Source organism: Numenius arquata, chromosome 5, assembly GCF_964106895.1.
Source record: "Numenius arquata chromosome 5, bNumArq3.hap1.1, whole genome shotgun sequence".
Classification (NCBI taxonomy): domain Eukaryota; kingdom Metazoa; phylum Chordata; class Aves; order Charadriiformes; family Scolopacidae; genus Numenius; species Numenius arquata.
In genome coordinates this window covers 20,786,176-21,074,533 of record NC_133580.1, presented here as the reverse complement: position 1 = coordinate 21,074,533, position 288,358 = coordinate 20,786,176, and the positions used below count along the sequence as shown (strand labels likewise).

The following is a 288,358-nucleotide window of genomic DNA, read 5'->3' as shown; positions in this document are numbered from 1 at the left end:
TATGGAAACAGGCTTTAAAAAACAGTTACAAAAAAAAAATCCCCCAAACTATATCCTCTTATATTCTATGTAATTTTAAAACATTATTCAGAATTGACTATAAAGAAAACACCACGACTCATAGGAACTAGGGCATCATTCATGTGATTACAGCAGAAAAGTGAGGCATTTCTTATATATGAGCACTTGAGACATCCCACATACACACACAGTCAATGTTGCAGACCAACAGAAGCAATCTGTCTGGTTTGGGGGCAGGCTCGGGGATTCACTTGTCGTTATTTACAGCAACAATCCTTTCACTGTTAATACCCTGAACTCCCGAGACAACACCCCTTGCTAGAAACCCGGGCTAGTAAATTCCGATCCCTGAGGCCTTAACACTGCATGCTTTGGCTTCTCAACAAAACCCAAGTAACACATCCAGAGAAGCAGCCACTTTTCAGTCTTTTGACATCACTCCCCAATTCTGGAAGGCACAGGAGGCAGCCCGGAATTCCTACTCCGGTGTAACGCAGCCGAGGATGTGCTGTCCAGGATCTGCAGATGACCAGGTCACAGCCCTGGTCCGACCACGTTACCCACTATTCTGGCTGAGCATCTTTACTGAAGGGCTCCCAAACTTATACGTTGAGTTTTCTTTCTTCGCTGCAATTCAGAAGCTGCTTTGACTTTCCATCCAAGTTGAGTTCCCCCGTCCCCGGCGCAGGTTGTTCCTTCGAAGCTGGGAGAGCATCGCTCTCAGCCAGTCTTTTCGGGCAGAGGAAACCTCACCAGCCAGTGCTCAACGCACCCAAGTAATTATCAAGCAATACACACTCTATAAAAAAATAAATCTACATAAGCACTATGTGCAAATACATATCTGGAAGAGTAAAATATTCAAAACTAAAATTAACAAGCACAGGCCAAAATAATCTGCATCTAAATGTCTGATCCAGGGAGGGTTTGTTCTTCAAAGGGAATTTTTTTTTTTTTGCCAGAAGTATTTGATTGTCATGAAAAAGGATGACCCCTCTTTACCACACCTAACGATGCAGCACAGGAGCCCGCACCCATTAGCAGGAGTTACACGACTTTGTAATGACATTTATTGGCAGCGGTCGAGGGTTTGGGTAAAAATACGGGAAGATGCACTGGCGGGCACTGCGTCAGAAATACGGGGAGGGGACTGGGGTGATCAGTGGCGTGTTTATTTTGGTGCACAAAACACATAAGGAAAATTATTTCCACGCTTCTAAGAAAAGGTTACAAGCAATGAAAAACAAATGGAAAAGAAAGCAAGCAAATTTTTTTCCCAGTGATGTTAAACAAGGGAGGTAAAAGCAAAGTTGTTAATTCAACAGAGGCCAAGTATTTTAGAACAATCCCGGATATGGGGAACACGTGTTCAAATGGACCAACTGTATTTTTTTCCTTCAATAATTGATACTGTTCTGTGAGTTAATGTTTAAAAACAGAAGCCTCCCCTCTTTTTCTCACAGCGTTGTGCAGACAGATGAGGGTAAAGAGGCTGGAAAGTCTGATAAACCCTGACCCTCCCTCCTGCACTTCCCAGATGGCACAGAAGAAAGGAAGGGGAGAAGCGATGGCCAAGAAAGGAGTATTGACTCTAAACTGCTGACTGAATACGTGGTCAGCCTGACAGCGCGTAGCTCGCTCAGAAAGAACCAACTGAGCCTTTCACTCCCACTACAGATCCAGAGAGGCATTACTCATTTCATGAATAAAAAGTTAAAAACCCAAATAGCAGCAATAAACACTCCCAAAGATGGGAAAACAAAAAATCCAAGATCCAAAATAATCATAGAATCACAGAATGGTTTGGGTTGGAAGGGACCTTAAAGGTCATCGAGTTCCAACCCCCCTGCCATGGGCAGGGACACCTCCACTAGAGCAGGTTGCTCAAAGCCCCATCCAGCCTGGCCTTGAACACTTGAGAGATGGGGCAGCCACAACCTCCCTGGGCAACCTGCTCGTATCTGCTGTACCTACTGCACACCCACAGCTGCGGCTCCAGGGATGGACAGGGTTCGTTAACACTGTGGTTAAGAAAGATGTAACGAGCACCCAGTCATTTTACACTGCGTTACAGAAAAAAACCAGTTTGCAGTTTTTGGCAAACCTTTGATGTTTGCTTTTCAGTCCTGGTGAGAAGATGTTAACTAATGGCATTATGAACACTTCAGTCCAGAGGGAGATATAAGAAAAAACCTCAAAGATTAATTTGACCGAAGCACTACATTTAATCCACTATGCTGTGTCCAACACAGATGGCAAAATGACGTTCCAAAAGCATTCTTCCACTTTAAGTAGAACAGATAATGAGTCGCTAAAAAAATAATCACACACCAACTCCTGGGCTGTTCTCAAGGCTCAGACATAAAACTTTGACATCCTGACTTCTACCCATCTCATAATGGTTGGAATCCACCCTAAGCTTCTCCGAACAGAGAATCCCAGTGAAGATCCCCAACTCTGGAAGTATCATCCCCTCAGCCCCAGCACACAGACAGCAGGATATACTTACGCTATCCAAAAGGAGCTGCAACTACTTTTCAGTTTGTTTAATAAAACAGAAACGGAATATGGATTTCAGGGGATTTAAACTCAAGCAGGCTCTAAAATCTGGTCTCTGAGCTGGAAAAAAGAAAATAAATAGTGGCACGTGACACTTAAATGACCAACACACGCTTAAACGAGAGAGGAGCATTCCCCTGTCTGGTGCTTTGCACAGCACTAGAAGAGTATCCTTAAGGTGATGAGTCAATTAATCTCAGCTGGCTGCTTTCCAAGCGTGGAAAACTCTTGGAAATCAACTGGTGACACTATTCCACCTGTAACAACCTCGCACAGCCACGCAGAATTAAGTTTTTAGGATTTTTAAAGAAGAATAATTGCTTTTGATTTTAACTAAACCAATTACGAAACCCGAAGCTTACACATACGTTTGGCAGTGATCATCACCAGCAAACTGCGTAAATAAATACCAGTACTTCCAAACCTGACACCGCAGCGAAATACAAACGGTGCGCTCCCAACAAAAGTCTACTGAGCTCTACGTGGTTATTGGTAATAGCTAGCACAATAAAATAAGATTTAAACAGGTTTTCCCAGATGATGCCCCTCTGACCGCTCGTTAGCAAAGCCACTTGTAACACAGGATGGGAAGTTCTGAAGGAGCACGATGGGATTTGCCTTTATAAGCACTGGGAGCTGCAATCTGTCAGCAGCGCACTGTGTTTGGGAGCAGATAAAAAGATTTCTGCAAACTTGCATGGCTGCACACATATGCAGCAGTTCTCCAAGGAAAAATGAAAAATTAAGACAGTTTGTTCTTTCGTCAGTCCTTAACAATAAAATGAACACATCAGGCCAAACTAGTTTCTTAAAAGTAGGTCAAAAATACCCATTCATGATCCCGTCTGCATTGGTTTCCTAGAAAATTAATCTACATTAATCTACCCACACAGACATACGTAACGCGCATCCCGGAGACAGCGAGGCAGAGGAAGAAAACCAAATACATTAATGAGGTAGCTTAGACCAAGTAACTGCAGTTAAAAGTTTTATTGAACAAAAGAAGGTAAAATGTGGTAGTCCAAGTTCACTGAGCAAAAGCAGCTCTCTCGCTGAAGCTGCACTTTGTGCTAAATAACCTTATTAACTGAGACTATACAGAGGACACATTATGCAAGTTATCTCAACAGCAAAGGAGAAAAGGTAGATTAAATTTGATCTGATGGAACGATTTGGTCAAATTCAGTGGCTTAAGTTAATGTTTCTAGCCCTTATCTACCTATATTCAGTACAGGCATACAACAGAATATACGACTGCACTGAATTCCCATTTGTTAATAGTGTGTGCTCCCATGCGAGCGGAAGCCAATTCCTGAAAAACCCCAAATTTAAAAAATCCAAACATTTTATATCTTTCGTTTGAAGCATCACTCAACCGACTCAGGAAAAACACTCGATATATGTTATAAAAAACTCTCGGCCTCTACAAGGTCCGCTTCCTGTATAGTACTAATAATTTAAAAGTATTTTATTTCTCCCCTCTGCCTAAGAAACTTCATATGTTCTGAAAGCACCCACAAAGTCAGGTGGGTAAACAGATATGTCAAAAATACTCCATGAAAAGAGGGAGGTAGCTCAGGCCCCTTGGCCTTCTGTCATAGTTCCCCGTGATGTGGTCTACCTCCCCTTGTAATCTGCAGTCATAATCAAAAGGAAAAAGGATTTAAACTATGACATTTAGTGAAAGAAAGTGTTCAATACGAAGTCTTCAAATTTGACTCATGGGGCTTCCAAATGTAATCTATAAGGTACCTCACACCCAATACACAACATTGATAACGTACCTAGTTCATACATTTTATAGACAATATCTTCTCATTTGTTAAACATTTGGCTCGGGCGAGTACATCTTTTTTTGTTAACCACTTGACAAACATTCTAGGCCAAACAAACAGCACAAATAATGTCAAAGTCTTTTTTTTTTTTTTCCAGTAATTGTACGAAATGCTGTAGGCTAAGCCTAACAGAAACTACTGAAGAAAAATAATAAGACTCCATGATGCAGTGCAGAGGTGGTACTACAACATCGTAAGTCAAGGGATGTTCCTAAGGTGCTGAAAGAGGAGATTCTCTGGATGGTGACCCTGTATTGTCCTCCGGTGGGAACACAGTAAGAGTGCAGGCTCGAATGCCACCAAGTGATTCTGGAAGGTCAAATACTTTATGCCACTCATCTTTTTCTGGATCATATTTCTGAACTATTTCCACCATACACCGATTATTCCAAGAATATCCTCCAACAACATAGATTTTATTTTCAAAGACAGCAACCCCAACATCACTTTGCCCACGTAACATGGCAGCAATTGGAGTCCACTGGTCTAGAGTTGGTGAGTAATATTCACAGCTTAGAACATCATCATAATCACTCGTTCCTCTAAAGTGATTTCCACCAATAACATAGAGCTTGTCTCCCACAGTACACATGCAATGCAGACCTCTGACTGTCGTCATCGGAGCTTTCTGAGTCCATTTGTCTGTGTCAGGGTCAAAGCACATAAGTTCCTTTTGGAAAGTATCGTGGGTAATTCCCCCTAGAGAAATAAAACACATGTTAGAGTAGTGCTCACCCTAAGAAGCAATAAATAGCAGAAGCATACATTTTCGTGAATGAACTCAGCCTTCCCTAAAACTTTTTCACAATAGCTTATATTACTATCACATCTGTGCTCCATTGCAAATGACATTTTTAACGTCCCTTGTTCCTTTAAATCTGTGTCTCACACAGTACTTCATTAGATAAGATGATACTGGCAGATTAAAAGAACAACAAATTGTTACCTATGCTTCATTCTGGCAAAAGTATTTCTTTGCTTACATTTGTTCAGTTTGCTAGCTTTGTTTCTCACCATCAAGAAAACAGGACTCCATTTCCCTTTCAAATTTGGATACTACGCTATTGTGTTTTAAGTGGTCCTATCACATAGCAGAATTCTCTTCAGAAAACTTTTTTCATCAACTTGACCTGGAGAGAGAGAGGACACAGATTTCAAATATTCTTCTGTTAATAGAGATGCCTACGGTTCTCTCTACATTTACCTTCTCCACGGTTCCCTGTAAAAGCAGTGGGAGAGGCTTCAGGGGAAATCCCAGCACGATTTCCCATCAGTGGATGAAACATCCCACCTTCCCACAAGGTGACTCGGCAGGTCAGAAAGCCGTCGCACCAATTTCAGACACCGTAGGCTTATTAGCTGTGGTTTAAGACCATAATGCAGCTACGTCTGAGGTGCTAAAAAACATGCAGGGAACACACTGCTACTGAACAACCTCCAGCTGGGCTAACATCCAACACTGAATTACCACGCTTGGATTATCAGCGGACAGAGATGGCGCGGTGTCTACAGGGGTTACGCAAGAAAGTATTTAATTCCTCAGTTGGACGGTAAGAATTAAATACAGAAAAACCAGGAGGGCTGTTCAGCCGTGACGCTTAATGACAGCCATAGTAGTGGCAGTGCTTGGCAGCCCACCAGAGAGAAGAGGCTTTACCGGCAAAGGAACCCATCTTCACATTTTCAACCCCAAAAGTGGCTAGACTCACAGGTTTCTCTGAGAGGGTGGGAGGAGAAAAAGAAAAATCTGTGGGAAATACGCGGCATCTACATGAAAAAACCATGCACAGAGCATATACCCGTGCCACCTGCAGTAAAACAAGCAAAATGGGCAAAAAAGTACAAATAGCCACACAACAATCAGATGCTAGCCAAATGGACCTGCTCATAGAAAAATAAGCAGCTGTACCTTACGGTAAATTTTAAAACAAATCCCTCCTAGTCTGCTGGCACAAGGCCCCCTGATTCAAAGTACCCCGAGGCTCAATCCGCTCCGGTGCGTCTCTCCACCAGTCCTTCCCAGCTACACAGCCTTCTCCCACCTCCTGCCCTCAATTTCAGCTTAGTTCTTAGAGGACATCCCTTAAAATCGCCGTAGGAGAAGACACATGGGTCCGTGATCCCTGTAGAGATCACCAACGGACTGAATCTTCTTTAAAAACTGTGCAGATCCCAGATTATTTAGAAAATCTATCGCTCCCAGTTCGGAAAAAAAAAATGGCATGAAACTATAAGCTGGGTGACATATAGGACTGAGCCTATCACAGATGAAAGAGCAGTGAAAGCACAGACATCACTTGTATATTGTGATTAACGTGAAAACTCATCTCTCTCCATTAGCTCAATGAAGGCAGATGTTTTTCTTTAAAGTGCTTTCCAAAATGTATCAAGGAGGGCGTACTTAATTGCTATTGCTATATAAATGTATACATGTGCTGTTGCCACAAAAAAATTTATTCTGACAGTTAAAGTGAGTAGCTGCTTTGGAGCTCATAGCTCTCATCTACTCTGTAAATGGGCAATATTATCTAAAACAATTTTATCCGGCTCTGCAGTATGTACGCTATTTGACTAGCTTCATAGGAATCTGCATCACTGCTTATACCATGGCAAACTGATCGCAACCAGAGACTTAATTTTTATTGTCCCCCACTGAAACAGGCAAAGTTACACAAGTAATTGTTTCATAGAGATGATATGATCATATGAATTATTTACCTGAAATATACATTAATCCCCCATACACGGTTCCAGCATGACCATAGTGGGGTTCATTCATTTTTGCGACGTAGCTCCATTCGTTCATTCTGGGATTGTAACATTCCACAGTGGCTGTTGAAAACAAACGAGAATATAAAAACGTTGAAGCTCGCACGGCAGTTTGGTTTTGAACACAGTCGCAGTGGCAGTAATATATTCATAAACAGAGGAAGTATCGACGAGAAACATTGTTCAGCTGAGAAAGTGTCAAGGGAATTATTGAGCATTATGTCAAGACACAATACAGAAAAAACCTCAAGCTGTGTCCCAGAGGAAAAAAAGGAAGAAAAAAAACCTCTTGCATCCCCTTGTCTCATTCCCATCCCGCCCATACCCTGTCCCAGCTCATGAGCCCGGCCAGAGGTACAGCTGTGGGACATCAGGGAAAATGGCAAAAGCTGGGTGAATTCAGCTTTTCTACCCATTTCCTCCGGCACAACTCCCGTCGGTGTCTGCTGTAGAGAGATAGGTTTTAATTTTTTTCCCTGTCTCAAAGAGGATCGATACATCTGGCAACCAGAACATTTTTCTCAGACCCGTGTCTTCAGCAATGTCCCGCTTGTGCAGAAAATCAGGAGAGATTCTCCTCTTGGTATTTTGCACTGAAATGGTCCTATGCCCTCAAAAGGGGGCAGCAACTGTTGACTCCTTTTCTATTGTCTTGCAATGTTTCAAGCACCGGCACGGTAACACACAGCCCAGCATACGCAAGTCACTAATTCAAACAGTTTGCAAAAGCCAAACTTTAAAAAAATACAAGATGAAACATCATTAAATCGTGACTAGAGAGCAGCCGCGCCTGTGTCGATACACAGCTCCACTTGTGCGGTGTTTTTTGTGAATCTGAATGCTAAAAATCATCAAAGGATTTACCAAATCACAAATCACAGAGGTTAGTACTAATTAAAAAGAAACCCAGAGCCCAGGTGTCCTCGCAGAAAGCATTGTGGAGAAGGAATCCTCTCTTCGAAGCGGGGTGGAGAGATGCGGGGCTGCAGGAAAAGGGCTATACAATCAGCAGAGAGAATGGGGATAAAAAGCAGATTTAATAATGGATATGAGCAAGCTGGAGAGATTGGCAGCTTGAATAGTAAAATATGACCAGAGGGGCAAGAGATCCTGAAAAACCCTGTAATACAGTGACCTTACGATACACAAAGCAATTATCAATAACTGTGTTATCTTAAAGACAAATTAAATCTCATTTAAAATAATTAAAATTAAGAATCAGATTCTAATGCTTGTTATACAATGCTTAATCTCTGAAGAGAGATGTTTATGAACCATGCGTACAAAATTGAATCTGCCTTTGAAAGTGGCATTTCACTTGCTCTAGAACAAGTATTCTCTTTTTATTCTGTCAAGGGTAGAAAATCTGAGCCAGCTCTATGGAATCAATGATGGTGACTTAACACTCCAGGATTAAACTTCAACTGAAAGAGATAAAAAAAATTTAGAAGCTGAGAAACTTGACATTTTAAAGGCAGAAACTAGTTATTGTTAGTGTAAGTCTGCAGAACCAGCTGTACTGGCCAGGCCAGTAAAGCACATCAATCGGTACCACTCAGACAATGACTACAAGGTACCTCACCCTAAACTCCAAATCTTTAAAAAAAAATCCTTTGTAGCATTTTGGAAGAGTAAGTAAGGTAAAGCCATGGTCTCCAAAAGATCCCTAGTCATGGAAAAATGTAGCAAAGAGTGCACTACAGCTAAATTATCTTTTAGCTGCTATAAAACATACAACCTCCTTATTGTTGCAAAACAGGATGATATTTTGAAATCCCATGCAATTAGTATCTCAAGTAGCCACGCTCAAAATAAAAGCTTACAGTTCCAGTGTCAGGAATACTGTTTGACAACCAGTTCAGCATCATCTAAGGTTAAAATAAAAATTAAAAAAAAAAAAAAAAAAAAAAAAAATCTATATCGCACACGAGAATTGCTAAATTGTTACAGTACACTAGCTTTTCCCCACCCAGGAGCTGAAACTTAAATTTAAGAAATACAGGAGAGTGCTGGTCCAGAACATTAAGTTCACGATACAAGGCACAACCCACTAAATTCCTGCTTCTTTCAAAAGAAATTTATATACATTGTTCCACAATATGAAATGACTAATTTCACGTTCTTGAAATTGTTTAAAAAAATGGTAATGAGAGCCTGAAAAGCTTCTGGTTTTCTACGAGTGCCTTGCACACACACTCCCAGTTACGCCAGCAACGCAGGGCTTTACAAGATGGACAAAAAATAAAACCACTGATGGAAAGTAACCAAAGTCAAGTGTTTTACATGACTGTTGATATGCCAAATTTGTCATTTTAAAAACCTGCCCAATATGGGCAAGTTCCCAGGTTTTCTCTAGGAAATCAGCCCCTTGGGAAACACTTCCCCTACAACCCATCCTTCTCAATACTGCGCTTCCTCCCTCGGCCATCGGAAACCGCCTCTGGCTTCCCTTCCTGCTGCACTCCTGCACGGGGAGACAACTGCACGAGGAGAGGAACGAAGAGGCATTCAAGCATTCCTCTAGAATGAACATTTGTTTAAGTCAGGCTTGAATATTGTTTTTTTTAATAGAGTCACAAAGTTCTTCTTAAAAAACGTTGGTATTTAGAATGATAGAATGGTTAGAGTTGGAAGGGACCTTAAAGATCATCGAATTCCAACCCCCCTGCCATGGGCAGGGACACCTCCACTAGAGCAGGTTGCTCAAAGCCCCATCCAGCCTGGCCTTGAACCCCTCCAGGGATGGGGCAGCCACAGCTTCTCTGGGCAACCTGTTCCAGTGCCTCACCACCCTCACAGGAAAGAATTTCCTCCTAATATCTAATCTAAATCTCCCCTCTTCCAATTTTAAACCATTACCCCTTGTCCTGTCACTACACTTCCTGACAAAGAGTCCCTCTCCGGCTCTCCTGTAGGCTCCCTTCAGATATTGGAAGGCTGCTATGAGGTCTCCCCGGAGCCTTCCCGTTTGATATCCTGCAGACTTTTTACATTCATCAAGCACTAACGCAGCTATAAAGGCAGTGAATGCTGGAGACAGCCTCTTGCCCAGATAAAGGTATAGGCACAAAGAACTGATTCCACAAATTACACCTAAAATTAAATCTCAGAGTTGTATTTCTCTCTACTGCCTGCCTGACGCCACATGCAGTATGTGCACCCAACCCCCAAATAAACCATGCTCTTTCCTGTGTAAATGTACTCATCCATTCCAGTGTTCTTTTCTAAAAAGGAAAGCTTTCCACTCCGCTCTATTTAGCAATCAGCAGAAAACAAAGACGTGCAGAAATTTCAAGAAGAGAGAAAACCCAGATTTGACGTGCAAGTAATTATAGCTGTCCCAGTTCCACCCTGGGAGCAGCCCCTCCGACCCGCTGGTCGCTGCCGCGCCGGAGGCGAGGAACTCAAATTCCTAACACACTCCAGGGACTGGAAGAGCAGAGTAGGTGAAAGCACCCAGAGTGCACGGCACTCAGCGCTGGACCACTGTTCATCTCACTGCGCTATGGACCGCGTTTACGAGAGGAACCACAGCCAAAAGATCATTTCGGCGAGAGAAGATAAAAATGCAGACATTGGTACACGTTACTGCCCCCACTATCAGCATGTTGTAAAGACATTAGTTATCTGGGAAAGGATGCTGTTGAGTCCAAAATCCCTCAGTTTCTGATGTGGCTTCAAAATTCTCTCAACCATCACCTGGAGAACTAAGGCACCGGTTGACAGCGTTGCAGATAAATCATTCCCACTCAAATCTCAACTCTACCGCGCTGTAAAGCAAAGCTAATTATTTCCCAGCTGAATAAACCCTACTGTTCTCTTTGGTTGTTCTGCGTAGTTGTTTCCCTGTTTCCTTGCAAGGTCATTCCACTTCTCGCTCTTAAGATCTCCCTCTGCACTGAAAAGGAAAAAAAAAAAAAATTTCAGCTATTAAAGGTGCCTGTTAATTTAAAAGAGGCATCAGGAAGTTCTACACATCACCTCCAGACAGAGCATCATTTGCAAAACACTCAAAAGAACTGCTACTTTACTGAAGCTCAGTGTATATTCCGTATAGCATGAGACTGATAGATTCATTCTCCCAACAGCACGAACGATTCAAATCCAGCTTTGTTTATGTTTAACAGTGGAACTTCTGATCTGTTCCATTACCATAATCCAGAGAAGACAGGCCTCATTTTAATAGAATTAAGCAATCTCAAAAAGACACAAAGCTCTGGCAGTCCCAAGGGATGCTCAGTCTGCACTCATTTTACACTGCCATCTGCGATGCTATTTGAGGAGTACACAGATATTTACCACTCCTCTGTCATGATCTTCTAATGTGTCATGAGGTTTATTACAGCAGCACGTAGCAACGGGGTGCGACGTCCCAAAACCCAGGATCTTCACTTTGTTATATTATTTCTATCATGCAGTTTGCTTCTGTGGAAATCAAAGCCCACCTGGTTAAATTAAAACAGCGTCCTGAGTGATTTTGTCCCCAGCATAGCCAGGAGCCACTTCAACATCAGCTCCTACACAAGAGGTCCTCCAGCTCACACTGGTTTGATATTCACAATACTACACACACTGCCCGGCTGGGTAATGATGCAGAGTTTTCTTCTTAACCAACAACAGTTAAAATATATATATATTATGTAGACTCACAAGAGAAGTTTTTACATAAACAAGGAGTTGTTTGAATTGAGGGTTAATCATCATAGAGGGCACCTGGGAAATAAATGCCTCCCCATTATTTGGGCAGGGGGTCAGAAGAACACCTAACTGTCCCGCCCTGGACTAGAAGTCTTCTCCTTCTGTCTTTACTGTAGCGTCATGATGATGATGATGATATGATGATGATATGATGATGAATCTCCGCTTTAGTCACAAACCAACATCCTCTGAAGCTGGGAAAGACCATATATAAAAACGTCAAACTTCCCTCAAGCCTATCAACAGCAGATCCTGAAGCATCTGGGAAGTACCAAACTGCACGAGTTTCCTGATGCGTGAAGGCAGAACTGCTGCCATCATCATCAGCCACCCCTAATGAACTCTCAAAAGAGAGCTACAAAAATCTGCTAGTATGAGAAGAAGAAACAGTGCCCAGTGCTCTGCACGACAGCACGGCTGGGAACGGCCGATGAGCTCGGCCTGAGGAGTATCCCTGGGAACACACCTGCTTTTCCCCCCACCTCCTTTTCCAAAAAGTCCTGCCTTCTCCAGGCTGGTCTCCTCCTCGTGCCGGAGGGCTCTTCTGCCTTCTCGGAACAGCACTGGCAGTGCTGCTTTGATATTTAAAAAGAACCAACCAGAATCATGCTCAATCTTTCTAGGAGTGGTGCAGGCTTCCAGAGAGAGGGGGTTCTGCCTCTCTGCCCCGCTCTGGGCAGACAACCCCCTGCCCAGTGCTGCCTCCAGCTCTGGGGCCACCAACAGCAGAAGGACATAGACCTGTTGGAGCGGGGCCAGAGGAGGCCACGGAGATGCTGGGAAGGCTGGAGCCCCTCTGCTGTGAGGACAGGCTGAGAGAGTTGGGGGGGTTCAGCCTGGAGAAGAGAAGGCTCCCGGGAGACCTTAGAGCCCCTTCCAGTCCCTAAAGGGGCTCCAGGAGAGATGGGAAGGGACTCTTGATCAGGGAGGGGAGCCATAGGACGAGGGGGAAGGGTTTTACACTGAAAGAGGGGAGATTTAGATGAGATCTGGGCAAGGAATTCTTTGCTGTGAGGGTGGTGAGAGCCTGGCCCAGGTTGCCCAGAGAAGCTGTGGCTGCCCCATCCCTGGAGGGGTTCAAGGCCAGGTTGGAGGGGGCTTGGAGCAACCTGGTCTGGTGGGAGGTGTCCCTGCCCAGGGCAGGGGGTGGCACTGGATGATCTTTAAGATCCCTTCCCACCCAAACCATCCTGTGATTCTATGACTCTGAACAACCCTAAGATGTCACAAGGTTGAAAAATCTGAATTATAACTTCAAAATTCAGTCCGTTTCAAAGACGCATTTACCACACTCCAGTGCCTGTACCACACACTTGTGAAGTCATCTGTCCTTACCAACGCACCAAACTTTTCCCAGTGCTGGGCACTGTTAAACCAGCAGGTTGTTATTGCTGCTCAAGCCCATACTGCTGAGGCAGGAAGTGGTATTTACAAAGTTCTCAGAAGATTAAACATTTGAAAACTCTTTAGGGAAGGCTTTATAGCCTACAAAAAAAAGTATAATTTTTATTCCAGTGAATGTCAGGAGAAAAAAAATAAAGAAATTCATTTTCGTAACTTTAATCCTTTGGCCCTTTTCCATAAGAGCAGATCTTCCGGAAAGCTGAATTCAGGTTTTGGGAATTTTTCCTCTCTAACAACAGATTGAAATTAGTTTGAACCCAAGGGCAACTTCTTTAATACCTGCCCAACACACACTTGACCTTCTCTTCTACGAAAAGCTTGAGATTTTTTCTCATCTGAAGAGAATGGGAAGTTTAAGCTGCATTTCATCTTTCGGCTGTCAAGGTTTATGAAAGAAACATGAAAATGAAAAGTGACTTGCCTCACAATTAACAAGAAAAGAAGCTGAAGCCCCAAATCAAAGCATCAGACAGCTACAATATTTAGCATTTATAGAGTGCTCTTCCTGCAGAATGATCCAATGACATTTTTCAGGTCTGTGCGGAAATCACTGCAGCATTTTAATGATATCTTTACAGAAGAATTTTAGACAGGTGATAGATTTTGTATTTTAATTAAAGTTGCAGAAGAGTTGAAGTCAGCAGAATGACACTGCTTGATCTAATTTAAGAAAAACCCTGCAGTCCAGCCTGCTGTACACACAGGTTGCACTGCCTTAGTGACAGTATTATTTCATATGGATTTTGTCAGACTTGCAACTTTTTCGTTGACATAACCCTCCTCTGTTTAGATGTCCAGTACCCAGGGACAGCCACCTGATTATCTGCTATTCATTCATACCATGAGAAAATAGCTCGATGAAGGTCAGGTTTTCTGATACTCCAGATAGAGACCAACACACGTTAGTTCGTACGTTAAAATGTCTTCTAGAACGGGATTTCAGGTTGATAAAGTGAGATATAAGAAAAACTCTGAAAACCTCTGGATCTACATCAGAAAATGGCTGTCTGGGGAAAACAAGTTCTTCCAAAACAGTTTCCCATGTTATTTGGGAAAAGGAGGCATTTTTAAACACCTCATTTCATCAAAAATTAGAATGGATTTTAAGCTTCTGGCAAAACCAGCCTGTTCTGTGTAGTGGAAGCAGTGTATTACACGTCTCCAAAGAAAGTTTGCATTATGATCACAAAACAAAGCATATTTTTGAACAACTGAGACACATTAATCAAAAAGCAAATGTGCCCCCATCCAGCATGACCTGGACAGGCTGGAGAGCTGGGCAGAGAAGAACCTCATGAGGTTCAACAAGGGCAAATGCAGGGTCCTGCACCTGGGGAGGAAGAACCCCAGGCACCAATATAGGTTAGGGATGGATCTTCTGGAAAGCACTACTGAGGAGAAGGATCTGGGAGTCCTGGTGGACAGCAAACTATCCATGAGCCAGCAATGTGCCCCTGTGGCCAAGAGGGCCAATGGGATCCTGGGCTGCCTAGGGAAGAGTGTGGCCAGTAGGTCAAGGGAGGTCATTGTCCCCCTCTACTCTGCACTGGTGAGGCCACAACTGGAATACTGTGTCCAGTTCTGGGCTCCCCAGTTCAAGAGAGACAGGGAACTACTGGAGAGAGTCCAACGTAGGGCAACTAAGATGATTAAGGGATTGGAGCACCTCCCTGATGAGGAAAGGCTCAAAGAGCTGGGGCTCTTTAGCCTGGAGAAGAGAAGGCTGAGGGGAGACCTTATCAATGCTTACAAGTACCTAAAGGGTGGGTTGAAGCAGGATGGAGCCGGACTCTTTTCAGTGGTTCCCAGCGATAGGACGAGGGGCAACGGGCACAAGCTGGAACATGGGAAGTTCCATTCAAATATGAGGAGAAAGTTCTTTCCGGTGAGGGTGCCAGAGCCCTGGAACAGGCTGCCCAGGGAGGTCGTGGAGTCCCCTTCTCTGGAGATCTTCAAGACCCGCCTGGATGCAGTCCTGAGTGATGTGCTCTGGGCAACCCTGCTTCAGCAGGGGAGTTGAACTAGATGATCTCTAGAGGTCCCTTCCAACTCTGACAATTCCGTGATACTGCCACAAAGACTTGAAGAGACACAGTTAAGTGTGGGTTGAACGCAGCCAACAAAACAATGGTATGTTACATCTGGTTTAGATAAAATGTTATGGTAAAATTCCAAGCATAATCACTGTAACATTTCAATTGTAAAGCACAGACAAATTTACAACTGAGTGTATGCTCCCAGATTTGACTGCAAAATGTCACTGGAAAATGTAGTGGATTAATATGGCCATCCCCTAAAGACTTTTGCTAAATTAAAAGTTACCGTGTATTTATTCTTTGTTTTCAACCATCTTATTTCCCTGAAATTGACTTTTTTTCTTTTTTTTTTTTTTTGCTCAAGTGAAATGAATCATCATTTGCAAGGGGGGAAAAAGGAGGCAGCAGGACAGTCACTCATATAAATAAGTTAACTGTGTAGTCACAAGACCGCAGGCAAAACATAACATTTTTAGTAACTGAGAAGTCCAGAATGTTAGGATATCTGAATCTCACTGATCTGTGCGTGAAACAAGTCACTCGGATATTTTTTAAGAAAAGAAAAAAAAAAGGGGGGGGGAGAGGGGGGCATTTCAAAATTACTATTCCAGAAAATTTGTGTCTTTTAAAAAACAACCTGCATTCAACAGCGAGTTTCCGTTGAAGTCATGTATCCCTTAAGAGTGAAAAGAGAGAGTTTGGTTTCTCAGCTGAAGTAATGATTATTTTTTTTTATATAGTTGCGTTTATATAGAGAGAGACACATTGCTTACACATGTAGATGCACACGCTTACTCCACACTTGGTAAAGGTGAAAGCACTGGATATTGTGCATCAATACACAAGATACCTGTATTTGGAAATGTTTTTGTGGAAGCCCTTCTAAGATTAACTGCTAATAGTATCCAGACAAATTTCTCCATGCGTGTGCCGCGTTTCCAGAGAAAAGCTGCACCCAACAGCTTCGCCCTGCTCCTCCCACCCACGCACAGGGCAGGACAGCACGTCGAAGCCCAAGGAGAGGGGCAAGAAGCACTCACCTAGCTCCCCTGCCGCGTTCCGCCCACCGACTGCATACAAATGTCCTTTGAGGGCACTTAGGTGGAAGAAGGTGCGCTTCTCATTTAAAGATGCCACTTGCATCCACTTGTTGTAGCGAGGATCAAACCTGAAGACTGTGTCAACCGCCGTCTTTCCTTTCGTGTCGTAATTGCTCTGGCCCCCGACGACGTACAGAAAGTTGCCGATCACAGCGATGCCGTGCTGGTACCGCGGTGCATCCATGGGAGCCAAGGACTTCCACTCGTGGGCCTTTTCGTCGTACATCCGTAACTCCTTGCTGACCACCAGCTGCTGCCTGAGCACCCCCCCCAGGGTCACCAAGTGCGTGCTGTCCGACCGGATGGCCGTCCTCTCCGACTGCATAACCGGCTGCATGTACGGCATCATTTGGTAATTGCTGGCTTCCAAAAGCAAGTTGACGCAGGTGTTGTCAGTTCTCATGAAGTCCACTGTTTGCACATAGTTAATAAGATCCTGGGGCGTCATCAGCGGGAACCTGATGTTCTTCATGAGCTTCGCGGCGTACTCCATCCGAGGCTCCTCATAGCGCAGCCAGCGACAAGCCGCCTTGAAGAGCTCGAGTTCAGTGCAGTGCTTAAGGCTATTGCTTGAAAGCACAAAGGCAAGACGTTCGAAGGGGAGTTTCACAAATTCACCAGTACTTAATAATGCAGGGAAGTTCTTCAGGATGAAATTATTAACATATTTATCCACTTCTGTGAGATTGTATGTGTTGGCGATTCGCCCAACCTCAACACAGTTTTCCAACGAAACCTATTAAGGAAACAGAAAGAGGAATCAAAACCCTTTCTTAATTTGGTGCCTAAATGAAAATGTAGAATTTAATGAATGCTATAGAATCAGCAACATCGCATCATTTCACAATGCTCAAGGTGATTTACACATGAGCAAATAAATATTCAATGCGATGTATGCATTCATGACTGTAAGGGGAGACCCAGTGTATTCCATATTTTGAAGAAAATGAGACAAGTAACAAGCAAATGGCACATATTAATTATGTCAAATACATTACACAATGATGATACATAGCAATTATTCAGCACTGCATCTTTGAAAAGCTCTGCAAACGTCTTTGTAAGAAAGAAATGTGGAAAATATAGTTAAGGGAGAGTTGACCAGCCCAAGGTTACAGAGAATAATGCAAAAGCAGGTCTTATCGTTAGAGGTTTTCTAACATCATTAAAATTGTACTGTCATAATGCAGCCAAAGAGAGTAGCACAGCTACCTCGCCAATGCCACGTTTCAGACAATGTATTTACAGTGTTCAATTCCATGAATATATTCCTTAGAAATTAAAAAAATTTTATTAAATCAAGGTGGTGTGCTTATGGAATATGTTCAAAATAAAATACGTGTCATTGCCAAAAATAAGACAAAATAGTGATTTTTAAATTTTTTTTTAAAAAAAGAATATAGGATGATTTCTCCTAGAAATACCCAGCACATGAAATGCTTTTGCACTATGGCTCATACCCTAATTTCATTCAATACTTGAGGGACCACATCTTGGTAACCACATCTTTTACACTGTTGCTGCATTGATCTTTCTTGTATCTTTGCCTCCTAAATTTCTGAGGTCACTTGGGATCCAAGGCAGTGGGACACAGAAAGATGGGAGGGAGGGAACACAGCCAATTCACTTCAGCGAGCTTGATGGTACGTATGCAGAGCACGGCAACTTCCAGACACTGCTTGCTGAGAATTGCGGCTTTTTTGCATTCAGTCCTTATTCTAACCCAAGCTTCATTTACACATGCTCTCCAGTCTCTGTGCATGTCAGTCCTACTTGGTGTCGACAATCACGGAATCATGGAATTGTCAGAGTTGGAAGGGACCTCTAGAGATCACCTAGTCCAACTCCCCTGCTGAAGCAGGGTTGCCCAGAGCACATCACTCAGGACTGCATCCAGGTGGGTCTTGAAGATCTCCAGAGAAGGGGACTCCATGACCTCCCTGGGCAGCCTGTTCCAGGGCTCTGGCACCCTCACCGGAAACAAGTTTTTCCTCGAATTTGAATGGAACTTCCCATATTCCAGCTTGTGCCCGTTGCCCCTCGTCCTATCGCTGGAAACCACTGAAAAGAGTCCGGCTCCGTCCTCCTTCAACCCACCCTTTAGGTACTTGTAAACATAGATAAGGTCTCCCCTCAGCCTTCTCTTCTCCAGGCTAAAGAGCCCCAGCTCTTTGAGCCTTTCCTCATCAGGGAGATGCTCCAATCACTTAATCATCTTAGTTGCCCTCCGCTGGACTCTCTCCAGTAGTTCCCTGTCTCTCTTGAACTGGGGAGCCCAGAACTGGACACGGTATTCCAGTTGTGGCCTCACCAGTGCAGAGTAGAGCGGGACAATGACCTCCCTTGACCTACTGGCCACACTCTTCCCTAGGCAGCCCAGGATCCCATTTTCCAGAACTTTGAGATTCTCATTATATTTGTAAAGCCAAAAGAATTTAAGCTTCCGAACGTCATGGTTATTTTTAAAAAGATTATGAAGATTGAGGTCTGTGACCTCATTGCAGCCTAAGAACTAAAAAACCTTCAAATGACCTTCTGGTCATGGCAGAGATTACAAGATTTTAGTACTGTATAACTCAAGCTGATCATTGCCCTTTAGTACCAGACAATTCAAAAGCCTAATAAGTACAGGAGATCTTTTTAAATTCACTAGAAACTGATCTAACTTGCCCTAGAGTTCAGAACTGCAGCCATCCAAACTCTTCATTCACACATCCTGAAATGCCTTCACACAGTCAAAGGTTCCAAATCTTATTCTTCGTCTCCAGGAACACTAATCCTGGAATCAGGTCCTATCCAGAAGATGAATGCATGGCAGACTGTCAGGAGTTCTCTTACAAAATATCCGTGCAATATATACATGGAAATTATTTTTGTATTAGTAGACAGACGATATTGTCTACATCAAAACATAATCACATCAGCTAGCAATGACCTATAAAACATTCTCTAATGCTTAAGCAACATTTTTTCTTCTCTTGATTGTTTTTGAAAGTCAGTACCAAACTAATTTCTGTAAATTTCCTTTTGGAATTTGTAGTTTACATAAACTAATTGCATAATGGAAGTAACAGCATAGCTTAAATTAAGTAAATGAAATAGGACATTCGTAGTTCTAAAATTTCTTTCAAGCTATATAAAAAAATAAAGCAAGGGAAGAATCACCCCTTAACAAACAGCTGACTTGGAGTATGCCACAAATCTTAACTCCTGCTAGGCAGTTATTTTATCAAAAAAACTACATTGGAACACATTCACTGGCATCAGACTACAGAGAGGCAGCACAGTCTCCGCACCAAGGTAAGCAGAGGGAGAGACCAGAGCACACAGAAAAGGCATGCTTGAAGTCAAAGATCAGAGCAGAAAAGGGACAAGTTATGTACCATCGGTACGAGTGTTCAGGAGTGGTCAGGTTGGAACGAAGAATTCAGACCTACCGCAGAACGTGTGCCAGTTACCGAGCGCCCAGCATGCACCCAGCTGATGTATTAGCATAACGATATTACACTGCAGATCTCTGCAATTGAATATATTCCTGGAATACTTACATTTGAGAAATTTATGGACACGTTACACGCTGCTAATGACTGACCAACATGACATCAAGAGTTTCCAGTCATCCCCTAATTCTCAAAATCTCAATTAATCCTCTGGAATTGTATTGCACTCAGGGTTTTATTTCATACTACAGTTGCAAGTAACCTCCATTACGCTTATGAAATCGTGCACTTTGGCACTAATAAATTCCACCCTCACCTCAAATCAGGGTACCACATTAAATATTTTCTTAAAGGTTACTTTCCTTGCCAAAAGTACTGTGCTCTAAGATAACAATCAACGTACCAGGCTAAATTATATTGCAAAGATTTCAGTCACAAAAATATATACTCTAGAGATTCTTAAGTCCCGAGACAAAAAAATAATCCTTCAACAGAATGAAATGCAATAGTTACTTATACTTAAATATTCAAAATTGAATGGTATTAAAATACAATAATGCTATTTACACACTGAAGTATTTAAGTTACTGAAGGATTGATTTTCAAAAAACCAGCTTGACTTATGCTCCGGTAGGGAGGAGAGGTGTGGGAACCGTGCTCTGCGGGAGCTAAGTCAATCAGGAGCTCATCAACAGAAGGAACTGCTGTTTCTGAATATCCCACTGAAGTGGATGGGAGGAATGGAAATACCAGCCAAAAATGTAAGGCTGATCGTACAGTGAATCCAGTAACTAGTGAAGATACTCAGGCAGAACCAGCTAAAAGCCGTAACTGGACACATAGCTAAGCAACTTCACAAGAAGTCAAGCATTTTAGATAAACACCATTTTATTTGATTACTGCGCAGAGCTGCTCATTCACATTACTCATTATAATTGCTCATTACAAAGCAGGAGTAAAAGTTCCAGAAAATACTAAAAAGCACGCTATTATTACAGCCTGAAAAACCAAATGCAAAAGCCAAAGCACTTTCTCAAGAAAGCAGGTGATTTAATTCTTTGAAATTTTGAAGCAATCACCCAAGCTCTGGTAAAAAACTTAACTGACTGACTATAAAATACTACAAAACTGGACACGGCAAAATGATCGCAACTATACGAACCCTGGAGAACAACTCAGGAAAAACAACAGGCACAGAAAGTCAAGTCCTGAAGCCCAGTACCACAAAATATTTAGGAGTCTCTTCGTTTCCATGACTTAACCTGGTGCTTCAAAGGGTCTAAGTTTAAAAGAGCTCATGTTGCCCTGAAATCCTCATTATTATTTTTTTCTGTGGGTTCCCATATACAAAAGTCCAGAAATAACAGCACGGGAATGTGACCGGCTCAGAAAACAGCCTCAGTGGTTCCCCCCGTTAGAAAAGGTGGATTTCTGGTGGCCGGCAGAGCTGGTTCCCACGCACCTGGGACCATCTTGCTTCAGCCTCAGTTAACCATAGTCTTGTGATGAGACAGACCTCAATATTGGACAATTTGCTAGTTGTTACAAAAAAGTAAAGCACAGAATTATATCAGGAATAAAATTCTCTTATGCAACTACATGAAAGGTACAGCCAAGATACAAATTCTCAGTGTCTTGGAATGTTTTCTTTAATTACAGTGTAACATCCCCTTCCCCATTACGCTGATTTTCCCCCGAGTGCAGTAATTTACTTGGATAGGTTGCTCATCTTTCTCCATTTCGTACACTGCTGCTACTTTTGCAAAAACATTACTATGTGTTCTCTAGCACTTGCTAATCTAAAAACATTTCCATGGCATTTTTATTAATTTTAATTACATTACGGCTCATTTTGATGTGGACCCAGGAGTATAGCTATATATCATATAGCTATAAATATTTAAAAATAATACTAAAAGTACGACTGAAAAGAGCTGAGGAAGTATTCCAGTGTTTCTCAGGCAGTCTGTTCAGCTGCAGAGCAAAGATTATCAGAGCAATGGGCTACTTGACAGGAGGGATGTAAATGAAGAAGAAATAAAGAACCCTTACGAGCCAGCTACAATGTACACCGTTCTTCGAAGGTCTCACTAGTTTTTACACAAATTAAGCTGTAACCTTAAGCTTAGAATCATAGAATCATAGAATCGTCCAGGTTGGAAGAGACCCTTGGGATCATCGAGTCCAACCACCTACCCTACTCTACAAAGTTCTCCCCTACACCATATCCCCCAACACCACATCTAAACATCTCTTAAACACATCCAGGGATGGGGACTCAACCACCTCCCTGGGCAGCCTATTCCAATGCCCGACCACTCTTTCTGTGAAAAATTCTTTCCTAATGTTCAGTCTAAACCTACCCTGTTGGAGCTTGAAGCCATTCCCTCTCGTTCTGTCATTAACTACCTGTGAGAAGAGACCAGCACCAACCTCCCTACAGTGTCCTTTCAAGTAGTTGTAGAGAGTGATGAGGTCTCCCCTCAGCCTCCTCTTCCTCAAACTAAACAGTCCCAGCTCCTTCAACCGCTCTTCATAGGATTTGTTTTCCAGGCCCTTCACCAGCTTCGTTGCCCTCCTCTGCACTCGCTCCAGCACCTCCATATCTCTCTTGGATTGAGGTGCCCAAAACTGGACACAATACTCCAGGTGTGGCCTCACCAGTGCTGAGTACAGGGGCACAATCACCTCCCTACTTCTGCTGGTCACGCTATTTCTAATACAAGCCAGGATGCCGTTTTCTTTGGTTTTCTTTGTTGCTTTGTTTCTTTAGTTTCTTAGGTTTTCTTTGTAAATATTTCCAATGCCCTCTTATGAAGTAACACAGTCACATTATGCTTCACACAAACTGACTTCTATTATGCCTTTAATAATGGACCCCCTAGGCAATTTGAAGACAATTATTTGTCTGAGGATGGTTACCTCAGCTCTCAGACGCTGCTCTTGGTTAACTTCAGCACAAATAAGCCCAAGACTTGCTCAGAGAGCTAACTAAAGTTAAAGAAATGCTACCTCAAGAATGGAGCGAACCTAGTATGATCTCTGTAAAGCTAAGACATGATAATTACAAAAACAAAATCCACCAAATTTGCTCACCAACTCTTGTTTCTGTTCAAATTCCAAGGAAACATTCAAACGTTCTTTATACAAGGATGCTGAGAACATAGCCAAGCTAACAGCACAAACTTAGTTTTGTGCTTTCTCTACAGTTATACAATAAGTGAGATGATGTCCCCTTAAACATCAGTATAAAGGAAAATATTTAGGACAAAAGAATCAATAAATTAAGAGCCTGAATAAAGTCTCTCTGATTCTGAACCTCACCCCTTTCAAATGGTGGTATCAAACAAGACATTTCTCACTTGAACCAACACAGTGACTGAGTCAACATTGGAAGTGAAGGAACCTTTAGAAAACAGGCATTTCAAACAACAAAAAAACTTCTTCCAAATAACCTGATTTAAGGTGACAGCAGCTCTTTCCCTCGGAAAGCCAAGCAGCTCCCTGTCCCACGGAGGAAGAGGAGGGGTGGCTCCAGGGCTCACCTCCCACCCCTGGTGCCAAGAAACACCAAGACCTCATTCCAAGTTGGCATTTATGGCAACGTCAACCCCGGAGAGGCAGAGTGCATCATTTTGGAAGGAAAAAACCACCTGAACAACATAAAATAGATGGTGTAGGATTTAAGAGTATTAAGATTAATGAAACACTATCGCAACATTCTTGGAGAACTGGCTAATTAGAAAATAAGCCAAAATTAAAAGCAAAACAGTAGCGTTATAGAGGCTAAATGCCTCTAACACCTTCCTTATGAAACCGACTGCTATTATCAGCAGCTAGGAGTCCTCTTGTTTGCATAAATCCTCGTGCATGTCTTCATTAGGGAGGTCACATTTCTGAGAAGCAAAGGGAATACCTGCTCCTAGAGTTGTGATTAATGGGGTGAAATCCAGTTGGTGGCCGGTCACCAGTGGTGTCCCTCAGGGCTCAGTTTTGGGGCCAGTCTTGTTTAATATCTTTATTAATGATCTAGATACGGGGATTGAGTGCACCCTCAGTAAGTTTGCAGATGACACCAAACTAGGTGGGAGTGTTGATCTGCTTGAGGGTCGGAAGGCTCTACAGAGGGACCTGGACAGGTTGGATCAATGGGCCAAGGCCAATGGGATGAGGTTCAATAAGGCCAAGTGCCGGGTCCTGCATTTCGGTCACAACAACCCCAGGAAACGCTACAGGCTTGGGGCAGAGTGGCTGGAAAGCTGCCCAGCAGAAAAGGACCTGGGGGTGTTGGTGGACAGCCGGCTGAACATGAGCCAGCAGTGTGCCCAGATGGCCAAGAAGGCCAACGGCATCCTGGCCTGTCTCAGGAACAGCGTGGCCAGCAGGAGTAGGGCAGTGATGGTGCCTCTGGACTGGGCACTGGTGAGGCCTCACCTCGAGGGCTGTGTTCAGTTCTGGGCCCCTCACTACAGGAAGGACATTGAGCTGCTGGAGCGTGTCCAGAGGAGAGCCACCAAGCTGGTGAGGGGTCTGGAGAACAAGTCACACGAGGAGAGGCTGAGGGAACTGGGCATGTTTAGTTTGGAGAAGAGAAGGCTGAGGGGGGACCTCATTGCCCTCTACAGCTACCTGAAAGGAGGGTGTAGAGAGGTGGGTGTTGGCCTCTTCTCCCATGGGAATAATGACAGGACCAGAGGAAATGGTCTGAAGTTGGGGCAGGGGAGGTTTAGATTAGATATTAGGAAGAATGACTTTACTGAGAGGGTGGTCAGGCACTGGCACAGCCTGCCCAGGGAGGTGGTGGAGTCACCATCCCTGGAGGTGTTTAAGAAACGTGTAGACATGGCACTTCAGGGCATGCTCTAGCGCCCGAGACTTGGGTTTGTGTCTGTTTGTGGGTGGGTGTGAGGTGTGGTTGTGGGTGTTTGTTTTGTGGGGTTTTTTGGGGTTTTTTTTGTGGTTGGACTTGATGATCTCAAAGGTCCCTTCCAACCAGGAAGATTCTGTGATTCTGTGATTCTTTATTCCTCATGCCAGACTACCAGAAAGCACAATTCCAAATCATCTTATAACTCATGTAGAACACACCAGTTTCTGTAATACAGGTAAAGTTAGATTTCTAGTAAGGTGTAAGCAATTTACATTAACATCAGGAAATCTCCGAGTAACACTGGAAATAAAGCCACAGTGTGTCTCTAGGAGAACTGCTTGGGCAGCACGGCTCCACAGCTCCCCTCCTGCAGCCCCACGGCACGGGTGCTCCTCATGGTTGGCAGGACAAGGAGTTGTGTTGATACAAGACAAGCCGGGCAACTAGGAAAGGGATGGAAGCATCCTATATGGGCATTGCTTATATACTGTGTTTAAGTTACAAAATGGATAACTGCTCCCATATTCCACGCTCACAGAATAGTTGTAACTACAGGAATAAAGTGAAGAGAACCGACACACAGCAAACACGGGCTGTGAGCTGACTGTAACGCTGAGTGCAGTCACCCAGCCAGACCCTGACACCTCCGATGTTTGAGATCTAAGAAGTAAAGGATGTTCAAAAAACCTCTGAAAAGCAACCCAAGCTGATCAAATGCATACGTAAGCTATGCTTAATAAACAACAAGATTAAACAGAGGGGTGTAAATCCAGTGCTTTTAACAAAAGGTTGGAGCCAGATAAATGGAGAATTTTCATGTCACGTCTCTCTCCTTCTGTGCATTTTCCCACCCAAGAAGACAGAACCCAGGGAAAAGCTTACATGAGGAGAAGCTGGTTATCACTCAAAAAGCTGAATCTTTAACAGCTCTCTTGCTTTTGCAAAAACAGAAGTTTGTTTTTAATACAGAGAAACCTGCAAAACTGTTTGACATTCAGCTGGAAGGGAACATGGCATTCTTCTCCAAAGCACAGCCTGGGAACACAAGAGGACACCAGCTCTGCAAGAGGAAGGGAAGGAGGAGGAGAAAAGGCTGTTATCAAAGTTCCCCTCCCCCCGCCAAGAGCGGGTTAAGGACCTGAGATTTTAATCTGTGTAATAAATAAAAACCAGCAGGGCAACTCTAACCCATAAAAAGCCTGCACTGCACTGGAACTGCAACATGCTGCTCTGCAGGGCAAACTCCTTATTTGTTCCAGCTTCACAAAAGCAACCGCTCTACACGCTGCCTAAGTATTACTTACTCTTTTAACTAACCATTGTTGGTAGAAGAGGAGGGAATTGCTACTTTGGGGGCTGTCCCCTGCTTACAAAAGGACTTACGTTTGGTGATTGTGAAAAAATATTTCCCAGCAGGCATTCAAAGCTATTTTTAGTTCTAGCAAAATATGAAAATTAACATAAAATCCTTGTCGCTACTTTTCTCCTGTAACCAGCATTTCTGTGACATCCCAATTAAACTCCCTTTAGAGGATATATTATTCTGAAGGACTGTGAGCACGTTCACTGGTTTACAAAGACGATGCAATTGTCTCTGTGATGATCACTACAATTGTGGGATTGATGCCTCATAACAAAAAGGCTTCAAGAGACTGTATTAACAGCAACAGCAGCTCGCTCTTCTATAATTTTTGTCAGTTTAACTCACCAAGGAGCTTCCTTACTTATGGAAGGATATAGAGTGGGAGGACATGAACTAAGAAAGTCAGTAAGGAATCCGGGAACTACGATTATCATCGCTGCAATACGCTTAGAAATTTTAGTGTGGTATAACATTTGTATCAAACTCACACTGTACATAATACTCAGAAGAAAAAAGATTTTTCAAGAAAAATACAAAGCAAACTTGTTCTTTGCGAATCCAAATTATGAATAATGGCAAGTTTTAGACTTAGCTTCCAATATTACATAGTCATCGTTCTAATTTTCAAACAAACCAGACATACCAAGGCCTTAATCATTGTAAATGTGAAACAAGCAGTAAGTCTTACCCCAGAGATAAGAAACACTTTACAGAAGTCCAAAACAGGTAAAATCTGCAAAAAACTGGCAGCTTCCAGAGTGTCCTGAAGGTTGTCCATGTTAAGGGAAAGTTTTGCAGTATAAATGAAATCAATTATCTTCTTTAGGCCTATTTTGTTCACACCATGAAGCTTAATGCACATTAAATCCTGCTCCTTCATTCCTCCTGAAAAAGACACGTAGGTAAGTTTAACGTGGGTAAGTTAAAGATCGTTTTGATTGGCTTGAAATGATTTCATAAACTTATACAAAATTAAAATAGAATTTTAAAAGTTTAATTTAAAAACCCATATGCAACAGCAGAGAGAGTACAACTACACAGGTTGGACCCATCAACTACATGGTGGGTCTGGGTCCCCGCAGGATGGTGATTTGGAGACAGCAGCCTCGCTGGAACAAAAACGTCACCTGTGAACATGGCCTTGAAGTAGTCGCTGGCAGAAGCCATCATCGCCCGGTGAACAGGAAACACTTCGTCACCATCTCCCGGAACGAGCGTCACGTCGCAAAGCAAACCTTCCACTCGCAGCTGGTCAAAACCCTGGGAGAAAGAAGAGCACAATGGAAAGCGTCCGTCTGATTTGGGAGAGGAGTAACAATTTCGTTCATTTCCCTCATAAATACTTACTTACTTATAATTACATATATACTGTAGTTCCAAAAAGTCACTAAGAAATAATTTGTTATCTTCCAACCATTATCTCTGATATATTCAATGATAATTACGCATTGGAAAACAAGCAGAATAATTATTATTTTGCACAAATGGCTGAAGAACACAAAATACACCGGGTCTTAAAAAGTAGCTTTATTCCACTAATTAAGTTATTGTCAGGAAAACGTTTGTTTTGTAAGCTCGTACTCCAGCAGTTGTTTCAGGTAGGGACTGATATCTTTTTTGGACCTACCCTTTCTGGATACAAATGCGTTCTAGACATATTTCTGTTCCACGCAGTAAGTACTTTGCAACCAAAGATGCTGCAAAATACTGGGACCTAAAAGGAAAGCTGTCACTTGGTTCTATGATTATCAAATTTATTACCTACGTTTACATGGCAAAAACTCCAAAATAAGCTCACATTATATATATATTTTGGAATTAGCCATAATAGCAAACTAATAAAAAAGAGTTCTCTACTACAGATCCTAGAGAAGATTCTCCACTAAAGATACACCCAGTCGGGGATGCTGGAGGATGGTGGAATCCTCCCCTCCTTCATGCGCTGCCAAAGCTCAAACAGAAGCTCAAACATCAAACAATTTCCTTCAACCAGGCATGTCTGATATTTTTCTAGTCCTAACAAAAATGTAAATATTGCCTTTAGAGATTCAACATTTAGAGATGTCTTGGCATCAGCCTCCAAGGTTTAAACTCTAAGTTATCTTAAAGAAAGGCTGTATTTTTTAAGGCTGCAAAGGTAAGTAGACATGAACATTCAAATTTGTCTCACCGAAAAGAACAGAGTGCAAATGAAAAAATGAATTACTGGCTCCAATAAACACCAGAAGCCAAATACAGGTTTATATAAAACTAACGTATTTCAATGCCTCAAACGACTTGCCTGAAGTTTCTACAATGAAGGCTTTTCAACTACCAGTTCTCTATTTGCTCAAATTTTGAGGAAAAAAATGAAACAAGGGGAAATAAGCTGTGCACACTTTACCCAAGATTCTGGACACCACTCTCGGTGGTTCTGTCCCCCGCCGTATTAACAGGAGTATCTTTGCTACTCCTGTACTCATAACTGGAGTCTTTTTCTAGTAAGTGAGTAAGGCACAGCTCTGCAATTGATGTTTCACAGTTTTGTTCTCCCCGTTTCTCTCTTTCACTGATGATCTTTTTGAGTATAAAATATACAATACAGACATGAGAGTCTTCATAGTCTAAGCAGTTTTTCTGTCGGATGGTAACCAGTTTACATTGATGCCGGTGACCTCCATCTCACATTGAGGGAAATCTTTCCGTTGGCCAACTTTAGCCAGAAAACCTACAGCAAGGGGCCAACTCCAAGCACACCAAAGAAACAGTCTCAAGATTACAGCACCTATAAAACCTGAAGAGACATAGTGAAAAATACTGAGAACAATTTAACTTGTTCCAAAATTTACAAACGAGGGAGAACTATGCACAGATGCCCAAGCCTTAGAAACTAAACCAAAAGAATCACTAGCTCCTCTGAACAAAAAAAAAAAATCCTTCTCATTTTTTGTCACAAAACTTAGGTAATCTATTTAAAACAGCAGCAAACAATAAATAAATAAATAAATAAATTTTAAAAAGCAGCATTTCTCTGAGGAGCCATGCCATACCGATGTCCTCTGCGATCTGAGAAGGGCTGGGCTGGAGAGCAGCAGGAGCCATGGCAGCTCTGAGCTTGACTCTGCATGGGGTGGGCAAGCTCCAGCACAAACAGTAATATAAAATTAATTCAGATTTAAATTCTTAAAGCTTCAGAGAGGATAGCATTTTAATCCATTCTACATCATGGCAGTGCCCCGTAGTCAGAGCCAGCCTGGGTCACCCCAAAACTGGCTGGGCTGTGCGGTCCCAGGGCCACGGAGAGTCTGGAGCTCTCACCGCACCTACAGCAGCATTCATTCACATGGGAGATGGCACAGGGGCTTGTCTAACATTAATTACAACACTACATTCAAGTGAGCTTCTTTCATACAGCTATTGCTTCATCATTCAAATGGTATTACCTCTTAGAACTTCATGCTGGCCAGGGACACAACCCCAGGAAAAGGCCAGGGTGCTTTTCCGAGCTGTGGCTGAAAGTCCAACCTTTTAACTGGCAGGAAGGAGTTCCAAGCCATACTCACCTGCAGGCATCATCAGCGTTTTTTGGGGGCTTTTTAAGAATTACTAGTCTGATAAAAGTTTATTGAGTGGAGGCATTGTTCAGAGCAGCCAAAATACTCAGTACAGATCAACAGTGACACAAGAATATGAAATTACCTGTAATACCACAGAACTGTGAGTATTGCTGGTGAAAAATCTTGTGGTCCCTGTCTTAGAAGACTGTAGATGGGCAGAGACGCCCATATCGCTGCTACCGAGAGAAACTTTCATATGAGGATCCTCCTCTTCCACCAGAGATCTAAGAAGATCAGAACAAAGAAACCTTAAGACCAAACTCATTTTCATTCACCGCTCTTGCGTATTAAAACCAGAGTCTTCTGGGATGGAACGTAACGGAATCAGTCTTTAGTGCTCCCCTTCAACTAATCTAAGAAAGTGAAGCGTTAGCAGTCTCTAAAACAGTGTTAACTTCAAAACCTTTATTTTTGGCTAATGAATTCCCCCCCCCCCCCGTTTGAGACACTCACACACTATTTTATTTGCGTGTGCGCTTGCACAACTGCAGGATGCGTGCAGGGGTTCGGCCAGTGTCTTACCAGATCGCCAAGGGAAGCTACAGGATTGAAACGCTAGGGGTAATACTGAAGCTCAGCAATTTCATTCTTGCATTATCTTGCTCAAAAGTATGAACATGATAATAGAAAATACACATAGTGGAGTTTCCAACCTGTAACTTCACGCTTCCTTTCTAAACCCACAACTGGAACTCCTCCTCTGGGACATGATATCCAGTATTTTGCTACTGCAGGCAACCACTTCATAATTTTATTTTAAGATTTGAAGTCAATACTTATATTTTTGGGTCCAAGCAACTACTGTCCAAATCTAGATAGGAAGGGTGAATTTTAGGTAGAACCGGTAAAGAATTACTGCACTATTATTAGTTTTCCATTTTAATCTTGAGATGTAAATTAGTCTTACATAAAGAGATATGCATATGAGATTCTAACTACTCTAACCTGTAATTATTATAAAATGTAAATAAATTTAGTCTCCAGAAATATTAACAATAACTAGTTCTTGTAATTTCCGTGATCTAACGTACTACTTATTAGCATGCATAGTGGTATAATGCATATATACACAATACTAATTAGCAAACACAAGCTCTTAATCCACAGATGAGGGCATCTTCATTATCAATAAAGACTCCATGTTTCAAAGAAAGATTCATAGCAATTTGGCATAATTGCTGCAAATCTCAGATACAAAAAGTTTTCTAAATTTTAAACGTGCAGGAAAAAAACATTGGCCTCCAAGGCAGTTTCAGAAATTACTTTCAATGAGTGACAAGAAATGTGCTTAAATTCCCCCCGTACCCAGGTTTTGACTGCAATCACTATGGAAGGACAAATTTGGAATTTGCGGATGAAAAGATAATTTTAATTTTTATTTTTTTTTTCAAAAAAAAAAAAAAAAGTTTTGTTTTTTTCTAAAATATCTTCCCCCACCTTCTTTGGGTACAGGGGCTACGTAGAGCAGTTTCTGAAACTCACACATTACCCTGGCAGCACTGATGTCCCCTGTCCAAACCCATAAGAACATCAGGTCAGCGAGGAAAACGTATTCAAAACAAAGTCACCACTCAAGAGCGTACATGGGTCTGCAAGGGTGAGAGTTGATGCACACAGACATAACACACTGTAGGAACACGAGTACCTCTGAGGAGCTTTGACTTCTGGTGTAGCAACCCCATACTCAGACATCAGACAGAGTTAATAAATGTGGAGGTACTGCAGCGTGCAAGAATCGGGGCATTTTGGAAATAGAATTCTCTCTATTTGATAATACAAATCCAGAGTGTAATTTTGAAAAAGTTTTACAGGGTGTACCTTAGAAAAGTGCTCTCCAAACGAACTTTGGCATCCATCAAATGCGTACAACGGTGGAACCCGGCAGCAATCAGTGCTCATGACCCAACAGATTTTTGTTCACTTTGTCCTAGGGTGCTTTGGGTTTTGGGGGTGGCTTTTTGTGTTTTTTTTTCTTTGTTTTAGTTTTAAGACAATCACATCAAGGAAAGACTCTAACATAATTTCAAAGGACATCCAGTCTCTAAATTTGTACATGTCTTCCTAAGAAGAAATATGAAATAATGCGGGGAGACTGGTAAGCGTGGGTGGGAAGGAACCACAGATTCAACTAGCATGAGCCTGGCGGGATTTGCTCTTGAAAGATCTTCCCGAAATGTCAGCTCAGATAGCCATTACGTGAAGGGGCTTTGAACAGACTTTTTCTAAGCTGGGAAGAAAACACAAGATGTACGCATACATCACTTAAAATCGTTAGGAAAAGAAAGGTACACGTAAAGCCGTTTTCTTGGCTGTTTGGAGTGGGTTTTTCCCATGGTTGCCAGGTGTCCCCCCCCCCGGCTACCTCGTTTCCCAACCACCAGCACCCTGCTCACCTTTAACAAAGGAAGCCAAGACCTTGGCCGTGGCTCGTTGACCCCAAGGCTGGCAGAGGTGACAGCAGAGCGTTCCTCAACAGGCCACACTGCACCCAACGTCCCGAGCTTTGTCCCCTGGGCTCCTCAATAGCACAAGATGCTTCTTACAACCGCACAGCCAGCGGAGAGCGCACGTGAGACTTCAAAGTGCTTCTGATAACTTAATAAAGTAGGCGCTGGAGGTGCCGGCTGTGCTACACCAGTTACCTCCCCTGCCCCGTGTCCAGTACAGAACAGGCAGATGTCTAATACTGAGCTCACACACAAGCGCAACAGCTCACAACCTGATGCTCTTCTGCAGAAGAGCTTTTCCCTATTTCTTTTCCACATGTGCTGTTATGTATGGGCAGGAACTTGCGTATGAGAATTAGACATTAAAAATTGCCCACTTCCACGCTATAAAAATCCACTAGAATATAAATGTTACAGTTCTAGTCTCAAACATTAACTTGGCTGTGTATGACTCCACGAGAGCACAGTTATTTTATGAAAACCAATTATTCCTATATTGGTTTTTGCTTTATATCTAAACAACTGACAAATATTAAAAAAAAAAGTCATCTTTTAATTTTTTATCATTTCCCCCACCACCACCTTTTTTCCCCTCAAGTGTAACCATTTGGGAAGGGCAAGCACCCTCTCCCATTCCGCAGAAAGTGACATTCTGGAGCTGGCTCTGGCAGCGGTGACAATGCCAGGCAGCAGTAAGACCTGACAAAAGCTCATTGATCCCAGAATCCCAGCCTTGTGACATTTATCGAGGGGGAACGAGCATTCCCGGAGCCACCAGAAATTCTGAGGTTGTCGCTGCCTTTACCCCAGTTTCAGGATTTATCCACACACGCCAAGAGAACCCCGTCTTTGTAAGACCGAGTGATGATGCCCCAGCTCTCGGGGCACCGGGCTGGTACCAGCACACACCGAACCCGCAAACCCCAAGCCCTGTATCACACATAAGAGTCATCTAAAACCGCCCTGCAAAGAAATGTTTATCTGTTCAGGACATAACTTCTGTCTGGGGGGCTGCAAAGTGAGTATTCAGAACCCGCTCTGCCATTCACACCCAGGACAGACGGGGAACACGCTTTACATCCACCGAACTCCCACCAAAACCACAGTAAGTACATCTGTCTTGTTTGGACACTTACCAAAGGCATTATTTACGTTCATTAACATAGGTCTGCTAAGCACTAGAATTAATTATATAAAAATTAATGTAAACATATCTATTTTTTTTACTTTATTGTAAGTACAGTATATCACAATTAAGCATACTACCAAAGAAGAAAGCCGATTCATTTTCTAATTAATTTTATTGTTCTGATCAATAGAAATCATTAAACAAGAAGGGCAGCAGTAGTATTTTTAAGCAGAGTTAAAAAAAAAAAAAAAAAGTTGGAGGAGATGACTAAAACTCCAATAATGCACTAATCCACAGCGAATGGTGGCCCTACGTGTGGCTGGTGGCACTGCTCTCAGAGCACAGCCCGCTCCAGAGGGGCTGGACATCAGGGACGGAGGAGATGCCGGATCATAGAATCACAGAATCATAGAATCATCCAGGTTGGAAGAGACCCTTGGGATCGAGTCCAACCATCTACCCTACTCTACAAAGTTCTTCCCTATATCATATCCCCCAACACCACATCTAAACATCTCTTAAACACATCCAGGGATGGGGACTCAACCACCTCCCTGGGCAGCCTATTCCAATGCCCGACCACTCTTTCTGTGAAAAATTCTTTCCTAATGTTCAGTCTAAACCTACCCTGTTGGAGCTTGAAGCCATTCCCTCGCGTTCTGTCATTAATTACCTGTGAGAAGAGACCAGCACCAACTTCTCTACAGTGTCCTTTCAAGTAGTTGTAGAGAGTGATGAGGTCTCCCCTCAGCCTCCTCTTCCTCAAACTAAACAGTCCCAGCTCCTTCAACCGCTCTTCATAGGATTTGTTTTCCAGGCCCTTCACCAGCTTCGTTGCCCTCCTCTGCACCCGCTCCAGCACCTCCATATCTCTCTTGGATTGAGGTGCCCAAAACTGGACACAATACTCCAGGTGTGGCCTCACCAGTGCTGAGTACAGGGGGACAATCACCTCCCTACTTCTGCTGGTCACGCTATTTCTAATACAAGCCAGGATGCCGTTGGCTTTCTTGGCCACCTGGGCACACTGCCAGCTCATATTCAGCTGCTTGTCAATTAGAACCCCCAGGTCTCTTTCTTCCAGGCAGCTCCAGCCACACTTCCCCAAGCCTGTAGCAATGCACGGGGTTGTTGTGGCCCAAGTGCAGAACCTGGCACTTGCCCTTGTTGAAACTCTTGCCATTGATTTTGGCCCAATGATCCAATCTATCTAGGTCTCTCTGTAGAGCTTAAAATCAATTATTTATAGTTTTTCATACTATATATGAAATATATAGTATGAAAAAAAAAATATATATATAAACTATAATACTATAGTTTATAGGATCCCCCTGGGACGGGAACACCAGCAGCACAGCAGAAGGCAGAGGCGCTGCCCGGCCCTTCCCACACCTCCAGGAAGCGCCGGCCTTCGGGTTCAAGGAAGGGACCCCGAGGTTAATTAGCTGCTACCACAGAATAAGCCGTCAGTCAGAACCGTCTCTCTAACCCTGTGTCGTTCCTTCAAGCACAGCACAGATTTTTTTCCCAGGTCCTGTAACCAAACTCGCTTTTCTCACGACTCCAAGTTAATCCCCCAGGTACTTGCAACTGGTGCTTTTGTAGCGATGAAATATGGAGTGTGCAGCACACGGGTGTTAATTAAATATCTTAATTTCCTAGCTTCCTGTCAATTTTGCAGGAAGATAGCTTTGCTTTTTACCGTTAAAAAAAACGAGACGTAAGTTTTCATCCTGTAGAAGATTGCTCACTAGATTCACTTTCATTTACCTTCTCTTTAAAGACACTATTTTTAATCTTGTTCATCTACTAAAAGGTACCTGAACAATTTGTGTAATTAGCAATTATTTTAGAACCAGAAAGAGGACAGTAAGCCAAATGTTGAGCTACGAAAAGAGTCCTGCCCAGCTAATGTGCAGGTACACTCACTTTTGGGGCTTGGGTTGGGTTTGGTTTTTTTTCCATAGCCCAGGCAGAGGAAAACCACAGCTAAGGACCACCGTAGCGGAGAAAACAGAGTTGAAATCAGAGTAATTTAGTAGTATTAATTAATATTTCATTGATTTGAAAGATACAACTTCAGTGCCTTTTAAATATTATCAGGTATATAATTCCCTAAACCTTGTCACAACGCAGAACAAAATAGGGTGGGGTAACAAGAAGAGTTCACTTTGGTTAATGAAGAGGAGACTGGAAGCCATTTCAATGGGTCTTCACAGGTCCTATATTTAATTGCTGGCCCAGCACAGGGAGAAGCAGCACAGGTAAATCTGGGCTGGCACAAGCTTTAAGGAGCTCAGAATGTCAAATAAGCAATTTGAAAACACACAGAGCGACCACAGTACTTACAGGACTTCTGTCCATTGCTACTCCCAGCTCCGCAGGCCATCCCCATGGACTACTTGCAGGGAATTATGGAAACTGAAGGGCCGTGATTGGAGAAAGCGAACTCTGCCCCCGGAGCAGGAGCCCCGGAGCCGTGGAGACAGAGGCTGCCCAGGCTCTGTGTCACTGCTGGCTGTGCCTCCTTCAAAAGATGCTTTAGGTACCGGGACTTTCCAGCAAAAACTGACAGGTACTTTGGAAAGGGCTGGAGTTACCACGATTCACAGAGGTAAACTGCTTCCTAAAGCGCTTTGCAAATACTGACCTGTTCAAAGAGTCCAGAGGCAACCAGATGACCCATGAATCATAGAATCATCTAGGTTGGAAGGGACCTTCAAGATCATCTAGTCCAACCATCAATCTAACTCTCGACAAAAAAAAACATCACTAAACCATGTCCCCCAGTACCATGTCACCACGTCTTCCGAACACCTCCAGGGATGGTGCCTCAACCACTTCCCTGGGCAGCCCATTCCAAGGCTTGATAACCCTTTCAGTGTAAAAATTCTTCCTAATATCCAACCTGAACCTCAATATCCAACCTGAACCTGAAAGCAGGGACCTGCAGAAACTCAGACAAGTTTTACTGTCGACTAAAATATTCAAACCTGGCATTGCCATTTTGTGTAGTGTTCAGTGGCAGGAACGGAATAAAACAACATTCCGTTATGGCATTTTCTTCCGAAGTAGTTGAACTCATTCTGATGCAAGAGAAACAAGGGAACTATGAATATTCTCGGGGATTTGTTCATGTACATCAGTAAAGCATTGATCTGGTAGAAACTGTCAGAGCACAGCGCAGAATCCTGGAAAACAAAGCAAGGAGATCAGCCTACAGCCACAGATATTTTAGAGCGCGTGTTCTCTGATTTATTTAAAACCCACAGTCTTTACATAACTCAGTAAAAGCTTGCCAAAGCCATATTGGCCAGACAGTGAATTCTTAATTTGGTGAAGCTCAATAGCTTGTTTTTGAAAGGATTATAACCTTATTTTCTCTGTCAAATTACTGTTCAACGAACCGTGACTGCAAGCGTGCTGGTCACTGGTAACGGCATCTTCAGCAATGGCTCCTGGCATGTGCCAATACTCTGGTATTCATCAGCAAACAAAGAACCAGATTTCAATTTCATACTAAGATATTCTTATTACAAGATAAATCTTTACTATTTTATGATCTATCAAAAGAATCCGGCATATTACAGGGCTGTCCTATACATGCAGCTATGCATGTATTTTGCTAATGAACCTGATGAGCCTAATGAAAAAGCCAGTGAAATACAATGAAACTTTCATTTACTATTAGATAGAGTAATTCTTTACTTTGTATGCATAATCTGCCAAAAAGTATTTTAGTATGCTTAGTCTGCCAAAAAATAATTTAAGTATTGACTATCTTACTGTCTTCCCATTAAAAACAGATGTTCAGCTTCATAAGTAATGAATTTAGGAATTCCCTGACAAATTGCATGGCCACCTAGGAGCTCAATAAGCGTAACTGATATGGGAGCATCGTATAAAGGAAAATCTTTTAATACTTCTATTAAGAAATTAAAATACTAATATAATGTAGATGAACAAATTATACAATCATGGTATTTCCCATTTCTTCCATTCCATATCTTCACCCATACGATTTCAGGAAATTCTTTATTCTGGTAAAGAAGTTACCTTTACATTTGTCCTCTCCCAAAACAACACCTCATCTTTTTATTACTATTTTTTAACAGCACTTCCCAATTTAATTCCTTTGTGGTATCAGTAAGCCAGTAAAACTAGCCAGTTTCGTGATTTGTTAAGTGTTTCTCATTACAAAAACACAGCCAGAAGTTTCTCTAGGAAATGCAAACGCACATTTTAAAATAGCTAGAAGAGCAAACAAAGAGAACAGGCCATTTTTGTTTGGCCGGGGTGACAGAGCAAGTGAACTCCTCTCCCAACAGAGCAACCACCGTGTGGGGCAAACGTCGGCTCTGCTCTGGGGCACCCGGGACTACCCAGGACTAAGCCTGGCATTTGCTGGAGATGCGAAAGGGGCTGAAGGTGGGACCACGGTGACCAAGGACACACAAAGCATTAGCACTGCAAATCAGGGCTTTTTTTTTTTTTTTTCTTTTTTCTTTCTTATTATGACCACTCATCTCATGCCATCAGCTTCAGATGTCACTGTTTCGCTGAGCAATTTAAAGGCTGTATTTTTAATAGATGAGCCAGAGGCTGATAACATAACTAGAAACACTCTGCATTTATCAGGTCACTGCATTGCTTTAAAGCGTCGTGGGTGCAGCTTCTCAAAGCAGCTGCAGCAGCCAGCACTGAGCCTGGCCTTAAACACCTCCAGGGATGGGGCATCTTATATGCCCCTCCACCATGGGGCACCCCTGGAGGGGTTCAAGGCCAGGATGGATGGGGCTTTGAGCAACCTGCTCTAGTGGAGGTGTCCCTGCCCATGGCAGGGGGGTTGGAACTCGATGATCTTTAAGGTCCCTTCCAACTCTAACCATTCTGTGATTCTATAAGTACCTAAAGGGTAGTTTGAGGGAGGATGGAGCCGGACTCTTTTCAGTGGTTCCCAGCGATAGGACGAGGGGCAACGTGCACAAGCTGGAACATGGGAAGTTCCATTCAAATATGAGGAAAAACTTCTTTCCGGTGGGGGTGCCAGAGCCCTGGAACAGGCTGCCCAGGGAGGTCGTGGAGTCCCCTTCTCTGGAGATCTTCAAGACCCACCTGGATGCAGTCCTGAGTGATGTGCTCTGGGCAACCCTGCTTCAGCAGGGGAGTTGGACTAGATGATCTCTAGAGGTCCCTTCCAACTCTGACAATTCCGTGATTCCGTGAACGCTGCTCACCTCGGGCAATGCTCCCATGTTGCTATTGGAATATCTCACTTTTTACACCTAACCTTGTTTAAAGATTAGCTTTCTAATCTATACAGCAGGAACAGCAGAACATTTAAACATTTGTTTAGAAACTTGATGCCGAGCTCTTCTAAGTCTCCGCTCCAGAAGAAAGACATAAAACAAAGCTTACTGTTTCTTAAATTAAAAAACAAATAGACATTCCTATATCCACAAAGGTCAGGCTGAACCTTGTTCAACCTGTCAGGCTCAAGGTAACCTACTTTTCCCTTTTTTTTTTTTTTTTTTTTTTTTTAATATAACCAAGTCTCTTTGGACTTGAAGTCACAATCACTGTCTGACAAAACATTTCTGCCCGAGCACGCAAGCCCCCACCACCAACAGAAATGATGGAAGCTCCTAGAAACCCTCAAATGATTGGAGACACCATCACTGTTCCAAACACCAATGGATCTGGATGGAAAGGAGGACAACACCGAAATGAGGATATTCCCAGCATCACTCACACCTTTTTGTATCCCTTCCTAGTAAGATCCCACCGTGACCGAAGCCAGCACAAACATGGTTCCACAAAGCCAGCAGAAAGGACTGAGCAACATCAACCACCATTTCGGTGTGATTTCCCCAAGGATATGCACACAGAAAACATTCTCCTCAAAATTCCTTCTTAAACAACTAAACTATCAGAGGTCTCCAGCTGTTTGCAGTATAATTACAGCCCGCTGGTTAATTCAAATTTGTTTTCCACAGAAACAAAGCAATATTTGGCTCAGTCATTGCTATAAAGCTTTTGTTCCTAACAGTATTCGGTCTCTCTGGGAGCCTTAGTATCACATCCCCATTTATCTGTTTGACAAAGGGTTTACACTCATGGAGCCACTTGTAGCTTAAATTTGCAGTCTCAGATTGTTTAACGATGCTAAATTAGAAACGGTTCTCTAATGACTTTTTGCCAAAGTCGGTGTTAGCCTATTGATTCCTACTATTAAAAACACAAAAAGCAAAACAAACACGCAGGCTTTGCAGCTCTTCTACAGAAGCAGAACTGCTTTATTTCCTTGACGTTCAAAAAGGTAAAATACAGGAGTGTCCTGGTTTGAGGTAAAACAGAACTAATTTTCTGTTCAGTAATTTTACCTTTTTAGCTGGGCCTCTTCTAACTAACTAAACTCTGAAATTAACAGCATGTTGTTCAGAAACTGCTCACTCTCACAGTGGTAAGACCTGATTAGACCAAGGGATGGTGAGCAGAGAGGCCCTTGCTTATACTTATTGCTGCAACAACCAAGGGCAGGGAAATTTGTTATTTGCCCCGTTGGAGGGTCGGAAGCGGAAAAGCGTAGAGGGGTCCCACCTGTGGGGAGGAACGGACAGGAGAGGTGACCCAAACCTGACCAACAGGGTATTCCATCCCATCTGCATCATGCTCAGTGTAAAAGCTGAGGGATCAAAGGGTCAACTCTCTTCCTTCAATGGCCAATGTCTGAGGAGGACCCTGTCTGTTCGTCTGCCTTTGATCCCGATCCGAGCATTCCTGACTCCAGATCCGGAATCCAGCTCCTGTCCATCACCGAGTCCAGCCTGGGACTTTCCCCTGTGCCTGGTGGTGACATGATCATCATCTTGGGAGCTTGAGACGGTTTTGTATATACTGTATTCTTTTTTTTTCCTTTTTTTTTAAATTATTATTTATTTCATTATTTATTAATATTTTCATTAAAGTAGTTTAGTTTTTTCTAAACTCATAAATCTCTTCTATCTCTTCCTCTCCCCCCTTTCCCTAGAGGGGGGAGGGAGGGGCCGTCTGTCGTTCTGATCGGTCAATCTGGTCAAAACCACGACAAGGAGTCACTCAGGTGTCCCAGCCCGGGCTGGGCTGACACTGCACGTCCCATTCTCCATCCTTTATCTTTTGCTTTAAGTTTTCCAAAGGCAAGCCATGATTTTAGCCTGGCAGCTGAACGCTGCCTGTGCATTACAAAACACTTAAAACATTGTGCACGCACCAGCAGAATAGGGTTCTACCTGACGTGTCTTTAAGGTCAGTTTTCACACACACACAGAAATTGTTAAGTTTGTAGAACGGTTCCTTCGAGACAAAAACCTCTATATGTCTAAGGTGGCACCTGCACGGCCAAGATTTGGTCACATAATACACGTCCCACTGTATCCTCAAACGCATTTAGGAACAATTCCTTTCCGGAGTGTGGCTACTTTTCCTTATTGTACAGAATGATTTTGAGAGCTTAAAAGCCAGCAAGAGAGAGTAAACAAGACCGTGACGTTGGGGTTTGGTCATTAACCTCTGCCCTTTCTGCTGCCTTGGTTTTCCCAACCATTCCTCTTGCTCCATCACTTTTCACTGGTGTTTTGGCAGTCTTTTATTACAATCTCCTGGAGAAAATGGAGGGGGGCATTAATTACTTCAAATTGTAAAATATTTTTCCCCTACACGATAAACAGTTTAAATCATGTCAGGTAACAGGTGTGGGTGACTTGCCCATGGCACGAAAAAACACATTTTTACAACTTAGATATCGCAAACAATCTCAGTCACTGCTGAACAAAATATTACAGCAATAATACAGATTGCACTTCCACTTTAGTGTTATAGCTACACGTTATTACGCTACAATTCCCACTATTACCATTCAGAACAAGTGGCTATTATTTTAAAACCCCAATATTCACCAAGTACTTTACAAAAATCCATAGATATCGCCATCCAAACCTCAACAGAAAATACTGCATAACACAAGAAAAGCCCTGTACCTGGCACTGGTGAGGCCCCACCTCCAGTGCTGTGTCCAGTTTTGGGCCTCTCACCTCAAAAAAGCCATTGAGGGGCTGGAGCGGGTCCAGAGAAGGGCAACGGAGCTGGTGAGGGGTCTGGAGCACAAGTCTTGTGAGGAGAGGCTGAGGGAGCTGGGGGTGCTTGGTCTGGAGAAAAGGAGGCTGAGGGCTGACCTTCTCACTCTCTCCAACTCCCTGAAAGGAGGGGGTAGCCAGGGGGGGTCGGTCTCTTCTCCCAAGTCACAGGCGATGGGACAAGAGGAAACGGCCTCAAGTTGCACCAGGGGAGGTTTAGGTTGGATATTAGGAACAATTTTTACACGGAAAGGGTTATTAAGCCTTGGAATGGGCTGCCCAGGGAAGTGGTGGAGGCACCATCCCTGGAGGGATTCAGAAGACGGGTTGACCTAGTGCTTAGAGACATGGGTTAGTGATGGTTTTTTTTTGTTTCTGTCAGAGTTAGGTTGATGGTTGGACTAAGTGACCTTAAAGGTCCCTTCCAACCTGGACAATTCTATGATCTATGATTCTATGATCCAGTGGACAACAAGATTTTTCCACAATAGCAAGGAAGTAACGGCAAAAGCGACAAACTGGCAGAAGTGACGTTCCAGCAGAATCGGCTGAGTAACATGCTCAAGACAATTCAGTAAAGATGCTTTGGCACGTCACAAGATAATGTCAATGTTGCAGCATCATGCTATACAAGGAGGAGAATGTCATTTTGAGGACCCATAAGCCAGAGCATCACCTGTAAAGGCGTGCCCAGGAAAACCACGAGCACCGGGAAACTCCATGGCAACCAGATTTGGGGTTTTTTCCCCTCATTTTTACCAGTTGGTTACTGCAATGGATTTTCACACTTCAAACACAGAATATTCTATTGAAATACCTATTTGAAAAGCAAAAGTAAGATCAAGAGGCACAAATGAGGACTCTATATACAAAACTCCTGGGATTAAAATCAGCCTTATAATTATAAGACGTCAGCCCCTTCTGTTCCCCACCCAGCCAGTTCGTCTGTTCGCACGCGTTGTCAGATTAGTTTAAAAATATTTGGGGTGACCTGCACAGTGACTTTCAACACGTTGCGATTTGAAATATCTAGGAAATAATCGCTTAAAACGAAATGATGCCAGAGAGGTGAGCCTGTTTTGGGGTGAATACCCCCTGGGATCTGCCAAATGCTGAAGTGCCCAACCAGAGGGTTTTTTCACGGAAACCGGGCAGCACAGGCTGCAGGGACACAGGGTGGTGGCACAGAGGGGAACTCGGACAGAAGGTGGGATGAATTATGCACACACACCTTCTCCCTTTTAAGTACCTATCGTTGTACAGCGTTGACACGAAGAGCTCACCCCAGAGCAAATCCGAGATTGGAAAGAAGACACAAAAGCATTAACCTATAAAACCTATATAAGCAGCTAAAACTAACACTAATTACTCCAGAGTATTAAGAATTTATTTTACTTTTCTGCACAGTAACTGATTTCCATTACCGCAAAGTGGTTCCTATCGGACAAATTTCACAGCCACGTGACTCGGGACACACAGAGTGTGTTGCAAGTTCTTTGACAGCAACACATTTGGAATATCGCATTTGCTTATTTCTCCTAATACCAGTCAGTTATTTATGAAAACACAGGCAAAGGATAGTTTCCATTTAAAAATATCAACACAGAAGGACGGAAGGCACTAAGTTTACAAACGGATTAATCTGCATTAAGATTTTTTTTTATTTATTTTATTTGTTTTTAAACATGGCGTGTTGGAGACTAAAAGCACTTAGCATTTAACTTTTCAGAAAACAGCTAACAATCGTTCTCACATGGCATAGGTATGGAACAAGTATCATACTACATATTATTGTATTTTTGAAAATAGTACTATTGCATTATTGAATTCTTTGTAGATGTCCACCATAGTACTTTAATCTCTGGAGTTTCCACAAATATTTCTTCCGTTCATGTTAATGGAAGATGTGCACAACTTTGGAAAACAATGCAAAGGGCATCGCTAGTGTGAGTAAGAAAGAATTTTCCTCTTAGTTCTTAACGCGTGAGATGAGGTGGCCCGTGAGCAATAATTGGGACGCGTATTCCTTAACACCCCAAAGGTGTTCTGAACCACCAAATGCAGAACAGTTCCTCACCTCTCTGCAGCAGAGCTTCAGTTCTTCACCTCTGCTCACACAGCCACTGGGTTTGTTTGCTTTTAATACGTGGCCATCGATACACAGCCATGATGCCAGGGAATACCACTTTTCCAACCCGATATTCCTCACTTTGTCCTTCCCCCCCGATTCACTTGCTGAAACTGCTCACCTGCCCACATTGTCCCCTGGGTCTGTCCCCACACGGCCACCACAACCGCAGGTATGAACAGGATTTCACTAGTGGAGCGTAAACTTGCTTTCACACTCATTTTGACAAAATAAATCTATATTCTAAACTCCAGCGCTCTAAGTGTCAGGGAAGAAAACGTGAAGCCTGTTGAGAAGGCACAAGACGCGGACACACATCTGCATGTTCCTGTCCCATGCACTGGGCCAGGCTGTATCACACCTACACATACTGGTCACATCCCAGTGCTCCTGTTCTGATCCCGTCTGATTTCCCTGTGCAGTGTCACTGCATCTCTCCATCAGTCTGGGTGCAGCTCAAGCTTCTCTGGACCAGTTCCACCAGAAGCCAGGGGATGTCTGCATTCCCCTTCAGAGGGACCTTTTGCCCTCCCTGTAACGTGAAGTTACCTCTTGCAGTCAGGATATCCTGAAAAATATCCCTAATAAAGAAACTGGTGGGATGCAAAACTACCAGCCAAGAGGCAACGATTCCCTGCTCCTCCTGCCCGTTGCCAGGAAAGTAGCACCAGGCCCAGCAAAACCAGCAGGCTTCCCGGCAACAGAACCACCTCTCCTCCTGCAAAGCCATCAGCCCACCTCCAGCAGGTCCTTCACTTCCCGTGTGGTTCCAGCCCAGAACCCGGAGGTGCTGGTTCCATCCGCCCTGGCATTTCCACCCCGGGAGCCCCGGCAGAGCTCAGCTATCAGGTACAGACCACATAACAGCACTGAAATTTGTGCGTCCTGACAATCAGTTTAACCTCAAGGTGAGTTACTTGTACATCGTAAGCAGGAGGAAGCTTTTAAAGTTAAAGGTCAACTTCTCAAGAAAACCCTGAAAAACTGGAATTTCATTTTAAGTATCAAAAAAAAAAAAAATCACCTTTAAGGCCTCCCTACTTAACATTCAAAAATAACATTACAAACCGATTTTATAAGATTTATATCATCTATTAAAGGAGAACTGAGCTTTTAATCCTTTTGTATACTCCAGATCCAAAATACCAAGTGTAGAAGAGTTCATCTGTGAATTCAAGAGTTTTGTGGTCATTTATTTTACATCAATACATGTTCCGTTTCACACACCACTTATCCCTGAACCTTTTGCTCGAAACGTAAGCCTTTTGCCAGGGTGCAGGGTGCTAGCTACAAAAGAAAGATTATAAATATGTGAAAAACATCCGATTATGTAAAACAGTAGCAAATTTACTATAATCTCTGCAGTGAAGGTGATTAATTCCATCACCTATTTTACTGGTCAACCTAAACTACAAGAGTTTTTTTTATCAGTTGATATATACTGCCTAATCAAATAGGTGCCATTTTGTAATGTTTCTCATTCTTTATAACACAGTATATGAATAATTTTAACGTTAGATATAAGAGTCCTGCTAACGTCAGGACTGTGTGGCAGTGAAGAAAGGTCTCCATAAACACTGGGATACATTGACTCATAAGAAAAGGGTAATTAAGGCTGCTGATCACATATTTCTCATGCTCTAGATAAGCTCAGCACCGCATAGTTCAGCATGATCACTAAACCTGTTCTCACACTTTCAACACACGGAGATAATCAGCTACATGATCCCCATCAGGAAAGCCGGGGCACACACGGAGACAGATTAGCAATTTAAAGGCAACACACAAAAGAAATGCTCAGTTCCAGTAGCAGATAGATCGGACTGGGCTACTGCTGATTTTTCTTGCATTTAATAAGTACTACAGTTTAAAAAACAAAAACATAACATACAACACTAAAGACAGTGTTTCCTGGAAATACGTTGTCTCACAACTCTTTCTTTTTTTTAATCATTATACTTTGTCTTCAGTAATATATATTTTTTAAAGTAGCAATTTATTAGAAATAGCTTATTTCTGGTAACCTTAAAGATATTTGTTGCATCCGGTGAGTGAAAAGGCTGGAACACTCCCATGAAAATTCCTCTTACAACCGGAGGTGCCCAGCCCAGGCTCCGTACAGCCGGGTTGGCTCCTGAACCCCAAGCCCTTCACCCCGAGAACAGCAGTGACCGGGCACAGGGTGCTGGGTCCTGTCGGCCCCGCGCCTCATCGGTGCCGTTCCCCAAAAAACGGCCAAGAAAGATGACGCTTAGAGGACCCGTAAATACCTATTTCTTACAGCATGTCCCTACAGCAGCCGGAGCAAAAGCCTGTCTGCAAAAACACAATAGAAGCTTCAAAGTACCGACATCGTAGATACTAGGCTGGAATACTTTTGTAAAGTAATGGTCTTTATAGTCATTTCCAGATAGGGGAGTCACCTCCACTGCTACTTGTGCATTTTAAAGCAACTCTTCCTCATTTTCAAAAGGAAATACAGGCAGATGCTGTCCAGTACCCTATGCTTAGCTTTATTTCACAGAAGGAAAAAAAGCCACCTGTACACGCTGACACACAACTCACGGCAACAAAAGGTGAACAAAAGCTCCATCAAGATCTGGTGAGACAAAGGCATATTGTTTCCATGCGTATTAAAATACTCTTTTATGCGAAGCTACTTTACACGGACAAACTGAATAAACTACATAAGTACTCCGATAGGAATGATTTATATTTATGTTTTAAGATTTTATTGTAACTTTGTAAAAAGACATTCAATTTGCATTAATGCTAAGACTTTCAAGAATAAAACATGACCAGAGCAAGATGATTTCTGATATCCGAGAACTCACACAAAGAGAAGTGCAGTACAATACAGCAGGTGATTCCATGTTTAATTCCTAAGCGTAACAGTCGGGAGGAGGAAATGTTAGCGTATAAACACTACAAAGAAAGCCTGCCTCAAAGCTTAACTCGGCAATTCAACATCAGCACTACAAATTAACACCACCACGAACTTTTCAAATGAACACATACGAGATTATTACGAACATGGCTTAATCTGCACAATTTCTCTACATTTCAACAAAGAGGGAAAGACTCGACACAACATCCATCATGAAACATCCAGGATAAAATCTGGGGGTCTACATAGAAAACAAGGTAAAATTCCGAGTGCCAATGTCATTTAATATATAACAGGGTATTTTGCCACAGGGTAGTCTCACAAAAGCAATCCCACCTTATTATCCTCATTTCTCTCACTTACATGTATGCTGGAGAAAGTGGCGATGACCTGGATGTTTTAAGCACAGGAACTGGGAATTTCCAGATAGCAGGAGAGCTCGTTTTCCATTTCAATGGCATGTTGTCACCAGGGTACTACAATAACAGCAAACAGCGTTTCCATAACAGACTACCAACTCGGGCTTCCATTCCACAGGCTCCGGCACAGCAGCAGCGGCTGCTCACCGGGAAATGATGTTCCCAGTGCCCTTACACCGATGCTCCCGATCTGTAAAACAGGGCTGGGAGGCATCTCCTGTTAAAGCCTGCTGTCCCCTGAAGCAGTATGATGATCCTAGCCTTCTCACTCAACAATAGTGCCACCTCGTTAGGGAAGCGCTGACTGCAGTATATGGTTTAAAAAAAAAAAAAAAAAAAAGAAAAAGAAAAAGGAAAAGGAAAAAGACTGCACTGTGCACACCAGCACAATGCAGCTTTATTTAATAAAAGCAGCTAATTTTTATAGAACTGCTTCTGATGCTATTGTTCTACCTTAACAGGGACACTGCAGCACTGTACTATGTTCTCTTCCTATTAACCTCATTTCTGACCAATGGAAGCAGGAAAAAAAAATGGGTTTCATATGAAAATGAAACAACATACCTACTCAGAATACACTTGTCATCCTCTGAACATTCTTCTTTTGAGCTGCAACAATACAAATGGGATATAAATCTCAGCATAGCCGTAGGCCACGGCTAATAGAGATCAGTGACTAAATTCAGCAGCCTGTTTTCCTCCTGTGCAAGCTCTCACCAAACAATACAAGAATGCCATTATGGAAAAAGCCCATTGCAAAAATCGGTCCTTCTAATCCATAGCTAGGAAGACAAAATAAAGCAGAAATTGCTGCAGGTTTCTGCATGCTCTTCTAACAGCTTCTGATTCAGGATGCTCTCATTTTCCTATTCTCATTCCCAAGGAGGATGAGCAAAAATCTCATGCATTTTACAACATGCTATGGGAACACAAACACCACTCCGTCTTCTGCAGCAGAGCAGCACGCCGTTAATAGCGGTCCTCGGAGGGACGCTATCAACAACCCGATTCTGACCGCCCCCCCCACCCCCGGCAGCACACAGAGTCCCCGAGCCCTGCCAAAGCCACCGGTCACACAGGTGCCATCGGGGACCACTCTGCGGCCCGGGCTCTGCTGGTGGCCCCCCCACACCCCCCGCCCAGGGCTGACGGCAGCGGGCAGCACGCAAGGCAAGCCACTAAATAGAGAAGGGAGAATTTAATAGCACATTGTGCATAAGCAGAGAGGGTTTCTAGGGCAGAGCTTCAACTACATCGACTCCCTTGCAAGGAAAAAAAAAAAAATTAAAAAAAAAAAAAAATCGCTTTTAATGTTTTACCGGAACAACACTGTTTAAGATGTTTATTCTACAAATTTCAGGATAGCCTTTGTACAGCGTGACAATTTTTCTGTTCGTCAGGACAGCTTAATTCTATCACAATAAAGCCAACACCCTGTCATGCTACTTGGCAATAAAGAACAGAACCAGGAGCAGAATTTCTCTATATTTAAGCATTTTAATAATATTTAATAACACTTTTGATAGGTTCTTTGTAATGGTGAAACCTACATTGTTACATTTATTTCGGGGATTAAATGGCTGCTTCTGATCATTATTATTGAAATTTCGGCCAAAAATAGTTTGGGGCATTTGAAGCTGTTCCCATAACCACAGGAAAAGAAATAAATAACCTAGGATGATCAGAGACGAGGACTAATTGAAAACCAGATGCACCTCTGAGAAACAATTGAGGAGCTCTCTCCCACTCCTTTGAAGAAGTTCTAAATTACACACAAGCAGCATTAATACAGGCAACAAATTTCACCGGAGCCACTACATGAATGCTGAGCAGACATTTGCTGTGTAGGACAACAGCGGTTATAACGCTATAAATATTAAGAAACACAAGCCCCGCAGAGCAAATACGCACTTCTAGCATAAAGAAGTCTTACTTTTAATAAAAGGATGTGTGTATTTACATGCCAACAGCCACGCTTGCCTGCACACACCGCGAATATCGCGTGCGGTCTCACACACACGTACTCAGCACCAGCACCAGATCCTGCCTTCTCTGCAGCGGAGGCCTCAAAGCTAAGCTGAAAGAGATGCCAGAGAGCAGCTCGTATAACCACAAAGGAAAACATCACAGCTTTTAATTCATACACTCAGCTGCTTTTGCAAACTGTTTTACAATACTTTAAGCAAATGCTGTGGTCCCTTCCTCACACCGAGCGCGCCCATTGGTGCCCCAGTGCAACCGACTGGTAACTGCTTTTAAAGCCTCCATCTCCCTGCCCTGCCAACCTCGAGCGGCTGATGACGGGTCTCATCTATTAACAGCAGCATTACTGATATAGAAGAATGAGGCTAAGGACAATCACTGGGCCACTTCTTCAAAAGGAACTCTTGAAATCCCCTTTTGCCCAGTAAAATAAACGCCTGCTGAAGCCACCACCAGTCATTCCCAAGTGCTGCCGGGTAATTAAGTCAATCAATACACACCCAGAGAGCAGAGTTACTGCCCACTTCTGACCCACTTCGGTGCTCAAATACCTACTCTCCTTTGGGTGCTTCTATTCCTACTTATTTTTAATTTAATTTACAAGCAACCTAATTAAAGCCTTTACAGAAAACCCAGTGGCAGCAAACCTAATATTTTTTTAAAGCATATGAATCCCAAGCACTGCCCAACTTCACCTCCTCCTGATGCCCACCACGCACTACTCCATCAAAAAGCCAACCTACAAACTAAGGAATTGAAGGAAGTCGCAAAGCCAGGTACTCTAAAAATAGGCAAATGCTTTTCACTCGCAAAAGAAGAGCCATGTGATAAATGAATCACCTATGTGCACATACGGAGAAAAAAAGTAAATCAAGTACCATTTTCTTCCTGACAGTCATAAATCAGTTGAATATTCCCAGGGAAGAGATCACCTAAATGTATTCTACACTTTACATAAACTATTCCTCAGACAACAGAAAAATCACAGTTTCTTATTCTGTTACTTTAATTAAGACTTCAAAATAACAGGTTAGTTACTCATTTAAAAATATGGGAAAAATAAACTGATCCCCTGGAGTGCATTGCACCCACTGAATATATGGCATTTTCTGTTCTCACACTCATCCCCCAATAACTGGAACTGAGGGCCAAAAGCAGCACTACAGCTCAGTGCAGAACCCTCCTTGCCGAGGAGACAGTTATTCCTAGACAAGTGCCATGAAAACACTCCAAACTGGAGCTCCAAGCTGGAAAGCTGCTTTTCTTTAAGTTTAAAACCCTTTAAATGCTGAGGACCCAGGTAACTGCACAGATTGAACAGCTTCTGGGAACCATTCAGGGGGCTTGTTCTCTGTTTTTTCATAGAATCATAGAATGGTCAGAGTTGGAAGGGACCTTAAAGATCATTGAGTTCCAACCCCCCTGCCATGGGCAGGGACACCTCCCACCACACCAGGTTGCTCAAAGCCCCATCCAGCCTGGCCTTAAACACTTCCAGGGATGGGGCAGACACAGCTTCCCTGGGCAACCTGTTCCAGTGCCTCACCACCCTCACAGCAAATAAATTCCTCCTAATATCTAATCTAAATCTCCCCTCTTCCAATTTAAAACCATTACCCCTTGTCCTGTCACTACATCTCCTGACAAAGAGTCCCTCTCTGGCTCTCCTGTAGGCTCCCTTCAGATATTGGAAGGCTGCTATGAGGTCTCCCTGGAGCCTTCTCTTCTCCAGGCTGAACAACCCCAGCTCTCTCAGCCTGTCTTCATAGGGGAGGTGCACAAGCAAGTTCACCCACAAGCAGGTTCACCATCAAGATTAAAACCAACCACCATTTATACCTTACTTAAAGGTATGTTCTACTTAATGATCTGTGCCTCTTGCACACCTTTTATTCTGTACGCAGAGGATGAGACAGAGGAAGAGTGTGGGTTTTAAGCTATCATGGCCACGCCAGTACTTCCAAGAGCAGATGGGCAGAAAAGTATCGAGCACTTCTGCAGAGAACTCCTCCGTGAAGTAACCACACAGGTGCCATGAGAAGCAAAAAGAAAAATGAGAAGAGGCCAGGCCGGATGGCAGGCTGCCATGGCCACCCCGAGCCGTTGGTGGGAGGCTGGGAGCTGCTGACGGGGGCCATAGAGCAGCTCATCCCACACAGGGCAGCTCCACAGGAGAGAGCCGAACGGTGCTTGTAAGCCCTCTTCCTCCACCCCATCCCACCTCCTTCTCCACCGCTGGCCACCAGGAAGGTCTGTCCCCAAGGAGGCCACCAGGCAGAGCTCCCGCGCCAGGGAGCCCCTTGGCCCCTCAGGTCCCCACCTTCACAGGGGAACCAGCACAAATTGAGTTCAACTTCTTTTTTCAGCCCTTAAACTGTTAAAACTGGAAAATACGTGCTCGGTGATGTTCTGCAGTTAAAGGATTTGCTGTTCCATTCTGAGGAGCTGCTCACCCCCCTCCTTCTATTCACCTACTCCATCGGAGGAACCAAAAGCACTAGGTGAGAAGAGGGTTAAGCAACATGGAAACTTTCCCAAGTCTCGCAAACCCTTTTTTAGTGTGACCTGAAAAGTCGGGGGCACTTCCAGACCCCCCGGCTTCTGTCAGCCTCACCCAAAGAAAAACGTTCAACATTACCGCAACGTGTGATTTACGTCTCCCATTTTCATCTAGAGATGTAAGCAGACAAGTCTAAACATCTGTGTCACAAATACTATGTTTTCTAACATTAGACTATATCCTACTGATAAGAATGTCCATATAGAAAAGATGCCAGGCTGAAGAGCACAGAAAATAGGTTAAAATGGTGGGGTTAGTTCCAGTAAACAGCTTCAGACTTCTGAGATTCTCTTCCCAATGCCTGTGTTCTAAAAATTCATTGATACAAAGCCAGTGTTTCCATTTTAAGATGGACAGATGTCACTATATGATAAAACCTCTGGTTTATGACATCAGCCATACCAAAGCTTGCTCCAACCGAAGACAGAACCTCAGTCTCACCGTGGCAGGAATTGCTCTGACCTTCAGCATCCCTGGTACGCAGCAGCCTCTGCCCACCACTGTGCAGGCTCCTGTTGGTGCAGGGAACATAAAACAGAACCCCCCAAATCCAGAAAAATATTCATAAAGCCATGGAGCTGAAATGCAATAATCATTTCAGCATTTTAAATACGGCTGCAAAAGCCCAAGTCTAGAAATTGAATAGGAGCAAATACGGGCACACATTGTTTCTCGTCAGGATCCCTAAAACACAGCCAGCGCGATAGCTTAATTGGCATTTTTATTCACCTCTTTCCCTTGCACATGGATGCTCCTCATCCCTCCACCTCCGGCTTTTCAACCTATTAAACTGCAGTTGTCCCAATTACTGAAAGAGAATAATTAGAAGACGGTGTTGACAGTTCTGCCCTATATACAAGTCAGTTAATTAACGCAATTTCTTTGACCATATATTGTGAAAATATTCACACCAAAATTGATATGAAGGGGAAGCACGTCTCTGCCTAAAGAGGAATCCGAGAGAAACCAGTGCAGTTCTGTTTGCAGACCCTGCACAGAGACACTGCAACATTCCCCAAACACTGACGTACAGAAAAAAAAAACGGCAATTTGCACCTGGCAATACTTTTATTGAAACTACAACTTCTCTAGAAACCTCAAAGAACCTCTTTCTTGCAAAGAAAGAGTCTTTCAATTAATTTTAAGTAAATTAAGAAATAAGCTTTAAAATAGCTAACGCCGGTTCTGAGAATTACATATGTACTTGGACCTACTATCTGCTGTGTTGTCTCAAAGAAACTATTTTTTCATAACTGCGGGGGAAAAAAAGCCCTCAGACACCAGATACAAGTTACAGCCTCTTTTGGAAGGAAATGCACTGCAGACATCAAGACGCACACGGCCTGATAAACGGAACAGAGATGCTTACAAAATAGTTACTATCGAATATATATAATTCTTTGAAATTAGGCTGACTGCTCAAGGAACAAGGAATAATCATAAATTGGAAAGCACACAGAAATGAGATAAAGAAGGTTCGTGGCCAACCCCTCCTGCTGTCAAAACGCTATAAGCAGTGCAGGTTCCCGTCTCTAGAGCAATATGTGTAGGGCCATTTCTAAAACAAGAAAAAAACCTCCCCAAATCTTTAAATATTAAGTTAAGCAGCCAGGGCATGTACCACATGTTTAGCAAGAAGTACTGCAGTTTGCCATCCACCCACTCAGCATTTTTTTCCTGTATAAATGAGGAAATTGCTGCAGTAACATTTTAGGATGCATCATTTCAGTAAAAATTATTTCTATACATAAATATATGTATGTATACTATACATATGTATGTGTTTGTATACATAGCATGTGTATATACAGACATACTATATATATATATACACACATATATACACACATTATTATTAGAATCATAGGATCATCCAGGTTGGAAAAGACCCCTGGGATCATCGAGTCCAACCATCTACCCTACTCTACAAAGTTCTCCCCTACACCATATGCCCCAACACCACATCTAAGTGACTCTTAAGCACATCCAGGGATGGAGACTCAACCACCTCCCTGGGCAGCCTATTCCAATGCCCGACCACTCTTTCTGTGAAAAATTTCTTCCTAATGTTCAGTCTAAACCTACCCTGTTGCAGCTTGAAGCCATTCCCTCTTGTTCTATCGCTAATTACCTGTGAGAAGAGACCAGCACCAACCTCTCTAAAATGGCCTTTCAAGTACCTGTACAGAGTGATGAGGTCTCCCCTCAGCCTCCTCTGCCTCAAACTAAACAGTCCCAGCTCCCTCAATCGTTCTTCATACGATTGATGCTCCAGGCCCTTCACCAGCTTCATTGCCCTCCTCTGCACCCGCTCCAGCACCTCCATATCTCTCTTGGATTGAGGTGCCCAAAACTGGACACAATACTCCAGGTGTGGCCTCACCAGTGCTGAGTACAGGGGGACAATCACCTCCTTACTTTTGCTGGTCACGCTCGTTCTAATACAAGCCAGGATACCACCTTGGCCACCTGGGCACACTGCCGGCTCATATTCAGCCGCTTGTCAATTAGAACCCCCAAGTCCTTTTCCGCCAGGCAGCTCCAGCCACACTTCCCCAAGCCTGTACCGACGCGTGGGGTTGGTGTGGCCCAAGTGCAGGACCTGGCACTTGGTCTTGTTGAAGCTCATGCCATTAATGTTGGCCCATCCATCCAACCTATCTAAGTCTCTCTGTATATATTCCATATATATATCTCATATATATCTATATATATCCTATATATATATATCTCTTATACATTTTTTTATATATATATATATATAAAAGACAAATGTATTACTCTGCATCTGACACAGCCACTTCCCCTTCCCTCCCAGACACCCCAGTTAGGAAAGATCCAAGTTCTCACACGATTTCTCAGCTCAAACTGCATGTTCTTCACCAGTGCAAGGAGGCGGCAGCAGCTGGCTGAGTGAGAAACAATCGTGTGGAGTGATGAGTTTCTCCGTCACGTACATTCTTCAAAACCCCACAATCCCGGTCCTTACAAGAATCATTCATTAAGGAGAAAAATATCTTGATAGCCTAAGGATGAAATTACTCTGAAATTATTCGGCAACACTAAGTGGTTTAAAAACCCCACACCATTTCCTATCAGGTCCCAATCAGGTATTTTTAAGATCATTTCAAAAACTAACTTATCTGAATTCAGCTTCCCAGAAGCTTGCAGGAAAAGCGGGACACACAAAAAATGAACAAACCCAATCCCTGTAGCATTCACACTTTTAATATTTAGAAGGGTCAATTTATTAAAACATTACATTCAGATTCAGGTATATTTCGTAGCTAGTCTCGGAAATATCTCAAATCTATTCCCAAGTGGGTGTTTCTGACCACGAAAGTCATTTTATGCCACTTATAGATGCCAAGAATTTTCTTGTATTCTTGAAGAGAGCTTTGCTCCAAAATTGAGGCAAGATTCCTAGCAAGAAATCACTTCCAAGAGTCAAGACGCACTGTTAACTTTATGACAAGCTACAGGTTGCAAGAAAAAAAAAAAAAAAGAAAGAAAAATTTAGCTTTGCTTGGGCAAACTACTCTTACATAAAAGGCATTAGGTAAAATAAGGTCTTAAAACACTTAGTAGGAGGTAAAACCAAAGTGAGTTAATGAAGGTTTCCAACTTTTGATCTAAGCCAATGCCCTCTGCTGACAATATACTAAGAAGAAATGCTTTTGAATTAACAGCAATGTATTCAGAGAACTGTGCTCATCTTCCCCAGGTGATTATATTTAATAAATCACCACAGCAATCTGAATGCACAGTCACAGCAGCCAGGCTGACCCTGCCAAAAATAATTGTTCTGAAGCAACAGTTATTTTTATTAGGTCAAACTGTGAACTACAAAGAATTCATTTCTAAACAACTTCTCCACAGCTGCTATGGTCTGTTGGCTGTGCAATTTATTTTAGTAAAGTATGCCTAAACACATTTATGCATCTGACTCATATGATGCAAATATATTAAACAATTTAGTAATTAAAAGGCGGGTAAGATTGAGCACCAGCCTCTAACAGCTTCAGTATTTCCTGCACCACAGACAGCAAAGTGCAAATGACATTAGTCATGTGTCTATTAAAGCATTTTGAAAATATTCTCGAAATAAAAGTTTGTAGGCTTTTTCTTTCATTCTTCCAACATTTCCATGGAATCTGTTGGTCATTTTGCATTCCCTAACCCTTATTGTCTTTACACTGGAGGGAGCGTTTGCGATCCTGCACACCTCTGCAAAGCTGTCCCCACCAACACAAGCAGTCAAAGCGCATTGATCACTGCTCCTACTTTGCGTTTCTGTAAGGACTCTTGTTTCTTTACAAGACAAAAAGATGAACTTTCTCTGAGCCCAGGAATTCCCACTGTGTTGTCCCCTCTGACGGATCCAGCCTGTTTCCAGTGCGGGCCATCTGATGGCTTTATCTGACGGGCAGAGTCACAGAATCATAGAATCTTCATGGTTGGAAGGGACCTTTGAGATCATTGAGTCCAACCACAAAAAAAAACCAAACCACACCACAAACAAAAAAACCCCACACAAACAGACACAAACCAACAGTCTCGGGCACTAGAGCATGCCCTGAAGTGCCATGTCTACATGTTTCTTAAACACCTCCAGGGATGGCGACTCCACCACCTCCCTGGGCAGGCTGTTCCAGTGCCTGACCACCCTCTCAGGAAAGTCATTCTTCCTAATATCTAATCTAAACCTCCCCTGCCCCAACTTCAGACCATTTCCTCTGCTCCTGTCATTATTCCCTTGGGAGAAGAGGCCAACACCCACCTCTCTACACCCTCCTTTCAGGCAGTTGTAGAGGGCAATGAGGTCTCCCCTCAGCCTCCTCTTCTCCAAACTAAACATGCCCAGTTCCCTCAGCCTCTCCTCGTATGACTTGTTCTCCAGACCCCTCACCAGCTTGGTGGCTCTCCTCTGGACACGCTCCAGCACTTCGGGGAAGACTCGGACAAAGAGCTTGAGAAGGTTTCGATAAAGATGCTGATGGTCCCTGTCCAGGCTGTCAGAAATCACTGTGTGCAGCCTGGGAGCCCACCACCAGCAGGAACCCCTCTGCCAGGAGAGGACTTGAAGCCACTGCACCACGCTGCCTGCAGTCATCTCACTGCCCTGACTGGGCTCCTTTAAGGGCTCACAAAAAAATATGACACCTGCAGAGATTCAATCAGTTTCACTATTTGCCATCACCTAGTCTTCAGCATCTTGGATTCAAGTTTTTATGAAATATCACCTTGAAGTTGGGCTTGCCTTCACACACAAAGGCACATGAAAGGCTTACGCAGCAAAAAGTGCAGTTTCGAGTTTATCACTAACTTCAGTATTTTCCCCATTCAGCGTGGAAAAAAAAACAAAAACGTACAATTTCTCTGCACTAGATAAGGAGTTTCAAGTCCACAGATCATTCCAACAAAACACCATGAGAAGAGGTGGAATTAGCACCAAAGCTGGAACAGCTGAATGGGCCACGTGGGACACAGGGAGTCTCGTACTACATTCCATACTTCAAATTTCTTCAATTTTTTTTTCGCCTATCAGCCAGAGGCAATCAGGAATCAGCTCCTCCCGTTTGATAAAGGTAGGTGCAGCCCAAAGACTCCTTCCCGAAAGACAACTGGTGGAACTCCCTGGTGTTTGCTGAGGACCCTCAGGAAGCCAAGGCGGTGATAACCCCCACACCCCCTGTTCCAAAGGCAAACCAATACCCAGTAACCGTGTCTCTTGCTTTGATGCTCTTCCTTTCCCAACAGCAGCCATGAAAACTCACAAAAATGGAGAGTTTTCACAGGTGCTTTCGCTTGGGAGGGGCCGAGGAGCGAAGACACTGACCATGAGTGCGTGCAGCTCCAGACCATCCACGGCACGGTGACCCCAGTATCACCCTGCACCCCAGGAGCACAGAGCAGCTCCAGCAGCAGGATCTCTGCCCCCGGGCACTGCCTCTTCAGGAGGGACCTGGGCATCTCCTACAGCAGAAAGAGCTTTCCATGAAGTCCCCACTCTTGAGCGCTGTTGTACAAAGGACCCAAAAGGCCCAGCCTTCACCCTCCAGCTGAACGGGGGCGTAGGGAGGGTACGATCAATGAGTACGGTCAGGCCACAGAATTAACACAGTCTTAGTGGTCACTAATTTTTTTAAAAAAAACACCTTGCTTACATTTAGATTTTTGCAGAAGACAAAAAAAAAAAGAATGCTTACAAAAATGACACTTCATATTAAACAGTTCAATTTCTCCGAAATACACCGTCATATTCTAATCCTAATCCGCCAAATGTCAAAATTCCTGCGTCATAATTGAATTGCAGAAAGAAAATTACAAACTGCTTTCTCCTCTAGCATCTACGATAAAATATATTTAAAGACATCTGTACGTGTCCTAGGCAAAGCTTCAAAAGCTACAAGTTATTTTGTTCAAGTTTGTTATGGTGGGCAAAGGTACAAGCCGTGAATTCATTTCCAAACCCAGATTTAAGGTGCCGGTTTTAAGACCCTTACTTAGCAGACTGGAAGAGCTTTGCAGCTACAACATCCCTATTTAGTGACAACATAACTATCTGGATAATTAAGGATCAAAATCAGGACATACTGCTTTGCATAAAATAATTGTACAGAGCAAGAAAAGTGTAACCCCAAGCTGTTTTTAGAAAGGCTCAGAGAAGAATGCTAATCTAATTCGGATTTTTAAAAACTGTGAAATATTTAAACCAAATAGTTTAATGTCTCCTGATTATAAACCTTTATTTCATAAAACTTCAAACATCTGACTCCTAATGAAAACTGACGTTCAGAGCTTTCGGGTCCCGCTGCTGAGCCGTTTGCCCAGCGGTACCACACGCTCCAGGCAGTTTTCTCCATCGGCCTGCGGGCACACAGAACGGAAAAATCCAAATAATGGGGGAATCTCTGAGAGGGAGAGGGCTGGAAGCGGGTGGAAACGCTGAGCCTAGGTGACAGCCACTACCAGCAGAGTTTTCTGTGCAAAACACTCACATTGCTCCAACCTGTGCTGCTCTAGGGAATCCCAGCAGGCTCAGAAGAGACCACATTATAGAGAAAAAAAATAAATATCAATAGATAAGCATGGTGTAGAGGGGAGAAATGGGACTGCACAGCTGTGATGGGCAAAAAGACCACAAAAGTCAGCTAAACCAAAAAATATCTGTATTTCAGCACCTTCTGCAGCTGCAGTCATCTCCTTTTGCACAGCTGAAAAAATCCCTTTTTGATGCATACATATACACCACCAAACAACTGTGAGAACTTTGAGTTGGGACAAGCCTTCCTCTGAAATAGTTTAAAACACAACAGTTGTAATTCAGGTGTTTGCCTGCCAGAGGGAGCTGAAGGAAAGAAAAAAAAAAATCCCATATATCTCAATACTTCAAGTTTTGGTTTTGCCCTACGCTAACTACTTTAATTATTCAGACAAAAGAAAAAAAAAAAAGGTTTAATGCAAAACCAACTGCATCTGGCATCTGCATCAGCTGCATCTGGCACAGGGCATCCCTGTACCAACACCCCCCCCCCACTACCAAATCCTTGCCAATTATGCCCAATACACTCGCTCTACGAATGAGTCCCCTGGATCTCTGAAAGGAAACAATACCTACTTTTAAGGAATATTTAAGGTATATTTTTGACCCACATCGTAGTGGAGATGACTGCACCAGAGACAGGCATCTCTACTAAGGAAAGCATCGCATGAGATGGTATCTAACACCTTATTACATCAACTTGTCATTCAATCCAGGGCAACACTGCGCAAAGGCTAGGTTTCCAATTTGCCAGAATAAGATACCTATAATGCTGAAAACAGATTTTCATTTAAATGCTTATTGTTCTTTTTTTCCCCCTGTACTGCTTCCACTTACTGCTTCTAACACCTTACATTGGTAGGCCTATAAATCTGCACGTGGATAGAGCCGCGACAGCATAAATCTGTAAGTTACCACATTAATAATTTATTTGTGCATAGCACCAGCTACCAGAAGAGCTCAAAACAGGCAGGAATTGGTCTAATTTTGCAAATTGGTAAAGCAAAAGATCTAAACAATGTGTTTATGGGAAACGGGGATTCTGTAGAACAGCTCAGGAAAAGAGTCCATGGCACACACGATGGACAACCCCTTCTTTCCATCCTGTGCTTCAGTTAAACTACTCCCAACTTCAAAAACTTCAGATATAAAAGCCAGCATGAATCCTACCAGAGTTTTCACGTTTTGAAAAAGAGCAGAATTAGTATAGCTTTAAACAGCTTCCTTAAGCATTAAGGGCTAAACTGATCCAACTTTCCTTAGACCAAGATTTGACCACCAGAGTTAAAATAAACTCGGTAGCATCCTGTGTATTTCTTGCAATCAAAATATTTTTTAGGAAAATCAGTTATGCCACCTTCTGGTATTCATAAGAACTGCTCTACAAGAAAAAACTCATTTTCATAAATTTCCATTTTAAATGAGAAAAAAACCAGCATAACCAAAAAACCCACTTCACGTAGGACACTAATGCAAAAGATGACTTTTTTTTTTTTTTATGCTTCAGTTGGTTTGTCCAACATCATTAGCTTAGACGAGGCTGTGTCCAGCCCTAAAGCTCCTAAGCCGGTACGAGCTGCCAAGAGAGGCAGAGTCACGGAATCACGGAATTGTCAGAGTTGGAAGGGACCTCTAGAAATCACCTAGTCCAACTCCCCTGCTGAAGTGGGATTGCCCAGGGCACATCACTCAGGACTGCATCGAGGTGGGGTCACCCCCACCTTCCCTGGCTGAGATCCACGTTGTGCTGCTCTTTGCCCCGTCTCTCCAGCAGAGCAGAGGAACTGGGAAGGGCAGAGGGCGAGAGGATGAGCAACCCTCTGCGACGGCTCCTGCACAGGGACTGAACAGCATGGGGGGCAGACAGGCAGCAAGAGCCGATGGTGCCACAACCAGCTTGGTGGTGAAGGAGTACGGGAAGTCACCCTTCACCAGCTCTCCAACGACAATGGGAGAGCTTCAAACGAAACTAGCAACTGTCTGCTGAAAAACAACAGAGGAATCTTCACGTAACGTGCTTCAGCTACCACACCATCGGCTCTTCAGGAACCATTCTTACGACACAGAGTCATAGAAGGAGCCGTGAAAAGTAAATCAGGGAACTACTGGAGAGAGTCCTGGGCTGCCTAGGGAAGAGTGTGGCCAGTAGGTCGAGGGAGGTCATTCTCCCCCTCTGCTCTGCACTGGTGAGGCCACAACTGGAATACTGCGTCCAGTTCTGGGCTCCCCAGTTCAAGAGAGACAGGGAACTACTGGAGACAGCCCAGCGTAGAGCAACTAAGATGATTAAGGGATTGGAGCATCTCCCTGATGAGGAAAGGCTCAAAGAGCTGGGGCTCTTTAGCCTGGAGAAGAGAAGGCTGAGGGGAGACCTTATCTATGTTTACAAGTACCTAAAGGGTGGGTTGAAGGAGGATGGAGCCGGACTCTTTTCAGTGGTTCCCAGTGACAGGACGAGGGGCAACGGGCACAAGCTGGAACATAGGAAGTTCCATCCAAATATAAGGAGAAACTTCTTTCCGGTGAGGGTGCCAGAGCCCTGGAACAGGCTGCCCAGGGAGGTCGTGGAGTCCCCTTCTCTGGAGATCTTCAAGACCCACCTGGATGCAGCCCTGAGTGATGTGCTCTGGGCAACCCTGCTTCAGCAGGGGAGTTGGACTAGATGGTCTCTAGAGGTCCCTTCCAACTCTGAAAAATTCCGTGATTCCGTAAATAAGAAAGTGGTTTGTAGTGGGAGGGAGAGCGGGTGACTCGGGCAGGGTCCCATACAGGGGCAGCCATCAAACCTCCCACAGCCAAAGCACCATCCACACCGCGGCAGGACAAACGTACGGATTCACAAGAACAACTGCCAACATCCTTCCCTCTGACTGCAACTGGATCTGTGCAACAGGAGCTGCACTGCTCAGCACGCAGGAAGGATGAAGTTAAGATGCGACTTCATTTTGAGAAATTTGTGATCATTTCCAACCTAAGCCTTCAGCCTTCAATATAAAACTGTTTCTAGATGGCAAATTTCCACCGACAATTTCTCAAGCAGAAGCAGCAGTGCATCTTCAGTGAAGGAAGAAAGGAAGCATAGAATTAGGGATGAAATAACATTAATAATTTATGTGTATACTGACTCCAAGCGTGTCAGCTCTGATGCTTCACTGTGATTATCTAGTGATAATATCTAGTGATATCTAGTGATATCCAACCTATATATCTAGTGATTCTCCAACCTTAGACAATCTCTGACCCACAAATTAGATTTCTGGCTATAATTTTCCACTGCAACTTTGAACTACACAAGTTTAATTACACGAATTTAAAATGTAATTAGGAAGTTTGGTGTAGGTATCAGACAAACCCAAGACCACGCTCAGGTACTTACGTACAAGCAGCAAAACCAAAACACGGTGCAGCTGAAATAAAGACATCTATAAGCATCCCCACTTGCTCATCACACCTTCCCCCAAGCCTCTGCATATTCTTTCAGCTATCGATGTTTAGCTTTTTGCAGGATGTGTCCCATTGTGTAATCATTTTCTGGATCTCTAAACAAAGCAAAACTTAGGTTAAGCAAAGCTTTGCTCTAACGTGTTCTTACAATTTAGGCTTTTTTTTTTTTTTACTCATTCTTAATTTCAGCTGTTTGGTTTCTGGAGATGCCATAATTATCATTTTGCCCACCCAAGGCAGAGTGATGATACGCAGAAGGGTATACACACATCATGAGAAGCACAAAACATTACTTTCATCACAAACACCACCAGAAGTCATGCTGCAACACCACTTATTTGACTGAAAGATTTTCCATAACCTCAGAAATACCTAATATAACATCAAAGTTGCACAATAACACTTCAGAAGAATCACGACAATAACTCAGACCGGGCATAATGTGACTGCGGCCACCCGGGCAAAGCCTTGCTGCGTATTGCACAATGCATTGCCTGGAAAATGCAATGATATAATCCCACATAAGAAAGTGTTAAAATAATCAATTTTAAAAAAAAAATAAAAAATAGGCAAGCGCTGACATCTGTCATGCCTGAACTGCTCCTGCCTGCCCGTGTATTTACAGACATTTATAACTGCCACTGACTAGAGCTTTGAAGTTTAGCAAAGCATTTCTTCACTCAGGGAACACCAATTTTAAGTTTCAAACCTTCAACTGATAGCAGCACTGGTGTCTAGCGATTCAAAGGCAATCTCAAACGAACTCAGGACTTTCCTGACACCAAAATCCTTGAAAGCTGAAGATTTTGAGGCCTTTGAATAGCATACACCGGAGACATGAAAAGAAGAGGAGATGAATTCTGGGGGCAGCCAGGACATCTCTGCCGAGTCAGCCACACGCCGCTCCAAATCCAACAGCAGGGAACACAGCAGCCGGGTCGGGAGAGGAGGAAGGCAGGGCAATAAGCCAGGTACTTATTAAATAGGGTCAGTACCGAACTTGAAGTGAAATGCAGTTGGTAGCTAGAGGTAAGATGAACATTTGCCACAAGAGTCTCTGAAAACACTGAAATAAAAACTGCCAGTGACTAATAAACCTCTGCAGGAAACCAACAGTTACAGCAGCTCCAGGACCACAGGAGTTTTACATAAACACGATTACGGGAGAGTGTTCTTTCTGTTGTGCTTCTCATCGAACTGCTGCAAACTTGTGTTCTGGCTCATATCCTGAATCAAGCAACAACATGCACAAACACACCTTTTTCCTCTTTGATTCTTTCACTGAAGTAGAAACCCAAGCAAAGTCCCAACTCCTTGCTGCACAAAGAGCAGCCGCTGGGGAGAAATGGTTTTTCAGAACATGACAAAGTTTTGCTGGGTCCTGAAATGCATTTTCAGGGATTTTGGGGGGGCTAAACAATGGCAATACTCAGTTTAAGCACAAAACACTGATTTATTAAAAAGAAAAGACCTCTTTGAAGTCTACCAGGGACGTTAAATAATTACATTCAATAAACAGAAGTTCAGCATTCTTAGCCATCACATCAAGCACTTCAATGTGAAATAACTAAATCTAGTATTTGCAGATAAGCAGGCTATATATGATTATCTTTTATCAACACCCTAGAATAACCCTCAAGTCAGTGTGACAAAGCTTTACTTCATTGCTGTCATCTGATGAAAGCATACAGAATCCAAAGGGCAAAAGTATCCATTGTATGATTCTATGATGATTTAAGTAAAAATTATTGAGCCTTAGCTTTCTGTTGTTGAATGCATATAAAAAATTCTTTTTAAACAGCAAATTCCAGTAAAGTGATTCAGTTCATTTACCCTCCTTCTCCCTCCCTTTGCTCCCAGGCTCCGCATTGTAAATGGTCTTGTAGCCCAGCACATTGACTGTCCAGAGAACAAGGCCATTCCTGCCCTTAACCACCACTCCCAGCTGAAGTCGAGCAGAGATGGCTCATCTAACGAGATCATGCCACACATAACTACTCCTCATCAGCCTCCATCACCCCACTGCAGAGCAGCAAGGAAGATGATGTCCGGCTCTCAATGACAGTCCTGACAAAGCCCCCAAGCAAAACTCAAGACAGACTACTCTGTATTTTACTATATGGGCCCAGCTCTAATTTTCTGAACACAGTCACGTTGGTCCCCTATTACTGGGGAGGCGGCGCAAGAGAGGAGAAAAGCTGGTGGTGAGAGCAGCGGAAGGCAGAGAGCAGCGGAAGGCAGAGAGCAGCGGAAGGCAGAGAGCAGCGGGGCTGCAGCTCCAGCCCAGGCAGAGCAGCTTTGCCCTCCTCTGCTCCCTTTCTGCTCCGCTCCCGCATCCCTCCACTCACTCACCTCCAGCCACGCTTCGGCAACCGCAGTCACGGCTTTGCCCTCCCCGTCCGGCCCAGGGCCCCAGGAACTTGCTGACTTGTGGATACATGACCCCTCTGCTCTTTGGGACAAGAGAAGTAAATTGAGAGCGCCTGAAGATTTAATACATTCACTTCAGATTAAGTTTTCTTCCAGCTCCTCGGCTGATACACCTCCACCTGCCTGGCTGCCGGCTTTGATTCACCCGCCCACAAGAGGCGAGCTGGGGCAGAATGAGAGGAGACAGCTGGAATTTGGAACAGGGCAGCTGCATGTGGAAAACGATCGGAATCCACCGTGATGGAGCTGGATGTGATAACGTCGCTTGGGAAGATGGAAGGAGATTAGCAAGTTGCTCAGGTTTCAGAAATGTCATGGGAAGGTCAGCCATAAATATACATACAATATTGTAACAAGGCAGAAGAGCAGTAGTTATAGCTGACAGTTTTCTGCGACAGAAGCTTCAGCATTCTAACAGCACGCTGCTGTTTTCACTCGCTAAATTTGCTATAACCTGCAGGAATCATACTGATATCTGGATTTCTGATTTCCGTGTGTATCCATTTGTGGGACTGGGAGTCACCAGGCTGTAGAAGAATGTTCTGAGAAATAGAGTTGTTTCCCTCAAGTCATAGGACGAGGGGTAATGGGCACATGCTGGAACATGGGAAGTTCCATTCAAATATGAGGAAAAACTTCTTTCCGGTGAGGGTGCCAGAGCCCTGGAACAGGCTGCCCAGGGAGGTCGTGGAGTCCCCTTCTCTGGAGATCTTCAAGACCCCCCCGGATGCAGTCCTGAGTGATGTGCTCTGGGCAACCCTGCTTTAGCAGGGGAGTTGGACTAGATGATCTCCAGAGGTCCCTTCCAACTCTGACAATTCCGTGATTCCATGAAGAGCCCTCTCCACCCCAGTAGGACGCGTCTGTAACACCTACGGCAAAACTTCAGAGTTGCTTCAGCTTCCCCTGTCCCGGGCAGGATCCCACCTCACATCACCCAGCACTTCTCATCCCTACAAGACATCCTTAACAGCACTAGCAAGCTTGAAGCGCAGCTAATTAAAACAAATCAGTTTAAGCTGCAAAACCTACTGGTCTCCCCATACAGTGAGCACCCAAGCAAGACCAGGTATCCTGTTTTTCCAGCAGTCTCCACCTCTGTGCGATTATTTGCTAAGATATGTCTGATTTTGCATCCAAGTGAACTAAACCCTCCATCACAGACACATCCCGGATGCCCAAAGACAACGGAATCATCAGAACCGTGTTACCAAGCTGCACGTGTGAACACCCCCGCACAACGCCCCCAGCATTAAAACCACGGAATACACGAGGGGGGGTTCTTTGCATTGGTTGGGGTTTATAATGCAAGTTTTTTTGGTGTTCAGGTGTGGAGGTTTTTCTCCCTTCAAATCGGGCACAAGTACCATGCACATCCTTCAGTTGTTTTGGGGGGGGGGGGGGAGGGGGGGGGTTCAGTTCACTTGTTTTTTAAAAGTAGGAAGCACCAACAAACTATTTAGCATCCACAAAGAAAGGTGTCGTGGTTTAGGCCAGGAAAAAAGGTACACTTCCCTTTTCAAAATTAGGTGACATTTTCTTATCGGCAAAGTGAAATGAAATTGATCACACGCACCAACAGAACAGTTTTGCTTTCTTCCCCTTCCCTTTACAAATAAAGCACAGTGTAACTCCTCCATGTTTGACTGTACCGCAGGACGTGGTTTACAGCGTTAGCACCGGAAAGTGTCTTTGGGGAGTACAGAATTTAAAGATAGCATTGTTGCTTTTCAAGATTGTAACTTCTATTTCAAAAGTGTTTATTTAGACGATCAGCTGCTAGCTAAGGCAGATTAAACTACCTATCAAAACTTTTCATTTTTGAAACACCAGAAGTTAAATAGAACATTAAAACCTTAAATATTATCAATTTAAGAATTATGCCAGTCTGCCCCCAAAAGCGATACACCCAGTAAAACTATAGCGTCACAGTGGATAAAATTAATTACGTGCAGAACAACAAATCCCATTCTCCCTCAAAGGGAGAACACTATAAACTCTATTCGAGTAGCTTATTTTAGATTTAGGGCTCTAAAGCACCTTATTGTAAGCATAAAGTCGCTTTGGATAAAGCCTCTCTCTTTAACTTGATGCACTCAAATAACCACCAAACCGAGCAGGGAAACAATTACTCCTAACACTGCACCCACCACTCGCCAGCAAGAGAGCAGCTGTAACCAACACACATCCACCCAGGTGACAACAGGCAGAGAGATGACAATAAGAGGGAAAATGACAGTCGGCATGAGATGACATTACACCGCCAGCAACACACCACCCAGTGGAGAACCTTCCAGAGTTGTGTCTCTTCAGCGAGAGCCACTTAACAGAGTTAAATGCCACCAGGTTGTCCATCCCCCCTGCACGCAGAGTTTCAGCCATACAAGAGCAGCTCTGAGGTTTGTATCAAATACTCCATCATCACAAAAAAACATTACTTTCACCTGGTCAATACCGACACAAAACTCCAGAGATTTTATTTACATGCAAGTCAACACTAAAGCTGTGAGTTTTCACTTTATTAAGACTGAAGTCATTTGGAGTGGTTGGTGAAGAAAATGTAATTTGCAAAACTAAAAGCATTTATTGAATAAACTTTTTACTGAAGAGGTTAATTCTTCCACTGTGGTTAAGCAACCATTTCCTCTTAAACAAGCACAAGCGCTGTCATACACACCATACTGAGACCAGATGTGACCAACACAAGTGTCCAATAAATAAGATAAGAAACTTGTCATCTCCTCCACAAAAATTCACTGGACTTTTTCCAGTTCTTTATTTTCTAACTTTAGCTCTTACATGAATACTTTCAAAAGGCTTTATATGAAAATGCCAACGTTCCCATTTCAAATAAAAACATACTTGTTGTAAAATATTCGAGTGCACATGCCTAAAAACGAAGGATGTAAATGCACGGACCTAACGAGGAAGGGAGAAAGATACAGGCAACGTCCCTGCTATGGACAGGGCACAGCGACTGCTCAATAAAATCAAGTGCAATAGAATAACTGTAGGGAAATAGGATGGAGAAAAGAGGCACTGTTTGGGATAACTAGAGACTGGAAGCTTTGGAAAACGGAGAGAACACATCCATCATAACTCTGCTCTAAGGAAAGCTTTTATAATTTTTTCTGCAAGTTTCACAGCATTATTGACTGAACAGCCATCCTTTGTGCTGAGCAGAACGTGAGTGACCAAAGCGCTGCTGAAGGGCTGTACGCGCTCCCAGTGACAACAGCACACAAGAATTTCCCTCAGACACGAGTCTGAAGACTGAAACTTGAGACTGAATACGCTCAAGTCACCATTAAACACATCCAGCGGACAAAAGGCACTTGTGTGCTTGTTTTGGGGAAAAAAAAAAAACCAACAACAAAACAAACCACACACAACAAAAAAAACGCAACCAAGAGCAGAAAATCTATTGCTTCTAATTTAAGATCAAACAACCAGTGAAAAATCCCCCTGGAAGCAGCGTGCAGCATCCTGATGGGCTGGAGCATTCTGCAAGAGTGATTTAGCTACTGCCAAAACATAACTTCAATAATTTAAACTGTCATCCCAGGAATTATCTGTTTAGACTGAGATCAAAGTACACAAGATCAGTCAATGAAACTACAGAAACAGCTTTATTAGATTTCTTTAGTCTAAACCCGCTAAAAAATGAGGTTGCTTAATGACAATACAACCTTTGGAACTGAAATAATTGAGCATTTGTTCTTAAGATGAATGCTCAAAGAAGTTCTTTAAATATATTAATCTAGTTAAATGAAAGGTTTAAATGTTATTAACGATCAAAATTAAGAATGCAGAGGTCTTAAACGGCATTAACAGAAAACTGCTAGTCATGAATGATGCCATTTGATGCAGCAATATTTTCAACCACCTACAAGGGAAAAACAAATCCTACCAACACTGTTTCCCTACTGAAATCCTCTAATTCATGCTGCTACTTCATACAGCAGTGCAGAAAAGCACCCAACAGATCCCATTCATTGAAAGAATGAAACCAGTCACTCCAACAAATTAATAATTAATTGGATCAGACAAAACTACCCTTACAGGTGTACAAAGTACAGCACAAGATAAAAATCTAAACAATTTTATACCTTCCCGAAAGCAGGTTCAGATAATGAGGGAACAACACTAAGAACTTTATTTCAAGAAAGGAAGACACTGAAATAAGGCTGCTGGAACTTCTTCTGGGACAACATGATCATCTCTACTCTCGCCCTAAATCTGTGGGTTTTCTTTCTAAAAAAAATAAGCACACAAAGATTAAATAGCAGGTAGAGTGTAATCAAGAAAGCCAAAATGGCTGATTTCAGTATATTTTAAGATAAAAATCCCTTTCCAGCCATATCAGGAATGTTTTTAGAACACTGAATTGCCTCCTTATTCTAAAACTGGTCTTTGGATGCCTAAAAGCAGAAGCAAGGACAGCTAGATGAACTAAACCAGAAAAATCCACACAAGTCTCAGATTAGAGAACCATTAAGACTAAAGCTGGGTTGTTTTTTTTTTTTTTTTTTACTTTGTTTGAAAATCACATAGTCCCTTATTTGATGAACAAAGTAGCTTACAACTCACTAACTAGGTCCTTTTGTTCCTTAAGTCACTCATGAATAAGCTCTTCCAGAATTCCTCACGATTCCAGGTGGGAAGAAAGGGTTTCCAGGCTGCCATCCTGGAAATCCCACTGGCACCTCTGCAGGAACTGGGGCACCAGCAGCGTTCCTGTCCTGGAGCCCAGTCATCTCCCCTCCGAGCACAGGAGGGTCCCTGCTGAGCAAGGAGAGAAAACCAACGTGGAATTGTCAATGAGAACAGTCACACCAACCTGCGCTTAACCTGGCACAGCAAATGAGGTCACAGCAAATAACTGCCCAAGATGCGTGGAGTCCATCTTTTGGTTTTGATAAGAAAATGAGTCTTCTTTATTTGAAGAAAGAAAAATGAATCACAGTGAAGCCACAAAGCAGAGAAGACATCCTATAAAATTTATTCAAGCACAACAGTATCTGCGTGCTGTCCCTCTCAATACTAACTTCTGAGGTTTTTTGCAAAAATATGCCAAGACTATCAACAGCAGCAGAAAGAAAAAAAGACTCAAGAATAAATCCCGGAAAAGTCTGAAGTTAAAAAAGGACCAGAACAAAGCGACAATATAGAAAGTGCCAATCTCAATGAAAAGCCTTTATCCCAATCTCCCACAAACCCAGTGCACACAAAACTCTTTCTGCACGAATTTCCTCTCTGCTGCTCAGCTGTGGATGTCTGCGACTCCCCGGGCTACCAGGAATTCAATTAGTCTGCTTTTGGCTTGCAAGGACAGGATCCAATCCAGGATGCTAGTTTCTAATTGACTCGTCTGGATTCACGTGTGCTGTATGAACACAAGGAGAACACCTAGGATGAAATAGAATCACAGCATTCCGGTTCATCGCAAGGACCAAAGCTCCCGTGCACCAAAGCTTCACGGCTCCTCAACTACCAAACATCTGCACGGGAACGGCAGCAGACTGGGGCCCAATCCGAAGCACAACCAGTCCGTGAAATGAGAAAACTGAATTTCACTGATTTTTTTAGAGTTGGAAGGGACCATAAAGATCATCTAGTCCAACTCCCCTGCTGAAGCAGGATTGCCCAGAGCATGTCAGAGCATGTTACTCAGGGCTGCATCCAGGCGGGTCTTGAAGATCTCCAGAGAAGGGGACTCCACCACCTCCCTGGGCAGCCTGTTCCAGGGCTCTGGCACCCTCACTGGAAAGAAGTTTCTTCTCACATTTGAGTGGAACCTCCTATGTTCCAGCTTGTGCCCGTTGCCCCTCGTCCTCTCACTGGCAACCACTGAAAAGAGTCCGGCTCCCTCCTCCTTCAACCCACCCTTCAGATACTTATAAGCATAACTGAATTGTTCTCTTATTTAATTACTCGTCTTTTTTGAATTTAGACAGGAAAAGGTTCAGTGAGCGTAGCGATGGGACAGGGGGTAATGGTTTTAAATGGAAGAGAGGAGATTTAGATGAGATCTCAGGCAGAAATTCTTTGCTGTGAGGGTGGTGAGACCCTGGCCCAGGTTGCCCAGAGAAGCTGTGGCTGCCCCATCCCTGGAGGGGTTCAAGGCCAGGTTGGAGGGGGCTTGGAGCAACCTGGTCTGGTGGGAGGTGTCCCTGCCCAGGGCAGAGGGTGGCACTGGATGGTCTTTAAGGTCCCTTCCAACCCAAACCAGTCAGTGATTCTGTGATTCAGAGGGATCTAATCACGGGTTCCCAATACCTAAAATGTAGCTGTAGAGCAAATGTAGACCCGCCTGGATGCAGTCCTGAGTAACATGCTCTGACATGCTCTGGGCAATCCTGCTTCAGCAGGGGAGTTGGACTAGATGATCTTTATGATCCCTTCCAACTCTAAAAATTCAGTGAAATTCAGTGAAATTCAGTACTCCTTTCACAAAGCTGCACATATTTTTCCCTTTTTTCACTATAAATCTTTCTTGAAGACTTTGTTACAAACTGAATTGCTTTCCAATGAAAATCAACATTAAGTCACTTTTGTCACCACAAAGCATTCCATACAATGAAAATATTCTGTATTAAAAATATAAAAATCACTGAACTTTACTAGTTGTCTTTGCCAACAAAGCATCAAGAATGAAAATGAGATTCAAAAGTTTAACTAGGTCTTCAGACATTTTAATATTATTAAGTCTTAGGTGAATGTGACAATATTTATATCAAAATAATATTTTAATTTCTTCTCTTTTTTTGTGTATACTACATCAAGGCTTTGGACGGATCTACATTTATGCTTTTGCTCTTGCCTACAGTACTACATCATTAGGGATGTGCAATTTTGCCTGACTCGCAATTTGTTTGCCGGGAGGAATAAAGAAAGAGCATTTTGTTTGCAGGATCTTTTCCTTGGCAAGAGAGCAAAGATATGGGAAACACGAAGGGGGATCTTTCTCTAAAGAACATAAATATTCAGACCAGCAAGAGCTTTAAACAAATGGAGTTACACTGATAAATAACTTTTACCAATTTATGTCAAAACCAATTAGGATAAACTGGTAAAATGCCATCTTCCACGAGTGCACGCTGCCTGTACAAAGAGTTACTGTCAAATATACCACAATTTTTTCCAAAAATGTTTCTCCAACATCTTCAAGATGCAACCTTTTCTCCCTTTTTATCTACTCATGTAAAATGCATCCGTCACAACATTAAATTATTCCGTTTCAGACAAGCTCAACATTTCTTAAACCTTTGAAACTTCTGAAATGTCTTCCTGCCTTGTGCCTTCAGCCTCGTTAATTTATTACTGTTCATCCAATGCTCCTCTCACAACATCAAGCACAAAAAGCAGCTTTCTAATGCCCTTTAGGGCTCAGCTTTGCTGGATTTGCAACATTCGTCCCCCTTAATTAGATCAGCCTTTAGCAAACCCTCCAACAAGCACCTCCGTGTTTTCTTTCAGGTGACCCCTTAATGCACAAAGGTGTCTCAAAAAAAAAAGAAGTGACAATTTCTCCTTCAAAATAGCCACCAATTCAGCAATGACACATGGCACATGACATGGGGCAAAGCACTGATATATCACAACTATTTCTTCTCAGTCACCGGGTTTGATTTTCTGTTGATCCCCATCTGCTTCTCCTCTTCTGGCACTCTGGGTTACCAGCGCTCTGGACAAAAGGTGTTTTGTTTTCCCTTCAAAAACCAGCTTTGCTTGTCGGGTGAGAATTTGAAGGGCCCATCACCAAGGGAGAGTTTCTGCAAACTTCTCACAGCATTTCCACATACACACAGAATTAAATAAAAAGCATAGCAACATTAAATTCAAAGGTTCAACAAGGGCGAATGTAGGGTCCTGCACCTGGGGAGGAAGAACCCCAGGCACCAATATAGGTTAGGGATGGATCTTCTGGAAAGCACTACTGAGGAGAAGGATCTGGGAGTCCTGGTGGATAACAAACTTTCCAGGAGCCAGCAATGTGCCCTTGTGGCCAAGAGGGCCAATGGCACCCTGGGCTGCCTAGGGAAGAGTGTGGCCAGTAGGTGGAGGGAGGTCATTCTCCCCCTCTACTCTGCACTGGTGAGGCCACAACTGGAATACTGCGTCCAGTTCTGGGCTCCCCAGTTCAAGAGAGACAGGGAACTACTGGAGAGAGTCCAATGTAGGGCAACTAAGATGATTAAGGGATTGGAGCATCTCCCTGATGAGGAAAGGCTGAGAGAGCTGGGGCTCTTTAGCCTGGAGAAGAGAAGGCTGAGGGGAGACCTTATCTATGTTTACAAGTATCTAAAGGGTGGGTTGAAGGAGGATGGAGCCGGACTCTTTTCAGTGGTTTCCAGTGACAGGACGAGGGGCAATGGGCACAAGCTGGAACATGGGAAGTTCCATTCAAATATGAGGAGAAACTTCTTTCCGGTGAGGGTGCCAGAGCCCTGGAACAGGCTGCCCAGGGAGGTCGTGGAGTCCCCTTCTCTGGAGATCTTCAAGACCCACCTGGATGCAGCCGAGTGATGTGCTCTGGGCAACCCTGCTTCAGCAGGGGAGTTGGACTAGATGATCTCTAGAGGTCCCTTCCAACTCCGACAATTCCATGATTCCGTGACTAAATTCAAGAGAATAACAGATCTAAACTTGGTCACAGAATCAGTCACTTGTCCGGATGAAGTAAAAAATGAGAAATCTGCTTTGTAGGAAAGTTCATAAATTTCTCCAATTTTAAAATTTTTTATTATTTAATTTAAAACAGGAGACCACACCCAGGAAGGCAGACTGTCCACGAGCCTCTGCTGCAAGATGCAGGCACTGGGGCTGACACTGCACAGGCAGCGCTGCCAGGGCAAGACGGCAGCAGTTGTTACGGTAGCACTTTGCCTCCTGCAAACCCAGCACAAAAAGCCAATTTTCTCTGCTCGAAAGCCACCAAAACTAAACACAACAAGAGAAGCACGGTGATTGCTGAGAACTCTGCTGGTACAGTTTCCATCAGGGCTGTTCTGATCCAGCTGCAAACGCCCCAATGCAACATCTTTTGAGTCGGGGTTGCTTAGGACCAAGTGTTAAAGAGGACATCAGGCAAAAATTTTTAAAAAGACTCCCCGTGGACTTTTCCCTTTAAATAAAAAGACACTATGACAGTGTTCTTTACTATGTTTTAAAATAAATAAATAAATAAATCAACATAGCGTTATAAACGTCATTCAGTTTTGGATACTTGAATCACAGAATCTTCTAGGTTGGAAGGGACCTTCAAGATCAGCTTGATGGCTGGACAAGATAACTGACAAAAATAAACACCCACAAAACAACAAAATGCAACACCATCACTAAACCATGTCTCCCAGCACCACGTCAACCTGTCTTTTGAACACTTCCAGGGATGGTGCCTCAACCACCTCCCTGGGTAGCCCATTCCAATGTCTGATAACCCTTTCAGTGAAAAAATTTTTCCTAATATCCAGCCTGAACCTCCCCTGGTGCAACCATTTCCTCTAGGCCTGTCACCCGTGACTTGGGAAAAAAAACAAGTAATTATTGAAAACAAAAAATTATGTGAAACTGTCCAAAGTCTAATGAACTTAAGGAAGCGTCTGTTACTAAAAAACCAACACACTTCATATTGCACACAGGAATTCATTAAAATTCAGCAGTGAGCACACTCTGCATCAGGTCAGGCTTCCTGCAATGCCATGTACCTGAAATTATGCGGCTTGTAAGCCGCACACACTACAAAGGAAGTCAGAGTGGTGAAGAGAACAGGATCCACTACACTGAACTCCATCGCACAAACCATGTTTTAAACCAGCGCAAGTAATTCTTGTTTTACGTAAAACCATTGCTCTGCAAAACCAGCTTGCACAGCACCCGGCCGAGCAGCACTGAAGCAAGGTAAAATACACGCTGCCCTGCAGGGTGCAAGACAGCAAGGGAGAGGTTACCCATCTGCAGAGCGTAAATCTCCAGAGGATCTGCTGCTTTGTCCTCATCATCCGAACACACTTCCCAAAAGGGTCCAGAAGGACACCTCCACCAAAGCAGAATACACCTTGTTTCACTGCAGCACTACAGCAACCTTCAATAAGATGTTGTACAGACAGCAAAATAAACCTCTAGAGCTGTTACATGGGGAAAGAAAAACCTTTGTACAATCTTAATGCAATCAAACCTATAATCTCAAACCCATTCGGCAACTTCAACCTCCGCAGAGCATTTGCAGGAGCACAATCACGCTTCTGTGCTCCCAAGCTAAAACGGGATTATTTCGTTGCCTAAGTAGAGCGGCATCTGCGTCCCAGCGGATCTTGGCTCTCAAGTCAATCCGGGTTTTGGCAGTTACAGGCTTCCTAATATGACCTCTAAGAGCGACAAGTCGGAAATATAATAATGACTCTGGTATTGTCAAGGCAAACGCAGAGAGACATTTTATGGAAAGATTTACATAACTAAAGTTTGAGAACAGACCTGTTTGCTTATACACTCGTGAAGTGACAGGTAGGACAATCCACGGCTGGAGCACGCTTTTACTGAAACCCTAATCCTCTAGTTTGCGTCAGCCACAAGTCAGAGGTCCCTCCCCTCTTTGTACATTATTTCCAGTTTATCTGAAGCAAATCAGCTACTCCTCCCACATCAATGACCTTGAAGCCCCCTGCACCCTGGGCTGCATCCCCAGCAGCGTGGCCAGCAGGGCAAGGGGGTAGATTCTGCCCCTCTGCTCCACTCTGGGAAGACCCCCCCCCAGCCCAGTGCTGCATTCAGCTCTGGGGCCACCAACATCAGAAGGACATGGACCTGTTGGAGCGGGGCCAGAGGAGGCCACGGAGATGCTGGGAGGGCTGGAGCCCCTCTGCTGTGAGGACAGGCTGAGAGAGTTGGGGGGGTTCAGCCTGGAGAAGAGAAGGCTCCGGGGAGACCTCAGAGCCCCTTCCAGTCCCTAAAGGGGCTCTAGGAAAGCTGGGGAGGGACTCTGGATCAGGGAGGGGAACCATAGGACGAGGGGGAATGGTTTTACACTGAAAGAGGGGAGATTTAGGCGAGACCTCAGGAAGAAATTCTTTGCTGTGAGGGTGGTGAGACCCTGGCCCAGGTTGCCCAGAGAAGCTGTGGCTGCCCCATCCCTGGAGGGGTTCAAGGCCAGGTTGGAGGGGGCTTGGAGCAACCTGGTCTGGTGGGAGGTGTCCCTGCCCAGGGCAGACAGGTGGAATGAGATGATCTTCAAGGTCCCTTCTAACTCCACCCACTCTATGACAGTGACACTGCCTCCAGCCTACACCCCTGTGTCTAGACTAACTCCTCAACCTATCTGCTCTGACTTTGTAGCTGGCAGCCTCATCAAAAGCAGAGAGAGACAGCTCTTTCTCACCTATACTTCACACTCAGTAGATCCCACAGACACGTCTCTCCAGACTGTAGTGGAAGGGGCACCTCTTGCCACATCCACCGTTTCAGGCTGTATGTCAGGTTTTGGACAGCAGGTTGTAAAGAACCAGGTTGGAGAGCCCCGTGCACCTAACGTTACAGGTAGCAGAAGGGTTCTCCCTTGCCCCCTTCCCCTCCATTCTTCAATGCCCTTACCTTACTATCAGCACAGTGAGCTTTCACCTGAAAATTTCAAAGGACGAAAAAACTATTTGTTACACAGCATCGCATCTTTCCCACACACGGGGCAGGGACTGAAACTCACTGTTTCCACAAGCAGCTGCCTGTGACACCAGGTCGGGACACTGTGCAAGGACAGTTCCAACCCACAGTACTGAAAGCAAAGTAGCAGAAAGCAGAGTTTTTGCAATGCTGAGGTGTGTGTTAAAATATTGTTTTAAAGTAAATACTATTTTGAGGTGTAAATCAGCTGATCAACTGTTTCGTGCCTGGATTCGCACAATGAACCAAACGTTAACTCTCACACATTTATGGCGAGATGAATAAAAATATTATGAAGCTTATTAGCTGGCCCAAAAACATCAATTTTGACATGGAAATGTTTAAGTCCTTACATATTTACCAGATCTTCAGCGTTCTGCAAAGGACTCGCATTTCAGCTGCATTTTCCATCCCTCATAAAGCCTTTCTCCAACTTCAGTATATTAAAGCTAATTCATCACCACCTCCATTTAATAAATCCAGACCCGTGAAATAGATTCCACTGGAAACAGTTTGAGTAGATAAGCATTGCATGATAAAAAAAAAAAAAAAAAAAGCACACAGAAGCAATCCAGCAAATAGAAGTTAAAAAAAAGCTGTATTATGTCCAGGAAGACAAGAGGACTCATGACATTTGGATCCCACTTTCTCCTCACTCGCAGCGAAACAAATCCTGGTGAGGAACCAGCTGCTGACCGTCAGTTATTTTAAGAGCATAAAGCTGTCTGTTGTGACTAAGATGAGGGAAGGCCAACGGAACATATAGTCCATTCAGAAGGAAACCGAATAGCTTAGATAACAGCGTGTCCCCTTCAGCGCCCGACTTGTCACATATACCCCTAATCTTCCGATTACCAAGGGCACAGCTCAAGTACCTACTGCCGTGCTCCAGCTTACACTTACTCAGCCATGGGCAGGTGTCGAGTAGAACAAGGCGCCCTCGTCCAGCCTGACAGGCAAAAAAAATCAGCGTAGGGAAGGGGCACGCACCTCTGTGGTTTGGTTGAAGTACTTTATTCCTACAATTTTAAGTTCACTATTATCCAGTACGCTTAGGAATTAATATTTTTGAAGTTTATGAATGTAAGAGTCAATGCTACTAAATGAAAAAGCTTTTATCATATGTTCTCCCTTTATTAACTTAATGGACTAAGTTGTGGTATATATTTTAAGCCCTTTAAAGCTTGCTGCTTGAGCATTTAAAAGGTGAAACGCTTTTCCGTTTTTTAACCAGAAATCATGCACATTCATAAGTGCACAGTAATAACCAGTGAAACCAACAGTAACGGGTAAACAGGAATTTCCATTATACATCCCACAAACTTTGTATAGCTGTATAAATTCTACTCACAGAAAGAGGTATTACAGCACAGAGGTGAAAGCCAAGGTTATGATCATGTGGAACTGGGGAAAAAAACCCAAAAATAGCTCCTGCACCTCCACCCTGCAACAAGGACCAAACCCTACTCGATTCCCAAGCCCTCCCATTATATCCCACTCATATTCACCATCACCATGAGCCCATGAGAACTGATAGAACTATCCAGATAGATATTGCCTGTTACTGCAGATACTAATGCTGACACGGGGGAGTCTTAATGTAGGCAAACCCAGGAACACCGTTCCTGGTGGCTTTCGCTGACCGTAAGCCTTATCCGCTCTCCTAAGTCTCGGAGCACAACCTGACCTGGCAGTATGCTGCGGACGGGAAAAGCTGACTGCCAGGCAACTGAAAGGTCCTTAACACCCCTCATCTGCACGAGCTAAGCGCTAGCTCCACAAAATAACTGGTGTCTATCTTTCACAGAGCCTTTTTTGAAAGTTACCACACAAAAATAGAGTCAACATCTCTAAATACACTCCCAAGAAAAATGTAGGTATTATCAGTAACTATGGCATCACTATGAAAATATTTTAAGGTATGTACACAGGTATTTGGACCATTTATACCTAAACTATATTTTGTGTTAAACAATAAAAAAAGACATCAATCAAGTTCCAATTTTGTTAAGCTGATTATAACAGAATCACAGAATCTTCCTGGTTGGAAGGGACCTTTGAGATCATCAAGTACAACCACAAAAAAAAACCCAAAAAAACCCCACAAAACAAACACCCACAACCACACCTCACACCCACCCACAAACAGACACAAACCCACAGTCTCAGGCACTAGAACATGCCCTGAAGTGCCATGTCTACACGTTTCTTAAACACCTCCAGGGATGGCGACTCCACCACCTCCCTGGGCAGGCTGTTCCAGTGCCTGACCACCCTCTCAGGAAAGTCATTCTTCCTAATATCTAATCTAAACCTCCCCTGCCCCAACTTCAGACCATTTCCTCTGCTCCTGTCATTATTCCCTTGGGAGAAGAGGCCAACACCCACCTCTCTACACCCTCCTTTCAGGCAGCTGTAGAGGGCAATGAGGTCTCCCCTCAGCCTCCTCTTCTCCAAACTAAACATGCCCAGTTCCCTCAGCCTCTCCTCATACGACTTGTTCTCCAGACCCCTCACCAGCTTGGTGGCTCTCCTAACAAAGACACCTTATTAAAAAATAATGAAGTTATTTCTCAACTGCTAATTTTTCCAAGCTCTGTGGAGTGATACTCAGCTGGCAAGTAAATACAACTGTCCTTGTCTAGCACAGCGTACCTGCCTAAGGCACATCAAACTTATGTGAGCCTGTACAGACCAGGTGGCAACACAACTTCTGCTTCCTTCATTCACCCTCATACCTGCTGGAAAGCTATAGAAAGAGTTTAAAGAACCTTTTTTTTTTAAAGGCTGAAGATTTTTAGTTACGAAAAAGCTCCTTTGTCCTAAGGAAGCAGCCTCGAAAGTTGAAACAAAAGAATCTGAACCAAACCAAGTCTTTGGTCATATCCCCTCGCCTCATCACTACCAGCAGAAATCCCTGCTGTGGAGTTTGGACACGTTCAGGAACACTGTTACCCACAAATGAAGGAGGTCAGAGGAAGCAGCAGACGCCCAAGCGAGCCCTACCCAACTTAACTGGGTCTGAGGAGGGACTGCCAAAAGATGAGGGTCTCGTGGCTGAGCAGGGCAGTGCGAGGAGCTGCATAAGGACGCTCTGCCCATGAAGTCTACTGTGTCCAGCTCTGCAGTCCTCAACATGGGAAGGACATGGACCTGTTGGAACGGGTCCAGCGGAGGGCCACAAAGACGATCAGAGGGCTGGAGCACCTCCCCTATGAAGACAGGCTGAGAGAGCTGGGGTTGGTCAGCCTGGAGAAGACAAGGCTCCGGGGAGACCTCATAGCAGCCTTCCAATATCTGAAGGGAGCCTACAGGAGAGCCGGAGAGGGACTCTTTGTCAGGAAGTGGAGTGACAGGACAAGGGGTAATGGTCTTAAATTGGAAGAGGGGAGATTTAGATTAGATATTAGGAGGAAATTCTTTGCTGTGAGGGTGGTGAGACCCTGGCCCAGGTTGCCCAGAGAAGCTGTGGCTGCCCCATCCCTGGAGGGATTCAAGGCCAGGCTGGATGGGGCTTTGAGCAACCTGCTCTAGTGGAGGTGTCCCTGCCCATGGCAGGGGGATTGGAACTCGATGATCTTTAAGGTCCCTTCCAACTCTAAGCATTCTATGGTTCTATCCCAGGGACTCTGCTCAAGCCCTCACAAGAGTCTGAAATCAAGGTGAACAACCTGTGCCAAGGAATCACATAATCCCCTACTCTGGTTGCTCACAAAAAGTATCACAGTATGTAATATTTTAATTAAAAATATCCATTATTATTCTTAAAATCTATATTCTTATTAAATAACATTCGATGTTATTGCTGCTACTCAGCCAACTGTGGCAAAGTCCTCACGGACTTTGGCCACAAGAGAGTGATCTCAAAACAGAGTAAATCAAACCAACACTGTCTCCAGGGTAAGTCTGCGGATCAGCACAAGGATATCTCCCCCTGCTTCACGGAGAATCTAGCACCTGGCCAGGACACTGCTATAAAGAAACCCTCCCACACCCTTGAGCGAGCAGGCAGAGCCTGGAGGAAGCCACGGGAAAGACGACTACAGGCCAGTATTATCTTAAAGCAGATTTTCTCTTGACTGAAAGCAAGACAGTACCAGCCACTATTTACAGATGCCAAACCTCATCCCGGAATGAGGAAATTAAGCATTAATGACAATTTTTTTTAAGTAGTTACTAAACTACAAATCACAAAACCGTATCTATGAAAATACACAAAGGGCTCCAGGATGGAGGAAGCCTAAAAACCACTTAAAAACCTTTTTCTTAGATCCAGGAAACAAAAAAGGAAATCTCATGTAGGAACCCAAACTGGTTCATACCTAGGAGTTTAAGCAATTATAGTCTATTATAATAAAAGGATATTTTTCAATTTAAAAAAGAACAATTTTTTTATGATGTAGCATTAATACTACAAATGCAAAAAAAAAAAATTGAGAAATTGCCGTGCCTGAGGTAACAGCCGCTCTGCTAACCTGAGCTCTTCAGTGCCAAGAGAAGCACTGAAGCTGTCCACAAAGGCACCATTCTCCTAGATAATTATCATTGCAACAACCCAGTAGCTCCAGAATATCAAAGCTTATGGTTTAAAAGAAAGGACTCAAGACCACATTACTCATATTATAGTTATAAACAATAAGCACAAGGACTATCGTGGGAAATCCTAAAATAACACGCTGCTTTAACTCTCAACTTTGTTACTGGAAATTCGGGAAAAAATGGCAATGCTGGGACTACTTGCCCCAAAAGAAAGAGCTGGCTGATGAGTTTGGCACCAGAGTATTCATGGAGTCCATCTGACAAATAAGACATCACCCAATTGTGATCACAAAAAATGACCTTGTTTCCACAAACGTAAATCCTTCAAGTACTTATTTAGGTACAGTTTTATTCTGTCACAGAAGTTCTTCCTTTCCTCTAGTATTTTGGGAGTGTAGTTTAGCTGCATGCTCCCAGAATACTGTTGTGTTCCAGCAGACAGGAACTGAGAACTTTCTGGAAAGCTTCTATTGACTGCTACTATTCCCATCTTCTTTAAGGTAAATATATTAGACTTCCAATCAAAATTAGACAAGGACAATAAAGAGTTAATAACCTGTCACGTAGATTAAGTAGCGCCTGTGAGCTTGACAGAAGAGCTTCTACAAGCACTGAGTTAACCCTGCTACAGGACACCCGTACACACAATGTCACGGGGTTTTATTGACATCTAGAACGCATCCAGCAGTCACCAGCAAAAGCCTTTGGTAGGCTGATCGCTACAGAAAAGTTAATCGTGGTAAATCATTTATGAAACCATACATATTCTATTGCTCTGTCTTCTAGCTCTTTATTTCAACCATCAGCTCTGCCTCTTTCCATGAGGCACTCTATATTCCCAGCTTTCCAGAACCAAATGAAACAGGCAAATGGCAGAGTTAGTCTAAGTTAGCAAAAAAAAAAAAAAAAAAAATTAATTCCCATGTTAGCACTTTGGGTTTTTTAGAAAACACACATCAGCTACTCACAAAGTGTCTCTCCACATCATCTCTGACAAGCGGAAATACCTCCTCTGTTCTTCACGCACCTGTAGTCAAACAGAAAAGAATTGAAGCAGAGTCACAGACAGACATCCCCAAATAGCATCTGCCTCTCAGATCCCACGGATTTTCACTAGACTAACCAAGATTCACTCTCAACATTCACACACAATATGACTTTTTCCCCATTTCACTAACTTTCTCCAGTAAAATTACAGAGATAAAGCAGCACAAAAGAAAGGAAACAGCTTCTTGTTTGCATGTATTACACTGCTCTTTGCTGTGGAAACAAGGATGAATTATGAAAACTAATCAAGTGAACAGAGAGAGCACATGCCCTAGATTTTTCAAATAATCTCTTGGTTTAACCCAGTTGTTCCTGAGCCTGCCTATTCCATGAACAATTTACTAAAATGGAGGCTGTGACTCATTAAAGCCACATTTTAAAAAAGGGAGAGAAACAGCTCAAATTATTTATGTGCAAGACGTAATCAAATTAATTTGTACAGAAGAAGCCAAAATTTTAATGAGTTCCTTTTTTAAGATCTAATATAGTTGATAAAAAACTCCTTGTTAATTTTTTTTTTCATGTCTCAAGAGTATGATATCTTACAGCAATTAACCAAAATGAAAGTGTACAGACTATAGTCACGTTTGTGAACTCGTACCTTCACTTGAAGGGACAGTGAAAAAGTTGCAAAATTTTCGTTTGCTGTCATTATTCTGCAGCAAGTGTTGTATAATACAAGCTATGCAATACTGCTGAAAAAAGCCACACTTCCGATTTTCGATCCTTTATATATTTTACACTGGTAAACAGAAGTGAATGTTTAATAATAATTATTAAATTTAGTAGTTGTATGAGTTAGATATTTCCTTAAAGCAATTTACTCTTAATTCACAGCCCAAAGCAGAAATTCCTATTTCTCAATTAATACTTTTAACATACAAAAGTAGATTAGTATTTTTAGATATGGTCACAAAAGAGTAAAACAGATTTGAAATAACAGGTGTTTATATCTAACAGAAAGCAGAACCTTCTGCAAATCAACCTCTCCCTGACCTTACAAATAAATTTCTGACTTCAGAGAGTAGGTCACAAGCAATGCTAAAATTTTATTTTGTTACAGCAGATCTAGACATTTAGTGGAAGGAAACTGCACACAGTATTTGTAAGCATGAATTATAAATTCAGCATGTGCTTTACAGTACTTTAATCGTGCCATAACGGAGACGGCATCAAACAGAGCAGTAACAGCGTCCCCCGTGCCCCCTCCCTCGGCGCGAGAGCAGCTGGAGAACAAGGTGGTTCCTAACACCGGATGCTGCCGCACTCAGGACATCCTTCTGTTTCAAATAAACTTCAGGCTTTCCTCTATTAAAGGCGGCTGCTGAGTAAATAGGATATGTTTTATCTGTCCTCCATCAGAAAACTATCATGTTCAAAAAGTACCATGTACATCTGAACTGCTTTCCTGCTGTCACACTCAGAAACAGTTATATGCAAAGCCCTCCGCGATGTGCAGCACGACTAGCGTAATTAGGGTGGATACTCGGTCCCGCTCCTTGTTTTCCCACCCCGTGGGCATTGCACAGGCTTCTCTGATGAGGCAAATGTGCTGCACGTGAAGGCATCAAAGCGCAGGTGGCCCTCAGCTTCGCGAAACTGTAAGGGACTAAATTCATTCTAAGAAATAAATGAAGTTGGGCTCCTCTTGGGCAAGCGTACGCTACAGATGAGTTTGTGTATCCAGTTAAGCATCTTCTTTCCATACACCTGCTCAGTGAGGTCAAAACCATGGTCTTTTGATGTGGTCTTTAACAGGGTCGCTTATCTGTACATATCAACTGCGCTGCTCACTCCAGCTTGCTTTAAGATTGGGAAGAAAACCCAACCTTTCAATTATTAACCACAAATAAAAATTGTTTGTTTTAATCCTTCCATTTTACATGATTTCCCTAAACAGGTCACTCCAAACCAACTTAGCTGCAAGTTTCTTAAAGTTTTTTGAGTAATAACTGTTAGTAGCGCACAGTGAATTTGTGCTGTACTCAACAAAACCAGACCTGAATTCCTGAAAAGACGAGTTTCAACTTCTTCCAGAGACTGCTTGACACATTGGACTGGTCAATCTCTTTACACACAGTCAGTTCTGCTTCTGATAACTTTAACCCTGTTGCCTAATTTCAAACTCCTTGGAGCGGGGCCAGAGGAGGCCACGGAGATGCTGGGAGGGCTGGAGCCCATCTGCTGTGAGGACAGGCTGAGAGAGTTGGGGGGATTCAGCCTGGAAAAGAGAAGGCTCCGGGGAGACCTCAGAGCGCCTTCCAGTCCCTAAAGGGGCTCCAGGAGAGATGGGGAGGGACTCTTGATAAGGGAGGGGAGCCATAGGACGAGGGGGAAGGGTTTTACACTGAAAGAGGGGGGATCTGGGCGAGACCTCAGGAAGAAATTCTTTGCTGTGAGGGTGGTGAGAGCCTGGCCCAGGTTGCCCAGAGAAGCTGTGGCTGCCCCATCCCTGGAGGGGTTCAAGGCCAGGTTGGAGGGGGCTTGGAGCAACCTGGTCTGGTGGGAGGTGTCCCTGCCCAGGGCAGGGGGTGGCACTGGATGATCTTTAAAGGTCCCTTCCCACCCAAACAATTTTGTGATTCTATAAATAAAAAGCTAATAGAGTGTCTTCAAAAATGAAATCCCTTCCATCCATGTATCTCCTCCCCTCACCTGAAGTTTTCTCTGGGATGAGGTTTTAGTAGAACAGCTTATGTTACCCGCTCCCATTGCTCTGCTTGCGGAAGAACGCTGAGCCCATTATACTGCAAGGTAAAAGCTGACTTTTTCTAAAATGTGGGGTTTAGTGGTTTGTTTGCTTTTTTAAACCACTGCTGATGGGACAAAAGAAACTACCTTTCTGGAGCTGTGTGGCTGGCTTTCAGCAGAAAATCATGAGAAACACTACAGGGTGGGTTTTTTTCCTGCGCATAGGAGAAAACTAATGGTTATAAAACTAATAGCACGGGATGGGCAAGTTGATGCACACAAGTTCTAAAACTGGCAACTGACGGATTTTCTTCCAATAAAGCACAAAATTCAGGAAGCGCATAAGGAATACTTACCCAGTCTCATTACCACAGAAATTCAGATAGTTCAAATTCCATGTTAAAAATACGTTTTTTCATACTCGGAAAAGTTTCAGTTGACATTCAACTTTAACGGTGGAGCCGCTATCAACTTTTCCACCATCACCATTGATTCTACCCACCCAGCACACAAAAATGAGAAATTCACGCCTCCGCTTACAACTGTACAGCTACTCACTGTGTCCACAGAAAGGACACGTCCGAGCACCGGCACCAACACGCCTCCCCCTGCCAGGAGCCGTGGCTGAATTTCTCACTGCTGTGCAAGTTCCCCAGATCTCTTTGGTTTCTGGTGTTTGCTCTTCTTGCTGCTGTTACATTTTGCCATCATTCTCTCAGGCATGCAACAGGCTGCCCAGGGAGGGGGTTGAGTCACCATCCTTGGATGAGTTTAAGAGTCGCTTAGATGTGGTGTTGGGGGATATGCTGTAGGGAAGAACTTTGTAGAGTAGGGTAGATGGTTGGACTCAATGATCCCAAGGGTCTTTTCTAACCTAGATGATTCTATGATTTCCTATATAACCCATTATATTTGTTTTAATGACCTTCAGCATGACTTTAGGAAGAAAATTTAAAAGGGGTGTGGTCACGGCCCACGTAAAATTGATTAGCATTTCACAGAGAAGTTAAACTACTTCTAATTCCAACTCCATAAAATAAATAAAACCACTACATGCGTTGGTCATATGCTAGTGCAGACAAATCAGATAGCGGACACCCTCTGAAACTTTTATTTTTATGCTTTTGGTTTGTCTTCTATGAGAATGGTCTAGGTTCTTTAGAGTTGACAAGAGGATGCACGTGGCTTATGAAGGTAACCTCTATCAGTGACAGCCAGCTCTTCAGCAACAACAGCGAGTGACACAAGACAGGACAAAGAGTGTACAGTGAAGCGTGCGAGGCACAGCCTAGGAAGCCACTAAACAAACAAGCCCACCCCTCCTCGGTGGCAACCATCCACACGAGCAGCGAACGTGACCAATACACTGCTCAGGTCGGAGGACAGAGCTCAGCAAACGCGTCCGTTCTCCAGGAGGCGAGTGGCTCCCAACGGCGCTGAGAAATCACAAAGGTGGAAGATGCCGCGCTTCAGCCCAACACACAACCTTAACACAGCCCTTTCTCCAGCACAGTAGCAAATGAAAATTCAAACCGTAACAAAACAGAACTGCTGAAAAACAGACCGTTGGCTAAATCCACAGGGAGCAAAGAGGCTCCATTCTAGCCTGGGAACGTGAACGAAGGACACGGCTCCACATTCCGCTTGCTCTGACCTAACAAGCCCTCGCCTGCCTTCTGCTGAACCCACAAAGCAGGAGCTGCCTGGTGTGGGAGCACACGCTGTCAAGGCAAGCGGCCACCCCAGCGCAGACACCCGCTCCCTGCGACGGCCACATGTCCCCCACCCAGCCAGAAACCCAGCCAAGGGCAGGAGAAGGCACCAGCACCCTCCCGTTTAGCAGCAGCTGATTAAACCTGACATGGAATCTCTTAAGAAGAACTGCTTGAATCTTTAAATAAGAAGTAGTAAGAAGAATAAGAAGAAGAATCTCTCTTCAGATACAGAGAAGTATACACTTAAAAGGGCATTCTTATCTTAAAAGTAGAATAGCCTGGTGTAGGCATTTTCAGCATGAACTTTGTACACGTTTCTGGATGTTAGCGTAACCTCCCAGTTTTTGTAACAGGCACCAGAGTTCCATTACTCGAGAGCAGCATTAACATATATCAAATATCACCTGATAATGAATGATTAACAAGCAGAATCATTACTATTTTCCACCTACAAACTGGAAGCATATAAGTATTTAAACATTTTTAATAAAAATCAACTCCACGGACAAAAGAAACTCCCTATCTTAGACTGCAGAAGATACAACTGAAGCTACCAATTTGCTTCAGTCAGCCAAGGTACTGCATTTTGAAAAACTCAGCGCCCCGAAAGAAGGCACTAAAGAGTTGAAATAAAACTCTAGGTAGCAGAACAGATCTTATCCTAACAGAAATTTAGTAATTGTATTAAGCGAGTAAGTTTTGCCCACTAAAAGCAATGCTACCATGCTCATTAACTGTAATTACATAATGTCCTTTGTTAATGTACTTTAAAAATACATTCAATAAAAATTTCATTCGACCTATTTTAGGAACACAAAATAAATCAAGCTTCAGCATGTTCACAGAAACCTAGAAGTCTTCAGTAATATTTTATGCATAAAAAAGAAGGCCCTCAGTACAGTATTTCACTCGTACAGCAAGAGAAAACCATTTTCTGAAGATCAAACCATTAATACACTGTTCATAACTCACATCCCAGTAAAACACCTGCAGTTTCGAACGGCACCGCAGGCAGCAGGAAAATGCTATGCTGCATTGGGTGCCCCTATTTTATGCCCTTAAAAGCGGGAGCTTCAGCAGTTACAGCACAGGGTAGTCCAGCTCCAGGGCATGAACGGACTTTCCTCCCATTAGGCTAAGCCCTAACGAGACCAGCTCCACACACAGCAATCCCAGCCTGGGACCAAGGAGACGGGGGACAAGGAAGCAGGTAACACAGCGCAGTGACAGCGAGTTTACAGTGCCAGCACAGAGAAGGGACAAAGGGATGGCAGGGACCAGCATCCCAGGGCAGTCCCAGTGGGACGAGCCAGCTCCCGCTGGAGCCGTGTGGACCTGCCAGGTCAGCAGTCTCCCCTGAGTTCACATCAGGATTGTCGCTCGGACACAGCGCTGCTCGCTCTTCTGCCCTTGGCCCAAACCATACCACCATCTCTTTGTCCACAGCTGCAGCTCCAGCATTGTCCAGAGCTGTGCCCGGCAGCTTCCCCAGAACGCCCTTGTCCTCCCCTCCTGCTGTCATCGCCTGCCGATGACGATGCCTGCACTCCCGTCTGTGGGTGTCCAGACCATACAGCAAGCACCTTCCGTCTCACTCTGCGATTAAAGGCAATGTGGGCTCCTGCCTCCGTGGTTATGACTGGAGGAAGATTTTTTTAATCCCTATCTCTCAAGAGCCCTGACCATAGGGAGTTGTGAGTCTCAGCCTACACCAATTGCTTCCCTTCGTCAGGAGCTCTGCCACAGATTTAGAGGCATCAAATAAATACTGCTCTGGAAGGGTTAATGAAAAGGCCAGTTCACACCAGACTGAAAACAAGTGATAACAACAGGAGGTGAAATCCTGTGAAATTCCTAGTAAAATAATGTGCACTTCAGTAGACTGAAGTCTTCCAGTCTTCAGAAGTGACTTTTGGACAGCCAGCATACATTATCTGACAGTAAAAGCAAGAAAGCTCACAACATGAAAGCCCACTTTCCCATTTTCTGCTGCAAAACCTTCTGGAGCCCCTCTCCTATAGGACACACCAGAGTATCAGAGCCACCTGCTTCACCAAGAAATGAAACCCATGGTATTTTCTTAAGCTACCATTCAAGTATCCATGTGACAAGCCACCTTGGAAACAATTTCCACTAAACCCTGAGCCTTCCCACCTGCTGTTACTTTCATCAGCCACATCCTTTACCTGCAGGCTTCATCTAAACCACATCCTTGGAAAAAAAATTAATCTACATAAGCAAATAAAGGCCTGGGAAAAATGCTTCTGGCTCAAGTTAGTCAGCAGGATTTTGAACGCCAATCACCATCAGCAAGTTTACTAATTCTGGAGTGCTGTTACGGGGTGAAGGGGGAAGCTACAGGAACACCAGGCTGCAGATCAACTTCAAGGCACTAGATTTCCTTTTTTTTCTAACAGATATTTTAAGCATACGTTAAAGAGACACAACCACTGAATGATACTTCTGGAAACACTGGGTGATGAGGCCGTCCAGAGCACAGCACACATGGCTCACTGGCTTATCGTAAGCCAAATGAATGACGTGAGAGTCGAATGAGATGCATTTCACATGTTAGTAATTTAGCTTATTACTTAGAAGCACGTGGACATTTTCTAACACTACAGGATTAATAGCGAAGATGAGATTTGGATTTCTAATGCTATTTGTCCTAGAAATGGATATTAAGAACCTGCCAAACATGAAGACCTTGAACACCAGTACAACAGCAGTCCAGCTCTTTCGGCCCCAACTCCCACCTCAAAAGAAGAGCCAGAGGAGAAGACACACAACTTTTGGATAACTGATTGGCAGGGAACAAAAAACCCCAGATCATTCCAGATGTCTCAACTTGTACCAAGAATCATCCCCGTCCACAAAATTCCTCTTAACTACACTGTACACACATGATTATTCTCTAACATTACATATATTTGTTCTCAACGCCACAAGAAACCACACGGTTTTGTCAGAACAAACCTGTGACCAACAAAGTCCCCTGCCTTACCTTTCAAACAGCGACACTTGCTAAATAGGACAGTTCAAAATGAATGTTTCACCTCCGAGCAGCACAGCTTCAGTTGTTAGCTCAGTCTACCCGTGCCCAGAAAAAGTGAACGGAAGCTTTAGCTGCATTCTGATAAGATTTCAAAACTATTTAATAATCTACAAATACATACATTCATCTTTTTCAGGTAAGCTGAATAAACTCCTAGAAAGGCTGAAAGCAATTGGTCCTACCAGTATCTCCTTGTGCTACATACAGTACTTTGTACAAAGGATTAAACAGCTCCCCATGTCTTTATCAATTGTTCTAATAAATGACCTATGGCTACATAATTTGATCCACAACAATTTAAAAATTACAGTGTTTTCATCAAAGGAGAGTTCTGAGATTTTCAAGACATTAACAGTGCCTAACATTTCAAATATATCAACCAGCTTCTGAAAGCCCTTGTAAAAGACTGCTCCCATGGAAGAATTAAACATGACATGGTTAGAGAGTTCTACAAAAGAAATCAAATGCCAATTTGAACATTTCCATGTTAGTGTTTAAACTGCTGTGAAGAGTTTAGATACAAGAGTTTCCAAGAGCTGTTCATTTCCAATTGACTATATTCAAATCACGATATTTAACAATACAAAAGCCTTCTACTTTCTGTCCCAGTAAAGGCTGACAAATAGCGTCAACAGTGTCTGCTGAAAATTTACACCTTACAAGCATGCTACTCACCCACACAGTCTCTAAGTCATCTATTTTGTACTGGGAAAATTCATCAGAATAATTTTCAATGCATCAATTTAAGGATGCCTACTGCAACATCTGGAAAGGGCTATATCAAGAATACAGAGCATGTACATATATAAATATTAATTTATGTATCCTTCAAACTAGAAAGTTTCAGTCTACCAACACTACATAAATATCCCAGTATTCTCATCAACACTCAAGAATATCCTTAAAGGTGCCTGCTTTCTTGGATGCATAAACCACTTAATCAACATCTATTAAACGCTGTTTCATTCATTTGAGCAACCTGCTCTAGTAGAGGTGTCCCTGCCCAGGGCAGGGGGGTTGGAACTCGATGATCTTTAAGGTCCCTTCCAACTCTAACCATTCTATGATTCTATGATTCAAGGAACACAACACAACAAGCTGGACGTGAAGGATCAGACCCCTTTAGCCAAGATACCAGTCTAACAGCAGCCGATCCAGAGCAGTGGGTAAAACCACTCTGTGCTCTGCCGCTGCCCTCAACTGGCATTTCGAGGACGTCCTCCCACAAACTGCATCCCAAGCACAGTCTTTTCCACTCCACAATTCACTTTTATTTTTTCCGCTAATTTCTTTAATCCCATTTCAAACTAATTTGCATTCAAGATATCCCGTGACACTGAAGTCTTGACATAATTATACACTAGATGACAATGGAGTCTCACAAAATAATTCTTCATTACAGCAAAGCACTCTTCAGCCACCACCTCAATAATTTCGTAACGCACCACCCACAGAAGCCTCCCCCCTCAGTGCGACGCCGGCTGCAGAGACTGGCCGAGTATCGTTGCCCAAAGACTCGCTGTACTGCCTCTTGACTGCGTGAAAACCTGGAAGCACATCCACACTGAACTACACAATGTGCTGCCTCGTTATGTTAATTGAACAGGAATAATTTCACTGGGGTATAGCCATTAAAAAAAAATAAATAATAATTCTTTGCATACACAAAGCATCTTAACTTTCTTACTGTTCACGGCAGGATCCCAGGGCTATGTTTCGCCATTCCCAAGGAGTCCAGGTTAATTTTGACATCTAGAACAAGGTTCAGGAAGAGAAAAAAAATTGTCACACACGTTTGCATGCTATTATTCACTGTAGATATTATTTTAAAGAACTGCAGGGTACAGCATCTCCAGCAGAGTTAACTATTGGCTTCTGCAGCAATTTGAGCTCTGTCTCCACTGCGAGTGGAAAATTGGACAGCCCCACTGCTTGCCTGGAGGGAACGTTCACATAACTCACTATAAATCCGTGACGTCCTGCTCTTTTCCATGTATATGGAGTATTTCATAGACAATTCTGCAAGACCACAGCTTTAAATAAAAATCACTTTCAACAATAGTGCGGAAGAAAAAAAGCTAGAGCTAATTTTTGCTTTTAAACTAGACAGTCTCTATGTATCTCAGAAGTAGGGGCACCATTGTACATAAATCCCTCAATGCACACAAGTCACAAGAGGCAAAGAAGTCCAAACAGAAGCAACACCATCCATCACAGCACCAAGCCAAGCACACTTTTCATAAATCCAGCCCAGAGGTGGTGACACAGCAGGACACTCTCAGGCTGGGCTTGCAGAAGGAGCATCGGTCACAAAGGAGCTGCAGTGGCACAAAGTGACAGCGAAAGGCTGCAGATCCCTTTGGGAGCCAGTGACCAACTGGGAGCAGGAGCTGGCAGGAGACGCTGCTTTTCCTTTTTATATTGAAAAGACAGCGTGGCCAAGTGAAAAGGAAAAAAACCAGCCAGTTATCCCAAAATACAAAGAGCAATTAGCAGTATTGTGATTTGCAAAGGCAGTCATGTTTTCTATTCACTCCAATGTAAAGTGGAGCGAGGAAACGCTGGCAAAAACGCTCCCGGCTTCCGCTTCCTCTGCGTTTCCTCCCAGAAAAGAAAAACACTGAAACGTTACACTTGGGAACTCGTGGTCTCACGTTCAGTTACACCAATAAGTCAGGGTCACTTCGGTAATTCAATGAATGAACATCATCTTATTTTTTTTCATTTTCAAGCCCTTGCCAACATTAAGTTATTCATCCGGTTAAAACAATGACACAATACTAACGACAAAAATCGCGTAGCAAACTGCAAGTTAACCAAGAGATAAGCAGCACTATGGGTTATTCAAATGTCTTAACCAAAACAAAGGAGTTACCCAAAGCTTAGAGAGGCTTTTGCAGTCTTATGGCATGAAGCTGTCTTCCTTTTGATACTCCTCAATATGTGTCCAATTATTTTGCTTTTTATGGATGCCCACCTATGTTTGCCAGCCAGCAGCTAGACGCATGTTCCAAAATAAAAAGATTAATGTGTCAGGGATGACACAGACAAGTCATCAGAAAGCCTCTTGGGTCGTTTTGGCGAAGAAGAGCAGAAAGACAAGGAGCTAGAAGGCAGTTCCTGGTGGCCAGAAGCTCTCTAAAACCGGGTGTAAGATCCGTCCCCCCCCGTCAGCACACTCTGCACAACCCATGTCTCGAAGCCGTGCCAGGCTCCAGCCACGCACAGCAATAACTGCAGGGCCTTGTGAAGGGCCCTCAGTAATGGAAGCCTCAAACAATGTCAGACTTGTTAGATGCATCTGGGATGGCACCGAAACAATAAAGTCAATACAAAGATAGCGTTTTTTCCTCCTACCCACTCATTTTTCCCTCCTCCCATTTCTTTTTCCACCATTATTTATTCTTGACTCCACGTTGGGGACTGTAAAGTGTTGCCATGCAACCTCTTCTCTTGCACATTCGCATTTTCCGGCAGCCCAACTCCCTCCTACCATTAATTTCACTAATGAATAAACAATCTGAACTAGTAACGGGAGCTGGCTATAACCACAGCCTGGACCTTTCTGTATGCACGTGGGAAGACAGGACACTCGCACAGCCACCCCACTGTCAGAACAGGGGGAGCGCTGCTGCCACCCCCTGCATCCCCACAAAGCACATCCACATTCAACCACTTCTTCTCTCACCCCACGCCAAATCGGCTACAGCCTAACCAGAAAAGACTCCCATTCCCTACGATGACGATGAACTGGGATTCTCCTACTTCGCTTGTAGTCGCAGGGCTGTTTGGAGGGAGAGGCCCCCTTCCTGGCCGTAGAGCAGCCTTTTCGCTGGTGAAGCTCTGCTGCAGTTTGGGTGTCCCCTCCACACAGCCATCCCAGGCAGAGCCCAGCACCCTCGGCTGCCCGTCCCCGTCCCTCGCCAGACGGCCACCAGCTGAGCTGCTCCTAAGCACTTTCTAACCTATTTACTCAGGATCAACCGATACGACGAGTGATTATTTAGGCTGTTTAAACCACACCAGCTTATTTTGGTTGGCATTCCACAGAAGAGCTCACATACTTGCCTAAGCTGCCAGGGGTAAGGTTTACAGCCCCCTTACTGAAATATTTTCTCCTCCTACAAACCAGGAACGGTGGCCAACAGCAAAACCAGACAAGAAACCCCTGCCGGCATCCCAAAAGAAACTAGGGCTGTTGGCACACTCGTCATCCCCCAAAGAATGAATGTGAAGAGGAGGGCAAGTCTTGCCTACATCTGCTCAGCCCTTTCCGGGGAAGAAATTTCACCGAGCTCTCAGAAGAAGTAACTCAGAGCTCCACAGGTGGGGACAGCCACGTGAGCACCGATACTAACACAGCACGCACACCTCCACCCTTGAAGGATGGCAAGAGATGCTGGTAAAATCCATCAAGTCGCCTAAAGGCTGTGAGTTTTGAAAGAGAAAAACACTACCACCACAGGCTAAAGTTAGACTACATGCTTACTAAGATGTAGCCAACAATACTAACCACTTTTTTTATGCCGTTGTACCCAGCCCACTCACCACCGCCCTCAAACCCCAGAAAAATAACAGGTGGAAGAAAGACTACAGTAACGTAACAAGATTTGGGAACAGAAACTGCCTTTTTGTTCTGCACATGTGAAGCACTCTCATACCAAGGTCTTGGTCTGTCACTGTGGCTCTTAAATGCCATCAGGTACACAGATTAGCAAGAGCACTAGGAAAAAAAAAATAAAATTAAGGAACTGTGGTAGGAGAACAAAACCTCAGAGTCTCTATCTTGTTGCTAAAAGGAGATGTTAGGGGAGTTGTACCACGGTCCCTTTAAAGCCTCACAGCAAACTCCTCCAGGAATTCAACCTTAAAGATAAGCTACAAAATCATTCCTGAAAAAGATTAGCCTACTTGCAAAGACAGGCCAGGCGCTCTCACAGCAAGCGACACCATCAACATCACTAAGATAACTGCTTGAATTAATAACATGTCCACCAACTCCAAACTAGCTGATACCATGATCATCTCATTTTAAATCATGATCATCTTTCCTTTAAATCCCTCCTTTAACTCTCTGTTTGGACATTAGGGACAAAATTTCAGACTCATGGGAATCTGGTACCGAGTTTCCCCTGGATGACAAGGCTCCCCACTAACCCTTCGACCATTGAAGACGTCAGCACTTTATAAAGCCCAAATGTCTAACCAAGAACAGAGAGTGCAGGTGCTTACGCACTCACCATCACTCGTCTGTGACAAACGTGAGCAGTCCCGAGAGACGGCTCTGATTTGCATTGCCTCTGAGGGAGCCACGTCAGGCAACCTCAGCAATCGAGTAAATTCAGACTCAATATTGCTGAATTAACTAGATTTATCCTTTGACTCTTTTGTAGCTCAAGTGTTTAATTCATAACTTCCAGTTTGAAAGCGTAAGCTTGCAAAGTCTTTAGTTTATATAAAATACATCTCATAGAACATATGCCCTGATGCAAATACTTTAATTCCACTGCATAAAAAAAACCCCTTACAACAGCAAACACAAAAGCCCAGCTTAAATTTCTAGATATAACAACATCGCTGCTAAATTACAAATACAACATTGAAGTCAACAAAACTGGTTACATTCTGTTCCTTTTAAAAGTTTCCAATGTAAACAAACAATACAATACAGTTATTAGTAAATGACAGCAATACAACCACATATGTATTTTGTACCTTCTACTTACTACTACTTAAAAAGTTACTCGCTAGCAGTGAACGGAAAGATGATCAGGGAGGGGAGGCGGGGGGGGATAAACTATTAATACACGTCTTCTACAACACTGGCACTGTGCTGGATAATCAGCTTCTAAAAAAAAAGAAAAAATATATATATACACACACAGAACACATGCCAACGTCTGTAGGATCCTAGTGCCACTCACAGCTTTCTTTAAACAACGGATGTGCTACTCACTTCCTCTGCTCTATTCAAAACCTGTGGGCAGCACCAACTCGCCTGCTTCCCAACACAAAGCTACAGCAGAGTCAGGCACTAAGAAGCGAGAAGTTGAGAGGGCAGAAGAGCAACCCATTTCTCCCTCTCAGCTTCCTTCGTAGAATCACACAATCATAGAATGGTTAGAGTTGGAAGGGACCTTAAAGATCGAGTTCCAACCCCCCTGCCATGGGCAGGGACACCTCCCACCAGACCAGGTTGCTCTAAGCCCCATCCAGCCTGGCCTTGAACCCCTCCAGGGAAGGGGCATCCACAACTGTCTCCTTCAGGAGCCAGAGAACATCTGTGAGCACGACAAGATCCACGCTCGATCCCTCCAGAGCAGAGACAAAAGCTTTCCCCTGCCTTACCGTGGTGCAGAATTCATGCTTTCATATAAAGATTTCACTGAAAGCATGAATTTACCTGGCTCATTCAGCTCCTAGACAGGTGGAAAGCCAGCTGGAGAACAGCAGTCCCAGGAACACGCCTTTAAAGGCATCTGGAAGCATGACCAGTTTGAAGTGGGAGCACTGCCCGATCCTGCCACGTGGAGTTTGACGCTCCGTCCCCACATCTGCTGGGAGAAGCAGCCCTGGTCTGCCTCGCTCACCTCCAGCCACATCACTGCTGCCCCCGCTTGGGAGAGCAACAGCCAGGTGTAGCCACAGGGCGAGGGAGCAAACTGATAAAGACCTTACCGAGTTTCCCATGAGAAGAAGTCACCCTGCAGTCACCCAAGCGCTAGCTCTGCCAAGGGAGCTGCCACAGGAGACCAGGGCACAAGGCAGGACCACCCAGAGACGCATCAGACGAGGTACCTGCAGCACCAAACTGCCTCCAAAGCCTCCAGCAGCAGATTTTGCCCTCCAAGCGTGAACCTTGTGGTTAATTTTCAATCCACGACAGGTTTATGAATAAGCTTAAGGTTTAAAAGTAACATTTCACATTTATTTCTTACAGAATTATTCAAATAGATAGAAAATATACTACAACAACGTATAGTAGAAATAGAGCTTCAACTTTAGAGAGCTGGGGTTTGTGCCAGTACAGCAAAAACCTGCTGGGTATTTCAGATCATCATCTTAACATACTGCTGGATATTTCATATTAGCATTATCAGATAAGGTCAGTTATTCAAAAGAATCAAAGTTCCCACGATGTTAAGTGAAATGCATGTGGAACACCTTCGACTTGAAACCAGAACAGACCACTCCAGAAAATGACCAGGAAAAAGGAACCGAATTGAAATTCACATGTTTATCCTTGCTTCCTTCGATCTACAGGATTCTCTCTGATATTTAACCATTATCACTTGCACACCTCAAAATCCGGCTTTATTTTTTTTATGACAAGGAACCTCACTTTCCTCGTAACAACAGTTTGCACTTGACCAGATCACGGTTTAATCAAGCTCATTTACAATGTACCACAGTTTTCATTTGTCACGTTGCTAAATCTTTGTCTGCAATTTCCAAATGATACAGACTGATAAAATTGGCCCTCCCGGTTTATTTTTCTCACCAAGAATAACGGAACAAAGCTCTTCCCTCACTTCCCCACAAGGATGGAAACATGCTGAGATGCTGAACTCTGCAGTATCTGTTAAAACATTTACTTTTAAGCCCTCGGAGCTAGGACAGGTGCTCAAATCATCCCATCCCTGGTTTTATCCCTGAGACTTGGGCAACGCATTCCCATATGCTTTGTGCTGACTGTTTTTCTTCTAGCAAGGTGGAACAGTTTAGACAGGACCGCCGTCCTAAAGCAGCTTACACCTCCCACCTTCAGGCAAAGTAAGAGACTTCCAAGAGGCAGGACAAATGAGTACGTATGCCAGTGGGCAAACAGAGCCCGAGGAAGGTGTCTGACATCACGGTAAACAGTCCTGCTGCTGTGACTACTGACCGCCAGTTCCACTTCTGGTCCCATCCACACCTGCAGAAAGAAACACCAGCAGTTTGGCCCCATGGGCAGCGCTGCCTGGGGAACCCTCCGCAGCACAGCCGTGGAGAGGAACAGCAGAACCCGATGGCTCAAGCAGGCAGGCAGCACCCGGCATTTCTTTAATAGGGAAATCGAAAAAGGTTTTAAGTTTCCCTGAAAACTTAAGCAACTACAAGTTGGGGCAAAAGCTCCGAGAACTTCTTTGAAAGCAAAACTTCTACTCACAATCTATTTTCATTTCTACTTTCACCTGCGCATAAGCGGTCTCATATTTTAAATATTTTGTATTAAAAGAACCAAGCAGAATAGCTTTAAAAATGGAGAGTGTGTTGGCATTGCCAAACGAATCTTGCACATTTCACAACTACAGAACACACCACCAAGCAGCTGCAATCACAAAGAAGAAGTTAAAACAAAAGCCCCAAGAAAATCATATGACCAGTGTCATTAGTATTTACAACAAAGCACTGTTTCCACAAAAGGAAACAGAATGACATATTTGCCACAGCAAGTTTAAAGCAAAAACATTGACAACCCAAATCAGTAGCTGGTGCATTCTTCAAAAAATTAGTACACCCGATTCACTTAAAAACAGCTTCTCAAAATAGGTATGGAAGACATCAAATTCACTGTAGGACGCTGAATATTGGAGACCTTTTGAATTTTCTTTCGATTGGTCTTCTGAAACACATACAACAATTAAAGGAGTCCGACGAATTTTGTCCCAGCTTGCAAGCTCCTCTTGGGTTCAAACAGACCCCTTCCTACCTCATAATCCAACAAATGTTTTCAAGAAATCGACTTCTGAAACACTCCTGTCACCAATACCAAGTGACACACTGAAATTCCCTGGATCTCTCATCTCAAGGCACTCACAGCCTAATTCCCTTTTCGGATTCTTCTGCTGCAGGATACAGGCAATTCACGCTGCATGGCGTGTGCTTTCACCCCAAACACTTACTACTGTGTAAAACCCTGAGAGACAAAGTTTTATGAAAATAATTCAGATGAAACTGGCTAATTTCTCAGTTACCCTAAAAGCCCACTGAAAGCATGCCTTTTCTCCCAGAGACTACTGTCTAACAAAAGACAGTTCGCTTAGGGATAGCAAACATACAAAGAGAAGTTTCTCCAACACTAGTGCTTTTAATTTATCCATAAAGTGCTAATCTCCCAATTTTAAGAAACCTGTTGCATCACAAATAGTTAAGTAGAAAACCATAAAAATGTTTCCATCCAGTATTCTCACAATGCAATACAGCTGTGAGAATTAAAAAAAAAAAAAGCTCAGAGAACCTTGGAAGGAAAGCAGAACATATGTTGCCCCATCTATTTAAGCTTTTACCTCCCACTCACGCTGACACCCATATACGCTGTGCCAGATCCGTGATAAAGGCATCTAACCCTGCGAACCTAGCCTGAGGCTATCGAAGTCAACTTTCCTAAGCTATTAAGCACCATTAGAAAAGTTTTGTACTATTGATACGGTGGAACAGCCAAACACCAAATAGTCTCTCTCTGAGACTGCTAGCTCTTCTAACAAATGCTTCGTATTTGTTCAATTTTTGCCATAATGCAGTTTCTCAGAAAGCTTTGCCAGCACAGATATATCAACTAAGAGAGTAAAGAAAAAAAAAAAGCCACGTACTAAGCATCAGAGCTACTTCGGCAATACAACAACTATGAAAGAGCAGAGCATTTCTGACAGCTTGGCTTGCGGTGTTTGTGGAGGTGATACAGCAGTGCTAGCGGACACACTCCAAGCAAAACACACTGCACGTTCATTTAGAGTCTCCTCCAACATGTTTCTTTGTAGTGTGAACTAATTAGCCCTTTCTAATAGCTGGACCACACTAAGAACGTATAGCCCTTGAGGTAGCATGAGCGGAACTTTCAATTCAGACAGCAGAGGTTATGCCTTTAGATCCAGACATCCCGGGCTTGGTCGCCACTGCCAAAGACACATATACGAGCATCACTGAGATAAAACTCAACACAAGATTCTTCGTTGAGTTTTATTTTTTTAAGTAACTCCAACATTTTTCTCAGCTTGTTGCAAAACAAAAGAAAAAAAACACATTGAAGATCACTAGAATTCAGGGGGAAAAAAGCAAGGTTTTACTTTGTATGCTCAATCCCACGGTGCTTCCAGCCAGCCAGTGGGCCAGCACCAGCCCCTCTACAGCAGCCACGTTTCACTTCCCTCTGAGCCTAATGAAGGACTCGCCATCAGTCCCTCAAACGCTGCCTCTGGAGCGATACCAGCCAAACAGAGTCCCTCTCTGCTGCACCCCTGCTCAAGAGAGCCAGATCCTCATAGGCTGTTTGAGATGATCCCAGAGCTCATCACCTCCCCGCAGACACCCCGTCCTATCATTTGTGGGACTGCACTCCAAACCGGATCAGGGAGTCTGTGCACCATCCCTTTTTTTCTAGCTGGGTGAGTTTGCTGATCTGCTTCATGCCAGGCACCACCAAAAGTAACACCATAAGTCACAGAATTGAACTATGGCCTCAGATGACGTTCAGTTTAGTGAATCTTTTACAGAAGAGCAGAAGAAACTCTTTAAAATTGAAAAGAAAAAAATTATGGTTGGGGCAAAGTCACTTTAATTCATTTTTGACACCTGGTGTCAAGCCAAGGCTCACCAGAAACAATCTTGCTCCTTTGAAGCAGAGCAGCATGCTAATTTGTGCTGGCAGCTTGCTACAGTTTTTTGAACTTCAGAAGTGAAGGAAAACGTTTAGAAGCACGATTTTGAAAATCACAGAATCAAAGAGATCACAAGAAGTGCATTCGGGACAGCATTTAATCCTAGTTACTATCCAAACTTTTTTTTTTTTTTTCCTACTATCAACACTCTGCAGCATATTCCTAGTATTAAATAGGATTGCAGAACAGGCTTTACCATGAAATCAAGAGATGTGGGGAGAGTGGCCCGGAGGTTCTTCATTAGCATTATCTCTATGTGTAGCTCACTGGGGAAAGAATAAGGAAGACTCCTCTCTGGCGTTCTATTTAAATGTATGAGCCATATTTAAATGGGTAAAGGCAGATATTTTTTGATGCAGACTTCACAGCGGGTCCGAGCCAGCATCAGCTTCATTAACCCTCAGAACGCCCAAGCTAAAGAGCCCTTTGCCATACAACACTGAAGAAGACGTGCACCTTGCGTCTCCTGGCTTACACGAAGGACCCGAGACAAGGCTCCAAGGGCTCCCGAGTTAAGATCGCACTTTCCACACAGAAGAGGAAAGTCCTGAACGGTACCTAGTAAAAACAGAGCTTCGCCTAATTTTATGCGAACAGGGCAAAGAGGAAACCGGCAGGTTAATTACAACCTCCGATCACATCCCCGTTTCTGACGGCTGCATCTCAGAACTAGTCTCCAGAACTCCATCCCGCACCCGGCCCGTTCCAGGAGCCGGGAACAATAAACGCCGCCGGGCAGAGTGGCCGGGGAAGGCAGACAGCGATTGGAACCGCTGCGGACCACCGCCCGGGACAGGGGAGCAGCAGACCCCCTCCCGGAGAGGCGCAGAGCTCGCTCGCCCGCCCGCTCCCCCCCAGCAGCCCTGCCCGGCGAGACCCCGGGCCCTCACCCACCGACCCCTCCCTACCCTTGCCCTCCCCGAGACACGGCACTGTGCTGCAAAGAGGGCCCCGCTCTTCTTCGCCCCCCAAACAGGGTCTCCCCCCATCGCCACCCGCCTCGCGGAGAGGTCTCTCTCACACACACACACACACACACACACACCCCCCACAGCGCAACCAGGGCACCCCCGTGTCCCCCCCCGCAGGCAGGGAGCACCCGCCTCATTCCTTCCCCCGTCCTCAGGGCACCCCTCCCCGGCTGAAGGGAGTCCTTCCCCCCCGCCGCCCCGGCCCCGCTCCCCTCACGGAGGGCGGCCTCGCACACAGGCCCCGCAGGACACAGGGCCCCCGGCCCCTCCGGGACCCCGGGCAAGACAGAACCCGAAAGCGATCCCTCCCCTCACCTGCGGGCGGCGGCGGCTGCCCGCCCGGCCCCGGCCCCGGCCCCGGCGGCGGGCCCCGCTGCGGAGCGTCCCAGAAGTGCCGAGCGCGGCCCGGGAGCGCGGCCCCGCTCCCCGCGCCCGCCCGCCCGCCGCCGCCGCCTGGCCCCGCCTCCCGGCACGGCGCGTCACCGCCCGCGCCAACATGGCGGGCCGCCCGGCCTCTGCGCATGCGCCCCGGGGCAGCGGCAGGGGCGGGGGGGGCAGCGCGCGGCGGGAGGGGCGTGTCCGGGGGCGGGGCGGTGGCGAAAGGGGAGGGGTTAAAGGGAAAGGGGCGGGGTCTCCGTGCCGACGGGGCGGGGAGGGGGACCAAGTGGAGGGAGGGAGGGAGGGAGAGAGGGAGAGAGAGAGGCATGGAGGGACGGACGGAGGGAGGGAGGGAGGAATGGAGGGATGGACAGAGCGATGGAGGGAGGAATGGAGGGAGAAATGGCAGGAAGGATGGAGAGAGGGGTACATGGATAGAGGGAGGGAGGGAAAGAGGGAAGGATGGATCAGCAGATGGAGGAAAGAGCAGATGGATGCATGCATGCATGGATGGACAGATGGATGGACGGATGGGTGGAGGGACGGATGGATGGATGGATGGAGGAAAGGAGGGAGGGGTGGGTGGAGGGAGGAATGGAGGGAGAAATGGCAGGAAGGAGGGAGAGAGGGATGCATGGATAGAAGAGGGGTGGGAGGGAGGGAGAGACGGAGGGATGGATCAGCGGATGGAGGGAAGGGCGGATGGTTGCATGCATGCATGGATGGTCAGACGGACAGATGGATGGATGGATGGACGGATGGGTGGATGTATTGACAGATGGATGGATGGATGAACAGAGAGATGTATGGAGAGGCTGGGGCGCACAGCAGCAGGAGCTCTGCTGGCAGGGGCTGTCTCCAGGAGCACAGTGCCTCAGGAGAGCTGCTGGAAGAGCAGGGAGGACAGCAAGAGGCAGCAACAGTCCCTTGTGACTTAGCTGTAGATGCACAAAAATGTCTTCTTGTGTTCTCCAGGAGATTAATTTGGGAGCAGCATTATTAGCAAGTGAAAGGCCAACCCCAAGTTACTCTCCTGACCATAGCGTTTCCTACTGGAAAGCCCAGAATTGCTTCACCTGCTCCTGTAACACTGCAGCATGGTGACCCTGAAGTTTCTGCACAGTCGTCTTCTCTCTTTCATGTGGCTGCAGCTCTGATTTGGGAACTGTTGCTCTTCTGCCATTCTGCCTATGTTGTTTCCTGTAAACACACCTTTAATTACTGAACCCCCAGCATTCAGCAAATTTTTGACTGTAGGTAATTTTAGGGTAAATAATGCCTTAGCTAAGCCCAGTCAACCCTAATGAAGTTATAGGAATTTCAGCAATGCAATTCAGGGCAGCACTTGGTGCAAAACTAATTATGAAACCATAGGCAGCCTTCCAGTCAGGACTGCCAGCATCTCCTCATAGCAGCTTGGTAACTTCAGCTTGGTAAATGTCCTTGGCTTGAAAGATACCGCCTTTAACCCTAAAGGAAAGGTTAAACAGCCCTTGAGACCATACCACACCATTTGAGAGTTGCATATCTTCAATACTGCTTGCTTTTAAAGCTGTCCTTTACCTGGAAATTTTTTGAAGTTGGCTTATCAAAGCCAGTGCATCGTCTGTCTCAGAATGAGAGAGACTCTGGTTCAGTAACTCTCTAACAGATTAACCGTGGGCAGTTTCAGGTTCACTTCTCTTCACAGCGACACCAACAGAAGCACATTCAGGCACGGAGAGCCAACTCATCACTACACTCAAGCTCACAAGAAATTCAGTACCTCATTTGCACTAGAAAGCACTTTTTGTGTATATTTTTCCTGCTTCTGTCCTTGAAAATGAACTCCTGCATGAGCCAGCACCAATCTCGACTTATCTTTAGAAAACTTTGGGAGGAAAGCATCTCTGCTGAGAAGGGACGCGGACATAGCGACGCGCTGGATATTTCACAAATGTTCCCAAACAGAATAACTCGAGGCTTGGAATGTGCTCACTCACAATGTTTTACAAAAAGCAGGTTGTAGGAGTGAGTTCTTCACCTTTTTACTTGTTTATTTCTGTTAGAAATAAAGAAAAATTTGTCATTTGAATAGACTGTAGCTATAAAACACGTGCCCCTCTAGATACAATGTTCTTGCAACTCTTTTTACTCCCAAGGCAAGATAATGTCTCTAATGCACCTTTGACTAGGCTCTTGTCCAAGTTTCAAGCCCATCCCACACTTCTAATGACACAGAAACTTTCGGACCCTCTTTGCTTGCTTACACGGCAGAAGGTGGGTTTTTACAGCCCAGGTTCCATCTCATTTCACAGTTGAATACATGCACTTTTTTGCTAAGGACTTGGCAGACAAATCGAGTGCTCCAGTGTTCTTCTAATGGTTCCACCTTGAAGACCAGGCAAGTTTTCCCAGGCTTTCCCTGGGGGCTCCTAGCACCAACCCCGTAACGTGTCCTTGGCAGCCCCAGGAGATGCCAGCCAGCAGGGCAAGGGCTGGAAACCTTGTCCAGCAGACCTACCTTTGTCACTGAGGTTTTCTTATTGAAAATACATGTACTAGGGTTGCTCAAATGTTATTTTGTCAGTAATAAAATTGTTCTAAGCATACTTTTCTACAAGGTTTTGATGTCTTTCCTTGGTATTTCTCTGCAAGAAATCCACCTTAAATTTGCTGTAGACTCTGACAGGCATCTCACAGTATAAACACAACATCAGACAAATATGCAAAATTACTAATATAAAGCAATTTACAAGGTAAGTTCTTTGTACATAACTTTACCACAAGACCATAATCACAAACGTTTCCTATTAAATAGCAACTTATAGCACAGTTCCTTTCAAAACACCAGTCTCAGAATTTATGCCCACAAATCTGACATTTGATAACTGTACTGAGCACAATTTGCTGTGGCAATATATGTTCTGAGGAACTAACAGCAGTATAAAGAATGAACAAAATTACCAGTTCAGACAGAGCGTGTTTATATCCACCTCACAATCACTTTGCGTTGATATTACAGATTATATATATATAGAGAGAACAATATCCATTAAGCAATAGCATTTCCTCTGCAGAAATTTTACAACATGATTTTCTCTAAAAAGGAAAGATAACACGTACCCACGACCACCTGACCTAGAAACAACTCATTCTGAACATTTGCCATAAATTAAAGCAGAAGCTATGACAAAGCTGAGTAGAGAACTTGGGTAGAAGAGGAACTAAGCTCTATTAAGCTTCAGTTGCTTGTTACGAGATAGAAAGATTCACTATTTGCACTTCTGCAGGTGGTGACTGGTGAGGAGGTGCAAGGGAGTACCCATCCACCGGTACCTAAGGCAGCTTTTCTCCAAATATTTTGACTGGCATCGCCTGCCGAAGTAACCTGTTCCATCCATGACCCCTTCTCCAGGCACGATGCTGGAGATGGAGATGCATCCACCTGATTCCAGCTCTTGAAGCGAGCTCACGTGCTGCGGGAACACTTTCTACTTCCTCTTACCTTTTGCATGCTGCAGTCTAGAAAATGGTTACTTTCAGGATATATACTTTGTACCGAAAATGGGCTGCGTCCGATAGATCCGGATATTCATGCCATGATAACAGCCTCACAAAATTAAAATCGTTCTAAAATTAGAGGTGAGGTGCATATTTGTCAAGCAGTAAAAAAAAATATTTGAAAATATTTTGTGATAAAAAGTCATTCATTTTCCCACACGGTATGCACAGAATGGCAGGGGCTGGAAGGGACCTCTGGAGATCATCTAGTCCAACTCCCTGACAAAGCAGGACCACCCAGAGCAGGTTGCACAGGAATGCATCCAGGTGGGTTTGGAATATCTCCAGAGAAGGAGACTCCACCACCTCTCTGGGCAGCCTCTTCCAGGGCTCTGCCATCCTCACAGGAAAAAAGTTTTTCCTCATGTTGAGAAGGAATTTCCCGTGTTCCAGTTTGTGCCTGTTGCCCCTTGTCCTGTCCCCGAGCACCACGGAGAAGAGTCTGGCCCCATCCTCTTCCCACACACCCTTTAGATATTGCTCAGCATTGATGAGATCCCCTCTCAGTCTGCTCTTCTCCAGCCTGAACAGCCCCAGGTCTCTCAGCCTTTCCTCAGCAGAGAGATGCTCCAGTCTCTTGGTCATCTTTGTAGCCTCTGCTGTCCCCTCTCCAGCAGTTCCCTGTCCTTCTGGAACTGGGGAGCCCAGAACTGGACACAGCACTTCAGATGTGGCCCCACCAGGGCAGAGCAGAGGGGGAGGATGACCTCCCTCGACCTGCTGGCCATGCTCTTTTTAATGCCCCCCAGGAGACCATTAGCCTTCTTGGCCACAAGGGCACAATTTAAGTATTTTCAAAGCCCTTGACTTTCCCCCCTCGCCCCCTATGGACCACTTGATTCCAGCCATAGACAGTGCATTCCCAAAGCTCCCTGACTCCTCTGGTCCCCGCTAACGCACAAATCCTATGGAGCTGGTTTCCCCAAGTAATTTTATTAATCTGGAGTAAAAAGTAGCATCTGCTGAGCACAGGCAGCCAGTTCGGGGTTGTTCCCGGAGGCTGGCATCCCATCCCAAGGCCGGGATGTGCAGACAGAAGCTGCTCGGCAGCCGACCATCTGGAGCGGCTCTCCAACCTCTGAGAGGGAGAAAGGGGTTTGAGCAGCAATAAATCCTGTTTGCTGGGGCTGGTGAAGCCTCATAAAAAGTCTTTGCAGAGCGGAATGTCCCTATGTGCTATTCTTGCTGTTTTCCCACCGTGTGAACTAGAAATTTCCCCAAGGAAGTTACCGAAATAAAAATCCATAGAGGGAGGTTCACTGGCCCAGCTGTGTTCTGCCGCATTGTCCTACTCCATCTCCACTTCCAGCAGCACCCAGGAGGCACCTGGGATCCTCCAGGAACATCAGCAAGGAAAACCTTTTCCATTTCCCTGGCTTTTCCTGCAAGGAAAGACAGCCTCACAGCCTCTCTCCCTGCCCAGTGCTGCAAGTCCCAGCCACCCTTGCTGCCCACAGTGGAGAATGGAAATGCCAGCTTCCAGCCTCATTCTTTAGGGAAGAGAAATGTGTATTATTTTCTTCCCCACCCCAGCGTTGGTAGGATCAGAACCAGGTGAGCCCTAGCCATGCCCACCCGGACAGCTGCAGGCAGCCCTCCAAAGAAAATGACACTAAAAGTATATTAAAGTTTGGCGAAACAGGTATTTGAAATGCCTCTCCTTGCAGAGTCAGTGCTTCTACATTACAAACTCACCAGATATACCAGTTTTCCCCTGTGCTTGGAAGAGGAAATAAGTGCCTGGTGTGTTCTGGTGCACATTAGCATTTTAAATTACTGTTAAAATACAGATAGACCCTGTGTGTGCAAGCCTCGATTTTCAACCTTTTTGTCACCATCCACAGTCACTTCCACGAATGTAAAAACGAGGATAAAACAACAACCTGACGACTAATTTTTGTTAATACCACTTATAATGTTTCATCTCTCTTTGCCCTCCGTACAGTCTCCCGCCATGGAAATGATAATCATTGGGTCGGCAGAGAATCACAGCCTGTTTTGACAGCCTGCCCGTCTCTTCCAGGCAAAACCACAGCAGAACAGAGGAGAAATCAGCGTAAACATCACCGCTCTTCTCAGAGAAACATTTCCAATGTAAATGGAGCATCTCACTGGAGAGGCAAAGTCAAAATATTAAAATATGTAGGAAGGGGGAATTATTTTGGCCACGGAGCATTAAAATTCATCATGTGTGGGGAAAAAAGAAAAAGCAGAAAACATTCAGGGTACAATTGATCCAAACCTTAGGAGTTTGGGAAGATAAATGAAATGTGAAAGGAGTGGAAGGAAAGATGGGGAAATCAGAGAAGACTACGGCAGGGAGTACAGCCCGTAACTAACAGCCAGGCAAAAAGGAGGCCATCCAGTGCCAGTGGAGGTTTAAGTGCCTCAGGAATTTGGAGTGGTTGCAAAATTTAACATAGCAGCTACAAAGACAGTATTTAACCTAAATACGCCACTTAACATCCTTGTGTTGTCTGGTGCTACAATAGCCTCTATGGTTTGAGAACATGGAAGACTGAAATAAAAGTAACACTGACATTTTATTCCTATTTTTTAAGCTCATACATGATAAGATTGCTGGCTGAGTTACTGTTTTTAAGAAATACCAGATCTTGCCCGCTGTATCGTGCCAGCTTCGTATGAATGGGTGAAGCGAGGATCAGCCAGCCCATGGCTCACCTTCCCCAGAGATCCATCACCCAGGGCATAACTCATGGTGGACACACAAAATCTTTTACCCACCTTGTCTTGCAAATTCTTGTACAATTACAACATCTACATGTGTAACAGGGACTTTTTCATCTTCAGTTGCCTAAATCGTTTTGGAAGCCCTCCTTGGGCACATCAGCACTGACAAGTAACAGCCTTTACCGACTGCAGTCTGCCAGTCCCAGCCCAAAGTCTGTCCTTACCTCGAAGGATTTCAGCCAAATAAATTAAATAGCAGTGAAACCTGTCATTTCCTTCAAAGTTATTGTGTGGTTTATCGTAGTTTTCTTCCAGCTAATCTCAATGAAGCAGAATTTTAGATTTGGAGGAATAGCTCTATTTTAAATGGATTTCTTTATGCTATTAAATATTATAATAAAATATCATTATCAGAAAAAACAGTGAGTGCTTTTCCTTCATGGCAGTGGAGAGCCATTTGGGGAGCTGGGGAAGGCTGCCGGTCGTGCCTGAGAGCTCGGTGCGGGACTCAGTCAGCCCCTTCCTTTGGTGATTCAGGAGATCTTCCACAACAACCTTCGTTTGTAAGTCACACAGGAATTTTCTTGTAAAGTCTTTCCTTGCTTGCTTCTCCTTGAGATATGTATTTATAAACTTAACTTTTGAGTTGTAGTATTTCTGTACATTGCTTTTTTCTTAATTTCTTATACACATTTTGAGACAGTCTGGAGAGGGGTGAGAATTTGAAGTTCGAGTCATAGATATTTGGAAAGTACAAATCTCAGTTATCTGATTTTTCTAAGCCATCTTTGTATCTTTACCCTCTCTTTTCCAAGGTTTGTCTTTTTTTTCTAGCTTTTACAATCTTAGAAAAAAATAGTAATTTTTTTTCACTGTTAGGCACTAAGTGAAGTAATGCAAAGAAGAAAATGCTTCCAACAAATGTCAGGGGAAAAAAGAACCAAAATACAATACTCAGCTTCAACTCTACATGTTTCCAAAATGCACTACAATGGGGCTTTTAATATTATTCCCATCAATATCTCTTTTTTTTTTTTTTTGAAATATCTATACAGCAGAATGTGCTGGGACGTTTTACGATTCAGGAAATAGTTACATTCTTATTTACATACAGAAGTTCCAACAGCCAAGAGAAATGTCAGGTTAATCAACATCTTCTGCAAGTCCTTCTGGTTTGGGCAATAACTGTAACAACACTTTTTTGCACAGGGTTACGAGTCACGGCAGATAACGGCTTCCACCGCTGAAGCCTGTGTATTCTCCAGGCTACAGAGTTCACCATTCTACACCTAGACGCTTTTATTCCTCGCTGCCAAATGCTGCCGATTCCTCTCGGATGACTGCAGGTCAGCTTTAAGAACGTGACAGGATTTAAAAAAAAAAAAAAAAAAAAAAAAAATCATTCAAAAATACTTTTTCTCTTAAACTTCAGTAACATCTCCTTGCTTTCGACTCCTCAAACTGGTGATACAGGTCTTTCTTATCACAAAGAGGAAACGGGGAGCGCGACACTCCTCATCTTGCCAGGAATGCAGCAGGGTAAAGAAGGTCGCTTTCATCTTCCTTCCCGTTCCCACAGGTGGGGATGGACATGGAACAAGTGCCAGCAGAGGAAACCTCTCCAGCTGGCTGCGTTCAACCGGGACAGGACACGTGGCCCGGGCCAGTGGGAGGGCTGGTGTGTGTAACTCCCCCAGAGCAACAGGGAGAGAATAGCTTTGGATGAGGCAACAGAGCCAGGCAGTAGAGCACTGCTCTGCTCTTTCGCTCAAGGCACGTGCCATAAATCCACGTGCCAGCTTGGTAGCTGGGAATTTCTTTCCATGTAGAAGAAAGCTATGCAGCTTTGTTTCCTTATAATCAGCGCTAAGGATAGAAAATTTGCAACCCTAACAACTCCTCGATGTCTTAATAAATTATCATTTATCACTAGGATATCAAAACAAGACGCAAACTTCTGTCATATGTTAGTTTTACTATCAATCATGAGAAAAGTATCAAAAGTCAGATTTTAACCTGCCTCTTGCAAATGCTCGTGCTGATCTCCAGTGAGATCACTTTCACACTGCTCGTGTGAAAGCCGTAAGATCTGACCGAAGCGGGTTATGACACAACCCAGCCATGTCCTGGCAGAAGAACTACCTCTTACCTCCCCTAACACCCCAAAAGCCGGGCACGCTACTCTGTACTCTGCTTCTCCAGAACGTAAGTGGCTAAGCAGGCTTTCTGAGCAATCGGTTGTTCTTATATCCAAGCAATCCGCCTTTAGGCTTACTCCCTATTAAAGGTCACCATGAATGTAAAATGAATTACTGATCGCTGTCAGGAAATACATTAAGAAATCTATCTGCAAGCAAGATCAGCTCAATGATTCCAAGTGGAGCAAATTTAGTGACTGTCGGTGGTGTGGAACTACTCCGTTCATCAGATGCTCACCCAGTAGTTAAGCAGCTGAGTACCCCCTGAGCTCCACCTAAACCTGGTCAGGAGAAGAACGTGGGGCTGTCCAGGGGACATGTCCAACAGTAATGCTTCAAACAGAAGTTCCAAGTTGCCACAGGATAAAATCACAGAATCTTCATGGTTGGAAGGGACCTTTCAGATCATCGAGTCCAACCACAAAAAAAACCAACAAAAAACACAACCACCACCCCCCCAAACAGACACAAACCCACAGTCTCGGGCACTAGAGCATGCCCTGAAGTGCCATGTCTACACGTTTCTTAAATTCCTCCAGGGATGGTAACTCCACCACCTCCCTGGGCAGGCTGTTCCAGTGCCTGACCACTCTCTCAGGAAAGTCATTCTTCGTAATATCTAATCTAAACCTCCCCTGCCCCAACTTCAGACCATTTCCTCTGGTCCTGCCATTATTCCCTTGGGAGAAGAGGCCAACACCCACCTCTCTACACCCTCCTTTCAGGCAGTTGTAGAGGGCAATGAGGTCTCCCCTCAGCCTCCTCTTCTCCAAACTGAACATGCCCAGTTCCCTCAGCCTCTCCTCGTGTGACTTGTTCTCCAGACCCCTCACCAGCTTGGTGGCTCTCCTCTGGACACGCTCCAGCAGCTCAATGTCCTTCCTGCAGTGAGGGGCCCAGAACTGAACACAGGTGTAGTTCAAAACGTAGTGCCTCATCATGGTATTCCCAAAAGCAATGGAGCCCACGTTAAACTCACCCCCTCTCCTGCCCCAAGGCGGAGTGAGGCACATCTACCAAGGCTGAACTGCACTGCAGGAGCAACAGTGAAGGGTTTATTTGCTAAGCTGTTTCTTCAGAGATAAACAAATCATCCTGAAATGTGCTTGCACCACTGCAGTGTGCGCATGGGATCTGCAGGACCCAATGAAACCAGCAATCTCACCGCAGGGTATTTTACTGCAGAAGCTGTACAGATATAAATCCTCGGGTTTGAGTTGTGACTGCATTGAAAGTCCATGCCCTTATCTCTCTCTCCAGTAAAGGTTATTGGCTGTGGGGGGAAAACAAAGAAGGCTTTTGGTCCAGTACTTGAGCAACAGGGGACCATTTCAACTACTCGCGTACTGAATTGATAGGACCAAGATCTGTAAGTCCAGGGAGGACAGAGGTGAACTTTTGAGCCCCGCACTGAGCCTGAGCAAATGGCACAAGGGAAGTAAAATTCACAAACAAAAATACAACACAACACACATCAGAAGAGAAACAACCTGAGCTCCTTGCCAGGTTCACAGCCCAGATCCTGGAGAGATCCATCGCTGTACCAGGGCTGCCCAGGGCTGCCTGTTCTGACTGCAGAACTCATAGAATCATAGAATGGTTAGAGTTGGAAGGGACCTTAAACATCATCTAGTTCCAACCCCCCTGCCCTGGGCAGGGAGGAATTTAGAGCATCTTTTTTTTAATATTTTTAATTTCCATTTTATATTTTTTACATCCAACTCCATTTCCTGGCCAGCACGTGTGTCCCAGTGGGGTGATGTGCCTCTTCTGTGACCCCTCCTAGCAGAGAGTCAGTTTATTCAAAAACGAAATGAGGGTTTTCATTAAATGAGAAAATTCATGTCCATCCCCGGAGCTGCTCTGTCTCAAGGCATCGTTGCTGAGCTGCTTTTCAGTCTCCTTGCATGAACTGTTTGTATGTGGTGCTCCAGAGGCAGTCCCAAAGGCTTTTCAGCAGAAGAAAAAGACATTGAGGCACTTCCAGTGATTTTATTTTGTTCATCAACAGACTGAGCGTTAAAAACACACATTCCTGAGAGCAGAAACTTTCACTGGTCCTGCCACGTTATTAGCAAGGAAGTCTGAAAAAAGAAATTACTGCTCCTGCCCGTACTGCATCCTTCCTACTTGCCCGTGGTGCTGCCGATGCTCAGAAATGCAGGTAGGTGTCCTTCATGCCACCTGCTTTTTCTTATGCTGCTCCTGAGGGGCAGTGAGGAACCGCACTTTAATACAGTGAATTTTAATTGAATTGTAGCCTGCAGCTAAATGGAAAGACATGAAAACCAAACTTCAGTGTTTCACAGTATAGATGGTGTTCCACTGTGCCTCTGAAATAATTTATCATCTCTCTTTCTGTATATATATATATATAGTCTCCTTCTTCACCCATGGCTCTGCGAGCCCCTGCCAGAAGCCTGGTCCAACCTCCCGGGCAGGTCACAGAGACGTGGACCGTGTCCCAGTGACACCCGCTCAAACCACTGCCTGATGTTGGCAGTTGTCCTGGTTTGAGGTAAAACAGAACTAATTTTCTGTTCAGTAATTTCACTTTTTCAGCTGGGCCTCTTCTAACTAACTAAACTCTGAAATTAACAGCATGTTGTTCAGAAACTGCTCACTCTCACAGTGGTAAGACCTGATTAGACCAAAGGATGGTGAGCAGAGAGGCCCTTGCTTATACTTATTGCTGTAACAACCAAGGGCAGGGAAATTTGTTATTTGCCCCGTTGGAGGGTCGGAAGCGGAAAAGCGTAGAGGGGTCCCACCTGCGGGGAGGAACGGACAGGAGAGGTGACCCAAACCTGACCAACAGGGTATTCCATCCCATCTGCATCATGCTCAGTGTAAAAGCTGAGGGATCAAAGGGTCAACTCTCTTCCTTCAATGGCCAATGTCTGAGGAGGACCCTGTCTGTTCGTCTGCCTTTGATCCCAATCCGAGCATTCCTGACTCCAGATCCAGAATCCAGCTCCTGTCTGTCACCGAGTCCAGCCTGGGACTTTCCCCTGTGCCTGCTGGTGACGTGATTGTCATCCTGGGAGCTTGAGAAGGTTTTGTATATACTGTATACTTTTTTTTTTCCTTTTTTTTCTTTTTTTATTATTATTTATTATTTCATTATTTATTAATATTTTCATTAAAGTAGTTTAGTTTTTTCTAAACTCATAAATCTCTTTTATCTCTTCCTCTCCTCTCTTTTCCTTAGAGGGGGGAGGGAGGGGCCATCTGTCGCTCTGATCGGTCAATCTGGTCAAAACCACGACAGCAGTGCTGCACCGTGTGTATTTTCCATGCAAACTACACTTTAATGAGTCGACTGCTGTAAGGACAAGGCTTTACAGATAATCCCTGAGTATAAAGAGGGGCTGTGACAGTGTAACCTGGATCTAAAAGACAGACACCTCTCCGAGGCAGTTGTCTCAATGAACAGCAGCCTCTGGGTGGGAGGGTTTAGGCGCTTCAATTCACTGCTTTTGTTTCAGAAAAGAAGGGCCAAAAAAATACCTGGGTTTTTTTTTCTATTAAATAAGTTTGAGAAATCATCTCTCCCCCATCGCTCCCCAGCTAAAAAGCCTCCACTGGTGTGGAGTCCCTGCTCAGCCAAAGCGGGACGGGAATCGGCATTGCTCGGGGAAAGGGTATGGCCAGCAAGACAGGACGTGTATCATCCATCCCGCTGCGCAGTGTTGGCAGAAAAGCTTTTTTGAGGAGCCCCAGCCCCCCGCTCCCTCCTGTGTGCCGCGGGGAGGCAGACTCCGGGCTGGCACCTCCCAGGTATCTGGGGAGCGTGGACCACAGGCAGACGCACACACGCTCCGCGGTTGCAGAGAGCTCCTATGGAAACCACACAAAGAAATAAATATTATATAGGCTCAAAAGCATAATAAATAAATAGCACAGACCACTTCAAGAAATGTGTGAGTCACTGTGCCCTTTGTAGCTCCCCAAATCAATTGCTCTTTGAATATGATTCAGTGGCAGCTGCAAATTTACCTGGTCTGATTATATGTTGGCCCACCTAATTTCATCCTGCCTGCGTTTTGCAGCCTGGCTCCAACCTGGTGCTGTGAAATACAAACTAGGTGCCAGAAACTGGAAGGTATTAGATAGGCTCATTCCCGTGCCTGGAGTTTTTGGGTGCGGAGCACCCCAGAGACGAGCAGCTGGGACGCCCGGTCCCGGAGCATCCCTGACAGCTCCCCAGTGCATGAGATGCGCCGGCGGTGGTGACCGTAGTGGTCAGCAGAGCTCTGGCCCTCCCCAGCAGCAATTTAACACAGCAACTGCACCCACTCTGCTTCTTTTCTAGGCACGATTCGGTTCTCGCTGCGAGTGCTGTTGTTCTCGGCTACTCTACATGTAGCACGACCGTGGAAAATGGGCAAGGGAGGGTTGTAAAAGTTGCTGTTTGAGCTGGAACTCAACAAAAGTATGAGAAAAGCCACAATCAGAAACACAGGGCAGCTATAAATGAATAGACACACCCTTGCAAGAGCGTGGAGATCCAATAAATATTTGAATACTCCGTCCTCCAAAATCAAAATGCTAAAAATAGTCTCTGGCTTTTGTTTTTCCACAGGAGAGTAGGCTGTTGCCAGAAGAGATTGCTGTAGTATCTGCGAGGAGAGGTTATCACTGCACTTCCCAGCTGACATGAACCTGCTGCTGGCCAGGAGCAGGAGGAGACATCTGGGGTTGGCAGAAGCTGCTGCCCACCAGGCGCAGCTGCAGCCCCCGTGCCCCGTCTGTCCCCACTCTGGATCTGTCCCCATGGAGCCCATGAAGCCCAGCCGCTTCCCGGGGCAAGAGAGGAAGAGGAGGAGGAAGGGCTCTGGCAGCTCTGCTCACTGCAGAGGCAGCACCTGGAGGGAATCATCAGGTTTTCCCTATGGAAAAGGTTGAGGATTTTTTCCCAAAGCCTTGAAACCACCTGCAGAGTGGGAACATCCCCCTCCGGCCAGCCCTGCTGTGTGTTACTTGTCCATATGAAGCTGCACACACGGGTGCAATGTCCCGATGCATCCCGGCCAGTGTCCTGCCTCTGCTCCACAGGGAATGACCTTTTCTTCTCTGCTTTTAACTATCCAACATCATCAGTTAACCCCAGGGCGCTTCTCCACTTGCATTTGAAGACTGTGGCTGCTATTTCAGACCTGAGGAGTGGGTTGTATGTGCAAAAATGTGTTGGTTTTTCCAGCCCTATCAATGTCACAAAGCAAACTTGTCCCACTTCCATTCTCAAACCTCTACATCTCCAAGAGTGCCATCGCTAAGCATTTTCTAGCCATTTTTTCTGTTTTTCCTAGTTGTTTTTGGTTTTTTTGGGCAGGTGTCTTGCTTTAAAGAAAGTTGTAAAAGTACAAGAAACAACTTCACACTAAAGAGCAAGACTTCCTTAGTATGTCCTGCTTCACTGTTGGAAGAGGAACCGCTTTCCCAGATTAGTTTCAGATTCCTCTCCAGCAACCTCCACAAGGATATTACATAATTCGTTTTGTATATTTAATGAGTCATTTAACGTCCATGGAAGAGATGAACAGACAAGGGTCCACACGCCAATCCCTTGAAATGCCCGTGAAGTAGAATATAAATATTATTTGTGTGAAAGGGAAAAATAACACTCCTAAGAAATGAAAGGCCACCGAGGAGCCTGCACCACAGCAGCACCAGCTCATGGCCGGCTCTGCGCCTGAAGGTGGTGAGGAGGGATGTGAGCCCACCTGGGTCCCAGCACAGAGCATCTCCAAGGTCCAGGCGGGAACACCCTGAAGGGAAACTGGGGGTAGCTGGTAAAGTTCTAGTTCCCCCCCTGGGAGCCCCAAGATAAAACAGGAGGAATTTTACAAATCTTTAATAACAATAGAGCAGTGCTTAATTGCAGCGATTAATAGGGAGCTTAACAAATGCGCAAAGCAAAAGCGCAAAGGCACCGGTCACTGTAGGGCAAACTGGGGCGTTTTGGGGTCCCAGTGCCTGCCCCACTCAGTGACAAGTGGCACTCTGGGCTCCCCCTGCCCGCAGGAGCATTTTCAGACCCTGGGGGACCCCAGGAGACTGAGCTGTGCTGTCCTGGGGGCACAGGGCAATGCCCTGCTCATTGCCTTTAGCCCTCGTGAGCGATAGCAATCCTCAGGGCTAACAACCAACACTAAAATTCAGCCAAGAAAAGCGTCCCCACGGAAGAGGTGTCACTACTGGCACGAGTGCTGGAGAGCTGCAAAAAGCTGCTCTCTGCAATAATGTGTCTTACCGGAAAAATGGAAAATAAGAAATGAAAAGAGAATGAGTATTGTGATAGGAGAGAAAACATGGGAAAAGGAAACCTTTGGAAAGAGACACACAAAATGCAGCTGATAGAGGTCAACTGCTGTCCTGTGACAGCTTCTGGAGGCTGTGGAGCAATGGGATCTACGGCAAAAAGTGCTGAAGGTCAGAACAGAGATGTTGAAATGCTGGGCAAGGAAACATGGAGAGAGAATCGTCCCCCAGGGGTCAATACTCAGCCCAGTCCTGTTCAACATATTCATCAATGACCTGGACAAGGGGACAGAGTGTATCCTCACCAAGTTCGCTGATGATGCCAAACTGGGAGGGCTGGCCAACACTCCAGAGGGCTGTGCCGCCATCCAGCGTGACCTGGACAGGCTGGAGAGCTGGGCAAGGAAGAACCTAATGAGGTTCAACAAGGGCAAATGCAGGGTCCTGCACCTGGGGAGGAAGAACCCCAGGCACCAATATAGGTTAGGGATGGATCTTCTGGAAAGCACTACTGAGGAGAAGGATCTGGGAGTCCTGGTAGATAGCAAATTATCCACGAGCCAGCAACGTGCCCTTGTGGCCAAGAGGGCCAGTGGAATCCTGGGCTGCCTAGGGAAGAGTGTGGCCAGTAGGTTGAGGGAGGTCATTCTCCCCCTCTACTCTGCACTGGTGAGGCCACAACTGGAATACTGCGTCCAGTTCTGGGCTCCCCAGTTCAAGAGAGACAGGGAACTACTGGAGAGAGCCCAGCGGAGGGCAACAAAGATGATTAAGGGATTGGAGCATCTCCCTGATGAGGAAAGGCTGAGAGAGCTGGGACTCTTTAGCCTGGAGAAGAGAAGGCTGAGGGGAGACCTTATTAATGCTTCTAAGTATCTAAAGGGTGATTTGAGGGAGGATGGAGCTGGACTCTTTTCAGTGGGTCCCAGTGACAGGACGAGGGGCAATGGGCACAAGCTGGAACATGGGAAGTTCCATTCAAATATGAGGAAAAACTTCTTTCCGGTGAGGGTGCCAGAGCCCTGGAACAGGCTGCCCAGGGAGGTCGTGGAGTCCCCTTCTCTGGAGGTTTTCAAGACCCGCCTGGATGCAGTCCTGAGTGATGTGCTCTGGGCAACCCTGCTTTAGCAGGGGAGTTGGACTAGATGATCTCTAGAGGTCCCTTCCAACTCTGACAATTCCGTGATTCCATGAAAATGCAGGTTGATATGCACCCAGAGGTGATGGCCAGTGCAGCACAGACCACTGCCTCTACCAGTGAGCTCCTCCAAGGGGGATGCGGGTCTGAGAAAAGGTGAGCAGAGATGGTTTCCACTGAGATCTGGCTACCTGTCACTACTGACTCGTTGCCAAGAGAAGTTACAAACTACGCTGAGGCCTCATTCTTGCTGCTGTCACTTCTGTGGGAGCCTTGACCTGTAAAATGACACTTAAAATTGTTTCTACCAAAGCTTTTTACCTTCTATTCCACAGTTTCTGCTTTTGGGGTAATGCTCTCAAACAGGAATTCCTTGCCTTTTTTTTTTTTTTTTGAAGAATATGGAGATAAAGGGCGTAATCCAGCAAATGGGACAGACGTGGCCAGCAGAAGCAGGGAGAAGGCTGTAGGAGGTGAACACAGGCAGCAACATGGGTGCAGTGTGCTGGCCTCGAGCGTCTGCTCTGAAAGGTGCCTTGGACTCACTGAAACAAGCTGCTGCTCGTCCCAGGCGTGGAGACCCAACAGCTCCCTGGCTGCAGCCGTCCAGCAGCGCCGAGCTGCATCCATGCCACTTTTTTGCATCAGTTGGAAGCGCTTCGTGTGATTCCCGTGTCCTCATAACTGTTCAAAGCATCTGCCTCACTTCGAGGAGGACGGGGCATCACCAGGGCTGGGCTCTGCCCGCTCTGGGCATCTGCCTGGGGCTGCCGGGGGCCCGCAGGGAGGAGCGGTCCCTTGTCATCTGCCCATCAGCCTTGGGTTGAGATTCATCTGAACATACACATACCACCGCAGAACATAATCGAGTTTACAAGCGTAAATGAATCTTGTCAGTTTTGCTTATAATTTCTAGGGCTTTTGGCTTGCTTAATGCTCCGTAGTTATTGTCTCTGCTGTAGAAGAGACAAAGGTATTGGTCTGTTCTCAGTCACAGCTATTTATATCTTGTAATAACTTTTCTCAAGATACGAGGAAAGGTACGGAACCAATAGTGCAAAATTAGGACTAAGATACAACCTCCAGGGCCTTTCTGCTCAAAAGCTGTCATTAACGTTACCACCTTACTTCTTTTTTCTCTGCTGGATTGCTCCCCTGCAATCTCTCAGGCAGGTGTTCTTTAATTTTATTTATTTTAGCTTAATTCAAAGCAAAAGGAGTCCGTGTCTTTGCCGAGATCAGTCCCACATATTCAGCACTAGACACACTGACACCTCGGAGAGGCCAACAACAATAAAGCCTTTAAAAACCTCTAAATGCTGAGAAAATCAGTGGTAGCTGTGGCCAGCACTGGTCAGGAAAGAGCCCAGCTCTGCCTCTGAGTGCAGCGTTCCCGGTGTGTGCCTGCTCTGGGCCAGACACATCTGAGTCCCCCGCTCCATCTGAAGCCACTGGCCGGGGAGACGTTCCCCAGGGAGCAAAGGGGAAACAGATCTGTGAAAATCCAGCTGCCGCTGAGCACTTGGAAGGTCCTTACTCTGCCTTCTCAAATGTTTCCTCTCACTTTAAGTCTTTTCAGGAGTTCGTTGAGGTACTGCCTTGCTCTCCCCAGGATCTTTTTCCCTTAACGATTCCCTAAGGGGAAACTGGCTGACAAAAATAAGTACTCAGTGATTCTTTGGAAATCAGATGTGGATGCCATTCCCTTATATCTCTGCTGCCAAAATACGTATATTTGTAGCATATATGTAGTTCCTTGTGCTGACTTGCATTCAGATGATTTTCTAGTTGTTTCCCCTGCTACCAAGCCCGTCTGCAAAGGTTCCACAAACATAATATCAGAGGTCCCAGGCCTTCAAAAAAATTTCTGCGCTTAAAAGTAGCTCATGTAACCAGATGTGCCACAGGGTGACATGCTATTTTTATCCCTCTCTGTTTTCTTCAATGATTAAAGCGTTTATCACATAACCCAGCACTTTGAAACAGCTGCTCAAGTTCGACACCGCAGTTCCCACATTAACCTCCCCCTGATTGCAGGGAGAAGTTGCCCAAAATGCTCGGGGCAGACAGAGCTGTGCTTTGAACAGAACCACGACGCTGCCTTCTCCGGGATTTAGAATCATAGAATCACGGAATGGTTTGGGTTGGAAGGGACCTTTAAAGACCATCCAGTGCCACCCCCTGCCCGGGGCAGGGACACCTCCCACCAGACCAGGTTGCTCCAAGCCCCCTCCAACCTGGCCTTGAACCCCTCCAGGGATGGGGCAGCCACAGCTTCTCTGGGCAACCTGGGCCAGGCTCTCACCACCCTCACAGCAAAGAAGTTCTTCCCCAGATCTCATCTAAATCTCCCCCCTTCCAGTGTCAAACCCTTCCCCCACGTCCTATGGCTCCCCTCCCTGATCCAGAGTCCCTCCCCATCACTCCTGGAGCCCCTTTTAGGGACTGGAAGGGGCTCTAAGGTCTCCCCGGAGCCTTCTCTTCTCCAGGCTGAACCCCCCCAACTCTCTCAGCCTGTCCTCACAGCAGAGGGGCTCCAGCCCTCCCAGCATCTCCGTGGCCTCCTCTGGACCATTTGTTCTGAGAGGTGTCTCCTCTGGATGGGGATGAGCCCCAAAATCCCCCACCATTGGTGGGTGCCAGCTCCCAGGGACGGCACGGTGAGCCGGGTGCTGGCCAGGAAAGTGAACCTCAGCTCTTCCCCCTCCTCTTTTCCCTACATTTTTTCTTTCAGAACATATGCAAAGGGCAATTGAAATTGTACGTGGTTTCAAAAAAAATTCAATTAATTGATAAGGGTATCAGAAAAAAAGTCAGTTTAAAAAAGGCCAGGTGTGTGTATATATATACACATATATATATTTTATAAATATATACAAGGTTTTTAGAAAAACACACCAAAAAAAGCTGTCAGTATTTCAAACCCCAGCACTTATGACCAAGAAGCAAGGAGCAGAGCTGTGCAAGTGCTCACATATATACACACATATATATACACACATACGTATATCTCTATGGTTTTGTATATATAAGGATTTTAGAAAAGCACGATTAAAACAAGCTGTCGGTATTTCCAAACCTCACTGCTTGTGACCCAGAAGCAAGGAGCAGAGCTGTGCCTGTGCGTGTTGTCCTGGGTTGAGAGACACAGGACTAACTTTTCTTCTAATGCTGGGCAAAATTGCACTTTTAGAAGACTCTAGTGTCTGAATTTGTGAAAATATTTACTTTATAGCCAGCCAGGCTCTGTGGGATTCAAGGTCAGTGTTTCCGAGCCTTGCCAGGGGCAGGGACGAGGAGGAGCAAGGCCTGGGCATTTGACCCAGGCTGCCAACAGGGTTATTTCATACCATGAACGTCACATCCAATATAAATTAGAAAAGTTTGCTGCGTAGGGGGCTCTCTCCCTGATGGCGGCGGGTCCAGAGAACTCCTTGCCCCGGTGCCGGAGCCCTGAGCCCTTCCCTTCCTCCTGAAGCCATTGCGCTCCCAGTGTCCCACATTGGCTGTCCCTGCTGGGAGCGCACGGCTTCTGCTGATGGAATTGGCTGAGTATAATTCCTGTGTATCTTATATCAGTATCGGGATTAATACTGGTTCTTTAGTATTATTGTTAATTATTTAGTCTTAGTCTATTAAATCTATTTATATGTCAACCCTTGTGTTTCTTTGTGTTCCCCGATTCCCCTTTCCGGGTGGGGAGGGGTCATCGGGTGATAGAATAATTGTCTAACGACAACAGATTGTTATGGGTTCTCTCAAACCATAACAGTGTATATACATACATGTATATATAAAGAATTATATGTATGTTTAATTTTTTTTTTATATATATATATGAGGGTTTTAGAAAAACACGACACAGAAAAGCTGTGACTGTTTGCGTTGCCCAAGTGCCTCCGGAGCACACCGGGGCCGTGCTGCTCCCAATCCCACCGTGGTCCTTCCCGTGGGCTCAGAGCTGCTGCCTCAGCGCCCCAGCCGCCACGGGTGGAGATAAGGAATACGCTGCGTTCCACAAACACCTGGCTCCAAACGCAGGCAGCGCAATCAGGATCCCCATCTGCTGCAGAAAAGGCTTCTGAGGAGTCGTTACACCATTGCTACGTCATATAACCCATTATAACCCAGCTACCCCCCCCTTCCCCCCACCCAGGAATTAGCATAGAAGCTAATCATGATGTAAACTGCAGAATGTGTGGGAAATTGTCTTTTATCAGCACCAGTGTTGCCCCTGGGAATGGGAGGGTTCATGCAACCCCCCCGCAGCAACGCCGCCTCCTGCTCTCAGCTGCCGGGGCTTTTGGGGCTTGGCGGGGGCCAGGTTGGACCCGGGGCCGCCCTGCCCCAAGTGCCGTGGGATGGACACTGCAGACCCCCGACGTGGCTGTGGGTGGGTGCTACGGTCTGAGGAACCCACAGCAATTTATTGCCATTTAGACAATTATTCCCTCACCCCGTGACCCCTCCCCACCCAGGAAAGGGAATCGGGGCAAAACAAGGAAACAAGAGGGTGGAAATATAAACAGATTTAATGGAATCGCACTACATAATTAACATTAATAACACTAAAGAACCAGTATTGGTCCTGATTCCAATATAAAATCCACAAGGACCATCCCCAGCCCGTTCCCCAGCAGAAGCCGTGCACTCCCCGCAGGGACAGCCAATGTGGGACCCTGCGAGCGCCGCGGCTTCGGGAGGAAGGGAAGGGCTCAGGGCTCCAGCACCGGGGCAAGGAGTTCTCTGGATCCCAGCCAGCAAGGGGAAGAGAGAAACTCCTCGCAAACTTTCCAATTGATATTGAATGTGCCGTTCATGGTATGAAATAGCCCTGTTGGCAGCTTGGGTCAAGTGCCCGGGTCTCACTCCTCCTCGTCCCCTCACCTGGGGAGCTCGGAAACACTGAGACCTTGAGATCCGCACCCCAGAGCTGGCAAGAAAGCAAATATTGTCACAAATTCAGACACCAGAGTCTTCTAAAAGTTCAGTTTTCCCAGGTATTAGAAGATAAATTAGCCCTGTGACACTTAAACCAGGACAGTGGGACAAAAATGTGCAAGGGCTGGAGGTGCCCGAGAGCCTCGAAGTGGTGGCACGAGGATGGCCATGGGAGTCAAACTGGGAGGAAGGCTCCAGCCCGCGGGGCTGACCCGCTCCTGGCACCCACCGGCCACCCAGAAGAGTGGGTTAATTCACTCTGAGCACCCCCAGGGCGTCTGTAATCCCCACATCTACGGCAAGAGCAAGCTGTTGCTCTGCAGATAAAGATGAGTCACTCCCTTCCAGAGCAGCACCTTCCAAAGCTGCCAGGTAAGCAGGATTGGTCTTTTTCCTGATAACGTTGGGTTTTTTTTCGCTTGATCTTAAAAAGTGCAATAAGAGAGCACAAGATGAATCTGCGCACGTAAAAAAATGGTGCAACTTTGCTCTGAGCAAGCCCAGGGAAGCCCGTCTGCGCATTGCCAGCAGGACTCAGCTCCAGATTTTCTGGTTGAACTTTCTTGGAAGATAGTGCGGCATCTACTAACGTAGAATTAGTAGTGTTTCCAGTGTTTTCCACTGGAACATTTTGATTGTCCCGAAACACTTCTTTCCCACCGAGAAATGATATATTTCATTTTGGGCCAGCTCTTCGAGGTCTGACGTCTGCCATTCCCCAGTATCAAATCAAACCCCTTTCCATCCTCCCTCCAGCTGAGCCACTGTTGTGTCAGGAGAAGGGGGGTCCTGACCCCAGCCCGGGCTCTCTCCCACAGGAAGGATGCAGCAGGAGGCCCTGAACTGCCCCTCAAGGAGTGTGAGCAGGTACGTGACACACTGAGCAAACACCCAGCCATATCTACGGAACAAGAATGTCCTTTGAGAGTGGCCGATGGCTGAGGAGGTGCCTGGCACCCCAGAAGAGGTTGGCAGTTGAGTCCTTGTGTGATGCTTCCCTGGGCATCATGGCAGGGCAGGCAGTCCCAGCACAGTGCTGAAATGTTTTAGCATTTCCCAGTTTACCCTTTTTTTTTTTCCTTTTTTCCCCTCTAATTTTCCATGTAACAAAGGCATGATACGTGCACAGCGACCTGGTCCAGGGCACAGTAATCTATCAAGCTGCTGGCCTCTCCCCGGGCCTCTCCCCATCGGTGCTGACCTTCGCTGAACAACGAGCACCGTGTCCAGCTCTTTTCTCCCCCGAGGCTGCTGGGGCTGAAGGTACAAACTGGGGCTGGGGCTGGGGCTTTGCTGACAGACGGTGCAGCCCAGGGCACGGCGGCAGCGGGGACAGACCCATGTTGGCTCCCTGGGACGCTGGGAAGAGAGCATGGGAACGTTTGTATGCTGTGACATTACAGGAAGTCATGTCCCTTGATTTCTGAAGTCTTTTTTTTCTACAGAGTTGCCTTTGTCTTTTCTACAGCCAGGTATAATTTGTGCTTTTTTTTTTTTATTGCTAGTCTTGGCCCACAGCAAATAAGCAGCAAAAGTCACATTAGCCTTTTCCCACAATAGCCTCCTTGCAAGCCAGGACTGTGGTGTTTGCTGCTCCCCTGAGCCAGATCCCTGGGGTTCCCTTCGACCAGACCACGGTGCTGGAGCAGGAGTGACCAGCACGGCACCATGCAGCACCGGGGAGCCCACCGGGGGGTTGTCCAGGCACCCTTCAGTCCCAGAGTACTTCAGCTTAGTGGGCTCAAAGCAAATATTGCCAGAGTTTCCCACCCCTGGCTGGTCTTGTGTCGGTGTAGACCAGCATAAAAAACTGGATGAGTCCTCAGGTTGAAGGAATATGATTATTCTTTAGATCTAATGGACTACAACAGGCAGAAACAGAAATCATCCCTGGCTGAGGAGTAAATCAAATGCAAGTGGCCGAGATGACACTGAAGTCTAAATTTCAATATGCAAGGTGCATCCAACAAGAGTATGAACATTGTGTTTTCTAACGAGCTGCTCTTCCCAGCACCGACCCACGTTAAATGCTTCAAAACACAGCCTGAGCTCCACTATCTGCTGTGTCCCTGAGACCACGGCTCTGCGATAGCCACCCCCTGCCACAGGCTCTTAGGTGGCTCTCACCCACGCAGAGGTGAATGAGTTATTTCTGCATGTGAGTATGCACAGTGCGGTGAGCTGTGCAGGGGGTTTGCATCAGCTTTAACCCCCACTGAGCTTGCTTTATTTAGTCCTCGTCTAGTGGGCAGTAATATCACAAATCCAGGCTGGGTTGAGAACGGCTGGAGAGCAGCCCTGAGGAGAAAGACATGGGGGTGTTGGTGGACAAGAAGCTCCACACGCCCCAGTAACGTGCGCTGGCAGCCTAGAAACCCCCCGCACGCTGGGCTGCATCCCAGCAGCGTGGCCAGCAGGATGAGGGGGGGGTATTCCCTCTGCTCCACTCTGGGGACACCCCCCTGCAATGCTGCCTCCAGCTCTGGAGCCCTCAGCACAGGAAGGACATGGACCTGTTGGAGCGGGTCCAGAGGAGGCCACGGAGATGCTGGGAGGGCTGGAGCCCCTCTGCTGTGAGGACAGGCCGAGAGAGTTGGGGAGGTTCAGCCTGGAGAAGAGAAGGCTCCGGGGAGACCTTAGAGCCCCTTCCAGTCTCTAAAAGGGGCTCCAGGAGAGATGGAGGGACTCTGGATCAGGGAGGGGAGCCATAGGACGTGGGGGAAGGGTTTGACACTGGAAGGGGGGAGATTTAGATGAGATCTGGGGAAGAACTTCTTTGCTGTGAGGGTGGTGAGAGCCTGGCCCAGGTTGCCCAGAGAAGCTGTGGCTGCCCCATCCCTGGAGGGGTTCAAGGCCAGGTTGGAGGGGGCTTGGAGCAACCTGGTCTGGTGGGAGGTGTCCCTGCCCCGGGCAGGGGGTGGCACTGGATGATCTTTAAGGTCCTTTCCAACCCAAACCATTCTATGGTTGTAATTTGAGCACCGGTGTAATCCCTGGGTTCAGCAGAGCTGCTGCCACTGACAGCACTGGATCTGGCCCAACCCTCATTCGCAGGAATAAGGATGGACTGTCACAGAGACCATCAGGAGAAGTCCCCGCCTGACCCTGCCATTGCACCCCAATGGTTTCCATCCTGTATAAATAATAAATACAATAAGCCAGGCTTGAATTTTCCCCTTGAAGACTAACCAAAGCTCTGTTCAAATGAATTAAATCTGCTTGCTCTCTGTTGGTGACGAGCTTGAGGCTGACGAAAGCACACTATTTTTAGTGCTAGCTAGAGGCGTGAGCAAAGGGCTGGCAAAGCACGGAGCGTGTGTCCCTGCCGGGCCAGCACATCCAGAATCCATATGATTCAAGGATTGGAGCATCTCCCTTATGAAGAAAGGCTGAGAGAGCTGGGACTCTTTAGCCTGGAGAAGAGAAGGCTCTTCTTCTGAGGGGAGACCTTATCAATGCTTATAAGTACCTAAAGGGTGGGTTGAAGGAGGATGGAGCCGGACTGTTCCCAGTGGTTCCCAGTGAGAGGACGAGGGGCAACGGGCACAAGTTGGAACATAGGAGGCTCCACTCAAATATGAGAAAAAACTTCTTCACAGTGAGGGTGCCAGAGCCCTGGAACAGGCTGCCCAGGGAGGTCGTGGAGTCCCCTTCTCTGGAATTTTCAAGACCCGCCTGGATGCAGTCCTGAGTAACATGCTCTGACATGCTCTGGACAATCCTGCTTCGGCAGGGGAGTTGGACTAGAGGATCTTTATGGTCCCTTCCAACTCTAAAAATTCAGTGAAACTCAGTGAAATCCACACAGCCAGTCCTGGTGTGAGGACACCGGCCGTGCCCCGTCTCATTTGGAGTTTCACACAGGGAAGCTTCTTCCACCTCAGAACTCACCTAGGTAGGTGGGTGCCTGTCTCGCTTTGCTGGTGCCAGAGGTCAATATCGCTGTGTTCAGCATCGGGGGGCTGGCGTGTGAGCCCCAAAGCTTTGCCCCTGGGGAAACACTGCTTTTCTGCCATGGAACAGCTTGATGGATAATCCCCAGGGCGCAGCTGCCCTGTGCTGCAGAGCAGCGTGCTGCCGACGTTGCCATGCGTTGGAGAAAGAGAAGAAATCATCTGCCTTTGGTTCAGGGTCATCCTCAGTAGCGTGAGCTGGAAATTGCCTTCTGCTGTACGTACCACCCCTCGTACCCCGATGGGGGGATGCTGGTACAGGGGCTCTGCAGAAGCAGCTTCTCATTCCTCCAAGTGCTCTGAGGGCTGCTGACAATTTCAGCTTTACTTATTGTAATGTGTCCTTTACTGTGGTCATTTGTCTTCTTCCTTAAAGGCTACAGTCTGACATTTGGTCTTTGCTGGATTTTGCATCGCTTGTGAGCATAAAGGTTCTGTCTGCTTAAATAAAGTTTTATCCCAGATGCTATTTACAAGTTTCTCTTCCCTCCTCACCAAAATGTCAGTATTTTCTTTTAATGTCAGGTGCCAGGGCACCTCACGCTTCTTGCTGAAGAGCACTGGGAATTGCATGTGCTCACGATCTCTAACGATCTTGATAAGGACATAGAGTGTATCGTCTGTAAGTTCGCAGATGACACCAAGTTAAGCAGGAGTGTTGATCTGCGTGAGGACAGGGAGGCTTTACAGAGAGACTTAGATAGGTTGGATGGATGGGCCAACATTAATGGTACGAGCTTCAACAAGACCCCCAAGCCGGTACAGGCTTGGGGAAGTGTGACTGGAGCTGCCTGGCGGAAAAGGACTTGGGGGTTCTAATTGACAAGCAGCTGAATATGAGCCGGCAGTGTGCCCAGGTGGCCAAGAAAGCCAACAGCATCCTGGCTTGTATTAGAAATAGCGTGACCAGCAGAAGTAGGGAGGTGATTGTCCCCCTGTACTCAGCACTGGTGAGGCCGGACCTGGAGTATTGTGTCCAGTTTTGGGCACCTCAATCCAAGAGAGATATGGAGGTGCTGGAGCGGGTGCAGAGGAGGGCAACGAAGCTGGGGAAGGGCCTGGAAAACAAATCAGATGAAGAGCGGTTGAAGGAGCTGGGACTGTTTAGTTTGAGGAAGAGGAGGCTGAGGGGAGACCTCATCACTCTCTACAACTACTTGAAAGGACACTGTAGGGAGGTTGGTGCTGGTCTCTTCTCACAGGTAATTAATGACAGAATGAGAGGGAATGGATTCAAGCTGCAACAGGGTAGGTTTAGACTGGACATTAGGAAGAAATTCTTCACAGAAAGAGTGGTCAGACACTGGAACAGGCTGCCCAGGGAGGTGGTTGAGTCACCATCCTTGGATGAGTTTAAGAGTTGCTTAGATGTGGTGTTGGGGGATATGGTGTAGGGGAGAACTTTGTAGAGTAGGGTAGATGGTTGGACTCGATGATCCCAGGGGTCTTTTCCAACCTAGATGATTCCATGATTCTATGATTCACCTGCCAGTCTGTGTTTCTGAGCCCCCAGAAGAGCTTTTCTGAGACCTCCTGCCTGGGGAGCTGCCCCACACACATCCAGCTCTGGCTCCTCCAGGACGGGTCTGGCCCCTTTATTTCGAAGTTCATACTAGTCCTTACTCGCTGGGCTTTCTCACACGGGTATTATCTCTTCAAGTGTTTTCTTCTGTTCCTTGACATGTTCCTTTCTGCTGCACACATGGAGGTTATCTGTCTGGGGACGTACACTCGGTCCCGGAAAGGGCAAGTCTACCTCTATAGGCTTGGTAGAATTAGCTGCTCATTTTGCTGTTGTAAAAAATAAATAAATAAATAAAAGAAAAGGGTTAAAATCTGCAAGGCAGGAAGATCCTATCTTGTGTTTGCAAGCACCATGATGTGGGGCACGCAGAGCCTGCACTGAAGGAGCAGGAGTGAAGTGGAGGTGGTGGCCCCAATGGCCGGAGGGAGCGGGGAGGGTGAAGCAGGGTCCCTGCCCGATCGGGGCCAGCCCGGGCAGAGGTGGGTGCACGGCTCGCTCTGTCCAAGGGCATGGCTGGAGCATTGCTCCGTGAGCTCCATCACCCCGCTGACGTTGCAAGGTTTAACATCTAAGAGCAGGAACACTGCGCCACCTGAGAAACAATAGAAAACCCCCCCACATTTGATGGAGATAGATAAAATACATAACGGACATTATTTTCCACATGGCAAGGGTTATCTGGTCTCCGGTGCACACCAGTCTCAATCACAGCAGCGTCCAGAGGTGCTTCGGTTACAGGGTCTTCAGTCTTGAACTCTCAGGAGTTAATCCCTTCGGATGACTCTGTCCTGCAGGAGGACACCAGACTCTGGTCAGTGCTAAGGCTCTCTCTCACATCCCCTGTGCTGAGGGCAGGCAGTGGATTTACCACCGACACTCGCTTGCCAGCATACCATGGGGGGGGCATCTGTTGAGTTCGGCAACGTTATCAGGGAGATCTGGAGGCTGGGAGGGTGACAAGAGTGTTTGCTAGGATTTTCACTCTGCATTTGCAGTTGCTTTCGGTTCCAGTTGATAAAAACGTGGTTATTAACATAAGGCATCAGAAAGACCTCACAGATTCAGGCATGCTGGGGGTGGGGGGGGGAAGTGCTGATGGTACCTTGGCTTTAGAGGCAGGATGGCTCCACAGGGAGACCTGGCAGCAGATGTCTCCCCCGCCAGCAGTGTGGCTCTTGCATTCACGAACACACAGAACCCCACAGCGGTGCCATCTGCACGTGGAAACACCCAAACCCGATCGGCAGGAGGTGCAGAGGAGCCCATGGGTGCCATCCTCAGCATGGCACCCCATGCCGGACCCCCTCCTGCCCTCGCTCCCCCAGGGCTGCTCTGCCCCAGCGCTGAGGAAGGGACAAGCTCCATTTCCACTGCACCAAATTGCATTTCTTGCCTGCAACGGGATGTTTTTCCAAATCGTTACCGCAGAAGCGGTGGTGTTTTTCTGTTCTACTGGAGTTACCTTTCACTTCTGCCCGAGGAAGGGTGCAGTGAAACATTTGTTCTGCTTTAAGACATTGCGAGGGAGATAAGCACCAACCAGTAGCCTAAGCGATACTGCAAGCTCTTTGCAATAGGCACTGGCCTGTGCTTTGTGCCATGAATCCGTGTCCTTCCCATAGATCTTACAAAACAAGATTTCTTTAAATCCATGGTATTCAGGGTACCGAGGTAAACTCACAGGAGTTAATCTACTTAAATTACTCTGCGATATATAGTCAAGAAGACAGAGGCAGACTTATAGAATCATAGAACCATAGAATGGTTAGAGTTGGAAGGGACCTTAAAGATCATCGAGTTCCAACCCCCCTGCCATGGGCAGGGACACCTCCACTAGAGCAGGTTGCTCAAAGCCCCATCCAGCCTGGCCTTGAACCCCTCCAGGGATGGGGCAGACACAGCTTCCCTGGGCAACCTGTTCCAGTGCCTCACCACCCTCACAGCAAATAAATTCCTCCTAGTATCTAATCTAAATCTCCCCTCTTCCAATTTAAAACCATTACCCCTTGTCCTGTCACTCCACTTCCTGACAAAGAGTCCCTCTCCGGCTCTCCTGTAGGCTCCCTTCAGATATTGGAAGGCTGCTATGAGGTCTCCCCGGAGCCTTCTCTTCTCCAGGCTGAACAACCCCAGCTCTCTCAGCCTGTCTTCATAGGGGAGGTGCTCCAGCCCTCTCAGCCTTTCTGAAATTCCTGTGCAGGAGAGCCCGTGGCCTTTCTGCATTTCTCCGTTAGGAAAGAGATCAGCCAAGCCCAGCCAGGCACGGGGCAGGGGCAGACCTCAGCTGGCTTTTCTGCAGACACGTATTTCCACTGGTCCCCAAGAACCAAACTGTTGGAAATGAGCTGGGGAAAGCTCCCAGGGCCTTACTTCTTGCAGAGAAGATCAAAATAACCCCTCAGAGCTGCCGCAAAGATGAGCAAGTGGAAAGGTCCCACGGGAGTGAGAACACCCAAGTTCGGCTCTCACGTGGAGGCGAAGAAACGGCTTTGAGTTAGTTCCTCCTGCCATCCCCTGGAGGGAGGCATGATCCGTTTTCCCTTAAGGATGGCTTTAGCTACCAGATACCGGTGGCAGGACGTGGTCTCTTTCCCCTCAGAGTATAAAACCCACCAGGCTCCAAAGCCTCCAGCAGGATGTGAAAGAAGGGCTCTGCTGTGCAGCCCGGCCCAGGAAGGACTGGCCAGGAGGGATGAGCAGAGGCTGTGGTGTGGATGCGGGAGCTATGTGCTCCTGCCCAGTGCCCAGGTGTGGGAAAGCAACGGAAGATCCGTGAGGAGGACTGTAAACACACTCCAGTGACTCGCATGTGGGGTGCTGGAAAACACATCTGTCACACTAATTGCTGCTTAGTTCTGTGGGCTCAACAAGTAGAACATCTGCCCTTAGATAACACAAGCCTGGGATGGACTCGGGGGCACCTTATCCAACACGCCTGAGATTCCTGCTAAGATTCTCTTGCTAATAAGGACTGTCGCTGCGCGGTGCCTGCGTCTCCTGCTTGCCTGCCTCTGCCCGGGTGCTGCTTCAGAGATTCCCTGATCCATGAGGTATTGAGATTAAATTTGTTCTTTGCCCTTAATCCGTGGTTTTGTGGTTGTTCCTGCGTCCTGCCTGCATCGGCTCACACACCAGGCGATGGGGACATTGCACCCACCCCACGGCAGGGCATGGAGCACCTCACCGGGGGCTGCCTCCAAACCCCACCGCAGCCAGCTGTTGTCTTCAGTGCTTCGGTGCAGCACTCTGAAGCAAAACCAAGGTGCTTTCAGCCAGACAAAACACTTCTCCCATATTTTTGCAGCTATAGCTTAGGTCTTCTGCTTGTTTTTTTCACTGCAACCCAGTTAATTTATCACCTCTCTGATAAGGCCGTGCTCTGGGGGATTCCCTGCAGACTGCTGCACACCAGGAGATCAGGGGCTGCCGCAGAATTCCCGGGCCAGCAGAGCACCTGGATTTGCCCCTCGGCTGCTGGGGTCGGAGCATCCCCCGGTTGTGGAGCATCCCCCGGTTGAGGAGCATCCCCCGGTTGAGGAGCATCCCCCGGCCGGAGCCGCCCGGTTGTGGAGCATCCCCCGGCCGGAGCCTTCCGCGGCCGCTGCGCGCACGGCGGGGCCCCAGCGCCACCCTCTGGGGACACGCCAGCGGCCGCCCCGGCCCCCCCTGCTCCCCTCGGCCCCCTGCTCCGCCCCACCGCCACCTGACGGGCTTTTGCTTCCCTTCCCCAGCACCCCTCGCCTCTGCCCTGTGCCAAGTTGCCGTGGCTGTGCCACACCGCAGCGAGATGGGGCTGGAGCGTGTCCAGAGGAGAGCCACCAAGCTGGTGAGGGGTCTGGAGAACAAGTCACACGAGGAGAGGCTGAGGGAACTGGGCATGTTTAGTTTGGAGAAGAGGAGGCTGAGGGGAGACCTCATTGCCCTCTACAACTGCCTGAAAGGAGGGTGTAGAGAGGTGGGTGTTGGCCTCTTCTCCCAAGGGAATAATGACAGGAGCAGAGGAAATGGTCTGAAGTTGGGGCAGCGGAGGATTAGATTAGATATTAGGAAGAATGACTTTCCTGAGAGGGTGGTCAGGCACTGGACCAGCCTGCCCAGGGAGGTGGTGGAGTCGCCATCCCTGGAGGTGTTTAAGAAACGTGTAGACATGGCACTTCAGGGCATGTTCTAGTGCCCGAGACTGTGGGTTTGTGTCTGTTTGTGGGTTTTTGTTGTGTTGGGGTTTTTTTGTGTTTTTTTTTTTTTGTTTTTTTTTTTTGTGGTTGGACTCGATGATCTCAAAGGTCTCTTCCAACCATGAAGATCCTGTGATTCTGGGTGCGGGATGGGGTTCCAGCACCCCGGCACCGCTGGCTCCCAGCCGGCTCCCTCGCCTTGCTGAAAGCGCCCAGGTTTGCTGATGGCCCCGCCACGCTCCAGAGCCGACCCCTTTGCTCCAGCGGGACTGGGCTGTGTTGGTTGTGGCCCCCCCTCCTTGCACGGCCGTGTGTGTGCTGCTGGTGGCACAGGGGTACTAAGGACAATCATTGTTATGGTTTGAGGATCCCATAACAATTTATTGTCATTTAAACAATGATTTTCTCACCCCATGACCCCTCCCCACCCAGGAAAGGGAATCAGGGAAAACAAGGGAACAAAAGGGTGGAAATATAAACAGATTTAATAGGATAAGACTAAATAATTAACATTAATAACACTAAAGAACCAGCATTGATCCTGATATCAACATAAAATCCACAAGGACCATCCCCAGCCCGTTCCCCAGCAGAAGCCGTGCACTCCCCGCAGGGACAGCCAATGTGGGACCCTGCGAGCGCCGCGGCTTCGGGAGGAAGGGAAGGGCTCAGGGCTCCGGCACCGGGGCAAGGAGTTCTCCGGATCCCAGCCAGCAAGGGAGAGAGAGAAACTCCTCAGCAAACTTTCTAATTGATATTGAATGTGCCGTTCATGGTATGAAATAGCTCTGTTGGCAGCTTGGGTCAAGTGCCCGGGTCTCGCTCCTCCTCGTCCTCTCACCCCGAGAGCTCGGAAACACCGAGACCTTGAGACCCGCACCCCAGAGCTGGCTGTAAAGTAAATATTGTCACAAATTCAGACACCAGAGTCTTCTAAAAGTTCAGTTTTCCCAGGCATTAGAAGAGAAATTAGTCCCGTGTCTCTCAAACCAGGAAAATAGTGCATTTAACCACAGCCATGCTGTCCCCAGGACACTTCTGCTACAGCAGAGCCAGGTCAGGCTGGCCGTGCTCTGGCAAAGAAGCCTGGCCCTGCCGGCACACAAGTGTGCCAACGTAGCCCGCGAGCCCGGCCACTGGTCATCACCCTTCCACCACTGACGCTGCTGGGCAGAGCACCAGCCTGTCCTGACATGCACCCAGCCCCACCACGAGGACACCACCAACCAGCACACAGCACTTTGTCTGGAATATCTGTCTCTACTGACTGCTGTGCAATCCTGCGTGGTCAGCAAAATCCTGTAGACACCGGTTATATTCCTTTTTTATAGAGTGAGACTCTGCCCGTGAACAAGCGGGAGGTTGGTTCTCCGGTGTCCCTGCTACCCCAGGAGCTGCCTCTGCAACACAGGGCTTCGCTCTGCTCCCTGATTCCCCAGTCTGCATGAGCAGGCCTCCGTGAGAGTGGGATGCAGGCACTTTTCCAGAAAAGGGCATTTCAAGCAGCTGCCATAAGCTGCTCTGGTGTAATTCGGCGCAGCTCTGCGACACGCATCCAGGCTCTGCGCTGCAGGTTTCAGAGCTAGAGCTATTACACCCAGGCAGGGACTATAAGTTTGGGCTGGCTCTCCTGGCTCATGTGCTGCAGCTCCACACACGGCTCCTGCTCCCCACAGCTGGGGGATTGAGCCCCTGGGCCTCTGTGCTGCCTTTTCAGTGTCTGTTGGTCATTGCAGAGCTAGCTGCATCACGCTGCTGTATGTTCCACGGTGATGAACGCCCAAGGAGGAGCAATATCTGCAACCATTACACACCTGGAATTATCCCCCCGTATCTATGCAGCACCCGTCCCCTGCTGCCTGCCCGGGGACTTCCAGTCCTTTCTCCTCTCACCCTTCACTGGGACCAGCCCTCACTCAGACCCCTCCAACCTTGGTCCCTCATCAACCCCTTCCTCCTCTGGCCTCCTTCTCCCCATCCAACTACCAATCAGCCTGCCAACATCTGAAGGGAGCCTACAGGAGAGCCAGAGAGGGGCTCTTTGTCAGGACGTGGAGTGACAGGACAAGGGGTAATGGTTTTAAATTGGAAGAGGGGAGATTTAGATTAGATATTAGGAGGAAATTCTTTGCTGTGAGGGTGGTGAGGCACTGGAACAGGTTGCCCAGAGAAGCTGTGTCTGCCCCATCCCTGGAGGGGTTCAAGGCCAGGCTGGATGGGGCTTTGAGCAACCTGGTCTGGTGGGAGGTGTCCCTGCCCATGGCAGGGGGGTTGGAACTCGATGATCTTTAAGGTCCCTTCCAACTCTAACCATTCTATGATTCTATGATCCTCTGCCCCGAGGCTGTCCAAGACCCCCACCCCGTTCTGCCAGGTGGGGCACTAACGCTCAGCACTGGATTTTGTCCTGCAGCGTTTTTGTCTGCCTCCCCCAGCTCTGCTGTGTCCTCAGGGACACTCCGGACACATCCAGGGCGCCTGGAGTGGCCACTGGCAGTGCCGTGCCAGCCCCTGCCAGGACCAGGGGCTCTGCATGTGGTGGCCCTTTGCTCTGACTGCCGAAAATGCAGCGAGCACAAAGCACATGGGTGCCAGCAAGAATTTGGACGATGCCAAAAAGCCAAAAAGATGCCAAAAGGATGATGCCATTTATCCAAAATATTTGTTAGAAAGAAGCTGTTAAAAAAGGGCATATTTACAAAGATTCTGAAGTCTTCTGTTCTTTTAAGTAAAGGCTCTTAACCTTTTTAAGGCTTTTCCTAAAAAGCTCTGTAATTTTCCTTGGCTTGATCTCTTTTCACATAAAAAGGGTTTTTGTTTGTTTGTTTGTTTCTTGATCAGCTCCAGCTCAAGGGAATCACCTCCAGGAGAAAGGACGCTGCTGCAGAGGAAAGCTTGGAGGAGAAGCGAGACATTCTGTAGCACAGACCTTTCCAAATGTTGCTCATTCCAACAGATACTCTGAGAACAAATAAGGGTATAACTTTAGTAACGTGCCACGGATGCGAGCACTTTGTATCTGCTTATAATAGACTCCTCTTGTTATTTATTGTCCCTTTCGGGGTTAGCTGAGGAAGGAAACGGGAAATGGTACTTGCTGGCGTGTTGTGAAGGTGGCTGAGATGCTGAAGAGGGAAGGGAACGGAGGCCAGCCGAGCACAGCACCTTCCAGCCGGACCCCGCAGGGTGGGTCTGGCCCGTGAGAGGAGCGAGGCGGCTATTGAAAGACACAGCATTTGTGGAATGGAAGTTTAAAGCCAAACCGGTGCACGGGGGAACATTTCTGCTCCTTCCTTCCATAGCCGCCAATCACTGCCTGGCCACGAGCTCAGATGGAGGATTGCACTGCCGAGCTGAAGATGGCAACGGACTCATAATTGTCTCAGACCAGCAGTGACAAATGTGCCACGTTGTCCCCAAAAGCCAGCGGAGATGCCTCCCTCACCCCTCCGGTGAAGGTCACCTCTGTCCTGCATGCTGGGTGTCGTGGTTTTGGCCGAATTTACCAAAACCGGACCGACAGATGGCCCTTCCTCCCTCTTCTTCCCCCCCAAAAAGAGGAGAGAGGAGGAGAAAGAGGTAAGGAGATTCAGAAGTTTAGAATGAACTAAACTACTTTAATGAAGAATTAATATTAAAATAAAAATGAAGAAGAAAATAATGAAATAGATTCAATATATACAAAACCGTGTCAAGCTCCCAGGATGACAGTCACGTCACCGGCAGGCACTGGGCGAGTCCCAGACTGGACTCAGCAACGGATGGGAACTGGATTCCAGCTCTGGAGTCAGGAACACACGGATCGGGATCAAAGGCAGATGGACAGACAGAGTCCTCTCTGGACGTCGGCCATCGCAGGAAGGGGCTGACCCTTTGATCCCTCAGCTTTTATACTGAGCGTGGGGCAGATGGGATGGAATACCCCAGTTGGTCAGGTTTGGGTCACCTCTCCTGTCCACTCCTTCCCACCGATGTGACCCCTCTACGTTTTTTCCGTTTCCGACCCCCTAAGGGGGCAAATAAGGAAATTGGCTGCCCTTGGTTGTTACAGCAATAAGGATAAGCAAGGGCCTCCCTGCTCACCATCCCTTGGCATGGAGCACAAACATTGGGCTGATCATTCTGAGAACCAGCAGTTTTCTCCACAATGTGCCGTTAATTTCAGAGAGTTAGAGGAGGCCTGGCCAGGATGTAAAGTTACAGAACAGAAAATTGGTTCGGTTTTACTTCAAACCGGGACACTGGGACATGCAGAAAGGAGGGTCAAGCATGCCATCCTCCTGCTGGAGAGGGCATTTCCCTCCCGCACTAAATACAGGAGCAGATATAAGGAGCTCCTGTTCTTCTCAGGGTTGGCTGGGGCACAGGAAAACCTGGAGGAAGCTTTTCCTTGGCCTCTGCTGCCACCACTGCATCAGGGCAGAGCGGTGACATGGGGAGGGCTGGCCTTTACCCTCTGCTGCTTCAGGAGGATGAATTTTCCCCCACACACCCACCTGAGAGTGTGCCTGGCCTCTGGGCTGGCTCCCTGCAGAGGACGCGGGGAGCAGTCACAACCTGGTATTTCTGCGGGATTTCTTTCCCTGCACCCAGTGAACATTTGCCCAAACGCGGCCCCTGCCATGGTTTGTAATGCAACTGCTGGCAGGGCAGTGCTCACGGAGGGGGTGAGCTCCTAAATCACTCACAGCAAGAAATGGAGGTGATTCCACAGCTCCAGCAGCTTTGCTGCCAGCGGTAGCAAGGCCAGTCCCACCAAATCAAGCCCATGGGACAACAGGGATGAGCAGACCACATCCATGCAGGGTCTGGGCATCCTCCCTGGGGTGCATCCACAGCTCTGAGCCACCAGAGCCTGGGTGTTATGGTTTGAGAGAACCCATAACAATCTGTTGTCGTTAGACAATTATTCTATCACCCGATGACCCCTCCCCACCCGGAAAGGGGAATCGGGGAACACAAAGAAACACAAGGGTTGACATATAAATAGATTTAATAGACTAAGACTAAATAATTAACAATAATACTAAAGAACCAGTATTAATCCCGATACTGATATAAGATACACAGGAATTATACTCAGCCAATTCCATCAGCAGAAGCCGTGCACTCCCAGCAGGGACAGCCAATGTGGGACACTGGGAGCGCAATGGCTTCAGGAGGAAGGGAAGGGCTCAGGGCTCCGGCACCGGGGCAAGGAGTTCTCTGGACCCACCGCCATCAGGGAGAGAGCCCCCTACGCAGCAAACTTTTCTAATTTATATTGGATGTGACGTTCATGGTATGAAATAACCCTGTTGGCAGCCTGGGTCAAATGCCCAGGCCTTGCTCCTCCTCGTCCCTGCCCCTGGCAAGGCTCGGAAACACTGACCTTGAATCCCACAGAGCCTGGCTGGCTATAGAGTAAATATTTTCACAAATTCAGACACTAGAGTCTTCTAAAAGTGCAATTTTCCCCAGCACTAGAAGAAAAGTTAGTCCTGTGTCTCTCAACCCAGGACACTGGGGCCACAGCAGGAGGTACTTTTTCCCATCAGAAAGCTGGATCTAAAATAAGTTACATCTCCTTCATTGTTTCTTGGCTCCCGCCTTCAAAAGTTCAAACTGGTTTTGTTTTTCCTGGTGTTAGTCATGCACACTAACACCTAAGAGGAGCCTGGGAGCCTAACCTGTAATTCTGGCTTTGCTGCTGCTGTAAAACATTCACACTATGCTCTTTTAAACCAGGAGCTGAAACCTTTAATTTAATTCCACTAGAGGAGCTTAATCTAGGACTATGACATTTCAATTACTTAGTAACACACATTTAACATTTAGCTGTACTCATGTAAAATTAAACCCAGAGAAGAAAAAACGTTGGGTGTAAGCAACTACAAGGATTTTATTTAAAGCCAGTAAAAGCTATGCATTTAGAACAAAGACCTAAACAAAGAGCTTAAATAAGGTCTTTTGCCTATTAGGCTGCACGATTTGTGGAGCTCTGTTCAAAACGAAATGTCTGAGATTTCCATTTTTCCTTAGTTTTGAATTTTTGGCTGACGAGGGACAGAAAAGTCTGAAATATTGAAAGTTTCCCCAAGATGGGAAAACCATTTCTGTGGGACACCGCTCCTCATCTGGAGCACACAGGTGTTCCTCATCCCCAGGGTTTTGGTGCAGGAAACCACTTGGGTTTGTTCCCATGGCTGCCAAGGGCCAGGTGTGCTGCTTTTCAGCCTTGCAGTCCATAAAATAATGGAATAAACAACACACCAGTAGTTTTGCCTTTTACACGAAGAACACAGGCTCATTGTTCCCTTCTTTGGCTTTGCCTCCTGGTATCTACAGGTCCCCTCTTGGTTTTCAGTGAGGTCTGTAGGGCAGGGTGTTTCTCACTGTCCCATGGTGGGGCAGATGCTGGTCCCTCGAGGCTGCTCATCGAGAGCTTGCCGTTGCCATGCCGCAGTATGTGAGGGATGTAATAACTGCGTCATTAAGAAATATCTTCAATTCTATATTCTTTAACATTGTTGCTTTCTGCATCCCCATTTACGATTGTTTATTGCCCGCTGCCAGAGAGGTTTTTGCTCCTCCGTAAAGTAAGCACAATAAATTAGGCTCTTCTTAGCACAACCTCAAGAATTCCCGGGGCAGTTTCAGCTTCCCCGGGCCCATAGCATGACTCAAAGTGGTGAACTCAGAGAATAAAACATATAGGCCACAAAGTGTTCTGTTCACCTTTTGAAGCTCAGATGTTATGGCTGTGTTAAACTCGCCGCCATTGAGATAGGGCAGGCTGCTCTCCTGGCTCCCAGAGCATACAATTATGCTAATGTGGTCCTCAGCAGTCTTTAGAGGAAAAGTAAGTACTGACTCTCATTAAATATAATAAAATATAATAACCTGATATTCATTTACTTAATGCTCATGCTATTAATAGCAGATATTGACCCAAATGTGGGAATAGCCTTATCCAATGTTCTATCATCTACCATTAAGCCTTATCAGCTTTGTGGCCGTGTTCAGAAATCTCCCTCGGGTATGTTTCCTGGACACCACTAAACAAATAAATTGCTTCTGCTGGCTATAATTTAAAACATACATTGAGCAGCAAAGGGGCACAAATGGAAGCGCACATCAGGACTTCTCCTCACCCTGTGTTATCCTTCAAATAGAGTGTGATGGCATAATCAGGCACATTCCCTGCTGCCAAGGAAAAGCAGAAAAGAGAATGAGATTAAACACAGACTATCTGCAGTGCTGGCCCTGCGGTGCCCCGGAGTCATCACAGCAGACGCTACTGATGAGGAGGGTGCTGGCTCATTTGACTCCAGCACCCCTGCTTCCCACTGCCGTTATTCCAGCTTTTACTGTCACCTTTTTGGGACACCTGGTTTTCTCTGCCTGTCTCTGTCCTCTGCCAACATCACTTCTGGCACCAGAGAGTAAAACTCATCCCCAGGAACGGGGCAGGTGACTCAACGAGTGGGGTTTTGGTAGCTTCTTTCTATAAAAGCTGAAAAGGCACATTTCAGACTGTTACCCTACAGCTGGCCAGCCAGGTTTGCAAATATTCACCACGTGCTGTTTCTGGGCACTGGAGAGAGAGCAATAGACTATTTAATTTCCTCCGGGACCTGGAGACCATCAAGAGAAAAAGTAGTAGAACAAGGCACTAGTAATTATCACCAAGAGCACATAGATATATATATATATATAAAAACTGGGGTTAAACTAATACTAAGGCTGAGGTAGAAAACCATAAAAGCAGGAGAATTCAAAGCTGGGGCTGCCATGGCAACCCTGACTCAATCCGGCGTGGTTGGGCATTACAGCATTTCTACAGGACCTCCCAGCAAGGGCTGATGATTGCTTGGCATTTTATGTAGCTTTCATGGACAGGTAAGGGAGCTGCCGGAGAAACCAACTGGTGCATTTGTGGAAGAAGATGCAAGCTTTGAGGGAAGCTCTGGAAACCCAGTCCTGGAGGGTGCAAATACACACAACGATAAATCATAGAATGAGATTCATAGAACGGTTTGGGTTGGAAGGGACCTTAAAGTTCATCTTGTTCCCACCCCCTGCCCGGGGCAGGGACACCTCCCACCAGACCAGGTTGCTCAAAGCCCCCTCCAACCTGGCCTTGAACCCCTCCAGGGATGGGGCAGCCACAGCTTCTCTGGGCAACCTGGGCCAGGCTCTCACCACCCTCACAGCAAAGAAGTTCTTCTCCAGATCTCATCTAAATCTCCCCCATTTCAGTATAAAACCCTTCCCCCTCGTCCTATGGCTCCCCTCCCTCATCAAGAGTCCCTCCCCATCTCTCCTGGAGCCCCTTTAGGGACTGGAAGGGGCTCTAAGGTCTCCCCGGAGCCTTCTCTTCTCCAGGCTGAACCCCCCCAACTCTCTCAGCCTGTCAATCCGGGCTCACGAGTGAGGTCACACATGAACCCCTGAGGAACACACAGCCCCAGCAAGCCATGGGACCACTAGAAGATGGTCAGGGAAGCAAATGTTTAGTAGTGAAACTTGGAATTCTGAAACCCCAGCTGCAAGCCCTAAACCAGAGCCAGCTCCAGGACAGGTCCTGCCTACAGAGCTGACAACTTCCAGCTCCCGCTCTGCCCGGCAGATCCCTCCGTGCAACAGAAACAGCTTTATTTTTCTCCAAGCAAAATTCCTTACAATCATTCTTCTCTCCATGCAACTGAGTCCCGTTTGCTGTTGCCCTGCGAAGGGAGGGAATCTAAACCAGAGGCCAACAACTGATAAAATCTCAGAGAAAACCATTGACCTGCTGGTTGTAGCCCAACAGAGCGCCGGTGGCCAGGCAAGAGGCTACAGGTTATTGGGCAGGAGTCAGAGAAGAAGTTTCCGTGGGATTGACTGGCTTCATGTTAATGGCATATATAAAGTTATAACTTCCAGGCACCACAGTAGTTTATGGTGGTATTATATCTTTAGGAATCTAACTGATTTTTGTGAGCCTTTTTAGAATGCAGTCATTTTGGTGGAAATTTGGGCCCCATACAGAAAATGTATGCAATGTAATTCCTTACAATTCTCCTTATTATCTTTTATATTTCTATATATATATGTATCTTATATTTTTATATATATAAATATATATATTTATATATCTTATATGTATTTCTATATATATATGTATCTTATAATTCTCCTTATTATCTTTTGTATTTCTACTTTCCTTTCAAATATGAGTGCTCTGTAAAAAAGCCATGTTAGTAAAGGCTTCTTATTTGTTTCTCATTTCACAATTGCATTAATTTTAGATATTTTTTTTAATCTTCACAAGTAGCAAATTACCTTTTTAAACCTGACAAAATTGAGTTCAAAGCAAGCTGCTCACTATTCTTCCTTACAAATGCACCCTCTTTTAGTGTCCGTTGCTCTCATCGTGACTTTTGATGAGCTGCAATGAAGAACAAAAGTAGATCTCCGGAGGAAAGCATAACTCACAGTTCCGCTATACAGTGATGCACCAGCTCTGATTCATAAGCTAGCAGTACGCTTCTAGGCATTTAAAGATGGAGTGTAGAGAAAACAAAACCGTAACAATTGTATATGAAAGCATATGCATCCACTGAGCATCTTCAGACAAAAATAAAACACGGCAATTTGGAGGACAGAGCATTTGCATTGAGACACAATTCATCTGCACATGCAGGAATTGTCAGTATGCCAGGGAGAACAAATAAAGAGCGTGTCTATGTAATTAAATTGGTTTATTTGTGGGAGCAGATGATGCAGTGCAAAGCAGAGCAGCAAGAAAACTCTTTGAATAAAGTTCCATGCGCAGTCTGAGTTTTGGGAGGGCACTTCGAGAGACAGATGGGGCTTTCTCAACCGTTTCTTACTCCATTCAGCAGGCACCAAGTCTGCACCTCACCTTCCATTTAGTGGCCACACTCCATCCTGTTTCACACTTCGGGCAGCTCCCCATTAAAATATCAAGGCTGTTTCACTTCCAACAAACCAGTTTGATGCTCTGGTTCTGGAAGCAGGGGAAAACCCTCAGACATTGCCAGTTTTGCTCAGCCCATCCCAGCTACTCCTTGTGAGGGACCAGCTGCTGCTGCGCAGCTCCGGGCATCGCATCCCCACGCCTGTGGGATGGAGGCAGTGATGGAGACCAGGATGGAGACCAGGATGAAGGCAGGAATGGAGGCAGGGATGGAGACCGGGATGGAGGCAGGGATGGAGGCAGGGATGAAGGCAGGGATGGAGGCAGGGATGGAGAGTGGGATGAAGGCAGGGATGGAGAGTGGGATGGAGGCAGGGATGGAGACCGGGATGAAGGCAGGGATGGAGGCAGGGATGGAGAGTGGGATGGAGGCAGGAATGGAGACCAGGATGGAGGCAGTGATAGAGGCAGGGATGGAGACCGGGATGAAGGCAGGGATGGAGAGTGGGATGGAGTCAGGGTCCAGTCTAGGTTCACCCTGTGCTTGCTGGGAGCAAAAATGCATCAATCTCCCAGGGGACATTACCTCCTCTTCCTCCCACCTTTTGCATGATGGAAAGGTGCCAAATCAAGCCAACAACTTCAACTGCATAAAAAATACTCTCCTGGGCACCTCCAGGCATGGGAAGCACAGCCATGTGAGGAAGGAGGCTGCAGTCCTGACTGACCACTCCTCTCGTGGCTGCAGGGATGCTCTGGGACCACTCAAGGATCAGAAAAGTTTTATAACAAGAAAGTCTCACCACCCATCTGGAGTCATCTATGCCTTGGGTTATGTCTCCTTCTGGGACATGACTCCTCCAGCCTGTCATCTCAGAAATCAAGGGAAATCTGCCTTTCCTGAAGACCTGCTACTTCATCGGGTCTGCAAACAGAATAGAAACAGAATAAAAGAAGGATGCTGCAGCCTGTCTTGCTCACACTGCTCAGCGCGAGCCTGAACGCTCCAACACAACCAACTCTGCAAAGTCTCTTTACGTCAGAACACCTTTTCCTCTTAATCACAACAGGAAAAGACTATCCAGTCCATTCGGGGCAAATATTTTCCACATTTGCATTTCACAGCTCTGTGGGATATTTTCTTTCCTACAGCGTGCCTGGTGCTGAGCACTCCCCACGCTCCCAGAAAGGAAAGGCACATGTTACAGCACCACATGCTCTCTGCCGGCCTCACAACCTGCATGAATACAAACCCGTTTCATCGCTGCCGGTGTAAACAGCCCAGGCACAGGTCTTGCTGGGTGACTTCGTGATCAGCAGCTGGCAAATGCCACTGTCTCTGTTTCCATACACAGAGCCAACATTGCCACATCCCTCTCTCTTGTCACACCTTCTTCAGGAAACATTTTGCTTCGCGTATTTTTGTCAGTGTGCTTGCAGTGATCTGCTCTGGCATCTAGAAGGGGTTGTGGCTGCTATTACCTGGATTCCCGGGGAGAGGTGTATGGGAGCTACTCAGCTGGGCACAAAGCATTTCCCAGCGTGGGTTTCCCACTCCTCCGTGCCCGGAGGTGCGTGTTGAACCACATTCCATCACTTGTCCCCATGTTTGCATTTATCAGTGTGTTTCTTCACCCCATTGCAGGATGATTGGAGTTCCCTCGTTGTGTTGGGCTCCCTAATAATAGGAATCTTCCCTCCCTCCTCCAGTTTCTCCTGGTTCCTCTCACTCATAGAATGGTTTGGGTTGGAAGGGACCTTAAAGACCATCCAGTGCCACCCCCTGCCCGGGGCAGGGACACCTCCCACCAGACCAGGTTGCTCAAAGCCCCCTCCAACCTGGCCTTGAACCCCTCCAGGGATGGGGCAGCCACAGCTTCTCTGGGCAACCTGGGCCAGGCTCTCACCACCCTCACAGCAAAGTTCTTCCCCAGATCTCACCTAAATCTCCCCTCTTTCTGTGTCAAACCCTTGCCCCTTGTCCTATGGCTCCCCTCCCTCATCAAGAGTCCCTCCCCATCCCTCCTGGAGCCCGTTTTAGGGACTGGAAGGGGCTCTAAGGTCTCCCTGGAGCCTTCTCTTTTCCAGGCTGAACCCCCCCAACTCTCTCAGCCTGTCCTCACAGCAGAGGGGCTCCAGCCCTCCCAGCATCTCCGTGGCCTCCTCTGGCCCTGCTCCAACAGGTCCATGTCATTGATGATACTCTTCCAAGCTGCTTACCCCTCCTCATCCTCCAATAACCCTCCTGGCTCTCCCGCAGCATTTTGGGTGGTGGCAATTTCTGGCAGCTCTTTAACAGCCTGCAGCAATGGGGTGTATCAGGGCGCTGGGATAACACCAGGGAGCAGCATATCTGCTGGGACTCCACCTGGGACCAAGGCGGGGAAAAAAGCAAGGAGATATCAGTGATGGAAATTCAGCCCAAGACACACAAGCACACCTCTGAACATGAGCTCTGCCTAACTGCACGAGCTGTGCACAAGCAGTGGTTGTGTGGTCATAGCGAGGCCACAGCTCCTTAGAGGATGACTTCTGCTGCCTCCTGCATCACGCTGCCTCACTCCCTGCATGCGTTCCCAGGGACGTTCACATTCCCCTGGGAACACACGTTCAGTGCACGTGTGCCTGCGTACCTACGCGTGTGTCTGTCTGTGCCCCTGTGCATGTGCACACACACAGGTACGGGATGCTCTTTGCTGCAGGACACCTCTAAGGACAGGGCCAGGCTGTTGTCAGCTCAGTGCATCGTTAAACCTTATGCTGTGTGACCACTGTTTGCTCAAAGCTGCCCGAGCAGGACAGTCGCGACCCCACCATCACCCTGCCTGGGCTGGCACAGGGGCCGTGGTGATGGCTGCCGGCGCCAGGGGAAGCTGCCTGAGCGGCAGCAGTGAGTCAGCAGCAGTTCACAGCGCTGGGAAGGAGCAGTTCTCACAACAAGAACCAGAAATCATGATTTACATCAATGGGCTGTCAAATGAGTTGGCAAAGATAGGTGCTGCCGCGTGTGGTGCTCAAGGTATGCAGCTTTTCCTGTTTTCCTGCTCCTCCTAGAGCAGCACAGGCTTGGTGCTCAGGGCTTTAAATCAGAAGGAATCACCCTCTTTTATCTGACCATTGATGCCATTCCCAAGCCACATCACAGCTCCAAGTAGTCATCACCGCTGGTCATCTCTGTCTCCTACTCTCACTAAGCTCTGTATCCCAGGGGAGCAAGGTCACACAGACAAGCATCTCCAAGCCCTGGGATGAGATACAGGAGACCTCGATGTGATTCGTTGTTCAGCCACATGTTCTGGGCTTGACTTTGACCCTCCTCTCCCCATGGGTTATGCAGGACTAGCAGTTCCTCCAGCACATCTCCCCCGTGCCTCTCCCTGCGCCTAGGGGGAAACACAGGAGATCGCCCCCTGGTTATGCTGCAGGAGGCAACCAGCTCCAAGTTCTCTCTAGACATAATTCTTGCCCTTATTTTTTTAATGCAATGATAAAAAATAATTTTGCTTTAAGAGCTTATGTCCCTAGGTGACCAGCTGAATCAGGAGTCTGGCAATTTTTTGCAGAGGCTGCAAATCTACCCTATATCTGTCTGTCTGCAGTGAGTATATTAAGATTTAGTGGGAACAAGACCTATCTGCCAACATCAGCAATGCTAGCAAATGAGCTAGGAAACAACAGAGAGGGACTTCTGAGATTTCTGAAGCAGAACAGCAGCAGCACATTCACTTAAGCAGACACAACCCTTTATGCTAGAAGTCAGCCTGGCAGTGGCAAAAGACCAGGAAGCTTTCACGTGTCGGCGGTGATTCTGGTCGGATGGTGCTGCTGACACCGCAGGGTGCTTGGGACAAGCTGACATGTGAGTTCTGATTCATGGGAATCTTTGGGGGAAGTTTCTGTCTAAGCCAAAGAGGATAAAAACTGTCACCACCTAGTCAGGGGCAGAGTGGGCATGTAGGACCTTCAGTGAGCAGGCACAGGGAACTGGGGAAGCACCGGGGCCAGTCTGGGCTCCCTCGGGTGTGAAAGGCAGAGACTATCTGTTGCACAGTACATAGAAGCCACAAAGGAATTCAAGTAATTCAACTGTGTATGATTTCATGTTAGAAAATCCTAGCAAATGTACTATCCGCTATGCCAAAGAGTCTGCCACTCAAGGGTTTTTACCTATGATCTGCTCTTCTTCCTCACGTGGGTTTGGCTTTTGGGACACCTGGCCCACGCATGATGTTGGGTATAAGTCTGAGGATTTAACAGCCCAGTTCTTACAGAGCTGGCCACCACAGCCGCTCCCAGCCAGAGCAGACCCCTTTCCACCAGTGCAGAGAACGGCAAGAGGAGCCCTTGCCAGCACCCGCTGCCAGCCTGGTGCTCACCCCTGCCCGCAGCCTGGGAAAGGGCTGTGCCAACCCCGGGCAGAAAGCACCCGGTCATTTGTAAACACTAATTATAACCTTTAACACCTGTCTCTGGAAACTTTGAACCCGTTACACCCAGTTGTCCTCCTGCCCATCTCCACAAGCAGCGAAGATAACAGCAGCCCGCCACGGCGATGCTCCGCAAAGCCCAGCGACACCCCACAGAGCTAGGGGTGAGTGTCACCCCACCGGCGCCTGCCACCAGCAATAACGCCTGCTTCTTCAGGCTCTGTCTTAGCGAGGTCATTTCCTGGTGTTTAGTGACACGTCGTAGCCAATATCATATTTGTCCCCATGGAGAAAGGCAGGCTGGGCTGTGTCACAGTGGAGCCGTGGTTGCAATTCGACTGGTCTGGAGGCTCCACCAGCCCCCAAGAAGCCACTCTGGTGCAAAAGCCGAGAGGGGACGGAGTGGGAAGGTCAGGATCACTGCACTTAGGCTGAATTTTAATCACAGACTTGACTGCATGCCAGAATTTATTTGAATGTTCCTTAATTCTGCAACTATATAAATTCCTCTGCCTAACAAAACATGAAGTAGTGCAGCTGCCATCAATTACTGACAAACTGATAAACAATTCAAGATGTTTTTCAACGGCATTTTTTTCCCAGTTTCTAGAGCCGTCTGCCTTCCCAGCTAAAGTTACATCATTGTTGTCTTTAATAATTTAGAGTCCATCCTACTTTAATGCATTCGTCGTGTTTGGCTGTCAGTTAGAGCAGGAACAGTGAGCAATGAATCACAAGTCAGTAATTTTCTATACTACTTATTTGCCCAAATTCTTCAATATTAAGAGCTTAAGGTGTATGCTAGGCTCACGCTTCCCTATTTTTAAGAGGAATCAGAAGAATTGCTCATGCCTTTCCAATTCATCTCCTTCCTGTCGTCCCAGCCCTTCTGCTGGTTTGGCTGAGAAGCTTCATGATTTTTGAAGGGAACAGGAGGACATGGCCCCACACCACACGCATGTGCAAGGCCAGAAGGTGTGTGTGTGTGCGTGCACAAGCCCCTGCGTGTCAGCCAATTTGACAAGGGGAGCTGCCTCAAATACATTGAGCTCTTACCAGCTTCACAAAAATAAGCACAGAGACAGCTTTACAGAATCACAGAATTACATGGGGTTGGAAGGAACCTCCGGAGATCATCTAGTCCAACCCCCTGCCAAAGCAGGTCCACCCAGAGCAGGTTGCACAGGAACGTGTCCAGGTGGGGTTTTAATGTCTCCAGAGATGGAGACTCCACCAGCTCTCTGGGCAGCCTCTTCCAGGGCTCTGCCACCCTCAAAGTAACAAAGTTCCTCCTCAAAGAATCATAGAATCATCTGGGCCGGAAGGGACCTTCAAAGGTCATCTAGTCAGACCCCCCCCCGCAGTCAGCGGGGACACCCCCAACTAGACCTTATATTCAAGTTTGTGCCCGTTTCCTCTTGTCCTGTCACTGGGCACCACTGAAAAAAGACTGGCCCCATCCTCCTGAGACCCACCCTTTAAGTATTTATAGGCATCGATCAGATCCCCACTCAGTCTTCTCTTCTCTAGCCTAAAAAGACCCAAGTCCCTCAGCCTCTCCTCGTAAGGGAGATGCTCCAGGTCCCTCATCATCTTTGTAGCCCTCTGCTGTACCCTCTCCAGCAGTTGCCTGTCCTTCTTGAAATGGGGAGCCCAGAACTGGACACAGTGCTCCAGATGGGGCCTCACCAGGGCAGAGCAGAGGGTGAGGATAACCTCTCTCGACCTCCTGGTCACACTCTTCTTGATGCCCCCCAGGATGCCATTGGCCTTCTTGGCCACAAGGGCACGTTGGCGGCTCATGGCCATTCTATTGTCCACCAGGACTCCTAGGTCTTTCTCCTCAGAGGTGCTCTTCGGCAAGTCAGCCCCCAACCTGTACTGGTGCATGGGGTAACGCATTAGCCTGCATCCCTGCTTTGGAAAACGCTGCGCTTGGTTAATGTCAGAGGGGATACATGGAGAAGAGCTGGAAGCCAGGTCAGGGTGCCAGAGAGCAAGAGGGATGGGGGGTCAGCACACAGCAAACAGGGAAGCCTAAAATTCCCAGAAGGCCAATCACATCCTGGGCTGCATCAAGAGATGTGTTGCCAGCAGATCCAGAGAGGTGATTCTGCCACTTTACACTGCCCTGGTGAGACCTCACCTGGAGCCCTGAATGTAAGAAGGACATGGACCTGATAGACAGGGTCCAGAGGAGGGCCACTAAAATGATCAGGGGGTTGGAACACCTCTGCTATGAGGACAGGCTGAGGGAGCTGGGGTTGTTCAGCCTGGAGGAGGCTCCGGGGAGGCCTTATAGCGGCCTTCCAGTACCTGAGGGGGGCCTACAGGAAGGCTGGGGAGGGTCTGTTTAAAGGCCTGCAGTGACAGGACGAGGGGCAATGGTTTTAAGTTGGAGAAGGGGAGATTTAGATTGGATATTAGGAACAAGTTCTTTACCATGAGGGTGGTGGAACACTGGAACAGGTTGCTCAGGGAGGTGGTTGAGGCCCCTTCCCTTGAGATATTCAAGGTGAGGCTCGACGAGGCCCTGGGCAAACTGGTCTAGTTGGGGGTGTCCCTGCTGACTGTGGGGAGGTCGGACTAGATGACCTTTGGAGGTCCCTTCCGGCCCAGATGATTCTATGATTCTATGAATTATAATTATCAACCCGTCACCATCACACATACCAAGTGCTTTGGCTCAGAAAAGGGTACTTATCGCTGTGCAGATGTTAAAAGGAAAAGCCTTTCAGGTTTCACCAGGAAGCCTCTTTCCTCCGTGAATTATTGCTCTCTGCTAATTTATAATTTGATGGCAGAAGAAAAACGCCTGGAAGATCACATGGCAATTTATTGGAGGGAAAGTAGAAAGAAGAGCAAATAATGAGCCATATAATTTAATGCTGCTACCAGTTTCAAACATTCATTACAGATGTTAATGGGAAAAAAAATCCTTTAAAAATTTCTTAGTGATTCCTCTAATAGAATATCTTAATTCTCTATCAGCTGCTTCTCACTGTCACCTTCACTCTGATATCCTCCTACGGCCAGGCCGGTAAGTTAAAATCAGACTCCTTTGCTCACCTCTCCCGTACACTGGCTTACTTTTATTAACCAAGTGCTTTGACAGCGTTCCACAGCCGGGAGAAACATTTCCACCTGAGGTACCCACCCCAGTTCGCACATCACCTGATGTGAGGGCTCACCGTCGGCACAGCCCGAAATGGCCGCTGGGCGGGCAGGACTGTCACCCCCGGGCTGGGGGACTCCTGCCTCCCACAGCGTGAAGGGGGCTGGGGTCCCCGGCGCTGCCGTGGGTGCCAGGCTGCCGTGGGTGCCCGGCGCCCTCACCTCAGGCGGCTCAGGCCTCGCCGCCGCCTGCCGGGCCCCTCCCTCCCCGCTGCCACTTCCGCCCGGCAGGGGGCGGGGCCGCCGCAGTTCTCGCGAGAGGTGCGCGGCCCCCGCCCGCCCGTCCTGCTGGGAGGCGGCGGCGGCCGCCTTGCCCTGCCTTGCCCTGCCCTGCGCCGCGCTGTCCTGCCGGCGGCTGGGCCCGGCCCGCCCGGCGCCGCCATGGCCTCTGACAGCGACACTGAGGAGTTCTACGATGCGGCCGAGGACGTGCACCTGGCGGGCGCCTCCCCCGCGCCGTGAGTCTGCCGCCCTGTTCCGCTGTCCCTCAGCGCTACCGGGGCGGGGGGGGAGGGAGGCGGCCGCCCCCGGCCGGTTCCGCCGGGGCGGGGAGGGGGGGGGGGCGGCTACCGAGTGGCGGGAGTGGGGCCTGCCCCGCCGCCCCCCGCCGGCTCTGCACCCCGGGAGCCGGGGGGGGACCCGGCCGTCCGGCCGCGGGCAGGCGGGGCTGCGCCCGGGGTTGGGGGTGGGTGGGGGGGGTTGGCTGAGCCAGGGGCAAGCCCGAAAGCCGGGAGGATGCGAACAAATGGAGTATTTTTCCACGTACTCCCCGAGGCTTGTGGGGATGGCAGTAGCCATTATCGCGATGAGATCATATCGGCCTTGGGCAGGCAATGTGTAGTGTTTAGAACAGACCTGCGGGGCTGAAATCGGGGCCGACAGAGCTAATCCCTGAAATGCGATAAAAGTAACAGATTTTCCGAGGAGGAGGAGAGCGAGCTTCTTCAGCAACAGGCTGGATGGTGTCGCGTTTAAAACAACTTCCAGTGTGCTCCGTGGCTTGTTTTCAGTGGTGTTGCTTTGATGCTTCTTGCGTTTAGCCAGTGTGCGATTCTGTGTGGCGAAGTTCTAACAGCATTTTATAATGCGGATTGCTAGCGCTGTTACCTCAGAACTAGCATAGTGTTGATGTTACGCTCCCTCCTTTTAAATTCTAAGTATCTCTTTCTGATTGTTTGCTAAACAGGTTATGGCTTGTATCGGTTCTGGTCTTCAAGTGGCCTGGACCAAACCTCTCCGTTGTGTGACCTTGCAGGATGAGGTGTCGTGTAGTTTATTCAAAGAGCAGTAAGATATGGATTGTGGGATCCGTCCATTTGAAGCTTTAATAATTTACTAAGGACTTGTTTTAGCCTGTGTGTCAGTGGTCAGTGGAGGCCTCGAACAAAGGAAAGCCTAGACGTGTTCTCACCCACACATCCTGTATCAGAGCTTTTCTGAACGTTGCTTTTTACGTAGCCTGGTGAGAAGCACATCTTGGCGTACGGTTCCATGAGATGTGGTAAGCCAGATAACAGCTTTTGTGCCAAAGTGAGGTTTTGCTCCAGCTGCTTACCTTGTTCTGCCACTAGTGATCATCAAACTCTTCTGTGAGTTGCTTTAACTCAAAATAATTGTAAAAGGCTGAAAGCTAGAAACAACAAAAACTATTCATTAAGTTAAAACAGCTGGAACCCGTCATGGTGATGGGGACGGGAGAGGGTGAATGTGTGGGATTTGTGTGGCTGGAAGCCACAGGCAGGAAGGGGGAAGCAGACCTTTTGGTAGAAGTGAGCATTAGATCTGGCCCAACAGCACATCCTGCTTCTCTTTTTTTTTTTTTTTTTTTTTGATACAGTTAATGCAATGTGTCCTGACTTTGCAGGTTTCCCCCACCTGTATCTAAGCAGAACTTGATAATATGAAGTCATTCACTGGAAATTAAAATGAAAGATGCTTTTAATTTTTCTGTTGCTCTTCCATAACCCATAAGAATGCATCGTTGACGCAAGTCGATAGAATTCTGTCAGCTTGAGTCAAGTAAGGAGGTGATCTCAGAGGGCTTAGTTTGCAAGATACGGAATCTGTAATTCAGTCTGCTATTGAATCTGTGCGAACACTATGGAGAGTATTTTCTCTAAATAAGCTTTGAGACTTCTTAACAGCTAATTTCACATTTACGTTGAATGCTTCTTGGAAGCAGGCTTGTAGATTGTAGTTTTCAGACCTGTGCACATGTAACGGCGTTGAGTTGGGACCCACAAAAAAGAAAAATCAAAACCTTCTTGTGGGAGGAAGGGCAACCGAAAACAAGTGCATATTGCCCTCTGCAGTTTGAGGCATTTCCTTGTGCATTCAGTATTCTGATGATCAGCAAACCCACTTGGGAATCCTTTATGGGAGCATGTGCTATAGCCAGTTTTTAGCAAAGTGGTGTAGATTTATTTGCCCTCATTAAAAATAGGGGGTTTGTAGCTTCCACCCCACTGCACTGAGTTCTGCGTGGGGAGGTTTAATAACTGCTGATCTAGAAATGCCGAAAGTGGCAACACCTGTTTATGTAAACGTGCTGACTTGTTTGCTATTTATTTGTTTTATTAATTGTCTCGTGTGATGTGGAAGAGTGGAATTTGCAAGTTGGACGTAAGCTCCCAATTCCTACTGTAAGTCAGTAGGTACTGATGCTTAAGCCCCTCTCTCCAGGAAAGCACCATATCTGCATCCTCAAGTATGTATATAGCAGGTGCTCTTTAAGAATTAATTTGCAAAAATTACAGAACTTGTTACAAAATGTTTCTTTTGGATGATAACGGACTGAGATAGTGCTCCTGGATTGATGACTTTCTTAAGGTGAAGTGCATTTAAGCCAGATGTTTAGAGGCTGCTGTGTCTCCTCTGGCCAGGCCTGTACGCTTCACTTCTGCTGTAGATCTTGCTTTTTACCTGTAATTCTACTTTTGACAGGATGTGTGTATAGTTAGATAACTACGTCCCAAACAATGTCTGTTTCTAAATGATTTTCTAGACCTAGAAAAAACACCAAGGTGCCTTTGTGGACTGGTCAGTGAAGGCATCTACTTGTGTAGCCAAGGAGTGGGAAAAGAGAGAGGTGGTTTGGCAGAAGATGCTCTTATTTAACCACTGTCACTCTGCTTTCAAAAGACTATAACCACAGAAGAGGTTTAGAAAAAGACATTGAAATTTAGAGGTATGAACTGTCCCTTGGAGGAGGATGTCGGTTTTGAGAGAAGGAAAATATGAAGTAAGGCACGCTTGTTTGCATGCAGCCATGTGACAGACCCTCTTACATTCTATGTATAAGAAAAGCCATCCACCCACTCTGAAATCAAGAACTGCCAAACCTCATAGTTTGAATGTCGTATGCCTAGCAGTAAGGGGCAAGTTCGTTCCCAGTGTACTCGTATCCTAAAAATTGTTATCAGAAACCAAACGAAATATGAGAAATATCCTCTGGTACCTTAATATAAATTCTTAAATTCTAACTTCAGTAGTCCTATCTTTTTGAAGTTGCTTTGATTCTTTTCCTGAAGAATCTAGTCATCTCCTGTGTAGGAAGCCAGATAATGTTAAGTTGTGCCCTGTTGATACATGGGACGTGCTCAGTAGAACTTTTTTATTGGTGTGTATTTTAGCCAACATGCATGGTCTTGGCAGCAAACGGATGGAGTATGAAGTGGAGTTACGTTGCTGTTGTGACCTGCAGCACTGCAGGCAGGTTTCTGCGTTCCCAGTTAGCTGAAGTTCCCGAAGGGCAGCCCAGAAGAGCACTGCAATAAGGAATCCTTGCGGGTTTGGAGGTGTGGGCTGCCACGGAGAGCTGCATTGGAAATAACTGTGGCTTCCAGGCCAGCCGTAGAAAACCCCGCGTGCCCCTGGAAGCTGAAGGAGAGCAGTTGAGTGCAGGTATCGGGCTGTGCTGAACCTGTGCTCTGTGCATGCACTGCTACTACACACACTTAGAATCATAGAATCATCCAGGTTGGAAAAGACCCTTGGGACCATCGAGTCCAACCATCTACCCTACTCTACAAAGTTCTCCCCTACACCATATCCCCCAACACCACATCTAAACGGCTCTTAAACACATCCAGGGATGGGGACTCAACTACCTCCCTGGGCAGCCTGTTCCAATGCCCGACCACTCTTTCTGTGAAAAATTCTTTCCTAATGTTCAGTCTAAACCTACCCTGTTGGAGCTTGAAGCCATTCCCTCTCATTCTGTCATTAATTACCTGTGAGAAGAGACCAGCACCAACCTCTCTACAACGGCCTTTCAAGTAGTTGTAGAGAGTGATGAGGTCTCCCCTCAGCCTCCTCTTCCTCAAACTAAACAGTCCCAGCTCCTTCAACCGCTCTTCATAGGATTTGTTTTCCAGGCCCTTCACCAGCTTCGTTGCCCTCCTCTGCACCCGCTCCAGCACCTCCATATCTCTCTTGGATTGAGGTGCCCAAAACTGGACACAATACTCCAGGTGTGGCCTCACCAGTGCTGAGTACAGGGGGACAATCACCTCCCTACTTCTGCTGGTCACGCTATTTCTAATACAAGCCAGGATGCCATCTTGGCCACCTGGGCACACTGCTGGCTCATATTCAGCTGCTTGTCAATTAGAACCCCCAAGTCCTTTTCCGCCAGGCAGCTCCAGCCACACTTCCCCAAGCCTGTACCGACGCGTGGGGTTGGTGTGGCCCGAGTGCAGGACCTGGCACTTGCCCTTTTTGAAACTCATTCCACTTCAACCTCTTTTCGTCCGCCCGGCAGCATGCCTGCCATGTAACAGCGCGCATCCTCCCAGGAAAGCAGGAGTCTGCTGCTGGCATTTGACCAAGGCCAGGCGTTCACAGCATTGTGTTTTGATTTTATTTGTTTATGGGCTAAATGTTTTTTTTTTTTTCCATCACAAAACTTAGGAACAATGTGTTGAAAATGTGCAGCTTATTTCAAATAGGTATTAGGCTGGAGCTACCTGATAGTGGGGATGGCAGCTTCCTATAGTCTGGTCGCTACGAGGATGAATTTGACAGCTGAATAAATACCAAAAAAAAAAAATTCAGTAGTTTATTTGACTTTCAGATTATTGAAGCATCTGCTTGTGTTTGCGCAGGTGAAATGGGATTTTTCTTTGAATTTTATTTAATCTTTGTAGATAACCTTGAAACCCTCCTTTGTTAAACTGGTGTTAGAGTGGTATCATATAAGAAAACACATTGGAAGTGTTTTATGTGAAATGCAGTATACAAGATACATTGTTTTCAATTTTTAAATCCCCCTATTTACTAAACAATCATACTAGGCAAAAAAATAAGTTTTTGCCTTGCTTTTTATGTGGCATATGGCAGTCTTGATGTTTTGCCTGATAACCCTGTAAAGCTACAGACCTTTCAAACCAGAAATCAATATTTGATCGGTGGATTTTTCTTCATGCAAACTTTTTCAGATACTTTTTCCACTAAATACACTTTTTTTAAAATGCAAGCATTTCAGATACTGCCACCGTAAAACTAGCGGCCTTAATGTAAAACTGGGGAGTGGAGAAGGCTGGTAAATTCAGGTGGTTGGGAAGGCGAGACCATTCCAGAGTAATGTTGAACTAGGGGAGACTTCAGTTACCGGACTTGCTCCGTGACTGGCTTTGTCTTCAGAAATGCACATATAATAATAAAATGCACATATAATAATATGAATAAGCAGCAACTGATGGTGCCTAAGGGAGCCATGGTGCTTATAAACGCATAACTCGGTCTCAGGCAAGCCACTAAACTTACTTGGCTATATTATAAACTGATCTGGAAGTGGGATTATTGCCAAACGGTTGCAGAAGCTTTGCAGTGTTTTAAAAGCGTGTAATTTCAAGGACGAAGCTTCACCTTAACATAAGACGCGTAGATGTGCGGTATGAAGCTACCAGCACCGTGTCGCATCCTGTGCCAGCTAGCTCCCTAACGTTGAGCAGCTTTTTCCCCGAGGCAAAGCATGAGAGTGGGAAATAACATCTGGTTTAGTTTGAGGGCGGATTTTCCATAAAGGTAGTTAGCTAAAGAAGTCTGCAAGGGTAGCAATGTCTTTAACTTCATATTTTGTGTTACCAGTAGAGGAGGGATTTGCCTGTACCAGAAGTGACATGCTAATTGGTGGGAAGAGAAAACAAAAGTATCTATTTGCAGTTGAGGGATTTGTGTTTTATTCTAAAGTCTTAGCGGTGCCTTGTACGATAGATAGGACCCTACACCTTGCTGAAGCCTAGACATTAATGTCGTAATTATAAATATATTTCATTGTTGAAGTCGACTCGTGGGTTTATGAACCGACACACATTTCTGCCGCTATTTCTAAGGCAATCCAAGAGTTGATAGTGGAACTGAAAATGTTTCAGTAACCAGAAATTCAAACAAAGACTATGGCCTTTCCCAGCAATATATTTTGGAAGACAAAAGATGTGGTGTTGTGGGTTTTTTTTCAGGTCAAAATACTGATTTTGCTCTCTTTTGCACACTGGGGTTAGCACCTTCTAGGAGGATTATGCCTCAAAACAGTGTTAGGGATATTACGCATCTTCAATGTCAGTATCTGGATAGAAGCATCTAGGTTTAAGGTGTTAAATTAGTTACAAACGATACAGTCTTTATACAGCAATCTGCTGTACTTTCTTGTTTACCTAACTCTGCTGTATAAATGTGGTCTTTTCTTTTGTGATGAAATGTTTTTGGACAGTAAAGAGAAGAACGGAAATTCTTGAAATGGAAATAGTTTTCTTTTTCAGAGGTTATTGTCCCTGGAAACCATCATTTTGGAGGCAGGAGGGGCAAGTTAGACTGAGATTTCTGTACTTGTCTGTATTGTGTGGTACAAGATGATACTCAAAAGTTGTTGGGTGTCAGTGGCCTTGGTAGCCAGCTGGGATGTTGTGTGACTCGATATTTAAATATCATCATCCTGTGGAAAATGTACGCTCAGGATGTAGTAAGAGTTGACCGTTCGCTGATTGGATTGAGTGGTGACCTGAAGAGAAGTAATTATTTGATACCATTCCCCTAAGATGCCTTGTTCCCTCATGTAATTAGTGAAACGAGAGGTGATGTGTGAGTGGATACTAATGCAAATTCACTGTTTCAGGGTACAGATTTTGGAAAGTAGTGCAAAACTACTTCCCTCTTTTTTTAATGTAAATACTTATATTTATATGAAGTGTCAGGATAAAAAAGAAGACCTTCTGTCTTCAGGCCAGCGAGGCTGACGGGCAGCACGGCTGTCACCGTGTTGACTGCAGATCAGGATTCCAACACTTGATTTGCAAACCACTAGAGCGTTTGTACTTCTGCTTTCTGAGAGTTTGGGTTTCTTTGATGTGACCACCCTCTGCTCCTTGTATGTGCTAACTTTAAATTCTCTCTAACGTGAAACGTTTATTTTAATCTGTACTTGGAATAGCATCGGTTTATTAGAAGAGGGTGATAGAAATGTGATTTCTAGAAGATTCTGCTGAGAAACTTGGAGGGGTTGTCGAAGCTGTGGATCTGTGCAGACAGTTGAGCACTTAAGTCTATTTGGAGCCTTTTGTGTAAAGGAGTGGTATGAGAAGCGTTCATCAGTTTGTTGCTGGTTTGAAGTGTCAAGTATACATTCACTGTACAGGAAGGCTATTACAGACTGTTTAACATGAAGCTCACTGGCAAGAGGACTATTTTTTTTTTCTCGGAGCTCTGCCTAAGTCTGTTTTCTCTTTCTAACAGGTCACCAACAAAAGTCGGATCCCATGTAATAAAGGTGAGTTTCTTCTTAAAATCAATCAAATGCTTGTTGATGAACATAACGTCAAGCATTTCTACCTAAAGTAGATATATTACAGTAGCCCTAACATCTACACAAACAGGAAATTACAGGTTTTACTTGTAGGTAGCAATTGTTGTGCTTATGTCTCTTGGAATTCTAACTTCACTTCTATTTAGGGTATGTTACCATGTCTTGAAGCTAATTTTATTCTGAAATGTATACGTGCTATTTAATTGAGCTCTACTTAATTACTAGACTACCCTCTTTCAAGTGATTTGTGAGTAGTAAGCAAGTCTCTGCAGCACTTACTTTTTGGTCTCATTTTATATCAAATAACTTTGCGCTCTTCTGTCTCCAAAATAAGAAAAAACTTAGTGTTTGTACTTCAAAAGCCTTCCCTTTAGGTTACGTGAAGATAAAACACTATATTTAGCTTAATGAGACAGCATTGCCACTCCCACGCAGGTAATTGGTATGCTGCATCTGTGCACAGTGACAGTGCGGCTGAATCCGGCGCATGTTAAATACCCGGGGGGTTGGAACCTGGTACAAACGAGGCTCGTTTCCTGGTCTCAGAAGGCCAAAGGTGATGCTGTGCAGCTTTCTTCCATAGAGCAAAGAAGGCTTGGCGTTTTGTCTGCAAAGTGTTGGGAAATGGTAGTGAAAATAGTGTTTCTGATTTGTCAGAAGCACTCCCCTCTGAATCAACCCTATTACAGCGATACCGTATCTCTTGTGGAACAGAGACTTACCCCTCTTTTGTGTTCTGTTTACTGTTCCTTTAATGATTAAGTATTACACGTTTAAGTCTTCCAAGAAATGTCGCTCTGTTACTCTGACTAAACTCAGTGCAATCAATGAACTTTAATGTGTCGTTGACGGAATTATGAACTATAAATTTCTGTATGTTGCTGATAGTTGGGGTTTTTTTTTTTTAAGTGTCTTCCTAAGTCACTTGCTCAAAGCTAAGTTTTTGAAGGTGGAAAAAGTACTTGCTTCTCTGCTTAGTACCGTATCAGTTGAGTGAATGTGTGACTAATGGTGTAGTTTGTCTTGGAATGGGTAAGAAATATTTTCTAAGTCCAAAGTTTAACAGGTGTGTGACTTTAATGTCAATAAAATTAGAAATTAATACAATGTGCTTTTGTACACACTGATTACACTTAATAACTTAAGTCATAATACCTTTGAAGATAGATTGTAGTGATAAAGCAAAATAGAACTTGCATTTGGATTAGAAAAACTTTGTGGAAGGAGGAGAGAATGGATATGGAGGAAGAATTTTTCTATAATTGCAGCTGTTGGCATAGTATGCCATTTCTTGAGGTCAGAACTCTCGAAGATGGATTTCTACAAGAGTTCTGTGTTTTTTTCCCGAGCATATTATATAGTATGTTAATACGCTGCAAAGATTCTATTTGACTAGCTAAGTGTCTAAAAAAAAGTCTAAGAAGAAATTTCTCAGAGTGACTGCCTAGTACAGATACCTAAATCTTGTCAAGGCCCAAAAAAACATGGGGAAGTCTTTTAAAATACATGTTTAATATGGACATTAGGTATCTTGCGCATATCCAAAACTGTATAAGCAGAATTAAATTACTAGCCAAACCACAACAGTTTATAATGGTAACAGCCAGCCTTTGGGGGCTTTAGCATTGTGGGGAGACAGTTGAGGACGGCCGACTACAACAGAAGGGAGTTCTGTATCTGTAGATGGGAAGGAGGAGTAGGACAGCAGGTCTGTGTCTCAACTCTGAATCAGTTGAAATGTGGAGTTTTTTGGGGTTGTTTTAGTGTTTAAAGCTCAGTAACTTAATTTGTTGACCCACTTGTGAGGAGTTTTTCCTCTTTCGTGAGACAAATGCAGGCATTTATCTGCAGATAGACTGTGTATACAGTCAAAACCTGACTGGACGCATTTCTGAGCAACTTGTTCTAGTTGGCTCTGCTTTGAGGACTACAGGACCTCCACAGGTCCCTTCCAACATCAAGGATTCTATCAGATTCCCCTTTAGATACTGCTAATAAATATGCTTATAGGCAATGTGATCAGTAATTCACGTAGAACAAAAGGCATAGGATGAAGTTCCTACTAGACCATATTAACCGAGGTTAAAGCAGTATCCTTCTATGCTATAAACTACTGGTTTTTCTGAACCTAAGATTTTTCAGGAATTGATGAATACGTTCTCTCACAACTAGAATATTTTCAGTTCTGTTTTAAGACTTTGTATAGAACACCCATGCTTACATGCCTATGGTTAGTCCCAGCCTAAACCACAACAGTGCCCAAAGTGTAATCTAATTCTAATATTCCTAGGGCTGCCTATCTTAGTTATGATTTTATTATTTTTTTTTTTAATTAAATAAGACTTAAAACTATTACAAGGGTTTACTACGCTCTTGTGACACACAAGGCCACCTTTAGTGAATTGCTTTTATTAATTCCTTGTTTGGTAGGATATGCCGAAGTATTTATGCTGTTTGCACATCTCAAAACTATAGTTCTTAAACTGCAAGCTGACTTCACATTAGTAGTATAATAACCTGGTAGTCTTTGTTATACATATATAAAGAGTAAATAGTATACTCAGCTTTGAATATTCTTGGAGTCTTTCATCCAAATGATGATTTTAATCCAAAAATGTTCTTGCTTTTTGCGTAAATCCAGTTGTTTCACTTGTTCTGCTGTGGTTTGTTTGGAAGGATCTGCATGAAGATGACTGGCAAAAATGACAATGTGCACTAGAAATAAATTGTAGAACATAAGATTCTGTGTCAGAATCTCAAAAAAGTATTTGTGACCGCTTAATAGATCTTCCTGACTTAACCTGGAAATTTCAAAAAAAGTTTCTATTATATGTTGCAATAATACAGTTCTTGGATCCTTTCCCACAAGCTGATTAAAAAAAATAAAATACGAATTTTCCTTGCTGCAGATTAAGTGTGTATGTTTCTCAAAACTTCATGGTACCTTCCATTTTATTTCAGTTGAGGTTGAAACCTGTTATAGATAACTGCCTTTTTTGTTCAATAGTGTGCAGGCTTTCTCCCTGTCTATGGTGGTGTGAAATACTCTTCACGTGCATTGTGCATTACTGCTTAAACATCTGTCTATCTGATGGCAGTAATGTGTGAAAATGTAGCAGAATTCTGCTACTTAATTTGTCGTAGCTATATTTCTGTTAGATCATCTCTTTTGTTAGATCATCAGGACTTACTACCATCATCTTACTGATTCTACTGTTATTTTTCCCTAGGATACAGACAGCAAGCTACACAAAGTTGGAAATGAATCCTTTGTGCAAGAAATAAAACAAGATGATTCAAAAGAGGTTAGTTAAATATTGCTTTGTCCTCCTAGCATCACACTAGAAATATTAAATAACTTAATAATCAGTCTTTATCCTGAAACTAGCATAGTTTTGTAAGTTAGAATCATAGTTAGAATTTATTGTTAATGTTGGTAAGAGTGTCCAACTAAAGGGTAAATATGAAACTAAGCATTCTGAAAACATTTAAGATTCACGAGTGCTGAACTATTTGTTTAATTTACAGGATCATATTTAGCAGTGCATGAGAACTCTGAAGAGTAAACAGCTTCTGTTTCCTAACTTTCTCTCAAAGTATATTAAAGAGGAATGGAAATTAGTCACTTTGTTTTATTTTTCAGTTATATCTATTTCTATATCTAGGTCTCCAGAATTTTTAAACAAAATAGATTTTGCATACAAAGCAGCTCTTCAATGGAAGAGTTTTGTGGGTGTTGTACAGACTGATGGGTAAGCGTATCCTAAAAACACCTGTTGTTTAACTGTAGAATGGTTTTGGTTTTGCTTTTTAGATAATTGACAGTATTATAGAAGAAAGCCAGAAGGCACAACAACTGGATGATGATTCTTTAGGTAGTAGAGGAGAAGAATTGACTGTTCCAACTTCAGATGCAAATGCTTGGATTTCTGGAGCAGACATCATTAGTAGTATTCCAGAAGTAATAGCTGCTAAAATACCATTGCAAGATGATGTTGGAGAACCAGCATATCAGAGCGTGTGTAAGGACACTGAATTGGAGTCAGGGAAGCTTTTGTTTACTTCTGAGCAACAGGAAACTCATAAGCTAACAAAAGTAACAAATGCAACTGCCCATAAAATGGATGAAACTGAAGCACAAGAAGAAACAACAAAAAATGAGGACATAACAGACAAGAAAGAGGCAAATGCTGTAGAACAAGTGGCTTCGGATTTATCTACCAAAGACCTTCCTACAGCAGAAGAAATGCCTTCAACAAAACCGCCACGGCAGCTTACTGTAGAACCCGATATAGTTGCCAGCACAAAGAAGCCTGTCCCAGCACGGCCACCACCTCCAACAAATGTTCCTCCTCCAAGACCACCACCACCTGCACGGCCAGCTCCACCACCCCGGAAGAAGAAGAGTGAACTGGATTTTGAAGTGCAAAAACCTGTTTTGGAAGGCAAGTATTCTATTTTAGGTGGCTTTAGTTATCTACATGATTACTATTTTTGTGTTTTGAGTGAAGAATCATTCAATCTTGTGATTTTAGGTAAGTGGACGTGTAAATGAGGACAAAACAAATTTTTCATCAATCTTAGCTTCTTGCAGTGGAGAAATAGCCTTTTGCATTACAAGTGTTCCTAATTCAAAGACTTTCTTGTAAACTAACACTTCCTACCGAAATAGGCACTTCTGTAGCAAGGAGAAGTTGCCTCATCAACACAGAAACTAAAAGAAGTTACACACTTCACATCAAATGCGTGCAGTCTGTGTTTGCATAGAAATACAGGTCAAGCTCTAGGCTGAGGTCTCATGAACATGAGTAGCCCTGGGCTACTAGGGAGATGACTAAAAAAATATAATTGTTAATAAAACTTAAGAGGACTAGGTGTGAAATTGCGCCTGTGCCTCCAACTACATATGAAATATGTAATTGATAAGGCAGATTTGGTGGCGGTTGCTGTTTTCAAAAAAATCAAACTTGTCAGAAAGCACGTTCAGGAGTGTAACCATGGTGTTAGGAGTCTAACGACCTGTAGCCTGTCTATGGAAAGTGTTACGTTCTTGTCCTGGGTTGAGAGACACAGGACTAACTTTTCTTCTAGTGCTGGGGAAAACTGCACTTTTAGAAGACTCTACTGTCTGAATTTGTGAAAATATTTACTTTATAGCCAGCCAGGCTCCGTGGGATTCAAGGTCAGTGTTTCCGAGCCTTGCCAGGGGCAGGGACGAGGAGGAGCAAGGCCTGGGCATTTGACCCAGGCTGCCAACAGGGTTATTTCATACCATGAACATCACATCCAATATAAATTAGAGAAGTTTGCTGCGTAGCTCTCTGTCCCTTGCTGGCTGGGATCCAGAGAACTCCTTGCTCCGGTGCCGGAGCCCTGAGCCCTTCCCTTCCTCCCGAAGCCATTGCGCTCCCAGTGTCCCACATTGGCTATCCCTGCTGGGAGTGCACAGCTTCCTACTGATACAATTGGCTGAGTATACTTCTTATATATATTATATCAGTATTGGGATTAGTACTGGTTCTTCAGTAATTATTTAGTCTTAGTCTGTTAAATCTATTTATATTTCAGCCCTCGTGTTTCTTTGTGTTCCCCGATTCCCCTTTCTGGGTGGGAAGGGGTGATCGGGTGATAGAATAATTGTCTAAACAGCAATAAATTGTTATGGGTTTTCTCAAACCATAACAGTTCTTCTTTCTAATATGAATTTCTTTTCAGTTTCTCGAGAGAACTTCACGGCTGGTGGTCTTCTAACTCCAAGTGCAGTGACAGAGGGCATGCCCAAGGATTCCCAGCCTTCTTTGGATTTGGCAAGTGCAACTAGTGGAGATAAAATAGTCACTGCACAGGTACTGGGAAATGGTTATGAATTCAATAACTATATTTTTTTCCTATTACTTTAGTGTTACAGTAGAGATAAGGTATTCTGTGTCTCCAAAATTTCAGGAAAATGGGAAAGCAGCCGATGGCCACACAACAAATGAAGTACTTGGACCACAAAGACCCAGGTCTAATTCTGGAAGAGAGCTCACAGATGAGGTACTAATCAATGTGGTTTGTACGTAGTACATTCTTGTGCTGGCTTTTCCGGTCTATCAAATGAGTTGGAGTTGTCACATGTCACTCTGTGCTCCGAACCACTATATACCGTGACCAGAGATGCAAATAGGAGTGACGGCATGTTGGCTTTGTCCGCCTACACACTTTGTGGTCCCCAAATGATATGTGGTGTTAGTGTTGGAAAGCGTGAGCTGTAGTAGATCTGACATGCTGTGAATTGGTGTTTGTAACATACAAACGTATTACACAAGTTTTCACTGTGAGGGACACCAGCAAACTTAGTACTTTACCATGCGTCTGAAAGGGGAAGGAGTCAGCAGTAGGGGAATGATTTTCCTCATATTAAAAAATAGTTTCCTCAGTTAACATCATCAGGATTATTGGAAGTTATTATTGGACTGCTGGCAGTTTTTATTTGTGTGTATCAGTGTATAGCTTTTTTTACTATTGCTGAACAGATGTATGTGTTCATGATGTGCACCAAAAAAACCCTTTTCCTTTGTGTAGTACTGCTTAGGTCTGAATGCTTTTTCTCTGTAGGTAAAGGTTGTCTTTGGCTATATCTAAACTACAGCTGTTAAAATATCTGAAAGGGGAAGACCTTAATGTCTTTTAATTATGTAGCATCTTTGATATTAGCATGGAAGGTGTCAGGCAGGGGCTGATGTTTGTATAGCTGCATTTCTGATTTAGGAAGCTGAAGCTTGTGATGACATGATTGTTCATCTGTGTATAGCGGTTGATAATGTTTGCATTAACACGCTACAGGCAATTTTAACTTAAATTTAATCTTTGTACAATAAATACATACTGAGCTACAGAATTTCCCATTAAGATGAATAATCTGTAAGATCAAATGATTTAAATTTTGCTCTAGGTTTTGGAGTTTAATCAAGTCATCTTGATTTCTCATCTTGTTTTTTTCCACAGGAAATTCTAGCAAGTGTAATGATAAAAAACCTTGATACAGGTGAAGAAATACCCCTGAGTTTGGCAGAAGAAAAGTTGCCAACAGGCATTAATCCCCTGACTTTGCATATCATGAGAAGAACTAAAGAATACGTCAGGTATGAATGATGGTAGCTTTTGGCTCTTTCTGATACTGTTGCTCTTGTACTTTTTGCATACGTGAGGACTGCTCTTATGCAAGTAGAGAGTCCCAGTTCATCTCTTCTAATTTCCAGTTCTCTATTAACTGGGCTGTTTATTGAATTCTTTTCAGCTAAGTAAAAGTTGATGATATTACCAGGCAAGTATGTCTGAAAATCCAGCTGAACTGCAGTTAGCACTTGAAGCGCTAAACGTTGTTATTTCTATACGAATTAAACACAGTTTATGTTCAAGTACTATATGTTGTTCATGCTGCCACCCCCTATAGCTTTTTTCAGTGTTACATTTAGTAGACTTCGGTGCTCTGAAGACGTGGTCAGCGCTATAGCTGACTACTTTCAGGTTTTCCTGTTCTCAACAGAGCTTCTAATGTTTAAACTGAGTCTGTTTGTAAACTTTGATGGAAAAATACTGTTTCTTAATGATCAGGAAATTGTGCCAGTCTAGTTGTTTATGGTTTTTTTTTTTTTCAAAAGCCTAGACCTATGAGAAGTATACATCAGACAATTTTTAGGTTTTTTGCGTTGCTGAATTAGCATTGAAAAACTCACTTCTGTAGAACTTCATTCTCTGTGTACAAATTTCTGTTTCAGAATTAATCACTGTTAATTCACTTGATTTATGGAAAGCAAGGTATGAGAACAAGGTGGCATGTTACTAGTTTGTAGTAATGTAATGTATTTTGTCTGCTCTTAACTTTCAAAGGGCCTCAATAAGCTTAAGTTTAAAATTTGTGGAAGGGAGTAATATATCTTTGGCGTTTGGAGAGTCTATACAGTTTTAGTATGAAGATGCCTAAGAATTGAAAGATCTATTTTATTACTTGATTAACATGTCCATGTTTTTCCAATGTGTTACATGGAGGAATAAAGATGGAATCTAAAACACAAATCCTACTTTACTAACATTTCATTCAACTTAGATTCATTATGAATTTGTATTAAACAATCACTTCTGTATTTCCTAGTAATGATGCAGCACAGTCCGATGATGAAGACAAAATGCAGACACAGCAAACCGATACTGATGGAGGGAGGTTAAAGCAAAAAACGTAAGATGCTGTTTCATGTCCTTACAAAGAAAAGGCAGGTTTTGTTTTTCAAGGTGAAGCTCCACTTCTGACTTCTGAACAAGTTACATTTTAAGTACAAGTGATACCTGAATTTAAATAAGCCCGATGCTCTACAGTTAAATGGCAGATTACATGACTGCTGGCAAATTAAATGTTTATTTTAAGAAGCAGTAATGGAAAGAGATAATTTTGCATTTCAAATCAAAACTATTGATTCATAATAGAAAATAAAAGACAATTCGCCAGTGTTATGTGTTGAAAAAATGCCCTTGCTTTTTAAGGACCCAGCTGAAAAAGTTCCTTGGCAAATCTGTGAAGCGAGCAAAGCACCTTGCTGAAGAATATGGCGAACGTGCTGTAAATAAAGTTAAGAGTGTTCGAGACGAAGGTCAGTGACACTGACTCTTTTATTTTATTTTTTTTTTTTAAATAGGGTAGTCTGTTTATCCTTGGCTTCTAGGAATCAAAGATGTCTGAGGGATGTATACTGCTGTATACTACCACTGTACAGTTAATGTGTCTTTTTAGAGTTAAATCTTGTAGTGTGGCATTCTGAGACTGGTAGGTTACAAAGATGAATTCTTCTAAAGTAGTGGCTTAGAGACCTTTCCAGTTAAACCAGTTGAATACTATAATTTTTGTTGTGCTGTTAGAAAGCTGTCTGCGTATCAAAATGTAAACCTTTTTGGAAAGTTATTCCAGCAAAGGTAGAAGTGGAGGTTGTCTTCCTTACTTTAATATAATCAGATTGTTTTCTGACAACCAGAGCCACCATTAGAATTCTCCTATAGTTTGAGCTCTTGTTAGATTTCCCAATTACGACTGAATTCTCCCCTTCTTCTTTCATCAGGGTTTCGTTCAGACAGACTTCTAGTACTGCAGTAAGCCGGTCGAACCACAGCCTGAGAGAAGTGCCATAGAACTGCTGTACTTCAGCATCTAACGTTGCCACTGGCTGTTTGCCCCAGCAATTTTGCAATTCTTACGCTTTGTGTACAAATCACCAGGCCATTTCAGTGTATTCGGTCAGAAGAAACCAATACAATGAAATGGATAATTTTAGCACACATTAAACTGACAGAAATGACTTAGTGCAGGGTTTGCTGAGTGCAAGACCTGGTGCAAAGAAAGGGGCTAAATAAAAATGGATCGCAGCTCTTATTTTGAGTGTTCAGTGTTTGGATTCACTGAAACCTAAAATTAGTGAAGCTGTATTTTTAGACTTTGATAGAACAGTGTTCTTGTTCTGCTTTAAGATCTTAATTGCCTATAAAAATTTGCTAATTCAAGACTAACCTGCTACCAAAAAGCATTGGCAATTTGCTTACTATTAGATTAAATGTGTGCTGTGATAAGTACTGCTGAATTTGTGTTCCTCTTAGTCTTCCATACAGATCAAGATGATCCCTCTTCCAGTGATGATGAAGGGATGCCATATACAAGACCAGTTAAGTTCAAAGCAGCACATGGCTTCAAGGGACCTTACGATTTTGAACAAATTAAAGTTGTTCAGGATCTCAGTGGAGAGCACATGGTAGGTCTCTCAAGTTTCATCTGTGATTTTGCTGAATCTGTTCAGCCTGAGTTTCAACTTTCAGTTTTCATCTACTTGGTGACCTCCGGAAATTACTGTTGGGTTTATTCTTCTTGAAGAGCAGTTTCATTCTGGAAAATAACATTCTGGCAAGAAATGAGAAGTTGGCTGTTTGATCAAATCTTCAGAGGAAAAAAAGGAAGGTCTGTAGATATTCGGGCTTCAGGGATTCTCAAGAGCTTTTCCTTGAAGAGTTTTGGTATCGAGTGGTATTTGGTTTCTTGGTTGTTGCAATTACAAATTTAGGCTGAAATAGGCTATGTTCCACTACCAGAACTGAGCACAGAGCAGCAAGGTTGACCTACTCAGCAAATAAACTAGTCTGCCTATTAGAGATATGAACACAAGTATTAAATAGAAATATTACATAGGTTCCTGAGGCAAAACTGGGGACAGATTAATGGGGTATGTGGATCAGAATGGTAAGGAGGGGAGAGACTGGGTTATGATATTTGCAGAGATGCCTGTTTTTATTCATCCCTGTTTGAAGTGTGCATGCTTCCCTGCAGAGTCTGAAATACATGCTAGTATTCCTGGCTTCACAGATTCTTCTGCTGACAGCAACTGTCAGATAACAGTTGAAACAGTCCCCCATCTTTAAGTGTTAGGCTAAGGATAATGACCTAATGCAGTCAGTTTGTTGCCTGTGGAGTTCGTGCTTGTCATCCACAACTAAAGTTTCCAGTCCTAGTGGTAATCAGTCTGTGTTAGTTTCTGTCATGCCAGTATCTGACTTCTTAAAACCTAGGAAATTTCTCAAAAGCATCCAAAAAGGGTTTTGGGCCCCTCACGACGGGAAAGACATTGAGGGGCTGGAGCATGTCCAGAGAAGGGCAACGGAGCTGGTGAGGGGTCTGGAGCACAAGTCTTGTGAGGAGCGGCTGAGGGAGCTGGGGGTGTTCAGCCTGGAGAAAAGGAAGCTGAGGGGAGACCTTCTTGCTCTCTCCAACTCCCTGAAAGGAGGGTGTAGCCGGGGGGGGTTGGTCTCTTCTCCCAAGGAACAGGTGATGGGACAAGAGCAAATGGCTTCAAGTTGCACCAGGGAAAGTTTAGGATGGATATTACAGAAAATTTCTTCACCAAAAGGGTTGTCAAGCCTTGGAACAGGCTGCCCAGGGAAGTGGTGGAGTTCCTATCCCTGGAGGTATTTAAAAGCCGGGCAGACATGGTGCTGAGGGACATGGGTTAGTGGTGGCTTGGGCAGCGTTATGTTGATGGTTGGACTTGATCTGAAAGGTCCCTTCTAATCTGGATGATTCTGTGATTCTAAAGAACAGGAGGAAGTGGAATTATTGCTTGTGTGGTTCTGTGTTTTAATGACTACTGACTCTTCAGAGTTTGCAAGGCAGAAAGAATTGTTGTCTTCACAAGCTTTGCAAAATCCTTATGTCAGTTCTGAATTTAAGAAATATATGTAGTACTCATTTTGGTTGCCAGAATTGATGTAACCAAGCACAATTTCTATTTAAAAGAAAGTGATAGCACAGCTTGTGCTAACTTCAAGTGCAGCTACAAATACTTGCTGATTCTACAAAGCAAATAGCAGGTTCTAAGTCACTCTGAACCCTGCCTTGCTGGCTGTTACTAATTGTACCAGTTTTATGTAGAATGCTGTGGTAGCCCTGAGCTCCCGTAACTCTTCTCCTACAGGAATCCGCCCCGTGGGCTTTTCCTTTCAAACTGTTTTTGCAAGTATGTTGCTCAACCCGCCAGTTTTAACAATTGCTTTTCAGTGTTTTGATCTACAATTTATTTTACTTGTGATATCTTGTGTATGTCCTAAATCTTGTCAGTTTACGTTATAGAAAAAATTCCTTTTTCTACACCAAAAAAACTTACGTATTTTTAACAACGATCATTTTATTTTGACAGGGTGCTGTTTGGACAATGAAGTTCTCTCACTGTGGTCGATTACTTGCATCTGCAGGACAGGACAACGTAGTAAGAATATGGGTTTTAAAGAATGCTTTTGACTATTTCAATAACATGCGAATGAAGTACAACACAGAAGGTATCTTTCTAGGCATCACCAAAGCTCTAAAACAGTAGAAATTCCAGTTATTTGGGAATTTAGAGTTGACCATGGTGTTTCTGCCTGTGTTCTAGGCCGTGTCTCTCCCTCCCCATCTCAAGAGAGTCTGAATTCTTCAAAGTCCGATACAGATGCGGGGGTATGTACACTAGGTATTGGGAGAGGAAGAGCTGGGGGGGGTTGCACTGTTCTGTAATGCCAGATCTTCATCGTTTTATCCGAGAGTTCTTGGCCTGTGTCTTTGAGACGCAGACAAACTGTCCTATCAATAGACAGCTTCAGTCACGTACTGTTAGCCCATGTGTACAGGGTGCAAGCAGGAAAGAAAGTCGCTAAACTTCCTGCATTACAAAATCTGTGTGGCTTTGCCGCGGCCTTCTGCCAGGGAACTTGCCTCCCGAAGCAGGTTTCTGAGTGAAATGCTAAAGGGAAAAAAAAACCCCACATTGTTGAATTTCCTGTCTTGGTGTTTTGCCTCAGAGCATTAACTAAGGTTAACATCTGACTTGATGATGACTTTTCTGAGGAAGGCCAAGCTGAACAATGGGGTGCTCAGCAGCATGATAAAACCTGGCATTTTTTAATTTTTCTCTTCTGTGTAAAATAAAATGGAATATGATTGACCAAAGGTATTGAGACGCTGTTACTTGTAGAGTGTTCAGATACTTTGGTAAACCTGCCATGAAAATCAGTGTATTAAAGTGTTGGGTTTTTTCCGTGCACTTGGTTACCAGTAGTGTAAGAAACGGATGACAAAATCAGGGTTAAGCAAAGATTTTAGCAGTAGCGTTATTTAATGTGCACTGCTTGGGTAAGGCGGGGTGGGTATTTCCTTTCCTTAGGTAAGTGGATACGCTTACTTAGCCACACGCACCGGTGATGTTGGTTTGAGTTACTTTTGCTGGAGAGCTTTTGTATAGGAACTTCTAGCTTTAGTTTGCACCTGTTTATTCTGAAAGGGTCTCTTATTAGGAAGTTACCATTCTTGATGCGCGCTAGAAGCGTGGAAACTTTAACTCACAGTTCGTATCCTAAATTGGAATGCAGTTTTCAAGGTTGATATACTTTTTTCCAAAGCTTATTTTAAGATGTTTGCTTAAATTGCTCTCAAGCTTATCTCATTGAGCAAAACGTGTATGGATGGAAAATGTAGAGCTGCTTAATTTTGGAATTTCAAGGTGATATTTCACAGCCGATTGTACTTGAAATTTACTTTTGGTTGTTTATTATTGTTGTTTTGTTTATTTTAAAGTCTTAAGAGTTGTTCTTCAGATTGTTATGAGCCCTGTACTTTTTGTCAGCGGTAATTGTTTTATTGTTAATTTTTCCAGCTAATATTTTCTGATGTTTCTGATGTTTCTCTACTCTTCTTGATAGATTTGCAGTGGAGTTGATGAAGACCCAGATGATAAAAATGCCCCGTTTCGTCAACGACCGTTTTGCAAATACAAAGGACACACAGCAGATCTTCTTGATCTCTCCTGGTCCAAAGTAAGTCACTTTAATACAGACTGCACAGTTCTCCTGTGTTTTCGTTTTTTTCTTCTGTCAATTGCCATCAGAACCATACATCTAAAGAAAATGGAACTGAAATGTCATTGAAATTAAGAGAAAAGGTTTGTAGAGACGACACTCGTTCCAGCTGAAATACTTCAGATAAAATGAACAAACTTCCTGGGCTTTGATAAGTAAGTCGTCTTTAAAAAAAAAAAAAAGTTAAATTTGAGCTATTTACAATTACAATTTTGTATTCAATCGTGGAGTTAAGTTGTTTAGAGTGGAAGGACTTCCCACTGAGCTGTGGGACTTCTCATTTTTGGTGTTGATGCTTTTCTTGTCTTCAGTGTGCTCCACTGTTTTTATGCAGTGTACAGATTCTAAAGTTGCCGAATATATACATATATCGTAAAGTTAGAGAATTACCTTGTGCTTAACTTTCAAAATGCTTCATATAAAGCTTATTCAGTTAACTCTCCACACTGGAATACAGTTGTAATTTTAAGAGCACAGTCTGGCTGAAGGGTCTTAGGTGGGAGAGACTCTCACCCCTTCTCTGAAGCCTGTGGTGCTGTTTCTGAATTTCACTGAATTTCACTGAATTTTTAGAGTTGGAAGGGACCATAAAGATCATCTAGTCCAACTCCCCTGCCGAAGCAGGTTCATTCTCCTCTGAATGCTGTAACTACTTTTCATGTAGTTGACGTTTCCAGTGAGGTTCTTCCAGAAAATTTTCTGTAACTGAGCATCAGTGTGCTGGGCTTAAGGAAAGCACCAATCAGTAGTGATAATTTGGATAAAACATTTTATCTGAAAGGATAAAATCTTGAATTTCATGGCAACAGAGAAATCGGTAAGACTTTACTGATCGGATTGCTTCTGGACTTCCTGTTACTTTTGTGTCTATTAATAGCGGTGGAATTCTGTTGTTTCACAGAATTACTTCTTGCTTTCTTCTTCTATGGACAAAACTGTCAGATTATGGCACATATCAAGAAGAGAATGTCTTTGCTGTTTCCAGCATATAGATTTTGTCACTGCTATAGCATTCCATCCAAGGGTAAGTGTAATTGCTCTCTTCCTTCTAGAGAGGTTTGAAATTACAAGAGTCATCCTCCTTTATTTTCAATTAAAATAATAATTGAATAGTAGAGTTTGTGCACTTTAAAAATATCCCTATTGGATAATATGCCGGAATTTAGGTGTTCATTTTCACTAAACTTCACCAGGAGTGTCCGTGTGGTTTAACCATTTGTGGGCATGATGTGGAAAGTGAATTGTCTATAACGTCACAGCTGGTATAGATAAGTCAGAATTTCCATCGAGGGATGTTGTGATTAAATATTAGTGGAAAACATCATAAGGAAATAGAACAGATTGTCCAGAGATCACAGAATCCTTGGGGATGTTTAAAACTTGACAGGATATAACCCTCTTACAACCTGATCAAACTTTCAAGGCTGTCCTTGCCATGAGCAGGGGAGGTGGACTGACCACCTCCAGTGGTCCCTTCAATCTATCTTATTTGATGATTTTTAAAAAATACTGTAATAAAGCTTCCTAATATTAAGAAAACTCACGAAGAGGAAAAGCATTTTTTGGTGTTCCCTGAACGTACATAACTGGTAGAGGTATCAGGAACTATGAAAGGAGCTTTCAACTCCTGACAAGGTTGGTATTTTTCTAACTTACGTTGAGAGGGTAAAAAGTAACTGTGGTAACAGAGAACAGTTTTCTGACTTGAGGCACGCACGCCGCATGCGTGCAATCTTGTCAAAAATCTGTAAGAAATTGAACTCCATTTACCAGTAATTTTAATGTTGTCTTTTCAACCTTCTTAAACATTATAATCAACTCACCTGAGAGCTCTTATTTGGGAGGATCTGGAGAGAAGCTGTTCGGAAATGGGGCGGGAAGGCTTTACGGAAATCAGGGCATACTCGCAGCGCAAGCGGAGGTTAATGTAGTTTGTCCTCTCAGGATGACAGGTACTTCTTAAGTGGTTCATTGGATGGGAAACTCCGACTCTGGAACATTCCTGACAAAAAAGTGGCATTATGGAATGAAGTAGATGGACAGACAAAATTGATTACAGCTGCCAACTTCTGTCAGAATGGCAAATACGCAGTCATAGGCACATACGATGGAAGATGCATCTTCTATGACACAGAGGTAAAATGGTTTTGAGACTATGTATTTTTTTCATGTTAAATAACTAATGGATTTAAAAGTCGTGCTTATTTAAATATCAAGAAACAAATGTATTAGAAAATAGTTTCAAGCGAAACAATTTGAAGCAAAATAGTTTAAAGTTTTTACACAATTATTTCAAATCAGGATAAATTTTAATATCTTTTCAGCACTTGAAGTACCATACACAAATACATGTGCGTTCTACCAGAGGCAGAAATAGAGTTGGAAGAAAAATTACTGGCATTGAACCCTTGCCTGGAGAGAATAAGGTACTGACTTCCAAGCCAAAGCTGCACTGATACTGTGGTCTGATATTTGTATCTAGTGTTTAGTAAGTCTGTGCTAAGTCGCGTTTATAGTCACTGACTTAAATCAGAAGTCTTTTAGCACTACTAAAATGAGCACTACTCTTTGCTGATTTAGACTAATAGAGTACTAAATAGTGGTAGAACAGAATTTTTTTTTTTAATGACATTACACTTTGGTCAATGTAAGGTTGATAAAATGCTTACAGTGGCTTTCAGTGAAAACTTCTTTGGCATAACTAGCCTTTCTCAAATTTAATATTCATTTGGAAACGTGCTTCATACAGAAGCTTAAAAAATGCTGAAAACTTGGAAACTGGTATACAAACAAGCGTGCTCTGTTCTTCAGAATCTCCTTTTGTTTAGTTCCAGTCTAAACTGAAGTCCTGTGTTGAAAGGGTCAAATACTCATCGTGGAAGAAAAACAAAACATGCTATTGAGTGTTAAAGGCATAATCTAAAGCTGAAGAGTTTGTCACATATGGAAAGTTTCAGGGGTGATGTGGGGTCAACAGCTGGCTCTGTTAGAGTAGCAGATCAGCTGTTGTCACCTATATTATACTCTTCTCAGTGACACATAAATGACTTAATTCCGAAGACATGCAGAAGATTCAGAAATCAGTAGTGCCTTTGGGTTTGCATCAGATGCTGCGCATTGGCATATCAGATGATGTAATGACACAGCTTAGCGTGAACTCTTTTGAAAACAAATAGGAAGTCCTATAATCTGATGGTGATAGTGTTCCAAGAATTGTCACAATTTTGTAGCATAAAATGATTAGGTAAGGAGTCAATATTTGTCTGCTACTCCGCTGTACCCCTTTGCTAGCATCATCCTGAGACTTACTGCTAACCTGCCGTCTGCTCCACTTCTAAGGTACTGTAAAAGGGCTGATCAGCCCAATGCCTTTATGCATTTTGACAACCCTCTCATAGACTTCTCTGTTTCTTATAAGTACATTTAAGCGTCTGATCTGAAAAATGTTAAAAGGAAGCAAACTTGTATCAACAGAGAGAAAAGCCCATTTGTTTATATAGTCGATGGTGGCCCCTGTGACTGATGGGTCACGATGCTTCGGAAGTGTACCTCACTGGAACAGCTGCTGTTATTGTGGAATGTGTTCCTAAATAACCTTTGCAAAGTGATGGCTGTTCTTTGGGCCCATCTTTTACTTCAGTGAAGAGCAGCTGTTCTGGTTCAGACCAGTCAGGATGATCTTGACAGTGAAGTTATCTTCTGTCCACTGACAGAAGATCAGAAAGAAATTATCATCGTCCTAAATCTTCTTCTGCTTCTTTGGGCCTATTCTTTGTCTATGTTACTTCTTTTTTATCAAAAGAACTGGAATTTTGACAGTTTGAATGAACTATATTGCTCCTTCTTGGGCATGCTAATGGTTTCCACTTCTAATTTTATTTATTTAATTAATTTTCTAGATTCTAGTGACATCAAATGATTCCAGAATCAGATTGTATGACCTAAGAGATCTGTCTTTATCTATGAAATACAAAGGTTATGTCAACAGCAGCAGCCAAATCAAAGCCAGCTTTAGGTAAGACACTATTATAGCAATGGAGTTGTTGGATTTGGGAAATACTATGGCTGAAGGACAGAGGCTTTTGTTTAAATAATCTCTGTACCTTGATATTATACTGAGCCTCTGAAATGTCGCTTGGCTCAGAATACAGAGCTAACTGGAAGCTCTGGTCAAGAATGAGAAAGCTGCCTGTGAGCAGGGAGCTTCTGTGAACAGGTGAATGCAGTGCGATGCATGGCCACTACTATTGCTGGAAATACAGGAACTGTGCTAGAACTGGTGGGGCTGGGACACCGCATTTCTCCCCCCCCATCATAAATAATGTTTATTTCCTTAAGTTTGTCAGGTATTGTTGCAGAGGTGTTGGTCACCCAACTGTAGCCCAAGGCTGTTGGCTACTGCCTGTGTATCATCACTGTCAGGAAACAGCCTGCAAATCTGAGTTGGAATTCTTTTTTCCTCTGTGCTGTCCTAAGATGCTTTCCTGAGTTTGAGTATATTACTGTGACTGTTGTAGAAACAGTTTTTTTAAGGCAGTAAAAGAGAGGGAGTAGAGGGAGAAGAATGTTTTTTCTGTTCCCTCCTTGAGCCTTGCAGATGCGAAAGGGGAGGATGCTTGGCTGTCTGTTTAACCTGGATGTTTGAGCAGAGGAGGGCAGCAGTGCTTAAGGAATAGTTCCAGATTTGGTCTTGACGGTCACCTGTGGTTTTTGAAAGCATCTTTAAGGCTGACCAGGTATTTCACAGAATGGCTGAGGTTGAAGGGATCTCTGGAGGTGATCTTGTCCAGCCCTCCTGCTCAAGATTAATTTCCCAAATTAAGTTATCTCTACTTACAGGGCTGTAGCATAGTTAGTGTTAGAGTTTAGATATGTGACATACTTGTGCAGTGGGTAAATTAAAAGTAAATACGTGAGTTGAATTTCCAGGTACTGTTTTGTCTCTGTCAGTGTGCATTATACAGTCATCTGGTTCCAATCCTGTTGAATGCCTTTCATCTTCCACCTGTGTGTATATATTTATATTTTTTTTGCCTATGATTGTGTTGTAAACAATTCCTGTTAAACAGTCTCAGGTGTTCACACAGGTTCCAGACTCAAGCAGGTGCAAATTGCACTTAAAGATGATGCCATTTTCTTGTTGCTGAGTCCAGCTGTTAGACTAACCCTCTTCTCCGTGGGGATCTGCGGCAGAGCAGCTCCCGTGTGGCTGTTCACCAGAACCACATTTTTCTTCCAGAGGGGCAGCGTCGGGACGCTGCAGGCACGTCCAGTTAGGGACTGCGTGGGTTTTTGAGCTGCATTCACTGCAATAAAGGATCGGATTGGATTGTGAACTTAGCCTGATTGCACTTATAAAGCTGCAAGTCATCTGGGGAGCTACTGTAACGGTTGCTTGAACAGCTGAGAAAAGTAATGTTTTTCCTTGTTTAAATCTTTAGCCATGACTTTACCTACATTGTGAGTGGTTCAGAAGATAAATATGTTTATATTTGGAGCACATACCATGACTTGAGCAAGTTTACATCTGTAAGAAGAGACCGCAATGACTTCTGGGAAGGCATTAAAGGTAAAAATCAACTTTTGATTTTTGTTTTATTGAAACTTTTATATGATTTCAAAAAATAAATATTTTTATCTTCCCATTTTTCTTTGCTCAGCAGTGCTATTCATTTAGTTTGAACAAATTACTAGCAAGATGCATTGTAATTGGATTTTTGGTGCGTGGGCTCTGTCAGAAAACCTTGTCCACAGGAAACTACAGATGTGTGATTGGGATGGCAAGAGACAGAGTAGCTGAGAGTTTGTCCAGCTTCAGTAAGAGATTCTGAATGAATATAATGTTTTGCTGGCAGAACTTGGTTGTGTAAGTGTGGTAATCAAAATAGTTATCGATCTTTCCATCCTTTTTCTAAAAGTGGCTTTGAAAACAATGCAAACTCTCTTTTATTTCCTACGCACACACAGTCTTTGGGAAATGCAGGGCCATATATTTACATGAAACATGTTTTGGAGTTCTTGCCAGTTAGTTTTGGGCACGTACAGGAACTTCCAAAATCCCTAAGCTTATAAAACAATGACAACTTCTCCTTGAATGATGAGCTTACCTGGCACTGCGGTTATTGGATATTTACTAAAATTTATTTATTTGTTATTCTTGTAAAATTAACAATTCCTTGAAACAAGGTAATCAAAGTTTGATTGTCTTTCTGAAGCGCACAATGCAGTGGTCACATCTGCGATTTTTGCTCCCAATCCTGGTTTGATGGTGTCACTGGAAACTTCTGAAAAGCAAGAGGCTGAAAGTAAGGGAGAAGATTGTGAAGCATCAGATACCATACCCTCTGGTAGGTGTTTAAGATGAGCTCTGCTTGATACATGGTATGAGGAGGAAAAGATTATGAAGAGTAATTTTAATTTGGAAGGAGGGCTTCTTGAGATGAAAAGTCTTTGCATGGACTGCCTTAGCAATTGAACATTTTGGCACTGATAAAACTCGAGAGAATGTGAAGCGAGGGGCATAGCTGTTGTCCTTCAGGATTATTGTTTTCACACTTGAGCTGTTAGGAGGTAGAGTTGTACCAATATATAGTGAAAAAGTCCCTCTCCTAGAAACGCAGATGTTTTTTGAAGTATTGGCTAGATAACCGGAATGTGATAGAGGAAGAAGAGTGTCACAGTAATAGATTATATTTTAATGAGAGTTTGATTTATATTTTTGATTTAATGAACTAACAGTTTATTCTCTTTCCTTATTAAGGAGCTTTGAAGACAGACCACACAGAAGTGCTTTTATCGGCTGACTTTACTGGAGCAATCAAAGTCTTCATTAACAAAAAGAAATATGTATCCTAGTTATTTTGCAACTGACAGCGTAAAGCTATGGTACTGTGGGATTGAAATTCCATAAATAATGCGGGCAAAAGCAAAGTATCTAATATAATAATGTTACAGGCTGATTTATTTTCAAATCTTTATTTTAAGGCTACTCAAATATTGGATCCTTGGAGAGCAGTGTCTACCTATTAACACCTGGGCTTGTAGAATAAAAAGGAATGTGTAAGAATAATCCTGCCAAACATTAGACTCTAAAATTTCTACAAACAGTCGTTTTGCAACGTAATTGTGAACCTGCGCAGGTTTCTGCACGAAAATGTATTCACACATGTGTGTGCCTTTTGGTTACATGCACTAATTTCAACATATATCAAAAGGATTTTAGTGGTGCTTGTTGCCACTAGATGTCAGGAACGGGGATGGGAAGGGAGTGTTGGAGGTATGGCTGGAAAAATGCTGAGTGATCTCATCTGATCTTTGCACAAAATTCCATTTGAGAAAGATCTTGAATTTGTAGTAGCTATTGTTCAGAATTTTAAGTTATGCAAGTTTTTGATGGGTCAGCAACCATGTGTAAATGTTTTTATAAATTTCTCAACTTCAGGACGTGAAAAATTTTTTGTTGTCTTCTAATTATTGTGGACTTTAGATGCCTTTCTTATATATAATTTTTTGCACACTGGAGCACAATACTTGTGTAAAGAATTCTCTCATTCCTTGTTCACGGGCACCAGGATATATTCACCTTCCAGATAAAATTAAGCTACATTACAAGGTTCTTATATTTTACAGCTATGTAAAATAAACTGTTTACATTTTTTAAGCATTGTAGCTTAAAGTTTTAAGTTCTTGTTTGTTTAGTGCCACTGAATTTTGAAAGTCTTTGTAAATATTCATATAAAACACCTATGAAGTAACATTCTGGGCATCATAACCCATGAAATGTTATTGATGGTCAAGTGTTTCAGAGAACAGATGTATCATTAAACTTGGTCACACACTTGGAAATCGTGGCTTCTTTTCCATTTTGATTCATGAATTTGCCTTTTGTCTAAGTAGTTTTGACCTTTTTCTCAGATCGTTGATCTTGCATACACTTGTTAACTTCCGAGTTCTGCTTTTCCTGATCTTGTTCCTTTTTTGATGACAGCTTTCTTTCTGAAGTAATGGGGAATGGAGTACTGGAACTGGACATCAAGCAGAATTAAGAGTAGTTATATGATAGTTTAGTGTGAGGAGGAAACTTCAGAAGCGTGTAAAGAATCCTCTCCTTCCCATTAGCGAAAGAGTGAAGGCATGGAAAGGCGGGAGATGAGTGGAGTGGAGTGAGACTCCACTCTTCTTTTAACTCTTTTTTTACTCAGGTGAATTCGACCGTGACTTTGTGTAAAATTGTCTTGAACAAGAAAAGGCACTTGCAAGAGGTATATTGTCAGACAAAATAAATACAAAATTGGTACATGCTATATAAAATTATTTTCTGTTGACACACTTGGAGTAAGTGACTCAGATTTGAAAATACCTCTGTAGATGAGATGAACTAAATTCTCTCTCAAGGTTTTTTTTTTTTTTGTTACATTGAGCTCCACTGAATTGACAGAAATGAGGAAAAGCACAAGAAGACATTCGGGTTTTGACTCCAAAAATGAGTTTCTGTACTAGGTTGTATATGTAGAAGACGGTAATGGACTGTGATTCCTCTGAGCTCGCTATAGGTACTTTGCACGTTTAGTGACAAACGCAAGCTCAGAAGCTGCACTGTGCAATAGGAACACTCTCACTGTGCTTAGAGGTACGTCCCTCTGGTGTCTTGACACATGGGGCCTTCCTGCCTCTGGAACTAAAAGCCCAGACTGGAAGAAAAGTCATACGGGCTTTGAATTGGTTTTTTGGGGTGTGCTTATTTTTTTTTAGGTGTGCTGCTGTCCCATTCTTGCTTTCCTCATATTATAGTTAAAATAGTTGCAAAAATTAGTAGTGAGTAACAGGAGGAGGGAGCACTTGTTAGCTGGTGAGAAATACAAATAAGAGGATGGGTCCAAGCCCAGCTTTTCAGAGTGACTGAAGACCTGGCCACTGCCAGCATGCAGGGTTTGATGCAGATTCGGGACTAAGTGGGCTTCAGGAAGGATCCTCCAACATTCATGGCATGCATCTTAGCACATTGTTTTAAAGGTTCTAGGCAAAGTCTCCTCTGTAACCTCTTAATGATCTGAATGTTTGGGTTTTTTTTAAGATTTAAACATGACTTTGGAGACCTAAGTTGAACTGTGGTTTCACCTTGTAGCTGCCAGGTGCTCTATTAAGTTGCTGTCTTGGACCTGCTCGGTACTCGGGTGATTATAAAAAAAAAAAAAAGATTGTTGTTTTTCATTATCCAGGATCTTGTGTAGGCGGTAAACAAAGCTGATCTTGAGGAAGATGTTTGACTTCGATTTCTCTTGGTATTTAGCTTCTAGCGCTCGCAGTTCTGCTGCTCCTCTGCAGTGTTCTAGTATTCCCCAGTTGAACTGTGCTGCAGGTTTTTAATGGTTTGGAAATCAGTGCCTCTTTCCCTCTGCTTGCAGAAGTTGCGTCAGTTTAGTGGTGCTCCAGTCTGAGGGGGGCTGTGTCCTGTCCTCTCCTCTCCTCCTGCTGGGCCTCAAGGCTTGCCTGATGCCTCGCACACAGCTGGGCTCTGCTTTCATCTGGAGCCTCCACCTTCTCCTTGCAGGTCAATGTCACTTACTCAGCGGAGCCTGTTTTGTTCAGTCAAGTGACCTCACTCTGTACATCAGGTAGGGCCCAAGTGACGTTCCCTTGGACACGAGCAAAGCATGGGGGCAGGTCTGTTAAAAGTAAAGCCATTCCCCTTGTGCTGCAGGGTGCCTTTCCGGACTGTTTCTTCCAAGGGCTTACTTAACCTTCTGTTCTTTAACAGAAGGCATTGATATCAATGTAACGGAGAATCAGCTTAAAGAATAGGATTGAGAATTCCCAGGAGGCAGAGGTGAGGAATTGCCGTTGTACAGGGCCTTGGTGCAGGAGATGCCTGAATTAACTCGGTCGCTTCCCAGGGATCAATAAAATGAGCTGATTGGGGTGTCACAGGTCACTTGAACTCTTCCCTTCAACACCCAGTTCCTGCTGTACCCGGCTCCTGGCAGCAAGCAGCTGTTAATGGGACATAGCTGCTTCTCTACTGCCTTTTGTCTCTCAGTGCTGGGCATCCAGCCCAGTGCATGTGCAGGGGACAAAAACAACAGTTCAAGTAGATGAATAATGCCAAAATTGGATCTTTAAATGCTGCGCAGGTCATGTTTTCTCAAGTTAAACAAATGCCCCCACCCTTTTTCTTTTGGTTGGTTGGATTTTTGGGGGTTTTTTTAACTGAAAGCGATGCTGAACTCCGCCACTGACATGATGCTAACACTATTAAACATAAGAACGTTAGCTGTAGACATGGCAGAATTGATTTTGCCTGCCATTAGCAATTAGCTGCACACGTGGTTAGGAGAATGTTGGAAACTGGCCACTCTTCAGACTTGATTCCAAGTGAACTTGCAAGTGTAAGTGAAAGCTAAGCTGCCGTCTCTTGAGCAAACTTGCATGCTTTACTGCAGTATCGAGCAATGCAAATTTGCACTGTGTCAGTGTCTGCGTTCTCTGTGTTTTCTCTCTCTAGTTATGGTAGAGAACTTGTTTGTTTGAGAGCTGCATATAAGCACGTTGCTTCATCTTGGGAATGTGGGAACGAACGGGAAGGCTGTTAGGGAACTGTTGACTAGTTCTGAGGACGTGGTACCAGGGTCGTGATTCCAGGTTCTTTATGCTAATGACTACAGCTGCTACTTCTGCTTTATTTTATTTTGTTTTGTTTTGCTGATAGGAGTGGCCCACTGCCAGGATGCTACAGAGGCTTTTCAGTTCACGTGACTAGAAGCTGGTTATTTTTTCCTGTGTGTTCTTTAGCGACAGTGCTTCAGGCTTCTGTGTGGAAGTCCGATCAGAATATAACACTAAGTAAATGGAGCACGAAAAACTAGTGAAGCCAAGTGCTACGTACAAAAGAACAGACAAAATACCATCCAGAAAAGGATCTGAGCACTTTTTTAAGCCTGTGGGTAAACTTTTCCTTAACTGCAGTAAGTGATAAGCATACGCTTAGAGCTGTGCAGAGAAGTTTGTGCTTCCAGTAACTGTTACTCCTTTGACTTTTGTAGGGTTCACACATAAATTTAACCATATCCTTAGGTACGCTCCTGAATAAAGACTGTCATCGTATTATGGGGATTATCAGAAGAGCTTCTTGGAGAATCATACGATGCTCAAGGTTCAGGGGGATCTCTGAAGCACTAGTCCGCATCTGACAGGCCAGCTAGAGCAAGTTGCACAGGACCGCGTCCAGTCAGGCATTTAATATCTCCAGGGATGGAGACTCCAGCTGGGATGAGTGTTGATTGGTGTCTTTGACAGACGTCTCTGGCTTTTCAGTGGTTTTAGCCTCAAGACTTAGATCCGTGGAAAGCTCTGAAAGACCTTGCACAAATATTTTTTCAAACTCAGTGCTGCTGGAGCTTCCTCTAAAGTGTTGTCAGTTAAAGGGCTCAACATTTGGCGGCCTCATTGACTCTTACAGTATGTACTTGCTCGGGAAAAACAAATTCAGTACATTCTTGCTGAGGTCACACTTCTTACAAGATGTTATAGGCCTCCTGAGCTGCATTATCCAGGGTGCTGCTCAGGTTGTACGTGGATTTGCTTTGGGGAAATTTGGGACAGGTGGGGGTTTCAGACTGCAGGGGAGCTGGTTCTCCGCAGACTATGGGGCGAGCTGGTAGGTTGATGCTCGTACCCATGGTGATGGTTTTTCTACTCCTGGAGGGGAGCACACTGTCAAACATGCTGTGTACTTCCTCAGTGTGTGCTAGGGTTGTCTGAGAAGGACAGAGACTCCTCCAAAAATGCAGAGTATTTCTCTAGTGCTGTAATGTCACAGGTGTACGTAAGAGTCTTGTTACTTGCCACAAACCATGTTATTTGGTGCTCTACTTAATTCTGTAACAAACGAGTAATAATTGATGAGTGAATGTGCTCGTTTACTTAAATTTATTTTTCTTTTTCCTCATAGTAAACTACTGCATGTTTGTGTTAAAAGCGGCCAAGCTTGGAAAACAATGTCATTTCAAATGAGAAACAGGCTAATTCAGAGCAGAAACAGACCTTAAAGACCTGTTGTACTTTGAAGAAAAACACAACTGCTGAGGAACACTTTGTATTAACTGTTGCTGGGCATTCAAAACATCAGTAAGATCAGGTGGGTTTTCTTCTGATTCAGAAGATACGGCAGCCAATAGGAGGACATGCTTTTGGATCTCGTTGCGGTAGACAAAATTAATCAGGCACTGGACTGGAAATTAGTGGTTGCCCAAGAAGCGTTGATCATGGCCTGAACGGATTCACTGAATTTCACTGAATTTTTTTTAGAGTTGGAAGGGACCGTAGAGATCATCTAGTCCAACTCCCCTGCTGAAGCGGGATTGCCGAGAGCATGTCAGAGCATGTTACTCAGGACGGCATCCAGGCGGATTCGTTGTGGAACAAGCCAGAACCTCGACAGCTGATACTTCAACACAGGTCCTCTACTTCAGCTGAGGAAAACGATAAAGAACATTGATCGTGGGGATGAAGTTGTTATCAAAACGCAATCTTTGCTCATTCTCTCCAGCCATTGCTTCTATCTGTGATCCGTGCACTTTTTGCTCATTTGAATCTTTCCCGGTACCTTCAATGCTATTCTTGAAACCAGAAGAGGTTTTTTTTCAATTTAAAAAAAAAAAACACAACACTATTTTTGGTGCACCTGGCTGTTTTCTGTGAGCCTAAATATATTTCTGTGGCATAAGATACAGTCTGGAGAGAGCTACAAACACAGGATGGACTAATTCAGGGCACTAAAAAATTTTTGAGTACGGACCCAGACAACAGGCTGCTGCTGTTGCGTTCCCTCATTCTCTGTTTTGAACATAGATTATTTTTTTTATTATTTTATTTTATTTTTATGGTAAAAGATGGTTAACCTTTGGCTCCAGTGCAAACCCAGGAAATTCTCACAAGGATTTCAGAACCCAGGCAGCATTTGGCAAGCCCTCCGTATTGTGAAATTGCTGTCAGGCAGCAGCAGGCTCTCTCCTCTAAGATAACCTTTGGTTTCCTTGATTAGGGATCTAACCCATGAATCTGTATTTTCACAAGTGTGAAAATGCTGTAGTTCCATTATCCAGTTCAGTGGGGCTTGTGCTCCTCGTCACCGGGGTGCCTTGAGAATAACATCTGCCTACCAAATCCTGGAGGACTCTTGTCTTCTGTGAAGCAAGCGAGGTGGTGGACAAAAGGAAGAAAACCATGAGTTCTGTCAACAGGGAGGCTCCAGCCCATCTGAGCTCCTCCGTGAGAACAGCCATCTCCTGAGACGTGGGGGGAGCTGCTGTCACACCTGCAAAAGTGCTCTGCTTTACTTCAGGAGGGTGTCACTCTGCTGATGCCACTAAAGCTGGGGAGGTTTCTGTCTCTGGAAGGGGAGATGGCTGCCTGCGAGGGTTCACTGTCACGCCTTCTGCAGGAGAACCCCAACTGGCCGTCACTGTTCCACCTCCGAGGAAAGAGGTGGAAAGCTGGGGAGGGTGCTGGCCAAGATTTCATTTCTCCATGTGGAAAAGTGGCTCGGGAGTGACATGGAGTTCCAGAATAAGTATCAATTAGAGCTTCTTTTAGACCCGACCGTGCTGCAGCCTGTTCTGCCTACATTTCCCTTGTCTGTGATCAGTGCCCTTCTGAATACTGCGATAGAGCCAGGTCCCTAAATCCACCAGTTCCTCGTGCTCGCTGGACCTGTCTTGCTTCTGGGATTGGTCAAACATTTGCCTGTGGAAGCATCCCCTTTAGGAGAGGACTTCTGCCCGGTGCCTGCCTCCTTGTCGTTGGGGTGGAGACCAAGCACAGTTCTGGCAGGGAAGAGCTCTGTGATGGCTCTGGTGTTGTACAAACGCCCTGGAGGGTCACCTGTACGCGGGGCACTCGGAAAACGATTGGGAAGGTCCGGAGCACTCCCCAGCCTGCCACGGGCACAGCCTCCACCACTGCTCTGTACCTGCTCCTGCAGAAGGAGCAGATCCACGCAGCTGCCCCTGGAGCCCCTTGCTTCTGCTGTCTGCAAACAGTTCAAGAAGATTTTTATATTGGCCTGATTTAAGTGCAGTACCTCGCGTGTGGAGTGTGTTGCGAAAGAGATTTATTTGGACGGTGGTGACCCCTTCATACTGTTTTCCAGTTGGTTTAGGGTAGCTGTACAAGGAAACAAACAACAAGGAGATTTTACCATTTTTTTATTTTTTTCAAAAACAACGAGGAGATTTTACCACTTTTTTTGTTTTGTTTGTTTGGTTTTGTTTTTTTTCTTTTCTTCTTGCCTTTTCACACAGACTTTTCCTGTGAAATCCTGGGCTGAGACCCTGGCAGCAATGGCACTTTTACCTCAGGTGGGACATCCGCAGCTGTGTATATCCTCTTCTTAATCACTGTCTGCTTTGTCCGAGCTGGGGAGATGCTCATGGGAGTTGTGCGAGATCTTAATAATCCTCGTGTGTGGCGCTTGCTGTAAGTGACCTTTAAAGACTTCAAGCAGAGGAAGATAAATAGGGGAATACTCATAAGCTGAATTCTGCTTCGTCACCGTACGGCTCTGCTTCCTAAACCCTGTACTCTCACACTCTCGCTCAGATCTGCTCAGTTGTAACCCAGGATGCAGGAGAAAGGGGCCAACAGGAAGAAGAGCATGGCCAGCAGGTCAGGAGTGGCCTTTCCCTGCTCCTCGGTGCTGGTGGGGCTACAGCTCGATGGCCCCCTCAGTGTGAAGGTTCCCCAGCACGAGGCATGGATGTACTGGAGAGAGCCCAGCAAAGTGCTGTTCGGATGAAGAAGATCTCGGAGCCATCTGGCACACGGGGAGAGCCGGAGCGAGCGGGGCTGTTCAGCCTGGAGAAGGGCAGCTCGGAGGATCTTACCCACCCCTAGAAATTCCTGACGGGGTAAAGACGACTGGTGCAGGCTCTTCTCAGTGGTATCCAGTGGCAGGACAAGAGGCAATGGGCACAAATGAAACATAGGAAATTCCATGTAAACATAAGAAACATGTCTTCTCCTATGAAGACAGCCTGAGAGAGCTGGGGTTGTTCAGCCTGGAGAAGAGAAGGCTCCGGGGAGACCTCATAGCAGCCTTCCAATATCTGAAGGGAGCCTACAGGAGAGCCGGAGAGGGACTCTTTGTCAGGAAGTGTAGTGACAGGACAAGGGGTAATAGTTTTAAATTGGAAGAGGGGAGATTTAGATGGGATATTAGGAGGAAATTCTTTGCTGTGAGGGTGGTGAGGCACTGGAACAGGTTGCCCAGGGAAGCTGTGGCTGCCCCATCCCTGGAAGTGTTTAAGGCCAGGCTGGATGGGGCTTTGAGCAACCTGCTCTGGTGGAGGTGTCCCAGCCCATGGCAGGGGGGTTGGAACTCGATGATGTTTAAGGTCCCTTCCAACTCTAACCATTCTATGAAACAGTGTGTTTGGGGGGGGGGGGAGGGGTGTTTTTCCTCTCAAGGGTGGTCAAACACTAAACCAGACCCAAACCTCTGCTCCCTGAAGCATTGTCAATTTACCATGAGTGGTTCTCTCACCTGCGAGCGTGTGCCTGCGATGCTCTGCGCACTGGGTTGGGGTGTCCCTGGTGTGGGCAGGGGGACGGCCGAGGCGGTGCTGCCCGTGACCCTGCTGGTGCAGGCATGGTGAACCCAGTTCCGTCCTCCTGGCCCTCACCCGCAGCCATCTCTTGAGCCCTCTCCCCTCCACCATCTGAGCGTACAGAATACCTGCAGTCATGAGGGGAGGTTTTGTCTCTGTCCAGTTCTCTGTGGCAGAAGAAAATAAAAGCAAAGTCTCTTAAGAAAACTTAAGAATGGGGGATTTAGAGATACACTGGAGTAATTGTCCATCTAATTTGTAGCTCTGCTTCTGAAAATAGTTAATGCCAGGTGTTTGAGAGGCACCGTGTCTCAGTTTCATTTTGTTAAATTGGATTTTATGATAAAGTACCTTATTTTCCAGGAAATAAACCTTGGGAGAGCTTGTTCTATTTCAATAAAATACAAAAATCTGGTGGCCACTGGGCCAATATTGTCTCTTTAAGGCTTATAGCTACGCTAGGGCCAATGCAGTATGCCAAAGGGATTCACCATTACTGGTAAATTACCTCTTACTGCTATTTCACTGACCCTTAGCGCGAGGAGTTGTTTGCCTGTAGTCCCTGCAGACCCTTGAACGCTCTTCCATGAAGGTGGATGCTGGTGGGAGCTCGCAGGGGCCACCAGCGGCCATGGAGACCATGCTGCTGCTGTGAGTCCCATCCACAGGAGCTGAGATGGGTGAAGGTGAGGAGCACAGCAGCCCTGGCATGAAGAGCAGAGGTGTTTGACCCTGCTGAGTGCCCATCTGGTGTCCTCCTGGTGCTCGGACTTGGCATTCCTCCCATCCTGGAGGAGCTGTGTCTGTGCTGTGCTAAGTCAGCCCTTTGACAGCAAGGACTTGGTAGCCCAGAATAAAGCATGGGTTTATTGCTGCAGAGCGGGAGCATCTCCTCTCGCAGGTACAGAGAAGCCAACAGTAAGTTGATGCTTATTGACCATCCCATCAGCAGCTCTTGGGGTGACAGGAGCCGGGAGCTGGGACAGATGGCACTCTGGGGGTGACAGCAGTAGCGGTGGGGTCCAAGCGCCTGCTTTTGCCATATCCAGCCTTGTGTGGGGTTTGTAACTGTCCTGGTGCCGCAGCTGGACTTCTGAGCCCACCGGAAATGATGGCTGCCTGCCCATATGGCTAAGGAGCGGTGTCTAATCGAATTACCCAAATACATAGTTTTTCTCTTGCTTTCACAGGAAGCATTGCTTAAGGAGCTCTTTGCTTGTGGGCCTGGACCAGTCTGTCTTGGCTTTGCTATCAAGAGAGGTCAATGGGCAGATGTTGATTATAAGCCCACGTCTTTTTTTTTTTTTTAACTCTTGAAGTATTTGAAATACATTAAAACATCACAGCTGTATCTCAGGGATTTTGAAGCTGGCAATCTGAAAATGCAATGGCATTTATAATCCTTTCTCTCCCCAGCAAAAAGCACGTCTGGGTTGGGGTTACCAAGTCCTGCGGGTTGGCTGCAGGAATGTGAGCCCCTATCCAAGGGAGTGAAGCACTGGGATTAATCACCTACCTAAGGTTAATCACATGGTCAAGTGTTTTTCTGGGATAGGCCCATTAGCAGGTGATAAAAAGGCCCACAGATAATCCTGTTTTGCACTGCCTTCACTGGTTATCTCTGATATTAAGTGCCTTTTATCTTGGATGACTTGGGAGAAATTAAATTCTGAGCCTGCTACTAACCCTACAACTCATTTGGGAGGTCTTTAGAGCTGGCCCAGGAGTCCCCTATATATGGTTCCAGACCTTATATCAGCATCAGCTGCAGACTGAGAGATGTTAGCCAAAAAAAATTGATTTTTCCGTAATGTATCCTCTGTGCTATAATGCTACGGGTGAGTGGGAAGTATTCTGCTATCAGTCTAATGTGATGTCCTCTGCAAACTTTGTTTTCTTGTAGCTTGTACTGTCCATCAGATCTGGGGAGGAGGAGGCAGGAGAGCTCTTTCGCCCGTGATGGCTGTACCTTCCAGCGCGTTCCCTCACTGCAAGCTGGTGCTGGTGCTGATCAGCCCGTGGGAAGCATCCCCTAACGGCATGAAAGCTGGAATGGATGTGGTTAAGAATTCAACTTTCTAGAAAGCCACGTCAAGATGCATACGTCTCCTTTTGCAGTTACCTTGGTGTGGCGGTGTGCTCTCCCTGTTGTTTCCCCCTACACCCCTCTCAGCTCCTCCTCGGGCCTTGGCCACCATGGCCATCACAACATCAGGTGTGATAACTCGCACCTGGCCTTTGGGGGATGGCTGGCAACACAGCCAGAACACTGTCTGGAGTGGGGACCTAGACATTTTGTTCCCATGCGAATATGACTATAGGTCAATTATCTCACTCTGTAAATAGCAAACAGCCCGAGAGCCCTTGGAGCTTTCCTGCACGGCAGCGGCTGCACGCCAGGATCTCCCCTTTGGTGAGGACGCTCGCTTAAGGTTCTACTCCTCGAGGCTGAGAGATTCCTTGCCGCAACAGATTCTCGGTAAGCGACTACTAGCATGCTAAACTTTGGAATCTTAACTAAGTAATGTAAAGGGTTGATTGCGCATATATAATCCTTTAGCCATAAACCGTTGACCAAGCCTGGGACTAGGATTGGATCCAGCCGCACCCAGACTCCTCTCTGAGAAGGAGTTTAGAAAGCAAGGGGGCCCTTTCTGAACCTCCTGACTCAACGGGAGGGTCTCCCTGACAGCTTGTCTGACCCTGTCCTCTGGGCAGTAAATAACAGAGTGTGCCTTGACATCCAATCTCATAAAACACTATCGCATTTACTGCTGGTTCTATTGCACTTTCTACTGATTTTGTTAAATCACTGTTTCACCTTAATAAAAATTTCACTACTTCACTCTAACTAGTAAAGTTAATCATTCCGTCCATGGCACTTGGGTTGCCAGACTATGCTGTTTTCTCCGGCATATTGAGATTTCTGGGGTGGAAAGACTTGTCTGTAGTGTGGCATCGTCCCTCTCTCCCTTTCAGATCTCCTCGGCTGCTGCCTGAAGTCACCTGGCAGCTCTTCACCCCCACCGGTATCGTGGGGTTTCACCATCGGCACAGGTAATGCAAACCACTGACATTTCCACTGCTTTTTTTTTTTTTTTTTCCTGGTGTCACATCATTAATTCCGTGCTTCTTGTAAGGATGGTTCAGATTTTTTTAAGGCTGACAGTCAAAGTCAAAAGCTGCCACAGGCTGGGAGTTTTGGGTCAGCCAAGAGTTCCTTTTGCATGTGAACTCCATGTTGTTTCAGCAGATCCACTCCTTTTCCTTCCCCTTCCTCCCCTCCACCCCCAGCCCACCCCAAGCTGATAATGATACTTTATTGAAGTTTCCTTTTGGGTTGAGTGGGTCTTAAAGCCTGGCCAGTAGCAGAGCATGTTTCTGTTGAATTTGATTCTTTCCTCAGGAAGAGGAATTGCCTGTTTGAACTTGGTGAGTAGGGGGTGACGGACAAAGGAAGCAAGAAGAGCTGCCCATCCTAAAGACAGTCTCAGCCTGCAGCAAAGGCTCTTTCTTTCTTCAGGGAGTCTGGTGTTCGTTGCTGTTCCTGGGCTTCCAATAATCCCACGTGCCTGGGAAAAGGGCAGTCAATCCGTCAGCTGCAAAGCTCGGTGCTCAGAGCTCTTGACTGGATCTGCTAAAGGCAAAAGAGAAGCTGCAGTTGTGTACATGGGAAGAAAATGGAAGTGATTGCAATGATGCTTATGTTTTGGAACAGCCTGGGATCCAAATGACATCGGGGACCTTGAGGCTCTAGTCTTCAGGAAGAGGTGGAAATGTTAGCACAGTTGAGTCTGAGCTCCTCATAGCAGCGTGAGTTCAAGAAAGTTTGGTTATCTGGGGCGGTACGATTCATTGGATCGATGGGCCAAGGCCAATGGGATGAGGTTCAATAAGGCCAAGTGCCGAGTCCTGCATTTTGGTGACAACAACCCCAGGCAACACTACAGGCTCGGGGCAGAGTGGCTGGAGAGCTGCCCAGCAGAAAAGGACTTGGGGGTGTTGGTGGACAGCCGGCTGAACATGAGCCAGCAGTGTGCCCAGGTGGCCAAGAAGGCCAACGGCATCCTGGCCTGTCTCGGGAACAGCGTGGCCAGCAGGAGTAGGGCAGTGATGGTGCCTCTGGACTGGGCACTGGTGAGGCCTCACCTCGAGGGCTGTGTTCAGTTCTGGGCCCCTCACTGCAGGAAGGACATTGAGCTGCTGGAGCGTGTCCAGAGGAGAGCCACCAAGCTGGTGAGGGGTCTGGAGAACAAGTCACACGAGGAGAGGCTGAGGGAACTGGGCATGTTTAGTTTGGAGAAGAGGAGGCTGAGGGAAGACCTCATTGCCCTCTACAACTGCCTGAAAGGAGGGTGTAGAGAGGTGGGTGTTGGCCTCTTCTCCCATGGGAATAATGACAGGACCAGAGGAAACGGTCTGAAGTTGGGGCAGGGGAGATTTAGATTAGATATCAGGAAGAATGACTTTACTGAGAGGGTGGTCAGGCACTGGAACAGCCTGCCCAGGGAGGTGGTGGAGTCGCCATCCCTGGAGGTATTTAAGAAACGTGTAGACATGGCACTTCAGGGCATGCTCTAGTGCCCGAGACTGTGGGTTTGTGTCTGTTTGTGGGTGGGTGTGGAGTGTGGTTGTGGGTGTTTGTTTTGTGTGGTTTTTGTTTTGGTTTTGGTGTTTGGTTGGTTTTTTTTTTCTTTTTGTATTTTTTTGTGGGTTTTTTTTTTGTGGTTGGACTTGATGATCTCAAAGGTCCCTTCCAACCATGAAGATTCTGTGATTCTGTAATTCCTCAGCAGCTCCAGAATGCCCCTGCATGTTCTTGGTGCCTTTCTTCTGCTGATAAACCATTACTGGCCTTTCTTCCCTGTGAAAAAGGAGATGAAAACCACAGTCCTTGCAACCTTGGGCTTGGTTTGTCACGGTGGTGCCACGGCTGCTGTTGTTTTGCCTTAGTACTCCTTGTGCCTGAGACTCTTATTCTGATGTTTGGCCTCCTGAAAGGGAGTCACAGCTTTCCGCATGTTGTTTTCATGTGATGTGTCCTTCCCGTGGCTTCTATTTGCCTTTTGTTTTCATGCTTAGCTCCAGAAAACAGCCTCACTGTTGGCTGGTCTTCCATGGCTGCTCAGCTCCGTTGAGTGGGAGGCTGATGGGCAGCTGATGGGATGCAGCCCCTCACTGGCGCCCAACCAAGCTCCCAACCTTAGCAGGAACTTTTTGCTTCTGACTGGATAAACAAGGGGTGTGTGCTGGAGGGATGATTTTGTTTCTTGTCAAGTGACCCGTCACAGCACTCTTCTCCTCAGTTCCTTGGCAAACACTCCAGTTGTCGGAACTGTTCCCGATTGTCCTGGTTTGAGTGACACAGGACTAATTTCTCTTCTAATGCCTGGGAAAACGGCACTTTTAGAAGACTCTGGTGTCCAAATTTTTGACAATATTTACTTTCTCGCCAGCTCTGGGGTGCGGGTCTCAAGGTCTCGGTGTTTCCGAGCTCCCAGGGTGAGGAGACGAGGAGGAGCGAGACGCGGGCACTTGACCCAAGCTGCCAACAGGGTTATTTCATACCATCAACATCACATTCAATATCAATTAGAAAGTTTGCTGAGGAGTTTCTCTCTCTCCCTTGCTGGCTGGGATCCAGAGGACTCCCTGCCCCGGTGCCAGAGTCCTGAGCCCTTCCCTTCCTCCCGAAGCCGCGGCGCTCGCTGGGTCCCACATTGGCTGTCCCTGCGGGGAGTTCTCGTGGACGGAGTGATTAACTTCACTAGTTAGAGTGAAGTAGTGAAATATTTATTAAGGTGAAACAGTGATTTAACAAAATCAGTAGAAAGTGCAATAGAACCAGCAGTAAATGCGATAGTGTTTTATGAGATTGGATGTCAAGGCACACTCTGTTATTTACTGCTCAGAGGACAGGGTCAGACAAGCTGTCAGGGAGACCCTCCCGTTGAGTCAGGAGGTTCAGAAAGGGCCCCCTTGCTTTCTAAACTCCTTCTCAGAGAGGAGTCTGGGTGCGGCTGGATCCAATCCTAGTCCCAGGCTTGGTCAACGGTTTATGGCTAAAGGATTATATATGCGCAATCAACCCTTTACATTACTTAGTTAAGATTCCAAAGTTTAGCATGCTAGTAGTCGCTTACCGAGAATCTGTTGCGGCAAGGAATCTCTCAGCCTCGAGGAGTAGAACCTTAAGCGAGCGTCCTCACCAAAGGGGAGATCCTGGCGTGCAGCCGCTGCCGTGCAGGAAAGCTCCAAGGGCTCTCGGGCTGTTTGCTATTTACAGAGTGAGATAATTGACCTATAGTCATATTCGCATGGGAACAAAATGTCTAGGTCCCCACTCCAGACAGTGTTCTGGCTGTGTTGCCAGCCATCCCCCAAAGGCCAGGTGCGAGTTATCACACCTGATGTTGTGATGGCCATGGTGGCCAAGGCCCCAGCAGGAGCTGGGGGGGGTGGTGGGTGGTGGAAGCGAAGAAGGGAGAGCACACCGCCACAGGAGCGCACGGCTTCTGCTGGGGAACGGGCTGGGGATGGTCCTTGTGGATTTTATATTGGGATCAATATTGGTTCTTTAGTGTTATTAATATTAATTATTTAGTCTTATTTTATTAATTCTATTTATATTTCAGTCCTTGGGTTTCTTTGCGTTCCCTGATTCCCTTTCCCGGGTGGGGAGGGGTCGTGAGATGATAGAATAGTTATCTAAAGGACAATAAATTTTTACGGGTTTCTCAAACGCAGCAAACCAAAGGCAGAAATGGCACTGCCGCAAGTGTCGGCCGCTGCGCGCCGGGGCTGCGCTCTCCTGCAGTGCCAGGAGCTCTGAGGAACTGCGGGATGAACCAGGCCACCCCGCTCTGTCACACGCGTCGTGGCGTCACCTGTCCCCGCGCAGCCGGTGAATGAGACCTCGTGATTGTCCGTACCGGTGTAGCCACAGCCCGGTCCATCGCAGTGCGGTCGCTGGGGTTGGGCGGTGTGGCAATTTGGAGCGGGTGGGGAAATCTCTGCAAGGACGTGACGGGTGTAGGGACAAAGAAGTGAACCTCAGCGCACCGCAGCTGGAATTGTGTGTCACAACGTTTTTTTTTTTCTTCTTAATTTAGAGTTGGAAAAGCTTTGTGTTTGTGAAAATACTAATTCTTCACCTCATAAACTCTTTTTTTTTTTTCCCTTCAGCTAATAGATACTTGATAACTAACAATAAACGTTTCTATTTGTCTTGCCTCTGGTGTAAAAAAATCAGAGCGACGTTTAATACGAAATGGTGTCTGCTGCCCCTTCAGTGAACTGCTAAAAAGCAGAATAATAACTGGCTTGCATGCTTTAGAAGTCACACATAACATTTTGAATGGCGTGGATCATAATAGCTGTATTCATTACCCCCTACGGATTGGCTTTCATAATCGAAACAATTTCTCTATATGTTGTGTGACTGACAGCATGCCTGCAATTCCACTGAAGTCCTTGTAGATAGTATTTAATCAGCCATATGGCACAATACGCGTAAATGGCTTGAGAGCATGACTCCGTGGCAAGTCAATTCAGTATCTCGCTGTGAAGATGCGGCACGCGATAAAAGGTAAAAAGATTTAAAAGCAAGGCTTTAATGTATAAAACATAAAGGATCAACGGCGCTCTCTACCTCTTGTTATAATTTCAGAATCACCATCCTTAAAACCAGTGCACGATGCCAAAGTAACAAGGACTGGGAATTAACTTCACTCCGAAGGCACCTCCCTTTCCACGTCCTCGCTGCTTGCTTTTGCAGCCAGGCAGGCACATGGGATCGTGGCCTTTATGATCAAAGCGCTTTCCTATAGCAAACCCTGGAGAGGGGAGATGCTCAGGGGTAAGATCTTGTCCTGGACCCAGCTTAGCCTTACAGCAGCACAGCTGGTATCACAGGGACACATCGCGGCCGAGCCGCGTGGGGACCACAGTCCAAATGGACCGGTGACCCTTTTGGGTGCTGAGCCTCCTCAGGTTGCTGTTGTTACAAATGTCATGGAAACACAGAATCGTCCAGGTTGGAAGGGACCTTTCACATCGTCGAGTCCAACCATCAACCCGACACTGCCCAAACCACCACTAACCCATGTCCCTCAGCACCACGTCTGCCCGGCTTTGAAATACCTCCAGTGACGGCGACTCCACCACTGCCCTGGGCAGCCTGTTCCAATGTTTGACAACCCTTTTAGTGAAGAAATTTTCCCTAATATCCACCCTAAACTTTCCCTGGCGCAACTTGAGGCCATTGCCTGTTCCTTGGGAGAAGAGACCGACCACCCCTTGGCTACACCCTCCTTTCAGGGAGTTGTAGAGAGCGAGAAGGTCTCCCCTCAGCCTCCTTTTCTCCAGGCTGAACACCCTCAGCTGCTCCCAATAAGACTCGTGCTCCAGCCCCCTCATTGAGGTGCTGGAGGGTGCCCAGAGAAGGGCAATGTCTTACTTGTAGCGAGGGGCCTTCTGCTGCAAAGATTTTTTCCTAATACCTACCCTAACCCCCCCTGGCACAACTTGAGGCCCTTTCCTCTTGTCCCATCGCCTGTTCCTTGGGAGAAGTGACCGACCGACCGACCGGCCGCCCCGGGCTCCATCGCCTGCCCCCGGCTGGAGGTTGCCCTCGGGCGAGCCCGGCACCGCTCTGCCCTCGCCGGGCCACCGCGGCAGGAGCCGGGGAGACGTCTCCGCCGAGCCCACCCCGGGCTGCGTGTGCCGGGGCAAGGACGGGGTGTCCGGCCGCGGCGGTACCTGCGGCGGGGAACAAAGCGGGGCCGGGCCGGGGGTCGGACCGCGCAGGGGCCCTCCCCGGCCCCGCCCCGCCCGGCCCCGCCCGCCGGCGGCAGGGAGGCGGTGGCCCGCGGCTCGGCTGGGCTCGGCTCGGGGAGGACCATGTCGCCATGTCGGAAGTGAGGAAGTTCACGAAGCGGCTCAGCAAGCCGGGCACGGCCGCCGAGCTGCGGCAGAGCGTCTCGGAGGCGGTGCGGGGCTCCTTCGTCCCGGTGAGCGCGGCGGGGCCCGGCCCGGGGGGTGCGCGGGGAAGGGGCAGCGCGGGGGATGCGCGGGGCAGCGCGGGAGATGCGCGGGGCGGCGAAGGGGCAGCGCGGGGGATGCGCGGGGCGGGGAAGGGGCAGCGAGGGGGATGCGCGGGGCAGCGCGGGAGATGCGCGGGGCAGGGAAGGGGCAGCGCGGGGGATGCGCGGGAGATGCGCGGGGCGGGGAAGGGGCAGCGCGGGGATGCGCAGGGCAGGGCGGGGGATGCGCGGGGCGGGGAAGGGGCAGGGCTGCGCAGCGCGGGGGATGCGCAGGGCAGGGCTGGGCAGGGCGCAGCGGAGAAGGGCAGAGGCAGAATTCCCGCTTTGGGGTCCCCTCCCTATGTCTTGTGTCGCGACATCCTGCCTTCTACCCCGCCCGCCACCTGCCGTCCCCGCCGAGCGCTGTTGGGGGGCGTGGGGGTCGCAGGGAAGGGGACTTTAGTGCAGCGGGAGCGGGAATTAATGAGAATCCATCAGCGCAGGGCGTTGGGCAAACAGGTAACGGAGCTCACCCTGCCCTGGGCGCGGGCAGCGTCTGACCGCCGAATGACTAGGGCTGAAGGACAGGGTAAGAGAGAGCCGTGGGCATTGGCATCATCCCGGAGTCCGATGTGTCCCGGGAATCACGCTCGAATGTCTGAGGCGAAAGTCACGTGCTGTACGGGCTGCGTTCCATCCCGGTGTGAGGGATGCTGCAGCAGGTTGTCTTTGTTGCGCTGGTGCTTGGGCAAACATTAGCCACTGTCCCCCGGGGGGAGGCCGGAGCCGGCTCAGAGCTTCCCCAGGCTCGGTTGGATGCATTTCAGTGTTGCTCGTTCAATTACTCTAGCGTGTAATCAACTTTGACCTTGACTTTGATGGAAGGTTAGTCAATGGGATACGCAGAAAGTGCGGTACAAGTTCAGTGATTAATTCCTATTGGTTCCCAACTGACGGATTAAATGGTGTGTGTTGTTAAATAAATGCAGGGTTTTAATAATTCTTTTAAAAACAGTTTTCTTGTAAATTTACTGATTTCTGTAGCTGAAAAAAGCCGTGATGATAATCCAGTCTGATTTCCTAGTGCCATGGCTACTGCTTCCGATGTGCAGATGTTCAGGGATCCTTACAGGCGCCCACGTGATTCGCTTTCCCTCTTTCATCAACAATACATAGGGACAAATGCTTTGTACAAGCTGATGGAACCTCTCATTAAAAATGAAATTGTTTGTGTAGGACCTGAAGAGCTTTGGTATCCTATAGGCATATGGTTACTCGGTGCCTGTGCCAGGTGCCTTCCGTCAGAGAGGGAAGGGATGGGTGGGACTGCAGATGAAAATAAATAAAACCTTGACAGCACCCCAAAGGAGCCGGCAGAGCCCAGCATCCATCAGCAGCTGCTCCTTTCTCATCCACTCTGGGGTTTTCTTGCCCACACCGTCCCTGCCAACCTCCCTCTCTCTGACAGGCAAATCCCCCCAGGCCCCTGAGCTGCTCGGTGTTTGCAGCCAAGCGCCGGAGGAGGGTGAGGGCGGGTGTCTCTGGTCCCTAGGTCTTGGCAGAGTTTCCCGCTTTTGACAGTTCAGCAGCGAGGGATAAATCCCAACGCTTCTGTATCGCTTGGAAGAGCCGTAAGACACTGCAGTGTTCAGGGAGCGGGGAAGGAGGTGGCATAAGCATAAGAGGACTGTCTCAGGTGGCACTTTAGGTGCTCTCAGTGATTAAGGATGAGGTTCATGCTTTCCGGGTTGCTCCAAGAAAAAAGGTGGTTCCTCTCCATCTACCAGGTCATTGTCCTTGCGAAGAAGGGATGTCTATGTGCTGGTGTGGTGGCTGTCGGGAGGGTGGAGAGGGCATCCCAGGAAACGATAGTGGGGAGCGGTGGAGAGAGGGGGAGGTTAAAAAGCCATAGTTTCTGACCCTGCTCCTGCGGCACTGATGAGCTGGGTGGCCGCAGAGCATGGTGCATCCCCTTCCCGCCTGCCCCCTCCTCACCGTGGGCAAAGTAGGGGAGACCAACGGCCCGGCATCAGCGTGTGCCAGCCGGCTGCATCCTACCTCTGCCTCGGCCTGGGGCAGTGCTGGGCTCACAGCTGCCATCGGGCTGGTCAATGGGTATGTGGGGAGCAGGGGCTGGTGCTCAGTGGGTGGATGGAGCAGGCTGGCAGCGTGCGGTGTGTCCCGGAGTGTCGGGAGCTGAGGCTTTCTGGTAGTCTGAAGTAGCCTGGAGCCACACTAGGGACCTTACTTGGCAGGTCCCATCCCTTTCCTGCAGCCTGGGCACAGCAGGTGACGTTAGGTCAATGAAAACATGTGACTATGGACGCTGGGGACACCCTGCCTGTCCCTCAGTGATCCTGTCGGGTACCTGCACTGTCTGCTTGCGCTGGGGTAATCGTAGCTGGGACTGCGAGGATCTGCGGTGGTGAGCGTGGATGGGATGACGGAGTGGGGAGCAGAGCTAACACTACGTGTGCCAGAGCACACAACTTCATCTGCAGGAGGAGCGGGCACTGTAGAGCTCCTTCAACATGTAGATTTAGCTCGGCATTTTGGGCATTCAAGGCACTCCCTGTGGACAAGGAACTGTCTGGAGTAAGAAGCCATTTGTAGTCAGTGAATGAGAGAGTGGTAAACGAAAACGTCTCCGTGAGGAAAGCCTTTAACGTCATGGAAGCGGTCAGCTTGTTTGGAGCCGTAATTTGTGCGTTAAAGGAGACACATCTCCAGCCATGAGTGCTGTGCTCCTGCACGGCCAGCAGCGTGATATCCAGTACGGTGCAGCTCCAAAACTGCTGTCCTGCAGCTCCGGTGAAGCTCATGTCATCTCGTTTCTGTTCCTGGTTTTCCATTTATGCTTGTCTAGCACCAGGAGAATATTTAGGTTTCTCTTTGGTGTGCAAAGCTGGAGTGAAGTCGGTGGGAGTTTGGTTGGTGACTTCTGGCAGAGCTTTGCCCTTCTGTGCTGGTGAAAGGGGAGCGCTGGGTACGGTGGTGGTCAGACATCAGCAAAGGGAGGTTGTCCCTTTCCAAGGTGTCCTTGGGGTACCCGTGTCCCACCCATTGCCCTTTGGACCAAGCTGCTGGGATGCAGTCAGTGCTGTTCCTCTCATGGTGTAAGCGGAGCTGTAGCAGCGAAAGTAAGTGTAGGCTGTGGTGGGGAGCTCGGAGGCACGTCGGTCCCTGGGGGTGGGGAAGAATGAAGTGCAGCTTTCGCTTGGGGCTCTTTTGTTTCCTCTTACTGCACTGGTGTTCCCAGCATCCCGGCTCTTGCTCTGGCCTTGCGTCGTGCTCGCGGATGGGCTGCGCAAGGGAGGTCTTGGCGAGGGGGAAGAGCAGAGCGGGAACCCCGCAAAAGCCCGAGGAGCCCTGAGGAGCGCAGCCGCCGGGTGGGAACCCCGGGTCCCTCCACGCGTGTTTCTTTGCAGAGCTGTAGGGCAGACGGTACCCATTTCAGCTTTGAATGGCCCCTGATGCGTGCTACTGATTGTGACTCATGGGTGGAGCTTTGGCAGAATAACTGACAAACAAGGTCAGTGTTTAAATAAACAGACAAATATAGCAAAAGCACCAAGTTGGTGGGTGGGAAAAACAGCACGCTAAAAGATGAAGGGAAATTTTAAGATTAGGTTAAAGAGAGGAACAGTCAAAGCCTAAGTGTGATAACGTAAACCATTTTTAACCAAGAGATTGCCTGCAGCTTAAACCTTGGAGCACCAACAGTAAAAAACTGTGTTAGAAGTGCAGCTTCAGAGGCAGAGTACAAAGTGCTGATGATACCTAGGAGAGGCATGAAGGCTCGAGCTCAAGGAGAGCAGCCAGGGACCTTTGGTGGTGGATAGACATGGGTGATTTGGGCTCAGACCTTCAGCACCGTCTCTCTCCTCCCGTCCTCTCCATGCTCGGGATCCTGCTGGGAACGAATGGGAAAGTCATGGCAAGGCAGGAGAAACCTCCACCGAGGTGCTGGCCGACACAGGACCTGGGCGGCTGCAAGACGGAGCTTGGTCTCCTTGCCGGGAGGATGCTCAGCCGCGCTCTGGTGCGCGGTCCCGTGCTCTGGCAGAGGTGCCCATGCACATCTCCTTCACCCCACCTTTGCTTTCCCCCCGAGAGCGCTGTGGGGCACCGTAGAGTTGAGCGGTTGAAGAGCACGCCTGCCTGTGAATGAGATCTGTGATCTTGGGTCTTGAGGCACCGCTAGGAAAATAGCAAGGGCTCTCTCCCTTCTGCCTTGGGACCCAAATCAGCTGCGCGCGGTCTCTTGTTTCCCTGTGTCGGTGTGGTCACGGCTGAGCCAGAGCCTCCCCATGTTCCGTGGGGCCGGCCGGGCACCTGCAAGGAGAAGGCTGTGTCTCAGGCCAGTTGCGAGTTTTCCGAAGGTGCCGCTCTCCGTGTCATGACAGAGAAATGAAACGTGTGGGAGACGAGATCAGAGGAGCAGGCATTTGACAAAACCCGGACAATCCGTGTTCCCACAGTGCTGCCAAAACTAGTCATCTGGTGGCAATTTTAAGTCTGCCACAATTAGTCTGGTTTTCTTTGGATCGTTTCTGTACAGATTAACTGAAGATACATTTACTGCTTCGCCAGAGAGATTTACGAAGGATGCAGACGCTGAGCACCTTATCTGAGAAGGAGCAGCTGCACAGGCTTTGCTTGCGCTGTGTCGGCCAGCCCAGTGCCACCCCAAGGCACAGCTTGGTGGCATCCGGGCACACTCACAGCTCTCAACCACCCATCTGTGTCCAGCTCCGGGGCCACCAACATCAGAAGGACATGGACCTGTTGGAGCGGGGGCCAGAGGAGGCCACGGAGATGCTGGGAGGGCTGGAGCCCCTCTGCTGTGAGGACAGGCTGAGAGAGTTGGGGGGGATCAGCCTGGAGAAGAGAAGCCCCTTCCAGTCCCTCAGGGGGCTCCAGGAGAGATGGGAAGGGACTCTTGATCAGGATGGGGAGCCCTAGGATGAGGGGGAAGAGTTTTACACTGAAAGAGGGAAGATTTGGATGAGATCTGGGGAAGAACTTCTTTGCTGTGAGGGTGGTGAGAGCCTGGCCCAGGTTGCCCAGAGAAGCTGTGGCTGCCCCATCCCTGGAGGGGTTCAAGGCCAGGTTGGAGGGGGCTTTGAGCAACCTGGTCTGGTGGGAGGTGTCCCTGCCCAGGTCAGGGGGTGGAACTAGATGAGTTTTAAGATCCTTTCCCACCCAAACCATGCTGTGGTTCTACCTGCCAGCACACGAACTCCCAGCAATTGCCGTATGGGAGAACCTCTGCTTGCAGACAACCGCATCAGTTCTTGCCGTGCAGAGCATTGCAGCCGGGTGTCTGCTCTCCTGTGTTAACGTGTTACCGTGGGACACGCTCGCCGAAACCTCGCCATGAGACTGCGGGCAGTGTGCCGGGGGAAGAGGGGTTTCGTTTGATCCGGGCTGGGCTGGGCTTGTACGGGTGGCTCAGTTTCAGGCAGATGCAACGTTGGAGATAAAAAGCTTCCTTAACGGTGATATTAAGAAGGTTTTGATGGGAGGCAAAAAGGCGTTTTGTTCTCTCTGTGGTTTTGTTTCGGCTTGAACTAGATTATTAGTGTCTGAATTTATACTCACGCAGAGGAAATCAGCTTTCTGCATAGATTCCTCATTTAATAAGCTAAATTCACTTTGATCAGCGTGAAGGCTGTTTATATGCAGCGTTTGTAGTCATCTTGGTGCTCAAGAGAGACACGGGATACATGCACGTTCCCCCCTCGGGTGTAGTCAGTGTGCTGTGTTTGCATAATTTACGTAGGAAAGAGACGTAGATGAGACATGGGAGGAAATTCTGCCCCTGTGCGAGTGGGTGGGAGTTTTGCTGTCGGTTCAGTCAGGGCAGGTTTTGTGGTGCCTGCGGAGTCGGCCGTCGCAGCTCGCTGGGGCGGCTTCTGTGGATGTGCTTACGGGAGAGGTTATTGCTCACAGGGGCTTATTCGAGAAAACACTTAAAACGCATTCTTAAAATTAGCGGCGTGCTTTCCTGAGCTGGGGCTCCCGTGCTGCAAGGCGCCGGCTTTACAGAATCACAGAATCATCTTGGTTGGAAGGGACCTTTGAGATCATCGAGTCCAACCACAAAAAAAAACAAAACAAAAAAAAAACCAAACCAAAACAAAAAAACAACCCAAAAAAACCCCCACCAAACATCAAAACAAAAACAAAACAAACACCCACAACCATACACCATACCCACCCACGGTCTCGGGCACTAGAGCATGCCCTGAAGTGCCATGTCTACACGTTTCTTAAACACCTCCAGGGATGGCGACTCCACCACCTCCCTGGGCAGGCTGTTCCAGTGCCTGACCACCCTCTCAGTAAAGTCATTCTTCCTAATATCTAATCTAAACCTCCCCTGCCCCAACTTCAGACCATTTCCTCTGCTCCTGTCATTATTCCCTTGGGAGAAGAGGCCAACACCCACCTCTCTACACCCTCCTTTCAGGCAGTTGTAGAGGGCAATGAGGTCTCCCCTCAGCCTCCTCTTCTCCAAACTAAACATGCCCAGTTCCCTCAGCCTCTCCTCGTATGACTTGTTCTCCAGACCCCTCACCAGCTTGGTGGCTCTCCTCTGGACACGCTCCAGCAGCTCAATGTCCTTCCTGTGGTGAGGGGCCCAGAACTGAACACAGCCCTCGAGGTGAGGCCTCACCAGTGCCCAGTACAGAGGCACCATCACTGCCCTACTCCTGCTGGCCACGCTGTTCCTGACACAGGCCAGGATGCCGTTGGCCTTTAGCCCCGGGCGGCGGAGTGCCGTGGGGTGGCCTGGTTTGCTCCCGCCCGAGCTCTCCCGCATTGTGCAGGGGATGACGGGCACCGTCTTCCGGAGAGGAGCAGCACACCGCGCAGCTATTTGGGGCCACCCCTTAGCAAATCTCCGGCATTTCTCCTGCAGAAACCCAGTCCAGAAGAGATGAAGCGATAACTTGCTCCCCCACGCACTCCTGTGTCCCAAGGCATGGGTGCTGCAGGACAAGCTGTGGTCAATGCAGCCATTTCTTGAGGGTTTTGGAGACTATGGCAAGCTTTGATGGGCACTATATCTTATCCTTCTCAAGGCGTCATTTAAATATGTGTTCTTCTGGCCATGATAGGGAAGCTCTAGGAGGAGAGCAAAGCATCCAGCCCTTACACGCGTGTGCGTTTACCTCTTGTCACGTTTTCTAGCTGTGTGGCCGGGGTTTTAGCACTTGCTGGGCACGGCTGAGAGTGGTTTGCTCTGCACCAGGGACAGCATCATGAAAATGCAGGTGACGGCATCTGCCCCAGCCGTCAGTGCAGTGGGACTGCACCTGGAACAGATGGGTGGTGGTGGTTCCTTAGCTAATGCCAGCAATGCGGTTTCGGTGCCCGCAAAATCCAGCGAGGAGATGGCTCTCGGGCTTTCTTGTGGCCTCTTCTGGTACCTGGAGGTATTTGCAGAGCCCCGCTCCCCAGGACCAAGAGCGTTTGAACCTGGACTATCTGCTTAGTGCATATTGTAGCATCCTTTTATATATGCGGCTTGGTGGCCCTTACAGCGTTTCACTTAGCCCTTTGCATGCTGATTTATTATCTCTAATGATGCAAAATTACACAAAGCTTTTGACATTTCTTTGGCCTGAGAATGCAAGTCTCGGTCACACACAGCAGCTGAACGGCAGCCAAGCATGGGGCACACGTGTGCTTCAGCTTCCTCGCTAATTGGCCTCATTGCTCCTGTTCTGTCCAGGAAAGAAAAGGATGGGTTCATTTGCCTTTGTGGGCATTGCTGTCATCTCAGAAATGCTGGAGTATGTTTCCCTGCCACCGTCTCCCTCCGTCTCTTTCATTGCCTTAAAAAGTACAAATCAAAGCTCTCCCTTGCTGGCTCCTCTTCCCTTCAGCACAGCCCTGACTTATCTTTACAGCTTTTCCCTGCCTCCCGCTGCTTCTCTAATGGGGTCAGGTCTGCTTGTTCCTGACCCCTTTCTCACCCCTCTCTCCTTTCTTGCTGAAATGCAATTTTTTCTCTCCCCTATTAATATCTCCTGCCCTGGGGCTGTTCCTGGGGAGCGACTGCAGCTGGGAGGAAGAGACCCTGCCTGTTTGGTCCAGAGCTCTCCTTGCTCCATCCCCCTGCTCCTGGCTCTGTGCTGGGTGACATCCCCACCACAGCCCGGTCCCTTCATCCCCAGAGAAGGACACTCCATGGGGGCAGCCAGAAAGACATCTCTCCTGTGCAGCGTTAGTACCTGGTCGTGTCAAAGTGCTGTATGTTGCTGTCTGTAACAGCCATATATATATATCTCTTAAGTGTATTTTGGCAGTGGTGGGAGCTGGAGCTGCGCTGCAGTGTCTGTGCAGAGCAGGGCATGTCTCCCGGCAGGGCTGGAGAAGGCAGGGGTCGGGATGGTGGCTGGCCCTGCACCACCTGGGCTCTGTCAGCCTGACAAGCCCATGGCTCTTGTGGCTCGGCCCTGGGGACACAGGGTGGGCTGGAGCAGGGGAAAGGCTGGAGGGGCACAGGAGGCTTGGCAGGGGCTGCGTTTATGACAGGGGCAGGCAGGCAAGGCACAGTCAGGAAAGGAGAGAGGAGCCTCCATCCTTCTCTTGGAGGGAGATGATGGTACTGGCTGGGGGGGCTGAATGCCCACAAGGCTGGTTTTCAAGGAGGCGAGCACAGCCACTTCGCATGGCAGTTTGGGGGTCCAGAAAGTTGCATTGGACTCAGACAGGTTTCCCTCGCCGTCTCTTCTCACAAGCAAATAGCGATAGAACAAGAGGGAATGGATTCAAGCTGCAACAGGGTAGGTTTAGACTGGACATTAGGAAGAAATTCTTCACAGTAAGAGTGATCAGACACTGGAACAGGCTGCCCAGGGAGGGGGTTGAGTCACCATCCTTGGATGAGTTTAAGAGTCGCTTAGATGTGGTGTTGGGGGATATGGTGTAGGGGAGAACTTTGTAGAGTAGGGTAGAACTTTGTAGAGTAGGGTAGGTGGTTGGACTCGATGATCCCAGGGGTCTTTTCCAACCTAGATGATTCTATGATTCTGCCTTTTCCTCTGTGCCTGGGGAGCCCCAAGCGCTGCCCTGGCCCTTTCCATATCCCCGCGGCTTGTATGGATGTCTTCCACTGGGGGAAGCTTTGAGGTGCTTCTGTTGGCAATGGCATTTCGACTGCGGGTGGGTTGAAGCGTTGCAGAGCCTGTCTGCAGCCCTCCTGCCTTTGAGTTTGCCTTTGCAGCCGCTGGAGCCGCCTGCACCAGCGTCCGATGGCTGCAGCCCGAAGACGAAGCGTTGATGGGAGCTGAGAAAAACAACTTCCTCAGCCGGTTAAACCACCGGGGACATCTCTGGGGTTTGTCTTCGCGGCGGGGGCTGTTCACTGTATTGCTAAAGGCAGCCCAAAACCGTCTTGCCACTTCCTGCTCCGTTTTTCCCCAGTGTTGCTCTATGGGCTCGGGCGAGTTGCTTGGCCGTTGCCGGGCTTGTTTCAAGCCCCGGTGAAGCCGAGGAGTGTTTCGCCTCCTCGCCCTCGGGGAGTGGCTGCACGTTTGGCCTGACCCCGTATGCGAGTGGTTTCTTGAGTGAAAAACAAGAGTTTTTAAGAGCAGGCAGGAAAGGGAGGAGTTCTGCTTGTGTGCAATTAATTGCTTTAAGATGTTCTGAAGCTGGCTATTCTGGAACTGGATGCTAAGTATAAAACTGATACTACATAAATAAATGATGAAATACCAGTGACATCTGAAAAGCCCTTTGGGATGCTCCAGTTAAGACTTATATTAATACCATGTATTATTATCATTGTAATTACCATTTTCCTTTTTTAGCATGCCTGCGCTTACAGAATGTTTTGAGAAGCCATATCTGGCAGAAATTCATCTGTCCCATAGAAACCAGTAGCCTTTTGCCAATTTCTATTAACGCTATTCTTTTCAGAGGAGAGAATCAGAGCTGGGCTGTGTTTTCCTCTCTCTCGTGCTCTGCGGCAGATGCTCGGCTGGGTGCAGGTGCAGCTCCGCTGACGCAGAGCTCCGCTGATCCCTCCCTCCGCTCCCGGTGCAGAAAGGCTGGATTTGAGCCCTGTCACTCGTGTCTCTCACACAAGAAGCGCTCGGTGATCCCGAGGAAGGTCAGGGCGCAGAGGACAAGGGCACTGAAAGCAATCTCAGATGCTTGCCCTAATTCACTGCCCTGTGCAGGAGCGGTGCCGGATCACCTCCAGCGAGTGTTTATGGCAGAGACACGCCGTGCCCCCAGCTACCCTTCGCCTCCGACACTGCTTTCCCTGTCGGCTCCGCTCTCGGGGAGGGGGCATCATTGCCAGAGGTGGTGCAGGAAGGGGCAGCGTGCCCGGGCTGGAGCGGCATCACTGCCTGGCAGCCCGGGCGAGAACTCGCACTGCTTCGTTGTACGCAGCTTCTTTCTGACGGCTGCGTCCTCTGCCTTAAGTCGATGTGAGAATCTCAGGCCTTCAGGAAAAAAAAAAACAAACAGCCTTCCTGGCCCTCGTGGCTGCGGAACTAAGTTTCAAAATGTGAAATTCAATGTGAAATTTTCAAAATGATCTGCTAAAGGCTGTGAAGTGCGGAGCCCACTTCTAACTAAGTGTAAGGGAAACGAAGAGCCATACACTGATTATCCTGACTTCCTGCCATTCCTAAGCCAGTTTGAAGTCGTTTCGAGGCCTGAATTAGTTTTTCTTTGCCTAAGCAGTAATGACAGGTAAATGTTTGTTTGTCTACACTGGCATCAGCTTGTTGACTGTTTCTTCAAGCCTTCTCCAAGTGAGTGCCTTGCTCTGCCGCTCTCAGAGACAGCCCCGATAACTGCGAACACTTGCTTTGTCACTAGAGAATTGGGCATTGCCCTGGGAAAAGGAGACATCCAAGGGACAAAATACCCAGAACAGGGGCCCTGGGTGTGCTCCTGCCCCTGACGGTGCTCTGATGAGGTTCCACAGCTGCTCAGGAGGAGCAGGAGGAGGGAGGCGTGGGTCAGTCAGATGCTTTTGCACAGGACTCGGGGAGGGTGGAGGGAAATGCCGGAGATGGGGCAGGCTCTTGCTCTGCACCTTCGGATAGAAAGAGTGAGTCATTTTCACTGCAAGTGTTTTCTTGCAGGGTGCCGGGACGGTGCACCCATCCTCCCCTTCCCCGCCACGTGGCTCTTCGTTTCTCTGGGAGCTCCCGTCAGACGCAGCCGTCTCCATTTAACAGAGAGCAGGCTCGGGAGGGGTTCGGCAGCCCGAGCTCTCTGCGCTGCGTCTCAGGGCAGGAGCCTGGTGCGGACCAGCACATAACTCCTGTGCGGAGGTGAGAGCGTGGGGCTCCCACCCAGAGCCCCCCCTGATGACACCCCTGGCGATGATGCACTTGCAGCTGTGTGTGTCTCCTGCTGTCTGGCTGCTGGGCTCCCTTGGCTCCCTGCACCCACTTCTGGGCGCTGGGGACTGGGGAAGGAAGGGGGATTCTGCTCGCCTGGACTGCAGCTGGGAAGCGTTTCCTTCCAGGGTGTAGCGTGAGCACTGCCAGGGAAAAAGGAGATGCTGGGGTACCCTGCTGAAGGTGATGGGGTACCATCACCTACCACCTCCTCAGGGAGCCCACGCTGCCCGAGGGAGGGTCTGTTTGCTGCTGGTGTGCCATAGATCGGTGTATTGGTCCGGCCCATGCGAGCCTGTGTCCTGCTTTCCTCTTTCTGCTCTGGGTTGCAGAGCATCCACATGCTGTGAGCATCCGTGCAAGGCAGTGCCGTCAGCTTCACCCTGGGACGTGGGATTTGGGGGAGCGGGGGTGCAGGAGGGGCTGTTCCGCAGCAGCCACCAAAATCTGGAGCTCTTGGACTGATGGTGTTTCAGAGGTGGCTACCTCGCTGCTTGCAGGAGCGCCATGCAGAGCGTTCCTCTGAGCCCTGTTGGCACGCGATCTCTACCTGCCAGGCCCCTTTTTCTCACCTCATCCCTCGTCCCTTCCTAGGGACGGGACTCTTCTCTCCCATCTGCAGTGCACACCCACTCCACCATCGCCACTCGCCCTCTTGTCCCCATCTCCAGTGCTATTTAACATCTTTGTCAGAGACATGGACAGTGGGATAGCATCCTGCCTGGATGGCATCCAGCTCCTGATACCCTTCCCTCTCCCTGCTGCCCCTGGTCCTCCTCCTCCTTGGGAGGTTTTCCTTCCCTGGCATTTCACAAAATGCTCAGTAGGTTTGTGTGTCTGTCCTGCAGACATTTCTCCCGTGGTCTCAAGCTCAGCATATTTGTGCCTTCAGCACAGCCGGGATTCCTGCCTGGGCATCCCTCTTGTGTTTTAAACTTCCTTCTCTCTGGCCAGTATAAAAATAGTTTTGGCCTGCTCATGCCTGGTTTCATTGACTGTTTTTCATCCTTGTGGTTTTACCGTAGCCCATCTCTGCGACTTGCCCTGAGCCCAGCTGAGTGCTGGGTTTGCAGCAGGCTCACGGGCACAAGCTCCCCATCACCTGGCGAGACCTGCTTAGTTGCCTGTCTTCTGATTTCCTCCCAAAATGTGGCTTCGCTGAGAAGCCCACAAAGCTCTTGGCAGCGGCAAGGCTGCGTCGTGCTGTGACTGCTGCCATGTGTGCTGACTCACACCGTCTCTCTCTCTGCCCTTCCTCCTCTCATCTCTGTTCCCACCTCTCCCCTCTCTCCAGGGCAAAGTCTTTGGGGCAGAGACTTTATTCTGGCTTGGCACAGGGTCGTGGCAGTCCCAGTTGCTGGATAGCCAAGATCAGGGTTTCCCACTTTTCACTGCTTTTTCTTATGCCCAGGTTCCTGGAATGATGCATTATGTGTGAATCTCAGCTTTTTTAAATGAAGCTGCAAGCTTGAGTTAGAGCTTGTGAATGAGACCAGATGAGCAGTGCAGGAGCTGGGGGCAGAAAAAGTGAAGAGTCACAAGTGTGCTGTTTAAAAAAAAAAAAGAAAACAAAACAACAACAAAAATACCCAAAACAAACCAAACAACTCTTAACGACCACACAATTTAAGAGATCCCTCACCTGAGATCTCTGAATCCCTGGCTTTGGAAAAGCTTTTCTGTGGATAGAAATTCCTCCATTCCGTGTGCCCATATGGTTTGCCGAGTGAGTTTTCTAAGTTCCCATTTAAATTCTCCCATGTACTGTCACGTTTCATGAGCAAAACGAAAAATGGGGAGTTCTCTCTGCTGTCTGCAAGGTATCCTCGCGCTTCCAGACTGTGGTGGGAAGTGGTCCCTCTCTGCCCTGGGCTGTTGCCAGACTCGGAAGTGATGTGACCATGACTATTATGTCCAAAGGGTAGTGCGCGCTTCCCTTTTTTCCCCCCTTTAGCTTTTAATCAATTCCCCAGATTGACTTTGCCTCCTCTTTTCAGCGTATTTCACCTACCCGGTCCTTTGGGATTTGTTTTAAAATTTGGGCTTTGCAAGGCTTTCCACGCTGGTGCATTATAGGGTTGCAACAGATGAGGCGGTAAATAGGTAGGATGTAAAATGCCGGCTAAATTTTGGGAAGCGGTTGTACAGTTGGAGGCAAGAAACGTCGTCTGTGCTATTTCCTCCTCTTTCTCTAGCGGCTCTAAAGAACCATCACTTCTAATATTTGGATCGCTTCTGTCTCTAGCTGCTTTGTGAGCGTGGATGGAGGCACGGGGTTGAGCTTCGCTTCTGGGGAAGTGAGAAAACGCCCCGTCCCTGCTGCACAACCCGCAGGCTTTTCAGTGGAAGGTGCAGCGGAAGCGCTGCAGGGCTGTGCCGGGTGGCGAGGGAGCTGTTTGTGCGTGCACCAGCCTAAAAGGACTGAAAATACAAAAGCTTTCCGGTAGTTTTCTTTTGGCCGCTGTTTTTAAAAAAAAAAAAAAAAAAACCTCAAACGAAACATTTTTCCTTCACTTTCTGTAGATTCACATCACTTGGATTATACCTGTTGTCATTCTGGGAGAAGAGAATCTCAGAAAAACATGAATCATACAGAATCACTGACTGGTTTGGGTTGGAAGGGACTTTAAAGCTCATCCAGTGCCACCCCCTGCCCTGGGCAGGGACACCTCCCACCAGACCAGGTTGCTCCAAGCCCCCTCCAACCTGGCCTTGAACCCCTCCAGGGATGGGGCAGCCACAGCTTCTCTGGGCAACCTGGGCCAGGCTCTCACCACCCTCACAGCAAAGAAGTTCGTCCCCAGATCTCACCTAAATCTCCCCTCTTTCAGTGTAGAACCCTTCCCCCTCGTCCTAGGGCTCCTCTCCCTTATCAAGAGTCCCTCCCCATCTCTCCTGGAGCCCCTTTAGGGACTGGAAGGGGCTCTGAGGTCTCCCCGGAGCCTTCTCTTCTCCAGGCTGAACCCCCCCAACGCTCTCAGCCTGTCCTCACAGCAGAGGGGCCCCAGCCCTCCCAGCATCTCCGTGGCCTCCTCTGGCCCCGCTCCAACAGGTCCATGTCCTTCTGATGTTGGTGGCCCCAGAGCTGGAGGCAGCATTGCAGGGGGGGTCTCCCCAGAGTGGGGCAGAGGGGCAGAATCCCCCCCCTCGCCCTGCTGGCCACGCTGCTGGGGATGCAGCCCAGGGTGCAGGGGGCTTTCTGGGCTACCAGCGCACGTTGCCAGCTCGTGTTGCTAGTTATAACAAAAGCACTGGCATGTTGATATGGTGTACAAGCACAGGACACTGGAAGACAGGTGGCTACTGTTTTTCAGGCAATAAATGATTAAAATAGAAGCGGCCCTTCCCGTACTTCCCCACGTGAGTATCTTCCAGTGTCATTGAGAACCTTTGTTCACAAGTTATAAGCTTTGCAAATGGATACAGAAAGGTGACAATTTAATCTGACTTCTTAAGGTTCCCCCTTCTTGGTTAATGGGTAATTCCCTTGCTAAACCTTTTCTTCAAGTGCTCTCTGGAGGTTTTTCTCCAGCGGGTGTCAGCACTCGGGCTGATGGAGGGTGGCAGGCCATGCTGTGCGCTGAGGATGAGGACCTTTCCTGGGGGTTTTCCTTGTGCCGGGCTCTTTGTGCTCACGCTTGGCCAAAGGCAGAGCTTTGCGTTGGTGTTCGTGGGCATGTTTCTGTTGAAGTAATTTCATTGAATTTCCTGTTAAAATGCCAGCCAGCTTGCTGGCTGGTGGAGAGTCAGTGCTCTAATAGATAGGCTGTTGTTTTGCCCGTGGTGTTGTCCAAGCGGAGCCTCGTGACCCAGCCTGGCTGAGGGCAGACCATCCTCTTCCTCGTGCTCCCACGGCCCCGTGCCCGGGGCAGCAGCACTCTGGGGCAGAAGCAGGACAGAGAGAGCAATGTGTGGTTTTGGGAACAGCCTGGTGTGCGAAGCTTGAACCAGTGGTTCTTTTAAGAGAGGTAAGTGGACTTATCCAGGAGGGTACGCTGCTCTTCTCTTATCTTTGGCTAAAATCATGTTTTTCCCCCAGGAGGTGTTTCCCATGGGTCTTGGTTTTTACCCCAGTGCAGTGGGCTGCGGCTGGGCTCGGGGTGCAGAGGGCAGTTCACCCCAACCTGCCCAGGCGGTGGGAGGAACCGGGGAGCATCACCCATTACCTTGCATGTCTACTTGCCCTGGGTGAATCACAGAATGGTTAGAGTTGGAAGGGACCTTAGAGATCATCCCATTCCAACCCCCCTGCCATGGGCAGGGACATCTCCACTAGAGCAGGTTGCTCAAAGCCCCATCCAGCCTGGCCTTAAACACTTCCAGGGATGGGGCAGCGACAACTTCCCTGGGCAACCCGTTCCAGTTCCTCACCACCCTCACAGCAAAGAATTTCCTCCTAATATCCCATCTAAATCTCCCCTCTTCCAATTTAAAACCATTCCCCCTTGTCCTGTCACCACACTTCCTGACAAAGAGTCCCTCTCCGGCTCTCCTGTAGGCTCCCTTCAGATATTGGAAGGCCGCTATGAGGTCTCCCCGGAGCCTTCTCTTCTCCAGGCTGAACAACCCCAGCTCTCTCAGCCTGTCTTCATAGGGGAGGTGCTCCATCCCTCTGATCATCTTCGTGGCCCTCCGCTGGACCCGTTCCAACAGGTCCATGTCCTTCCTGTGTTGAGGACTCCAAAGCTGGACACAGTATTCCAGGTGGGGTCTCACGAGCGCAGAGTAGAGAGGTAGAATCACCTCCCGCGACCTGGTGGCCACCCTTCTCTTGATGCAGCCCAGGATGGGGTTGGCTTTCTGGGCTGCCAGTGCACGTTGCCGGCTCATGTTGAGCTTCTCATCCACCAACACCCCCAAGTCCCTTTCCTCAGGGCTCCTTTCTAATACCTCATCCCCCAGTCTGTATTGATAGCGGGGATTGTTCCGGCCCAGGTGCAGAACCCTACACTTGCTCTTGTTGAGAAGTGAAGAGCTGCTTACCTGTATGCTGGAGAACATGGTGGCTTTGGCAGCACTGCATGGGTTTTTTCCTGCAGAAACGGGTTGATTTTGTTGCTGGACTGGCAGCAATTCTTTGTACTTGGATATTGGCTTTCCCTGTGGAGGAATTTGTGGTTCTTAAGACTCTAATTGCTTTAGTGTAATGGTTTTTCCTCTGCTTTCATAATGACTTTGGTGGGTGCCATCTGCTCTTGTGACAGCACTGGGCAGCACGAGGCTGAGCCCTGGATGCCGGGAGGTGTGTGTGCTTTAACCAAGCTCATCAGAAAAAAAATGGACTTTGAAATCTGATTTTCAGGGCTTAAAGGTTTACATCCAGCCCTGCTGGGACACTGGGCGCTAGGGTGGGTCAAAGGGAAAAAAACATTTGTGATGGCTCCCTCCAGCCAGCGTGGATCGGGATAGATTCAGGAGTCTGTGTTTCACCAATGGCAGGCAGGGGACAAGCCACATCCTTTCCTGAGCAGCTGCTTTGCCCGCAAACAGCTTGACCTACATCTTTTCGCTTCACTTTAGAGACATTGCCATGGTCTGTGACAGCCTGGCTGCATCGTGTTGGCTGTGAGCACAGCTGGCAACACACCGTGCTGCAGGTGATGGGGGGCTGAAACTGGGAAATCCAGCTCTGGGGCCACCAACATCAGAAGGACATGGACCTGTTGGAGCGGGGCCAGAGGAGGCCACGGAGATGCTGGGAGGGCTGGGGCCCCTCTGCTGTGAGGACAGGCTGAGAGCGTTGGGGGGGTTCAGCCTGGAGAAGAGAAGGCTCCGGGGAGACCTCAGAGCCCCTTCCAGTCCCTAAAGGGGCTCCAGGAGAGATGGGGAGGGACTCTTGATAAGGGAGAGGAGCCCTAGGACGAGGGGGAAGGGTTCTACACTGAAAGAGGGGAGATTTAGGTGAGATCTGGGGACGAACTTCTTTGCTGTGAGGGTGGTGAGAGCCTGGCCCAGGTTGCCCAGAGAAGCTGTGGCTGCCCCATCCCTGGAGGGGTTCAAGGCCAGGTTGGAGGGGGCTTGGAGCAACCTGGTCTGGTGGGAGGTGTCCCTGCCCAGGGCAGGGGGTGGCACTGGATGAGCTTTAAAGTCCCTTCCAGCTCAAACCATGCTGTTATTCTATGAAAGCACACGGTTTGGGCAAAGAGAGCTCTAGGGACTGCATTTCTAACAGCTCTGGAGGAGAAATGTCTTTCCGTGGGTGCTGCAAAGCCCATCTGGGTGGCAGCTCTCAGCGTCCCTCACCTGCTGGGGCTCCGCGTGTCCCAGGACTCAGCACGGCCTCACGGGATACAGAGCACTGCACCAGCCTGCACAACACATTTTGTCCAATTTCATTAAATCCGCAAGAGTGGAAGGGCTGTAGTGGGTTAAGGAGCTTTTTCCTATCTGTGGTGGGCAGTGCTGTACAGGTTTTGAAGCCTCTCATGTGAAGATGTGGGATCCTTCTCACTCCTCACCCTTTCATGGTGATCGAATCCTACGAGGGTCACTGCCAGAACTTTGTCTTGCTGGTCATCAGAGATGTCAAAGCTCAAAAAGAAATGTTACCAAACCCAACTTTTAAAAAGAACAACTTTAGAAACAGAGTCCCAGTTTCAGGGCCGTGTTGCAAAAAAGGACTGAAAATAATTGTGTAATCCCAAGACCCGAGTTGTCTGTACCCAAAGCCGCTGCTTAATGCCATAGCGATGTGAAAGGCTCTTATAGGGAATCTAATTTAGCGTTACAGCTGCTGCCAGGGTGAGGTGAGACAGGGAGCCGGTGTAAGCAGTGCTGGGGCTCATGGCGCAGCTTTAACCAGCTCACGCTGCTGAGTTTTGCCGGGGTTGCTGCAGCGATTAGCAGCGAGAAAGGTAAATTGGATGGGTCGGCAGAGCCCCGAACACCTGGTCTGTAGGGTCCCACCTGGTCTCGTGGGGTGGCTGAGCATTGGGGACACCTGGCCCGAGACCTGCAAATGGGAGAGCTCGTGAGCATCCTGTTAATTCACATTAATAGGCAAAGCTTGGTAAATTTTCAGAAGCCTGTAGCGTTATCCTGAAATAATACCGGTGTTTCAGATGATTAACCAAATTAAATTAAGCATTTAAAGAGTATGAGACTGATAGAAAAGGGGTTCCTTTTCTCCGTCTACCGGTTGGGGTTTTGGGACTCCTATTTTTCAGCTGATCTCTTCCTTTTTGCTGAGACTCCCGTGCAGCTTGGGTCCTGGATGCGGGAGCAGGAGGGCTTCTGGTGCAGTGAGGCTGGCAGCTGGCAGCGTTCCCCTCCATGTCCCCGATCGCCCATGGCCAGGGCAGCCAGGCAGCAGCCCCCAGCCACCCTGGCACCCAGCACAGGCTCTCTGCTGAGTGCCTTTGGCTGTCCCACCAAACTTTTGGTGCTCGCACCGCACCAGGTTTCTTTCAGGATGGTGCGAGCAGTGAAGCAAAGTTTCCAGAGAGTGATTCAGGGGGAACTGCTTCAGATAATCCGCACTGGATTCTGGCAGCCTGGAAAAGAGACATTTTGAATGCAAAACTCTCTGGTGCAGGAGGTAGATTTTCCCAAGCCAAGAGTAGGAGCTTCTTTGTGGATGGCCAGAAGCGTGGCAGAGCTCGGCGAAAGGCTGTGCAGAAATCACTCTGCCCAGAGGCTCACATGGGACCCAGGCATGGTTTACATTAGTAAAATGGACCTTAATTGCACAGAGGCTCTGTGCTGTCCTCCATCAGAGAGATGCTGGGATGTCGTCCTGCTGCTGGGATGGAGTTCTGGGAAACACGGCATGAAAGGTTCCCGCCTTGCATTTCCAAGGTGCTGTAGGGAAAAGCTTTCATCTCCGTTTTGCTTGCTGAATGTATTAAAAGCTCACCAGTCACACATCTGGGACAGAGGAATGGCCTCTGTTCATTGGGGTTGGTCCTTTGGGTGAGAGAAGCCAGAGACAGCCTGAGAGAGGTGACTGCCTTCGCTGCTCCAGCCCAGTGGACCATCCAGGTCTGCTACAGGATTTTTATTCTCTTTTTACCATGCACCAGAGTACAGAAAAAAAAAGGAAAGAAAATTTTTTTTCAATTCTTTGATTTCTTTTTTTTTTTTTAAGATGCTGGTGCATGAGAAGATATCACCATACAAAGATTTTTCTGCAACATTTCAGAAAAACATTAAAACAAGATTAAAATATGACCATCTCCAAATAACTCTTGCCTGGGGCTGTTACCCCCTCGCCTGACAACGGCCTCCCCGGAGTCCCAGCACCAACTCCACTTCAGTGCCGGAGGTCCTCAGCTGTCATTAAAGCAAAACCCTGGCTCACATTTGCTGCAAAGGGCTTGAAAAGAGTCCGTAAGACATCCCAGAGACTGAGGAGCCAAAGGCACGGAACAGACACCCTTTGGCTATGATTGATTTTGGAAGAGCAATATTGTCTTGGCTTATCTCACGCATCATGGGCAATATTGGGCTGTTTGGAGGCTTGGTGGTGCAGCAGTTTACCCCAAGGTGTTATATGGTGCTGAGATTTGGTCCTCATTTTGGACTCATTTTCCCAGGCTGCAGGTTTTGCTGTCTTCAGAGAGACATCTCGTACTGGTCTCATTTTTAATTCGGGGAGCATGCTACATGAGTAGTTCACAGAATCACAGAATGATATGGGGTTGGAAGGGACCTCTGGAGCCTGGAGATCAAGGCTCCGGGGAGACCTCATAGCAGCCTTCCAATATCTGAAGGGAGCCTCCAGGAGAGCCGGAGAGGGACTCTTTGTCAGGAGATGTAGTGACAGGAAAAGGGATAATGGTTTTAAATTGGAAGAGGGGAGATTTAGATTGGATATTAGGAGGAAATTCTTTGCTGTGAGGGTGGTGAGGCACTGGAACGGGTTGCCCAGGGAAGTTGTGGCTGCCCCATCCCTGGAGGAGTTCAAGGCCACGCTGGATGGGGCTTTGAGCAACCTGGTCTAGTGGAGATGTCCCTGCCCATGGCAGGGGGGTTGGAACTCAATGATCTTTAAGGTCCCTTCCAACTCTAACCATTCTATGATTCTATTCTATGATCATCTAGTCCAACCCCCTGCTAGAGCAGGTCCACCCGGAGCAGGTTGCACAGGAACGTGTCCAGGCGAGTTTTGGATGTCTCCAGAAATGGAGACTCCACCACCTCTCTGGGCAGCCTCTTCCAGGGCTCTGCCACCCTCAAAGTGAAGAAGTTCCTCCTCATGTTTAGATGGAACTTCTTATGTTCAAGTTTGTGCCTGTTACCTCTTGTCCTTGCTGTTCACCCCAGAAAAACCATTCAGTTGGGGGGTAAAGTTTGCTGCTGATGGGGCAACATCCGACGCTCCTCTTCCAAGTGTGGAGAGCCCAAACACGCTGTTCTGCGTGGGCGTTATCACAGCGACATGTGCCATCTGGGCAGCATGAGGCTACCGGCGGGGCTTCACAAACACTGCCCGTGGTGTGGCCGGGCATCTGCAGCCTTTTGGACGAGGTTCAAAACAAGGCAAAGTTGGTGTGTCCAAATTTGCTTCCGCTTTTATTATGCCCATTCATATACAGAGTCATGGGTTTGCTTTTGGTGTAAAGTTTAATTTTTACAACTGCAGTGCTAAGTTCCTGGCTCTTGCTTGTGAAATCTGAAGTCTAGGGCTGGGCAGTGGAGATGGCATTTGCCTACTTCAGAAGTTGCCCTTATGTTTTTCTCAAATTTTTTGGAGTTCTGTTTTCTGGACTTATAGAACAGGCAAAAGTAGTGCAATAGTGAATGTAATGGCGTTCTCCTAATAGTTTTTACTTGTGACTCTAGGGATTCTGGAGAAGTTCCTCTTGCTTCCCAGAAATGTAAATGAGAGCAAAACCAGGCCCCAGGTGTTTACAGCCCTCGGTTGTGGCTGAGGTGTGATTTACGGCAAGGGCTTTTCTGCCTTTCCAGAGAGATTCCGCTCTTCCTTCCATGGGGTGAGATCCCTGCACTGGAGGTGTAGCAGCCGGTGTGCTCTCGCCTCGCCAGCAGCTCCAGAGAGGGCATGACTCCATCAGCTCCTCCAGCAAAACCGGTTTCCAGCTGAGCGGAGCCGGCGTAGGAGGCCGAGTTCTTTCTCAGCCCTTTGGCCGAGCCACTCAACCATAAAGACGCTGAAGCTTGCAGCTGCTAAAGCTGTGGCCTGTCCAGGAGGATTTTGTGGTCCATTAAGAAATTAGAGGCTGTGCTTGGAGCAGAACAGCGCGGTGCTTTGTTTCTTCCTGTAGCTCATTACCAGGCACAAATAACTTAACTGTTTGTTTCCCTCTCTGTAAAACACACACATCGGTGGTTACCTGCATCACATGAATATCAGATTGCTGAATTAATGAGCAGTCCACCGGTAACACCGTAACAGTTTGAAAATGTCCGGCAAAATTAAGGACAAGATGTTAGTTATTTTATATATATATATTATATATATGTATGATTTTTTTCACCTTCTATTCTTCCTGCAGGAAAAAACCAAAGTGGTTGAACCCTTGGACTATGAGAATGTGATCCTTCAACGCAAAGTTCAGATCTACAGTGATCCCCTCCGGGACCTGCTGATATTTCCGATTGAAGATGTATCTGTGAGTTTGCACTGGCTATTTCTCATGTGTGAGGCTCACTCGTCTCCAGCCCTGCTTGCCTTGGAAAATTTCCACTGTTGGACACATGTTGATTTTTGGCTGCGTTACTGACGCAGAAAGCCAAAATGACCCACTGGTGGTCTGGGCTCACCACATTTATTTAAAGCAGGCATCAAGCCCTAAAGACCCGGTTTGCACTGAAATGATGTTCTCCTGTTCCCTGCAGATCTCGGTCATCAGTCGACAGAGAAGGACTGTCCAGTCCACAGTGCCAGAAGATGCTTTAAAGAAAGCTCAGAGTCTCTTTGTCAAAGAGGTAGGGGCAATATGCCATGCAACACCTGTCTTCAGCATGTCCTCCCTTAGGCAAGATGCTCTGCTGTAGCTCCCGGGCTGTGAGGCTGCAGATCACCTGTTTTTTCCTGTGTGGGAAGCACCGGTTGCCAGCACGCCAGCCGCTCGTGATGGTTCTCATGTGTTTTGTACGCAGCAGACAAGGCGTGTGGCTTTGCACCCCCTGCCCGAGCGGCAAGGAGCATCCTGATGCCAGGCGTCTGTTCCTTAAAGTGCCACTCTCCAGGACCATTCCCTCCAAGGGCGGTGGAACTAAGTGCCAGGCGATGGTCGATATTGAGTTAGAGGCACTACACTTCTGAGGACAGAAAATTGGTGCTTTCTGGAAAACAGTTCTCTCCCAAATCACTACTCCTTTTTTAAAGCCTTGGAATACTGTAAATACAAAATCAGTGGCTGTGTGGCAGGCCAGATGCTGTGTGATTTTTGTCTCTGTGCTGGAAAGGTTCCTTATGAAATTCTGTATTGCAACGCAAAAAAAAGTGAAGCAGCCTTGTTCAGACCCTTTCCACTTGCACTTACAGTCTGTAATCTTCCAGACTTTTGCCTGGTTTTATTTTGCTTGGTGTCACTTTCAAAGAGCTGTATTGTTTTCCTTTCAGTGCATTAAAACCTACAGCTCAGACTGGCACATGGTAAACTACAAGTATGAGGAATACTCAGGAGACTTTCGGATGTTGCCATGGTAAGTGTCGTGCTCCCTTGGAATACTCATACGTGGTCACGGGGCTGTGGTTTGTTCAGGCTTAAGAGAAAAAGCCTGCCCTTCTTCCTGATGCCTGTCCCACAAGCAGCCTCTCCTTCAGAGGTATGTCACTCTGAAGGCTGGAGAGCCAGAGGTTCGTGTTACCACGCCGTTGTCACTTGGCTGTGCCAGGGAGATGCTGGCAGTATTGCCAGCATGGGTCGTTACTTCACATCCCGTCCACCGGCGTGGATATCCGCCAGCCCCCTCCATCTAGGATGAGGTCAGACTGCAGCGGTGGCAGGATGGCAGGGTGGGCACGTGGCAGGGTGAACAGTGTTAGCAGCGCCTGCTCACCCCGAATGGGGACCCTCGTTGTCCCCCGGGCTGGTGTTCTCTGTGTGCTAGATGCGGTGCTGCCACGCTGAGCAGATCCTCTGTGCCGCCAACCACTGAGATGTTGTTTCCCAACCTCAGCGCGGGGCTGCTAGTGCTGGCAGCATGGAGAGTTACGTGCTGTGCCAGTGATTCCAGCCCAAAGCTAATGGGGTTTTTCAGACAGCCACGTACAGCTCGGATTTCTGCTGGATTGCTATTTTCTCAGTGGTGGCACTGGCTCTGCTCTTGCTCTCCATGCTCCGAGCGTGTCTGGACCACGGTTGAGGCTGCTCGTGTGCTGGCAGCTTCCTCGATGCTTTTTCTTGTGAACTGGCTGAAGTGGGTCTGTCCCGAGGCTCTCGCAGGGGTGTGAAGCAGCAATGGGGCAACACTGTTGATCAAATGATATTAAAGTTTGTGAATAACCTTGCAGTCTGATCTTGCTTCTTTTTTGGCAAGATGGCAGATAAACTGGGCTGCTGCATCTCTGTTGCATAAACGCAAGTCAGCAAAAACTGCAGAATGAGACAGCTAGTACGGAGAGAGCTAATTACATACTGCTTGTGCTTAATTTCCATGAAATGCACTCAGAAGTTAGCTTTCTCCAGCTGTAAGGGGCTGTAGGTTTCTTGAAATCTGTCTTCTGCAGGAGTACAGTTCTGCTGTGCTCTGTCGTCTGCACTTTGGCTGTTGCTTCTGGCCCCAGCATCAGCTGCTGGCTCGGAGGACCCTCGTGTCCCAGTCATTAAAAATGAAAATGTGTTGTGATTTCAGCAAATCCTTTAGGCCAGACAAGATTCCGAGCCATGTGTTTGAAATTGATGAAGACTTTGAAAAGGATGAGGTAAGGAGATTTATTTTTCTTTTACATATTCTTCTCTAAGATCTGTTAAAAAGCAGATGTCACAAGGCAAAGTCAGAATTCAGTTCCCAGGAATGGTGTTCTGGTGAGATGCTTCATACTGCAAAGATGGGACCAAAACTGAGACAGTGATTTATTTCGAAGCATGACAAGATAGTCTCTTGGAGCCAAGAATCTCCTAAATTATCTGGAAGATTAGCCATAATATTTCTCATGGCTTTTTTGCTTGAAATGCTGCAGTAGAGGAAGAGGAAAAAAAGGAAGCCAAGCAATTATTAAGTAAAATCCTGTCCAATATTAAAAGCGGACAATTTAGTTTTCAACTATGTTGCAATAACGGGATCCTCCTCTTAAAAAGTTTTGAGGTCTACCAGATAACCTGCAATTCTTAACCAGTCCCTCTACCCAACATACTCACCATGTGTCCATCCCTTTCTGTAGATACTGTGCAAATGTTGAGAGGTGTTGGCTTCCTCTGGAAGTTGGCATTTTCCTGCTCACCTGCTGCAGGGAAGTCCCCGGAGGGGTTCAAGGCCAGGTTGGACGGGGCTTGGAGCAACCTGGTTTGGTGGGAGGTGTCCCTGCCTGGGGCAGGGAGGTGGAACTAGATGGTCTTTAAGGTCCCTTCCCACCCAAACCATTCTATGATTCTATATTGTAAGTTTTGCAGCCTTGGAGCTCTTCTGTGGTGCTGAGCTGGGGGCTGTGGCAGTAGGAACACCTCAAACCCAGTGCTTATTTTGGCCGCTGCAGATGCCAGGTTTCCCTGTCCACATCGCATTTGCTACAACAGGGAGGAGGGGTAGCATTCTTCTGCCTCAAGTACCACGTGCAGCTTAATTCACGCACATGACAGCAAGAACTTGGTAGTTTACGGTGGGAAGAGTTTAGCCCAGCTATTTAAAACCCACATGGCACCAAGATACTGCTGCCGAGGACCTTACAGAGGAAAAGGAATGTTTCTTTCCTGCAGAACTGAAGATTTGAAGGGGGCTGTTTCATGCACATTTCTCACAGTTGCCGTGGACGTCCCAGCACACCTCAGGCCTGGACGGGGATGGCTTTTTCCTAAATGGAAATACATTTTCAAGTTTGGCCTTTATTTTTTTTTGGCTGGTGTTACCGGTTTGCATTATATCGTTAACTTGAGCTATTACCTCTTGAATATCTAATTTGGGCTGGAGACAGAGCCGTGTGGTATGTTATAAGCATGCTTCTGAAAAAAAGCGAAAGGACAAAAAAATGCTATCAAAATGTGGTGGAGACCTTTCTTTTCTGGCCAATGTCCCAAATACTCAAACAAGTAAAGTTACCAATGTTGGTTATAGAAGAGTGTTCCAATTGCTTTGGCAGATATTTTGGCATGTCCGTATCTAAAGGATTGTGTTACGGTTTTGTGACAGAGCATTTGCATTGGAATTATGTAATGGAAACTCAAGTAGAAGAAATCTCTTGATGAAAAAAGGTGGACCATTATAAAGGAGGAATCATGGGCTGTTTTACCCAGGGAAATAAAGCACCAGAAAATTTACTTTGTCATTGGAAGTTTGAAAGGAAAAGAGTGAAAACCTGCCATTTGGGATGCAGGAAACGATATAAACCAGTACCTTTGTAGCTCGTCGGCGGACAGTCCAGGTCCGCCTCTCCTGCTGAGTCACTGCAAGTCCCAGGGCGAGGTTTTTCCCATCAGTCTGGGATCTCATTTCCCTCCTTCCCAGAGGAGGTCACAGCTTGGTACGGGTGGATGGAGAGCTGTTCTCCCCTTCTGGGCCCGCAGGACAGGAGAAGAGCTGGAAAACCCAGCTGGAATGCCAAGAACAGCCTGGTTGGGTCACCTGTAACTTTTTGTTTTGATGAAGTGAAATCAGTCAGTTACCTTTCAGGTATGGGGGCTTGCTGGTTTTTGCCCAAATTTAAAATGAAGAGTTGATTAATACAAAAGGAAATGACAAAATAAGCCTGGAGTTCTGCATTTTGCAACTTCCTAAACAGACCGTTCTGAAAATTTCCTTCTTCCCCACATTTTTTAAATATTGCATAAGAACCAACATGCGCTTCCTCATTGCATAATTGCTGTGCAGCGCTACCAGCGCAGATATAATCTCCCTTTTCAAAAGGTGACACAAACTAGCCTGTTTTGCCTCTTCCTTGGAAAGAGGTAAAACACTGACATTTTTGGTGATAACATTGTAGTGTAGTTGTACGTGTTACGTGTACGTTCTACACGTTACCGTATTACTGCATTCCTTTCCAGGGTGGACATACCCTTTGTGTTCAAGGGTAATTTAGCATGGGAGGCAGTTCACCCCCTCTTTTTCTGGTCTTTGGCTCTCTTTCAGGATTCCTCGTCCCTCTGCTCCCAGAAGGGTGGTGTGATAAAGCAAGGCTGGCTGCACAAAGCTAACGTAAATAGCACGATCACCGTTACCATGAAGGTGAGTTTGGTCCAGTGTTATGCTAATGGTGACCGAGGCACAAGGGGGTTGAAGTTCAGACCACATCTCTACAGCTGGCGGGAGTGCAGCGGGTGGGCCTGGGTTTGGGTGGGCATCCATCCCTCCTGCAGAATATCCCAAGGGGGACTGGAGAACCCAGTCTGCGGCAGCCTTTGACCCTTCCCTCCCCAGATTATAAGACCAATGTGCTTCAAATCCTGACAGGCAAGCTGAAGAAAAAGGCGAAGCGTGTTCTAGTAAACCAAGGTGCCTCTGTACAGCAGGAATAAGGTTGTGGATGAGGTAGGCCAGCCAATGGATGATGTGAATGACAGGGGCCTACAGGAAAGCTGGAGAGGGACTTTTTACAAGGGGACGTAGTGATAGGATTCATAGATTCATAGATTCATAGATTGGTCCAGGCCGGAAGGGACCTCCAAAGGTCATCTAGTCCAACCTCCCCGCAGTCAGCAGGGACACCCCCAACTAGACCAGGTTGCCCAGGGCCTCATCGAGCTTCACCTTGAATGTCTCCAGGGAAGGATGAGGTGTAAGAGCTCCAAACTGGAAGAGGGTAGATTTACATTAGATCTCAGGAAGAAATTCTTTGCTGTGAGGGTGGTGAGACCCTGGCCCAGGTTGCCCAGAGAAGCTGTGGCTGCCCCATCCCTGGAGGGGTTCAAGGCCAGGTTGGAGGGGGCTTTGAGCAACCTGGTGTGGTGGGAGGTGTCCCTGCCCAGGGCAGGGGGTGGCACTGGATAGTCTTCAAGGTCCCTTCCAACTCTAACCATTCCATGATTCTATGATCCTGGAAGAGCAGCTGAGGCCCAGAAAAGGAAGGCCGTTTAAATAACTGAAACAGCTGCTCTGCAAAAGAAGACTTTCGGAATGGATAGTTTCCTTGCTGGTAGGAAATATGTATGGAGGCCAAATATAAATGGAAATGACAAGTCTTTGCTTTAAAAGCAGGGCTGATATTACTGAGAAGATGTAGTATTACTGGCCTAGAAGCAACAGCTGCCTTGTCTCCTCTGTGTGTAATCTGGTGTGTCATCGCTTAGATTTTGCAATGGAAGTTTTTAACAGTTCCACCGCAGGTTTTTGCTGTGGCAGTGAGCCTATCTGTTGTTCCACCACACAGCTGCCCTGTTACAGCCTAGAGAGAATATTAGGGAGTTACGCTCAACTGTGCAGCTTGAAGGATGGCCGCAGCGAGGCTTGCTGCTTTGTTGAGGGTATTAGGAAATCTCAAAAAGCTCAGTTGTTCAGAGGCTTGATTCAATGAGTTATGCTTTCATGAGAAGTGGACCAGGACAGTTCAAAGGGCTAATTTTAACTTGAGTTTTAAAATGACTTCTCGTGAGCCTGGTGGTGATAGACAGGACAGCGTTTTCTGATCCTCTACTTTTTGAAGCAGCAAGGTTGAAGCCATTTCTGCTCCTGTAACTTTTGAAGGAGGTATCATGCATGCTCAAGGCAGTTAGTTTGGTCTATTCTTGACTGAGCCTCTTGTGGTATTGTTGGCCTAAGTACCCAGCACCTCAGACCCACCTTTCAGAGAAGTTTTCTGAACTGCACTGGCTTCAGTTCAGTTAAGAAGATCCACAGAGTCTCTCGTGAAAAAGATAGCCGTTTTCGTGGCTCGTCAGCCATTTTCTGAGCTGGTCCTGGTCACTTCTCTGTCCTACAAAACACCTCCCAAGGCACATGTGAAAAATATGAGGAGTTTGAATGTCTTCAGCCTTACCATGGCTCTGAGAGGTGGCTGTGCTATGGCAGAAGCAGATGCGTCCATCTTTGGAGCACGGGTTCCTTCATGGTGGTGACGTGTGAGCTGTCGGTACCTCACACTGTTGCTCAGCATGTGCAGAGTGTGTTTTGTGGAGAGCCAGCCCATGAGCAAGCTGTAATTAGGGCCTAGGGCTGCCAAGCTTTATTTCAGAGTAAGACATCTTTTGCAGAGAACTTCCCTGGCTTGGCCTAGCTCTCTTGCTGTCTGTGCCACAGTGTGTCGGTGTGCTGCATTACAGCCACACTATCAGGATTTTCTCTCTTTCTTTTCTCTCTTTCTTGCTTTTATCTCTGCCCAAATGGACTTCCCCAGTTCCCCAGCTGTCCCTCTGCGATTGCTGTCCTCACCAACAGCGTATGTAGTCTGAGCAGGGAGGATGTTCCCTCTGCTCCCGGGTCTAGTCATTTAAAATGATTGTAGTCTTCCAACAATTATTTCTGACAGCAGTGCTTACAAGACGGGGGGAAGATCATACGAATAGCGTTTGCTGCTTGCTTCTGCGTTTCCTTTTGAACAGAATTCAGAAGATGCAAATGGTTTAGCATGAAATCCCGTACCCATGAGGGATATCAGCCCTGTAATGTCTGGAGAGATCTATCATGGGTTTCTGTAGCATCCACTGCCAAAGCTTCTGAGATTGATTTGACAAAGTGCTAAATCAGTGTTTAAGCTGGTTTACGCTTAGCATGCTTAGATTTCCGTGTATTTTTGTGCTTTTTTGAACTAAAGGTTTAGTTAAATCTTATAAAACTTCAAGCTCATCAACCCTTGGAGTATCTCTACACCTAACTACTCATCTAAATGATGCCAGAGGTTCCCTTTCAGAAGGCTTGGGTTACCATTCAGAGCACAATGCTCCCTTCCAGTTTTGCGCGAGTAAGTGTGTGGGTTTATTGAACATTTGCTAGTGTCAGTAATGATGGGAGCAGGAAATTACTAGTAGTCTCCCATCCGGAGTGAAAAATCCTGTGTTTATTCGTAGATCTTGCAGATATGGAGAACAGTGGAAATACTCACAGAGCTGCTTGCCCTGGCTTCCTTCGGGATTCTCCTAACACAGATATCTAGCAACTGTGAAATGCACCCTGTTCCTTACAGATCTGACAGCATATGGTGTTACCATAATTGCTGCCAAAATGTTCTCCTGAATTATAGTCCAGTGCTTATTGGCGAACTAACATGAAGGAAGATGTTCTGAGATATTGGAGAGCTTTTTCTTTTGTTTTTAAATTAATACAGTCTTCATAAAAAACAATATCTCAAACATAGGAACGTTTCTCCCAAACTTACTACTTTCTGAGATGAGAAATGAACACTAAGCCAAAGCCAGTTCATGAAAATAGGTTTGTATTAAAAAAACCCACAAAACCACACAATAAAACAGGCAGGTGAATGGATTACAGTGTCCCTTGGCTTACACTTGAGTGCTAGGAATTTCCACATGTCTGTTCCAAAGTCTTCTGGAGAATTGATTTGTAATTCTAACCAAGGTCTTTATCAAAAAGGGTCTGGAAATATCTGCTCTAGAGGGGGATGAATCTTCAAGCAATGTGCTGATCTGAATTTACTGCGCAGCGTTACTTTTTAAAGATAAATGAGGCTGGAGCCAGCTGAGAGATGAGCTGGAAGCCCTGGGGCTTTGCTTTAGATGGGTAACATGTAAGTAACAACAAGGGCATTAAAATTAAAGATGACGACGAAATCTCTCTTTACAAAAACAAGTCATACTCAAAGGGGTGAGTCTGCAACGCTCAAGGGTCATTGGTGTTTCTTGTTACAGTATTTTCTCAATACCGAGAGGGCAGATACTGAAACTGAGACTGGTTTGTGATATACAAGAGTGAATACGTGCATGAGCAAGACTTTGTTCTTTTGCAGGTATTCAAGAGGAGGTATTTCTACTTGTCACAACTCACAGATGGCTCCTATATTCTCAATTCCTACAAAGATGAGAAAATTTCAAAAGAATCCAAAGGCTGTATTTTCTTGGACGCTTGCAGTGACGTTGTGCAGGTGGGTGTGCTTTCTGTGGAGCTGTACCTGAGCTTGTGCGTTGCTAGCTCCGAGACAGAAATGCTCTCTCTGTGCCGTCAAGGGGTGAGGGCATGGATTAACAAACTAACCCAGAGCTGGTTTGGTCTGTCAGCCAGTCTGATTAAAAGGCAGGCAAGATGTTTCATAAGGGTACCATACTTCTGGCCAGGAAGGCAGCAAGTGGAAGAACTCCTGTCAGAATAAAATGGAAGTGCTTCATCGTTGCTTCGTCTGCCGTCTCCCTGCTCTGTCCATCACCTTTACCTGCTTATTGTAGGTCAGGTGCCTTCCAAGGCACCCTTGAGGGCTGGAGCCAGTAAGTGGTGTGACTTACTCTTGGACACCTTCCTCCTCTGTTTGCTGCTCATACCAGCTTTTTGTTTCTCCAGTTACACCCTGATAGGTCCGTGCAAACATGCAGCCCTTTGAGACTCAGGACCTGCAAAGAGCTCGTAAGGCTTTAGGAGAGATATTTGGGTGGGACTTACACCTGGGTTTGCTTCATTATGCAGAGAGTGGAGTGCAGTGTGGATCGCTGCCATGCCTTCTGCTGTTCTGTCTCTGCGGATGCTTCAAGCGCCGAGTGTGGTGGAGCTGGTACAGGGCAGCTTAAATTCCTCTGGCGGTTTGCTTCAGCGTGGATGAGTCAGAGCTGCGTGTTTCCGGTTATCTTTCCGCACACAGTCAAGGCAGCAGTGCACACGCCTTGGCGATGTGCAGGATGTAATTCCCAAGTTGCACCAGATTTGCCTTGGCTTCTTGTTGGAAAATGCTGTTTAAAGGCCAGCAGAGCTCAGAAAAGTTGCATTGGACCATTTCCTTTTAAGGTAGATGGCTCTAAGTGTCCTGGAGTGTGACATTACTTGCTGTGTCAGACAAATCCAGTTCCTGGCTTCTCTGGGTAAATCGGAAAGGTCTAACGACGTAAGAAGGAGCTTGCTCCTGCTTCTCGGTGCGGTGGCTGTGGTTCAGTCTGGCTTTCATCCGCTCTCAGAGTAGCTGGCAGCCGTGGAGCTGCATACGGCTTGGTGGCAGCCCCAAAGCCCTTTGTGATGGCTGCAGGAGAGGCGCTGGGTCAAGGAGGGTGCTGGCCTTGTGCGATTTTCATTTTTTTTTTTCCCTGTCATGATATTTCAGTTCAGGATGCTTTCACAGAGAGGACCCTTTTGGCAGGTACTGTGCTGAGTCATTGAGGAAAATGTAATACAAGCCTTGATCTTTCTTATTTGTTTGTTCAGTGTCCTAAAATGCGCCGTTACGCCTTTGAACTCAAGACAATAGACAAGTACAGCCACTATCTGGCAGCTGAAACTGAGCAGGAGATGGAAGAGTGGCTGGTAACTCTGAGAAAGATCATACAGAGCAATACTGAGAGCTTGGTGCAAGAGAAGAAAGACACTGTGGAATCTGTGCAAGGTCAGTTTATAAAATAAACACCTACCTTCACCCTTCTCCAGCAGAATGCAAGCAGTGTGCCTGCAGAAGCGTATGCTTTCCTTTCTGGATTAACAGCAAGAATTGTGGCTGATACATGATGTCATGGAAAAGGGCTTAGTATAATGTAGATGATAGTCTGAGGAATAAGAGTGGAGGGAAACATGACCCTTCCACTGGATGGGAAGTCGATGGCAAAATTTGAAGACTCCTGGAAAATTGGCTCTGTGCTGAAGTTCTGCTTTGGAAGGACCTAGCAGGCTGTAACAGTACACTCTGGTACTAGTAATGTATGGAAAAATCTTACTCCTGAAGAATGGAAAAGTCTCTGTAAACTCTTTCTCTGCTATTGTAAGCAAATACTGCAGGATGATTTCTGGCAGAGCAGTGCTCCTGCAGTTGTTTTGAACATCTGCTTTTTGTCTCCTTGCAGATGATGAATCAAGCATGCAGGGAAAATCAGAGAACATCCTGGAGAGCCTGGAGAGAAGCATGCATCCGGAGCTGATGAAGGTACCGTGTTTGCAGAGATTGCACCCCAGCCCTTAGCTTGTCCTCTCCACGTGACTCCAAAAGGGGTTCTCCACGTTCTGTGTGTTCAGCTCCGGGGGAGCTGGGCAGGCACTGAGTGCTGTGGGGTCTCTGTTCTCTCCTCTGCCCGTCTCACGGATGGAGCTCCATGGTTTAAGGCTGCATGCTCCTCGCCTCCAGGTGTGGGGCGCTTAAGGAAGGACAGAGTTGGGGTGAATGAAGGGCCACTGTGGTCAGTACCTCTCATCCCTGCTCAGCAGGGGAGACCGTCCTGGCTAGGGGAGTGGAGGGGCAGTTCAGTGGCAGCCACCTCCTGTTCGTGATCCAGAGTGTGGTTGCCTACTTCTGTCCACTTTCACATCTGGCGGAGCCACATTGCTTTACTGTCATGGTACCATGTTGGTGACAACAGCTGAGAAGCCTTGCATCGTCTCGCATATCACAAAAGGAACCTGAAAAACATGTGTTTTGTTTTGCTTCCGTTCCTTCCAAATGATGAATGTTTGCCTCTGTGTGACCAGCAGTAATATCAATGCTTTCCTTTTGTCCTAGTACGGAAGAGAAACAGATCAGCTGAACAAACTGAGCAGAAATGATGGAAGACAAAACCTCTTTTCTTTCGACCCAGAAGTCCAGGTAAACATCCACACGTTTGCAAACACGAGGTTTTGCTCCCTCTAAGAGCTCCCTGGGTGTCGGGCCTCCCCTGTTCCCTTGTGTGGCCACAGCACTCGCCTACAAAGGCAGCCTGATTTTCAGTGGATTGGACAATATAAGTGCAGCCCGTGTCCTGGTCAGTGAGAGCAGAACAAGTTGTCACGGCTCAGGTGATAACTCAGATAAAGGGAGGACTCGCAGCAGCCCCACATATGGCCTCCCTCCAGCTTTCCTGACTTCTGTGTGATGCATCTTGATGTTGTTAGCTTTCAAACCCACGGTCTGGGCCTCCGGGAGGTTATCATGGTTGCAGAAGTGGTAGAAGGGGCTTTGCAAGGACACCTGCAACGCTGGGTGGGTGATGTTAAAAGCTATAATAAGGGTTTACAGGGGAAACCTCAGTCTTCAGGGAGTTTTCAAATGTAGGGGACATACAAACAGAAAAAAACACCCCATGCTGTTCTCACGCAGGGGTTCATTGACTATTGGCTTGTTTTCTTCTCAGCTTTGATGTCTTCACCGAGCTCTCTGCCAAGGTCCAGGTGTGGGATTTCAGTAGAATGAGCTGCAATTGTTAACACAGTTTTAGAGAATTGTTCCAAGTTATTTCATAGTTTCTAGTTCTCCTTCTGGCATGCTTTGGCTTGTTCACACCTGTGAAAAATAATTTGCTGGTTTAATGAGGAAATGTAATTAGTCTTTAAAAGGTTTAGTTGTACAAAACGAACTTGTCTCTTGGCACTTCCTTAAGGTCTTTTAACAGGAAGAAGATAAGCATCCAGGAGGCTTTTTTTTTAAGAGAAGCCTTGAGAAGTTTCCTATATTCTAGACAGATAATAAAAATGGAAATATTATTCAGTGCAGAGCATCTAAGACATCTTTTTTTACCTAACCCGACGGTTAGACTGAATTTGCTGCCCTCCCTCTATACCCAGAGCTTTTCATTCTGATGTGGGTCAGTCAGATCTGCTATTACACTGGGCATTCAGAATCACTGCCCTAGTCAATGCTTGTGTCTACGTGCACACTTGTATGCCTGGTGCTAAGGCAACTGGGAGCAGGAACATACACCTGCAATGTACTTTCCTTATCCAAAGCAACTAGGGGAAACAATGGGAAGAGTTTCCCAGAACTGGATTAACAATTGCAGCCTATTTTGCTGAAATTACTTGCTTATGAGATAGATACCGGTGGCCCAAGTTTGGCATGCAGATTTCTGCAGAATTTGAGGGCGAAAAACGAATAGGACTGTGCCCGATTGTCACTGAGAGATGTACTGGTGTTTCGGATTTGGTATCTCTGTGTTCCCAGTGCCCAGTACGCGGGTATGGTAAAGGCTGAGGGTCTTTATCTGGCTGAAGGTTTCTTCGGTCACGTATGTGTCTGCTCTCTGGGAAGGGCAGATCTCAAGGCACAGCCCAGGCCTGGCTGTTCTGGATTAGGAAAGAGGTGATTATAATCAAGGCTGTTTGGATTTCCCAGCCAGCTCTGCAGACAGTCTTTGTTGTTTCTAACCACGCCAGTTATTGCTGTGCATCTAGAAATACCTTCCACTTCGAGATGTTGTTCATGATCCCGATGGCATGTTGCCTTCTCTCTATTTCAGGCACAGAGACCATGTCTTTAACTAGTCAAATCTTCAAAGTGGAAGATACTTTTCTGAGTGTAACAACGGCTTATTTTCCACGTTCTTCCCCAAGCTCTAAATGATGTTTGGGAAGATCCCCAGGGTTACAGCAAAGCAGGAAGGAACTGAAATCATACGGAGGTTTAGTTTTCTGTGCTCTACAAACCAGATTGCTAAAAATTGATACATCCCCATGAACTCATGTCTTGAATACACTTGTGTAACATCACCAAACGGCACTCATTTGTGAATGTCTTGTATCTTTTGTACCACTTTTTAAAAAAAATTGGTTAAGATAGTATTGGCTGTACTGTGATCCGTGAATGTTATTCAGGGGGTTAGTTTCCTTTGTAATGAGACCAGATTTGTTTGTTTGCTGTCTAGAGGCTAGACTTCTCAGGGATCGAGCCAGACGTGAAGCCATTTGAGGAAAAGCGCAGCAGGCGCTTCGTGGTGTGCTGCCAGGACTTCTCCCTCAACCTTCTCGCTCAGCTTGGAGACAGGTCGGAAGGAGGACCCACCAATGTAAGGGGAGCTCTGGCGCGTCCTGCTTTGTTTGGCGCGCCCTTCCTTCTCACCAGCAAGAAAAACACTCGGCAGACTAATCTGGGTGGATAAAAACATCCTATTTTGCCATGAGCTCTGATGGGACCTGGGCAGGCAGTGACTGCTGCCCCGGGTCATTGCAGGATTTGTCTGCCTTGGTATTTTGGTGTTCCAAAAATGTGTTTGGGGACAGTGTCTGTCCTGACGTGCCTCATTCTGCCGGTGACTGGGGCTGCTGGTAAACCAGCGGTTCAGAAGCACGGGGAATGGAGAGCGTGTGTGTGCCACATTCTGGGCCCCTGTGAAAGTCCTGTTGGTAAATGATTAAGCTCCATCTCCAAACCACTCACTGCTGTGTTTTATTTCATCTCCCCTAATGGCAAGGGATTTCTCTGTTCTGAAACCTTCTTCTGACTCCCAGCCTGACTATATTCACAGCCACTTTATTATATGCATTTGTTATTGTGCCAAAGTTGTACCTCAGCCTAAAATGCTCTTCCTTGTATTTTCTGAGCCTCTGATGTCTGTAGACAGCTATTACATCTCTCCTCAGCCTTTGTTCTGCTAGGCCAAACAGACCAGGCTCCTCCAGCCTTTCCTCCCAGAACTGTTGTCATGTCCTGCACTTGCTCTGGCTGGAGTTGACCCTTTACACGAGGGTGCCAGAGCAGCAGAGAGCATCACGGGGAGGCAGCGGCACCGGCGCTGACCCGTCCCTGCTGGTGGTGTGCTGGTCTGGTGGCCATTAGAATTGCAAAGGCTTTCTTACGATGGTTTCATATTGGCAGCCCACAGCTAGTACACGGGGCTGCTTCTCCTCAGTAACTCCCAGCAGACGGATGCGTCGCTGATAGAGATTCTTGTTATTCATCCTTAACCAGGCCCAGAGTCAGACCTGATCGGCACATTTTTAGTATTGATGTAATGCCTCCACGTTACACTGTAATGTCGCAGATGCACTGCAGTCTTATCTTCAGGCCTTCACTTTTATCTTTACATGGACACACGCCTGCTAGGATCTTTCAATTAAAAATACCTGAAATTGTTGCCACTTGCCTTGTGCTGTTGAGGTCAATAGCTACAAATGACTTGGCAGATTTTACACGTGCAGTTCCTCAGCAGCGTTAGCCTTGTGTTTGAGCTCTCCTGGCTGGAAAAGCTGCCTTTGCTCCTGTGCCGCCCGGCCAGAGCAGCTGAGGAACCCTTTGAGTGTCTTGCAGTTGAGCCATCCAGAGCTGATTGACTTTGGACAATAAGTGAAATGGTCCTTAGCATGTGAACATAAACACTCTTAAGTTGATTTCTTTCTCATTGCAAAGGATGAACAGCTATAATTGATGGATCGGGGTCATCTTTTCTTCCTAACTTGATAGTCATTTATATAAAAAACCCCTATGGATTTCATTGATGGTTTTAAAGTAGCTTTCCTCAAATTGACTAGATCAAAATTCAAGAAGATATGGGGGAAAAAATGGGTTTGTGTGTTTATAAAGCAAATAAGCATAGGTTGTCTGTTAAGAATTCTGTAAAATGCTAAAGGAACCAACAGATGCAGAAGGCAAACCTGGCAGGGAAGGCAATGCATGTTGATACTCTTGAACCTGTAACGTGCATTTTTTTTGACATATATATTCAATCAAACTTCCAGGTTGAGCCCTTTTTCCTAAGCTTGGCACTATTTGACCTGAAAAATAATTGCAAGATTTCAGCTGACTTCCACGTGGACTTGAACCCTCCGTCTGTCCGTGACATGCTGCTGGATAACGCTGCGTCCGGAGCAGAGGGCACCAAGGGATGTTTGCCGGGCGAGAGCCTCGTGAACGGGGTCCCGGAGTCTTGCCTGCGCTACATAAAACGGGTGAAGAACTGTCTTTCTCCTCATTCTGTGTCTCTGTTGAGGCTGTGGCTGTTCAGTAGCATTGCAGTGTGTTGTTATCCACTGTGTGGAGGAGCAGAAGTCAGCTTCTCTCTTGAGCAGTGAGGTTTTGGTTAGCATCTCGAGCCAGTTGCTACTTTGGGCTCATTGGCAGGGACAGGCAAAGCACCAGGTAGAGTTCTTCAAGATCTGACCATGCTCAGGCCTTGTGAGCCCCCATGACCCATCCGCAGCAGCAACCAGAGGAGGGTCTGTGTGGGTTGTGAGAAGGGACAGGAAGATGATCGGGGCCAAACCCAGTGGTGCAGGTAGGGTGTCCTGCTCTCTGACCGGCTAATGTCTATCTGTTGCAGGGCGTTTTCTCCGTGACCGACCCACACATGGAGATCTTCCTGGTGGCCCGTGTGGAGAAGGTGCTGCAGGGCAGCATTACGCACTGCACAGAGCCATACATGAAAAACTCGGACCCGGGGAAGGTATTGGATGAGGCCATGGGTTATCTGCATAGTGATGCTGTCTGCTGCTGCAGGGAGTAGTGTGGTCTGAAACATGGGCTGTTTCTGCTGCTCTTTAGCTTCTTGCTGGCAAATACTGTTCTTCGTCCATTCTGCTGCTTGCACCCAGGCTGGCTTCAGCTGGGCTGTCCTGGGAAATTCAGTTCCTTCCCCTGGAAAGAGGCAGAGGATTTTCAGAAAGAGTCAAGCTGTTGAGGGGAGGGGGGAATTCCCCCATTACACTTCAACAAGGCAAAGCCTGGTCTGGCAGCAAAAAAGTGGGACACTTCATCCCCAGAAGAACGGACTACACTGCTACGTGGTGCTACACACCATCTCTTAGCAATCTTAGACTGGATATTAGGAAAAATTTTTACACTGAAAGGGTTATCAAGCATTGGAACAGGCTGTCCAGGGAAGTAGTTGAGTCACCACCCCTAGAGGTATTTAAAAGCCAGGCAGACGTGGTGCTGAGGGACATGGTTTAGTGATGGATTTTGTCAGAGTTAGGTTGATGGTTGGACTCAATGATCTGAAAGGTCCCTTCAAACATAGGCAATTCTGCAATTCTATGATTCTACACGCAGTGGTCCGGGTAACTCCTGCTGGGAACAGCGATGTTTCAGTAGCAGCAGAACATGGACTTCACCCTTTATGCTGCTTGCCCTGCCTCTGTCTTGCTGCACGCAGAGTGCCATATGGGGGAACTTGTACAAAGGGTGGTCAGGGATGTGCCCTGGTGGTGTCGGCATCAGTCTGTGCGTGCCAGGTGGAGCTGATGATGCCCTGCTGCAGCCAGTCTAAATTAGTCCCCGGAAAATCAATGCATGGAACACCTGGTATGTGCTGGCATTACCCTCGACACACTTCATAAGTTTGCATAGGATGTGGCAATTACAGTCAGTTTTGGAAAATAAACTAGTACTCTTTGGAAAATAAAATCCTAACACGCTGACCATTTAATGCAGAATCAAGAGGAGTTTTAATATGGCTGTGCCCACAACATATTTGCTATTGCTTTGCGAAAGTAATAAATGTGCGTGGTGTGAAGTGACAGGCAGGGACGTCTATCAGTGCTGCTCTGTGTGTTCTGCCGGGGAAACCACGCAGCAGAGAACCGAGAGTTTCTTCTCCCTGGAGAGTGCAGCGCTCTTCCCCTCCTTCCCCAGGGCGGTGTGGAAGCCGTGGCGCAGACTAACCTTTCCTGTGTTTTGCAGACTGCCCAGAAGGTCCATAAGGTGGCCAAGCAGGTGTGCAGCCGTCTGGGCCAGTACAGGATGCCCTTCGGCTGGGCTGCCAGGTCAGTCACGTCGGCTGTGCTAGCCGCGGTGGAGCTGCCGCTGCTGGTTATCCGGGATGCGATGAGCCAAGGGACGAGCCACTGGAGCCAGTGAAGTTGCAGCCAAGGGCAAGATCTGGTTCCAATTCCCAAGACAGAATGGGGATTGGCCTGAGATGCTCTATCTTGAATTAGAAACAAAATATTAAAAAGTAAACAGTGCTGGGAAGATAGTAACCTTTCTGCTGACCTGTAGCTACTGCTATCGGGGCAGAACATTCCTGGGGATGAATTACCCTGTCCTGTGTTACCACGGGAACAGGCACAGAAATTCCCTCCTGGCACCAGCCAGGGAGAGGATTGAGAGGGGAGGACCTCCTGGGATGGCAGGGGCAATCCGCTGGGGCTTAGACTCTGCTTTAAGTAATGTTCTTGGGAATGACTGGAGATAGTGATCCCATTCCCTCACTGTTCTGCTGGGACTGATAGAGGACATCAGTTCTCCATATTTACCAATGTTAGGAGATGTCTCTCTTCTTTTCCGCAGACCAGTTTTCAAAGACTCCCAGGGCACTCTTGATGTTGAAGGAAAATTCTCACCTCTGTACAAGCAAGACAGTGGCAAACTCTCGAACGAAGATATGCTGAAGCTTTTAGCAGAGTATAAGAAGTAAGTATAAGAGACTGGTGCAGAGGCTGAGCAGGCATTTTAATACACATTTTTAAACACTTACGCATAAGCATGAGATGACAATACGCAGAGGGTAAGAAAAAGTGTTGCTGATGTGTTCAGCACCTGAGCTTTCAAGGTTTACACTCTTGTTCCTTTCTCCCTAACGTAGACCAGAGAAGACAAAACTGCAGGTCATTCCAGCCCAGTTGAATATTGTCATCAAAGACATCCCTCTTGACTTCACAAGTAAGGATCTTGGATCTTAAAATATGCTGATGAATCTTAAGATGCTGATGGCTCTAGCCTCTGGAGTTAATGTTTCTATGGGGAGTTTTGCTGTTTCATTAACCAGAGTATCTCAGGACTGCAATGAGAAATGAGTAATTCAGCACAACCGCTGTCTTGTAAGTCTCTCTGATGGATTCTGTGGAGGGATGTGGTCCAAGTGCAAAGAGGTGCATCTGCTTTGCAGTTTGGCCATCACATCCTAAGTCTAAAGGAAGCCACCTACCTCCTTTTTACTGTTATTATTACACCAATTTCATATAACATTTTTGATTCATAACACCAGAAGGCTTAATGAGCATGGTCACTGTGATTCTTTACTTTGCATTTAAAGAAACTGAGGCAAAGAAAGGACTCGTGATGTGTTCAGTGTCACTCCATGGGCCTCTGGCAGCTTCTGTCACAGGTTCTGTAGGCCGGTCCCCTGTCAGATAGGCTTTTTTAGGGGACTTAATTTTTTCTATTCTTTGAAAGGCCATCCCTTGAGGTGAACTCTCCCTTGTGGTGGACGTGAGTCTTAGTGAACTGGGCAGGAGGCATTTGGAGGCAACATAACCGTCAAACATCTTTCCGAAGCAGAGAGTAGAAAAGGACTGACACGTTGGGACTGACGCGTTTTGAGATGTCAGTCTCAAGTCACCACCTCAGTAGCCCGTCTGCTTCAGTCAGGTGATGGTTGCATGATTTATAAAACAGTGACTTAATGGGTCAGATTCCTGGAAGACTCAAGGCACAGGTCCTTGGGAGAGAAGCTGTCCCTACCCAGACATGGGTCATTCGCAGGACCCTTTGAGTTTGCCCAGAGCTGCAGCAAAGTGCCATTTCTGCAGTCCCCACTGGCAAGAAGAGCAAAGCCCTGTGGTGCCCCTACACCCATCTTTTCTCAGTGTTGCTAATGCTGTCAGGGACCACAGGGAAGATTAAGGGAGAATTTTCCCTTAATCATTTCAATGTGAGTGGTGCAAGTCCTGCTGCCTTGTCAACGCACACGATCCTCTGATGTGAAGAGAACCGGATACTCGAGAGCAGAGTTTCAGACCCACGAATTTCCTTTCACGTGGGCTGTACTTCCCGTGTTTGTGGGGTGTGTGCTCATCCAAGCTTCCCTTCTCTCCTAGATTGTGTCACGGCTTCTTATATTCCTATAAAGCCTTTTGAGAAGAGCTGTGAGGATGTTGCAGTTGAAGTGGGGGAGCTTGTCCCAGAAGTTGCAAAATACTTTTATCCCTTCACTGTCTACAAAAACCACCTCTACGTCTACCCCTTGCATTTGAAGTATGAGAACCAGAAGGTGTTTGCCAAGGTGAGCAGCCTGGAGAGCCTGCAGCCACTCAGCGTGGTCTGAGGTGATGCTGCTGCCTGTAGCCATGGCTCATCCTCCCATTCTCCCCCATTTCAGGCAAGGAACATTGCTGTTTGTGTTGAGTTCAGGGATTCAGATGAAGCTGATGGCAGGCCGTTAAAGGTGGGTACCTGTTAACAGGGCTGACATTTGCTCGCTGCTGCGCGCTCAGTGCCAGCCAGGCTGAGCAGGGCAATAGGACAGCACTGAGTTAACACAGCTCGCTGTGTTAATTTGGCCGGCAGCAACCCTGAATTCAGCTCTTCATTTGTGTTTCCAGTGTATATATGGCAAACCTGGAGGCCATCTCCTGACCACAAATGCATATGCTGCCGTGCTGCATCACAACCAGAGCCCAGAGTTCTATGACGAGGTAAAACCCAAATGGTGGGAAATAACAGGTTTTCCTGGATGCTACAAAGCCAAGAGGCCTTTCAGGCTATCTCCTTTTCCAGCGCTGGGTGAAATATGGGTAAAAATAATCATCAGCCCTTTGCCTCAGTAGAAGGGCTTAGCAAAGCCAGAGGCTCTGTCAATTTTTAATGCCAGTTTGTTTTCTGCTGTCTTTACTGTCACGCTTTGTGCACTCCAATCACACGCTCCCATTAATAAGTAATGTGCAAATGTGCTGAAAATGTTAGCTAGGAGTTATTTAAGATGGGTAAGAATGTGTCTTGTGTAACTACATACAAAATAGCATTTGTGAAATAGTACTTAAAATATTACTCCACAATTAAAAATACAGTCTTATCTATCATGATATCATTTTAGATTAAAATTGAGCTTCCAATTCACCTCCATCAAAAGCATCATTTGCTTTTCACCTTCTATCATGTCAGCTGTGAAATTAATACAAAGGCAACGTCGAAAAAACAGGACACCGTTGAAACTCAAGGTATGTTCACTGCTTAAATTACTTCTGTTGGAGTGTAACAGTCCAAGATAAAATGAATGCAGGGGCAAGAAAAAATATTTGATTGAGATATTAGCCTATCTGAATTTTCTTTTTTGAAAGCGACCTAACACGAATCATAGGTCTAAGCTGGAATAAAACATGATGGGTTTGGTGTATGCTAAAGCTCAAGTTTTTGCTGCAATCTGACAGCTATTTCTGTGTATTCTTGACTTGGCTTGTACGAGTGGGCCAATTGTCAGCCAAGCCACCAACAAACACTCAAGGTGAGGTCAGGGCCTCAGGGCTGATCCTGCCAACACCAGGCACATGTAAGGGACTGGGTGTGATACCTCCCCACACAGCCAGTCCTCGGGCCACCGAAGGCCCTCGCCATGGTGCACGGCCATGGCTCACACGCTGTCTCTGCCCCTCAAACTCACTTCTATCTGGGTTGTGCTGTGGCTCAATTCCATTCACCAAGTCACCACGTAAAACGAGCTGTCGCAAGGCTGACACGGTCGATCCCAGCCTCATTGAAGCCGCTTGCACAACTGCAGGTTTGATCGTCTTCGGGGTGAGACACAGCTCTCCTTGGAGCTTGAGCTGAACACGTATCCCTGTGGGCCTGCTAACTCCCACTCTGTTGCCTCCGCAGTGGGATACGCCTGGGTCCCGTTGCTGAAGGATGGGCGGATTGTCACCCTGGAGCGGCATTTGCCGGTTTCATCCAACCTTCCACCTGGCTACCTGGGTCTCGGAGACACAGAGTCACGACGGGTAGGAAGGCCATTTAAAATGGGCTTAAACATAAAGGGAAGAGGAAAGCTGAGCTTTTGTTACCACTGTAAGTTCTGGGCTTGTGTTTGTGCTCTGCTCAGCTGGAAAGATCCCGACTGCAGGGCAGCTCCCAAAGCTTAAGGTTCTTAGAGGTGGGAGACGGGACACTTGTAGCTCCACTTCCCTTGGCTAGGTTGCAGAGACTATTTTTGCGGCAGGCTGGAGGGGGCTGTTGAAGGTAGTGCAGAGCAGGAGAGTCTGTGGGCTCGTTCTCCCAGGGGTGCCTTTGCCTCACTATGGCTGCAGTCAGGTCACTGGTGTTTGCACTGGCGGGGTCCCGTTCTTCCCCCCCAACCTGTGTCTTCTGACCAGGGGTCTGTCTGCACAGAGTCACCTTCTCGGTGGAGGCTGAAACCAAGTACTTGCATGTTGTCTGTTCACAGCAGCCCAGCGTGGATGCGAAGTGGGTGGACGGAGCAAAACCGCTGTTTAAAATCAGAATCCATTTGGATTCGACCATTTACACCCAGGTAAGTCGAGCGCCTCGTTCTGAAAGGCTTTCAACACAAATGCAGAGGAAGGGATTGCTGTATCTCTACTACTGCTATGCTGTAGGTGCTGTGGGAAAGAGGTAGCTGAGTTTGCAGAGCAGCACTGAGGTACTTCTGGAGCAGCAGGTCTGGGATTCCTCGCAGGGATCTGCTCCTTCCTCTGGACATGATGAGGCAGTTGTGCAAGTGAATGAGCCTAGGGAGAGGCTGATGATTTCTTGGCCAATTGCACTGTAACTGGCAGGACCGAGGAAGCATTTGAGCAAATGAGCAGCTTCAATGATGCAAAACAGAGAAGAACTGGTGGAAATGGGAGGTTTCCCCAGGTATTTGACTGTTCATTGAGTTTAAAAAAAAAAGTTTTCTAACAACAGAAGATGCAAGAAAACGAGAGTCTTGATTTCCCTTTGAAACCACTTCAGGCTGTTTTACCAAATCCTCATGCGTTCCACCCTTTTGTGGTAGTGATGGACTTCCCCAACTTCATGTGGTATGCAGCAAAGATCCCCAGCACATGCTCCAGGGCACCTCTTGTCAGCACTGCTCATGAGGAAAGGCCCTTGGTAGGGCTTCTTCTCCTGTGCTGGATGTAATCATCAGCTGCACTTCCATTCACAGCATCTTGCTTTCAGCGTTGCCTAAACCTCTTTTAGGGTCCTGCTAACTCTGGACAGCACTGAGAGCAGCACAGTATCATAGAATCATAGAATTGCCTGGGTTGGAAGGCACCTTTCAGATCATCGAGTCCAACCATCAACCTAACACTGCCAAAAAACATCACTAAACCATGTCCCTTGGCACCACATCTGCCTGTATTTTAAATACTTCTGGGGATGGCGGTTCCATTTCCCTGGTGTGAGAACCTGACAGCCTGTTCCAATGTTTGATGACCCTTTCAGTGCAGAAATTCTCCCTGATATCTAGTCTAAACCTCCCCTGGCGCAACTTGCAACTTTCCTCTTGTCCTAGAGGAACTTGTCCTAGTAGTTCCGCTCCTCACCAAATTACATTCCCAGGTGCTTTTCAGGGTTAAATGACCGAGGTAATTAAATTTAACTTTGGAGGAGGGAGAGAAATGGGAAGGAGAGTGCCTCAGACGGAGAGTAGGAGGTCGGTGAGGCAGTCTGGAAGCATCGCAGCTGGAACAGAAGGACTCCTGCTTCTGCAGGCTAGTGTTGGACGGGGATTGAGGCTCAGGGTAGTGCAACCACAGGAGAATTCTAACACTGCTGGCAGTTTTGTGCTTAATCTTGAGACTAGTTGGGAGCCAGAGACTGGACAGGGGCTGGGTACGTTGGAGAAGGCAGTACTGTACTCCTGGGAGATGGCAGCTGGGGACCACGAGTGATGTGGGGCTTGCTAGGCACAGAGCCCACTGGTTAAGTTGGCAGATTTTTGGGTGTGCGCTGCAGAGTAGGGGTTGACAAATATTGAGGCTGCTGCATTGAACTTGCTTTTCTTCTCTTCCAGGACATGCATTTGCACAAATTCTTCCAGTACTGCCAGCTGGTTCAGGCAGGAGCTAAGGAAGTCCCAGGAGAGCTTGTTAAATACCTAAAGGTGACCAGTTCCTGTCGGTGGGCTTGTTTGTGTTTCTACGGGCCATCGTTACATACCCAGAGCCCTGCCCTGTAGGAACAGGCACTCATTGCAGCACTGGGACTGGCGCAGTGTGCAATATCCTTACCTTTGCTACTGACACGACTGTCTGCTCTCCGTGGGCTGCCTTTAACAGTCGGTAAAACAAGCAGTCAGCATCGCTCTGCTGTGCTGGTGGCAAACCCTTCTCCTGGTGGGCTCACACACTCCTCCCCTGCTGCCCTAGATCTGACTCAAACCTTTAAACCGTAGCACAATGCCTTATTTTCAGGATTATCCATTCAAAACAGGATTTTTTTTTCAGGCTGAAAAAGATCTGCGAGGTTATCAGTCGGTTAAATTTGACCACAGATGACCCAGCCGCAGCTTTTTGGCAATTGCTGCGGCATGAGTAAGGGCCTCAGAGCAGGTCCAGGACAGGCTTCTGCAGGCAACATATTTCTTGGATGTTTACTGTCCTTGTTTCCTTCCATAACTGCCTGTTTTTGGGAGTGCTGCCATAGCAACAGCTTCACTTCCAGTAGTGGGGATTTATCATCGCAAAGTTGCTGGATGTGTTTCAGATAATGTATAAATATTTTAAGAAATAGAAAAAATGGCAGGTTTTGAAGGCAAGAACTAAAAGAGCAGTTGCTTTCTGTCCCAGCCCTGCCCAGCTGCAGCGACCTTGTTGCAGCCTGCGGACAGGGAGACATTTACATGCCAACCATAGGGAGGGCTTCTTACCACCAGTTCCTCAGTAATTTCAGAAATTTAAATGACTAGATACAGATTTAAGAACCTTTCATTCGGTTCACAGGCTTGAAAACTGAAAATGAAACGCACTGTCTTTCCTAGACTCGTATCGTGAGGTTCAGGCAGAAGCGGTCTATGAGATGGGTGCAGAGGGTATACGCCAAATGATCTTGACCTTCACCAAGTCACTTAGATCCCATTTCCGATAGCAAGCTATGCTCTTTGGAGAAAAGTCTCACTGCAGGTCATCAAGCATCAGGTTTCCATGTGTTATGGTTCGAGAAAACCCATAATAATCTATTGTCATTAGACAATTATTCTATCACCCGATGACCCCTCCCCACCCGGAAAGGGGAATCGGGGAACACAAAGAAACACAAGGGTTGAAATATAAATAGATTTAACAGACTAAGACTAAATAATTAACAATAATACTAAAGAACCAGTATTAATCCCGATACTGATATAAGATATACAGGAATTATACTCAGCCAATTCCATCAGCAGAAGCCGTGCACTCCCAGCAGGGACAGCCAATGTGGGACACTGGGAGCGCAATGGCTTCAGGAGGAAGGGAAGGGCTCAGGGCTCCGGCACCGGGGCAAGGAGTTCTCTGGACCCGCCGCCATCAGGGAGAGAGCCCCCTACGCAGCAAACTTTTCTAATTTATATTGGATGTGACGTTCATGGTATGAAATAACCCTGTTGGCAGCCTGGGTCAAATGCCCAGGCCTTGCTCCTCCTCGTCCCTGCCCCTGGCAAGGCTCGAAAACACTGACCTTGAATCCCACAGAGCCTGGCTGGCTATAAAGTAAATATTTTCACAAATTCAGACACTAGAGTCTTCTAAAAGTGCAATTTTCCCCAGCACTAGAAGAAAAGTTAGTCCTGTGTCTCTCAACCCAGGACGCCATGTTCCGAAGGCATTTGTGAAAATGGGTCTCTGCAAAAAACTGTCTCAAGCGATGAGAAGAGTTGGGAGCAAAACTTCAGCCTTAAATTCTGGGTTATTGGGGTCAAATCATAGCACGTGCCCTCTGATTGAATCATAGCTGCCTTGAGCACATCTGAGAGGAGGATTAATACCTGCCGCGAGTGATTCACGTTGCTCCCCACGGGCGCGCAGCTGGGATCTGTCAGCTGGAAGGCAGGCAGCGAGCGCTGCTATGGGCCCTCCTGTCCCCCGGCAGGCTGAAGCCCACACCCTGAAGCGTTTGCTAGGGCCTGTCCTTTTGCCACAGAAATGTCTGTGTGCTATAAATATTTAACATCTGCAAAATGTTGAACTAAAAGTGTCTGTGTTTTGAACATCTGTTTTAGTGTTTGCACGCCATGGAGATCCAAGTAATGATTCAGTTTCTACCTGTAATTCTTATGCAACTATTTAGAGTCCTTACAAACGTGACCCAGGAAGACGAAGTAGCTGTCAACTGCACCATGTGAGTGTCCAATAAATCACCCGGTTTTCTTCAGTTACAAACGCAAAGCCACAAACTACAGTGCGGAGCGGGGGGTGGTTTCCCAGTACAAGGTGCTAAGTGGCAGCACTGCCCGTGCCCTGCTGCTTGCTCCCCATGCGGTGAAACACCAGCTGCCTGTCTTCTCCTGCTGCGCCTGGGTGGCATGGGGCAGCGTGGGGACCTTGTCCTGGGAGCTGCATGGGGAAAAATGCAGTATTTTAAAGATACTCCCGCTTTGTTTTTCAAAAGAAAAAGGATTTGCTGATGGGGGTGGCTCTAGAAGCCGAGTTATTGGCGTGTTGAGAGGTTCCAGAGTGTCCCAGCCGCAGGCAGCAGATGAGATTTCCTTGCAGGAGTGGTGCCCTGGTCCCATCCCTGCACACCAGCCCCCCGTCTCAGCAGTACTGCTAGAATCCCGCCAGAGCTGGCTGCTGCGGAAGCAGCCGGTGTGTCCCTGCGGGCTCAGAAGCAGCCATGGCTTGTGCAGCGATGCTCGGCCGGGCCCGCAGCCCCAAGAGGGCAGCACCGGCCAGGGCCTGGGCCAGCTTCTGCTGCCGGCAGCCTTCTGCAGGGCCCGAAGGCAGCAAAAGGACCTTTCCTGGCTAGCTGGGGCCATGACACCCCTAAACTGATGGATGCATTGAAACATCCATCTTCCTCCCATGGTTCTCCCTCTGTGAAGTGCTGCAGTGCAAAGGGGGATGCTAGGTACTGCTCCGTGGAGATCGTCTGACTCTAGGATATACCATGTGTCCGGGTACCCAAAGCATCTCGCTGCCATGAAACTGGAGGTTGGAGGCTGAGCCTTGGTCCCCAGGGGTGCAGGACTTGAGCCCTGGTTCCCCAGGGACGTGAGGCATGAGCCCTGGTTCCCCAGGGATGCGGAGCCCATCGCAATCACCATCCTGCGCCATGTGGTGCAGGTCGTGGGGACTCCCCCTGTGTGGAGCACTGTAATCCCACTCTGCTTGAATCACCAGAGGGCAAGGACAGTGGGACAAGTGACCCCAGCTACCTGCTGGGTGACCAGCTCCCACCTTCACTTCCAGAGAGTTTTTCAAAACTTGGCCCGATGCTTTCCAGTTTGTCAATAGCTTTCTGTTTAATGACAACTTTTTTCTCATCCAGACTTTCAGAGTGGAATTTAAAACCCAATTTATCTGATAAATGGCTTGTAAACTCCTCCCTGTGGTTTGGCCTATGGGGCCTGTGACAATGTGCAATAGTTTGTTGTTCCCTCTGGCTGGGACTGGAATGTAAATCCCCAACACTGGCTGGGGAAACCAGGCACTTTCTGCCTTCAGCAGCAGCCTGGAGTGCTTTCAGAGGGCTGGCATGTTGTCCAGGGTCTGTCTGTCCCCAGTGAACTGCAAGGCAACAGCCCGAAAATAATCCAGTGCATGTAATAAGGAGCATATGATGTAAATTCAGTAAAAAAGAGCCTTCCAGAATTAATAAAATTCAGGGGATGCAGGAAGGTATCAGAGTACAACAATGATGGAGATGTTTTTTCCCTGCTTCTCAGAAGAGATTCTGTGGGGGTGTTTGTGTTCATTTTGCAGACTTGATGTAGTAGTATCTATTTCTTCATTTGTCACTTGTGTTATCATTAGGAAAGGGCTCCTAGTGAGGACAGACTCAGCATGTGATAAGCCATACAGGGTGGGTGAATCCGTAGCATGGGCAGGAAGGGCAGGGGGCCTGATCTCCATGTAGCAGGTCCGTGGATACAGCCGGAGAGAACTGGGTGCAGAGCAGATTAACTTAATATTTTTGTTTTCGACTCGGATATCTGACACCTGAGCATTGTTCAGGTGCCTAATGCTCACTGCAAAGTAAACTTAAGTAGGAGCAAGCTTTAATCCTGGCATGCACGGAGGCCAGGGAATAGGGTATGTCCCCTGCAGAGAAGTGCTCCACCTCACCTCCTCATGCTGGAGCCTCCAGCATTGAAGGCAGCCGGTCTGGGCAACGCCTGGTCCAGCACCGGAATGGAGAAGAGGCTTTGGTCACCTCAGCTCCGAGTGCTCTGTCGAGGAGCCGTGTGGTGGCAAGGATGGTGCAGCCTCAGGAGCTGTGAGGGATGCTGGCCTGCAGAGGCTGGCTCTCTTTGTATCTGCCCATGCCAGCAGTGAGGCTTTTGAGGTTGAGCAGGATAGGACACACATGGTGTCTGCTTTCATGAGCCGGAGGAACTTGCCCTCGCGTTGCGTGCTGAACACAAACCACGTTTGTCCCCAGGGTTCTTCTGCACATTGTGTCCAAGTGCCATGAAGAAGGTCTAGACCACTACTTGCGCTCCTTCATAAAGGTCAGTCGTGACACACCGCTCTGCAAAGCTCCCTGCTGGGAGCAGGCATGCTGCTGACACTGTTCCTCTTGCCTCAGTACGTCTTCCGAGCTGAGAAACCCAGTGTCGCACAGGCGAAGATGACCCATGAAATCCTGGTCCTTTCCATGGCCACGATCCTGAAGCAGTCGGCAGATTTTCTAGCCATCAATAAGCTGCTCAAGGTGAAGTACTGGCAGTACTTGGCTGCCAAGGGTGGAGGGGAGGAAAAGGGGGTCTGGTATAAAGCCCAACAGTTTCACCCATCCAAACCCAAACCTTAGCAGGAGCAAAGCTACCAGGGCAGCTCCTCACATCCGAGTCCTTGAGGTTCTCCCCTTACAAGAGGGTCGATTTCTGGCAGGGAACCTGGCTGTGTTAATGGCAGAACACAGCAAAGGGCTTTTCCTTTTGCCAGTTTGGTCTATTTTTTTCAAGTCACACGTGAGGGGTGGCTCACGGGAGGCAGATTGAGTCTGCCTCTCTAGGTCTTTGCAGGGCTTGCGCCCCAAACTCTGCGGGGTGCGTTGGGGTGCGGAGGGGATGGAGCTGTTCCCACCCCAAGGCTGGCAGGACTCCTCTCGGTAGCAAAGGCACCCCTGCCAAGTGAGCTGTGCCAGCACAGCCCGGCTTACAAATGTCATTCAAATGCGAGCTCTCCCTCCCACACTGCTGCTTCCCCGCGCAGTCAAACATCTTCAGTCCTGCTGAGAAAAGTAACAATGTCCTTTCTTCATTCTAGTACTCATGGTTTTTCTTTGAAGCACTGGCGAAGTCAATGGCAATGTACTTACTGGAAGAAAACAAAATCAAGGTAAAAACAAATTTGTTCCATGCTGCATCACAGAGCTATCACAAACGAACTCTCCTCCAAAAGTTTTTCTAAAAAACTCTTTATTTAAAAACACCCCGACAAGCTGAACAGCTAGCCAGAGCTTTCCTTTTTTTCCACTTTACTTTTCCTTTTTCCTCTTTTCCCTCTCAATTGTAATTCAAAAATTCCAGATCTCCTTACGGCTCATGCAGCCCCCTTCTCTGCAGTTTCAGCCAGTGCTTTCTTTGTGCTGGTCTTTAAGTAGGAAACATGTTGTGGTTTTGACCAGATTGACCGATCAGAACGACAGATGGCCCCTTCCTCCCCCCTCTAAGGAAAAGACAGGAGAGGAAGAGATAGAAGAGATTTATGAGTTTAGAAAAAACTAAACTACTTTAATGAAAATATTAATAAATAATGAAATAATAAATAATAAGAATAAAAGAAAAAAAAAAGGAAAAAAAGTATACAGTATATACAAAACCGTCTCAAGCTCCCAGGATGACGATCACCTCACCAGCAGGCACAGGGGAAAGTCCCAGGCTGGACTCGGTGACAGACAGGAGCTGGATTCCAGATCTGGAGTCAGGAACACATGTATTGGGATCAAAGGCAGACAAACAGACAGGGTCCTCCTCAGACATTGGCCATTGAAGGAAGAGAGTTGACCCTTTGATCCCTCAGCTTTTACACTGAGCATGATGCAGATGGGATGGAATACCCTGTTGGTCAGGTTTGGGTCACCTCTCCTGTCCGTTCCTCCCCGCAGGTGGGACCCCTCTACGCTTTTCCGCTTCCAACCCTCCAACGGGGCAAATAACAAATTTCCCTGCCCTTGGTTGTTACAGCAATAAGTATAAGCAAGGGCCTCTCTGCTCACCATCCCTTGGTCTAATCAGGTCTTACCACTGTGAGAGTGAGCAGTTTCTGAACAACATGCTGTTAATTTCAGAGTTTAGTTAGTTAGAAGAGGCCCAGCTGAAAAAGTGAAATTACTGAACAGAAAATTAGTTCTGTTTTACCTCAAACCAGGACAAAACAACATAAACAAGTGCTAAAGGGAAGCTGTGCCTGTGCTCGGCTCTCTCCAGCGCTGAGTGCAGGATGTGCTTTTGGTTCCAGCTGCCCAGAGGCCAGAGGTTCCCCGACTCCTACCAGCACGCCCTGCATTCGCTGCTGCTCGCCATCATTCCTCACGTCACCATTCGCTACAACGAAATCCCCGAAGAGTCCAGGAATGTCAACTTTAGCTTGGCTAACTTCCTGAAGGTCAGCAGTTTCTTTCCTTCTCCCAGGCTTTTGTCAGAAAAAAACCCGCCAAACAATTAGAAATGAGCAGCAAGCAAACAAATGTGTTTGCACATTATCATCTCTTTGGTTTCTTCAATGATGAAAACTCTGGAGGGGATTATCTTTCCTAGGAAAGAAACTTTCTCTTTCCAAGAAAAAGACTGTGATACACTATATGTTATCTAGGGGTTTCAGTCATGTTCAAAACCTCTCATTTTAAATATTTCTGTTGGCCACTGAAGATTTAAGTGAAGTCATCCAAAAAATTGCAGAGAAACAGGATCAAGTAGGTTTTGGAAAGCGGGCAGAAGCCGAGAGGATCAAATCTGGCTGCTGGTAGGATAGTAGTATGGAGATGATTTAGGATGAAATCTTTTCTTTTCAATGCTTGATCACATGTTGCTGTTTTTTCTCCAGCGTTGTTTGACTTTTATGGACAGAGGATTTGTTTTTAACTTGATAAATGATTACATTTCTGGATTCAGCCCAAAAGACCCTAAGGTAAGCAGTATGGTTCTTGGAAGTTGGTTTGCAGTTGTACCTATCTACATCAGTCAAAGCTCTGTAGTGATTATTTTATACAAGTCTTGGAGGCCTTTTAGATGCTGTTCCTGCAGAGTCCTCTGGAGGCAGAGACCTCTTTGACTGGGCCAAGAGCCTGAATGCAGCTAAGCTTTAAAGTAAAATAGTCAGAACTAAAGGAGAGGTTGCTCAATGGTCTGGATGAAAAAGGTAAAGAAGACCCAAATGACAGTTGCATGCAGTGACACTTAGGGGGAACAATACAAAAATTTGCCAGTTATTACTTCACCAAATGCTATTTAGACTCCCCAGTCCTTGTGCAACAAACACATTGAACTACAAGCAAATGAGTCAAGTTGAAAACATAGTTTTTGTTTATCTGTTGTTTTTTTTTTCTCAGCTGCTGGTTGAATACAAGTTTGAATTTCTTCAAACGATTTGCAATCACGAGCACTACATTCCTCTGAACTTACCAATGACCTTTTCCAAACCCAAGCTGCAGAGAGTTCAAGGTATGTCCTTTCTCAAGAGACTGACGGTAACTTTTGAGTCTTGATGGCTTCTGACCAGATGGAATTTGGTTTAGCGTCAAGGACATTTATGTCCTGGTTAGCCTGATTTACATTAACCTCAGAAAAAAACGCTGTTCTGGCAGGTTTAAATCATTTTGCTCCAGCATGGTATGCAATCAGTCTTTTCAGTGTTTCCTGTATTTCATAAAATCATAGAATAGTTTAGGTTGGACCGGACCTTAAAGATCATCCAGTGCCACCCCCTGCCCTGGGCAGGGACACCTCCCACCAGACCAGGTTGCTCAAAGCCCCTTCTAACCTGGCCTTGAACCCCTCCAGGGATGGGGCAGCCACAGCTTCTCTGGGTAACCTGGGCCAGGGTCTCACCGTCCTCACAGCAAAGAATTTCTTCCTGAGATCTCATCTTGATCTCCCCTCTTTCACTTTAAAACCATTCCCCCTCGTCCTATCACTACATGCCATTGTAAAAAATTTTTTTAAGTTTGCATGGGATTAACAATATCCGAAAGAAACTGCCCCTCTTTCAGTAAATACACAAATTGTACAAGTGTAATCCTTTGTTCCCACGAGCGGCAGCATCCCCTGAGAAGTAGGGAGTCTCACCAGTGGGTGCTGTAGAGAATGGAGATACAGAACAGGCTAAATTCACTGCTCCGCTGCCAGCTCTCTCTGCAGTCGCAGGAAGGTGGTTTAAGTTACCTTCTGCTTTCATTTTGAACAAGAGCATAGGGGTGCACGGCGTGTTCAAGCTTGTACTCAAACCTGGGCTGAAGGCAGCCAGCAGAGAGCTTGAGCCCGTGTACGTACCAAGGGCATAGTGCTGGCACAGCAGCCTGCCTCGCCGGCCACCCTACAGACATACCCTCCTTCCCTCTGGGTCCCGATTTCTCACCTGTGCTAGATAAATACAGTAAAGATTGCCAGGTTTGGCCAAGATAAATTCTGGAGAGGAGAGTGAGGTTTGGGATTCCCCCGTGTGAAAGCCCAGGGGATTTATGATTCTGCGATTTGTTCTGATGGAGGTAAGGGGATGTTTGGTTGTGCCTCAGGGTGCAGCCATACAAGTCCTAAAGTGATTCCACAGACATCCAGGTGGCAGAAGCAGCAGTAACTGTGAAGTTTCCCTTATTATGGTATGTTGCTGACCGCTCAGAGCTTTCTGGACCAGCTGCTAATCTCTTACATCATTTTGGGTGCTTGCCTGGCAGAGTTTAACAAACTGCACTGCTAGGAATGGCTGAGAAAAAGAAAAACACACCCACAGTGCCTCCCCGGTGCTTATCGGTGGCATGATAACATAAGGATGCTCTTTCTTGGTTAACATTCACCTTTGCATTGGCGATGGTTAAACTGAGAAGCTGTAAGAGCAGCTCATCCTTCCCCCTTTCTTTTACTCTGACTATGACCTACCCGCTGAGGTTTTATTTTTAAAATAGGTATTTTAAAATAGTGGTAGCAATTGTCATTCACGCACATCTCTTACAGAAGAGCTGCCTATCCTCAGGCAGCAGAAGTGCCTTTGCAGCCTGCCTGTGCTGGCCTGTGCTCTGCCTACCATGGTAGAGACATGTCGTGATGTGTCTCCACTGCAAACCTGTGTTTTTATGGCCGGACTCATGATTACAGGGCACAGGGGGATTACAGGGACATTAGACATGGGGAAGTATGATGTGCACATCACCAAGGAGATATCCTGCTGGCATGCCTCACCTCCTTATCCCCTTATTTGGGTGAAAAGAGGGGACATGCCCAGCCCACTCTGTTACTGGGAAAAGGAGGAATAGCCCTCAGGAAGGGGGACAAAGAAGTCTTCTGCAGCAGAAATGGGTGCAGGCAGAGCACATCCCTGTGACCGCATCCTGCTGAGTTGGAGCGTTGCATCTTGGAGCGGTTTCTCTGAAACCTCTCAACTACTGGTTGGTAGTAGTTGGTTGGTTCAAGTTGGTTGGTTCAACTCAAAGGCTGGTTGCTGGTCTGCGTCCCTGTGGCCTGTCCTGGGGGACACGTGTGTTCCATCAGCCAGCGTGAACCCCCGAGCCTTTCCTCACAGCCAGCAGCACAGAACTGGTTTTGCAATCTTGTGATCGCAAAGAACCCAAGAGATTGACAGAAGCTGGGAGTTAAGCAATAGCCTTACAAATAATATTAAACCATGGTCTCCAAGATCTAGGGCATTACTTATTCCTGTTTACCTTTGCTGTCTTTTTATTTGTCCCTTTTCTTTTTACAAACAAATTAGATTTTTTTTCATTTGCTGTGGAACGGTTCACCTCAGTAGGTAGGTCCAGCTGGGATGACTGAATCCTCTAATGTCAAATTAAATACACAGCTTCCAATCAATTAGTTTGCATCCAATTGAAATAACCATGATGTGTGACACTTAGGCATTTGCTAACATGACTAACAATGAAAGCTAGATAACGCTGCAGATTGCTTTCTCTTTCCTCTGAATCAGGCTTTCACAAACCAGTGAATGCTTAAAAAATAGCTTTTGCAGCCAGAGAGCTGTTGGAACCCTCTGGCTGGGATTTTCAAAGCTGTGTGGATGCACCCTGTCTTACCACAGAAAAACTTCCACACCGGTGGGATTTTAAAAAAAAAAAAGAAAAAAGAAGTCTGAGCTGAGCACACAGCATTTGTACCCTTTGGGGGAAGAACGCGCAGCTTTGGGGTCACCTCTCTGGGAGGCTTAGTGCCAAAGTGCAGCAGTCAGACAGTGCCTGTCGCTGATGAGGCATATGGGCTGTCTGACGGAGATAACGGTGTCAGGGCAAGGTCATGGGTAGCAGCACACACACCCGGCACTGAAACCTCTGTTGCTTCTCAGCTGCGTTACCCAGGCACGTCACTGGGAACGATGCCTTCCCATTGTAGCAGCCGCTCCTTTGATCACAGTATATATGCGAGATGAAGGGTACAACTTAGGTTACCCAAGGTGATTAGGTACCAAGCTGCCTTTCTCCTGGCAGTCAGTGCAGCTTTGATATACACAGGAGCTGTGTTCAACATCTGCTGGTGGGAAGTTAAGGGAGTCCCACAGATCCTGGCAGGCAGCTCTCTGGAACCCTGCCCTGGCTCCCTGGTCGTTGCAGCAGGGCTGGGAAGCCTGGCCGTGTGAGCTGCTGGAGGATGCAGTAGTGGTCACTTGGCACCACATCCTTGTTTGCATCCCTCATCCCAGCAGGAGAATTTGCCTTTGCTGCGCTCTCTGCCCTGGGGAGAAGGAGTGCAGGTCTCACAGAGGATGTGGGACAAGCTGCAGAGGTGGCACTGCTGGTGCTGGGTGACTGTGGCAAACTCGCCACCTCCCCATCACCACCCTCACCGTGGAGGCTGGCACATCCGCTGCCTGGGCAGTTTGGGGATTTACAGGATAACTCCTGGTCAGGAGCAAGTCAGGCCCCAGCCTTTCCCCATTTCATCCATCTCTGACTTTACAGATTACTCTTTGGAGCGCTAAGCTTTGTAAAGCACCACACTGCAGAAATCCTTCTTTTAGCTGCTGCTGAAACAGTGGGGGCTGAAATTAATGATTAGCCTGGACTGGAAGATGCCAAGTTTTTTGATATGACTTAACTCAGTGGTGGAGAAAGCTGTAGTCAGCTCAGGCTTTACTGAAAGATCAGTGCGCTGGAGGAGGGAGCGATGAACTGTACTTGCAGACTGCCATGGCTTACATGACTCTTACGTTTGCTCTGAACTGATCCTCAGAACAGTTCCCTTAACCCTTGCCTTGTTTTTTCTTTCAGATGTAAATCTTGAATACAGTTTAACTGATGAGTATTGCAAGCATCATTTCCTGGTGGGGATGCTTCTCAGAGAAGTCTCTGTTGCCTTGCAGGACAACTACGATATCAGATATACAGCTATCTCAGTCTTAAAAAATCTCTTGATAAAGCATGCCTTTGACAACAGATACCAGCACAAGGTCAGACATATTTTGTTGACTTTTAAACATAATGTTCTTGAATTTTATGAAAAAAGCACACATCAGAATTTTAGATCTTGCATGGTGCACCAAGGGTATTCTCATTACTTTTTTAGGAAACTGTTGTAAGTAACTGATAGTTATGGCATAACAGTAATAGCTCTGAGAAATGATCTAGAAACACAAACAACGCACTCAAGATAACTGCAGTGCTCTTATTCATGCTGAGTATTTAGATTATAAAGCCCTGAGCCATTAAGGAATACGAGAATGTCATTAGTCAGGAGGCTGTTCAACAAAATTAAGCAATGTCAATGTTCTGCTGGTCTTGGGCCTAAATTAATATCCTGCAATAATATACTATAATTAGGAAACAGGGCTGATCTCTGTTACAAGTCAACTGCATGTTTTACTAATTAGTGACTCAGAGGAGAGGATCTGTGGAGTCTCATGAGATGCTGGATTTCCGCTGGGTAGCTCTCAGCTTTCTCTGGTCCGAGGCTCAGCGTGTGGTATCGCTGAGAGAGCCTGAAGATGGGCTTGTTTTCTTTCTGGTGCTGCTCCCCGCTGACCTTGTCCTTGAAAGTGCTGAGCTACCTGTGCAGATGCTGCCTGTCCTTGCCCTAGGCTGAAAGCATGCCTCTCTTCAGAGTTTAGCTCCTCACAGTGCTCCTGGTGTGCTGCATTCCTGAGTTTTATCTGGGAATGTGGATAGCCTCCTGAGCATGAAGGGTGGGAGAAGCGATCTGAATGTGCCCAGGGCTCCTGCGCTCTGTGTGGTCCCAGAGCCAGCTCCTCTCCCTTCTTTTCTTCTCTTCTCTCTTCCTCCTTCTCCTTCTCCTTCTCCTTCTCCTTCTCCTTCTCCTTCTCCTTCTCCTTCTCCTTCTCCTTCTCCTTCTCCTTCTCCTTCTCCTTCTCCTTCTCCTTCTCCTTCTCCTTCTCCTTCTCCTTCTCCTTCTTCTCTGCCTATTTGAAAGGGCTGAGCAGGAGGTGGGCTCACTTTTCTCTGCAGTGAGGATCCATGGTGACTTGCACGTCCTGGAAACAGAACTGCAGCCCATGGTAGTTGGCAAGACTTGACATTTCAGGGGAGATTTGCCAGCTCTCAGCCAAGCCTGGGTTGGAGGCAGCCTGTTTCTGCTCATCTGGGTGTCTGAAAACTCTCATACTGGTTCAGGAGCTGTTTCCTCCGCAGCACTCTCCTGCCTCCTCAGAAACACCACCTGTCTTAAAATTGTCCCACTGGATGTTTGTACATGTGTTGTGCTCTGGGCTGCATGACCAGGAACCGGCCTGGAGCCGGGCCAGGATGTGCAGCTGGTGTCCCAGCACACCAAAGCAAAACATCACACCACAGGCAGGACAGGCGGAGTCTGGCAAGGTCTGTGCTGCAGTCTCGCTCCCACCCAGGAAACCCTGGCTCCATCAGTGGCTGAGAGAGGGTTTTCTCACTCGTGAGCATTTTCAAGATTCTTTTGTCTTTTCTGATACTGAATCAAAAGAAAAATTGGATTCTTGTATCGGTCAAAGTGTACCATTCAATTTGCAAGCCTTAAATTTCTTTCTTTTTTTTTTTTAACTTTTCTGTCAAGTCCAGAATAATAATTTTTTAACCAAAAAAAATGGATATAAGAGAGCTTTGCATTTAGAAAGCATCTACCAGACCATTTTTGATCTGTATCACTTAATCCAAATTAATCTGTTCTTAAAAACTGTTTTAAGTAGAAGCATTTGCTATGGAGAATTCCTGACTGGAAGCAATTGCCAGCGCCAGGCGAGGACCAAATGGTTTTGTTTCATTACTCCTGCGTGTTGCACTTGAAAGCCAAGCCATGTGAGTGAAGTGCCAGTTAAAGAGTTAGGAAATGCAGAATTTAGTTTGTCACGCATCCTGTATGACTGGGAATGTTATTCAGCCCCCAAAATCCCTGAGTGCCCCAAGCTCACTGCTCGAAGGGTTACACCTGCCTGGCAGTTCTGGAAGTGGAGATGAGAAGCCAAACCCATGTCCTCAGACACTATATACAGTGTGTAAATATATATAGGTGTGTTTTGGCTCAAGAGTTTCCATTTTTCACTCCATTGAAAGCCTGGACTCTTACCTACGTATTTCTCCCCGTCTTTTTTTCAGAACCAGCAGGCAAAAATAGCCCAGCTCTACCTGCCACTGTTTGGGCTGCTCCTGGAGAACCTTCAGCGAGTGGCCAGCCGTGAGGCACTCTACTCCTGCGCTGCCGCCTCCAGCCCCGTGAGTAAACCCAGTGATGCCTCTTTGCCCTCTTCCTCGGTCCTCCTCTCCCCGCACACCCCGCTGCAGCCAGGCTCAGCTTTAGAAAAAAGCGTGGTTTTCTTCTCCCTAATGCGCTTGTTTCTTTTAATTTGGCTTTTCCTCTATGGCTTTGTTCTGTCTGAAGCGCTGGGTACAGCGGCGCTGCCCTTTTGCTTGCTATCATTTAATGTGTTTCTTGACGGTATGCCTAGTGCAATGTGGTGAGGTAAGTCCCTCCAAGTGCAATGAGTTGCAACAGGACTCAGCCTGGGACTCCAGCAGTTCTTCTGGGGAGTTTCCCACTAGCGAGAGGCTTGTGTGTGGTTCCCAGGCAGGCTTAGACTTGCAGACCAGGCTTTCCTCCTTGTTTGGGGCAAAACTACAACAACAAAAAAGACATTTGAAAAAAAAAAAAAACAACAAAATTTCAACTCAGATGTTGAAAAACAAAAGGGAAAAACTGCTATGACTTACTTTAATATGTTCTTCTGTTCTTTGCACTCCTCCCCAAGCCATTTCTCGCCTTGTTATAGAAGTAAGGAAATAGATTTTTTTCATCTGCATTTTAAAAGCTGCTCTACTTTGCTTTTTTTAGTCCATTATTCTCTTCTATAAGAGAATAGGTGTCATCTTCCATTTGTCACAAAAATCTCATATTCTTTACAGGCATCCAGGGATGAATTCATGTGCAATTTTGCATCCCCCTCAAATAGATCCAGCCTGATTGCAGACAAAGATCCAGGTAAATTAATTTTTCTAAGCTTTAACTTTCCCATTTATTTTGAAGGTAACTGTTACCAGTCCCAAAAAGCCAAAATCTGTTACCCAAAACCTGAAATAGCCACCTGCTAAAGGGCCTCTCAGAGTTTGTATGCTTTTGCCTGGATGTGGTGTCACCCCAACTGGCCTGTCCAGATTAATCAGCTTTTGACATGGGGCTTTGGCAGTCCCTGTCTGTGCTGTTGGAGTCACATCCTCCACTCTGTAGCCGTGATGCGCTGGGTGATGCGTGGTGCAAAGGGGTCACCATCCCTGGAGGTGTTTAAGAAACGTGTAGACATGGCACTTCAGGGCATGCTCTAGTGCCCGAGACTGTTGGTTTGTGTCTGTGGGTGGGTGTGGGGTGTGGTAGTGGGTGTGTTGTGGGAGGGTGTTTGTTTTGGTGTTTTTATTTTTGGTTTTGGTTTTTTTGGGGTTTTTTTTTTGTGGTTGGACTTGATGATCTCAAAGGTCCCTTCCAACCATGAAGATTCTGTGATTCTGTATTTGTGGGATTTGGGTTTTTCAGCCTGTGGAGCAGCACTTCCAAATGGCCATGTGATAAAGCGAGAGGACTCAAAAGGATCCCTGAACTCAGAGGGGGCAACCAGTTCCCCGGATCAGAGCGAAAATGTAACGTATCTGGGGCTAGAAAGGACAGTGCTCACTGCAGCAGTCTGTGAGCTAGCTGTGTTAAATAAGGGGGAGGGAAAAGGCATTCCCTGTGGTAATGCACTCAAAAGCTGACTTATAAGTATCTCTGTTTGGAAACAAATAGATTTGTTTAGCGGAGGAGGTCAGACTCACTGGTCTGGTATGCTTTGCCTCTTCAAACATCTCTGAGCCAAAAATATAACTGTTAACAAATTACTTACCAAAGATGAAAGGCAAAATCCATGGGGAAAATCTCTGCTCCCGTGGTGCATTTATCCGTACTCAGACGTGCTCTCTATGCATGGACGGGTCCCGCGCCGGGTCAGCGCCCAGCGCACAGTGCTGGGAACTGCTTTCCACACGTGGCTGGGAGGCAAAGCGCCGTGATGTGAGATGGCCAGCGACCGCTGACATGAGAGAAGACAAGGTATTTGTAGGAGAATAGGCACAGGCCAATAGTCACAGCCCTAAACTTGCCAAAGGTGACGGCGGTTGTACCACAACGAGCTCTGACCCCACCGTTCAGACAGGGTGTACTCTCCGTCTTGGCAGATTGCACGCATGGGAATCAGGAATTTGTGCAAACCAGCCCCTGGTTTTCCTCAGGGCACTTTCCAGATGCCTTGGTTTGACATGAATCAATGCATCTTTAAAAACTTTGGCCTTTAAAACAAGCCAGGCACGGATTATCTGGGCTGCTGCTGGCTGTGTCCTGACATGCTGAGGAGAGGTGGGGCCTTTCAGGCTCTCCCACGTGAATCACGAAGCTGCAAGACCAAGTATAGCCAAACTCTCGACTATCAAACTGTTCCTATTCCACACAGCTCTGAGCATATGCTTCAACCCTGCTGGCGGGATGTACTTTAGAAAGTGTTATTGCTCGCAGCTCAGCTCTTCCCCACAGCTAGGCATCCTCTTCCGAGCCCTTGAAGGTTCGTTTTTCAGAGTCATTGAAAAGAGCTTCTCTGTGAGGGAATGCAACGTCCACAAAACCATTTAAAAGCAGTGCCACGTGGCGGAGCACAGCTTTAACACTGCTCTACAGAGGTAGACACGTTGCTTATCGCCTGTTCCCCTGGAGCGAGTTGTGTGCTGACTTGATAGTTTGGCATGGTAAACAGAAAATCCTGGCTGTAGCACTGTATCTGCAACTCTGAACTGAATGTTTAATTCTGTTTTATTATGACTCACATCCACAGCCTATCCCAGAATAAACAACAAATAAGGTTAGCGGATCGCTCTCCAAACATGTGAGGCACAACTTTAAGAGAAGCATCCTGCCTAGAGCTTAATTGTGTCCATTTGTTGGAGGATACAGCTAGGGCAAGAACAGAGAATGCAAAAATAAATGATTGGTAAAGCTTTAAAAGTTGTATTTTCCACCACACAATGCCCGAGCCTTTCCCACACAGATTGACTCACCAGCAGGATTTCACTTACTTTTGCCTAAGTCACTAAGTAGAAGAAAAAACAAGAGACACTTCCAAAAATCAGGGGGGGGAAAAGTTTTTCTCTTAAGCTGCAATTTCCTGGTGTTTTAATAACTGACAGTTGTTTTGAAGTGTACATCTTTAACAGAAAGTTAGATTGTTGTTTTAAACTGTGGGAGTTAATGAACTGTTTTGTTTGACAAGAACTGAACTCAGAAATGCTGGGGGGCTTAGACGCCACAGAGAGCAGGGGAAGTGAAAGCAGGGCTGCCTGGATAAGCCATCATTCTCTCCCAGACGTTTTTTGTCCGGGCAGAGAAGCATTTGGCCACGTGTCCAGGATTTCCAAACTGCTCATCGCTGTGTGGGCAGCAACCCTAAAGGGTGAGACGTCTCCAAAACATGTCGCAGATGGTGCCGTGGGGGTGCAGATGGAGGGGGACAGGAGGGACACTCGCATATCTGGTATGCACTAGATTTGCTGGTGTCTCGCCCTGTGCTCTGCTGGCCTCTGTGTCACATCCATGTCCCCTTAGGTCCGCAGAAGCTCCACAAGGAGCAGTGTGTCACACTGCAGCCGCCTGGACCAGTTTGAGATCCGGACGCTCCTGATGTGCTACCTCTACATTGTGAAGATGATCTCTGAAGGTTGGTGGGTCTTGATCACTGGGAGGCAGCCAGAAAGACAAGAGACCATCACTGGTGGTTTTGGTCTGTTGGAGTCTCCTTTTATGTTTTTTTAAATCTTGGTGCACTGTTTTTTTCCTTTCTTTCAGATACTCTTTTAGCTTACTGGAACAAATTCTCCCCCCAAGAGCTGATCAATGTCCTTGTGCTTCTGGAGTGAGTATCATGAGGCTGCAATTCAAACGCTGCACCTTTGTGTGGGCAGCACCAGCCAAGAAGAAGAGAGGAATGCAGTGTGCCTGGCTGGGTGCATGAGAGGCATCTGGCAAGGGCATCATGAAATGCTCTTCCTTCCTTTGTTAAGAAACATGTATATCGAGGGAGCCCGGTGAAGTGGTGGTGCCCTGTGCTTGGTCCAGGCTGTGTAGAGGGTGTCCCCGACCTGCAGAGAGCAGGGCTTGTGGCACAGCATCCCACCATAACCGGCACGGCCTCCGCTTTGCAGTGGGTTCGGTGGAACAGATGGGTGAGGTGACAGGGATGTGCCATAGCGTTTGGAAACTGAGGGTGTGAGGCCAAGTAACTTGTAAATGCAGCCCCCAAACCCTTGTGCACAGAGGAGTGTGTCTGCAGATAAGGACAGGGTAGATTTTAAATCGTAGAATCACAGAATGGCAGGGGTTGGCAGGAACCTCTGGAGATCATCTAGTCCAACCCCCTGCCAGAGTAGGGTCACCCAGAGCAGGTTGGACAGGAACGTGTCCAGGTGGGTTTGGAATATCTCCAGAGAAGGAGACTCCACTTCCTCTCTGGGAAGCCTGTGCCAGGGCTCTGCCACCCTCACAGGAAAGAAGTTTTTCCTCATGTTGAGATGGAATTTCCCATGTTCCAGTTTGTGCCCGTTGCCCCTTGTCCTGTCCCCGAGCACCACTGAGAAGAGTCTGGCCCCATCCTCTTGACACGCACCCTTTAGATATTGCTCAGCATCAGTGAGATCCCCTCTCAGTCTGCTCTTCTCCAGGCTGAACAGCCCCAGGTCTCTCAGCCTTTCCTCAGCAAAGAGATGCTCCTGTCCCTTCATAGCCTCCACTCTTCTCTCTCCAGTAGTTCCCTGTCTTTCTTGACCTGGGGAGCCTAGAACTGGACACAGCGCTCCAGATGTGGCCTCCCCAGGGCAGAGCAGAGGGGGAGGATGACCTCCCTCGACCTGCTGGCCATGCTCTTTTTAATGCATCCCAGGAGACCATTGGCCTTCTTGGCCACAAGGGCACATTGCTGGCTCCTGGGCAACTTGTCCACCAGGACTCCCAGGTCCCTGTCTGCAGAGCTGCTCTCCAGCAGGTCAGCCCTCAACCTGTACCGATGCATGGGGTTATTCCTTCTGAGGTGCAGGACCCTACACTTGCCCTTGTTGAACTTCATCAGGTTCCTCTCTGTCCACCTCTCCAGCCTGTCCAGGTCTCACTGAATGGTGGCACAGCATTCTGGTGTGTCAGCCACTCCTCCCGGTTTTGTGTCATCAGCACACTTGCTGAAGGTAGACTGTCCCCTCATCCAGGTCATTGATGAATAGATTGAACAAGACTGGACCCAGTACTGACCCCTGGGGAACACTGCTGGCTAGAGGCCTCTGCACTGCTGATCACAACCCTCTGAGCTCTACCATTAAGCCAGTTCTCCATCCACCTCACTGCCCACTCATCTAAGCCACGCTTCCTGAGCTAGAACGATGTTCTGGATTGTTCCTGATCTGCATGATCAGTAACAGATTCGTATTTTATTTTCTTTCTAGGGTGTGTTTATTTCACTTCAGATACGTGGGGAAGAGAAATATTGCCAGGTACTGTATTTGTCCATCGGGGTCTGTGGTGGGGGGCAGTCCCCGTGCTCCCTGCAGCAGCCATGGCAGGAAGGGACCCGCTCCAGGATTCCCCAAGACAGGGAGCCTACAGGGCCGGGGCTCTGCTCAGTGCCGCGCCACAGGCAGAATCCCCTTGTCTTAGCCCCCTGCCCCTTCCCTCCCCTCCAGCTCCTGCATGAGACCCCCAGGCCCAGGCGCTCCCGGCTGCCCGCCCAGGTTGGCAGTGTCCCCCATGGACGGCTGCAGGTGAGACACGAGGGGCATCTCTGCTCCCTGAGCAGCAGCACTGCTGCTTCGTTAGCTCTAGGGAGGGCTGTCTGGAGCAGGCAAGACCAGGGCAGCCTGGTCAGTCCCTCTGGGATCGCCCGGGATAAGCCAGATTCATGCGTTGGAGGAAGGCCATGTCTCCATCCTGGTGCCTCGTGTAGTCCTGTACTGGTGTGGCCGCTGCTGCTCATCCAAACCTGCGGTCTCCGCTTCCCCTTGCAGGGTGCACGATGCCTGGTTATCCAAGCACGTGGGAGCCGATCGGAAATCCCAGACGATGCCAGCGCTCCGCAGCAGAGCGGGAGGGATGCAAGTGCGGCTCCAGCATCTGGGCAGCTTGGAGACCTCCTTCACGCTCAACCACAGTATGTGCAGCCGAGCGAGCCTGCTGAAAACTGCATGTAGCCATTGCCCACTTCCTGGTTGTTGCTTCAGGGCATTCAAACTCTGCAGAATTACAGTGGTCACTACTCCTCCCTGCAACATTCTTAGATTGGTGGGGGTGACATTTAAACCAGCCCCTTAAAAATCACCCTTGGGACTTGGGACTTGGGTGGCTTTTTCCCCTGGCCTGTCTTGGTGGGCTCCTTGGCTGCGTGTGGGCGGGTGAGCAAGGCGGGCAGGAGAGATGCCCTGGGGTGAGAGACGTGGGCCAGAAGCTGCTCTGAGCCTCTCCTCGTGGGTGGGTTTTGCCCCTTGCCATTTCCCCTCTGTGGATGCACCTTAGACACCTTGTTCTCTGATTGGCTTTAAAGACAGTGGCGTTAAGGGGAAATACTGACATTGGTTTTCTCGGTTGGCATCAGGCTGAGGCAGCTTCTCCAAACAGGGCTGGCAGACTCAGCATCTTGCTATTCTTAACCTCATCTTCCAAACCCAGTAAAGCATAAGGGGAAACCTTATCTGTATCAGCATTGCGATCTGGAGTATGGAACACTGTTTCCTCCCAATTTGCTTTCTGTCCGCAGATGCAGGCACCTCAGAAGCAGATATTGTGCACCAGGCGTTACTGGAGGGCAATATTGCCACTGAAGTGTGCCTGACCATCCTGGACACCATCTCGTTTTTCACTCAGAGTTTCAAGGTCAGCATTGAAATCAAAAGTATTGTAGAAAAGTGTGCCGTGTTTCTGTATCCACGTTGATTTTGGTGATCCGTTCTCCGAGAGTGGCAGATTATGGAAGGCTTGACAAAAGCAAAGTGTTTGCAGCTTGCTTGTTTTCCAAAACGCTGGGTGTTTCGCGCGGTCTCAGAGTGTAATTGTGCAGTTATGCACTCTTGCAATTTCTTCAAAACGGCAAGACCAGAGAAAATTACATGGATGTTATACCATGACTGTAGGCATTGCAAAAATAGAATAAGAGGAAATGTACATCATATAGAAAGGAGGGACTAGAGGAAAGGGAAATGAAGGTCTAGCATTCTTAGAACAGTCACTGTTTTCTACCATAAATTGCCTAGAAGCGAGGCCCGGATTTCTTTGAATTGCTGTAATATAAATGTCTCTAGGGCTGAGGCATTCCAGCTGTGGTTACCAGTCCAGATAGGACCAGTAGCACTGGTGGAAGTCTTCTCCTCCATATAGCAATTCACACTCCCAGCAGTCATTGCCGTCTACAAGAATTAAAGCCTCTGAGGTGAAGAGAACCCCAGGCTGGCAGCAAAATGCTGAAATACCAGAAAAGCTCTTCCTCGAAGTGTGGTTGGAGGAATCCTGCTCATAGCAGTATGTCTTGCATAATGTCACAAGCACAACTCTGGATTTTAGAGTAAGCATAAAGATTTGCTTTTTGCATGTATTGAACAACACGAAGAGAAAGTACATCATATCCTCTGCTTTTTTTTCTTACAAAGCAAAAAGGCTGTCCTGGTGCATACATTAAATTACTTCTTAATAGTTTGGCAACAGCAGAAGGATTTAGATGCAAGAGTTAAAACTTGCTTGACTTTCTCAGTTGCCTCTGTTCTAATATGGCTGAACCACAAAAAAATGGGATTTTCAAACCACAGGATGGACTGGGGTTCCTTCCGCTTTAATGGGCTTCTGCTTTGCTTTTATGGTCATACCGTGTTACCGCTCTCCATACTGCAGTAAAAGTGCTGATATTGTTCTTACTGACAAAGTTAAATAAGTTTAGTTTAAAAGTATGGGTCCTACCCCTACCCTGCTACAAGATATGTATAGGATGTCAGAAGACAAATCTGAGCCAGCCCAAGGATTACTTAGACTGGCAATGAGATAGGGACTATTGATCTCCTATTGATATAGAATCATAGAATGGTTGGAAGGGACCTTAAAGACCATCCAGTGCCACCCCCTGCCCTGGGCAGGGACACCTCCCCCCAAAACAGGTTGCTCAAAGCCCCGTCCAGCTTGGCCTTGAACCCCTCCAGGGACTTCCCCGCAGCAGGTGAGCAGGAAAATGCCAACTTCCAGAGGAAGGCAACACCTCCGAATATTTGCACAGTATCTACAGAACAGGACGGACGCACGATGGCCTTGAAAGCCTCCAGGGATGGGGCAGCCACAGCTTCTCTGGGCAACCTGGGCCAGGGTCTCACCACCCTCATATCTCTTCCTGAGGTCTCATCTAAATCCCTCCTCTTTCACTTTAAAACCATTCTGCCTCATCCTATGGCTCCTCTCCCTGATCAAGAGTCCCTCCCCATCTCTCCTGGGGCCCCTTTAGGGACTGGAAGGGGCTCTAAGGTCTCTCCGGAGCCTTCTCTTCTCCAGGCTGAACCCCCCCAACTCTCTCAGCCTGTCCTCACAGCAGAGGGGCTCCAGCCCTCCCAGCATCTCCGTGGCCTCCTCTGGACCCGCTTCAACATGGATATGGGGCATCCATGTCTTTACTGGGTGGCCATGATGTCTTGCACAGCAGCTGCAAGGATGACGCAGGCATAGGCAAGATAACCGTGACACCGAAATATATTAATCCTCTCCAAGGAATTCCATTTTACTATCTCTCTGTGGGGAAGGGGGAAAAAGGAGATAGGTTCCCAGGAGGTGCAAACCATCAAAACTTTGCAGAAGACAAGGGAAGGTAGTGACTTACTACAGCTATGAACCTGTCCAGTGAAAAGATGTGATAGTCTTTTTTTTTTCTCTCTGTCTATCTCTTGGGCTGCAAATAAAACACTTGAGGCAAATCAAAAGAAATGGAAAAGCCAGTGTGATAGTTATGTTGGTAACAGCCTTTTATTTAAAATAACTCTAAGCAACCAATTAAAGTTGTACAGATTATTGAATTAGGTTTGGGAATTAGTGATGCAAAAGTGATAAAATATTTTTGGTTTATTCTTTGCTGTAAAAATAGCTTCTGACCAGCTACTGTAAGTTTGTACTGATTGTCACATTTATTGATTGTATTTTTATCTTAAGCCTTAAGAATTGATGTGATTAATTATGCAGGATTACCTATGTCATTTCCAGCTTCAGGCTCAACATTTCTGCAAAATAAATTCTCTCGTTGCTTTCCAGACCCAGCTTTTAAGCAATGATGGCCACAATCCACTCATGAAGAAGGTTTTTGATATTCATCTTGCTTTTCTCAAAAACGGCCAGTCGGAAGCAGCTCTTAAGCACGTGTTTGCCTCTCTGAGAGGTTTCATTAGCAAGGTATGTAATACATGACTCCAAAGTGGCAGGAGAATTTATATAGGTATGACAGAAAAGATCACTACGCTTAAACTCCTGTTAGACTGCTATTTTATGCCGTTTGGAGATGGGTTTTAGGAAACAATTTCTGAACTGATTTAAAAAACAGCCCAGATTAAGTTGTTGGATACCAAGAAACAAAAGGAGAAATTGCAAGAAATTCCTTCACTTCCTTTGGTCACAAAACTGCTGTTAAAGATTAGTATCTGCTCAACCAAACGCTGGTGCTTCTTGAACCTTTGTCCCAAACCGTCGATATTGCTGGCAGTGCGTTAGCCTGAATAATACTTGTACTGACAAGCTGCTCCTCTCCCACTGCATTTGAAGAGGGTAGTACTTGCTGAACCTCTCTCTAATGCTTTTCTGAGCCCTGGTATGCAACTAGGTGTTTAATCTCCTGAGCTCAAGCAACGTCAAAGCCGCAGTTAACCACAGAAGACCAGTGACTGATGCTATTGCTGACATTTCCCTTCATGCTTGTCAAAACCTGCCACTTCTCATAAGTGCATTTTTGAGACCAGATTTACACGCAAGCTCCATTCCTTCCAAGCTGCACGGTTATCAATGTCCTGGTTTGAGGGAAAACAGAACCAAACCACGATGATCATAAATTCAAAATTAATTAAAACCTCTTAAATCACTTGAATGCCACACTTCATTAATGAGGTAAATCCATGTGGCATGAGACTGCAGCCAAGCAGAGCACAGTATGCGAATGGTAGGCAGCAAAGTGCTACTTCCAAAGGAGGTCTTGCACTAGTTGCCGAGCAAAATTTGATTAAAGGAAGAGACCGCTAAACTGTTTTTCAAAGGTGGGAAAAGTCTGCGCTATGTACGTTTTCCTATAACCCCACAGCAAAGCTAAGAGCTGGTATGAGTATGCCTAGGGCTGAATTTTGCTTTGTCCTAAGCATGAGGAGCAGAAAATGCAGAACTCTTGCTAGCTACCTGTCTGGCTCCAGACAGCGTGGTCTCCCACGAGATGTTTTTCCATGAAGCTTCTGAAAACCTGCTAGATGGCAACTGGCACTGGCAGGAATCACTCCGCTTTTCTACAGGATCCAGTACATGTTTACTGCTCTACCTTCCTTTTGAGTTTTCTGCTTGAGTGGCATCTACTTAGCCTTGAGATCCATCCTGCTGCAGATCTGCACACACCCCGCCCAGACACGGTCTCTCTGCGTGTCTCTTCCCCTTACTAGCCAAAAGTTTGTTTAGCTAAAAATATTTGGTTTGTGCCTAGAGCAGATAAGAGATTGTCCTTGCCTCCCTGGCAAATTTTCTTCAGGGCTTCCACTCTGGCTTTCCAAAATGCCAATTACAGCAGCGCAGGCTCCAGTTTTGGCTGCTGGAAGGATAAGGGTAGAGGTGGTAATTTTCTGGGATTTACGCCAGCCTGAATCCATGCTGGATTTGGCATCACGGGTCTTAAAGGATATGAAAGATTGGTTTCAGCTAATTTCTCACATTTCTCTTATGACAGGACACACTGTTGCTTCTGTAAAAGCAAGATATGAGCCCAGCAGATGGTATCTATAAGGAAGTGTTTTCTTTGCCAACTCCATAACCACACGAGTCCCAAACTTCCTTTTAAGTCCTCTGAAAGGCTTTTCTGAGGCCCAAAGTGACAATAAAATAGTGGAGAAGGTCACTGCATTTCATGATAAGTGTAAGGATGGCACGATTTGGCATGGTTTTCCTGCAAGTTTATTTTGAAATACGAAAGCTGCACTGCTTTGTTTTGGGTTGCAAATCACTGTTAGCTATAAATTTGCGCTAACTTCAAGTAAACCAAAAGTGAGTTATACCTTTGACATAGCTGGAATGGACAACTTGTCATTTTCATGGCCTTCTGTAGCTAACAATTATAATGAAAAGAATCCACCTCATATCTAGGGTCACAGAAAATGGTTTCTGGAGGGAAAAAAACTCCCAAGATTTATTCTGCATCCCAAAATCTGTCTTATATATAGCTTGCTTTCTGCATTTAATCTGGTTATTTGATAGGCAGAAGACTGAAAAAAAGAAACGTCGCAAGAAAGTGAAGAACAAACAAGCTCTATAATTGTTTGCATGTTTGGTTTTGATTTTAGAATGAGTGCTGCTTGCATGCATGTGTGCTGGGAATTTGTGAAGAAAGCTGTCTCTGTTTTACTGGCTGGGAAGGAGCAACAAAAGCTAGATTGCTCTTATTTTATACTCTAGGTTTTCTTAACAACTGAATCCTTCTTTTCAGAGCATCACTTACAGATAAATACATATATACATGCTTGGGAATGGTCTTGAAATCAAAGGTTATGAAGCAAAACATGCGCAAAGAAGGGGGCTGAGATGACTTGCCCTGCATTAAAGAGCGTCTCAGACATGTGGATGTGGGAGTGATGAAAACCCCGTGTAGCTGCCCGCTTCCTCGGTGCCTGCCTGTCCCTCGCTGCATTGACAGTAGCAGGGCACGGTAGAGGCATCGCAAATCCCAGGCTCTGAAGGACCAGGGCAGCAGAGCCTTGCTCTTTCCCTGCAGCAGCTGATTTGGAAGCTTTTCCCTGTCTGTTTGCAGTCTGAACGTGTCAAGCTGTGCTTTCCCTCCCCATTAGTGCAGCATCGTGCAGGAGGCAGCATCGTTACAGCCTCCTGTGCAGTGGTGAAAATCTCCCAGCAAACACACACCCTTGGGTCTGCTGCCTCGGACCTGGCACCAGAAGAGGTTGCATCTGCCTGGACCTGGTCTCCAGAAGGCCTGGGTTCCCCATGATCAGGGCACAGGTTGTCCTCCAGAGCTGGTGCACTGTGGAGGGGAGCACACAGGGGAGGAATCCTGGGCTCTTCTGGACCTGATTCCCAGACAGTTTCTCTCCCTAGCATTGGGTTGGAAAGGTCTGAAAAGCCTCTGCAGGCAACCAGTGGTCCCTGCTGATAACAAGCGCCAGCCATATCTTCTTGGGTGCCCATGTGCTGCCTGTGCATGCCCAGTCACACACCACTGTGGCCGGTTCTGGGCTAATCCCAGTTCTGAACGTGACCCCATCTGGCTATGGGAAAAGGATTGCGTTACAACAGGCAGCTGTGACTTAATAGCTCCTTCCTCAAGTGCACACAGGATCCTCTTGGCCCTTATTTGCTTCTTTTCTTTCTCCCATTTTTTTTCTGAAAATATTTTTTGCTGGAGGCAGTGGACACCAAGTATTTGGTCAGTGTCTTCATGCTGCCTTGTAACCTCTGTGGCTTGGTGTAATCCCAACGGTGTAGTCTTGCTAGCCACAGCTCCTAGATTCCTGTTTTGAGACCCTTTCCCTGGCATGCCATGGTGGTGGCCACAGCAGTACCTACTTGTCTGAACCATATATACTTAATACAAGGAGTGGAGGGCCATGGTAACATCTCCATGCTCTGACTTGGAGGGTGTGAATGAATACTCTGATGGTATTTACTGTCATCTCCCATGGGGAGAAGGTAGTGAGGCAGCTAGAAGTGGCTCATGGACCATGCCCCATGAGAATCATTGGGTCTTGAATTTACACGTTGAATGAGCGCATCTTTCCTCTGAACAGACAAAAAGCGTGGTTGGCCCTGTTGCCTCTTTGTCCCAGGAGATTCCCTGGGTCTGACCCCCAGCTGCAGCAGAGGGAGCAGAGTGCCGCTGTGTGATGCTCGACCAGCCTCCACTCCCTGCGGGAGGTGCTGGCATCACCCCTCTCCAGCCAGGTCCCTGCAGAGGCGGCTGCGTGCCAGCACAGAACCCTTCCTTCTTCTGCTTCCCTGTGCCCAGCCCATTGCGGCTGGGGTGGAAGGAAGCCGTGTGTGGTGCCCCCTCCCTACAAGCCACCACTGGTGACCACAGCCAGACGGCCACATGCTGGCGGTCGTAGAATCATAGAATTGTCTAGGTTGGAAGAGCCTAGGGGGCTCTTTAAGGGCCATCATGTCCAACCATCAACCTGACACTGCCAAAACCACCACAAAACCATGTCCCTCAGCACCACGTCTGCCTGGCTTTTAAATACCTCCAGGGATGGCGATTCCACCACTGCCCTGGGCAGCCTCTTCCAAGGCTTGACAGCCCCTTTGGTGAGAGCCCTGCATGGGGCAGGGCTCCCCTCAGCCATCTGCTTCTCAGGCACGGCTGAGCTTGCTCCTGCAGACGTGCTCAGCAGTCAGTGTTTGGTGAGGTGACAGACATGCTACAGCAGTATGGGGGGCTGATCTTCCCCTTAGGCTTTTCTTTGCCCTGCTGCAAATCTCCAAGCCCCATTGCTAATGGAGGTAGCTCACCCTGTGGCTTGGCTTGATCCTGCAGCTCCCTGGGGCTGGCTCCATCCAGGAGGCCAGGGCAGGTCACTGTATTTTAAGCTCGCCAGGACAAGCAAGTTTCTTGTATGCATTCCTGAATGATGGCAGTCATTTTTTGAGGTTTTTCTGGGGGAATGTGTAGAAGTAGCTGTGGGAGCATGTCAGGGCACGTTTCCCAGCAGGATCAGACTTCTGGGTGGACTCCAGAGGATTTTATGATTTTCCAGATGGCAGCCTTTGGTGGGAATGTCCGTGGGACCTCTCCTCTCCGTCCCCCCTGTTGGTGTTTATGGCTTTTGTAAGAACATAAAACTTCTGTCTGTATGATTTGGAGAGAATTTGCCAGTGAATCCAAAAGTTGTTGGGGGAGGGGATGTTGGGGAAAGGAATAGGTGGACATATACAAGCACACCCCCAAAAAGTGTGACAGCAAAGTTTGCATTGCTCTGGGAAACATGGTTTAAAATAGGCCTCAAATTCATTCCCACAAATACTTTCAGGCTCAAAACTCTGGCAGGAGCTTTATTGAGGCTGTCCAGGCTGGAGCCCACTGTGTTGCCCCATTCCCCTGCCCATCTGAGCTATGTGGGTTTAATGGTATATTTTCTCATATTTGCATGCCTCTTGTGAAGTTTCCCTCAGCATTTTTCAAGGGAAGGGTGAACATGTGCGCTGCGCTCTGCTACGAGATCCTGAAGTGCTGCACTTCCAAGGTGTCCTCCACGAGGAATGAAGCCTCTGCTCTTCTGTATCTCCTGATGAGAAATAACTTTGAGTTCACCAAAAGGAGAACATTTCTGAGAACGCATCTTCAGGTCAGTGACTGGGGAAAAGGTAGAGAGCGGGTCGCCTCAGACTTAATGACCAGATATTTCAATATAATTATGTCACCTTATATCTGCAGAGGATCTTGCTGTCATTATATGGACAAGAATCCTCTTAATTTCCAGGCTTTGCCTAATTCCTGTTTGCAGTGATTGGCCCAGGGCCCTTTGGGTAAAATACACTGCTATTGAGTACTCCAGCCTGTTGGGCTTTTGGAATCACAGGCAGAAGACACACCTCTGCCCTGGAAGCTGGCTGGGCTGGGGTGGAAGGGACAAGAAGAAGAGCTGCCTTTGAGGCAGGAGGGGGGATTTTTCTGGAGCTGCTTTTGCAACGTTGGTTTTTTTTGAAGCAAATTTAGATATCTGAGGGCACAGATGAATACCATCTGGGTTCTGATGAATCACAGAAGAAGGTAACTAACGTGAAAACAGGGATTTGTATTATGATTGTCACACTGTTAATTCTGTGAACTTGCTGTTCAGCAGAGCAGTTTGATCCTCTGCAGAGTATTAGTCATTGGGAGATGTGACAGCAAAGCCACCGTTGCTTATGCTGTGGGAAAGGCCTGATGTTTTCCTATGAGCATTTTATGTAACAACTGTGACGATAAAATATTAGCCCTCCTATATTAGGGCTCATTTAAATAAAGCCCCTACCCTGTCCCAACAGATAATAATTGCAGTGAGCCAATTAATAGCAGATGTGGCACTCAGCGGTGGGACAAGGTTTCAGGACTCCTTGCTCATCATTAACAACTTTGCAAACAGTGACAGGCCTATGAAGGTAAGTTGGAGACTTTAAATCACATCATGTGCTATCATCTGTTAACGCAAGGTTGGGGACGGATTCAAGGAAACCATGTTTAAGGGTAAGGGTAAGGACTGGAGCTATGACTTCTAAGCTTGTACTGGGCTGTGTTTGCTCAGTAAACAAGTATTATGCCACCAGCCGTAGGGCCAGCTGTGCCGGCGGGTCACACTCCATCCATGAGACCTCACACCAAGAGGAGGGAGCTCTGCAGTTCAGGTTCCACTTTGCAAAGCGCGCTGCCTGCAAGGGTGTCCAAAGAGCTTTCCAAGAACTTCCAGCCTTGAGAGGAATGACAAGGGAGGGTCTGGTACTTCTGTTGCCTGAAGGTCGTAATTAGCAGGAATTAATTTTAATTAATTGAGCGTCAGAAATAAGAAAGCACTTTTTCATGGAGGTTAATGGTCGTATTTCTTTGGAAAATAATTGTCTGTCTTTGGGCTAGAATTAACAGCTTCTACCCATCCCACTGAACAATATATCATCACTGCAGCTTGCTCCATTGCACACAGTGTAGTTGCCAAGGTAGGATAGAGAAAAATGGGAAGTGTTTTTACAGCTCTGTGATTATCCTATGATCTAAAGCTGGAACGGGAACCTCAGTTAGCTGTTGAATTGTGCTATAACAAAGTTATAGTTGGGATTTACCTGGCAAAAATCTCTGTTCCCTTCCGTACACAGGTGTTTACAAGGGTTTCACTGAGCCGTACTTTGCTGACGATGTTTTACATCACGAGAACATCGTTATATCCAGTTTGTGTGTTTATATAAGTGCAAGAGCACAAGAGATACTTCAATACACTGGAGAGGATGCCGTGCACAGCCACAGAGGTGGCTGGGAGCAGGAGCCCGAGGAGAGGGAACGTGAGCCAGGCTCCTCGTGGAGGAGGGAGAGCTGAGGGGAACCCAACTGCTGCTGCCACCCACTGCCAAAGGGGAGATCACAGAGATGAGGAGATCAGGCTCATCTCAGAGGTGTGGAGTGGCAGGACAAGGGGCAATGGGCACAAGTTGCTGCAAGGGAAATTCCAGCTTGACTTAATGAAAAAATTATTTCCCAAGAACATGGTGCAGGCCTGGGGCAGGGCCCAGAAAGGGAGGTGGGATTTCAACCCTTGGAAATTATAAAACTTGGCTGGACAAGCCTTGCTCTAAGCAGGGGATCAGACCGGAGCCTGTGCTTCTTTCTCTATTGGTGACATTCCTGTGGTGGGAAGCTCTGCAAATGCCTTTGGTTCTTTTGGAATTAAAGAGTGACCACATCAGAGACCAATAAGCCGGATGTTGAATGACATGGAAAATACTTGAGGCGTGGTTTATGGTCCCATCCTGGGCCATTCGCATGCACGGAGCCCTTCTCTCTGGCTCTCACAGCAGCTCCTCAAAGGACCTGCCTCGCTGTAGCACCAACCTGCACATGGCTGGGGGAGGTTGGCCCCATGCACACCCAGGTCGAAATGCCTCTAATGACACACGAAATACTGTGCACTGTGTGCAGTGTGAGTTCAATAAGTAAAAGCTACACTTAGTCTTTATCTCCTGTGTTATCTCAGTGTTTTCAGGTTGGCAGTAAGTGGAGCGTTGGCTGAAAGGGTAGCAACGGTCTTTCTTTGGCAAAGCCCGGCACACCATTTATTTCTGTATCTGCTTCTAATTAGATTTGTTTTGTGTCAGGCAACTGCTTTTCCTTCCGAAGTCAAAGATTTGACAAAGAGAATCCGTACAGTGCTCATGGCGACCGCTCAAATGAAAGAACATGAAAAGGATCCAGAAATGTTGATAGATCTACAGTACAGTTTAGCCAAATCTTATGCAAGTACCCCAGAGCTCCGGAAAACGTGGCTGGACAGTATGGCAAAGATACATGTCAAAAACGGAGACTTTTCAGAGGTAATTCGTGTAATTAAAAACAAAGTGCACAACCAGACAGCGGTGCAGATGACATTTCAATTTTCCCTTTGTTCTTTGCAGGCAGCCATGTGTTATGTTCATGTAGCAGCCCTCGTCGCAGAGTTTCTGCACAGGAAAAGTAAGTGTGTGCTGTTCAGGAGGAACAGTGATGGGTTTTGTGGGGGGATCAGATTATTTTTAAAGAGAAGTTTCTCTTGATTTAGTAAATGATTATTTTAGAAACAAGCTAAAAAGGAAAAAAAAGTTAATGCAGTGGGTAAAGCTGGAAGAAAAATAGTGTATTTTAAGAAAGGAATCCGAGAGTTCAAACACAGGCATTTACTAGGCTGGCGAGGTCTGCTTAGACAGTCGTGTTGGCACTTTGCTGAGTAAAAAAAAAAGAACTGACACATCATGTCTCAGTTTAAATGTTCAGTTTTATTTTACATTAGGAAATGTGCTCACAGGGGAAGCCCATGTTAAAACCTGGCTGTCAGTATGTTCATCAGAAGTATCACTATATGCAGTACAGAAAAGTACGGAATAAAGCAGTCAAAATTCAGTCAAAAAATGACACTACAGCCTAACTATATAAATATGTCAAGAACAACCAGAAACAACACATCAGAATGTTGTGGTTTAATGCAAAACAGGAAGCAAGGACAGACTTGTGTGTTCTCAAATAACACCACTTTGCAGGTTTTCTTTTAAATACCTGTTCCACAGTCGATATATTGACCCCAATTCTTATTTCCATGTAAGTGACTAATTGTTGAAATGGACACTAAACATTTCAGAAAGTTAAGGCTGCATAAAAGCCAATTACACGCGCTGCCTTGACTGGAAAGGTCTTAAGTGACTTGCTCAGGGAGGTTGGAGTCCCTCCAAATTCAGTACTTTGTATGGGCTAATTGGGAAAAATCAGGATTTGTTGTTCTGATATACGTATACACGTTTCACATGGCTGCAGAGGGGAGAGTATTGAAAGTTGGTCATTCTTGTTTTGTACCCTGGAGGCTTCTCACCACAACCAGTGGTAAAGGAGAACTTCTAAAAGAGAAGAGGAACAAATCCAAAGGATTATCAAGTGAATACGCTGAATTATCTCTGACACTGGCACTCTTTACGTATACATGCAAAAATATACCCTTGTCCTTCTCTCCTGACTTTGCATTGTTTGCAGCCCATTGGGTTGGTCAAAGATGACTTCCGGATAGGACACTGGGAAATCTGTTGTGCTTGGGGTTAGTTAGTTGTACTAAGTACGGCTCCCATGGCAAATGGCTGTGGAGGTCCTGATGTGTTCAGTCTCATATAGCAAATCAGGAGCAAAAATGGCAGTCAGGTCCCCTGGTACTTGTAGGTCTTCTCTGTAAGCTAGACTGCTTCCCTGGCCATTGAAGTGTGACACACTTGAGATAGGTTATTCCACTAATCCGTTTGCTTTTCTCTAATACAGAACTCTTCCCTAGTGGATGCACTGCTTTCAGGAAAATCACTCCCAACATTGATGAAGAAGCTGCAATGAAAGAAGATGGTGGGATGATGGATGTACATTACAGTGAGGTGAGGTCCTGTAGTACAGACTACAGGATATTTGATCACTGATTAAGATTTAGTTTTAGACTTTGTTCACGTGAGCTCTAACATTATAGATGTGAACTGGCATTTGTAAGGAAGACTGTTCCGTGGCAATTTCCCAAGAGAAATCTGCACTGAAGGATTTTCTGTGTACAATTCGATAGGTAAAACTGGCGTAAGTTCTTGGTTCCTTTGAAAGGCTTTTCTAGCACTGAGACTGAAAAAGCTACACCTAAATCTTTGCCTGCCACGTTACGCAAATGCTAATTTTGCCAGCACAGGGCAGAACAGCATGATACTTCCCAAGAGGGGCAGAATGCAAGTCAAGCTCTGCCGAGCGAGAGGTCAGCTTAGGTTCCCCTTGAGTTAGGGCTGTGCTGCAGGACACCACCTTAGCAGAACAATCCCGAAACCACAGCAGGGCACTGGGGAAGTGGGTAGATCCTCCTGTGAGTCATAAAGTCTCACAATTACTTCTGCACCGTCCCTGTACACCTACGTTGGGTGGGCCACGTGGCTGAGCAAGGTGGCCTTGCAGCCCAGCTGCCCAATTACCCATTCATCAAGACCAGGCTTGAGGATCCTTAACATCACATCGCACTGCTATTGCACACATATTCCTTGTATGTGTTTTTTAGACATGTATCTCTGACTCCCAGTGCTGTCATCTCCATACCCTCCAAGAGTTCCGGCATTCTCCTGGGGAGGTAGCTAAATAACCAAGACATACTTGCTGGTGCTTGTGCTAATAATTCATTAAGAATGAATGATCTTTTAAAAAATAACTCGTCCTTTCCCTCCCCCAGCCCCCCCAAAAAAAAAAAAAAATTAGAATACCTTTGGAATGGCCAGGAACACATAGGGTGTGGCTACTTATATTGGGACCTGTTAAGGTACCTGAAGTTAAAATGATTTTCTCTTCTAACTTGGACTGTCATTAACAACACCCATTTTGGGTTGCTCTCGTAGGAAGTTCTGGTGGAGCTGCTGGAGCAATGTGTAGACGGCCTGTGGAAAGCAGAGCGTTATGAAACAATTTCTGAAGTTTCCAAACTGATCATTCCTATTTATGAAAAGCGGCGTGAGTTTGAGGTAGGCATTTTGAACTAGTTTGCATCCATCAGGTAATTTCCTAGATCAAGAAACTAAGAAACAAACAAGATGCTTTTTTATTTTTGAGGTTATGAGTTAATGAATTGGTGTCAGCAAAGAGCACACTGTGCTTCATTACTGGTCATTAAACAAATTAGTGAAAGCAATGGTCTGGAGGGTAATTATTAAAGCTAAAGACACAGAAGACTCGTGTTTAGTGAATAATTCTCACCTTCCTTCCCCTAAAATAAAGCTTTCATCATCCCATATGTTCATCAAGGCCAGATTCTTTTTGAGACTTGAGTATTTTAAGAGTTAAAAACAGTTCAGAGAAAGGACTGGAGGTAATTCAGTGGCAAGTGGAGAGGAAGGAAGGAAGCTGTTACCAGCCCTCGCCTTGCTCCTTCCCCACACCTGCTTCGCGAGGCTGCTGCTCGCTGCTCAATCACACCACTCCCCCCTCCCATGACCCCCTCCACATCAGGACAGCATCCAACTCTATAATTGAAGCTAGGGGAAGCCTTGATCTATTTTTTCATCACAAAGCTGTTTGTAATCAAAAGAAAGTATTTCTGGGTAAAATGCTGCAAGCTGCTCTACCCTTAAAGGCTCAGCCAGGGACCGTGCTGAGAGAGCAGCTCGGCCTTCTCTCTGAGGACAGTGACATTACTGCTGTCTGTGGTACCTTTCATATCAGAAGCTTAGCATGTGCTTAAGACTGAAGCTTTTCAAAGGAAACTGCATGAGTTAAACCTCTTTAGAAATTCGAGTTTGAATTCTACCAAAGGGTTGTGTTCAGATATTTCAGTAGCGTCCAGTGTTCGCTAGAATTTCCTGCTTGCAAAATCCTGCTTTAGTGATGTCAAGATTTGATTTCCAGAAACTTACTCAGCTGTACAGAACGCTTCATGGAGCATATGCTAAGATATTGGAAGTAATGCACACAAGGAAGAGGCTTCTTGGCACCTTTTTCAGAGTGGCCTTTTATGGACAAGTAAGTATATAGACCGTCTCACCAGCTTCCCCTCACCGGGCACCCTGGCTCCTAGAGCTGCTGCTCCATCAGACCTGAAGCTGAAAAGCCTGCGGGCTCCCCTCCCTGAGCAGTTCAGTATTGCACCCCTGAGCTGAGGGCTTCTTTCTCTCTCCAGGAACACTTGACTTATCATAAAGTTTATGATCAGTAACCCTGAAACCATCCTGGGTTTGTACCTTTGAAGACCAGAGTCGTTACACACGCAGAACATATCTAAGCATTGACTTTTGCTGAAGCAAGCATGTTTTATTTTTGTCCTAATCTTATCTTCAGCTTTGGATATGTAAAAAGTAAATAAGGTTAGCAATAGAAAAAAGGAAACAACTGCTAGCTTGGTTTTCTGGAGGCTGTAGAAGTAACTGGATCAGCTCCTAACCCAAGCTGTGTATTGTATCATCCTGACAACCCATACTTTATCCAGTTATGCACTTTAAAGCTTTGCTGGCTTTATATGCCAGCTTCACAGAGACAGTTCTAACACTCTGTCACAACCTCTGGAACAGCTCGCCAAAGCATGAAGCTTTCATGCTGTTTCCATTACAGGGAGGACTGGTGATGCAGGCACGACCTTTAATGCAGTTTTTTTCTCTATTTACAGTAAATACACCAAGTTCCACTTCCCTGAATACACAAGGATTAAAAGCAGAGAAAACACATTTCTTTATTGCTTGAAGTCCCTCTCAGCCTACACAAAATCCTTCTCTTTATGCTTTTCTGGTGGCTCTGCTGTCGGGCCTTTTTCAATATGTGTGTCTTTCCGCTCCTTCTCTGTGCCTTGTTTTTGTGGTTTTGCTCCTGCTTGCCTCCTTCCAGCCTTCCTAAAAGTCAACCACTGGCCAGACCCTTCTTCCACATTGTTTAGATTTCTCACTGGTCATACTCAAGCCTTTGTGCTCAGCAACGACATGTTTGTGTTGGCTGAGGAATGTTATGATTTTTTACACAATTTTTGAAGGAACCTATTAAATGGGCCAAGTTCAGACTTAATGCAAGCCATAGCCTTCTAACTGTCTTGACATTTGAGATATTAGTAGAAAGTTGCTTTCAAAGAGCAAATCTAAAATAAAGTTTTCCAAGTGAAGAAGCCCAGCTGTTCCTCACTACTTGTTTGTGATTAATGCTAGGCATTCTTTGAAGAAGAAGATGGGAAGGAATACATCTATAAGGAACCCAAGCTGACAGGCCTCTCAGAGATCTCCTTTAGACTTCTTAAACTTTATGGAGAAAAATTTGGGTCGGAGACTGTAAAAATTATCCAGGATTCTAACAAGGTAAACTGCATGAAAATAAGTGACGAAAGGCAATTAGCAGTGAACGCCAGGGCTGCATACTAGAGAACGCGCTGATGAATGTGACAAAAATATCGATTGTATTCAAATACTGTTCAGGGCCTGGGCACTGTGCCAGCGGGGCACAGAAGGATGAGCTTTGCTCTCGTGGAGCTGAAGATGGAGGTGACAGAGCATCCCTTCCTTCTGCCAGGAGGAACGGAGGAGTGAGCCCTGTCTCCTGCCCTCTTACAAGGACCAACTGCCTCCGTGCTTCCTCATGCTCCTGTGTTGCGTAGCTTGACAAGTTTTGGTGCTGATCTGGCTCCCAGGTGGAAATAAATGAATTGGGAATTATGTACGGGCAATTGTAATCCACATCTCACCGAGCCCTGTTGTTGGGAGGCGTTAGGAGCCAGCACAGAGGAGCAGAGGATTGGAAGCAGAGTTACTTCCCGTTACTTTCACACTGCAAGTCTAAAAGAAAATCTTTTGTGGCCTTGCAACCACAGCTCCTTCCTTTCCCTATGGAATATCCATTTATGGGCCCTGCAAGATCCGTTTACAGCCTTCAGGTTGCACCCATGGATATGTCTGGGTTGCTGAAGATGATGCTGGTGATCCCAAATCCGGGTTTGTGCCAGCCCACAGATCTGCATGCACAGTGCAGCACTGCACGAGCACCAGCTCACGGCCTGGAAGCAATAGGGTCATATTAGGATGATTAAGTAACTTGGGCACGTGCTGTGTTGGTGGGTAGGGTGATATGACCGCCTCTTCCAGATGCACCGTGTTTGGCCCTAGATGATGTATTTCTTGTGCTACCCCTTGTTGTCCTGTGTGGTTGATAATGGTTGACGGTCTTGATATCACAGCCGAGGTCAAAGGGAGTATTTTGTGTGTCATTTGCCTACATGCGATGGGGCTGGGTTGACAGGAAATCCGACTAAATCAGGCCCATGTAGATAAATTCACCAATTATAAAGTTAATTTATTAACCTTTGTTCTTCTAGTAACTAACCCTCTTACATCACAGGTCAATATTAAAGACCTTGATCCTAAGTATGCCCATATTCAAGTGACTTATGTGAAGCCTTATTTTGAAGAAAAAGAAATCTCTGAAAGAAAGACTGAATTTGAAAGAAATCATAACATCAACAGATTTGTATTTGAAACTCCTTACACTTTATCTGGAAAAAAGCATGGCAGCGTGGAAGAACAGTGTAAAAAAAGGACCATTCTAACTAGTAAGTACAAGCATCTCAGACTCTATGTATCAGCAACTATTTTTAGATTATTTTAGCTCATAGAAATGTCCCAAAAGAGTCAGAAATTCTCTCAGCTACTTAATCAGAATTGTGGTAACAATATTCTGTTTGACAGGGGGAATTTACCTTATATTTCCATGTGCAAATTTTTACAGATTAATAAATCATGCTAATTAATTATAGCCTCGTTCAGGATTTTAGTCACCGAGTGAAACCCTGAGGGCAAGGATCTGCCTATGTGTGTTCTATGAAGAGACCTCCTATTTGCTGCATGACTTTTCAATCTATAAACTTCCTTTGCTCTTTCTACTAGCTTTGAACTCCTTCCCATACGTAAAGAAGAGAATTCCAGTCAATTACGAACATCAGGTTAATTTAAAGCCAATTGATGTTGCTACGGATGAAATAAAAGACAAGACGGCGGAGCTGCAAAAGCTCTGCTCGGCTGGTGACGTCGACATGATTCAGCTGCAGCTCAAATTGCAGGGCTGCGTCTCCGTGCAGGTGAGACCTGTGTCCCTTCAAAATTGCATTATATACACATCTCAAGAGTGAGTCAGGTTTTCACATTTACTTTCCAGAAATCATTAACTGCCTCGTTGGCAGCACTGCAGCCATCGCCCTGCCAGCACGGCTTGCCCTGCCGCGTACGTTAGCTGATTAGTGTTATGTCCAGGGATCTTTGCAGTGTCCAGTCCAGTGTAATGCTGAAATAGACTTAATTCTTGAAGATCGTACAGTAAATACCAGGCACAAATAATCATTTTGTGAGGCTGACTTCTTAAGCTGGATAAATGATCCTAAGACTCAGGTCATACTGCTTTTCCAAACAGAAAGAAAGTATGAGGAAACAGTTTGCATCTCTCTTTTTTTATCCCTGTTTATCTTTTGGTCTTAAAAAAAACCACAGATGGCAAAACTAATACACAAGTTTTGAAATTTCAGGTACCTCCGGTGACATTAGTAAGCAGAATTGGTGGCATTCAAATAATACGATAATGGCTCTTGTAAAAAAAAAAAAATATTAAAAAAACCTGTTATTCCCTTCATAACTTCCTTTAACAACTCAACAGAAGTTCTAGCATAAACGATTTCTTTCTTCTTTGGTTCTAGGTTAATGCTGGCCCCTTGGCCTATGCCAGAGCTTTCCTAAGTGACAGCCAGTCCAGCAAATACTCTCCTAAGAAGGTGAATGAGTTAAAAGAAATGTTCAGGTAGGATTTCTGATGTAATCAAAACTAGCCAGCTGGCTGGAACATGGTACTTGCTTTCCTTATGTTTTTGTCTGTCTCCAAAATCAGCAGATGCTGAATGCTCAGATGTGCCTTATAAAGATCCAGGTCTCAGAGGGTTATGGGTTCTCAGACAGAGGAAAAAAGCCAATGTAACGATGTATGTCAAGAGTTCCTAAACTCAGGGCTGTGATCTCCCTGGGAAATGTACCTGAACGCCTGCTTCAGGGGTTTGTGTGGGTATTGGAGGTTATAGCGTGAAGAAAGTACGTTTGAAAACCGGAGGTCTGACAGTCTCGTGCTTAGGAATCTTCCATATTGTGCCTTGTTTCCCAATCTTTCGAAACAGATTTTTTTACTACATAATGACAAATTTGAAATATTTTAAAGCAAATCCCATTCCAGTTTATGGGGGACCATCATTCTTGTTTCTGTTGCTAATTATTAAAATGATAGGACTCTTCACAGAAAGAGTGGTCAGACACTGGAACAGGCTGCCCAGGGAGGTGGTTGAGTCACCATCCTTGGATGAGTTTAAGAGTCACTTAGATGTGGTGTTGGGGGATATGGTGTAGGGGAGAACTTTGTAGAGTAGGGTAGATGGTTGGACTCGATGATCCCAGGGGTCTTTTCCAACCTAGATGATTCTATGATTCTATGACTCGCACAGGTGTTTTTTTAACTCCTGTCCCTTAGGGTAGATTTTACCTCCCACTTGAAAGTGGCCCCCAGGATATAATCAGGCTGCTCCTGCTTCACCTCAGGATAATGTGCCTTTCCCACACTATTTTCTGAACCCCTTGGGAGCAACCAGTTGCCCACCAGCTCCTGCTGGTGGCTCCTGTTTCGCCCATCAGTTACGGTACGGAGAAGGCAGCATTTGGGCCAATCCTATTTTCCTTCAGTGTATGGAGTGACGTAGCAAAGCATGGAACAAATAAGGGCACAATCGCTGCAAACCTGCCACATGTGGATGCAGGACAGAGGGAAGGTGGTTTTACTTTCCAGCCTTGCAGTGCAGCCAGAAGGACAAACACAATCTCCATTTCATGCAAAAAAATCCCAGAAAATCCCACTTGTGCATCTATTTTCATTATAGTCTACGAAGAAGGAGAAATAAGTGTGTGAAATGAAGCGAAGAAAATGAGTAATAGTGACCAAGAAAACAATATTACAGCTCCCTGTGACCTAAATTTCCCTCTGGAGGGTGTGCCTGCTGTTTGTTAGCAACTTGACCTCAAGCACATGTGGTCCATCACATCCAGATCTGTCTCCCCTGTGCCTGACCGTGGTCTCCCTCTGCTCTGTGACCCTACGCGCAGCTGGCTGGGCTTTGCTGGGGTCTGCAAGCTGTGGGTGGTTCTACAGGTTGAGCTGAAGGTGCGAGACCACCATCTTCTGAGGACCCAGGCTTGAAGGAGCTCCAGCTGAAAGCCTAATACCTGTGTTGCAGTCCCTCCTCATCCCCTCACCCACTGTGCCAGGGATGTTCCTGGAACATGACTTGTCCCAAACGTCGGAAAAAGGGGGTGGGAAGGTAGGGAGGAAGAGATTTGCCTATCTGTTTGGTTGTTTGCTTTGGAAGAAGACTGGGCTATTGTAATGGCAAAGTTCATTCCTTTCCACCCCAGGAAGTTTATACAAGCCTGTGGAATTGCTCTGGAGCTCAACGAGCGACTCATTAAGGAGGATCAAGCAGAGTACCATGAGGGGCTGAAATCAAACTTCCGGGATATGGTGAAAGAGCTTTCTGACATCATCCATGAACAGGCACGTACTGCATGGCTGGAGCCCACCGAGGTGGTTCTCTGTGCTTGAAACTAGCTAACCTTGATCACTCTTCATGTTATTTAGCTAGATATAAAAAGGCGAGTAACTGAACGTGAAAAGTAAATGATACACTTGGGGGATTCCTAAAACCGGTTTCTGTTGGTAGAGGGTCTCAGCCTGGTGTTGGTATACAGTGTGCTTCAGGGTGGAGCCTTTACCGATGCATACCATTAGTTTCCTGGCTGCTGTGGTCATCGGAAATCCTATGCCAGGTTTTGCCTGATGTTTTTCTACATCGTAAGAATCCTGTGATAAGTCACAGGTCGAAATTATCTGGAAAAATTTCCATTTTCTCAGTTATATCCAGCTTAAGTTCTTTTATTTATTTATTTTTTAATTAAAGGATGTTTTCTTTTAACTTTGGCCTAGCATCAACATGCTATTTATATGCAGTTAAAATCTAGTTTGAAATAAAAAGTAATAATGTATCTGACATGTTTTAATATTTTCTTGGATCTCTCTAGGAAAATACATTTGAATAGTAGCATCGGAGAGGTGAGAGATTCAAAGAACTGTTGCACATCTACCCAGTATCATGATGTGAAATTAGATGAAAACTGTCTTTCTGAAGGAATCCCCGTGCTTCTGCTCTTTAAAAAGAAAGCTCATTGTAGATTTATATTATCAAGCCCGTAAGATAAACAGTGCAGACCGCATTGTGATTAATAGTTCTTGAAATTTCGAAGAACATTTTCAAAATCTCCCTGTTACTCCACATACAGTCCGTGTGTGACTTAATTAAAACTGCGACATTTTCAGTTGCTAAAAAATATATAGGAAAATCCCACAGTAAGTTGTGTGGTTGTTCAAACTAATGCAAAAATGGGCAAAATAATACAACTGCACCAGGCTGCTATTTGTACGTTAGGTTTATTTACAATAAAACAACGCTTCTAGGAATCAAACAGAGTCTTGTTATGGAAGAGTACAATTTCATTTCAGGGAAACAGTCTCACGATGGGGCTGAATTTTTTTATAGGAGTGTAAGGGAGGATGCGTGTGAGAATAAGTGACTGCTGCATCCCCCTTGCTTTTGTTAGATTTCCCTGCTTTTCTGCTCATGACCACCATTTTCTTAGTGTGCAAACTACGAATCTTGCACATTCGTCACGCTCATTTTTTTTTCTTGTTCATCGCCTGCTATATACATTCCACTGGTGAATTTTGGTCAGTGTTCATTCACAGGAGTTGCCACCTGCTTATTCTAAGCTCTTTGCAAGTAAACCTTTCCAAGGCATTTAATTTGCATGCAGCTGCTGGAACTTCTGTGGTTTCAGAATTCTGCAATAGTCAAATCAAAAACAAATCACCCAGTTCTGCACCGCCGCAGTATAATAGTTGAGATTATCTTAGAACAAAGAAGGATTGTTAAAGCACTCCCTATGATATTGATAGATTTTCAAATTCACTGCCGTGTTGTCTTGGGCAAAATATTAGAGCAACTGAAATGTCCAAGTGAAGGCCTTGCTGGGAAGGATATACTTTTCACTTTGGTCTTGTATTAGATCAAAAGGCAACATTATGTAGATAACTGCTGGCTTGAGGTCTGTATTGCCGTCAAATTACCTAAGTATCTAACAAATTAAACTTAATGGAACACGTTTTCCTCTTCTGCAAAATTACGCAGTTAAGCGTAAAAGGTATATTGCATTAATTTAGGGCTCTCATTACAAATAACCGACGCTTTTCTAAATATCGTCAGTGCCCCAAAACAAGACAGGCAGCGCGATTGGTTTGAGGTGGCGGGGGCAAATGTGTTAACTCCATGGGTCAGCCTGTGGCCTGTCTGCAGATGTTGTAAAGTAGGGAACTGTAAACACAAAAAAATTGATAAACAGCAGCTGAACAGGTACAGGAAGCCTCAGTGAGTGGCAGAAAACTAGATGTCCACAATCTGTTTCTGATGGCCAGTGATGGCAGTTTCACTAACGTAAATTCAGGCTAACTAACTTGTTGATGGGCGAACCACAGGGTGAAACACAAACACAGCTCCGAGAGCAGCTCAGCCGGTCCACATAGATCCTGGGCTGTAAGACCGTCCTTCAGGTGATAAAGCACAAAATCTTGCCACGTGGCAGGGAGGTAGTGACCGTTTGCTGTATTTAGCTGCAGGAACTCCCTGTGCCTACCAAAAAAAACCTATTAGAATTCTGCCACTGCTAAGATATAACAAAAAAATTGCTATGTGGGCAATTGTTTCTTTCCTATACTGGACAGTTGTAACTAAAAATAACCCAGTAATACACAGAACAGTGTATTTATGAATACTGCAGCAATTGCTAAATTACTCTTCTTTCTCATTTTTTTTTGTTACGCTGCCTTTGCGAAACAGCTTTGAAGACAAGGTTGGATATCTCTTTTGCATACCTTTTTTAAACAGCTTGATTATAATAACTGAAACTTTTACTGAATTTGCAAATATTTTTGTTTTGTCTAGATCTACCACGAAGATACGATGCATTCACCGTGGGTGCACGACTCCCTACATGTCTTCTGTGCCATCAGCGGAACATCTGGTGATGGAAGTTACTGTTCGCTCAGACCCACTGCTGAGATATAAACATATCAGTCCTGTTTTACAGAGCTTTCTCAGGAATACTTGGAACTGTACAAAGGACGTTTAAAGAAATCCATGATGAGCAAAGATTCAGTTTGGTTTTTTTTCCCCCCCAAAAAAGTTGCTATGCTTTCAAACAGGGTGCTTGCTTCTTTTGCTGAGCGGTATTGAAAGTGCCTGGACATTGCACCACTGTGCTTGTTTTCTACTAATTTTTTTTTTAAGCTTAAATGTATAACAGGACATGGAAAGGCAGTTATCTAAATATGTATTGAATTGCTGAACTATGAATTGAAATGGTAATGGTACTATGTAAAGTTGTACAATGGAATATAATAAAATGTAAAAGTACTTTGTAAATAGAAGGAGCATGGAGTATACAGAAATTAGCATTATATCATATTTGCTGCTAAAAGCTCTGTTGAAGGAGAAATTGTAGTCAGTATTAAGAGACCTTCCTCATCTAAAAAGTGACTTAGGGTCCAGATGCCCCCGTTGCACTCAGACAAGGAGAGTAAACTTGCCCTAGTCTGGAATTACTAAAACCTAAATCAGAAATGGTAATTTTTGTACATCCTCTGAGCCGATAATTCTAAAGAAACCTCCATGAGAGCTGAGTTTACTGTAGCCCATTTCAGTTTTGGCTCACCTTTTGCGGCTGCAGGAGGATGGATTCTACTCACTGAGGACAATATAAGAGATTTGTCACTTGATACAAGTTTTCCTATTTACCACTCATGTTCTCACACAGATATAAACTCTGAAGACACCTTAAATTGAGTTGGAAATTATAAAATGCTTTAACACCTTTCAGAAAAATTATAATGATCTTTGAGGTGTGCTAAAAGAAAAAAAAAGGGAGCACGTCAAAATAAATCATACAAAATTGAGGGTTTTTTTTAATATCAGATGACATGCATGTTCCCTCCTGTTAAACAGCTGTTTTCTGAAAGACTGTTATTTTTGTCTTGCCGGTTGGAGAAAATGTATTTTCCAGAATTCTTTTATTAACTTCTTCCCCTCCCCAAAGCAGGAAGAAGAAAACAGATCAGTAATTCTTTTATCCAGCAACATTTATAAAATCTGTGTTTTTCAAAATCCCATTAATTGTAAATATGGTTCCAGTAGGATGGGGTTTTTCAAGGATATGTAACAAAATGCCATAATAAAAGGGCTCTACCTGGGTATTTAGCTTGGCTATAATGTCTATAAAATGTTAAGCTCCTAATTTCTGTAACAAGAATTATCTTCAAATAATAACTGGCCCACATTTCAAAATGTTTACTATGCATGATTCTAAATAGCTAAAATTGTCATCTGAGAAAATAATGTGTGATCCATAAATTCACCCATTAGCTGTTGCGAGCAAAATACAGATGTGCCTGTGTACCAGACAGACCACACTTCTGCTTGTGTGCGCTTTTATGCCAGGCAGGCTCTAAATTTAGCTTAACAGAAAGAGGAAGAGAGACTAGCATGTTTAAATACAGTTGCTACCTTATTGATTTTCATCTTTCAACAAATAATATTTAAAGGCAGATAGTGAGAGTTTTCCAAATTGCTTTGCTAACAGGCGATGAAGCTGTTTAATAGTGGATGGGTTACAAGATCTTTTTGGAGCCAGTTAAACTCTCAACATCATCGGTAGCAAAGGCATATCTTGGGTACAGTCAGCAATGGTGAGATGTGGACACCCAAAAGCTCTTGCAGTACAGCTCTTTTAAATACTACAGCTAACCTAATAGTTTTCCTGGAATTGCAGCGAAATTCTCACTCATGTTTTTTGATGTCTTTATGTTCTAAAATAACATTGTAGGCTGATTTTTTTAAGGGCTATTCCTTACTTTTACTGTTATTCCAGTGAAATTCTTACTCATATCTTCGCGTGGTCTTTAATGATCCAGGGGGAAGTTTTATCTGAACTTCTCAATTTATTGTTCGTGTTGGAGTTGTCCTGTTATTTCAATTTAATGTACTGGAAAGCTGTCTCAGTAATTCAGCCAAAAAAAGTATTTAATGCCTGTCCAATTAGAAAATATACAGTCAGTAGAGTTCAGAATGCATGCTTTTGTGCAGTTTTGATGAATAACAAAATGACCATGCCCTAAGGATTTGCCTTCTGTCCTGCAGATAAATAATTCCATTGGATTTTTAATGGAAAAATCTCAAAGGAAATTTTTTTCTTTTTAGATGGGTTATAAAAAGACTGGTAACAAACCAGCTTGGTTTTTCTTAAAATTTTCACCAATCTAGAAATGATAGGGAGTGATCATTAGATATTTTACAGCTGTATCTGGACAGCGGTACCAAGAAGTTGTTCACATTTTCTCTTCCTATCCTTTTCTGACATAATTGTCCCGGTTTAAAGAAGTCCTCCAGATTTTTCCTTATTTCTGGCTGAAATAGCTTAATTCACAGATATATCTGGGGAGCGTACTATATATGCGTCTGTTTTATGTAGCTGGTGCTCACATTGGGTACTTCCTATTTGCTACGTTTTTTGGAAGAATATAAATGTTCATTCTTCATTAACACTTTTGTTTTTCTTATACTGCCTAAGGAATGGCAGGAGATTTGGGGTCTGTAAAAATTAGTAGATATATTTCAAATTACAGCTCTTTCAATATATCAGTGGAGCTACACGTATGTATTTTATACGTACGCCTCTAATTACTTTTGCTGCAAAACTGCAGTATGACACGCCGAGTCTTCAGAACAGATGTGTTGGTCATTTTGCGTAAAAAGAGAAGGAATAGGATAAAGTATCTGTCCATGAGGATTAAGAGCAAGCACTTGGCTACTCTCAGGATCAGGACTGTTTGGTATGTGTTAGAGCCAAATTGTTTGCTAATAGGACATATAAAGCAACGCAGGGCCTGCCAGCAGTTTATGTATCAGAACATGCTTTTAGGGATTTATAGAGTAAGCAAAGTGTAAACATTTACTCTCGTCTTTGACTTACTCCTTTTCTCTCTGCAGAGAGATTGGAAAGTAGTGTTTTAAGACAAATATTGTTTCAGATTTACATTTCTTTCCCCAAAGAAATCTGGAACGCAGAATTTACTGCAGCCAAGGGTATATTTCTACACGCCAGTCGATGTTCTAAATTTCTTCTGGTAACAGAAATCTTCATGAGGTGATACACCAACAAATAGAAGAACAGGGATGTGAGAATACCTGTAGCATGTAACATGTTTATTTTGTTCCAGAAGCCTTTTGAACATATGCCACACGGTATTTTGGTATAGAATAAGAGTTTACATAAGCGTAGCACCTTATGTCTCAAAGCAGATAAAATACGTTTGTTTCCCCTTCCTGTAGAGACAGTCCCATGGACTTCACAGCAGGCTTCGGAATAACCCTACAATTGGACGTAACGCAGCCCAAAAGAATGGGAGGAAAACATAAGTGGAAGCCGTGGGCTCAAAAGGCTCATTCAAATTAAACCACATCTTACTCAATTCACCCACTTGAGGAGAATAGCGTGTGTTCGTTTGATGGTCACTGAACCGAGTTCTTCTAATTAAACAGGGGGGGGTTCTTACTGGGTTGAGGAATACCATGTGAAGCTACTTGTCATGCAGCCACAGACTGTAGTACTTTAAATTATATGCTTGTGTCAAGCAGTAGTGAGCCAATTAAAACATACACATAATATTTCAGCTATTCGGGATGTAATTTACTCTCCTTTCGTGTAAATTTAACACCTGCTACCGCATCTTCATAACAGAAGTGCTTTTATCGTGCGTGTTGTGTATACGTGTGTTGTACAAGCCCTGTTCAACCTTCTGTGTGTGACGACAGACCGGGACGTCCCGTTTGCCTTGGCTGTAACCCGTGTACCTGTGGCACCGAGCAATACACAGCACTGCCCCAGAGCTTGGGAGAGCAGGAATCCTGTGTTGTTCTTTTTATTCTCTTTTTCTTGAAGAATTGGTAATTTTGACAAGAAGCCGGGGAAAAAAAATTACATTTCAGTTGATCCAGATGAAGGTGAGTTTATTCCAGGTCAGAAAAGAGGACTACTACAAAACCAGGAAAAATAACGTGTTGCAATAAACGTGTTTTGCTTAGGGGTTTTTTCCCTTCACAGAACACGATGAGTGATCTGAAGCTGATACCAGCGTAAGATTCGTGGGACTAAAACCTAGTCAAATGAGCTGTCACATGTGCTGCCTCTAAAGACAATGACTGTAATAAATCTTCAGATACACCGAATGAACCTGTTAGCACGAAATTATCGAGCGGCAAATAGAAGACATTGATTCAGAAATCCCGAAGGAGCCCAAATGTCACACGTCCAACTCCCCAAAACACTATTCATCAGGAAACCTGAGGCAAACATAGAAACGCATACAAATTCATAAATAGAAAGAAGTGAATTAGGAGTGGGGAAATGTCCCAGCACATCACCCTACTTTCCTAAAGAATATTTAATAAGTTTGTGATCAGGTTTTTGGCCTGTTTTGTAGTTCCAATCTGCAGGCACAGATTTCTGCTCTTTGGGAATGTTATTTATTGTCGCTCTTCTCCAACTAACTCAACTTAAATGGCCGGTATACTAATATATAAGCCAAGCTCAGGCAGTTGTTCTGGCTCTTACGTGATGTAGCATTAAGTCAAGTATAACTATTGCTATTTACTGCTTTTTCTACTGTCTCCTGCCGCTGAGGCTGCCCGTCCGGGGCTCTTGCAAGTCTTGGCCAAGCAGCTGTAGAACCAGGTTTGTGCCCTGCCTCCGGTGATGGGTAAAGGAGTTGTTACTCCCTGCCTGGATAAACAGATGAATTAAACAGACCTTGGTATTTAGGGAACTGTGAGCAGAAAAGTTGATGTGTGGACCTGCACTAGCAATTTATTGGAAAGGGAAACAATTTTTGCACAAGCCCGCTTCGTTCCACGTCTAACCAAAAGTGCTCTTCAAAGGACGTAGTTTTTATTCCGCGTAATTTCTGATTTCCGGTGATGTTTGGGCAGCAGCTCGAAGAGAACACACATATCACAAATCTCTAGATGTCTCCCAAAGAACACTCTCGCAAAGGAAGAGGCCCCATGAGTCAGACCAGGTTTTCTCAGCTCACAATTTTGGATTTTTGTGTCTCGGATCCAGCTGTATTCTAAGTGACCGAGCCCTTTTTGAACTGACCCCAGCCATCTTCTGAAGAGCCTATAATTATGTCAGTTGAGACCTAAAGTATTCACAGAAGCTGCTGCGAAATCAGAAGTGATAAAGGAGGGATCTCACCATCAGTAGGGGGCAAACAGGGACTCTTCTGCTCCCAAACGGGACAATTCCCCGCAGCCCCACGCTGCTAATTACTGCTGCCTCTTGTTGGATCTAGTAATCGTGCAGCCACACCATGCATCGGTGTCATTTGTTAATAGGATTTAGAGAACATGTACTGAAAAAAAAAAAAAAATATATATTTTTTTTTTTAATGCATCAGGAGACTCGCTGCAGGGTCCCATGGTCCCTGGCTTTGGTGGCATGGGTGGAAACAGCAGGAATGCACGGCCAAGGGCAGATCCCCAACGCAATCATAAATCAGCTTACACCAAGCGTGAAGCCATACCCCAAGTACTTATTTAACAGATCATTTTAAAGATACCCGAGGTGTGTCTATACGAGTTCCAGTCACTACAGCGCAGCCGTATTTTCTAAGAAGAACATGAGCGAACATGAGCTTTGCAACTGGAAGGTGCGGGACAGGACTCAATGAGATGATTGAGAAACAGGGAAGTCTCGGGTAGGTGGCGTGG

The 288,358-nt window shown here is 46.1% G+C and overlaps 3 protein-coding genes across 7 annotated transcripts; 2 read left to right on the top strand and 1 right to left on the bottom strand.

Annotated features, from left to right (window-relative positions):
• Positions 1-3,556: 3,556 nt before the first annotated feature.
• KLHL13 (kelch like family member 13) lies at positions 3,557-96,830 on the bottom strand. Of its 3 annotated transcripts, XM_074147585.1 has the most exons (8): positions 96,793-96,830; positions 90,667-90,732; positions 29,774-29,915; positions 27,223-27,355; positions 26,784-26,980; positions 16,363-17,158; positions 7,134-7,247; positions 3,557-5,114 (listed from the first exon to the last, which is right to left on the bottom strand). In XM_074147585.1, the coding sequence occupies exons 1-8, from the start codon at positions 96,828-96,830 to the stop codon at positions 4,627-4,629; spliced, it is 1,974 nt and encodes a 657-aa protein (XP_074003686.1). In that variant the 3' UTR covers positions 3,557-4,626. The 3 variants fall into 3 exon arrangements, with proteins under 3 accessions (XP_074003686.1, XP_074003689.1, XP_074003688.1); XM_074147588.1 differs by lacking the exons at positions 90,667-90,732; positions 96,793-96,830 and adding an exon at positions 47,380-47,459; XM_074147587.1 differs by lacking the exons at positions 90,667-90,732; positions 96,793-96,830 and adding an exon at positions 46,760-46,857.
• A 52,356-nt stretch (positions 96,831-149,186) lies between these two features.
• Positions 149,187-177,939, top strand: WDR44 (WD repeat domain 44). Its single transcript, XM_074147400.1, has 20 exons — positions 149,187-149,356; positions 156,630-156,663; positions 159,930-160,004; positions 160,514-161,144; positions 162,415-162,545; positions 162,643-162,735; positions 163,687-163,823; positions 164,834-164,917; positions 165,220-165,326; positions 166,321-166,472; positions 168,405-168,543; positions 168,639-168,703; positions 169,942-170,055; positions 170,999-171,121; positions 172,042-172,233; positions 172,422-172,523; positions 173,997-174,112; positions 175,539-175,666; positions 176,313-176,444; positions 176,858-177,939. The coding sequence occupies exons 1-20, from the start codon at positions 149,280-149,282 to the stop codon at positions 176,950-176,952; spliced, it is 2,727 nt and encodes a 908-aa protein (XP_074003501.1). The 5' UTR covers positions 149,187-149,279; the 3' UTR covers positions 176,953-177,939.
• Positions 177,940-194,558: 16,619 nt separating this feature from the next.
• On the top strand, positions 194,559-282,955 carry DOCK11 (dedicator of cytokinesis 11). Of its 3 annotated transcripts, XM_074147480.1 has the most exons (54): positions 194,559-194,710; positions 216,561-216,677; positions 216,904-216,993; positions 217,634-217,716; positions 218,869-218,938; positions 221,296-221,391; positions 225,062-225,196; positions 226,456-226,633; positions 227,085-227,164; positions 227,735-227,818; positions 229,851-229,991; positions 231,661-231,870; positions 232,242-232,364; positions 233,600-233,682; positions 234,209-234,331; positions 234,504-234,580; positions 235,738-235,922; positions 236,019-236,084; positions 236,242-236,334; positions 236,733-236,856; positions 237,512-237,633; positions 238,077-238,163; positions 239,655-239,744; positions 241,839-241,957; positions 244,220-244,289; positions 244,367-244,492; positions 245,050-245,121; positions 246,244-246,390; positions 246,829-246,912; positions 247,334-247,445; positions 251,216-251,394; positions 253,526-253,642; positions 254,330-254,405; positions 254,952-255,055; positions 257,043-257,154; positions 257,283-257,349; positions 258,926-258,973; positions 259,163-259,240; positions 259,484-259,626; positions 260,230-260,345; positions 262,746-262,883; positions 267,842-268,024; positions 268,707-268,820; positions 270,519-270,734; positions 270,816-270,873; positions 272,194-272,300; positions 273,285-273,407; positions 274,288-274,401; positions 275,568-275,714; positions 276,748-276,958; positions 277,293-277,483; positions 278,093-278,193; positions 279,843-279,981; positions 282,479-282,955. In XM_074147480.1, exons 1-54 carry the CDS (start codon positions 194,609-194,611, stop codon positions 282,599-282,601), a joined length of 6,294 nt encoding a protein of 2,097 aa, XP_074003581.1. In that variant the 5' UTR covers positions 194,559-194,608; the 3' UTR covers positions 282,602-282,955. The 3 variants fall into 3 exon arrangements, with proteins under 3 accessions (XP_074003581.1, XP_074003583.1, XP_074003582.1); XM_074147482.1 differs by lacking the exon at positions 259,163-259,240 and having other exon boundaries at positions 254,961-255,055; XM_074147481.1 differs by lacking the exon at positions 259,163-259,240.
• The last annotated feature ends 5,403 nt before the right edge of the window (positions 282,956-288,358 follow it).

Coding starts and splice junctions, on each gene's coding strand:
- KLHL13 (XM_074147585.1), bottom strand. CDS start 96,830: ATGTCAGACACCTTCCTCGGGCTCTGTTTGCCCACTGG. Junction 90,733..96,792: donor GGGCTCTGTTTGCCCACTGG/CATACGTACTCA, acceptor AACCTTGTTCTA/GATGTCAAAATTAACCTGGA. Junction 17,159..26,783: donor AAGTGTTTCTTATCTCTGGG/GTAAGACTTACT, acceptor TTTCCTTAATAG/GTTTCGTTGGAAAACTGTGT.
- WDR44 (XM_074147400.1), top strand. CDS start 149,280: ATGGCCTCTGACAGCGACACTGAGGAGTTCTACGATGCGGCCGAGGAC. Junction 166,473..168,404: donor ATCTCAGTGGAGAGCACATG/GTAGGTCTCTCA, acceptor TTATTTTGACAG/GGTGCTGTTTGGACAATGAA. Junction 172,234..172,421: donor GCATCTTCTATGACACAGAG/GTAAAATGGTTT, acceptor ATATCTTTTCAG/CACTTGAAGTACCATACACA.
- DOCK11 (XM_074147480.1), top strand. CDS start 194,609: ATGTCGGAAGTGAGGAAGTTCACGAAGCGGCTCAGCAAGCCGGGCACG. Junction 244,493..245,049: donor CCATCAATAAGCTGCTCAAG/GTGAAGTACTGG, acceptor TCTTCATTCTAG/TACTCATGGTTTTTCTTTGA. Junction 274,402..275,567: donor GAGTGGCCTTTTATGGACAA/GTAAGTATATAG, acceptor GATTAATGCTAG/GCATTCTTTGAAGAAGAAGA.